The following is a 242,852-nucleotide window of genomic DNA, read 5'->3' on the forward strand; positions in this document are numbered from 1 at the left end:
TTATCTGTATTATCGGGTAAGAATTCAGTCCAACACATCTGGCAGTGAGACACAGGCCAACCCCTTGCTCTGCTTCTTTGCGAGCGCCTCTTTCCGACACATACACATACACAGGCTCCTGTCTCTGGCGCAGTCAAGCCTGAATGAAACGCTCTGCGTTCATCATTTGCACCCAAATATCCTAGCGAAGGCTGGAGCTCGGATGAGCTCCTGAGGAACTTGTCTCTCCTACCATGTGTGGCACCCAACCGTGCCTTGCCTTGTCTCCTATTGTCAGCTCCGGCTTGTCTGTGAGGTTGTGTGAACAACTTCAATGCTCATTGCTAGCAGCTGAGAAATGTTCTCATTGATCTCTTCTGCCTGTCAATTAGACGCAGACCGAGGCAAGCTTAACCACAGGGTTCCCGCTGCACGGCCTTTTGATTGCAGATTCATTAAAATAGCTTCTGCTGATAATCTCTCTCTGAGGAACCTTTCTCTACTCCGAGTCGTAAACATTGCATTCTGACGCTTCCACCAGCGCAGTCCAGTAGCTCAGTGCTCGCCTCAACAAGCAAGAGGACCCGGGTTCGATTCCCGGTCGAGGCTAGATCTTTGGCTGGTTTCCTCACTCCACGCACACGCCTCTGTTGACCCAGCAGTGAGTAGGAACCCGCTTGTTAGTCGATTGGCGGATCGCTTTTCTGGGGGTAATAATCTTGGGCAAGAAAAATAAATAAACCCAACTGAGAATTCCACGCATCCCACTTACACATGGCATCTCCTGAGATAGATGGTTGGGATGGAATGCGCTCTCTCTCTCTTTCTCTCTGTCTCTCTCCCTGGAGGGACGCCCCCCCTGCTTACCTAATTCCGGAAAGTATTAGGCGCAGGTTGGTAAGAGCCGAGAGACGACGTGATAAGGCGCCGTGTTTTTTTTATATAGGTTTTCAACCGGGTTCCTATCTCGTGCTGGGTAAATAGAGGCGTGTGCGTGCGTGCGTGCGTGGAGTACGTAAACCTGCCTAAAGTTTCGCCCTGACCCGCCCGGGAACCGAACCCGGTTCCTCTCGCTCGCGAGGCGAGGGCTCTAACCAATACCCCATGAGCATGTTTGCACACAGACGCAAATACACACACACACACACACACCATACATGACGGACACAGTCACGCACTGACCCAAACAGGTGCCCGACACACGCAAACTCCGTGTAAACCCCGCGCACACTCGCGCCCAAAGGAAATGCGCGCAGCTGGTCAGTCTGCCAAGGAAATGGAATCGTCGCGAGGCAGAGACCGACCGGGAGGATGACAGAATCCGGGCTAAATCTCGGCAAAGCGCAGCCCGGCTCAGCATCGATTTCCTGCCAAAACGCTCGCCCGTTCTGTGAGTTTCTCCTCCGCTAAGAAGGCCGACCTATCGAATCCAACAGCAACAGGGCAGACAAAGTTGGAGCCTTTAACGATCTTGTTTCATTTTCTTTCCCCTGTTCCCTCCTGCCCTTTCCTTCATTTGAACCTTATTCTCTCGCTTCCCCTCGGCGCTCCTGGTTGCTAGGAGATGAGCTGAGAGAGAGAGAGCGCGTGGACTCTCAGCCCCCCACCCCCCACCCACCCCGCCCCCCGCGCTCCCGTCCCCACCGCCTGCTGCGACGGTCTCCAGGGCAATGCTGTTAAGCACTTGTCTACCATATAGACTAAGTGCTGCATTATCGACCAGTCCACTCCCTCCGCACAGCGGGCTCCGGCTTGCTGCACGTCAACCCCCTCGCCCCCCGCCCCCCCCTCTCTCTCTCTCTCTCTCCCAGTCCGTGTCCTGGCCGACAACCCCAAACCCCGGATAAAATCAGCCGCTCACTCACTTCACGGCTGATTACAATTGTGATGACCCTTTGCTTTTGACGCAGCCCCTCATCACGTTCTTCGAGACGTCTCAAAGCGCTTTTCGCAGAGCGAATTGACCGTTACGTCTTGTGGGCGAAACGCGGCAGCCAATTGCGCACGGCAGCGTCTCCCCCACCACACACAGCCGTGGGATTGAGCGACGCCATTCATCTTGAAGGGATTGTGCAAACTGACAGCACTATTCGCCTACAAAACACTCAGTCGCCTCCCTTTGCAATGAAACCCTCTGAAGCGCTTTGAGACGTGTCAACGACGTGATAAGGCGCTGTGTCAAACACAAACGATTGCGTTAATTACCCTGAGGGTGTGTGTCTGTCTCTCTGTCTGTCTGTGTGTGTGTGTCTGTCTGTCGCTAAACATACAAAGCTCCATTTCCACATCTTGTTTGGGTTTGGATCAATCTTCGCTCGAAATAAATAATCTTGAGTGGGTGTCGCTTTGCTCAGAGAGGGGAAAGAATTTTGCAAGGCCACGCACATCATAAATCTCTAATTTTTCTCAAAGAAAATCACGAAGCAAAGCAGCAACTGTTACATAAAAGTCACAGGTCTGTTTCCCCCTCCGGGGAAAAAATATTTTTCCAGACACCCAGCAATCTTTAGTAATGAATAATAATCCACACTGTTCAAATCACTTGCTGCCGGGCGCCATTGGCTGCCGCGTTTCGCCCACAAAACATACAGTCACTACACTTTACGGTATGTTCTGTGAAGCGCTTTGAGACGCCTCGAAGATGTGATCAGGCGCTGTGTCAAATGGGAGGATTATAATTATGATTATTATTGTGAATTGACTCGTAGCGCATCGGAGGAGTTTACTGTGAACTGTAGTGACTGGGTATTTTCGCGCAGCAATGTCGTTTACACGGCGACTTTCACGTCGGGAGGATGTCCCAAGGTGTCGGGACAGTCAGGGATTGCCAGGACACCGACTGGGAGAGGAAAAAACTCCGTTCTCTTTTCCAACAGCACCGCGGGAGCTGTGTAACATCGGTGGGTGGGGGGGCTTGAACCCACAGACGTCTGACTCGGAGGCAAGAGCGCGACCGACTCGTAAAAAATGCGGTCAGAACCGGCGACTGAAGCAGCGACTTTACTGTGCGGAAAGTGATGAATGGTGCAGCAGGTTCTGCTCTGTTGAGCATTGAGGGAGTTGACAAGAATCACAGCTTGCGTTCACTGAGGCGGAAAAGAAGTAGTGGTGAGAGTCACAGTCGGCTCTCGGATATTGTCGTGGCGAGCATATCCCACGAAACACACACAGTCACTGCACTTCACTTGGCTTCCGCATTTCACCCACAAATATGCAGTCAGTCCACTTTACAGTGTATTTGAGACGTCTAGAAGATGTGAAAAGCTCTGTATCGAATGCAAACGTTATTATTATTATTATTCACAGTATATTCCTGTGAAGCGCTTCGAGACGTCTCGAAGACATGATGATGATGATCATGATGATGATGATAATAATCATTGCATTTGATAATAGCAGAAACAATTGGACAGCATTTTCGTTTCCACACAATTAAATTCCCGCCCACGAGCCCCACAAATTCACGTAACCTTTCGGATGTAACACGTGTTTGCAGATGAGGGCCAAGAAATGTGCTTTAAAAGCCGATCTGACATTTCGGAGCACAGTGAAATCCTCCCCACATCACTCAGCGACAATCAATAAAAAGCTTTTAGGTGCGGAAATAATGGTTTGCCAGGCGCGGTAATATTTTTCAGCATTGCCTGCGTCTCCTCGAGTTGAAATGAGGAGTTTACCTGGTGTTAAATTACGGCTTAGCTTTCCTGCCCTGCTGTTCTGCCTTTGCAAAGTTCGCTCTGCGCTGTTTGAGTCCAACCCGCACTTGTCCCGATTAACACCTTATCCGCCTGCCCGCTCCCCACCCGCCGCCCGACGCTCCCCACCGTCAGCTGTCGGGCCTTCAGCCTCTCTGCCCTCACCCTCTGGAACTCCATCCCGCAGTCCCTCCGCCTCCTTGGTCGTGCCTTTACCCTGCAAAGTGTAGTGACTGGGGATTTTGTGGGCAAAACGCAGCAGCCAGTTGGCGCACAAATAGTTGTGGTGGAGCGTCGGCTTGGACTGCGTGATTCCAAGTCCTGACGTGGGGGCTTGAACCCACAACCTTCGGACTCAAAGGCGAGAGGGAGAGAGAGAGAGAGCGCTACCACTGAGCCAGGCTGACACATCTGGCAAGAGGGTGGGTGTGGGGGGGTGGGGGGGGGGGGGAGGGGGCGAGGATTTAATCTAAACTCTAAGCAGTACTAAAAGGTGGCTGTGAATATTGAAAGGTGTCCACAGTGGGAGACAAAGATACATATGACTCATTCCATTATTTCAATCAAACCTCCATTGAAAGAGGTTTGATTAAAACCTCTTTCAATGGAGGGGTGGGTGGGGGGGAGTGAGTGGGGTGGGGGCGCGCGGGTGGTGGGGGGGGGGAGAAGGTTATAGGTGTTTGAAAGCAGCGTTTGATTATAACTGTTTTGTGTTCCAGCATCTGTAGATGATTTTGCCCTTGCAGCTCCTCAAAGGGAGATTTGACCACAATGGCTCCCATCGCACACCTTATTGTAACGGAATAATGCTTCTTGATGGGGAAAAGATAGCTTGAATTAAAAATTGCTCGGCTAATTAAAAACAAGACAAATGGCTTGATTGTGCTTCGCAAGCCATGACGCGGAGTGCCAAGCGAGAGAGAGAGAGAGAGATGGAGAGGGAGAGGGAGAGGTTCAGTACAAAGAAAAGCACGCGTCAAGCCTGCTGTTCTGAATACATGCTAATCCTTTATTTCCCTGATAACAGGGATGATAATGATAATATTTCTTGCATTTAACATCACGTCTTATCGTGTCGAGGAGACGTCTTTAGAATATACTGCAAAAGTGTGGTGACTGTGTATACTGTGGACGAAAAACGTGACCCGGTTTTCTTTCTGAGCGATTATTACTGCCGGAAAAGTGGAAATCTGGAACTCTCTCCCTCTCTCCCTCCCTCAAAAGGCTGTGGATCCATTCCCATTGGTAAGACTGAGGTGGATAGATGTTTGTTAGGTCGGGGTATCAAAAGGATACAGGGCAAAGGGCGAGAAATTGGAGTTGAGGTACAAATCAGCCATGATCATAGAATCATAGGATTATACAGCACAGAAGGAGGCCATTCGGCCCATTGTATCTGTGTCGGCTCTTTGAAAAGAGCTTCCAAATCAACCCCACTCCCCCACTCTCTCCCCATAGCCCTGATCAACCCCACTCCCCCGCTCTCTCCCCATAGCCCTGATCAACCCCACTCCCCCCTCTCTCCCCATAGCCCTGATCAACCCCACTCCCCCACTTTCTCCCCATAGCCCTGATCAACCCCACTCCCCCACTCTCTCCCCATAGCCCTGATCAACCCCACTCCCCCACTCTCTCCCCATAGCCCTGATCAACCCCACTCCCCCGCTCTCTCCCCATAGCCCTGATCAACCCCTCTCCCTCCACTCTCTCCCCATAGACCTGATCAACCCCACTCCCCCGCTCTCTCCCCAAAGCCCTGCAAACTTGTCCTCCCTAAATAGTTATCTACTTCTCTCTAAAAGTTGTTAGTGAATCGGTCCCCACCAGTCTTTCAGGCAATGCATTCCAGATCCCAACAACTCGCTGTGTGAAAACATTTCTCCTCCCCTCCCCTCTGTTTCTTTTAACAGCTATTTTAAACCGGTGTCCTCGGGTTACCGACCCGCCCGCCAGTGGGAATAGTTTCTCCTTGATCGCCCTATCGAATCCCCTCATAATCCTGAAAACTTCTATTAAGTCTCCTCTTAACCTTCTCTGCTCCAAGGAGAATAATCTGAACTTCTCCGGCCTCTCCTGATCACCGAGGTCCCTCATTCCTGGTGCCATCCTGGCAAATCTCCTTTGCTCCCTCTCCAATGCCTTGACATCCTTCCTAAAGTGTGGGGCCCAGAACTGAGTCTCTAACTGAGGTCTAACCAGTGTTTTATATAAAGGTTCATTATAACTTCCTGACTTGTGTATTCTATGCCCCTATTTATAAAGCCAAGTGACCCGTTGCTTTTTTAACAGCTTTCTCTTCCTGTCCTGCCAAAGATTTACTTATATTACCCCCAGGTCTCTCTGTTCCTTCAGCCCTTTTAAGATTGTACCATCAACTTATATTGCCTCTCCTCATTCTTCCTCCCCAAATGCATCACATTAAACTTCATCTGCCCCGCGTCTGCCCATGTTACCAGTCTGTCCATGTCCGTTTGCAGTCTGCTACTATCCTCCTCACTGTTTACTACTCTTCCCAGCTTAGTATCATCTGCAGACTTGGAAATTGTCCTCCCTATACCCAAGTCCAGGTTATTTATACAGATCAGAAACAGCAGTGGCCCCAATACCGACCCCGGGGGGACACCACTGCACACTTCCCTCCAGTCAGAAAAACAGCCGTTCACCCCCACTCTCCGCTCTCTGTCTCTGTCTCAGCCGGTTCTGTATCCGCTGCCACTGTCCCTTTAATACCGTGGGCTTCTATTTTGCTTACAAGTCTCTTATGTGGCACTCTCTTATTATGCCATTTATGAAACGCCTTTTGATCTAATAGAATGGCGGAACAGGCTCGAGGGTATGAATGGCCTCCACCTGTTCCTATGTTTCTATTTAAAGCAGAGAATTCAATTAGACCCTAAGTGGACTAACAATCAGCTTGAAGTGGCTTAATCGAATAGCGGAGATGCAGGCCAGCCAGCCAATAAGGCAAAGTGTTCATAATCATTTCAGAAATGACACCTTACGGTCTAAATGCTGGTAAGTGCGGTGCACTTTCTGTGAAGGGATCTTGAAGGGTGAAATTAAGTGCATTAACTCAATAAAGCCAAAGCTCGCCTGAGCAAAAATAAATCTGGATTTCATTCACTTGACCATTTAGCAGGAGTTGATAATAATAATAATAATAATAATAATAATAATCCTTGCATTTGAAACAGCGCCTTATCACATCTTTGAGACGTTCGAAAGCGCTTCACAGAATATACTGTAAAATAAAGTGACTGTATGTTTTGTGGGCGAAATGTAATATGATTAAACGGCAAGTCCTTCCTTACCTGGCGTAAGATTCTCTTCCGTCTCTCTGCACTTTAAGGGATACTCTGTTTTATCCGCTAAGTCGACACTTGGCTCCCAGCTGTGATGGAATATAAAAGGATTTAAGAATCGTTTTTAAAATGCTTCCATTTTGTATCAGGTCTTTCACGTCAGGAGGATGTCTGAGCGATTTTATAACATTAATAATCCTTGCGTTAGTATGATATTAGAAAAATGTGGTCGCTTAATCCACGACTGTTTGTGGGACGCTGCTGTATGTTCTGTGAAGCGCTTTGACACATCTCGAAGTCATGATAAGGTGCCATATCAAATGCAAGATTATTATTATTATTATTATTATCATTGCATTCGATATAACACATCTCTGTCTTGACATGTGCTTTGCAGCGAGGCAAAGGGACCTTGGGATGGAGTTCTGAAGGGTGGGGGCAGAGAGGCTGATGGTGGGACAGGCCGGGCAGGGGAGGTGGAACAGGCTGAGCAGAGGGAGCGGAAAGGTCGATATGAATAAAGTGACAAATTGTAAATTTCCACAGTTACCCAGAGGTCGAACAATACACAATACTCGAGCGATTTCAGAGGCTGATCTCACTCCATCTCTGTCTTTAATCTGCTCAGTGATCTCAAATAATTTCAGCAATTGGCATCTCTTTTAGAAGTATCTTATCTCTGGCTGTGGCAATTTGCTGTTGCAAACCTGCTTATACCTTTTGCTCAAGCGAAAGCATTGAATTAAATAAGCAAAGGATTATTTCTGTTTGCTGGGGGCAGATAGGCATTGTCATTAACCTTGGTCAAGGGAGGGAGGGAGGGAGGGGGAAATGTGTGTTCGATCTATAGAAAACTTCTGAGCAGCGTTGGGGAAGGATGTGGAAATAGTCACAGAAGCGGAATGGATGAATAATAATAATAATAATAATAATAATCCTTGCATTTGATGTAGGGCCTTATCGCATCTTCGAGACGTCTCAAAGCGCTTCCCAGGACATACTGTAAAGTGAATTAACTGTGTATTTTGTGTGCAATAGACATTTGATAGACACTATATATCTGCCCACAAATATACAGTCAATTCACTTTACCCTGTATCCTGTGAAGTGCTTTGAGGCATCTCGAGGACATGATTAGGCACAGTATCAAATGCAAGGATTATTATTATTTCATTATTCCCCTTTCACCCTGTTCTTCTCTGCCGTCAAAACCCTTTGAAAAATCTCGGACTGGACTTTTAGTTAACGTCAGATATACCCTGCAAGGTTCACTCTCTCCCCTTCCAACCCGCTAAGCGCTTTGAGACGGACATGGGGGATCGAGTGCAAGCTGTGGTTTTAGCCGTGCAAGACATAAATGTTCTGCCTTTCAGATAAAATCGCTAGGATGTGTCTCTGTTCCGCTGTCCGTGCCCTGGGAAACTTGTGGGGAGCTGACTTGTGGGGGTCTGTTAGCACGACACTACCCTCCCAGGTCAGGAGGTAACAGCCACCAGTGGAGGCGACACAAGCCGTAGCTGTATTGTAACCAACTGATGTGAAGCTGAGGACCTGAGTCAGTGTGTGGCGTTCCCCTTCGAAAAGCAGGACACAAACAGGATGCCCCTGCACCAGCCAACCTGGCTCAGCCTCTCGTCTCTCTCTGTCTAGTGGGCTCACACCCCATAAACCTGTGGCGTCCTGTGGGGTAGCGGTTAGAGCACTCGCCTTGGGGAGCGAGAGGACATTTGGGGCACAAAATATACAGTCAATTCACTTGACAGTCTATTATCTATTAGCTGGAGCATATTGTATATTTACGGGGGCGAAACACGGCAGCCAATTGCGCACAGTGGTGTCCCTCCCACAAACAGTCTTGGATTGAGTGACCTGAATTTTTTGTTTGAGGGATTATTACCCCAGAGGTTTCGTCCCGCCCGTGAATCGAACCCCGGGTCCTCTCACTTGCGAGGCGAGCTCACTGATCACCGCACTCCACTTCTGGATTAAAATATGAGCCAGGGACGAGTAGGGCTGAGTCGGCTGTATCTGTGTGGAAAAACAGCCAGGAAAGTGGCATTACTTAACAGTAAGCTCGTTTTATCATCCATCACTTGCTCGCGCCCCGAAAGATTTACGTTGCCGCGAATCGCGGGCTATTTAATTCTTAAAATAATTCACAAGTGTCGGGAGGATGTTAAGAGCAGTGGATGGGAGACTGGATTTACGAGCCTGGGTCGTGTAAATGGGGGGATAAGAGGCTGGAGGAATTTACTGATGTTTCTTTAACACAGACGTACAAAGGGAAATGTGTCTGTTAAGCTATTTTTCATGGCGGGCAATGATAACCTCAGTGTCTCTTCCGGGAAACAACAACAACAAGAAGATTTCATTTATAGAGCACCTTTCACGTCGGGAGGACGTCCCAAGGCGCTGGGGAAAGGCAGGGGAATAAATTTACCAGGCATCAGGTTCGCTAATGATGGGGTGGGGGGGGGGGTCTGTGAATCAACATAGCTCTGAACCCTTTTTTTTCTTGGCCGTCCGGGCGTCTGACGCACGCAGAAACCCGTCACCATTCGCTTAAGAGTCTCCAAACCCAACTGAGAATCCCACGCCTCCCACCTACGCGTGGAAATCCCCGAGATAGATGGTTGGAACAGAATGCGCTCTCTTCTCTCTCTCTCTCTCTCTCTCTCTGGGGGATGCAGCCCGCTTACGTAATTACCCTCCACACCCTCTCTGATCCCAACCCAACCCAACCCCCCCCACCCCCACCTCCAGCTCGAGTGCAGCACCTTGGGACGTCCTCCCGACGTGAAAGTCGCTGTGTAAATGCAATTTGTTGTTGTTGTTGTGTCTGAGAGGCAAGAGGCAGACACACATACCCGCACACACACACACAAACACACACACACAAAACACGGACACACACACACACGCACACATATTTGCTCCCACGCAAACATCACACACACGCAAACACGCACGTGTGCGCGCGCGCACGGAGGGGTGGGGGGGGGGGTGTGGGTTGTGTGGGAGAGGAAGGTGAAGAGGCTGAGAGGGAGAAGCCACGACTGTACTGAGGAAGGTAAGGTGGCTGCCTACTTTAGGACGGCTGGCGAGCTTGCCATCCCTGCGCTGCCACAACACCCGGTGCCCGTCGACATGTAAAGTGCGGCAATTTACTAGTTCCGTGGTAAACCAAGCGGTTTCCTGCGGCTCCCTGGGCCCCTTTCAGACTGATCGGCAGGTCAGTGCGAGACACCAAACCTGCTTTGTAAAGACAAGAGGTACCTGTGTAATTAACAGCTCGCGCTGGCACTAGTCCAACACAGACAGATACGCACACACACACACACACGCGCGCGCACGTGCGCACACAGGCACGTCAAGACAGCAGCGAGTGGATAAGACAAGCCGACCTTTTCGTGTCTCTCTATCTCTATCTCTCTATCTCGCAGCTTATTGTTCACAATAACCGTCTTCGCATTACTGTCGACTCCTGATAACTCGACCCTGGGCTTAACTAGTCACTCCCGGTTGAGTCATCGTGCCGTCAATATCTCGCCCGCGTTTATTTATTTATTTATAATAATAATAATAATCATCGCATTGGACACAGCGCCTCATCGTGTTTTCGAGACGTCTCAAAGCGCTTCACAGGATGTACCGTAAAGTGGAGTGACTGTGCATTTTGTGGGCGAAACACGGCAGCCAATTGCGCACAGCAGCGTCCCCACGAACAGTCATTGAGTGACCTAATTATTATTAATTGCCTTTTGGAGGGATTATTACCCCCCAGAAAAGCGATCCGTCAATCGACTAACAACCAGGTTCCTACTTACTGCTGGTAAACAGAGGCGTGTGGTGCGGTGCGTGTGTGTGTGTGTATGGAGTAAGGAAACTTGAGTAAGGTTTCGCCCCGACCGGGAATCGAACCCGGGTCCTCGCGCTTGTGAGGCGAGGGCTCTAACCCCTGAGCTACAGGACTCCCTTATCAAATACAGGGATTAGTTTCGTTATTATCAGCATCCACCCTGAGTTCTAAGCATCAAACCCCAGGCACACTCTGACAAGACGAGCAAATGGAATAAATTGGCACCTTTTTTTTTTGTGCGTCAAGGCAGGGAAGCGATGGTTCATCGTCACGGAAGCTCTTAGAATTGAACTTTTAATTACATTGCGACCTTATTTATCTCAATCTCTCCGAGACTGCGAGGGCTCTGGAATATTAACACACAGAGCAGAGGAACGGCGCGTGAGGATGCGTTATGATCCGAAGCAATGGCACAGCGCCTTTCACGTCGGGAGGATGTCCCAAGGCAATCCTGGCTGGGGAACAGCCTGGGGTGGGAGGGGGTAGATATGTGTGTGTGTGTGTGGGGGGGGGGCAAAGATAATAATAATAATAATCATTGCATTTGATACAGCGCCTTATCACGTTGTTGAGCTGTCTCAAAGCGCTTCACAGGATACAGCGTAAAGTGGAGTGACTGTGTATTTTGTGGGCGAAACGCGGCAGCCAATCGCACACAGCAGCGTCCCCCACAAACAGTCCCGCAAAGATGACTGCATTCTGACCCCCAAAAAAATACCTCTACCCTCCCCGCCCTCCGGCCCTCCTGATCCCAACCCCACAGCTCGGGTCCAAATCCCTGACTGTCCAGCGCCTCGGGACGTCCTCCTGGCGCGAAAGGGCGCCGCGTAAACGTAAATTGTTGGCGTTGAGCCTGCAAGCGTTTAACTCGGGAGGCGAGAGCGCACACGACTGAGGCTGACGGGTTTGAGAACCTCGGCACACGTGTGCAGAAAGATTTCGGAGGTTGGCAAGGGAATCAAAATGGAAATCAAAAGCGGATTTGGCTATGTTTTGATCACAGAGAGAGAGAGAGAGAGAGAGAGCAAGCGAGAAAGAGCGAGAGAGAGAGAGAGAGAGAGAGAGAGAGAACTATAGTCCCTAATTCGTTATCAGGACAAAAATAAAGGATTAATTCCTGCAGGGATAGCGATTGTACGGCAGTTCATAAAACGAGGGCGTTATGAGCACCGGTATCAAATAAACTGTGTGCCTATGAATAATGCACAGCACAATAATGAAAAAAAAACCGAAGGAATAAATAAAAGAGAATCTGAAATTAAATAAAACATGCGGTGAAAGAGAGGTGAGTTTCGCTGGGGAAGCTGTTTATTCCGCCAAGCAAAATGAATGTTCCGTGGCGTATATTAAAATGGTTCTGCTGAACAATAAACATGAGTATTTTGCACACGCGTGTGAAGGGAACGGATAAAGGGGAAAGAGGCAGGAAAAGTGTTTATCAATAATAAATAATAATCCTTGAAAAATATCCTCTCACATTTTTTTTCTCGCATTAGTCTCCGCAGTAAGAGCAGGGGGGAGTGGGACTGATTGGGGAGGTCTTTCAAAGAGCCGGCATAGGCGAGAGGGGGCGAATGGCCTCTTTCTGCGCTGTGAGATTCTAGGATTGTGTAATTTGGTAAAGCTTCTGATCGCATTGTCTGCAGTCACGGGAAATCCCGCCAAGCGCTTTGGGACATTATCGCAATAATTATCCTCGCTTTCGATATCGTGCCTTTCGCGTTATTGAGACGTCTCACAGTCCTTCACAGGACAGACTGCAAAGTGGATTGACCCGGTGGGCAGTTGGAGTGAGTGAGTGAGTGAGTGAGTGAGTGAGTGAGTGAGTGAGTGACCGACCAATTCTATTTGGGGGATTGATATCACACGCAAGGATTATTATTGTTTTATTTATTATAATTCCACGAAGGTCCCAGTTTGCGCTGTTCTCCGAACCAAAGCACCGGGGATTTGGATGACAAGAGCGAGTTGCCAAGGGGAAATCAATTGTTCAGTCAAATCACAACCCCTTTCAGGATGTAATACTCTGTAAAGAGATTACAAGACAAAGCGTCAGAATGCCTATCTGTTGGAGAGATTGTTCAGTCTCTGTAGTGTTTGCTTGTTCCTAAGTAAGGCTTAGTGATGCTTTCCTTTAATCATTTGGTTATTCAATCGCACACTGGCTTCCTTCCTCCCCAGGCCTCTGTCTTGAGAGAATGCATCTCACAGGGGGTAACTTTGCAACAACAACTTGTTTTTACACGACGCCCTTCCCCTGTGCCAGCGTCTCGGAGCGCTTAACAGTGGCGGAGCCTGGCACCGAGCCGGGGGAGGGAGGGAGGGAGGTGGCCGTGAGCACGGTCGAAGAGGAAGGATGCCACCAAAGAAGGGGCAAGGCAGAGAGGGATTGAGGGAGAGTTCCATAGTTTTGGGGGACAAGATTCTAAGATTCCATGTCTGAAAAGGTATCGAGAGTTCCCGACTGCTGACACACACACACACACACACACACACGACATACACATGGGTGTGCACACACACACACGCGCGCACCCAACAAAGCTGATGTACGTAACTTGCCTTCGGTTTCTCGGTTGACCAAGGCAGAGGCACTTGTGAGGTTCGGGCTTCAGTTGGTTTCACGAGGGATGAATGGGAAGCCTATGGGCTGTAATTAAGGGCACTTGTAGTTGTTTGACTGCACACTGTAAACTGCAGAGAAACAAGCTCTCTCTCTCTCTCTCTCTGAGCTGGAGCAGCGAGACAGTCCTATTTCTGAATAGACAGGGTCAATATCGCTGGAATAGAAAAGGTTTTAGCAATCGACTCTTAATCTCTCTGCCCTTGTTCAGACTCGCGCTGATGCATTAAAGCCTCTCTCTCCTTGTCTGGGGCAATGGATTCAATACGAATCCTGTCGTCTGAAAGATTGCTCTGATATAATACCAATAATAACAATAATCCTCGCCTTTGATGTAGCGCCTTATCAAGTCGTCGAGACATCCCAAAGCGCAGCACAGGATTTACTGTAAAGTGTGGTGACTGTGTATTTTGTGGACGAAACGCGGCAGCCGATCGCGCACAGCAGCGTCCCCACAAACAGTCGTGGGTTGAGTGACCACATTTGTTTTTGGAGGGATTTAACCCCGTCAATCGACTAACAAGCGGGTTCCTACTTACTGCGAGGCAAACGGAGACGTGTGTGTGTGTAGAGTAAGGAAACTTTCCTAAGGTTTCGCCCTGACCGAGAAAAAATAATAATAATTTGGTCACTTTACAATATATTCTGTGAAGCGCTTTGAGACGTTGCAAAGACATGATAAGGCGCTATATCAAATGCAAGGATTATTATTGTTATCAATATAAGACACGATGGGCTAAATGCCCTCTCTAAGTGCCCTACATATTGAACGTCAGTTAAAAACTGCAATTAAAGCCAAAGATTATCATCATTCCTCTATGTTTTGACTGGGGACAAACGATGGGCCCGGTTTCTACTGATTAAAAAACGGTTGTGTTTTATAGCATCGAAAAATAGGATTGAGGCACAGGAGAGAAACAGGATGAGATTAACAGGTACAGCTGTTATGTAGAGATATTCTCAGATGGACACATGAACCTCAGAGATTTCCGGCCTTTGAGAATGGGCAGAAATGAAGTATGTCAGATTTTTTTTTTCGAGAAAAATGGTCAGGTGAATTGCATGATTATATTCGTGAGCTAAATCTGTTCCGAATGGTACTGTGGCTAATCTCTCTCGCTAGTTATATCTTTTTGTTTGAACGATGGTGCTTTAAATCGCAAGCCCGACACAGTGTGAAGTGGAAAATCCATTGAAGGTTTTGATGAGCAGCCCTGCAGTCTCGGGCTCAGTGTCAGTGCCTTTGCCAGTTCCTTCACGGAAAAGGGTTGTCAACCTGGCTCTAATGCAGATTAAACACCCGCCACTCAGCTGCGAAGCAACACTTTCTTTTTTCTCATCAGCAGAAGCCGGCACACGTCAGGAATAAATGATAATAATAATCCTGGCCTTTGATATAGCGCCGTATCACGTCCTGGGTATCTCAAAGCCGTTTCGCAGAATATACTGTCGAGTGAATTGAATTGCGCACAGCAGTGTCCCACAATCAGCCGTGGATTGAGTGACCAAATTATTATTTTTGGTCACAAACTGAAGTCCCTGATCCTTCATGATCGCAAGCGAAACGACTTTGGTTTGGGGACCGAGACAGGTTTAGGGGCAAGTGACCAGACATCACGTGGTTTCCGATTCACGCAACCACAAAGCGATGGACTGACATTCAAACCACGAAGGGAAATGAATCAGCAGAATGCCCAGTGGAATCCAGTGTAGGAACAGAAATTTATCGCTCGGAAGCTATTTTATTCAGCCTGCGATGCTTGTTCATGGAGACCAAAGTCCTCGAACACTATCAGTGAAGCCTTCATTAAACTGTCATTTAACCATGTATCACTGGCCAACACACAGTAAACTTAGTCCCTGATTACTATAAACACAACGAGAATGACTTTCGGGGATACGACAATTTTATACGCCTCGAGGCATTTTACGCTCTGCAACTCCCTCTTCTCCCCACTACAAAGAAAGCATTTGACTTCCTTTTTTCCTCCCTAACCCGCAAATAAAATCTGTCGTTCACTCAATGTTAATAGTAGTCCTTGCATTTGATGCGGCGCCTTATCACGTCCTCGAGACGCCTCAAAGCCCTTCACAGAATGTACTGCCAAGTGTGGTGCCTCGTGCATTTCGCGGGCGAAACCCGGCAGCCAATTGCGCACAGCAGCGTCCGTCCCCACAAACAGTGGTGGTGACCAAATTATTACTGTTTGTTTTGGAGGGATTATTACCCCCGGAAAAGCGATCCGCCAATTGACTAACTGCTGGGTAAACAGAGGCGTGTGTGCGTGTGAGTGTGTGTGTGGAGTAAGGAAACTTGCCTAAGTGTTCTCGCTGCCTGGGAATCGAACCCGGGTCCTCTCGCGTGTGAGGCGAGGGCTCTAAACCACTGAGCTACAGGACTCCAAGCGTCTTGGCGGTTTGCAGGGACGAGGCTGGGCGCAACTGGGCTGCTGGGTTTTACCTGCAAATCCAGTCCCTCCATCTGCTCCGCTTCACAATAAAAAATCCTGTCAAGAGTTTTGCGATGTCCTCCCGACATGAAAAGGCGCTGGACCAAAAGCGAGGATTAAGGAGTCTTAGTGAACTCCAGCAAGAATTCTTGCATTCGACATAGCACCTTATCAATGCAAAACACCTCAAACAGCTTGGCTGGGTGCGGTATGTTGTGGGCGACACTCGACAGCCAATTTGCCCACAGCAACAACCCACAATCAGCCATGAAACGAGTGACCAATTTTATCTGGGGGATTGTTGGCCAGGACACCGAGTGGGAGAGAGAGAGAGAGAGAGAGAGAGAGACAGAAACTCCCTCGTCTATTTTCAACAGGATCTTTAACAACCACGTAAACGGGGCACATAACTGGTAGGGAGCTCGGTTAAAGCCTCATTCAAAGGACGGCTTCTCTGACAGAGCAGTACTCCCCCCAGCACTGCACTGGAGTGTTAGCCTGGACTCTGAGCTCAAACTCCCTAATAGCAATAATAATAATAATCCTTGCATTTGACACGGCGCCTTATCACATCGTTGAGACGTCTCAACGTCTCCTGCAAACGTAAAGATGAATTATTATTATTATTATTATATGATAAAATATGTAACGCACTTTCTTTTGTTCCCCGTTGGACGTGACAGCTGATGTTTTCCGTGGCTCTCTTTTGCTCTTTCTGTCACTAGCCGCTCTCTCTTTGCTGCTGAGTTTCGGCTGTGAATTCAGTGGCAATCCCCCAAAGGCAGATCACGGTTGGAGAGAGGAAATTAATTTTATTTTTGAAAAACATAATCCTGTTTATTGACGCAATTGATTTTCCCCCAAGGCCAGAAATTCATTTGTTTGCCACAAGATTTCTCAAGCTTCCCTGATGCTGTAGTTATGTCCACAACATCACTCCCCCTTTGAAGCTCGAGGGAGAATCAATTGGGATCTTGATACAAGGGAAACAGTAAACGGTCTCCTGTCCTCAACTTTCCTTTCTGATAATAATAATAATAATAATAACATTGATTACGTCTCCGCCAACTCCCTGCTTGTCGGCCTTCCCAACTCTTTCCTCCAGAACTCTGCAGCTCGTGTCCTCTCCCGCACCAGTCTCCGTGACCCCATCGACCACCCCCCACCACCCTCGCCCGGCTCCACCGTCTCCCCAACCCCCAGAGGATCAAATCCCTGACTGTCCAGCGCCTTGTGGACGTCCTCCTGACGTGAGAGGCGCCGTGTAAATATCATTTGTCGTCGTTGTTGTTGTTTACGAGCGCACAGGTTCAATGGAGACGCGAGTAACTTTTCGGGTTACGAGATGAGCGTCGGAAAAGAAATCGCTTGTGGGATCTCAAGGCAGGGCTTGCTGGAAGCACGGGAGGACACTAAGGGCGTGAGGTGAAGCGGTCGGTCATCGGTCACCCTGGCTGTAGGGGCCGGGGAGGGAGAGAGGGTGGTGGGGTGGGAAGCGTTCGGTAATGGCAGTCACGTTAAGATCAGCCGAAGTCACTGCGAGAATCGTAAGGAAAAAAAATCTTAGATCAAACGAGGGGACAAGAGGTGTCTGTGGGCATCTCCCGGTGACTCTTCGTCAAAGTCACAGCCCGGCTGAGGAGAGACGGGTGAAACGCGAGGCATGTGAATGGATGCTAACCTTGCTTTATCTTGGTTTGTAGTGCCTCCACCTGGCAGTTCTGGGATACTGCAGCCACAATTGCTTCAGGGGGGAAAATCCCTCTGCCCGACTGAAGCAGCAACTGGCGTTAATGTTTAATATTTTATGTTCAACAACTGTAACGTTACGTGAGCTATCACGGATAGCCCTTGTAGATGACGCGGCGCTTTATCACCTCGTCGGAAACCCGTCAAAGCCTAGTGTAGTGACTCTGAAATAATAATAACAATAATAATAGTAATCCTTGTATTTATGAAGCACTTTGAGATCTTTAGATGTGGTGATAATAAAACTTTGCATTTGATACAGCGCCTTATCACGTCGTTGAGACGTCTCAAAGCGCTTCACATCGGATTGACTGTGTATTTTGTGGGCGAAACGTGGCAATCAATTAATAATAAAATAATAATTATTCTTGCATTCAATGGAGCGTATTATCAGGTCTCAAACGGTTGTCTGAGTTTGCTGTTAATTACAGTTACTACAGTAAAATCCTGATCACTCCAACCTGTCTTAACTTGTCACTTGCCACTTAAGTCAGTTGTTGAGCTGTCAATGTCCCGGCCACATTTTTTAATGTATTTGTACACATCCCTAACTCGCCACTCCTGATAACTCGTCGTTTGCCTTGGAGTGACGAGTTATCAGGAGCTTTCCGTGCGTGTGCATTCTGTAGGCGAACGCAGTAACAATAATAACGATAATCACGTTTAAAATAATAAGAGCGAGAGCCAATTTGCGCACAGCAACGTCCCCACAAACAGCCGTGAAGAGAGTGACTTTTATCCGGGGGGTGGGGTGGCCAAGTCCTTTCTCTTTTCGAACAGTGCCGCGGGAGATTTTTAACGTCCGCTTAAACAGGGCACAGACACGGAGCTCGGTTTTATTGCCTCATCCGAGAGCGGTTTAGTTAACTTGATTCTTAAGATGTGTTTTTATCTGCCGTGCCCTGATCCGAGAATGCTCTCTCTCTCTCTCTCTCTCTCTCGCTCTCTCCCTCCCCTCGCTATAAATTCTGGCTCGAAAAGGTGCGGGACGCAGTGCGTGACGGGAGCTTATGGGTTTGTGAGAGTGTGTTCACAGACACACAGCACAACCTCAGTCAGTCAGTCAGTCAGTCAGTCAAGGTCATACTTCAATGTAATACTTAACTCCTTAGATTTGTGGCCGACTGTCCCATCTTTCACTGCAAAGCGATCAATCGCTGGTGTAATAAATACTACTAACATTAATGATATGATAGTAACGATGATAATTATTACTAGGACTGATAATAATACAACTTGTGTTTACGCAGCGCCTTTCACGCGGGGCAGTGTCTCGGAGAGCTTAACGGTGGCAGAGCCTGAGGCTGAGTCCTGTAGCTCAGTGGTTCGAGCCCTCGCCTCGCAAGCAAGAGGACCCAGGTTCGATTCCCGGGTCAGGGCGAAACCTTGGACAAGTTTCCTTAATCCACACCCTCACGCGCCCCTGTTTACCCAGCGGTAAGTAGGAGCCCGGTTGTTAGTCGATCGGGGAAATCGCGTTTCCGGAGGTAATAATCCCTTCGAAAAAACAAGGAAATAATAATTTAATGAATCAACCCACGGCTGTTTTGGGGACGCTGCTGTGCACAATTTTGGCTGCCGCGTTTCACCCGCAAAATATACGGGCAATTCACTTACAGTGTATCCTGTGAAGCGCTCTGAGACGTCTCGAAGACGGGATAAGGCGCTGTATCAAATGCAGGGATTATTATTATTATTATCATTACTGTACCATTAAGAGCGAAATCACAGCTTAGCAATTAATTCCATCCTCTAGAGGCAAGGGAGAGCCAACTGCCGACCAGCCCAAGAGCACAGCCCAGCCTCTTACCAACCAAAAAGACTAAGAATAGCAGATCGTCTCATTTTTCACCAAGTCAGACACAGTAAAGCCACACAGAACGGAGACGTCAACGTGCAGGATACTGTAAGTCCCAGCCTCCGGTTTGCACCAGGGCTAAACATCGCGTGTGCCAGCTTGGCGATCGATCACTCAAAGTAAAGTCAGTCCACGTGGTTTTGAAGATGATGCCATCAAGCTGGGCCGAGAGAGGGAGAAGAGAGAGACAGAGAGAGACGGAGAGAGATTGGAGGCTCAGCGTTAGACTGTAGGCCCTGTACAGTTATTTTGGGCGCCGTTAAATTCAATCCAGTGAGTTGCGGTCCTCGATCACTCTCTCTCTCTCTCTCTCTCTCTCTTTCCCGTTCCTCCTCTTCTTCGAGGTCCGCTTTGAGTCATTGCATTGTTTCGCTAATATTAAGGCACGTCTGAAAGCGCTTCGCGGAATACACTGTAGTGACTGTGTTTTGGATGCACTAGATTTGTGCACGGCAATCATAGTGATCCTTGAATTTGACACAGCTCCTTATCGCGTCTTCGAGACGTCTCAAAGCGCTTCACAGAATATACTGTGAAGCAGACTGATGTTGTATTTTGCGGGTAAAATTATTGCCAGGTCTAGTGACTGTATTTTGTGTGTGTGTGTGTGTGGGGGGGGGTTCACCTTCTGCAAAGAGCTTGAGTTCTGACGAAAGGCGGTCGACCTGAAGCGCTAACTCACTTTCCTCTCTCCATAGATGCTGCCTGACCAGCTGAGTGAGTGTGAGTGTTCCCTTATTTTTATTTCAGGTTTCTACCGACATTTCGGCCAAGAAACACACAGTCAATTCACATTACGGTCTATTCTGTGAAGCGTTTTGAGACGTCTCGAAGACGCGATAAAGGCGCTGTATTAAATGCATTGATTATTATTATTATTCATCCGCAATATTTTGCCTTACGTTCACCCTGGAGCTAAAAGGTAAAGACCCCGTTTGCCTTCCCCCCGCACCACCCCACCCCACACAAGGAGGCTAACTTTCTCTCTCTTTCCCCCCCACCCCCACTCCCCCCTCCAAACACACGTAGGTACAGTTCAGCAGTAAAATGGCTCACGCCCACACGTGCTCTCTGTACGCTCGTGGTATGATAGAGGACGACAGTGAAAGACAATGCACCGTGTACGAACTCCAGAAGCTTCTGTTCTCCGCGAAAATGTCGCGCAATCACGTGGATCAAGTTTGGCCGAGGTTATACATAGGAGACCAGTGAGTAACTTTCATCTCGTCTGAGGTTCAGTCCAACGGATCGATTACAAGCCCCTCCCGCTCGTCTACAAATCCCTTCACGCCCTGGAACCTGCCCCCCCCCCCGCGCATCGGCTCGGCCTCCGCCACCGTTAAGCGCTCCGGGAAGCCAATCCCTGTGGGAGTGACGCTGGGCTGACGCAAGCTGTTGGGGTGTGGGTGTCGTTCCAGGGACGTAGCAAGTGACAGACGGGAGCTGGTGAAGCTGGGGCTCACGCACGTACTGAACGCGGTGCACAGTAAGTGGAGAGGGGAAGCAGAACTCTACAAGGACCTGAACATCACTTACTGCGGCATCGAGGCTCAGGACTGCCCCTTGTTTGACATGAGCGTCCACTTCTACCCAGCAGCCGATTTCATCCACCGGGCACTCCGAGATTCTGGAGGTAAGATACAGCAGCTCCCTCCGTCCCTCCGTCCCTCCCTCTCCCCCCTACCTCTCCCAACCTTCCCCCATCCCGATAAATCCCATCACGGCACCTTCACTGTCCGCCCGATCAGGAGCTCAGTTTAACCAACACTCCTGTAGCTCAGTGGTGAGAGCGCTCGCCTCGCAAGAGAGAGGACCCGGGTTCGATTCCCTGTCAGGGCGAAACCTCAGGCAAGTTTCCATACTCCACACACACACACACACACACACACACACGCGCGCGCCTCAGTTTACCAGCAATAAGTAGGAACCTGGTTGTTAGTCGATTGGCGGATCGCTTTTCGGGGGTTAATAATTTGGTGGCTCAATCCACGGCTGTTTGTGGGGCGCTGCTGTGCGCAGTCGGCGGCCGCGGTTCGCTCACAAAATATACAGTCAATTCACTTTACAGTGCATCCCGTGAAGCGCTTTGAGACGTCTCGAAGATGTGATGAGGCGCTGTGTAATAATAAGGATTGCTATTACTACTATTATTATGATGATTAAAGAACGGCCCCTCCAACAATGCAGTGCTCCCCCCCCCCCCCCCGGCACTGCAGCGAGACGTCAGCCTGGACTGACAGCAAAGAGCGCGCGTGGGGCTTGTTTAAGAAATAGCTCGAGGCTGCAATGGGAGGGGGACGGTGGGATGAGTGAGTGTCTGACGTTGCCCTCGAAAGGCTTTCTCCGTCCTCTCCTGTGTGGGGGTTGAGAGGTTTTCACTTGAGGCGGCAGTGTCCGCGCGTCTCCAGGAGATGGCGACGTCAGTCATCGCCGCTCTGTGGGTGACCGCAATGGTGAAAGTCAGACCCCCCCAATCAATGATGACAAAGCCTTTCCGTTTGACCCGTCTTCGAGGCGTCTCGAAGCGCGTCACACCGCGTCCGGTAGAGCGAACCGGCTGTATGTTCGCGGGCGAAACCCGGCAGCCAATTGCTGCGCACAGCGGCGCTCCCCCCCACCAACAGCCGTGGATTGAGTGACCGCAGAGGGATCATCAGCCCCGGAAAAGCCATCCGCCAATCGACGGACAAACCGGGTTTCCGATTTACTGTGAACGGAGCCGTAAAGGGACTTGCCTAAGGTTTCGTCCCCGTCCGGTCCGGGGATCGAACCCGGGGGGGGTCCTCTCGCTTGCGAGGTGAGCGCTCTAACCAATACGCTACGGGACTCCATTTTCATCTAAAAAAAAAACCCAAGCCTTGCTGACGTGTGCTGTGTTACAGGGAAGGTGCTGGTCCATTGTGCTGTAGGAATCAGCAGATCGTCCACCCTGGTCCTGGCCTATCTGATGATCCACCAGCGTATGACCCTGGAGTCAGCCATCAAGGCTGTGATGCAGCACAGAGGTATTGTGCCCAACCGTGGGTTTCTGCAGCAGCTTCTAACCCTGGACAAGTCCCTGAGGAGACACCGAATGGCATGATCTTCGCCCACGATACGCAGTCCCTCCACTTTACGGTTTATCCCGTGCAGCGCTTTGAGACGTCTCGAAGGATTATTATCTATTGGAGGGAAGGTGGCGGTGGGGGGGGGGGCAACCTTTTGGCTGCTGAGGGCCGGATATAATAATAATCCTTGCATTTGATACAGTGCCTTATCATGTCTTCGAGACGTCTCAAAGCGCTTCACACAATACACTGTAAAGTGACTGTATACCTTGTGGGCGAAACGCGACAGCCAATTGCGCACAGCAGCGTCCCACAAACGGTCGTAGGCTGAGTGACCAAATTATTATTATTTTTTCTTTTGAAGGGATTATTACCCCCGGAAAGCGATCCGCCAATCGACTAACAACCGGGTTCCTACAACTTGCTGGGGAAACAGAGACGCGTAGAGCAAGGAAACTTGCCCAAAGTTTCGCCCTGCCGGGAACTGAACTCAAGTCTCTCGCCCACTGAGCTACAGAACTCCACAGGTTGGCAAAGAGCCAAGGCTTGGGGCGGGCGGGCGGGCGGGTGGTGGGGGGGGGGAGCCCACAGTGTGCGTTGGGGTAACTGCTGGAGTCTAACCAGCTAACCAGCGCTGTCTGGCCAAGCTTTCCCGCTGCTTGTCCAGCGAGGACCACCCCACCCGTTGGTTAGGGCTTTGGCTGCGGGGTTAACAGGACCTGAGTGGGTTGACTCCCTGCCCCCAGTGATCTCGGTTGAACCTGCCCTAACCTAACCCTGGGTGTGAGGCTGGGGACAGGAAATGGACAAGCCCTTGCCCATTTCACGGTGTGAAATGAACAAGGCCGGCCGCCAAGCTGCCTGACCCACACTGAGGTCAGGCAAAGGTAAAAGGCTGCCGAGCTATTTGTGACGATCAAAGTCCTTCCTTTTTTCTTGAGAGTCGGGCGGGGGGTGGGGGGGGGGGGGGCGGAGAACTGCTGTGCGCAATTCGCCCACAAAATACACAGTCGCTCCACTTTACAGTGTATCCTGTGAGGCGCTTTGAGACGTCTCCGAGACGTGATGTAAAGCAAGGATTGTTATCATTAGCGTGGAGAGACAAGCGGAGGGAAGAAAGAGGGGAATCGATTGAGACTGACGTTTGGGGAATAATAATAATAATAATAATAATAATGATGATAATTATCCTCGCATTTGATACAGCGCTTTATCACGTCATCGAGACGCCTCAAAGCGCTTCACGGAATGTATCATAAAGTGGAGTTCACCAAGAGAGGGACTGTTAGAGACAAGTTGGTGTCTTTCCTGTGGGATTTATCAAGCTCATTTCCAGTAGCGAATCGGGGCGAGGGAGGGGGGGGGGGGATTTGACGAGGGATGGGGGGGAATAGAGAGAGAGAGAGTGAGATGGAGAGAGAAAGAGAGAGAGAGAGAAACTGGTTCGTTTTCCTCCCAGCGAAGCAAACCTCACAGACCAGTGACTTGAAAAGGCTATAACCCTGGAAACAATTACACCGAATGAGGTCAGTCGTGAGTTCAACTCAACCACCCCCACCCCATCCTTTCCTACCCCCACCCTCCACCTCCGTGCCCTCCCCCACCCCCCACCCCCCACCCCCCTACCCCCGTATAAGTGCCCGCCTCAGGCCCTCGCTCCTCAATTCATGATGTATTCATTTTCAATATTAAATTATGTGATCAAAAGATAAAAGCCGGCTAAACAAATGTGACCCTTTCCAATTTCATATCGCTTTCTCTGCGAGGTCACTTTTGCTTTGGTTTTTCATTAATTAAATTGTGTGACTAGAGCCTAACTTTTTTTTTTATCCTCCCTCCCTCCCTCCCTCTCTCCTCTCTCTCCCTCTCTCTCTTTTTCTTTCTCTCTCTCTCTCTCTCCCCCCCGTCGGACTATTAAAGCCAAATGCCGAGATCATTTCAAAGTGAAGGGGTGAACTTGAGGCTGCGGGATTCTGTCACACGGGAAAAATAATTCATTCCCTTTGTTGCTTTTCCCAGTCCGCACCCCCCCAGACCCCCTTCCCCCACGGGATAGACCCCTGGATTATCTTGAGGGATATTATTTCCCTCCCCCCCACCCCCCCACCCAACAATAATAGTACTAATAATCCTTGCATTTGATACAGCGTCTCATTATGCCTTCGAGACGTCTCAAAGCGCTTCACAGGATTCGCTGTAAAGTGTAGTGACTCTGTATATTGTGGGCGAAATTGCGCACAGCAGCGTCCCCGCAAACAGCCGTGGATTGAGCGGCCACATTTTTTTGGGGGGGTGGGGGTGGGGGGGGGTGGGTAGGGTTTATTATTATCCCCAGAAAACAATCCGCCAATCGACTAACAACTGGGTTCCTACTTACTGCTTCTAAACAGAGGCGCGCGTGTGGGGTAAGGAAACTTGCCTGAGGTTTTCGCTCGAACCCGCCCGGGAATCGAACTCGGGTCCTCTCGCTAGCGAGGCGAGCGCTCGAACCACTGCGCTACAGGACTCCATTACAACACCAGTACGGACGAAGAGGCAATGGTGAGAGACAAACAACGACCTTCATCTGATCTGAGATTAACTCAAACGAGAAGCTGTAAAAATAGCTGCTGTGTGTTCTCTCCTCTCTGCTCCCCACCTCCCTATCGTCCCTGATCCTCGCTGAGAGCTTGTTTGCCGGCAGCGAGGTCAGTGAGGAGGTATTTTCTCATCGCTTGAGGTTGCGTGCGGTGAAATGTGGATTTAACCGCATGGCCTCGAGCGCTGAAGATTAGCAGAGTCTAAGGCATTGTGTGAATTTTCACAGTTTACATAACTGGCTCTGTTGCAAGATCCCGTCATGAGGCGAATGACCAACTTCAGACCCAACTTGGAGTCCTGTAGCTCAGTGGTTAGACCCCTCGCCTCGCAAGCGAAAGGACCCAGGTTTGATTCCCGAGCGATTCAAGGCGAAACCTTAGGCAAATCTCCTCACTCCACACACCGCTGTTTATCTACTTACCAGTAGGACCCCAGTTGTTCCACACCCTAAACTCCGTCCCCCCATCACCCCAGTCCTCGCCAGGCTCCACTGGCACCCAACCGATCATCCTCAAGATCCTCACACTCTGCAAATCCCTTCGCGCCCTGGCACCTCCCGACCTCTCCCACCCGCTCACTCCCCAACCCACCACCCGCTGCCTCCGCTCGAGTGGCTCCGGCCTCCAGCTTGTCCCTCGTGCCCCCCGTTCCGCAAAAAAGCATTTCCCCCCGAAACTATTGGAACGCTCTCCCTCAATCCCTTGCCCCTTCCTTTCCCCCTCTTCGACCGTGTCTTCTGCGGTCGCCTCCCCCTGACTCGGGGCCGCCACCCTGCGTGAGGAGGGGGCGCTGGGTTAAACCCCAGTTGCTGTTGCGTGGAACAGCGCTGTGGCTGCGACCAAATAGGACTGACTTGCTGGTGGCGGGTCGGGGCGGGGGGGGGGGGTAGGCTGTGATTGTGATGGGGAAGGGGGCTCAGAAAGATACCCCCCCCCCACCCCAACCCAGAGAGAAAAAAAGATTTCCCCATCTGGTCAGCTCGCTCGCAAAATGTCCTCACTCCGAGGTCAGAGCCTAATCTAATTTGCTGCGAATGAAATCTGTTCCACATTGTCGTACAGAGGGGAAAGGGGGCAGGGAACCAGTTCCACCTATTTGTGTTTCAGCAGCTAATTGTTTTGCTAGCTCAATCAATTATGGGTCACTAGGCCATTTTTTTCCAAGTGCCTCCGCCTTGCTCTCCCTCTCTCTCTTCGTACCCCCCCCACCACCTTCCTCCCCGCTCCGCTATCACCTGGGGTTTAAATAAATGTTATTGCACAGCACATCCCCTTCTGGAGTTCATTATTTATCACTGCGACACTTTCAGACGAGATCCAAGACTCAGAAAGTCTCTCACAGGCCGTCGGAGGAGTCGTTAAACCGAGCTCACTACCCCTCCTCCACCCGCCTGTGCCCTTCTCGAGCAGACGTTAAGATCTCTCGCAGCGCTGTTGCAAAAGAGAAGGGGATTTCTCCCCCTCAGTGTCCTGGCCGACAATTCCCCCCACTCTCTCTCTCTCTCTCTCTCTTTCTCTCTCTCTCTGGTCCCCCCCTCACCCACCCACCCGATAAAATTGCTCGTTCACACCATTTGTGGGGACTTCCCTGTGCAAAAATTAGCTGCCGTGTTCATCAGTACAACAGCCACCCACTGCGCTTTGCAGTAAATCTCTTTAAGACGTCCTCCTATCGTGAAAGGCGCTATATCAAATGCAAGGATTATTATTATTATTATTGCTACCATAGCTAGCAGCTGAGAGAGGGGAGAATTAACAGGGAAGCAGAACCACATCACTGTAACCGATGGCTGGATCTCACTTAATCCTTCAAGTGACATAGGAAATATTCGCAAAGAAAGTTCATTTGAGAAGGAAACAAAAGTTAAACATTGTCGAGGGAAAGTTGGCAGACCGAGAAAGAGAGAGAGAGCGTGGGAGTGTGAGAGAGAAAAGGGAAAAAGAGGGAACTTGAGCGAGAAAGAGAGCAAGAGAGCACGAGTGAGAGGGAATGTTGCACGCGAGCAAGAGAGCGAGAGCAAGAGAGCGAGAGACAGAGAGAGAGAGAGCGAGCGAGCCAAGAGAGCGAGCAAGCGAGAATGCAAGAGTCTGAGCGAGCAAGAGAGGGAGCAAAAGAGAGGGAGAGAGAGAGAGAGAGAGAGGGCCAGAGAGAAAGATCGTGAGATAGAGCGCACGAGTGATCAAATGCGAGCGAGAGAGAGAGAGCGAAAGAGAGAGAAAGGGAGAGAGAGAGAGAGAGAGAATGTGGGACAATATTGGAAAGAATTGCCAAGTCTTTGAAAGTCCGAGATCCTATAAGCTACATTTCCTGACACAATAATCCTTCGCTTGGAGTGCAGACTGGAAGACTTTTCCTGTGAAATACTCTGGTTTCAATGAATCCCAGCGCTTGATTTGCTGATGTTGCTTTCACATTGACTCGACACAATCGATAAAGCGCCCTCAAATACTTTTTGGGGGGAATAAGTGACATATTCAATAGGTTTATTTCCAAGTCTCGCACACTCATCCCTAATCAGAATAATCCTTGCATTTTGGAATAGGGCCTTATTCACGTCGTTGAGACGTCTCAACGCGCTTCGCAGAATATACTGTGACTGTATACTTTATGGGTGAAACGGGTCAGCCAGCGTCCCCACAAATAGAAGCGTGTGTGTGTGCGTGTGCGTGCGTGTGCGTGCGTGTGTGTGCGTGTGTGCTGAGTAAGGAAACTTGCCTGAGGCTTCGCCCCGACCTGCCCAGGAATCGAACCCGGGTCCTCTCGCTTGCGAAGCGAGGGCGCTAACCGCTCAGCTACGGGACTCCACAAAAATCGCTTAACGCACGTTACAAACCACACGCGCGCGCGCGCACACAAACATAAACACACGCGCACACACGTGTACAGAGGGAGAGAGGACCGAACTTGCAGCCTGGGACAAAGACTTGAATCGAGTCTGCACAAAGCAAACCACTTTGGGCGAAGGATCAGTGAGTTGCACACTGCTGGGGTGTGACCAGCAGAGGACAGCAAATCCAGCCCTTTCCATTTGAGGACAATGTCTAGCGTCTAGTCCAGGCTCACAGACAGACAGACAGACAGACTGACTGCGCTGAACTCATTGGCTTCCGTTTGGGTTAACAAGGGTTAAAGATCAGCCTCGCTGGACAGAAACGCCTCGGGCTGAACGCACGGACACGTGCGGAAAAAAGACCGACCCTTTGATATCGCCTCGAAAACGTCCCAACGTCGCCCAGAGCTTCAACCAGTCACTTGCGCCGAGTGTAGTGACTGCTCGTTTGCAGGCGTTTCGGACGCGGCAACGTCCCCCGAATTGCCGTTAAGCTCCCTTCTCTTTTCTAATAGCCCCGCGGGATCTTTAACGTCCACCTGAACAGGCGCAAGCTGTTCGAATGGCACAGCGCTTCTGGAGTCACCTCGCGAGCGAGTGGACCTGGGTTCGATTCCCGGGCTGGTCAGGGCAAAACACTGGGCAAAGTCCTTACTCCACATACGCACGCACACGCCTCTGTTTGCCCAGAAGTAAGTAGGAACCCGGTTCTTAGTTGATTGGCGGATTGCTTTTCCGAGCGCAATAATCCCTTCAGAATTTCTTTTAAAAAAAGAAATAATAATTTGGTCACTTCAATCCACGACCGTTTGTGGGGACTCCGCTGTGCGCGATCGGCTGCCGCGTTTCGTCCGCAAAATATTCAGCCAATTCACTTCAGAGCGTAGACTGTGAAGCCCTTTGAGACGTCTCGAAGACGCGAAAAGGCGCTGTATCAAATGCAAAGGATTATTATTGTATTATTATCCCCCTCTTGCCTCCTCTTCCCCCTTCTCCCCCTTTCCCTGTCCACGGCCACAGATGTATTCCCACAATCACACCCACTAACATTGCCTAGCGCTGAAATCATCAGCCTCCCCTTCAAACCATCAACAGCTGCCTGCAAACCATGTAATCCACAATATCTGTTCAGCAGGCAGATGAAGCCCTGGCGTTCCATGATCTCACCCACGCCTTCACACATTAACAAACTTCCCTTTTAGTCAAAAGAAACGGGAACGAAATGTCCTGAAACCAGTCGTTTTGATATCTATAACAATAACAATCCTGGCATTTGATACGGCGCCCTCATCGCGTACTTCGAGACGTCTCAAAGCGCTTCACCAGGACACGCGGTCAAGTGAACCGGCTGCGTGTTTTGTGGGCATATTTTATCCGAGGCAAAACAAAAGTGGATCTGGGCGGAATGAGAGGAAGGCTGTGTACTTTGGTTTAGTCTGAATTCTCTTGGGGAGGGGTACACAGGAACAGGAGGAGGCCATTCAACCCCTCGAGCCTGTGCCGCCATTCTATTAGATCATGGCTAATCTGTACCTCAACGCCAATTACCTGCCATATCCCTTGATCCCCCGACCTAACAAACACCTATCCACCTCAGTCTTGAAAATGTGAATGGATCCAGTCATAACCCACAGCTGTTTGAGGGGGAGAGAGAGAGAGAGAGTTCCAGATTCCCACTACAACAACAGCAGCAACCAGAGTAATTGCCAATGGCGGAGTCTGACCCCGAGCTAGGGAGAGGGGTGGGGGGGGGTGGAGAGGAGGGGGTGACCGTAAGTACGATCAAAAAGGAAGGTCTTTGGGTGGGGAATTGAAAGTGGGTGAAAAAATGGGTGGGAGCGGGGGTTAGGGAGGGAGTGAGGTGGTGGGGGGGGGGTGAGGAGGCGGTTGGCGCAATCTCTTCAGTCGTCGTTGGTCAATGCTAACAGCTGCACTGTGATGACTGAGGCAAACAGAGATCAGTGACTGTGTAGAGGAAGATGTTGTGAGTGGTTGGTATGATCACCCGCCCGGCTCTGCTGCTCAATGGACCTCCCCTGTTGGCTTTGTTAAGGCGAACAGTTACCACAACAGCTGGACACAGTCCAGTCTCCAGGCTGCTCCACCACAGACACAGATTCTCGGCCATCAGATCAGATCACATCACCATCACATCACATCACATCCCCACAAACCCTGCTCCAGCCCCTGGGCCGATAAGTGGACCGTCACTTGCATTTCGCCTTATGACGCCTTACTGAGACGTCTCAAAGCGCTTCACGGGACCCACTGTGCGTGACTGTGTGTTTTGCGGGAGCCAATTGCGCACAGCGCATAGGCTTCATATAATAATATTCCTCTAATAGTTATTATAATAATTATAATAATTCATCTAATAGTTATTGTAATAATGCGCAGAATGCACAGTCAATGCACCTCATGATAATAATCTTTGCATTTGATACAGCGCCTTATCAGGTCTTCAAGTCGTCTCAACAGGACATACTGTGAGTAAATTGACAGTGGATTTTGCGGGCGACATCTATGTGGGTGAAGCTTTTCGAGACGTTTTGAAGACGTGAAAGGGCACTGCGTGAGATGCAAAGATTATTACTGTTGTTATTAATATCATTCGAGACGTTTGTAGGACACGGATGGGGTGGTGGTGGAGGGAGAGGGCGCTATATCAAACGGGAGGATTAATATAGACGGTAACTGTACACCTCTCTATGGATGGGGTAATTGCTCCCACCACTGAACGACCCGAGACTTGAAGGAAGCCAATTGGCGAGGACAGGGCTGGGGACTCGACTCAATGAGCAGATCTCCAGCGAAGACGCAGGTAACCTGAGACAAACTGCTGGTTTAAGCCCTTTCTCAAATTGCTGGATTAACAGACATTCAGGCAGAGCACAAAGCACTTAATAAGGAAAGCGACTTGGTAACTAACGCACATCCCACCCGCCCAGAGACCTGTCTGACGCCAGAAACAGACCGAGGCCTCGGATACATTGCGATCCTTGGCTAGAATATAACCATCTCTGCTTTATTGCGGTTAGAGCCCTCGCCTCGCCAGCGAGGGGACCCGGGTTCGATTCCCGGGCGGGTCAGGTCAGGGTGAAACCTTAGGCAAGTTTCCTTACTACACACACACACACACGCGCGCGCGCGCGCGCGCCTCTGTTTACCCAGCAGTGAGGAGGAACTCGCTGGTTAGTCGATTGGCGGATTGCTTTCCCAGAATATAAAATCTCTAAATAATAATTTGGTCACTCAATCCACGACTGTTTGTGGGACGCTGCTGTGCGCAAATTTCGCCCACAAAATGCACAGCCACTCCACTTTAACGGTGTATTCTGTGAAGCGCTTTGAGACGTCTCAACGACGTGACAAGGAGCTAAGTCAAATGCAAGGATAAGTATGATAATTATCTCTACCCTCCCTGCTGACGTCAACGGCAAGCTGTAGGGCTAGTTCCCTGGGTGGCAAAAATTGGGCCCCAATTTTAGGTTTCCGCGCAAACTTGTAAGGTCACCTTGTCTACATCGCCAGCCAGCGAGAGAGAGAGGGAGATAGAGAGTAGGTGAGAAAGAGAGAGAGAGACAGAGAGAGAGAGAGAGAGTGAGAGAGAGATAGAGAGACCTCCCAGCTAAACAGGTAAGAACAAGCAGCCAAACAGACTGCAGACTGTGTAATTGACTTTACATTGTCTCTCCATGGCTAAAAGAATAATGCCCTGTTCTTCAGAAGCTAAGTAGGGTTGACAGCTCCTATTTTTCTGTAGCCCCGAGCTGTAAATCTCCACACAACACAAAGAGAAGCGAAAATTCTTCATATCTTCTCTGTCGCTCCCTCCCTCTCTTCTTTTCCTCCCCTCCCCGAACAAAACAAATCAATAAACGTCCGATATAGGACTTGTTAAAGCGACGCTTCTCGTACCTGGCAAACAATAAGGTTCTGTGATATTACAATCGGAATCAGGATCGTCCAGGCATTTGATACGCCTTTCACATTGGGAGGACATCTCAAAGGGTTTGGGGACCCCAGAATGATTGAGAAGGAGCGAGAGAGGGGGGTCGATTGAGGGAGAACGTTGGGAAGGTTAGGGTTAACAGTAACAGCTCAGAGGAGGAGTGGAGGTTACAACAACAACAACAACAGCTTGCATTTACACAGGGCCCTTCGCGTGGGGTAGGGTCCCGGAGACTGACTGGGGGAGAGGGAGGGGGGAGGTGACCGTAAGCACGATCAAAAAGGGAGGTGTTTAGGGAGGATTTGAAGGTGGTGAGGGAGGGAGAGAGGGAGGGAGGGAGGGAGGGGGCGAGGCGGAGGGACTAAGGGAGAGAGTGACAGAGTTTTGGGGCGTAGTGGCTGAAGGCACGGCCACCGATGGTGGAGCGGAGAGGACGTAAGCAAGATAGTTGGGTGGTTTGGAGATCAGAGAGAGCGGGAGGTGCTCGTGGACAAACCCTCTCCATTGATGAATATCACAATTACACTCAACTCCTGATAACTCATCACCCCAAGGCAACAGAGCTCAGCGACCAGTTATCAGGAGTGGCGAGTCATCAAGAGTGACCATTTGTCAGGAGTGGCGAGAAGTTGGGGGGGAGATGGTGAGGTGGAGATGTGAGGGGAAGAAGTGGGGGGGTGGGGGGAGATGGTGAGGGGGAGATGTGGGGGAAGAGGTGGGGGGGTGAGATGGCGGGGGGGGGAGATGTGGGGGTGGGGAGAGCTGGGGGCAAAGAAAGGATATGTGAACGCAAAGGAATCTCTAGCGAAATAATTAACTGTGAGTTAGACTTTGCCCACACCAGACCTGTTCGTTTCCTCCGCTCAGTGGACTCCGGTCTGCTACACGTTTCCCCCCGTCCCCCCTCCCCCCCCAGCCCACCTCACTATCGGTGGTCGTTGAGACGTCCTCGAAGCGCTTCACAGGACATACCCCCCAAGTGGATTGACTGGGTACTTTGCTGGCTGGCCAAGTAAACAGTCACTACACGTGACAGGGACAACTAACAACGCTGGGACACAGTAAAACGGCTTTTCTTTTTACATAAAGGAATTCCGCAGTCTCTCGTCTCACACGCACGCACGCGCGCGACCCACAAAATATCCTAACGCTTTACCAAAGAGCTCCCGAAGAGATCGGTGTACGTTTCAGAAAGAGAGAGAGAGAGAGAGAGAGAAAAATTAATCTCTGAGCTGTTCCACTAAATTACGACACAATACAGATCAACTAACAAAGCTGGGAGTTTCTTCAAACGTAAAATGAAAAGTGCCCCCAAAAAAAAAAACCAAAAAAAAAAACCCGCCACTGACAGTTTCACCTCCGTGACCCTGAGCCGCAAACCTATTTAGACGCTATTGTTCGCCTTCTTCAGGCAGAAACTGTCAGCCTTTCACAAACCGCAACTCAAAAGAGTCGTCGGGTTGTGGGTGTCAGCCTGGCTCACCTCCGACACAGAAGGTTGTGGGTTCAAGCCCCGTCCCTCCCTCGTCACCCACCCTGCGCCATTGGACTTTGAGTCCTGCTGCTTGCCCAGCTAGGACCACCCTACCCGTCAGGGCTTTGGCTTGCAGGGTTAGTACGCAGGAGCTGAGTGGGATGATTCCCTGCCCTGCCCTGCCTTGCCCTGCCCTGCCTTGCCCTGCCTTGCCTTGCCTTGCCCCAGTGACTAGTCTGCCCTTGCAGGTCCTGCCAATGAGCCAGGCTGGTCAGGTGGATGTTACAGATCCCGCTCGCCACTCAAAAAGAGAAGGGAGATTCTCTCAGCCGGCGTCCGGACTGACAACCCCCTGATAAAAACACTCACCGTTCCGTACGGTTACTACTCGGACTCTCCACAAAGTCAAAGATATCCCTCATCCCTGATATAGTTCTGGTAAATGTTACGTGTAATAATAAGCCAGGTCTAACATAGCTGTGCTCTCACCTGCGGATCGCGATGGTTGTGGGTTCGAGCCCTTTCCCGGGTCAAGACATCTCCTGAGATCCCAGTTGATCAGTGCCTCAGTGGACGAGCTCGGAATCTCTTCCCATCTTTTCCCGATTAAACGTTGACCCCGTCCGGCTGCTCAGGAGGACGTCAGCCATTCCCGTGAGGGAGATAAGCATGGATTTCCTCCGGTCGATACTCCTCCCCTCTCCTAAAAGGAGAAAAAAATCCCCCACGTGTTAAAAGTAACTCGGGGCGTTAATCCCGTAGCAACAACAACGACGAGTGACATTTTATTCGGCGCCTTTCACGTCGGGAGGACGTCCCAAGGCGCTGGGTTGGAACCCGAGTTGTGGATTGGGATCAAGAGGGGTGGAGGGTGGGGAGGGTAGGGGGTAGGAGGGTGACCGAAGGCACGGTCGAAGAGGAGGGTCTTTGAGACGGATCTTGAAGGAGGAAAGGGAGGGAGGGGGGGTGCAAGGCGGAGGGACTGTGGGATGGAGTTCCAGTGGGTGGGAGCCAGAGAGGTTGAAGCCCCGACCCACTGAACAAGGCAAAGCTCGGTTTAACAGCTCACCCGAAGGACGGCACCTCAGACGAAATAGCTCTCCCCCCCCCCACCCCCCGTGGCTGTACCAGAGCGTCAGCCTGGACTACTTGAGTTCAAAGCCCTGACGTCAATGCTTTGTGTATCAACCTGTCCGTCCCTTTTTTTTCTCTCTGGTGTTGAGTTTTTGCGAGCGATTTACACTCTCAGCCCCTGTGGGACCAGTCAACTTTTGACTCCTGAAATTGCCTTGACACAACAGGCATATCAGAGGGAGCCGGCCTGAAGAAAATTAGCTGTGAAATTGTCCTAGGGTTTTATTTTTAATAAGATTCGGTTAGCATTAAAGACACAGCTTGCCTGCTGCCTGGGGGAGAGGTAATATTGAGTGAATGCAACAGAATTGTTCCCTTAACAGGTAATTATTCTGCTCCCGATTCATATTTTACCCTGTGAGCTGCTCATTGAATGCTTATTTCTCTTTGCCCCCCAGCAACGCTGCTCACCTTATCGGTCAGACAGACTTTAACACGATCCCCTGGCTCCCTTTCATCTAGGTCAAACCTGGACTTTGTACGCTGTAGTCACTTTAGTTACGGTAAGCAAACTCCAGGCTTCACTTGGGGGCGAGATCAAGGGAGCCTGTGGCCACTTGCGCAGCAAAGCATCTTCACACAATAAGAGGATGAGCAATGAGCAATGAGCAGAATCGTGCCTTATTATCAGCGTGTCAGCCTGGCTCAGTTGGTCGCGCTCTCGCCTCGGAGTCAGAAGGTTGTGGGTTCAAGCCCCCAATGTCGGGACTTGGAATCGTATCGTCTAAGCTTCAATACACCGCTGGGGGGGGTGGGTGGGGGGGCTTGCTCTAAACTGAGCTAAACTGCGTCCGTGGATCGTCAAAGATCTCCCCCTCGGCGCCAATCGATAAGAGAAGGCACTTTCTCTCGGGGTCTTGGCCAACAATCCCCACCCCCCCCACCCCCATTGCAGTGCGCAATTACACACAATACACAGTCAATTCACTTTACAGTACATTCTGTGAAGCGCTTTGAGACGTCTCGAAGACGTGATGAGGTGCTATATCAAACTCAAGGATTATTATTATTATTATTGTTATTGTTGAGAGTGTTCCAGAGTTTCGGGGAGTAGTGGCCGATGGTGGAACGAAGGGCACAAGGGACAAGTAGGAGGGCCTGAGCCGGGGTTGCCTTGAGAATTGAGGGAATGAAAGTTTCTCGCTCGGAGCTTGGCTGACTGCGTGGTAGCAAATGGCTTCCATCCCTGGAGACCGCAGTGGACTGATCCTCACACAATCGGAGGCAGCCACCGAACAGACATGCGATACCGTCGAAAGCCCAGTCACCGCATTGTTCCGAGTAATCTCAGCAGGTGCAGCGAGAGAGAGAGGTTTCTGAAAAAAGTTCATTAAAAACCCTTGGAACCGATCGGTAATCGAATCCTCTACTGGTGAGTAAGTGCAAGGGGAAACTTGAAGATCTAGACATTGGATCACTTCAAAATTCATACCATTCTCATCTTAAATGTCCTGCACTTTAGTTCCGCTGAATTAATCTGAGCTCCATATTAATGCTGTGCCCGCCTCTGCCCCTTAGCTCTCCAGAAAATGAACACCACAAATGCCTTTCAGCCATGGTTTTTCTGCTATTGGATCTCGACGGCTAGATTATCGTCGACCATAATACTTATTATTAATAATAATACCAACTGCATTTGATGTGGTGCCGAGTATATTGTGAACCATGGACAAAACCATGGACAATACACTAGGAGGCTTTTGGCCCATTGTTCCATCTCATTGCTTGCTCCTCCGTCCATCCTATTCCCAATTTCCCGCTCCACCTCCTCTGTGGAAGTCTCCAGTCCAGTTCCTGAGCCAGGCAGGTCCGCAGTATTCCAGGGCACTCATTGCTGGTGATAGCACAGCCCGGCCTGGCTCATCGGCAGGTCCTGGAAGGGTAGACCGGTCACTGGGGCAGGGAATCCTCAACTCAGCTCCTGTTAACCCTGCAAGCCAAAGCCCTAACAGGTAGAGTGGTCCTAGCTGGACAAGCAGTGGGAAAGCTTGCCAGACTATGATATCAATGGCAAGCTATGTAGTTTTAGCTGCTTAGAGTTACCCCTAACACTCACTCTGGGCTCCTTCAAGTCTTAGCTCTTGCCAACCTGTGCCTAATACTCTCTGGAGTTAGCTAAGCAGGATGCATCCCTCCAGGAAGAGAGAGAGAGAGAGAGAGAGCATTCCATTCCAACAGTTTATCTGTGGAATTTCCACATGAAGGTGGGATGCATGGAACTCCCAGTTGGGTTTGGAGACACTTAAACACTGTGACGGGTTTCCGCATGTGTCAGACACTCGGCTGGCCAAGAAAAAGCGGCAAAAACACAAGCAAGAGAGATGCCCAGAACCTGACACCTTATTGTCTTCAGCACTCGGCTCCCATCTCATCAAATTAACCAATTTCCTTTCAGAACTGATCGGGTCAATGAATGTGGCTTCTGCCCAGCCCGGCAATGATCAGATCGCCTGAGGCTAATCCCTGGGTTTACCCGCTGCTGAGTCTCACACTTAGTGTCAAAACCATTCCAGTTGGTTGGCTCCGACACATTCCTTGTAGATAAACACTGGGGAGGTGGCGGGGGGGGTAGTGGCGGAGAGGTTAAAGGGGACTTCACTCCAGCTCAAATAATCCAATTAGCAGCAAAAACAGCCATCACCGTTCTGTTCCCAATCACGGGCTATTATCACACACACACCACAAGAACGAGTTTGCCTTTCTCTCTGTTAGTTTAATGCAGTGAAAGCTCCAGCTCCTGTGTTTGTGAAGCGTGGGTCTGAGATACAAGGTGCCTCATGTGGACGTTCAAAGGCTATTTCCACCTGGTGTCTCCACAACAAGAGGCATAAATATAAGACCGCCAGCATCAGATCGAGAATCATAGACTCTTACAGCACAGAAGGAGGCCATTTGGCCCATTGTGCCTGTTCTTTGAAAGAGCCACCAACTAGTCCCACTCCCCCCCCACTCTTACCCCATTTTTCCTTTTCAAGTACCTATCCAATTCCCTTTGGAAAGTTATTATTGTATCTGCTTCCACCAGCCTTTCAGGCAGTGCGTTCCCAGTCCGTACCTGGCTGCGTAAAAAATATTCTCCTCTGGTTCTTTTGCCAATTATCTGAAATCTGTGTCCTCTGGTTACCGACCCACCCGCCAGAGGCAACATTTTCTCCCTATTTACTCTATCAAAACCCATTACGATTTTGAAAATCTCTATTAAATCCCCCCTCAACCTTCTCTGCTCCAAGGAGAATAGTCCCAACTTCCTTAGGCTCTATTGGAAAAGAGAAGGGAGCTTCTCTCGCTCAGTCTGTATCCTGGCCGAAAACTGCCCCCAGACCCCCCCCCCCCCCCCCCCTAGATAAAATTGTTCATTCACTTCCCGGCTGTTTGCGGAGACGTCGCTGGGCGCAAACGGACTGCCGGGTTTTTCCCACAAAACAAACACTTTCACCGCACTTTATAGTACGGTATAACTCAAGAAGCACTTTGAGACGTCCCGACGGAGTGAGATAAGACGCTGTGTTGAATGCCGGGCATTCGTGTTGCTGATATTTCGTGCTGTTTTGGGGCGGGGGGGGGGGGGATTGCAAGGATCTGGTTCAACTCTTCCCGTCTCGTGTGACAGCTGTCAATCACCCAGTTGCCTGGCAGTGCGGCAGAAAGCTCAGCTCAACCACAAGTCTGTGGTGAATTAAATGCTACTTCCTTTCGCATATCCAGTTCCTGTGTAAACAAGTGAACCAGTGGGATTGCGAGAGCCAACAATAATTCAAAGCAAATGATTTCAGTGGGGCTCGATTACTTAGTAGGGGATGGTGTTCAGTCCAGCACAACACCAATAATAATAAGAGGAATCTGAATGTTAGTCTGAAGGTTATTGGTCAGAGCATTCGCCTCGCAAGCGAGAGGACCCGGGTTCAATTCCTTAGGTAACTTTGGGCAAGTTTCCTCACTCCACGCACACACGCCTCTGTTTACCAGCAGTAAGTCGGAACCCGGTTGTCAGTCGATTGGCCGATCGCTTTTCCGTGGGTAATAATCTGTTCCATTTTTTAAAAAAGAATAAGTTTGGTCCCTCAATCCACGACTGTTTGTGGGACACTGCCGGCTGCCGCGTTTCGCCTACAAAATATACAGTCGCTACACTTTACGGTATATTCTGAGAAGCGCTTTGAGACGTCTCGAAGGCATAATAAGGCGCTGTATCAAATGCAAGGAAAGAGGGGGGCAAGGTGGAGGGATAGAGGAGGTTCTGATACAACGGCAGAACAGGCTCGAGGGGCTGAATAGCCTTCTCCGTTCCAATTGCACAGTTTGGCACCGACTCAAGAGTTTTTATCGGTCTCCAGAGGCCGGCTGATGGCTGAACTGGCTCCAAGTCAGGATATGGGATTCCTGGCATCATATGCATAAGTGTCTAAGCTTTCATAGGCTCTCGCTGATCTCTCTAATACTCCTCGGCCTGGCCAACAAGACAAGCGAGCAGTGTTGAGTGCGGTGTAAATCACACTGGGGGATAGGCGGCAGTGGAGAAAGCCGAATCGAGAGCAGGGAAATTCACAGCCAGGTTTATTAAAGTAAAGCCACAAGCGAAATTCGCAGGCAAACAAGACAGAGTTGGCTCCTGAGTGATAGCAGGATGTAGAAGCTTGTACCTACCTACAGGCAATGCACTGGGCCTGCAGAGCTGGCACAGGATGAAATGAAGGCTACCCGACAGCTCCTGACCGAATGCTCAAACTTGGCTTGCGTGTCAAGCGACCGCAAGTTGAAAGTCAACATATAAACCCAGTGCCGTGACATAGTGGAGTCCTGCAGCTCAGAGGTTTAAGGGCTCGCCTCGCAAGCGAGAGGACCCGGGCGGGTCTGGGCGAAACATTAGGCAACTTTCCTTGCCACACGCACACACGCGCTCGCGCGCGCACTCACACGCGCACACGTCTCTATTTACCCAGTGGTAAGTAGGCAAATGAGCTCACGTCAAGCACGCTTGCGAGCTGGCAGGTATTTTCGGGCGACTTAGCCTCAGTGAAGAGTTACAAAGTGCTTTGGAGTGGAAGCATTTCGGACGTCTTGGTTGGTGGGGGGGGTGGTGGGGGGGGAAGAAAATCTCCAGTATGTGAGGATTAGCCAGAAGCCTATTGTGAAAGCAGTTGGATTCATTCCTAAATCTGCAGTTGCTGGGCTATAGTGCTTCTTGAGAACTGTGAGTAATCATGCTACTTAGCGGCTAAAGAAGTTCCTGTAGCTTTGTAGTTAAATGACTCGCCTCGCAAGCGAGAGGACCTGGGTTCGATTCCCGGGCGGGTCAGGGCGAAACATTGGGCACGTTTCCTTACTCCACACACACAACGCACACACACACCCCCACGCGCTTCTGTTTACCAGCAGTCGGTAGGAACCCGGTTGTTAAGTCGATTGGTGGATCACTTTTCCAAAAATAATAACTTGGCCACTCGATCCACGGCTGTTTGTGGGGACGTCGCTGCGCGCAATGGGCTGTCGTGTTCCGCTCACGAAACACACAGTCAATTCACTTTACAGTCGCCCCTGTGAAGCGCTTTGAGACGGCTCGAAGACGTGATCAGGCGCTGTATCAAATGCAAGGATTATTATTATTATTATTAAAGCCTGGTTCAGCTACTGGGAGAGGTGTCCCTCCTCTGCTTGAGATGCTTCGTGTCTTCACTCAAGCCCCAACAGGTCCCAGCTCTGTCCTCGCTTGTGTGCAGGAAAAGCAACGCCTTAACTCCTTAACAATGGAACACTTATCCGCGAGTTGTCTCAGTTGCGTCTCCCAGGATTGACGCTGGCTTGGACTATGCGATGCGTCACTCTCCACGTCGGGAGGACATCTCACAAAGCGCTTCACGGGATCGACGAAAGCGCAGTGACTGTGTGTTTTCGAAGCAACCAACTCGCCGCACGGCGACGTCCCCGCAAACAGACACAAAGCGAGCGACCAATTTAATCTGGGGGTGGGGTGCGGGGTGGTTGGTCAGCCAGGTCACCGACTGGGAGAGAGAAATTCCCTTCTCCTTTCCAACAGCCCTGCGAGAGATCGTTAACGTCCGCTTAAACAGGGCACAGACGTCAGCCTGGACTGTGAGCTCAAAATCCCCGACGTGGTGGTGGTGGTGGGGGGGCTCGAACCCACAACCTCCTGCCGGCTGCTGCGTCTCTCTCACAGAATATACACTCCGGCCGCTTTACAGTGTGTCCTGCGAAGCGCTTTGAGACGTACAAAGCAGGTCACCGGGTTATCAAGTCAACAAATCAGCCGGGAGCGTGCGGGTAAAAGTGCTGAGATGCAGAGCCCTGGCCTTGACGGACAGGACCCATCGGGGTGGAAATTCTGCACACTTCTCCCTGTTTCCCATCCCACCCTCCCCTCAACCCCCGCCCTCTCTCCCCCCCCCCCGCCCCCCCCCCACCACCACCACCCCCACTTCACCTCCCGACATCCCCATCGTGCTGCTGTCAGACATGAAACATCTGCAAAAGAATGCTGCTCGCTCTCCGTCCGGGCGCAGACGTTTGCGCCCGAACGCACTCGAGACGGCACGGACCGATCAGGCCTCAGCGATCAGCGGCCACTGCAAATACTACCACGTCGAACCCCCCAGACCCTTCCCTCCCCCGATCAGGACTGTGTTCGTGAACCCCCCTTGTTCTTTCAGCGGGGGGGGGGGGTCCCGTAACCCAGCGGTTAGCAAGCGAGAGGACCCCCGGTTCGATTCCCCGGGCGGGTCAAGGTCAGATCGGGGCGAAGCCTATGGCAAGTTTGGTTCCTTGCTCCGGCGCACGCTAACACACGAGCCTCCGTTTACCTCGCAGTGTAAGTGCCTCTCTTTCAAAGAGTCAGAACAGGCAACAACAACAACAACAACAACTTGCATTTATATAGCGCCCTTCACGCGTGATAGAGTCCCTATCGGAGCGCTTGACAGTGGCGGAGTCTGACCCCCCAAGCCGGGGGGGGCAGAGGGAGAGGTGGGGAGGTGACCGCAACCACGATCAAAAAGGAGGCGCGGTGGGGCCGAATGGCCTCCTTCTGTGCTTCTACGATTCAATAACTCCATGAGGGGCCTTCAGCACAGTCTGGTGCCTGGTGTGTTTACTAAGGCAGATGCTTGTGAGGGAATGACAGGCCGTAGCAAGTGGCTGATTGAAGGTGAGGGAAAGTGGCTGACTGCGTGGACAGGTGCCAAGGGCTCCGATGGCGCAGTCCAGGAAACTGTCAACAGTTGCTGCTTAACTGAGAGACGAGGGCAGCTGAAATACAGAGAGCGTTCCCGTCAGCTCTGAGAAGAAAAACACACGGAGCGATGAGGTTTCACAGCCATCTTCACAACAGTCTTTCCCGTTGGCTTCTGCTGAGAGAAAGTACTCATGACTTCTCATCCCTTTTTCAACGCTTTCAGCCACTACGCCCCGAAACTCCGGAACACTCCCCCTCTATCCCTCCCTCCGCCTTGCCCCACCCCACCTCCGTTCCCCATCTTCAGGTCGTGCCTGAAGTCTGCAAGCGAGAGGACCCGGGTTCGATTGCTGGGCGGTTCAGGGCGAAACCGTAGGCAAGTTTCCTTACTAAACGCGCCTCTGTTTACCCAGCAGTAAGTAGGAACTCGGTTGTTAGTCGATCGGAGCATCGCTTTTCCGGGGGTAATAATCCCTTCATAAGAAAATAGGATATTTGGTCACTCACTACACGGCTGTTTGTGGGGACTCTGCTCTGCTCTGCGCAATTGGCTGCCCCATTTCGCCCGCAAAACGCACGGTCACTCCACTTCACAGTATAACCCGTGAAGCGCTTTGAGACGTCTCGTGACAAGGCGCTACGTCAGACGCGAGGATTATTATTACGTCTTTATTTGTAACCGACCTCCGCGTTCCCTCCCTCCCGAACAGAAAGCGGAGATATAAATCCTTTCTCGTGGCGGCGGCGTAGTGGCGCCAAAGAAAACCGAACGCTACTCCTCGGGTGACTCGTTCCCTTCCGCAAAGCGAAGAGGTAATTTCACGAGCTCAGCGGAGGGCCGGATCCGTTGATCAGGCTACACGCACACAACACGCAGCGTAACGAATCGATTTGGTCTCCACAAACGCACAGAACGACATCCCTACGGGTCACGTCGTTGCCGGCGGTTTTGTTTGGCGTGCGGATGTTGCCACACCCTGCGAGCAAAGTCAGTGTGTCAAATCTCGGCAAAGAATGCTACGTGCGTCTGGGAAAAACAGCGCCTTTGATGCTGCTGTTCCTGTCAGTTTCTTAATTTCCTGTCTTAAGCTCACTTGTTCAGGGCACCTTGCAAAAGTGGACGGAGGCGAGTGTTTTAACCCACCTCGTCCCGTGCTCGGCCCCTGCAGCCCTCCAAATAGGACGCCTTGTAAGTGCGGTAATTGTACTTCACGCTGTTCATTGGGTATAGGGGCGAGACCACCAACGGGATGGGATGCCTTCGAAACTCTGGGTGTAATTGCACAAGAGTGTTACGGCGTACAAACAGCCCAACTAGTCCGCGCCTGTCTTTACACTCCACTCCAACTCCACTCCCACCCCATCTCTAGTCCTTCGCCCCTCGTTGCCAATTTGCGGATCGCACCCGAAGACCTCCCTCTTCGACCGCGCACGGAAACCCATCACCGTTGCTTAAGAGTCTCCAAACCAAACCGAGAATTCCCCGCGTCCCACCTCCACGTGGGAATCCCAGAGGTTGGAATGGAATGCGCTCTCGCTCTCTCCCTCTCTCTCTCTCTAACTCTCTCTCTCACTCTCTCTCTCCCTGGACAAAAACGCGCGCGGCCCGCAAAATACACAGTCGACCCGCGTTGCGTTGCGTCCTGTGAAGCGCTTCGAGACGTCTCGGCGCCGCATCAACCGCAAGGTTCACCGCCCGCCTTCGCCGCGTCCTGTTCCCCTCTGGTCAAGCGCTCTGGGGGACGCTACTGAGCGCCAGGGCTGCCGTGCGAACTCAACTTGTCGCGGCGCCGCCAACAGGCAGGGTTTATCGCCAAGCCATGAGCCCCGTGTCACGAACCCTAACGGGCGTTGCGGGAGCGCGGAGGCTGTGTATGTGTGTGTGTGTGAGTGTGTGAGTGTGGAGATGTCTCACTGGGTCCTGACAGCACAGAAAAGGCTGTTATTCTCTACTCTCTCTCTCTCTCTCTCTCTTGTCTTTCTCTTCGCCTTCTCTGTCAATGACAAAGGACAAGTCTTCAGCACAAGTCTGGTCTCTCATTTCAGTCTGACAGCAAACCATCCCAACCGGATTTGGAATAAACTAGATTTCCCACCCACCCACTCACCCCCCCACCACCACAACCCCCCCCCCCCCACACCCTCCCACCCCTTCTCCTGCTCTTGTCCAGTCCCTTTAACATGTTTTTGGAATTAACTGCGGATACAATTTCTGCTACCTCCCAAGGTAAGAAGTCACTTTGTTTTTAAAAGAGTAAATAGCTCAAACCCCCCCTCCACCCCCACCACTACCCACCCCCCAACCCACCCCCCCCCCCCCAAAAAAAAAAGATTGGCTGCTTCCAGATCAGATTTGGGGCTTTAAAGGGTTTTCGGATTCCATTCGAATCTATATATTTTTTTAAAAAAAAATCATTAAATTCGGATGGAATGGGGGTCTGTTTCACAGACAAGAGTTGAGTGGCCAAGACTTTAGGGAGAAAGAAAGAGGGAGAGGGAGGGAGGGAGAGAGGGAGGGAGGGAGGGAGGGAGAGGGTTGAGAAGAGGGGAAGAGGGTTGAGAGTAGAGCCTTAAAAGTTTACAGCTCTTGTGTTTTTTTGTGTGTGTGGAGTTTGGAGGACATCAAATTCAGGATGAACATTATTTTGCAGGGGATCTTGTTTATAGCCTCTTTGCCTCTATGGACTAGAATTCCCCCCTCCCCTCTCTCCCTCTCTCATCCCTCATTACACCCCCCCCCCCCCCAGCCACCCACAAAATACAGTCACTACACTATTTATCGTAAATCCTGCCAAGCACTTTTTGTAAAAAGGCATCAATCAGAGACGCCCTTTTAACCCTTAATTCGCAATTGCTGTGAATCAGAAACCGATTGGGAATTGTTAGTGCCAATTATAACTGTGATGATAATAAATAATAATAATAATAATAATAATATCATTTACGCATTATTAGTTCTGATCGATGATGGCAACGCTTCGCAGTCGCAAGTGATCGAAGGCAAAGGGGTTGGAGGATGGTGGGTTCATGAGAAATAAAACATCTTTTTGCAGCTGATCTCAAAACCGAGTGAAACTGTTTGAAAAAAACGCGTGGAACATGGCTTTGGGACTCGTTCGCCGAATGCAAAGCACTTGCGAAAGGAAAACACGATGAAACCAAACGAAACGATCTGTTTTTCTGGGTGTGTGGTGTGTGCGCAAAATTATTCGATTTGATTTTAATTTCAGGGCAGAATATAGCACAGTCTGGGTTATTTTTTTGGCTTTTTTACTTGTTTCGCTTGAAGAGGAGGGAATGGGTTTTAATCGCAGCTTCGGATTTTTTTTTATTAGTCATATTCATTTTAAAAAAATCTGGATTTTTTTTTTTTTGCCCCCGAAAAAAATTAGACCCTATTTGAAAGGGTTTGGTATATAGCAAATCCACTCAGCACTTGGCGATTGTCACAGTCCTACACTGTACAGAACAACAGCTGTGGAGGCAACAAAAAAGGGGTATTAATTTCACTGTCCAATATTAAAAAATCGGTATTATTTTTGCCCTCAAAATTAGACCCTGTTTGAAGCTATTTAATGCAGCAAATCGAACTCAAAGTGTGAATGAACCCTTAATAATAATAATAATAATAATAATAATAATCCTTGCATTTGATATAGTGCTTTATATCACTGACTGCATGTTTTGTGGGCACAATGTACACCTCAGTGTCCCACAGACAGTCATGGATTGAGTGCCCGAATTATTAGTATTATTTTTCCTCCGAAAGGAACATCGGGTTCACAGAATAAATGCTCCTTTTTTCCTACAGCAACTGGCAGGCATCGAGGGGTCAATTGGCCCTGTATTTTAGCCCTGAAAATGTTGCTCTTAATAATAATAATAATAATCCTCGCATTTGATGATACAGCGCCTTATGAAAGTTGTTGAGACGTCTCAAAGCGCATCACAGAATATACTGTAAAGCGTATAATTTTCGGAATAAGACTGCACAAAAACCTTCGCACAAGTTCACTGGGAGTGCTGGGTTTTTTTTTGGGGGGGGAAGGAAGGGAGAGGGAGAGTGGGGTGCGTGGGAAGGAAGCTGTAAAATAATAACAGTAATAATCCTTGCATTTGATATACAGCCTTATCGCTGAGTTGCGACGTCTCAAAGCGCTTCACAGAATATATTGTATAGTGGATTGACTGTGTATTTTGTGAGCGAAACATATTGTGAAGTGTATATTTTTGGGGCAAAATGCGGCGGCTAATGGCGCACAGCAGTGTCCCACAAACGGTCGTAGGTTGAGTGACAATTCTTTTCGGTAAATGCAAGTTTAAAATGGGAGTGGGAGAAGAAACACACAGTAAAGTACTGACTTGTGGATAACTGGGGCTAAAGATAAGGTTGGTTTAACCTCTGCAAGTCACCCGGACACTGTTTGTGTGTCTGGGATTTTGCTGGTGCGATTGAGAAGTTGATGTGAACACAGTTTGGGCGAGAGGGCAAAGTACTAACACAATAAAGAGAAGGCAACAGAGGGCTGCCTTGTATTTTCTGCGGAGCAGTAGAGTTGCAGGGAAAGCTAACGCAGAGAAGTGAAATAAAAATGTCTTGTTCGCTTCACGACTGTCTGCCGGACACTTACAGTGTGCAAATCAGCTTCTGCGTTCGCTCACAAAATACACAGTCACTCCGCTGTAAAGTGAAATACAAACGACATAGATTTCCGTTAGAAATCATATCTTGGGGAGACGGTATAGAGTTTGCGACAAGACGTGTCAAGCGACTGCAAGGATGGTGGAAGACGAACTGGATGGACCTTGGTCTTCTTCCACCGAGAAAATTCTTATGTCCTTATGAATCCTGCGAAGCGCTTTGAGAAGTGACAAGGTGCTTGCCAAGGATTTTTAGCATCAGTTTAAGTAAGAGGGGAAGCAACAGCCAGGGTTTAGGGTTTCAGGATCTGCCTCTCGCAAATGGTTAGCTGCCTTTTAATCCTTTCTAAAGGGACAGTGCTGATATTTTGGGGGGTTTTAGTGAAGTTAACATTTTTGTCAATTTCCTGTTGCGTTCGCCTACAAAATACCGTGTATCATGTAGTGAAGACGTCTCGCAGACCTAATCAGGCCCTATGTCAAACGCGAGGATTATTATTATTACTATTATTATAGCTGGGTCTGAGCTGTGAAATTTCAGCAATTGCATCTGAAACGAGGCAAAAAAAGGAGTTCACATTATCAAACCGACCTCAAAAAACCTACCCACATTGTCTGGTATTTAAGGGCAATGCAATATTTAAACAAAGATCCACTTTTATGCTGTTTACTTTCTTGATAAGTGTAATCTTAGGGGCTCCCAGTCCACATATTGCCTTAAACCAGTTAACTCGGGTTTATAGTGACCCTGTCTAATACTGACTGGAATATTAACATACCCCCCAATCCTCGCAAATTGAGAGCAGGCAAGGGGGTGGTTTTAAAAATGTCTAACAACCACACACCGAGAGCGAGAGCGCGAAAGCCCGTTAGCCTGTTCTCTCCAAAGCAATTTTTAACTGGAGTTCAGTGGAGATACAATGAGATGTAAATCCTTCTGTTAACCCAAGACATGGTCTGCAAATAGGCAGGGAAATCTCTTCACCCGCCTGCTCCTAGGTTGAGTGACTCCCTTGCCTCGTATAAAGGCGAACTGCAAAGAGACAAGATGTCTTTATCAGCCTCAAATCCCCCAAATTAATTCCTGCCTTGACCGGGCGAGTTAGAGATTTTTTTTTTTTTCGCGGGGAGGATGTCCATCCCATCACCGTGCGCTTAAGAGTCTCTAACTCAGACTGAGAGTCAGCGTGTATACATGTACTCCACTTAACGCAAGGAAATTTCCCCGCGTCCGGAATGCAATGCACTCTCTCTCTCTCCCTCCCTCTCTCTCGCGCTCTCTCCCAGCGTCCTGCTTACCCAATTCTGGACAGTGTTAAAAAAAAAGGAAATAACAATCCTTGCGTTGGATAACGGCGCCTTATCACGTCGTCGAGGCGTCTCAAAAGCGCTTCACAGAACACTCTGTAAAGTGAATTGGCTGAGTATTTTGTGGGCGCTGGTCGGCAGGAGCCAGGGCTTGGTGTTGGGCTAACTGCTGGAATTTTAACAGTTAAAATCACAGTCACTTGCCATCAAGGGCACTGTCCCGCAATCTACCGAGTTTGTCCGGTGAGCACCACCCTACCTGCTAGGGAGTTGGCGTTAGAAAAGAATAATAAGTAACTCGCATTTTTTTAATCGCATTTTTTAATTGAATCCAAACATCTCTATGCTTTTAGCTCTAGTTATTGTCAAGCAGTGATTTTTTTTTTTTAAGCAGACAATGTCGTTTGCTTCAAGAACAAATGAGATAGATTTCTGCTGGAAAATAATATCCGGGGATACAGTATATAGTTGGGGACACGACATGTCAAGCGACTGCCAGGATAGTGGAAGGAAGGTGAACTAGATGGACCTTGGTCTTCTGTATATGTGTATATTTTTTTAAAAGACTTCACTGATGGGTTCTGATCTGAACATAATTGTGGTGTTGTGTGTGTGTGTGTGTGTGTGTGTTTGTGTATGTGTTGGGGTGGAGAAAAGAGAAGCATTTTAAATGAATTATTTTGTAAACTTTAATCATTTTTTTTTCAATGAATTTTTCATCAGGGTTTTCCTTTAACTTGAGGGGAGCTCTTACAATTCTAACGCAGTTAAACAGTGCCGGAAAACTCGGCTAATTGACCCGGTTAAAGCCTCGTGACCTTTCGAAGGGAATTTGAAAGTTCCCCTCGTGTCACCAGCTCAGTGACATTTTTTTCTTTTTTCCGTATTTTTGAGTGAGTCTGAAACCCGGATCAAGGCTGGTTGGTGTTTAAAGTGGATCTCTCCGCCACCCATCACGCCCCCCCCCCCCCCCCCCCCCCCGCCACCACCCCAGATCATTCACTCCACGACTGTTTGGGGACGTCGCTGCGCGCAAACTGTCTGCCGCGTTTTCGCACCCACGAAGCACAAGTAAAATCCTGTGAAGTGCTTGGAGACATCTCGCCGACGCGATAAGGTTCTGCGTCGAATTCAAGGATTAATTTTTTTTTAACTGCAGTCATTTCAGTCGATGCTTTTTTCTCAGTTGGGCCCAGCTCCCTTACATGCGTGGCTGCTTTGTGACACAGAGTGGCTCTTATAAGGCAGTGAGTTAGCTGTGTGCAATGGGGAGAAATAGGGGGATTAGCGGGAGAGATGAGAAGAATCCTGCCAATTGTAGACAGATGCCAACAACATCCCAGAGACTTGTAAGAGCTTTGTTGCATGTGTGACATAGCAGGGTTAGACTGGGTTTAAGATTCTGCACGGTAGTCACTTCACAGCCACTGTGGTGCGGTTGAAGTCTTGAAAGAGAGAGAGAGAGAGAGAGAGAGAGAGAGAGTTGTTGAGTTTCCCAACCAGCGTTCGCCTGAATAATCCTAAAACAAAGTAAAGATTTCGGACGAACTGTTTGTTCGTTTCGCCGCTTTCACGCCACCGTAAATAAAGCGTCAACAAATAAACCACCTTTCCAATCCGTTACGGCACTTTGCTCACGCCTCGACTGTTCGTCCACGGCACTTACGGGATTGCGAACGTAAATGTCGACTGCGTTTTCGAAGGAAAAAAGATGCTTTGTACAGATAGAAATAAAGTGATATTTAGACAATCAACCAGCTTTTATAAAGCCGTGTTCTTCATATGTATATATATATATAAATATTTAAATAAAATGGAATCCCGTAACATAGTGGTTAGTGCTCGCCTCTCAAGCGGGAGGACCTGGGTTCGATTCCCAGGCAGAGCGAAACCTTAGGCATGTTTCCTTACTCCACACGCCTCTGTTTACCCAGCAGTAAGAAGGAACCCGGTAGTCGATTAGCGGATCGTTTTCCAGGGGTAATAATCCCTTCAAAAATAAATAAATAATAATTTGCTCGCTCGATCCACGACGGTTTGCGGGACACCGCTCTGGGCAATGGGCTGCCGCTTTTTGCCCACAAAATACACAATCCATAGACTTTGCAGTCTCTCCTATGAAAAGCTTTGAGGCACCTCAACAACGGGATGGAAAAAACAGTGGCGTTTTTGTGAGATAAAGAAATTTGCCCCGCCTGGGTATCGGAACCAGGTCTCTCACTTGCGAGGCGAACGCTGTGACCACAATGCTACGAGACTCCACACTTCACCAAATATACTGTCAAGTGATTTTACTGTCTATTTTGTGGGCGAAACGGGCAGCCTTTTATAAGTGCGCACAGCAGTGTCCCACATACAGTCGTGGAGTGAGTGCCCAGTTTTATCCGGGGGCTGGCTGGCCAACAGATTAGTTGGCGATTTGCTGGCTGGTCTGAGACAGGAGACATGTGGTTGCGTGCTTTGTGCAAACTGCTGTGCTAAAGCTAACCCCGTGGCCCTTTTTCCTAACGGGAGTTTTTGTTTTTCGCAGAATAAGACTTCGAATGGAATTTGCACTGGTCACTGGTGAAGTAACTGGCACGCAATGTCGCAGAGAGAACAGGGAGACCTTACTGGAGCCAGCTGGCTACACACATCAGAGAGACTGTGGTAAGGAACCCACATCAGAACTGTGCTCTAATAATAATAATAACAATAATCCTTGATTTTGTTATAGTGCCTTACTCATCATGTCATTGAAGCGTCGCAAAGCGCTTCACAGAACATACGGTAAAATGGAGTGACTATGTATTTCGTGGGCAAAACGCGACAGCCAAATGCGCTCAGCAGTTTCCCATAAACAGTCGTGGATTGAGTGCCCAATCAACGAGACCCAACCCTCCCTTTTCCACTCTCCCATTTCCCTCTGTTCCTTTATGGTGTATTTATATCCATTTACAAGAGGGGAATCATCTCAAATCAGTTCACAGTAGCAAATAACAGTAATCTTCTTGGTATTTGATGTAGCTCCTTATCATGCCAAACAGTCTCGGGGAGCTAACAAGATTGTACGTGGGTTGGAGCAAGAGATTAACTCAGATAGTAAGTTAAGGTGCCCTCCTGACATGAACAGCGCTATACAAGTGTAATTTGTTGTTGCTGTTGTTGTTGCCCGGCTCAGTCCTTAGTCCTCTCACCTCTGAGGCAGAAAGTTGTGGGCAATTGGCTAACGCGGTTTCGCCCACAAATCACACAGTCGCTACACCTTACGGTATATGCTGTGAAGCGCTTTGAGACGTCTCGAAGATGTGATGAGGTGCCATATCCACTGCAAGGATTATTGTCATGATTAAGTTGACAAACCCATTTTGTTTCCGGGTGGGAGTTTGAGCAACTCAGCCTTCAAGTGAGGTTTAGTTTAGTTGAGTTGAGTGACCAAAGGCTTTTGGTCACTTATCAACAAGAACACAAGCCAATTGTCTCAGATATCAGGCCAATTGGGTCTCGATGTGTACTCCAATTGAAAAAAAACAATGGAGATAGCAAGCAAGGTTTATTACAGACATCGGCTGGAGTTATTGTGCTGTGTGCCTACCTCTCCGTAGCCCACACTGAGGAATAGGATGATGTCTTCATCCCTAGCACTTGACTTTTGCACCGGCAAATAAAGCGATCTGTTTCAACGGGGCACGGATACCAGTAGCTTAACAGACCCTTCATTGCAAGGGGGATTTTGAAATAAGCAAAGCTGGGAGTACAAATTACAAACTGGTCCTGCTAACTTCACATCTGGGGCGATCATCATCATAATAATACAAAAACAACACGCACTTATATAGCCCCCTCCACGCAGGGTAGCGTCTCGGAGCGTTTGAAATATAATAATAATCCTTGCGTTTGATATATATGTATAGCGCCATATCATGTCATTGAGTCGTCTCAAAGCACTTCACGGAGTATACCGCTGTGCGCAATTGGCTGCCGCATTTCTCCCACAAAATATGCAGTCAATTTACTTTACAGTATATTCTGTGAAGCGCTTTGAGACGTCTAAAGGCGCCATATCAAATGCAAGGATTATTATTGTTATTATTAAATTCAGTCTTAAACTTTGAAGTCTCCTTTCTAGTATTCGGTTCAATGAAACTGCTTGAACACTAAGGCTGGATTTAAGATGTTGCTCAAATTCTAGGCTCTCTCTGACAGACTGAATTCCTCCCATTAAAGTCTGGTGGAATTAGCCTCTGCCCTTTACCAGTGTAAAAGCACAAGCGGATTCCAGGTTGCAATTATTTAGGAGGATTCTGCATATCTGAATGATTGTGTGTGTGTGTGTGTGCGTGTGTGCGTATGTGTGTGTGTGTGTGCGCGCATGCTTGTGTGTGTGTGTCTGTTTCCCTGTGTGTGCGTGCGTGTGTGTGTGTGTGTGTGCGTGTCTGTGTGTGTGTTCCTGGTGTGTTAAAGTGCTGGAAAATCAAGCGCTCAGCAGGGCACAACTGGAAGTTAATCCTGGCCTAAGGAGCCCGTTGTATTGCACCTCTCCCACACAATCACACAGCTGCCTTCACAAAGAACAGAATAAATCCTTGCATTTGACACAGCGCCTTTCACATCAGGACGACGTCTCAGACTGCTTCATAGCATACACTGTAAAATGTAGTGACAGCAGTGGGAAAGCCGGCCAGACAGCGATATCAATGGCAAGCTGTGTAGTTTTTAGCCGGTTAGACTCCAGCAGGTACCCCAACGCGCACTCCGGGGTCCCCTAAGACTAAGCTCTCGCCAACCTGCGCCTAATACTTTCCGGGATTAGATAAACAGGGTGCTTCCCTCAAGGGAAAGAGAGAGAGAGAGAGAGAGAGAGAGAGAGAGAGAGAGAGAGAGAGAGAGCGCATCCCATTCCAATAATCTATCTCTGGAATTTCCGTGTGTAAGTGGGATGCACGGAATTCTCAGTTGGACTTGGAGACTCCTCAGCAACGGTGGTGGGTTTCCGCGTGTGTCAGACGCATGGCGGTCCGAGAAAAAAATATCGCGACTGGCGCCGATTGAGCGAGCGATTTATTTGCGGGGACTGCTGGCCAGGAACACCGGGAAAGAGAGAGAAAGACTCACTAATCTTTTCGAATAGATCTTTTAACGTCCACCTGAACAGGCAGGCGGGGGAGTGAGGTTTAACGTCTCAGCCAAAGGATGGCACCTCCAACAATGCAGTGCGCCTCCCAGCGCTGTAGTGGAGGGTCATCTTAGGGGAGTGAGGGGAGTGCGCAAGCGTGGAAGGAGATAGGGAAAGGAGCGTTGTGGGCCAAGTGCTTTCATTGCTCTGAACAGTTACCGAACAGTTATTTTAGCCCAACACGCGCCGGGCTAAAATGGACTGCGTTTCTAAACGGGGGCTAAAAAATAAACCTTCCAACACATCGAAGAACCTCCCATTTGTAAACACACACACAAAGACACACACAGGTCTCAACCGTAAACTCCAAAGGGCTGCAAGTCTCGGCTTAGCCATTGCGCTGATGAATGCACATAATTGTTATTATTATTACAACAATATGCATTTACATAGCGCCCGTGACGAGACACAGTTATTACAATAGCAATAACAATCTTTTGCATTTGAAATAGTGCTTTTTCACGTCTCAAAGTGCTTCACGGAACATACTGTAAGGTACACGGACTGCAGGCGATCCCAGCAGTGTCCCAGGAGCAATGTTTAAGCTGTTGTCGAGCTGTTAAAAATATATCTCTTTTTATTATATCAAAAAAAAACAGCTTTAAAACAATAAATCAAAATGGAAGTAGAAAGATTAAAACAAACGAATGACATTTCTGGATTTGGGGGCGAAACCTTCGGCAAGTTTCCTTACTCCACACGCACACGCGCACACTCACGTGCCTCTGTTTACCTAGCAGTCAGAAGGAACCCGCTCGTAAGTCGTTTGGAGGATCGCTTTCCCCGGGTAATAAATAATCCCTTCACATTATTACCAACAATAATTTGGTCGCTCGATCCACCACTGTTTGTGCGCGCAATTGGCTGCCGCCTTTTCGCCCACGAAACACACAGTCGCTGAACTTTACCGGATATTCTGCGAAGCGCCTTGAGCCGTCCGAACGACGTGAAAAGGCGCTGTATCAAATGCCAGGATTATTATTATTATTATTATTATTTATTAGATAGCCTTTGGGGGGAGTGCAGAATGCACTTTTCTTGTGGGCGCTGTTTGCAGGACGCACAGCTGGTGGGCAAAAAATGCGCTTTGGAACAGCCAAAGGGGGTGGGGTTCAGTCACTCTCGACCCCTCCCCATCCATCCTTGAGTTCTCCAACCAACAAGAGTCTGGTTTCAGATTGTGTGGTGTGGGTGTGGGGGGGGGGTGGGGGGGAGACATCACTCACACAGTCCAACACACACAGGGAAACACATTGCATTTGGGATTAGCGAGGGGGATTTAGTGAGTGAGAGCCTCTGTGCTTTTGGGAAGGGAAGGGAAGGGAAGGGAGGAGGAAAGGTAAAGTAAAGGGGTGTCTTGCCTGGACGTTGATCGTTTCTGAATGGCCAATCTCTCGGAGACGTCTTGCGGCTGCTGATCGATACCGAAAGCTCTCCGGCGGTGCGCGATAATGGCGACGGATTCGCTCAAGTGCTTGCCCAGAACGGAGGGGGCAAGTTCGTTGGCGATCAGGCAATTGGCAGGGACTCCAGACAGCGGGAGCGAAGAGGGTAAGGGGGAAGCTTTCTTCCACGCGCTGCAGCTGGGCATTCCCGTTCGCTATTCGCGCCGCAAAGGGGCCGCAAACTCAGTGGCTGAGAGCGCTTTAAATCCTATTTAATCTATATTTTTCCCCCACTATTCTTTCCGCCTCCACTTGTACCAGTTTCTAAAGATTTTTTTTTGTGCATGCGCGTGAAATCCACCAGATAGTTGCAAGTTGGCTGCTTTTTTCTTTTGCAACCCACATACAAATTATTATTATTGTTCCGCAGATAAATTCATATTGCCATTAAAACACACAAAGCGCATTTAAATGCTACTTTGGGTGGATTTTTATTCAGCGAAATCTTCTAAAAGTGGGATTTACATGTCCAAGTGTGTGTGTATATTTAATAAATAATATAAATACATATTTAAGATCGAGTTATGTCATCCCACAGCTGAATAGATATAACTCCAGAATAACAATTCGATTTTTTCCCCCAATATTTAATATTTTTTCACCACTCCCTCACGCCTTTTTTTTTTTTCTCCCCCCCCCCTTCCCCTCCCCTGAGAGAGAAAAAATAAATCTCCACTTTGCTCAACAAAAAGCAACGACTGAAAGCAAAGCGATCGCTGCGTTTTTTTTTAAAAAAAAGTGACAAAATGATTAATTTTCTCGCGTTTTAAAGAAATAAGTGATAAAAATCCCCCTCCAAAAAAAGAGTTAGAGTTATAAATAATGAGCGATAAGTAAGGGAGGGTGTGGGGGGGGGGGGTGTTGTTTAATTGGGGAAAAAAATAGGGGATTAAATAGGAAATATCACACGCGTTTTGGGGGTTTAAGTACAAAATGCGCTCTTTCGCATTGAAGACGAACCGAATTTTAAAATCATTATTTATTTTGTTTGAAACTCTTGACTTCTAAATTCCTTCTGTTCATCGCATTCCCCCATAAAAGCGGCGTCTAATAATATTTCTTTGTCGTTGGGATATATATATATATATATATAGGCAAATAATTTCCCTTTGTGCCCATATGGGGGGAATGAACGTACGACATCGTTGTATTCTACGGCAATGGCAAAAAAATATATATATTATTATAATAATCATTATTATCAGCAAAGTATCATCATCATTACTGTAGAATAGTAATATAAAGGGGAATTCGGTCAACTGATATTATTTTGAAACAGAGAGAGATGGAGAGAGAGAGAGAGAGAAAGTAATGCGGTGTCTTTATTTATTGATTGATGTGCGATTTATTATTTTAAAAAAAATATCCTCCCGATCTGCGTTTTTAATCAGGAAAAAAAAAAAGAGTCGACTTTGCTGTTAAGACCCGGACGGACGTTTCGTTTTTTGAGATCAAGTCAAATCAAAGCTCTGAAACCAAATAAAAAATTCAAATTCCACTTCAAATTCAAACCAAATAAAAGTTTAGATTCCGAGCAGTTCAGTGGCAGGAGAGGGCTTCGGTGGGGGGAACACCGTCAGGAAACCAGACAGGAAAGAAACACACTGGTAAATAAAATTGCCCTTAAATATAATAATAAAACATTACCTTCAATTTGATTTTAACTGAAAAGCATAGACTGTAATAATAATAATAATAATAATAATAACCTTTGCATTATATATATTGTAATAACGCTTGCATTATATACAACACATTTACCTTAATGTATGTATATATATTATATTATATGATTTATAATATGTTATATGATTTGACTAGTCAGTCACTTGTTTACTAAGTCTCTGCCATCTCTGTAATCAAATCGACTTCAACTTTTTTTCCCTTCGCACCGAATTGATGACTCGATTAATGTTACTTTAAATGCGGATTTATTTGGACCGCAATCTGTGGCTTTGAATCCCATTTGTGTGTTATTCTGTTGTTTCGAGGGATAACCCGTCGGTGTGACTCGTTGTTTGTTCGAATTGTGTATTCACATATAAACCCCCAACACCCCCCCACACAACACCCCCCCACACACACACACACACACCCACACACACACCCACACCCCCACACACACCCCCACACACCCACACACACACACCCCCACACCAGCGATCACAATCCACTGCAAATGTGGGTTTACAAAAAATAAAATGGGTTGAAAATAAATCAACACACAACACCCGCTCAGATACTCACTCACTCACACACACTCTCACTCACACCCACACACACTCACTCACACCCACACACACTCACTCACTCACTCACACCCACACAACTCACTCACACCCACACGCACTCACTCTCACACACACTCTCACTCACACCCACACGCACTCACTCTCACACACACACTCACACCCACTCACAGACTCACTCTCTCACACACTCACACTCTCACACACACTCTCACTCACACCCACACGCACTCACTCTCACACACACTCTCACTCACACCCACACGCACTCACTCTCACACACACACTCACACCCACTCACAGACTCACTCTCTCACACACTCACACTCTCACACACACTCTCACTCACACCCACACACACTCACCCACACGCACTCACACACACTCACAGACTCACTCTCTCTCACGCACTCACACTCTCACACACACTCTCTCACACAGACACACAGCAACTTTCCACCACAGGGAGAAAAAAAAGCGTATTTCGCTTATTATTATTATTATTATTTTTTTTTTAAAAATCGCGTCGGATTCCAATTGCAAACCGATTTATTACCTTTTTTTAAAAAAAAACACCCCAACCGTTCAAAGTGAAATGGAATCGGCTTAAAGTTGTGTTTGCGTGGGGTTTTTGTGTTTATTTTTAATTTTTTTATTTTTTTTTGGGGGGGAGGAGAGAGGGAAGGAGAGAGGGAAGGAGAGAGATATCAAAACGTTTCTAAACTTTCTGAAACTTTCTCTTATCAAGTTTTCTTTGGGGGGAGGGAGGAGGGAGGAGGGGGGGAAAAAAAAACATTGCGCCCTCAAAAACATTTTCTCCCAATTTTTTTTCTCCCCCCCCACCCCACCCCCCACCCCCCACCCACCCACCCCTTCCCAACTTTTTTTTTCCAAACCAAACAAACTTCCCAAAACTCCGGTGGGGGCCATTTTTCAGCCTCTTTGAAAACTGAGTTAAACAGCAATAAAAATGAATAACAGTATAATAATAATGATGATGATGGTGGTGATGATGGTGATGATGGTGGTGATGGTGATGATGATGATGATGGTGATGATGACCTGAGAGAGAGAGAGAGAGAGAGAGAGAGGGACAGACTTTGCTCACAGCCCTGTGTCTGTCCCCCCCCCGGTTATAGGGGACAGTGAGAGGCTGAGGACAGGCAAGTCGGATGACTCGGGCTCTGAGGAAGCTTCGGCCAAGAAGAAACAACGCCGTCAGAGGACCCACTTCACCAGCCAACAGCTCCAGGAATTGGAGGCCACCTTCCAGCGCAACCGCTACCCCGACATGTCCACCCGCGAGGAGATCGCTGTGTGGACCAGTCTGAGCGAGGCGAGGATCAGGGTAACGCAGAACCTTGCTTTGCATCTGATGGAGTGAGTGAGACAGAGAGACAGAGAGAGAGAGAGAGAGAAAGAGATGTGTGTCTCTGTGTGTGTGGGGGTGGAAGAGAGAGAGAGAGAGAGAGAGCAGCAGACAGAGACGAGAGAGAGTGAGTGAGAAAGAAAGATAGCTGTGTGAGTGTGAGAGAGAGAGAGAGAGAGAGAGGGGGAGTGGATCCGACAGAGACAGAGAGAGTGAGTGAGAAAGAAAGAGATAGCTGTGTGTGAGAGAGAGAGAGAGAGGGGGAGTGGATCCGACAGAGACAGAGAGAGTGAATGAGAGAGAGATAGCTGTGTGTGTAAGAGAGAGAGAGAGAGAGGGGGGGAGTGGATCCGACAGAGACAGAGAGAGTGAATGAGAGAGAGATAGCTGTGTGTGTAAGAGAGAGAGGATCCGACAGAGACAGAGAGAGTGAATGAGAAAGAAAGAGAGATGTGTGTGTGAGAGAGAGAGAGAGAGAGGGGGAGAGCGAGGGAGGGAGGGAGAGGATCCGACAGAGACAGAGAGTGAGAAAGAAAGAGAGATAGCTCTGTGTGTAAGAGAGAGAGAGAGGATCCGACAGAGAGAGTGAGTGAGAAAGAGAGATAGCTTCTCTGAGTGTGTGTGTTGTATGAGAGAGAGAGAGAGAGAGAGAGAAACCGAGACAGACAGACAGACAGAGAGCTGTGTGGACAAGGCTGAGGGATCAGGATTGAGAGGCAGTGGGTTGGGGTGTGTGGCAGCTGTATGTGCGTGTGAGAGAGAGAGAGAGAGAGATATGTAAAGATATATATATATATGTAGAGAGAGAGAGACGGAGGGAGGAGGAGGGACACAGGGAAAGAGATAGATAAATGGAGAGAGAGAGATAGATGGATGGATAGAGAGAGAGAGAGACAGATAGATGGAGAGAGAGAGGAGATGGAGAGATGGGAGAGAAAGAAAGACATGTAGAGAAACAGAGAGAGAAAGCAGAGACAGAGAGAGAGATAGTGATAGTTATATAAAGAGAGAGAACTATATGTTTATGTATATATATATGTGTACACACACAGAGACACAGAGAGGTAGAGATAAGTAGAGAGATAGAGAGAGAGATTGAGATATATATTTATATTTAGAGAGACAGCTGTAGAGACAGAGCTGGATGAATAATATTCTGTTCACAAACTTAACAGCCAATTCACCTATTACGGTATATTCTGTGAAGCGCTTTGAGACGCCTCAATGACACGATAAGGCGCTGTATCAAATGCAAGGATTTTTATTATCATCAGCTTTAAAAATATCACTGCATCCACAAGATATGTCACCTACACATAGAAATTCGTGTCTGTACAGAATAGAGTGTACACCCTCTCTCCCTGGAGGGACGTACGCTCCTTACCCAATTCCTGAGCGTGTTAGGCGCAGATTAGCCAAGGCTCGGGGACTCCTGAGTATGAGTTAGAATTAGCGAAACTTGGAATGAGATAACCGTTTCACAATCCTGTGAGCAAATAATAATAATTATAACCCTTGCATTTGATACAGCGCCTTATCATATCTCAACTCGCTTCTTCACTGTAGAAATGATCAAATTTGGTGCCGAAAAAATCTGGTCACGTCAATCCCCGACTGTTTGTGGGACGCTGCTGTGCTCCATTGGCTGCTTTGTTTTGCCCAGAAAATACAACGTCAATCCATGTTCCGTGAAGTGCTTTGAACTGTCTCAACAATGATCATCATCATAATAATCCTTGTATTTTATCACATTGTTAAGATATCTCAAAGCGCTTCACAGAATATGCTGTAAATTGAATTGACTGTGTATTTTGTGGGTGAAACGATGTGATAAGGCGCTATATATCAAATGCAAGGATCATTATTATATGTGAGGACTATTAGTAGTAATAATTTCTCGCGTGTCTGTACCGACTCTTTTAAAGAGCTATCCATCCTTCCAGTCCCATTTCCCTGCCCTTTCCTCACATCCCTTGAGCATGAAAAATACATTAATAATTACAAATTGCATGCATTAAAAAATACAAATCCCTAGTTCCATCTCTGAGGAAAAAGACAAGTTCCCTTCTCTTCTGTTTTGGGTCACAGAATTGGAATAATAATAACAATAATACTTGCATTTGATTTTTTTGGGGGGTCAGCCGGGGGTCTGACACTTGTGGAAACCCACCATCGTGCTTAACAGTCTCCAAACCAATCTGAGAATATTGCAGTTGGATTGCTAACTGTTTATGTATTTCTTAAAAAAACACACTATACAAATGGCTGAGATTAAATTGTATTTTTCTTGCCCAGATTGAGCAGCTTAATATTAAAAATAATAATCCTTGCCGTTTGCGTACAGCAAGTCCCACAAACAACTATGAAACAAATATAAACCATTTCAGTCCTGTAGGGTTAGAGCACTCGCCTGGGTTCGATTCCCGGGCAGAGCGAAACCTTAGGCAAGTTTCCTTTACTCCACACGGCCGAGCAGTAAATAGGAACCCAGTTGTTAAGTCGATTGGCAGATCGCTTTCTGGGGGTAATATTACCTTAAAAAAAATTTGGTCACTCATTCCAAAACTGTCTGTGGGACGCTGCTGTGCATAATTGGCTGCCGTGTTTCCCCCACAAAATACCCTGTCAATTCACTTTACAATATATTGCGTAAAGCACTTTGAGGCGTCTCAAAGACATGTTAAGGTGCTATATCAAGGATTATTGTCATTAATAATAATATTAATATTATTATTAATACGTTATTGGTGGGGGGGAATTGTTGGGCACAATAACATTTTAAGTCCCAAACTGTTCAGATCTCCTCTGTCCCTAATAATACTTGCATTTGATATTACGCCTTATCACCTTGAGACATCTCAAAGCGCTTCGCAGAATATACCGTGAAGCGCATTGACTGTATATTTTGTGGACTGTATACTCTACGGCAAAAGTGAAGCTGTGTCTGTCTCTCTCCCTCTCTTCTTTTCCTTTCTCTTTCTCTCTCTCTCCAGGTGTGGTTTAAGAACCGCAGAGCCAAGTGGAGAAAGCGAGAGCGCCACCAACAAGCCGAGTTCTGCAAGTCTGGCTTCGGGGCTCAGTTAAGTGGCTTGGTGCCGCCTTATGAGGACATGTACTCAGGCTATCCCTATAACAATTGGGCGGCCAAAGGGCTGACGGCCAGCCCCATCTCCAAGGGCTTTTCCTTCTTCAACTCAGTGAATGTCACCTCGGTGTCCTCTCAAGCCATGTTCCCACCTCCCAACTCCATGACTATGGTCCCCACTTCTCTACCCGGCTCTGGGTTGAATAACTTGGGAGGAGCTTCACTCAACCCAACCATGGCCTCTGGCTCGCCCTGCTCTTATGGGGCAACTTCAAGCCCCTATGTCTACCGAGATGGTTGCAACTCAAGCCTGGCCAGTCTGAGACTCCGAGCAAAGCATCATTCTTCCACTTTTAGCTACGGGGCCATGCAGAACACAGCCCCCAACCTCAGCCCTTGTCAGTATGCTGTGGATCGACCTGTGTAAAATCATCTGGTTACAATAGTGTGTGTGTGAGAGAGAGAGAAAGAGAGAGTATGTGAACATGCTCTTAAGCAGTGAATTGGGTGAAATCGACATGTGTCAATTTCACTGGAGTCGAGTTTAGTCTATTTCACTTCCCTCTTTTCTCCCACCTCCAAAAAAAATACTAGTTATCTCTGAATTTGGGGTGATTTGTTCACAAGTTAGCCAGCAAAACATTCCCCTGACTAAACCAGAGCATTGTAAAACACAGATCCCGCAAGTTTATACACAGTTAATTGTCACCACAAAACATACGAGGGGAGAAAACGTCAGTTTCACTCTTAATGAGGACTTTTTCTTTTACAAAAAATACATATATACATTAAAAATCGTTCGCTCAATGGATCGAACAGTTTAAGAGGAAAATACAGGCTAAATCGTTTGAGAATTTGGGTGGAATTAACTAACTTGAGGTGTTGTGTGGAGAGAAAGCCCAAAAAAAAACAATTTGAGAAAAAGAAATCAAAATTATTGGTTTGAAAGGATAAGAATATTTGTATATAGGTGAATAATTCGGTGCTCTGGCTCGGATTAAAATATTTGGGAGGGTGTTTTGAGATTTGCTCAAGATATTTTTGTGTGTGATGGGTGTGAGTGGTGGGGGGGGGTGTGGGGGTGGAAAAAAAACAGAAAAAAACACGAGAGAAAAACACACAGACACACAGAGAGAAAAATACACAGACACAGACAGAAACACACAGAAAAACACACGCCAATCTCCCCAACCCCCACCCAAACCCCCACCACACACACACACACACACACACACAGAAAAAGACAGACACACACACATAGAGGAAGAAACTCACAGAAAAAGACAGACACACACAGGGAAACAGACACACACACAGAAACACAGACACACACAGAGAAACACACAGAAAAGACACACACACACACACACACAGAAACACAGACACACACACACACAGAGAGAAAGAAACACACAGCAAAACACAGACACACACACAGAAACGCACAGACACACACAGAGAGAGAAAAACAAACGCAAAACACACGCAGAGAAAAAAAAATCTCAAACCCAGGCGTGTGTTGTGTTCACAAGTCAGTGCACAAATGCATCGGAAAACACGAGAGAAAACCGTGAAAATGTGGGCAATCGCTGTCCCGCTTCGAATATCGTAAAATCGTTCGTTAAAACCCCCCAATCCCCCCCCCAAAAAAAAAAAACCTTTGGGAACCGATCCCCCGACTTGACTTTCAAAACCCCTTTTTTTTCTCCTCTCGATTCGAAATCCAATCGAATGAACAGAAGATTTTTTTTAAGAGGAGAGTTCACGACTTTTAAGGGAACATTAGTGTGTGTGTGGTTTTTTTTACACACACACAGGAACGACGCGAGGATCTGGTCTGGTTTCACTGTTGTTCAGACTTTTAAGCAGATTGCGCTGTGTTTGAGCAATTTGTATTTATATATATATATATAATTAAAAAAAACATAATGAATGGGCGTTTTAAATCGGATTCCTTTCCCTAAGACGAGGAAGTTAACGAGAGAGAGAGAGAGAGAGAGAGACTTAAGACTTATTCCCATTTGTGTTCGACTGATAAACGCTAAGAGTGCAAACATATCACATTTTTTTTTACATTAAAAGTGTTTTTTTTTTAAAAAAACACATCTTTGTTTGGCGGTGGTAGAAATTTGTTGGCGAAAGGCAAAAAAAAACAACCCCAAATATTAAGACTTGTCGTGTTTTTTTGGGGGCAGGGTCGAGTTTTGACTTGAAAAACGCAAATAAAATAAAACCATTAAAAAGAAATGTGAATTAAATGATTAGAGTTTGTCACCTCGTTTGCCGGGTACCCCATCGCCCCCTTTTTCCGCAGCCGATTGCGAATTGCGAACCCGGTGCGTTTCGTGAACCGATTCGTTCGAATTCGTTAGAGAGGGTTTCTGAGGGTTTGTTATTCCGAATCCTTTACGAAAACGATCGTGTTAATGGCATTCACCGCCCGCCCTTGGACAACATAAAAATCTCCTGTCGGCGCTATTAAAAAAAAGGAAGAGAGATGAATTAAATGCGATTTAATGGAAATCCGATGAAATGCCCTTTGATTTAATTTACAGCGTTATTCGGGGCGAACACAGAGAGAAAGAAATGCAGAGAGAAATCCCATTTAATCAGAGAGAGAGTGTGTGTGTGTGTGTGTGTGTGATACCCTAACCTCACTGCAAAACATCTGCGAATAAAATTGCCTTTGAAAGATAACAGAAAGAGCGACAGATCTATTTTAATTCGTTGTGATGAGATACACTAAAATGACTAACAATTTCTCTCTCTCTCTCTCACACACACACATTGCTTTGCTATTCAGGTAAAACTTAACTCGGGTCAGACAGCAAAGACAGTCCATGGCTTGAGGATTATCTGGTGTCTGATTATTGCTAAACTTGGCCGACTTTTGGGTCAGAAAACTTGCAATCCTTTTCCCCCCCATTTATTGTTCACCACCACACCAAACCTGCTCCACTTGGGGGAATAAACCCCAGGAAAAAGGGAATAGTGTAGTGTTCTCATCACCACCAGAAATGGCACTTGAACCAACGCCTAAATTCAGGACGAATCTGATCCCGTGCGTTAAAAACATCTCTGATCAGTTATAATAATAATAATAATAATCCTTGCATTTGATATATAGCGCCTTGTCATGTCTCAAAGCGCTTCACAGAATATACTGTAAAGTGGATGACTGTATTTTGTGGGTGAAACCCGGCAGCCGATGGCGCACAGCGGTGTCCCAGAAACAGTCGTGGATTGAGTGACCAAATCATTATTATTATTATTTTGTTTATTTAATTATTTATTCACTTGAAATAGCAAAAAGGCAACCGAACATGTAAGACGTAAAATGTACCGCATATGTTTCGCTCACAAAACATCAATTCGCTGCACAGTATATTCTGTGAAACACTTTGAGGCATCTCAAAGACATGATAAAGCGCTATATCAAATGCAAGGAGTATTATATATAAATATATAGACCTTCAGTTCTCCAATTATTCATCCTCGTAGCAAATCCTTGGAAGAAAATACAGCCACCGCCAGGTGAGAGGATCAATTAAAGAATTTTAAATATTTAGCAAAAGGGAACTGGACTAGTCTTAGCCTGAAAGGGATTTTTTTTTGTATTGTGTGTGTGTGTGTCTACATAAAAAGATTTTAAATTTTTTTTAAGATAGAATGCAAGATGTGACAGAACTGTGGAATATTCGCTCTTAACTGCGAAGCCTGTTGCTCACAATTAAAGGCTGGATATTTAATTGCATTATTCTTTCGCTCACAAAATACACAGTCAATCCACTTTGTGGGATATTCTGTGAGGGGCTTTGAGACTCCTCAACGACGTTATATCAAATGCAAGGATTATTATGTTCGATTTTGCAAGGGGAAGCGGGTTTCTCGGCAAGAGCTGGTCTCAGTGCGTTTGTCCCAGATTAGGCAATGGTGAGTGTTGTAGCTCAGAGGTTAGCGCCCTCGCCTCGCAAGCAAGAGGACCCAGGTTCGATTCCCGAGCGGGTCGGGGCGAAAGCTTAGGCAAGTTTCCTTACTCCTCTCTTTACCTAGCAGTAAGCAGGAACCTGGTTGTTAGTCGATTGGCAGATTGCTTTCCGGGGGGGGGGGTAATAATCCCTTCAAAAAACAATAATAATTTGGTCAATCAATCCACGACTTTGTGGGACACTGATATTCCTCAATCCAAAAAATAGTCAATTCACTTTACAGTATGTTCTGTGAAGTGAGACGTTGAAACGTCACAACGACCTGATAAGGCGCTCTATCAAATGCGAGGAGTATTATTATTATGATGATTATAAAGGTCCCACAGAGTTAGACAATGAGGTTTAAGGCAGGTACCATTCACTCCCTTTACTCGGGTTCAAGTAACTGAGTGAGAAGAAAAATAAATCAGGGATATAGAGAGATAGCTTCATCCAGCTAGCAGCAAATACAAAGTTCACTTGGTGAAACTAACTCAAGTGATAAGAATACAGAAGGCCTCGTATTCAACTCAAACACTTTAAAAGTGAGCACAGAAGCCAAACAATGCAGAAAGGCTAATTAACCTATGAGTGACCAACTGAGAGTCACTCTGCCACTGGTAGGATCGTGTTCATCTGACAAATAAGTTCAAAAAGCTCCATGTGCTACGACCCAATACCTCATTTCTCGCCCAAATACCTCCAGAGCACGGATGAAAATGTCTTTAAATTTGAGTTTCAAAAGCAGTCCTCCAGATGGTTTTCCTTGCATTTGGAGTAGTCCCAAAGCGTAGCGGTTAGAGCACTCGCCTCACAAACGAGAGGACACAGGTTTGATTTCCAGGCAGGGCGAAACCTTAGGCAGGTTCTCTTACTCCACACACATGCTTCTTAGCAGTAAGTAGGCACCAGAGTGTTGGCGGTTCGCTTTTCCGTGTAATAATCGCTTCAAAAAAACATTTTATAACTCAATCCACGACTATCTGTGGGATGCTGCTGTGCGCAATTGGCTGCCACGTTTCGCCCACAAAATACAGTCAAACTTCTTTACAGTATATCCTGTGAAGCGCTGAGAGATATCTCAACGACGTGATAATGCGCTATATTAAATGCAAGCATTATTATTATTATTTCTTGATGCAGCGCTTTCCACATCTCAAAATGCTTCACCCAGGATTTGCAGTGAAGTGCAGCCATTCATGGTGAGAGAACTTTGTTAAAAAAAATGCGAAAGGGGAGCTGTGTCTGTGTGTGTGGGGTGGTGGGGTTCCCAAAGGATTTTCTTGAAGACGATAATTGAGGACCCAATCAGTTCTGAGCGAGGATTTATCAGACTCACCTGAAAAAAACATTTACTTGTTAAAAGCCGCTTGAAAAGGGCACAGTTAATTGCCCATGAATAAGTCCTAATGACTAGTGCTGTTTATTAAATCCCCATTAGCGAGGCAGATGACACAATCCACAAACTCACTCAATTGCAAGCACAAGTAGCACAAGCGAGAGAGAGAGAGAGAGAGAGAGAGAAAGTAAATGAAAAGGCACCAGCTTCCGTCTGGCATTGAAGACAAGAAACAGAATTCAACTGGGCGGCAGAAGCTGATGGTCACTCAATCCATGACTATTTGTGGGACACCGCTGTGCGCAATTGGCTGTCACTTTTCACCCACAAAGTACCCAGTCACTACATTTTACAGTCTATTGTGAAGTACGACTGTGACATGATGAGGTGCTATATCAAATGCAAGGATTATTATTATTATTTTACGCCATCAATATATCAAGTGCGAAGGTCGATGATTAATGAAAATATTATTAATCTCACGTGAACGGATGACTCCACTTCAAGCATTTGATCAAATAATAATAATCCATGCATTTGATACAGCGCCTTATCATGAGTTGAGACGTCTCAAAGCGCTTCACAGGATATACTGTAAGTGAATTGACTATTTTGTGGGTGAAATTTTGTGGGCATCAAATTCCTGCTAGTGTCATACCAAGGACTGCGGGGGGGGGGGAGGGAAGATTACTCAAGCTGTTTTGCACAGTCTGAGTTGTTTGGTTATCCGATGGTAATCATTGACCACTCTTTAAGATCTGTATCAGAAAAATGGCATTTGCACAAAGCCCTGACCTATTCTAGGCTGAGAGTCATCAGTAAATAACCAAGTGTTGGTTACCTGCCCCAGAGAGACAGACTGATAGGCCTGTCCGTTGGAGTTTGAGCCTGGGGAGTGTCACTGTGCCACAGAGCTCCACTTTATCCATTCAATGGATTGGAATGCATTAGGTAATGGTGCAGAAAGATACAGGATCTCTGTGCGAGAGTAACACAGGTGATGAAGGCACAGCCTAACATGCTTTCCCCAGCCCTGCATTCTTACCCCAGAGGTGGCCCAGTCAGATGTTCACAAACGTTGACTATTAAACGAGCAAAGCGACCTTCGTCCGCTTGCGAATGCAGTGACCAAATTCTTATTACTTTTATTTTGAAGGGATTATTATCCCCCGAAAAGCAATTCGCCAATTGACTAACAACCGGGTACCTACTTACTGGTAGGTAAACGTGTGGAGTAAGGAAACTTGAATAAAAAATTAAGCATCGACTTCAAGACTGCTTGCGAGACATTGCTGTGTGCAAATTGGCAGCCATTTCTGCCTTCGATTACACGATCACACCACTTTACCGTAAATTCACGTTACGTGCTTCTTGATGTTACGACGACGTGATAAGACGCTACATGAAAACGCAAAGGCGATACCAAATGCAAGGATTATCGTTATCCAAGCTTATCGGTCAGGAGTAGAGCTCCTCCTGCTCTGCCCTAGTACGGTTAGAACTCTGCCTTTCATTAAAACACTCGAGCTTTCCTTCCAAAGGGATATTAAAGATTAATATATCCTCAGGGAGCGAAGGTTGGGTTTGATTCAAAGAGTTCGCAGCACAAAGTATGTGGGCGTTGACGGCCCCCTGCTGGCGGAGTGGGGGGACCGCACCGGCCAGATCCTCAAGTCAAAACCCGGTAAAATCCAACGTGCGCCTGAATTGCTGTCAACTGTTTTTTTTGGCCAGCCGTGTGTCTGACACCTGCGGAAAATCATCACCCAGCTGAACAGTCTCCAGGACGTCACCGAGCTTAAGCGTCTCCAAACCAAACTGAGTTCCACACATCCCGCCCTCACGTGGAAATCCCAGAGATAGATTGTTGGAATGGAATGCACTCCCATTTTCTCTCTCCCCCCCCCCCTCGAGGGACACATCCTGCTTACCTAATTACGGAAAGTATTAGGCTTGGGGGAAACACAGAGTGCGCGATGGGGTAATTGCTGGAGTCTGACCAGCTAAAACCGCATAGCTTGCCGTTGATATCACCGTCTGGCCAGCTTTCCCACTGCTTGTCCAGCTAGGACCACCCTACCCATTAGGGCTTTAGCTTGCAGGGTTAACAGGAGCTGAGTGGGATGATTCCCTACCCTCAGTGACTGGTCTGCCCTTCCAGGTCCTGCCGATGTTTGCAAGGATATGGGGAAAGAGAGGGGGAGTGGGATGACTGGGTAGCTCTTCCAAAGAGTTGGCACAGGCACGACGGGCCGAATGGGGGCCTCCTGTGCTGTAAGCTTCTATAATTCTATGAGACATCCACCAGCCCAGTGATACTAAAGAACACACATTGTATTTTTGATGCAGAAAAAATACACTCCCACTAAACAGAATTACACAGTTAAAGCCCTTTGGGGAACTCTACCTGACTTCAGGAAAAAGTTTAACAGGTCAAGGACGGAAGTCACTCTCCCTATCGCAAGTGTTATCCAAACTTGTGCATCGCCCTGCTTTTCCCTTGTAAGCAAGTGTTTTCAAGGCAGGATATTCAGACCCCAGAAGCTAGACCTGAAAAGGACAAGTCATATGTTTAAGGTCTTGGTCACTATCACAATAGAGGTCCCATTTTGTGGGTGAAACGGGGCAGCCAATTGCACACAGCAATGTCCTACAAACAGTCATGGATTGAGTGACCCATTTTTTTTTAAAAAAAAGGGATTATTACCCCGGGAAAGTTATCCAAACAACTGGGTTCCTACTTACTGCTAGGTAAACAGGCATGTGGAGTAAGGACTAAGCCAGAGGACTGCGTTTTTTAAAAAAAGTTTCTAACCTGAACAGGATGGGAGTCTTGCAAGACTTGCAAGAAGGGTTGTTGTGTCTACTCAAATCCCACTTAATAAACAGGATGTGGCGTTTGATCTTGCCTCTCTGATCCATAAGTAAACCCTGAGCTCACTTCATACACACCAGCTGGACTCTGTCCACAGGGGGGAAAACTGGAATACCACAACCAACCCTCATTACAAACTGAATGATCTCAAAGTGGAAGCCAGTCAGCCAAGGCTCGTGTTTCAGACCCAATGTTAACACCAATTTGCCAATCTCTTCTTAAAAATCAGCAAATAAACAATCTCCATGTTTGATATAGTGCCTTATCGCCCCAAAAGTGCTTCTGGTTTTTCGGTACAGTGTAATGTCAATCCGCGACTGTTTATGAGACACTGCTGTACGTAATTGGATGCCGCGTTTTGCCCACAAAATACACAGTCCATTCACTTTACAGTAATATTCGGTGCAACGCTCAGAGAAGTCTCAAAGACGTGATAAGGCGCCATACCAAATGTCTGGATTATACGGTTGAAGGTGAACGCGGCAGCTAAACTGCGCATAAATGGACAAATAGCCGAGGAGTGAGTGACCGATTTTTATCTGGCCACAACGCTTTCTCTTTTCGAACGGCGCCGAGGGCTCCTTTAACGTCCACTTGAACGAGCACGGCCGGGGGAGACGAAGGTCTCATCCGAAGGGCACAACAACTAGCGTCCATGTGCCACCCATCACGGAGGGCACCGTCCCAGACCGCTCGACAGTGGCAGCGCTCGACGCTGAGCCATCGAGGAGGAGGTGACCGTCGACACAGTCGAAGAGCAAGATCTTCAGGTCGGGCCTGGGGAAGGAATGGGGCAAGGCGGAGGGCTTGGAGGGGAGGGGGGTAGCGTTCCAGATTTTCGGGGCTGAAAGCACGGCTGCCGACGGTGGGACGGAGGGCACGGGGGGCAAGGGGGGCTGGAGCCGGTCGATGGGTGGTAATCGGCCGCGGGCTGGGGAGCGAGCAGGTCGGGGCGGTTGGAGCCGGGCGCCTGCGAAGACGCGACGGGAAGACGTCCCAAGGTCGATGATTTAGTCCGCAAACTGGGGGGGGGGAGGGGGAGTGGGGGGGGTGTTGGGATCAGGAGGGGTGGAGGGAGGGGAGGGGGTGTGGGGGGGGGTGTTGGGATCAGGAGGGGTGGAGGGAGGGGAGGGGGTGGGGGGGGGTGTTGGGATCAGGAGGGGTGGAGGGAGGAGAGGGGGTGTGGGGGTGTGGGGGGTGTTGGGATCAGGAGGGGTGGAGGGAGGGGAGGGGGTGTGGGGGTGTGTGGGGGGTGTTGGGATCAGGAGGGGTGGAGGGAGGGGAGGGGGTGTGGGGGGGTGTTTGGATCAGGAGGGGTGGAGGGAGGGGAGGGGGTGTGTGGGGGGGGGGTTGGATCAGGAGGAGTGGAGGGAGGGGAGGGGGTGTGGGGGTGTGGGGGTGGTGTTGGGATCAGGAGGTGTGGAGGGAGGGAAGGGGGTGTGGGGGAGGTGTTGGGATCAGGAGGGGTGGAGGGAGGGGAGGGGGTGTGGGGGGGGGTGTTGGGATCAGGAGGGTGGAGGGAGGGGAGGGGGTGTGTGTGGGGGGGGGGGTTGGATCAGGAGGAGTGGAGGGAGGGGAGGGGGTGTGGGGGTGTGGTGTTGGGATCAGGAGGTGTGGAGGGAGGGGAGGGGTGTGGGGGGGGTGTTGGGATCAGGAGGGGTGGACGGAGGGGAGGGGGTGTGGGGGGGGGTGTTGGTATCAGGAGGGGTGGAGGGAGGGGAGGTGGGGGGGTGTTGGGATCAGGAGGGGTGGAGGGAGGGGCTGTGTGGGGGGGAGTGGGATCAGGAGGGGTGGAGGGAGGGGGGGGTGTTGGGATCAGGAGGGGTGGAGGGAGGGGAGGGGGTGTGGGGGGGTGTTGGGATCAGGAGGGGTGGAGGGAGGGGGGTGGGGGGTGTTGGGATCAGGAGGGGTGGAGGGAGGAGAGGGGTGGTGTGGGGGGTGTTGGGATCAGGAGGGGTGGAGGGAGGAGAGGGGGTGTGGGGGTGGGGGGTGTTGGGATCAGGAGGGGTGGAGGGAGGAGAGGGGGTGTGGGGGGGGGGTGTTGGGATCAGGAGGGGTGGAGGGAGGAGAGGGGGTGTGTGTGGGGGGGGTGTTGGGATCAGGAGGGGTGGAGGGAGGAGAGGGGGAGGGGGTCGAAGGCCTCAGCACTGCACTGGAGCATCAGCTTTGACGTGGTGGGGTGGAGTGGGGGGGCTTGAACCCCGCAACCTTGAGCCCAGGCTGACATGACACCCAGACATCTCCCCCTCCCTCCCCCCCTTCACCCCCTCCTCCTCCCCCCCACTTCAACTCCAAACTCCCGCGCCTCTCAGCGACTTACTTAACACTCTCCTCGGCTGACTACACTGCGGTAAAAAAAAAAGTCTCCTTCATCCACTCACTACACCGTTGGAAAAAAAAAACCCAACCCGTTTTGAAGCCCATTTTGGTGTCAAACACACACGACGACGACGACGACGAGGACGACAGCGAGAGCGCGAAGCTCTCTCTCTCTCTCTCTCTCTCTCGATTGGCGGCGACGCGGTGCGCGCCGGGATTTGCAGTCCTTTCGCGCGGCTTCCAGTCAGAGCCGGAAAAGGGAGGAACTACAACTCCCGTCGGGCAACGGGGAGAGAGCGCGAGGGAGGAAGGAGGGGGGGGGCGGGAGAGGGTACTGAGTGAGGGGAGCGCGATGCACGCCGGGACTCGGAGTCTCCACCCCCCCCAGCTCTGTCCCGTAGACAGGAAGCGGAAAGGGTGGTGTGGGGGGGGGAGAGAGACTACAACTCCCATGGGGCAATGGGAGGAGGAGGAGGAGGGGGGGGGAGGGATTTAGAACGCAGCCGCGCGCTGGCCAAGTTTAAACTGGAGGCGGTTGGTTGGTCGGGGGGGGGGAAAGGGCGGTGCTCGGTCGTACGGTCGAACGCGCAAAGGAGGCACTTGGTCGGTGGAAGGGGTGCGGGGGCGGCGAGCGAGCGGGTGGGGGGCGGGGGGGAAGAGAGAGAGGAGAGGGAAAAGGGAGAGGAAAGATGTCGCTGAGGTAAAAAAAAAAGAAACGGTCTCTCTCTCTCTCTCTCTCACTCACTTGGCGGGAATGCCCCGGGGCTTCTCTCTCTCTCTCTCTCTCTCTCTTCTCCTCCTCCTCCTCTTCCTTGAGGAAAAAGAGAGACGGTTATTTCTCTCTCTCTCTCTCCCTCTCTTTCTCTCTCTTTTCTCTCTCTCTCTCTCTCTCTCTCCTTTTTATTTGGACTTGAATTAAAACGATGAAGAAATTCTTCGACTCGCGCCGGGAGGCCGCCGGCTCGGGGGGAGGAAGCGGCGGCGGCGGAGGAGGCGGCGGCGGCGGCGGCGGCGGAGGCTCCGGCAGCTCCTCCTCCGGCCCCGGCGGCGGCTTCGTGGGCCGAGTGTTCAACGTCGGGCGGCAGCAGGTGACGGTGGAGGAGGTGGTGGCGGAAGGTGAGGCCCCCCCCGGGGCCCGGGGCTGGGGGTGAACGCTAGGCCCGGAGGGAGGGAGGGAGAGGGAGGGAGGAGAGAGAGAGAGAGGAGCAGGGCCTCCCCCCCCCCCCCCCCTCCTCATCTTCCTCACACAGCTCTGATCTTCCTCCTACCCCTCAGTCCTCATCTTCCTCAATCCCCCCCCCTCCCCTCAGTCCTCATCTTCCTAAATCTCCCCTCTCCCCTCAGTCCTCATCTTCCTCAATCCCCCCCCCCCTCCTCATCTTCCTCAATCCCCCCCCTCCCCTCAGTCCTCATCTTCCTCAATCCCCCCCCCTCCCCTCAGTCCTCATCTTCCTCAATCCCCCCCCTCCCCTCAGTCCTCATCTTCCTCAATCCCCCCCTCTCCCCTCAGTCCTCATCTTCCTCAATCCCCCCCTCTCCCCTCAGTCCTCATCTTCCTCAATCCCCCCCTCCCCTCAGTCCTCATCTTCCTTTACCCCTTCCCTGATCTCCCCCCCAGTCTTCCCCCTCCCCACAGTCCTCATCTTTCCCACTCTCCCTTTACCCCTTCCTTGATCTCCCTCAATCTTCCTTTCCCCTCAGTCCTCCTCTTCCTCAATGTTCCCCTCAGTCCCCACCTTCCTCGATCTCCCCCTCAGTCCCCGTCTTCCTCGATCTTCCTTCACCCCTTCCCTGATCTCCCCAGTTCTTCATTTTCCTCTCAATCCTCATCTTCCTCACCCAGCTCTGATCTTCCCCCAATCTCCACCCCCCCACCTCCACGTCCTCATTTTCCCCATCTTCATTTTCCCCTTCCATGATCCTCCTCAATCTTCCCCATCCAGTCCTCATCTTCCCAATCTTTCTCTTCTTCCCCAAACTTTGATCTTTCAATTTTCCTCCTGCTGCCCCTCAGCACTGATCTTCCCCATTCTTCTTTTTCCCCAGACCTGATCTCCCTAAATGCCAACTCTCCCCACACACAGCCCTAATCTCCTCTGTCTTCTCTGGCCCTCTTCCATCATCTCCCCAAAAAATCCTATCCCCCTCCCAAGGGCTGGTCCTCCCCATTCCCTAAATCCTCATCGAGACAATCATCCACCCTGATCACCACACCCTAATCTCTTCAATCCTCATCTCTGGATCCATTAATCTCCAGATAGCCTTATCACCATTCACCCCAACTCCCTCTCTGCTCATCTGATCCGCACATCCTCAGCCCATCCACCCGTGCAAAAACAATGATACAAAATAATATAATAATCTTTGGATTTGATATAGCTCTTTTCATGTCTTCTAGACGTCTCAAAGCGCTTCACAGGATACACTGTAAAATGTATATTTGTGGGCAAAACACGGCAGCCAATCACACACTTAATATTCTGAGTTATGCCGAGATTATTGGAAAACACTACATTGTATAGAACTGCGATGTTCTCCATTTTGGGGACACAGTGCGCACACACATCAGTGATGGGATTTTGAGCTCATGGCCTAAGATGACGCTCCAGTGCAGCGCTGGGGCAGTGCTGCATTGTCAGAGGGACCTTCCTCTGCTGTGTAGGGCATTGCAGCAACTGGTGGATGTTGGTGATTCAAGAGGTGTTTCATAACACTGGCTGTACTGGTAGCAGGGTTTTCAACCAAAAGGTACTGGTTGAGGCATAGCAATCCTGAGCCCAGTCCTGTGTGTACTTTTCAGCAGGGATCAGCGGACAGTGATCGGGAGAGGTAACTGTCTAATTCTCTCGCCCTCCCCCGGTAGAAGGAAACTGAGTGGTTCCAGTATGAATAGCCTGTATTCTGCGTGATTAGAAGGTAATAAATGATAGTTACATTTGATACAGCACCTTTCTCATCAGGTGTTAGAAGTGCTTCGACAGCAACAACAAATTACATTTGTATGGTGCCTTTCACGTCCAGAGGAAATCCCAAGGCACTGGCCTGTCAAGGATTTGGAACCAAGCTGGAGGGCAGGGAGGGTGGGGTAGAGCGTGACCAAAGGCCCAGTCAAAGAGGTTAACAATAGTGCTCATATTTTGTAGGCGAGCGCGGCAGCCAATTTGTACATAGCAAAGTCCATCAAACAGCCATAGAGTGAATGACCAATTATTTTTTATTTAGGGGATTGTTAGCAAGGACACGGGCGAAACTCCCTTCTTTCTCATTTCGAATAGTGCCGTGAGATCTTTGACATCCACAGGGGTGTGACGTTGGTTTAATGTCTCATCCAAAGGACGGCACCTCTGACAAAGCAGCGTTCCCCCCCTGCAAAGCCCTGCCCAGACTATGAGCTCAAAGTCCAAATGTTGATGTGTTCGCTGAATCCCCAGGACAAATTGTTGGGGAGGGTATAGATGAGGTCAAAATCAAGTAGGGGGTAGTGGGGGGGAGGTTAGTGAACAGATTGGTTAGTGGAGCGAGGGGGTGGGGGAGAGAGGACTGGATATTTATGCTGAATTCTAGGAACATGAAATTCTCTGTGTGTGTTGTGCTTGTACTCTCTCATACCTCTCCAGCTTTGCTCAAGGTTATCTGACATCTAACGCTGCTTGTGCTGAATGTACCATTTGCTGCAGTCTGTAGTGCACAATGCAGTGAGTGAGCTTTGTGTGTCCAGCTCTGTAACGTGGCTGGAAACAGAACAGACAGAACCAGATCAGGAATAGGAAATGACCAGAGGGATACTGACAAGCCGTTGATAAATGTACTAGAGTAATAGACCAGGCCACGACTTAAACTACAGTGAATCAAAGATGGTATTCCACTGGGCCCATCGAATGAACAGACCATCATTTTGCTAGTGGGGTTTTCAGGCATATTTTCCAGCATTGGTTATTGAGTGGCATTTCCACTCTATTTGCAGGCTTCACTGCTCAATACTCTTGTGTGGTTTATCATAATAATAATCCTTGCATTTGATTTAGCGCCTTATCACGTTGTTGAGACTTCTCAAAGCGCTTCACATCTTGTGGGCGAAACGCAGCAGCCACTTGTGCACAGCAGTATCCCACAAACAGTCGTAGATTAAGTGATCAAATTATTATTTGTTTTAAGGGAGTATTATTGACCTATAAACGGGTTCCTACTGACTGCTAGGTAAACCGAGGTGTGCGGAGTAAAGAAACTTGCCTAAGGTTTCGTACTGCCAAGAAATCGAACCCAGGTCCTCTCACTTGCAAGGCTTGTGCTCTAACCACTAGGCTACAGGACTCTGCAATCTGAATTCACAATGCAGATTTCAGGCCCTGTATCATTCTATAGGCTATCCTATAGACTTGCTGAAATCCCTCAGCTGGGACAGCACTGAAACTTCCTGTGGGGAGTTGGGTTTGATAGTTTGATGTGAGCGAGGAGGCTATAGTTACTGCTGTGACATAAGGGTATGAATTGGGCAGAGAGAGCAATGGAGTTATTCCCAGTGTTCCAAGGGATGAGCTATGAGTAAAAACTGCATGAGCAAGGGCTTTGCAACGTTGGATGACAGATGTCTCGGAAGTGACTTTTATAAGCTGCTTAAATGGAACGGAGGAAGTAAACTTGGAGCAAGATAATATAACAGAGCGCAGATTCTGGGGTGTGAGGGGTAAACTGAGGACCGCCACCAGAAAATGTTTCTTGACCCACAGAGCAATTGACAGCTGGAACCGTGAGCCAGCCAGATGGGACACAAGGTCCCTTTAAGAAACCCCTTGATGGTGCAATAGGAAGGGATGGGAAGGAAGAGATTAAATTGATTGAAGGACCTGCCTCACATTTAATAGTAATAATAATCCTTGCATTTGACATAGCATTTTATCATGTCTTTGAGACGTCTCAAAGCGCTTAACAGAATGTGCTGTAAAGTGAATTGACTGTATATTTTGTGGGCGCAACCCGGCAGCCAATTGCATACAGCAGCGCCCCACAAACAGTCGTGGATTGAGTGACCAAATTAGTATTATTATGCAGGGGCAGGGATTATTAACCCCGGAAAGCGATTGGTGCGACCCGCTGTCCAGAAACGGTAATAATCCCTTCCAAAAATAATTTATTATTATTATTATGTGGACCTCCCAAGGAGAAAGAAGAGGAAAGTATCTTTTGTAAAAGGCTGAGGTGTGATCAGCTACCTGAACCTCAGCAACTTGTCTGTCACAATAAAATAATAATCCTTGCATTTGATACAGTGCCTTATCACATCTGCGAGACATCTCAAAGCATTTCACAGAATACACTGTAAAGTGAATTGACTGTATATTTTTGTGGACAAAATTCATGTGACTGATTCACTTGTGATGTCAATGCTGAGGCTGCAGCCTGTTGTCGTGTCGCTGCCTATGACAGATTCTCCACGTACAGTGCAGAACACACCCGTGCGGTTGATGGCTCTGGCACTGATCGCTGAGCAAAGTTCCCTGAGCAATTTATTGACACAGGCCATACAGAGTATAAGAAACAGCTGGCGAAAATCTGCTTGTCAAGCAAGCAAGACTCTCAGCGAGAGAATAACGGGTGTCTCAGCGAGGGGATAGGATGGTGCTTGAAGCTGCATTTTCAGTTGTACTGTTTGCAATACAACAATAAAACAATTTCTTGAACTTGTGCCCTCCGTTCCACTATCGGTGGCTGCGCTTTCAGTCACTACGCCCCGAGACTCTGGAACACTCTTCCTCTATCTCTCCGCCTTGCCCCCCACCTTTCCCCATCTTCAGGACGCGCCTGAAGACCTTCCTCTTCAACTGTGCCTACGGTCACCTGTCCCTCCCCCCGGCTGACCCTTTTTATTTGGGGATTGTTGACCAGGACACCAGCAGAGAGAAACTCCCTTCTCTTTTCAAGTAGTGCCGCGGGATCTTTAACTTTCAGCTGGACAGGTAGACAGGATCTTGGTTTAATGTCCTGTCTGAAGGACGGCACCTCCGACCATGCAGCATAATACCCCCAGCATTGCATTGGAGCATCAGCACAGACCTTGTGAGTTCCAAGTCTGGCATGGGCCCACCTTTCTGTCTCAGAGGCGAAAGTACGATTGACTGAGCCAGGCTGACACACCAAGCTTGCAGCTCCATTCAGAATTTGTTGGCCTTTGTTTGCGTGTTGGTAAAACCCAGCCCATGTTTCCATTCAATCTCTGATGTGTTGTTTCCTCACCCGGAGGCACTGACTCATGTCAGAGTGAGTTTCGGCGAGCAGTCACTGAGTGACATCTTGACTGAGATCAGCTAACTCAGCGCATAACACAGAATATATGACCTTCTTCTCCGAATGAATCAGTTCCATATCAGGCAAGGACAAGTAATTAAACCATTCAGAGAGGTTTTTTTTTTAAATGAGTATTTCAAGGCAAGTTTTCACTTTTAACTTATTTGCCTCCCTGCATTTATTCAGATCTTTGCAGCTCAAGTTCTCTTCATTCACAAGGCTCACCCATCCTCATTAAATAATAATAATCCTTGCATTTCATACAACGCCTTGTCACGTCGATAAAGTGCTTCACCAAATATACTGTAAAGTGAATTTACCACTGTTTGTGGGACGCTGCTGTGCGCAATTAGCCGCTGTGTTTTGCCCACAAAGTACACAGTCACTCCACTTTACAATAAATCCTGTGAAGCGCTTTGAAACGTCTCAACAACACGATAAGGCGCTGTATCAAATGCAATGATTATTATTATTTAATATCTCATCAGCCTAGATTGTCAGATCAAAGTCCTGACATGGGAGTTGAACTCACATCTTCTGGATCAGAGTCGAGAGTACTACCAGCTGAACCAGACCACACCTATATCAGGGATGGGATTAGAAATAGCAGTGTGTACATGGGTGGGTACCATCGTTTCTGATGAGAATCATATCTGTGTCTTACAGCCGAGCAGTGCAGTGTTGGCCTGGTGGCTAAGTCAATGTGATATATTGTGAGCGGACAGACTTGTCTCGCTGCCCAAAGTGACAATCTGGCCCGAGTCTGACCTTCATGTTGTCTCGTTCATGTTATTTGATAGACGCACAATTGTCCAGGGTTGAAATGTATGAATCCTTCTGCAGTGATGAACAGTAGACATCTCTCCTTTTAGGCTTTCATGGAAGCTGACACTAAAATCCAATACTGAGGGAATACCTCATGGGAGTGAAGTGCTGTTCTCTGGCTGAGAGATTGAACAATTATTCCCATCCTCCTGTTCTGGTGAACGTTAAATACAATGATAAATTCATGACCCTTATTTGATATAGCATCTTACCCACATCATGTAAACGCTCCAGGGTTTGGCTGCAAAGTGAAGTGACTGTATCAGTGCTCAGATATAATAATAATAATGCTTGCATTTGATATAGTGCCTCATCACATGTGGGCAAACGTGGCAGCTAATGTGTACAGCAGCGTCCCTCAAACAATCGTGGATTGTGTGATTTATTTATTTTGAAGGGATTATTACCCCCGGAAAGCGACCCGCCAATCAACTTACATCCCAGTTATTATGATTACTATTTATTATTATTATCAGCCTAGACTGTGAGATCAAAGTCCTGAAATCAACTCTTGAAATCACTGAGCATGGGAGCTTTACTCAGTATCCTCGTGAACAATGAATTAAATGGCTGCCGTGTTTCCCACAACAGGCAAGCCTGGCTGTATGTGACAGTAATGACTGAGAATCTCGTTAGCATTACCAGCCAAACAAGCCAGCGTTGTGCATCCAGTGTCCTTGTGCATTGATGTTGGTGATTATCCCACACAAGCGCAAGCGTGTTGAGATGCTTCATCTGTGCGGCATCTGAATCCAAACGCAGTGGAAACTGGCCTTCTTCCCAGGTGCCTGGAAAGGTTTTGGCACGAAGGGTGAGCCTCGCCGAGGGAGAGCTGTGGGTAAAGACTTGCCAGTTGTGTGACCTTGCGGTGAATTTCTGGCTGTCTGACTTTTCAGAAGCGCCAGGGAGCAGAACTCTGTAACAATAATCCTTGCATTTGATATAGCGCCCTATCACGTCTTCGAGACGTCTCAAAGCGCTTCACAGAATATACTGTGAAGTGAATTGACTGAATGTTTTGTAGGTGAAACACCTGTAATCACGACACTGCTGGTATCATCACCAAAGAGAGAGAGGGAGAGAAAGAGAAGATGCTCCAGTCGCAGGACCTGATCCCAGGCAGCTCCTAACCAGAGCTTTTGTTTGGTCAGCCGGGTGTCAAATTGCCACCGCCAGTTGCGCACAGCAATGTCCCACAACCAGTCGTGGATTAATGATCATTCCATTTTTTTTCACTTCCCGGCAGGGCGAAACCTTAGGCAAGTTTCCTTACTCCGCACGCTTCTGTTTACCTAGGAGTAAGTAGGGGCCCAGTTGTTAGTGGCTGGCGGATCGCTTTCCGAGAGGTAATAATCCGCTCAGAGTAAATAAATAATTTGGTCACTCAATCCACAACTGTTTGTGGGACAACACAATTGGCTGCTGCGTTTTCGCCCATAAAATATAGAGTCAGTTCCCTAAATAGTGTATTCTGTGAAGCGCTTTGAGATGTCTCAATGACGTGATGAGGCGTTATATTAAATGCAAGGATTATTATAGTTTTATTGTCCAGTATTTCTAGGCTTGCAGGCAGCATCGAGGGAAGCAACACAAAAGCTCCCACTAATACATTGGCCACCAGCTGTGTGACAATGGGGAGCTGATGAAAATTGTGCCTGTATTTATCCTGAAGCAGCGAGTGAGCAGAGCAAATGGTTTTGTGTGCTATTGGAAGCCCTGTAGCATATCGGTCAGAGCACTCGCCTCGCAAACGAGACGACCCGGTTTTGATTCCCGAGTAAGGCGAAACGTTTGGCAAGTTTCCTTACTCCACACCTCTGTTTACCTAGCAGTAAGTAGGAACATAGTTGTTAGTCGATTGGCGGATTGCTTTTCCGGAGGGGTCCCTTCAAAATAAATAAATGATAATAATCATGATAATTTGATCAACCAATCCACTATTTGTGGGACACTGCTGTGACAATTGGTTCCTGCATTTCACCCACAAAATACACGGTCAATTCACTTTACAGTACATTGTCTGAAGCGCTTTGAGCCGTCTCGAAAATGTGATGAGGCGCTGTATCAAATGCAAGGATTATTATTAGTATTGGCTCGGGATTGCACAGCTCACAGCCTCGCCGTCTCAGCCTTTGCCCGTTGCTGAAGCGTCTGGTCTGTGGCTCCTGGCACCCGCTCTCCATCGCTGAGCCTTTTGGCTCAGTGTTTCAGCGCAGTGGTTACAGAGCTACATTTGTGCTCTCGGATCTTCACTCTATTTACTGCTCAGTCGGAGTCTTGATGAGACACAGACCACAGAAGGAACTGAGAACATTTCTGGATTCCACTGTTGTATACAATACCATTTTGAAATGGATTTGGCATAGGAGGCCTCTGTTTTTTGTCTGATTACAGGCTCTTTCCCCTGCCTGCCTTGCCATACGTTAACATATTTCCTTTTCTCTCTTACCCGTTCCTGAGCCAGGCGGGTTAGTATTCCAGGGTGCTGCTGATGACAGCCCAATCTGGCTCATTGTCAGGACTTGGAAGGGTAGCCCAGTCACTGGGGGACAGTGAATCCAACCACTCTGCTCCTGTTAACCCTGCAAGCCCACGCTCCGACAGGAAGGGTGGCCTTAGCTGAACAAGCGACAGGGAAGCTGACCAGACAGCACTCTCAAAGGCAAGCTCTGTGATTTAGCTGGTTAGACTCCAGCAGTTACCCCAACGCACACTCTGTGCTCTCCAAGCCTTTGCTCTTTCCAACCCGCCCGGGAATCAAACCTGGGTCCTCTCACTTGAGAGGCAAGTGCTCTAACCAGTGCGCTACAGGACTCCACTAGCTGCATTTTTGCCTACAAAATGCACAGTCAAAAGACTTTTACAGCAAATGCTGTGAATTACTTTGGGACGTGATAAGGCCCTATATCAAATGCAAGGATTATTAGTGATCCATTATACTGTAATATGTTAAGATTGTTTATGGTTATTGTTTGATAAGTGGATTTTTCTTTAAAAAAAAACCCTTGCTGCAAATCTGACGTGGTTGTTGATCAGGATGTGTATAACTGAAAGAAAAACGGAAGTCGCTGGGAACACTCAGCAGGTCAGGCAGCATTTATGGAGAAATGAAAGTGAGTCAACGTTTCAGGTCCATGACATTTCGTCCGTTCTGACGAAGGGTCGTGGACCCAAAGCGTTAACTCACTTTCACTTACACACAAAACGCTGCCTGACCTGCTGAGTGTTCCCAGCGACTTCTGTTTTTGTTTCAGATTTCCAGCATCTACAGTATTTTGCGTTTTGTGTGCAAGTGAAGTTTTGTCTCCCGCTGTTTCCTTTTGCCCTTGGCTTTTGCTTTCAAGGAGGCAACAATCTTCACACAAACACATGTCCTCTCTAATTGCTATTGTGGAAACCCTTTGTTTTGCAAGAAATCCAATTAACCTTTTACTCTGCCGCTTTCCTGATGGCACATCCCAACGTTTGTACATCTAATATAATAACAATAACCCTTGCAGTTGATGATTTTATGCTATTGAACATCTCAAAGGCTTCACAGCACTTGCTATAAAGTGTAGCAGGCACACAGCCAGTTTGCGCACAAAGCAAAAAGGAAAGTCTTGAGATGGCAAGAGGCAAAGGGAACGAGGCGAAGGGTCTATGGAGTTCCAAAGGGTGGTGGCAGAAAGGCTGAAGGCCAGACCGCTGATGGTAGGGTAGACCGGGCGGGGGGCATGGAGCAGGCTGGAGCTCATTGAATGGAGGCAGCAGATTTAGCATGGAGTTAGCAGGTCAGAGGTAGGGCGGAGCAAGGCTGTAGGGGGCTTGGAAAGCAAGGACAAGGATTTTGAACTCTATCCTCTTGGCGATGGGGAGCTAGTGATACCGGGTGAGGGTAGGGGTGATATGGTCCTGAAGCCAGGTGCGGGAGAGGACACGAGCTGCAGAGTTCTGAATGATCTCAATGGACTGAGGGAAGAGGAGTGGCGGAGCCAGGTGGGGCTGCGGAGGTGGGGGAAGCCAGAACGGCAGAAGGGGTCATGCAGTGCTCAGTCAGTACTACACTGGATTCTGAGCTCAGTCTTGTACCTGCAATCAACGGAGCAATTAATACTAACCCAACTAATGAGGAACTTGTGAAGAAGAGCTAAAGGAGTGAGGCAAGCAACTGAAACAGCAACAACATTACATTTGTAAAGCGCCTTTCATGTCGGGAGGACGTCCCCAGGCTCTGAACAGTCGGATCAGGACGCGAGCGTGGAGGGCAATGTTGGGATGAGGAAGGCCAGAGGGGTAGGAGGGCGAGAGAAAGAAGCAAATGGAATTCTAAGTGGTTATAAATGTAGGTTGAACGCCTTCCTACATTGTAATGTTAAGGCACATTCAAAAACAATCACAAGCTGATATTTCAGTCTTGCGATTTTCCATCGGTTTCTGTGCGTCTTTGTGAACTGGCACTGAGGAAGGTACATGATGTTCAACTCCACGTTTGTGCCTTTTGCTCAACTGCTGCTGTGTTGTGCGTCTGCTGTGGCTGGAATGTGCCATGCCACTGACTGCCAACCTTTGGCCCTTTGCCCTCTCAGTCGGGCGCCGGGCACTGCTTTCACTCGCCTCAGCAATTAATGCTTGACCAATTAGTTTTGAATTTTGGATTGAGATAGCATTGTCTCGTGTATCAGAAAAACGACAAATTGCAATTACACAGCGCCTTTCAGGTCGGGAGGATGTCCCAAGGCACTGAACAGTTGAGGATTTGCACCCGAGCTGAGGGTTGGAATCAAGAGGGTGGGAAGGTGGCCAAAGGTGCAGTCAAAGAGGAAGGTCTTGAGACGGGCTTTGAAGGAGGCGAGGGACGCGGAGAGGTGAAGGGACTCCAGGATGAAGTTCCAGAAGGATGGGGCGGATGGACAGAAAGCTGATGGTAGGTTGGGCAGAGCTGAAGCAGGTCAGTGTTTGCTGAGCCGAGGGAGCAGGGCTCTGCTAAAAAAAACCACTCTTCTTTTCTGCAGCTGACTAAAGCAATGCCAATGAGAGACAGTTAAGTAATACATCTATTGAGCAGATTGGCTTTGCACAGGAGAAAGAAGTCAAAATACTTGCAGGCCCAGTTGCAGTGGTCTGCAAATCCCTTCACGTCCTGGCACCTCCCTACCTTTCTGACTTGCTTCCTCCCTACTCCACTACCCGCTGCCTCTGCTCGGCTGGCTCTTGCCTCCTGCTTATGCCTCGTCCACCATCGGCGGCCACGCTTTCAGCCACTACACCCTGAAGCTTTGGAACTCTCTCCCCCAATCCCTCCATCTTGCTCCCTCCTTCCCCTCTTTTAGATCACGATTGAAGACCTTCTTGTTCGATTGCGCTTATGGTCACCTCCTCCCTCCCCCCCAGCTCGCCGTCAGGCTCTGCTACTGTTAAGTGCTACGAGAGATGCTGCCCCGTGTGAAGCGGATTCTGTAAATGCAAGTTGTTGTTGTAATCGTTAGTCACCGGTGTCGACAGACCTGATGACTTGTGCTCGATTTTCACCGCGTTAGTATTTTTGACTCCCAAGCACTGATATTATCAGTCAGCCAGGATTAGTGCAGTCAGCTACTGGGGGAGCTGAATTAACATGTGTTACACTCTCTAGTTTAGTTGCAAGTCTTTATTTTTTTAAAAAATCACCAGCCCCCAATTATGTAAACCTCTTTATCTGCTGCCGAGCCAAGCTGGCTCACTGTGTCATATTTTATAGTCTTTTGTGCCGAGGATCTGCCTGCTATTCCTCCTGGTGGGGTGCAGTGCTGGGTCATTCTGCTTTATGGCAGAGCAAATTGCTGCCCTTTGTGATTCATTCTCCCAGCTTGTCTGCGGCATTGACGACACTCCCTTCACTGAGGCAGGCTGCTTTTCGGAAGCTGCTTTCTGCTCTGCTGCCTGACCTGAATTTGAATTCGTTGGTCGCGCACAGTGTTGGCAAGCGTCAGTCAGTTTGCCTGGCAGGACCTTAGCTGAAGGGCAAATTGTACGGAGCAGTGGAAGTGATCTCCGTCTTCCTCTCTTTCTTTCCCCTCGCACGGTTTTGCCTTTTTTCTTTTGAAGCTATTGAGCTGCAGTTCCACAAATATCTTGATTGCGAGGCGAGTGTGCTAACTGCTACGCTATGGGACTTCATTATACTATGCTCGCTTCACAAACGAGACGAACCAGTTTCGATTCCTGGGCGGGCAGAGAGATACCTTAGTCAAGGTTCTTCACGACACAATCCTCTCTGTTTTTCTAACAGTAAGCAGGGTCCTGGGTGTTAGCGTCAAAATATACAGTTAATCCATTTTACAATATATTATATGAAGCGCTTTGAGACGTCTCAACGACATGATAAAGCAATACATCAAATGCAAGAATTATTCTTATTGTTATGTCCTGGTGGATGTTAAAGATTCTGTGACACTATTCGAAAAGAGAAGAGAATTCCTCTTTCCCGATGTCCTTTCCAACAACCCTCCAAATAAAATTGCGTGCTCACTCCTTGGCTGTTTGTGCGACATTGCTGTGCGCAACTGGCTGCCACATTTCGCCCACATGTACACAGTCAATCCACTTTACAGCGTATTCTGTGAAACGCTTTGAGACGTCTCGAGGACATGATGAGGCACTATAATCAAATACACGGATTATTATTATTAGCCTGCATCTTGTCACAAGTAGGCATTAACTCGCCCGCATTGCAGTAGGTTATGCAGCTGTGAAAGCACTATCCAACAACCACTTGTGCTTTCAGCAGCAATGGAAACACTCTACACTTCTCTCCTCTCCCACCACTTGGGCTAGCTGTCCGCTCACTGCGGATGGTGCCAGCTGTGTGATAGCGTTGTTCCCAGCTCACTGGGTAATGGTGGTTTGACGGGAAGATGTTGCTATGACAGCCCCTGCTTTTATGGATTTGCTGTGCGATGGGTTCAGAGGACGTTAAAGAGGCAGATTGTCCCTGTTCAGAAAATACCCATCAGAAGCCCCTGGGTGCAAATCAGTAGGGTGGTCCAAACTGGACAAGCAGCGAGAAAGCTTGCCAGATAGTGATATCAATTGCAAGCTGTGTGGTTTTAGCTGGTCAGACTCCAGTAGTCACCCCAACGCACACTCTCCCAAACTATATACTGTATCTCAAGATATTATTTTCTAACAGATATATCTAATTTGTTCTTCAAAGAATCAACACATTTGTTTCCACCGTCTGTCTCCCTAAAGAGCCTGTTCCATACTTTTATTACTCGCTCACTGAAGTAGTGTTTCCGCAGATTTGTTTTGAATTTACTCCCATTCAATCGCAGGCCGTGTTCTCCAGTTCTACTGTTCAGTACAAGATAGAGTTCCAGAGAGTGGGAACAGATTGGCTGAAAGCCTGTCCACCGATAGTGAGGCGGGCTGGTCAGGGGGATGTGGAGCAAATCTCATAAGTTTCTCGGTCGTTAGGGGGAACGGGGCGGAATTGCATCCTCGCCAATAAAGCTCTTTATGTCTGTCCTGTTCCTTATCCTAAGGTTGTGTAAAGGGTTTTGTTTTCTGTTTCTAGGGGGCTTTGCCATTGTGTTTCTGGTGAGGACTCACAGTGGGGTGAAAAGTGCCCTGAAGAGAATGTACGTCAACAATGAACACGATCTGCAAGTGTGCAAGAGAGAGATCCAAATCATGGTGAGTGATGCGAAAGGGAGGGACCAACAACAGCACAACATATGACATTTATACAGCACCTTTCACATCAGGAAGCGTCCCAAGGCGCTGGACAGTCAGAGACTTGGACCTGAGCTGGGTGGGGGGGGTGTGATGTTGGGATCAGGGAGGGTATGTCAGAGTCCTGCTGATAGAGCGAATGACAGTGCTATAACCTGTGAGGCTCTTGTGTTACAGAGGGACCTGGTTGGGCTGAAGAACATCGTGGGATTTGTGGATTCCAGCATCACTCCTGTAGGTTCCGGGGAGGTCTGGGAAGTTCTCATCCTCATGGATTTCTGTCGGGGTGAGTGTGCTATCAATCTGTCCACTCAGTGGACTCCAGCCTGCTTCACGTCCCCCGCCTTGCCCGCTCCACCATAGGTGGGCGGGCCTTCAGCCTCTCTGCTCCCACATTCTGGAACTCCATCCCACAGCCCCTGCGCCTCGTTGGCTCCCTTGCCTCCTGAAAGGCCTTCTCCTGTTTCTATGTTCCCATGTGAAGGGGACACACACGCGCACACAGTGCAGTCTAGACTTTCTAATCTTAACATGAGTTTCACATTAGACAGCAGCAATGTGTCTGGTGCAGTTCAGATCCAAACAAGAAGATGGTTTAGTTGTAGCTTGCAATCCCACACACCCTCCCTGATGTCAGAGAGCAGGTGTGCAGCTGTAGACTGCCCAACATCAGGCTGGGCTAGAATTCCGTTAATCGTTGCTCCGTGAAATTGCATTCTGCACAATCACATTCCTCAGGTTCACGAGGGTTGATTTCTTTGTGGATCATTCCTTTGGCAATTCACAACTTTCATCTGCTCGCCTCTCCCATTGGAAATGCGTGGCTGCCCTTGCCTCCGAGCTGCGAGTGCGACGAGGAGAAAGATGGCTGAAAGCGCGGTCAGAGAGGAAGGTCTTGAGGTGGACCTTGAAGCGCCGGGGTAAAGGACTCCGAGATTGAGCAAAGGGTTGGGGGCAAATACGCTGAAAGCTGAGTTCATGCTGTATCGGGTTGGTTTCATCGTGGCTTCTTTGCATTGATTTGAAACCGTGTGTGTCCTAGGGGGTCAGGTCGTCAACCTGATGAACCAGAGGCTACAGACCGGCTTCACGGAGACAGAGGTGCTGCAGGTGTTCTGCGATACATGCGAGGCAGTGGCATGGTTGCACCAGTCCAAAACGCCCATCATACACCGTGACCTGAAGGCAAGTGAAACCTTAACCATACTCTTGCATTTGGTACAGTACTTTATCACGTCGGAAGGACATTTCAAAGCGCTTCAAGGGATTTACTGTCAAGTGGAGTGGCTGTGTATTGTGGGAAAACGTGGCAGCACAATTGCGCACAGCGACGTCCCACAAACAGAATGACCAATTTAATTTGGGTGGGGGGATTGTTGGCCAATAATTTAATGAATAAATCAAACTCAGTCGTCACGTTTGCTCTTGCAACTCCCAACTGACTGCTAGATTTGTGAACGAGTCTTTGGTCTAAGCGCTTTTGAGACGTTTCAACAACATGATAAGGCGCTATATCAAATGCAAGGATTATTATTGTATTATTAGATATATAGATAGTGTGTGTGTGTGTATATATAATGTAAGTTGTTGTTGCTATTATCTCATCTCCCTGAATTTAGTATTGTATCACCCTTGTCCCCTGTGATTGTGTGCTTTTCAGTAACACGTTTCAGGCAGATGAATGGGCATGGTGTTTTATTTGTGGTGGTTCATTTCAGGTGGAAAACATCCTGCTTCACGACAAAGGCCACTACGTGCTCTGTGACTTCGGGAGCGCGACCGACAAGTTCCAGAATCCTCAGGTGGAAGGAGTCAACACAGTAGAAGATGAGATTAAAAAGTAAGGATTGATGTTTGTGCCTGGTGACATAGAAATATAGAAACGGGTGTGGGCTATTCAGCCCCTCGAGCCTGTTCCGCTATTCTATAAGATCAAGGCTGATCTGTACCTCAAGACCAGTTACCCGCCTTTGCCCCGTTTCCCTTGATATCCCGACCTAACAAAAATCTATCCACTTCAGTCTTGAAAACGTGAATGGATCAGCATCCACAGCCTTTTAGGGGAGTGAGTTCCAGATTTGACTGTTCTAACACTGTACTTTAGGTCCTTAATTCAGACCCTGTGTTCCTCACATAGTCCGTGATTCAATTTTTGACAGCATTACAACAACAATAATAATAATCCTTGCATTTGATGCAGCACCTTATCATGTCGTTGAGATGTCTCAAAAGTGCTTCACAGATTATACTGTAAAGTGAATTGACTTTTTACCCTAATTCTGTAAAGTATTAAGTGCAGGTTGGCAAGAGCCAAGGCTTGGGGGGACCCCAGAGTGTTGGTTGGGGTAACTGCTGGAGTCTAACCAGCTAAAATCGTCTGTCAAGCTTTCCCTCTGCTTGTGCAGCTCGGACCACCCTACCCGTTAGGACACTGGTGATCTGAGCTAGGTCACAGTCAGGGCACCAGCTGACTAGCTTCACTCTCCCACCTCTTGTGATCGTGGTGCCGTCTGGAATAACTCAGAGATCTCTTTGCATTTTACACTCCCTGCACCATCTGAAATATCACGTGATTAGTGTTAGATTAACTCAGCCTGCCATTGGGATTTCCTTGAGGCGAGAGTTTAATTACGAGACGACTTATAATATTGATTGTGTGAATCGTGCCCTGGGAATAGACGTAATGTTTCAGAAATCCAAAGGCCAGCATTCCTGGCACCACCACTTGGGTGTGGTACCACGGGGAACCTTTGAAACCACACACCAGGAAACCCAGAACTTCGACAATCCTAACATGCAAACACAGTGAGGAGTCCTATCAATTCTACGCTTGTGTTTGAACAAAAGCGATTTGTTTCACGTTCACTTTTCTCATGCCAGGCAGCCTGGGTCAGTCGGTCCCACTCACGCCTCTGAGAAGGAACGTTGTGGGTTCAAGTCCCCACGTTGGGACTTGACATTGTAGCCTAAGTTACGTCATTGGCGGTACCGTCCTTCGGAAGCGACTTTAAATCATGGTGCTGTCTGCCTTCAGTCTCATCTCAAAATAATAATTTGGTCACTCAATCCACCGCTGTTTGTGGGACACTGCTATGTGCAATTGGCTGCCATGTTTCGACCACAAAATATACAGTTAATTCATGTTACTGTTTACTCTGTGACGCACTTAGAGGCGTCTCGAAGATGAGATGAGGCGCTATATCAAATGCAAGAATTATTATTATTTTGGATGCAGATTCTCAGCTGAAGAACCAAACTTGTGTCTGCGACTGGTCGCCCGCCGTTGTACATTACAACACCCCGTGTCCTCTTGTTTCCATTTCAAAGCTGTCATTTCCAATAAATTGTTGCCAGCAATGAATTATTGAGCTGTCATGGCGTTTCAAAGGTGACAGAATGTTCACCGCCGAGATCACTGGGAAGCTATGTTGAGCATAAGATGCCGGTGTGGTGCATTTAAAGGGGAAGTTGAGTTTAAAGGGAGTATCCTTTCCGAGCGATTCTTTCTCCAAAGGAGAATCCACCTTTGGAGACTCTCCCTGGGAACCTGACTTTTCCTGCTCTGCATATTAAGAGGATTCTATCCTTTGGATGAGACATTAAACCTCACTCCCCCGACTGCCTGTTCAGGTGGATGTTAAAGATCCCGCGGCACTATTTGAAAAGAGGAGGGAGTTTCTCTCTCCCGGTGTCCTGGCTGACCATCCCCTCTTCTCCCCCTCCCCCAAATAAAATTAGTTGCTCACTCCATGGCTGATTGTGGGACACCTCTGCGCTGGCTGCCGCGTTTTACCCACAAAATATCCACTTAACAGCGTATCCTGTGAAGCGCTTTGAGAGGTCTCAACAGCATGATAAGACGCCATATCAAATACAAGGATTATTATCGTTGTATAATGGTGCCTGGATTCTTGCGAGCTGGCCGTAGCAGAGTCAGGAATGTGGGGAGTTAAAAGTGAAACGATTTCAATAAAAATCCTTGCAACTGTGTCTAGTCACGACACATTGAGTGAGGCCCCTTGATGAGCAGTCATTGGGAGAAATCAGCAGCTAAACTGAAGCGACTACATCTCAGCATTAAATATAATCACGGTGCCTGTCATTTTCAGTAAGGTGATTGCTGCTTGTCCAAGCGATATCATCTCATTGAAGAATTCTCCCTGCAGGGTAAGGCGTGCAGAAATACGAGGAGCAAAACCAAGATGCAGTCGCCTTTTTTTTTTTTAAATTCACGCTCCAGAAGATTCCTTCCTTTCAATGCAATCATAATAATAATCCTTGTATTTGAGATAACGACTCATCACGTCTCGAAGACATGATAAGGCATTATATATCAACAACAAGTCATACTTCACATCGGAACGTAGTCCCAGGGCGCTGGACAATCAGGAGTTTTTGGACCCGAGCTGAGAGTTGGCGTCAGCAGGAGTGAAGGGCAGTGGAGGTGGGAAGGTACCCAAAGTCACAGTTGAAGAGGAAGGTCTCTAGGCAGGACTTGAAGGAGGCAAGAGAGGTGGTGAGACAGAGGGATTGCGGGATAGAGTTCCAGAGTGTGGGGGCAGGGATGCTGAATGTAAATCCAAGGATTGTTATCATTATTTGTGGTTTCTGCCGGATGGCAGAGTTGACTCCTAAGCACAAAATAGGTTTTGAATATTTTGACCTGACATGCAAAGGGCATAAACCTCTCATCATCTCACTGTGACTCTTGTGTTTTTCAGGTACACAACATTGTCTTACAGAGCTCCGGAAATGGTGAACCTTTACTGTGGCAAACCAATCACCACAAAGGCTGACATCTGGGTAGGTACACGTTAGAGGCTGTGGAGTGAAAGCCAACACAGGTGCTGTTGAAGAGGAGGGTCTTGAGACAGGCCATGAAGGAGGCAAGGGAGGGGACTAGGCAAAGGGACTGTGGGATGGAGTTCCAAAGAGTGGGGGGCAGAATGGCTGAAACTAAACAATGCTGTTTGCATATTGTTTTGCGGTTGTTCCCCTCTGTCTCAGCTGACTGGAGATCGTGAACTCAAATGACTCTGCTCTTCTCACGTGTGGCTTTGTCTTTCAGGCGCTCGGCTGTTTGCTGTACAAACTCTGTTTTTTCACACTACCGTTTGGAGAAAGCCAGGTCGCCATCTGTGACGGCAACTTCACCATCCCCGATAATTCCAAATACTCCTCCGAGATGCACTGCCTAATCAGTAAGCAATGCAATGCGATTTACACAGCGCCTTTCACGCCAGGGGGAACATCTCGCAGCGTTGCGCACTGCTGGCTGGTTGGTGGAAGGGAAAAAGGTGGCTGAAAGAGCGTTTAAAGAGGGAGGTCAGGTTAGGAGGCAGGCTTTAAGTGGGGAGGGAGCGAGCAAGGCAGGGAGATTCCCAGACGATTTTCCTCTCTGTTTCTTTAGAGTCCTTTCTGGAGGACTGATTTTTTTTTAAATAATTGGCAAAAGAATCAGAAGAAAGACGAGGAGAAATTCTTTTTAAGAAGTAACTCAGCGAGTTACTCTCTGGAATGCATTGCCTGAAAGGGTGGTGGAAACAGATTCGATAGTAGCTTTCAAAAGGGAATTGGAGAGGTACTTGAAAAGGAAAAATGTGCAGGGCTATGAAATAAGAGCGGGGGAGTGGGACTAGTTGGTAGATCTTTCAAAGAGCTGGCACCGGCATGATGGGCCGAATGGCCTCCTTCCGTGCTGTAAGAGCCTATGAATTGTGCAGTGCCCTGTATTTGGCTTTTGTGGTGAGCTCTTCATAACAAAAAGCTTAAGGAAACGTAACTGAAAATAGTTCTCACGACAAACCAGTGGAAATGCTGTTTCCTGTGGAAGACGTCCTTGCTTGAGAGGTCTCTGATGCTGATCTTGATGTTATTTTATTCTTTGCAGGATATATGCTTGAACCCGACCCAGATAAGAGACCAGACATTTACCAGGTCTCCTACTTTGCATTCAAACAGATACGGAAGGATTGCCCGGTCCAGAATGTCGACGTAAGTCAAGCTTATACCCTGAGCTGTGAAGCGTGGTGTGAGTCTCGCCTAAGGAGGGGGACTGACACCTAGAGGGGTGGGGATTAGGAAGGGGGTTAATGTATGTGCATTGCTCAAGGATGCGAGCTTCTAAGTCTGTAGTTACGTGAGCGTCATTCTGCAGCCGAGTGAGTGATGGAACTTGTGCTACGCTTACTAAGAGCTGAGTTGCTGGTGTAAGCCAGAGCTTGAGATTGCACCCACCTTCCCTTTTCCGCCTCTGTTTCTGCCTCCTGTTCATAGAATCGTACAGCACAGAAGGAGGCCATTCGGCCCTTCGTGTGTGTACCGGCTCTTTGAAAGAGCTATCCAACTAGTCCCACTCCCCCGCTCTTATTTCATAGCCCTTCAATTTTTTGCCTTTTCAAGTGGGTATCCAATTACCTTTTGAAAGCAACTATCGAATCTGCTCCGCCACCCTTTCAGGCAGTGTATTCCAGATCGTAATAACTCTCTGGGTAAAAAAATTACTCCTCATCTTCGCTCTAGTTATTTGTTGTTATGTGTTTAAAGGGGAAACCAGCCGTTGAAAGGATTATGTGAGTTGGTAATGGCACTGGGTTAAGCAGCGAGACTATACTGGCAAATGGAGCATTGGCCTATGACACCAAGTTTAGAGCTTTGGGCTTCTGTTTTCTTGCGGATTCGCAGTAAAACGGACAAAGTATTTGGGATGAATTTGGAATGAAACAGCTTTAGAGGGAACGCTTGCCTGTGCACTATTGCTGGCACCTCACAAGGAATGTAATTGGAAGGGTGTCTAGGACTGTGACTGAACTGGAGGCAGGAATCAGACCTCTTGGCTGAGGGAACTCAGTTCAACCCAATAAATGATAGAGAAGGCTTTTGTGGGTTGTAAACTCCGGCACGGATCGGGAAGGCAGAATGACCATATCACTCGATGGAACTTAACTCGAGCTTCGTGACCCAGGGTTCTTGCCAAAGTTTTGCTCACTTCCTCACGTTTCCTTTTGTCTTTGCAGAACTCTCCCATTCCCGTCAAGCTTGTTGAGCCTGTGAAAGCCAGTGAAGCTGCTGCTAAGAAATCTCAGCCCAAGGCAAGGTTAGACAATTAATGGAGTTGACTCTCCATAAGTATATTTTCGGTGCCAAGTTTAACGTGTGAGATGTGCGCTGCATTGACGGAGCTGCCGTCCTTCGGATGAGACGCTAAACATCACTCCCTGTCCGTGCCCTGTTTAGCCGGACGTTAAAGATCTTCCGCTGCGCTATTTGAAGAGAGCAGGGAGTTTCTCTCTCCCAGTCAGTGTCCTCCAAATCCCCCGAATAAAATTGGTTGGTCACATCAATGGCCGCTTGTGGGACCCTGCTATGTGCTAATTGGCAAGTTTCCTTGCTCCACACGCCTCTGTTTAACGAGCAGTACGTCGGAACCCCACTGTTAGTTGATTGGCGGATTAATAATCTCTTCAATGATACTAAGAATTTCGTCATCCAAACTACAACTGTTAGTGGGACACTGCTGTGCTCAATTGGCTGCCATGTTTCGCCCACAAAATACACAGTCAATTCACTTTACAGTGTATCCTGTGAAGTACTTTGAGACGTCTCAAAGATGTGATAAGCCCCTGTATCAATTGCAAGGATTATTATTATTGGTTAAGTTTGCAATTGCCAATCTTCTCGCTTCAGGTTGACGGACCCGACGCCTCCCACTGAGACCTCCATCACTCCTCGCCAGAGACCCAAAGCTGGTCAAGCTCCAACCAACATTGGCATCCTTCCCATCCAGCCCGCCTTGACACCACGCAAGAGGCAATCTGCACAGCCTTCCACTCAGTCAGGTTTGCGATTCTCCTTGCACATTCTCTTCACATTCTCCACGGTGTTTAAAACGATAAAAGAAATCGACAGGCTAGCTATCCCAACCCCCAGCCCTCCACGGCCTCGCTCCTCCCTACCTATCTTTGTAACCTAACTCGATATCGACTTGTCCGTTCCCTCCGCTCAGCGGGCTCCGACCTGCTCCGTGGCCCTCACCCAGCCAGTGGTCGGGCCTTCAGCCTCTCTGACCCCCACTCTTTTGTACTCCATCCCACAGTTCCCTACCCTCGCCTCCTTCAAGGCCCGTGTCAAGACCTTCCTCTTCCATCGCTCCTATCCCTCCTGATCCCAACCCCCAGCTCGGGTCCAAATCCCTGATTTTCCAGAGCCTTGGGACGTCCTCCCGAAGTGAATGGCGCTGTGTAAATGTCACTTGTTGTAACTACAGAGTAACTATTTCCTCTGGTGGGTGGGGAATCAGAACAGGGTGGGGGGCATAATCTGGAAGACGTGATAAGGTGCTTTATCAAATGCAAGGATTATTACTATTATGATAATCTCACGCAGTGAAGGCCGGAGCAGTGCAATAAGGTCTGTGATGTTTCTCGTTGTCTCTAGGTGTGGTGGTTATGGGTGGGGGTCAGGTCGCTCAGCCCCCCGCTCTCCAGCAGCCTCCCCTGCAACACCCCAAGCACCAGCCGCAGCTGTTACTGCAACAGAAGCAGCCGCCAGCACCAGTGCAACCAAAGCAGCCGGTGCCAGCAGCCCCACCGCAGCCAACACAGGCACAGCAGCCACATCTCTTCCTGCAACAGCAGCAGATACTGCAACAGCAACAGCTCCTGAAGGCCCAACAGGTCAGTATGGAGTCCTGTAGCTCAGTGGTTTGAGCACTTGGCTCACAAGCGAGAGGACCTGGGTTTGAATCCCTGGCAGGCCGAAACGTTGGGCAAGTTTCCTTACTCCACACACCTCTGTACCCAGCAGTAAGTAGGAACCCGGTTGTTAATCGATTGGCGGATCGCTTTTCCAGGGGTAATAATGCCTTCAAAATAAATAATAATCTGGTCACTCAATCCACGACTGTTCGTGGGACGCTGCTGTGCACAATTGGCTGCCGCGTTTTGCCCACAAAATATAGTCAATTCACTTTACAGTAATAATAATAATCCTTGCATTTGATATAGCGCTTTTCACGTCTTCTCGACGTCTCAAAGCGCTTCACAGAATAGACTGTAGAGTGAATTGACCGTATATTTATATTCTGTGAGGCGCTTTGAGACGCCTCAAAGACGTGATAAGGCTCTATGTAAATGCAAAGATTATTATTACAACTACTAACACTTGAGATCAGTACAGACGATCTGTGAATCAGAGCAGCACCTCTTTGTGGTTGCGTTTATGTGGGGGTGGGGGTGAGGCAGGAAGGTTGCTGAAATCCGGACATGCAGGTATGTTTTACCTTTTTGCCATTGTTGTGTGTTTGCTGCAAGGCGCTGAGCACAAAGTGCTGCCTCTGGTGATCGCATGGCTTGAGTTTGCATTTTTTTTTCAGTTGCATTTTATTATCGTTGGTTTATTTAAGTAGATATCTGTGCCTTTAAACGTCAACAACCCTCCCGCTATATTGATGGCAGCAGTTATCGGGCAGACCGCAAAAAAAATGAGGTCGTTGTTTCAACCCTCCAAACAATTCTGTAATTGAAGGACAAAATATGCAGTCAATACACTTAACCGTATACTCTGTGAAGCGCTTTGAGACGTCCCGATACTGTAAAGTGGATTGACTGTGGTATTTGTGGGCGAAACAGGGCAGCCAATTGCGCATAAGTGTCCCACAAATAGTCGTGGATTGAGTGACCATATAATTAAGTGACGACATAGCAAAGCTTTATTAAGTCCCTGCTATTAAAGCGGTTTGTGTTCTAAAATCGGCAATTGTTTGACCCTTTAATTGTTTAGTAAAAATAAATGATCCTTGCTTTTGATACAGCGCTTTTCACATCTTCGAGACATTTCAAAGCGCTTCACAGAATACATATATTGTACGGTGAATTGACTGTGGGCAAAGTAGATATTAAGAATCGAATAATAGTTTGGTCACCCCACCCACGACTGTTTGTGGGGACACTCCTCTGCAAATTGCCGTTGCATTTCACTCACCAAAAAATATACAAATTCGCTTTACACTATATCCTGCGAACCGCTTTCAGACGTCTCGAAGACGTGATAAGGCTCGGAATCAACTGCAAGGATTATTAGTTGGTAGTTTTGCAGTGTTGAGCTGGCTGTTGACTGTTACTTTAAAGCTATGGGGTGTGTTTGTGTGTGTTGTGTGTTTTCTTTGGGGGTTCGACCTGCTTTCCGTCGCATGTCTTGATGCATGTGTTTGTGCAGCAGTACCAGCAAGCTCAGCAGCAAGCAATGCAGCAGCAGATGATGCAGAATTACTTTCTCCAGCAACAGCAACTCGTAGCTGCCTCCACGCAGCGGCAGCAACAGTGCGTGAGCCAGCCGGCTGCGGTCTCAGCCCCAATGCAGCCCCTACCGCAGCAGCAGCAGCAAGCTGCAGTACCTCATTGCGTCACCGCTCAGGAACCCGGCACGGTAAGGCTCCGGGGGAGGGGGGGTGTGCGCGTGGAGTTTAACCCTTTCATCGAAGGCATTGGAATCAGCCTCCTGTCTTTTGGTGGGTTCACGCCGAGACAGAATTCAGCCTCTCACAAGCGTAGGTGTTTCCTTCTGCACATGCTCTGTTATATACTCCCCACTGAAGGTTCTTTCACTCCCCCACTGTGTCCGCCTTACTCACTCCCCCTCCCGCAAAGATATAGCTCTGCCCTCAGCCAAGGTGACTTACAGTGCTAGCTGCATTTGAGCGTCGAAGGAGTTGCCTTTAGTGAGACATTTCACGGGTGGCTGTGTGTGACAGTGGTGTGGATTAGTTGTACTGGCAGGGAAAGAGAGGTGAACAGCAGCCCTGTGCAATAAGCAGTGGTGCTGGCTGTGCTGTGCTGAGCTGCCAGACACCCTTTGTTAACACTCGTCCTTCTCCTCGCAGGCTCAGATACAGCCACAGCCAGCAGCCCCGAACCCGGCCCCCAAGATGGTCTCCCTCACCCCTCCATCGTCTCCTAAGACTCAACGGGCCGGGCACAGGAGGATTCTGAGCGACGTCACGTACAGTGCCGTCTTCGGGGTTCCTGTCAGCAAATCCACCCAGCTCCTGGCTGCTGCCGCGGCTGAAGCCGGCTTAAACAAGTCCAAGTAGGTGCAATTCACTCCTGTGTCTCTTATATCGGGGGTAATAATTCCCTCAACAACAACAATAGTAAAATAATAAATTAGTCACTTCAATCCACGGCTGTTTGTGGGGACACTGCTCTGCGCAATTGGTTCCCGCATTTCGCCCACAAAATACACAGTCATTTCACTTTACAATATATTCTGTGAAGTGCTTTGAGACGTCTACACCCTGAAACTCTGGAACACTCTTCCTCTATCCCTCCTCCTTGCCCCCTTCCCTATCTTCAAGTCGAGCCTGAAGACCTTCCTCTTCGACCGGGCCGACGATTACCTCCCCCTCTTTCCCCGGCTCGGTGTTGTGTTCGGCCACTGTCAAGCGCTCTGGGGCGCTGTGTGAGGGGCGATGTGTAAATGCAAGTTGTATTGACTGCGTGATCTCCTCTGGGCCCAGGTCAGCCACGACCACACCCTCGGGGTCTCCCCGCACCTCCCAGCAGAACGTGTACAATCCCCCCGACGTCTCCACCTGGAACCCGTTTGCTGACGACAACTTCGCCATTCTCACTGCCGAGGAGCTGCTCAACAAGGATTTTGAAAAGCTCAACAATGGTAAGTCCCGTAGCGTAGTGGTTAGAGCGCTCGCCTCGCAAGCGAGGGGACACGGGTTCGATTCCCAGGCTGCGGTGCTATCCAAAATGAGAAGGGAGTTTCTCTCTCCTGGTGTCCTGGCCAACAAATCGCCCAAACAAATGTGGTCGCTCACTCCACGACTGTTTGTGGCTGCCGCGTTTCGCCCCCAAAAATCCACAGTCAATCCACTTTACAGTATATTCTGCGATGCGCTTTGAGACTCCTCGACAACGTGATAAGGAGCTATTTCGAATACAAACTTTATTATCATCATTATTGTTATTGATATCAGGTAAAGCTGAGAAGCCCAATGCAAACCCAGAGCACCTCATCCCGGGGCTGTCGCCAGCACCAATCCAATCGCCAGGAGACGCCTTTGGGACCGTTCACTTCGCAACCAGAGCAGGTCAGTGCACAGACTCCAGCCATCGCCTCCTGAGTAATCCAATGGCGCTTTGGTTGGATTCAAGTCTCGTGTTGCCAAGGCGTTTTCTCTTGCCTCTTTCAAGGAACATCAGCCACCCTCCTACCTCTCTGCCCTCATCCCAACCCTGACACCAACCCCACCCCCCACGCTTGGGTCCTGATCCCCAACTGTTCAGCACCTTGGGATGTCCTCCCGACGTGAAAGACGCTTTACAAATGTGATTTTGTTGTTGTGGAGCTTGAGTCTTGTTTACATTAGCTTCAGTTGATCTGATCTGAAGCTTCACGAGAATTGAATAGGCAATTGAAAAGGAACAATTTGCAGGGGCTTATGGAGTAAGAGTGGGACTAGTTGGATAGTTCTTTCAAGTAGCCGACACAGGCACGATAGGCTGAATGGCCTCCTGTGCTATAAGATTCTATGATTCCAAGCCAAATGGACCCAACCTGCCCAGATGATGGATTCAAAACTTTGCTAAACTGGTGCTCGGTTCTGAAGATGTGTAAATCAGTGTATAGTCTATCATTGAACAAATGGCTAGATCAGAAGCCTTTCATCTCGGATCACTGTGATGGCCAGGGGCACCTGAAAGTCACTATACCAAATGCAAGGATTATTTTTACTGAGGCTGTGAGAAAGTCGTGGTTTTATTGGTCCCAAAGTTGCGTCCACAGTTTGTTAAAGTTGTGGTTTTGGTGCAGTCAGCTCAAGTTCTCAACGACGTGATAAGGCGCTGGATGAAAATGTGAGGATTAGTATTTTTATGATTATTGTTGAGAAACGCCTTTATGTTTTGCTTAGCTTTGCCCATTGAAAGAACACAGCGATCCATCTTGATAAATCACGGGCAGAAGTTGAGCTGAGCTTCTGCTGTTGCTCAACTGGGAGCGATGGGCTGGAGCACAGCCCCTGTGTCTGCAAAGCGCTGATTAAACCACATTCTCTTAGCCTCGTTCCCTCCCTTGCCTCCTTCAAGGCACATCTCAAGACCCTCCTCTTCAACATTGCCTTCAGCCATCATCCTACCCCTACCCTCCCTTGTCCCCCCCCTGCTGCTCGGATCCAAATCCCTGACTGTCCATCGAACTGGGATGTCCTCCTGACATGAAAGTCCCTGTGTGAATGTAATTTTGTATTGTATTGTAAAACGGTCAGGCTTGTAGCCTGCATTTTGATTGGGAACACAAAGCCACTGGGATTCATCCATTGGCAGCTCGGTTTTGTTTTGCTCTCAAGAGCCATTTACTCTTTGGCACCAATGTTCAGTCAGAACACTGAAGTCATTGGATAAGGTTTGGCAGACACACACACGTACACATACTGTTTCTCCTGTGACTGCATGAACAATCTACATCTCAATGACGTGATATCAAATGCAGGGATTATTATTATTATTATCTCTGCTCTCAAATCCTTTTTACCTTTATTCCAGGTGAGGTTGAGTGCACTGGCTACACTTTGTCTCTGTTAGCAAAGATCTGAAATTGTAGAACAAGCAGTGAACGAGCACTGTGATCTGCTGTGAACAGTAAAATACATGTGGCCAGTGATACAGGGCAGCCATACAGACCTACGCTTGTGTGTAACTGCTTTCTGTTTCTCCTCTTTTTCTCCCTCTGACCTTTTTTGTCTCTTGCGTTGAATCAAATCAGCTGAAAAATCTGCAGACGTGTTGGTTCTTGAGGCTCCTGCTTCAACACTGAATGTTCCTGACCCTTTCACTCCTGTTCTATCGTCTGATGCACCAGGTAACGTGCATTTCTTTGTGAGCGTTAAAACCGTATTTTTGCGACTGACGCAAGCAAGCTCCATTGTCCCATTTCATCATAACCAACTGACCGTGTTCAGTCTGTGATGACATTGATTGAGTGTGTGTGTTTGTGTGTACAGTCAGGAGCACTTCGTAACCTACCTTAGCTGAGAGATAAGTACTGAACCATTTGCAGGTATCTGAGCCCATTCATAATGCACTGTGTTGGGCGTTTGGATGAACTGGCTCCAAGGTGACGTGCCTGGCAACGGAATGTCAGAATCAAGTCAGCCCCCTGTGGAAGTCTCACTAGTCCGGATCCTGTGCCAGACGGGTCCGCAGTATTCCAGGGCAGTGTTGATGACAGCACAGCCTGACTCATCGGCAGGACCTGGAAGGGAAGACCAGTCACTGGGGTCATGGAGTCATCCCACTTAACTCCCGTTAACCCTGCAAGTCAAAGCCTTAATGGGTAGGGTGGTCCTAGCTGGACAAGCAGCAGGAAAGCTTGCCGGGCAATATCAATGGCAAGCTATGCGGTTTTAGCTGGTTAGACTGCAACAGTTACCCCAACGCACACCCCTAAGACTTGGCTTTTGCCAACCCACGACTAATAATCTCTGGAATTAGGTAGCAGGATGTGTCCCTCCAGGGAGAGCGCGTGTGTCACATTTAAACAACCTGTCTGGAATTTCCATGTGTCGGTGGGATGCATGCAAATCTCAGTTTGGTTTGTAGACTCTTAAGCATGGTGATGGGTTTCCGAATACGTCAGACACCCGGCTGACCCCATTAAAAAAAAATGATGCACGGTGCAGGTAGTCCTTTCATTCCATCAACACATCCTCACTTGCTACAGCAGCCTTGTTCACCAAGTTTACAACCTTACTTAAATTCATGGAGTATAAATGCTTGCACAGACTGGTTGAGAAAAAGGATGTGTTTCTGTGCTGTAAAAGTCAATCTAATTCCTCCAGAATAATTCTTTGTTCTAAACAGTTCCAATGTTGCTCTTATTTTAATATACTTGGCAAAGATCCAGTGGAGAGATGAGGAGATTTTTTTTTAACGCAGCGAGTTATTTCGATCTGAATCGCACTGAAGCGGATTCAAATCATAACTTTCAAACTTTACTGGATAAGTACTTGAAAGGAAGAACTTGCAAGGCTATGGGGTAAGAGTGGGGAGGGGAGGTGGACTGGGACTGATCTTTCAAAGAGCCAGCAAGGGCACGATGGGCTGAATGGCCTCTTTCTGTGCTGTAGGATTCTATGATTCTATTTTATGTTTCGTCTCCTGTTTTATTCTTTCCTACCATTTATTGACTGACAGAGAAGCTCATTGAAGGGCTGAAGTCTCCCGAGACTTCTTTCCTGCTCCCCGACCTCTTAAGTCTTGGCGATCCCTTTGGGAGTACAGAGGAGAATATCAATGGTAAAAATCTGTTTGATGTGCGTGGTCTGTCACCCTAGGGGTCGGAATGTGAACTATTTTCAGCCATTTGAGCTTTTTCAGCCCATTTAAAGTTTGAACGCATTAACTGTGATGCCTTTTGTAGCTTGCACAATTCGCCCTCAAGATATTGAGTCATTGCACTCTAGAGTTGCCCTGTGAAGAGCTTTGAGACAGTTCCTTGACAATAAGGTACCAAACCAAACAGAAACAAGTGAAGTCCCATAGCGTAGTGGTTAGCTCATTCGTCTCGCAAGCAAAAGGACCTGGATTCGATTCCCGGGCAGGCCAAAACCTTAGGCAAGTTTGTTTACTCCACACGTCTCTCTTTACCCAGCAGTAAGTAAGAACCCGGTTGTTAGTCGATTGACGGATTGCTTTCTGGGGGTTAGAATCCCTTCAAAAAAATAATAATAATACTTTGGTCACTCAATCCACAACTGTTTGTGTGACACTGCTGTGCGCATTTGGCTGCCACGTTTCGCCCACAAAATACACAGTACCTACACTTTAAGTATATTCTGTGAAGCTCTTTGAGACGTCTTGAAGATGTGATACGGCGCTATATCAAATGCAAGGAGAGCTTGACAATGATGAGCCAATTCCTTAATGTGCATGAGAAAGCTAACAAAATGGCTACACAGTGTATTGTTCAGCTCCCGGGGGTTTGCAACGCGCTGGTGAATTCTGACCTTGAAGCCCCTGTTGCAGAAGTTGTGCATTGGGATTGTAAATATTTTCGTTCCTCTTTACTTCCATCTGTCTCGTGAGTTTCCTCATACCCATCTCTGTGTGCAGTATCCACTGTGATTGTGTGTTGTCTGTGGCTCAGCATGCTATTGGAAATGTGCGTTGTTCAGTGTGTTTGGTTCCATCTCAGTCTGTGCCCGTGCATGAATTGTGTATGTAATATACATGAGCGCTATGAAGCCAGCCTTCTCTGTCCCATGCCCTGTTTTGTGGCATCTATTTTAAAAAGGGCGATATATGGGATTAATAACCACAAATGACACATACACAGTGCCTTTCACGTCGGGAGGACGTCCCAAGGTGCTGGACAGTCAGGGATTTGCACCCAAGCTGGGGGTTGGGATCTGGGGGGTTGGGGTAGGAGGGTACGGTCGAAGAGGAGGGTCTGAAGGAGACGTGGGAGGGGGCGAGGTGAAGGCACTGTGGGATGGAGTTCCAAAGAGTGGGGGCAGAAAGGCTGAAGGCCTGACTGCCGATGGTGGAGAGGATCTGGCGGGTTACACTGAGCAGACAGGTCAGTATAGAGTTAGCCGGTCACAGAAGTAGGGAGGAGCAAAGTCCAACATGATATAATAAGCTAGTATAGCAAACTCATTGCTTCCACGAATCCTTTAATTCTCGACCTCTAGACTCTGTAGGGATAAGTTTATCTCCAGTCTACGCTGTAGAGGCTTGAAGATTCCACTTGCCCATTATCACTAACTGTTGTAAAGGCTGTGCAAAGGTTTTATTTTAAACTTCTCTCATCGAGCAGTGTTAGTATTCTCTGAACCCTTCTCCTTAATGGCAGCTTGACGTGCGCTTAACACATCCTCTTGCTTTTCTGATCTCCAAATCTTTTCCTTTTCCGTGGTGCTTTCGAAGGAAAATCTGAGCTAGCTGTGGCGAACCTCCTCCATGGATTTGAGGCCCCAATGGCTCAGCGACTGACTCCATCACAGGCTGAGTCTTTAGTTGCTGTGTCCGGCACAAACACTCCAGGTTGGTACACATCCCTACCATCATCCAAACTTCAGTTAACTGTTCGGCTTTTCAAGCGTTGTGTTTTTGGTCGGTGGAAGTTCTTCAGGGTTTACGTCTTGCAGGAAGGAAACTTCTCCATCAGTGTTCTGTTGTGTATTCTTCGAACCGTCTGTGTCATTTTGCCCTTCAGATGAGACGTCAAACCGAGCTTCCTGTCTGTGCCCTGTTCAGGTGGTTGTTAAAGATTCCGCGGCGCTATTCAAAACGAGAAGGGGGTTTCTCTCTCCCGGTTGGTGTCCTGGCCAACAATTTCTCCCCCCCGCCCTGCCCCCAGTAAAAATTGGGCACCCACTTCATGCCTGTTTCTGGGACGTTGCTGGGCAAATTGGCTTCACCGTTTCACCCAAAACATACACAGTCCACTTTACAGTAAATCCTGTGAAGCGCTTTGAGACGTCTCATCTGTCCGCCTTTATGGTCAAAAGAAAATGGAGGTGTTTGTTCATCCTGTAGAGCTGTCGGATTGGAATATGCTTCTTCACTGAGACTTAAACACCAGCTACAAATTGCAGGCGTCCTGCTTTAATTGTGTTCAGTTCAATACCTTGAGCCAAAAGCTCGCGATGTGACCTTCCTCTGCACAGCTGCAATTAACGGTGGATTGTCAAGCTGGTTTTGGTCTGTGGCCATAAAGACCGACTGTGTACTTGTTGAATGTGGTCCCTCTTTAAGATGATGACTTGTGCTCAGCTGTGTCTGGGCGGGTGTCGATTGTTTCCCAAAGGCACTTGTCTTTGCAGGGGCAGCCTGGTGCTGGGTTTGACAGCAGGCTGTTTGTAGGGAGGGGAGAGACGGGGCAGATTACAGTCGTGTCCTTGTATGACTTCCTCACCAAAGCACTTTCCATTAGCAATCAGTGACTTGTATTTAGTCCTGTAGTGTAGTGGTTAGAGCACTCGCCTCGCAAGTGAGAGGACATGGGTTCGATTCGCTGGTGGGTCAGGGCGCAACCTTATGTAGGTTTCCTTACTCCACGCACAAACACACGCACACATGCCTCTGTTTACCCAGCAGTAGGTAGAAACCCGATTGTTAGTCGATTGGCAGATTGCTTTTCCAGTGGTAATAATCCCTTCAAAAATTAATTTTAAAAAATTATAATTTGGTCACTCAATCCACGACTGTTTGTGGGACACCGCTGTGCACAATTGGCTGTCGCGTTTCGCCTACAAAATATACTTTACAGTATATCCCTTGCAGGGCTTTTGAGATGATTCAGTGATGTGATAAGGTGCTATATCAAATGCAAGAATTCTTATTATTACTGAATTGGGAGCAAACACTTGAGCTGCTAACAGTCTTCTTGCTTGGCCCTGTGAGGAATGAACCCTGACACCATAGGCTGCTGTCTTTGCTTACTAACCTTTTCCTGTGCTTTTTGTTTGCCATCTCCCACTGTCCGACTCACTCAGACCCTCTCACTGGGGAAGATCCCATCCTCGACTACTCTCTCCTCTCTAACCCTGTGGCTGAACTTATTGATGAATTTGCTCCTGTGGTGTCGTCAGGGCAGGCTAAGCCAGGTAAGGGCACTCAGTTAACCCAACTGTGAGATAGTTTGTTCGTTCCTATGACTTGCACTATGCCTCGGGATAAAATGTCCTTTAAGAACAACCGTTTTTGCAGGCAGTTGTGAAAGAGTCTCAGTTAAATGGATCCTCGACCCTACAAGTGGGGGAGTTCTATTTGGAAAAATACCTCACAATAACAATGAGCTGAACTGAGGAGCGAAAAAACACCGAAGGTAATTCAAGTGGGTAATATATCAGAGTGAGATTGAAGAGAAATACGAGATTGACCTTCCTGCATGTTTTTGTAAATCTTTGATCTGTACCACTTACTCGTGTTAGATCTATTGAATACCGCGCTTTGTATTGGAAAGATGTGACTAGGGGGTGGGATTCTTCCCACTGCTAACCCTGCAAGCCAAAGCCCGAATGGGTCAGGTGGTTCTAGCTGGACAAGCAACTGAAAGCTGGCCAGACATTGCTATCAATGGCACGCTATGTGGTTTTAGCTGGTTAGACTCAACTGTGCAGCGCCTTGGGACGTCCTCCTGACGTGAAAGGCGCTTTATAAATGGAATCTTGTTGTTGTTGTTGTTGTTGTAGACTCCAGCAGGTACCCCAACGCACACTCTGGAGTTCCCAAGCCTTGGCTCTTGTGCGCTTTTACTCTCTAACCAGGTAACACCACATAGCTTGAGAGCACTGTCTGGCAAGCTTTCCCGCTGCTTGTCCAGCTTTCTGCCTTTGCTATGAACGGGTGAGCTAAAGGAAGGCGGTGTTCAGCTCAGAGTATAACGCGGAGCCTTCTGATGCTCTATATTTTCTTGTTTCGATCCAGACGTGCTTTTAAAGGTGTAAGAGGCAACTGCAATAATTGATAGTAGTTGTCTGGTTCCAAGCACTGTTGAGATTCACACTCCTCCCTCCCCACAAATAAAAGCCATTGATTCAAAGCTGAAAGCTTCCCGGAGAGTGCTTTCAAGGGCAAGCGATGTGGTTTGAGGTGATTGTCTTACATGAGAATGTCTTACGTTGGCAGACTGTGTACTGTTGTCTGTTCTATGGGTCTTTCCAATTGACCTGAGCTGCTTTTAGGTGCTCACTTTACAGAGGAAATAGTGACTGGGTCAAATGTGCAGTGACTGGGGGTTAATTCAAAATGGATCTTTTCAAATGATTAGTTTTTTTCCTGTTACCATCGACAAATTCATGCAGGGTAATGTCTCGGAGAGCCTAACGGTAGCAGAAGCTGTCTCTGAGATGAAAAAAAGAGAGTTGGGGGGGTGGAGGTGACCATAGGCACAGTCGAAGAGGAAGGTCTTCAGGTCTGATTCTGGAAATGGGCAAGGAGGGGGGCGAGGGGGAGGGAATGAGGCAGAGAGTTCCAGAGTTTCGGGGTGTAGTGGCTGAAAGCACGCCTGCCAATGGTGGAACAGAGGGGACAAGGGACGAGTGTCCAGGCATTGATGGAAGCTGTCCTGCAAAAATAAGTTATAGATTAACATTAAGCCTGTTGTTGTTACGGTGGTTTTTTTTTACCCCTTGTGGTTAAGAGTCCACACAACATACCCAGTCAATAAGCCAGACAGCAATATCAATGGCAAGCTATGTGTTGTTTTAGCTGATTAGACTCCAGCGGTTACCCCAACACACACTCTGGAGTCTCCAAACCTTGGCCCTTGCCAACCAATGCTCTCGGAATTAGGTAAGCGGGGTGCATCCCTCCAGGCAGGAGGAGAGAGAGAGAGAGCACATTCCATTCCAACAGCCTATCTCTGGGATTTCCATGTGTAGGTGGGATGTTTGGAATTCTCAGCTTGGTTTGGATTCTCTCAAGCACGGAGTTGGGTTCAGCAGGTAGTCAGACACCCGGCTGACCAAAAAAAGAAAAATACACCCTCATTCCAGGCTTTCAGTGACCGCCACCTCCTCGCTCTCTATCTTTGCCATTAATCCTCTCTCTCACCACCCTTTGCCTCCTCTGTTTTACACGCTGCAGAGGGCACTAACCTCATCTCAGACTTTGATCTCTCTGTCAAAAGTGACAAAGTGGAAGAAGATGAGTTTGATCCCATTCCAGTGTTGATATCAAAAAATTCGCAAGGTAAGGCCTGAGTTTATTCCTCAAAAAAGACAAGTACAGCACATCATCGCCTGTGTGTGTAATGTTTGTGGAGTCGTTCATAACACCAGCAGAGATTGTTTCCATTTCTCAACCACTCATGGCTCATCGGCAGGACCTGGAAAATCAGACTAGTCACTGTGGGCAGGGAATCTTCCCACTCCGTTCCTGTACGGCATTTGAAACCTGTGATGGCAATGAAATGAAGGGAGATCAGCAAGGTGTAAGTGTGCCAGTTGGAATCAGCTCAGAGTGTTTCTTAGAGAAGTTTTGTAGAGTCCTGTAGCATAGTGGTTGGAGCACTCACCTCGCAGGCGAGAGGACCTGGGTTCAATTCCTTGGCGGGGCAAAACCTTAGGCAAGTTTCCTTACTTCACATACTTCTGTTTACCAAGCAGTAAGGAGGAACCTGGTTGTTAGTCGATTGGCGGATCACTTTCCGGGGCAATAATCCCTTCAGAAAATATATTATAATAATGTGGTCATTCAATCCACGACTGTTTGTGTGATACAGCTGTGCATAATTGGCTGCCACGTTTCGCCCCCAAAATACACAGTCAGTTCACTTTACAGTATATTCTGTGAAGCGCTTTGAGACGTCTCAAGGACGCGATAAGGTGCTATACCAAATACAAGGATTATGATCGTTATCATTATAGTAGCAATACCGAGTGAGAAACCTGTCTGTCTTTTCCGCCTTTCCTGATCTCTGTGCATTCTCTCACCTGTCGTCCTCTTTTTTTCCCCCTAACTTTTCCCGCTTTTATTACCCTCCTGCCTGATGCAACTTTCTCTTGCACTTCCAGGTGGCCACTCTAGAAACAACAGTGGGAGCTCTGAACCGAGCCTGCCCAATTTAGCTAGGTCTTTGCTGCTTGTGGACCAGCTAATAGACCTGTAGGAGAGGGAGCCCAGCAACACGTCCATTCAGCAACCAACACTCTCATCTCCGTGGACTATCCGAGCAGCGAGATTTTCCCTTAACGAGGAGCTGAGTTTCCTTTTGCCTTTCCTGAATATTTAACGTCGCTTTCTCTCTCCAGCAAGCATGTCCTTTTGTTTTCTCTCCCTCAACCTATTTCCTTGCAACAAGAATGACCTTAGCGGGCGTTGAGCAAATGGACAATGTAAGAGGTGGGGGTGGAGGGGGAGAGGAGTGTGGAGGCGGTGGATTATGAACTCGTCAGGATTTTTGTGGGTGAAAAGAGATGTGGTTTGAAGTGGTGGGTGGGCAGGGGTGGAAAGAGCCATCAATATACAGCTTCAACCCGTGTGTTTTTAATTCTTACAAAATCTTGATTACAGACAGACCACACAGACAGGCAGGTTGGAAATTGCGAACACCAGTCGTGAGTAAAGGTGATACCCCAGGGTTCAAATACGTGGAGACCTGTAGTGTAGTGGTTAGAGCACTCGCCTCGCAAGCGAGGAGACCCAGGGTCGATTCCCGGGCAGGGAGAAACCTTAGATTAGTTTCCTTACTCCACACGCCTCTGTTTATCTGGCAGTAAGTAGGATTCCGGTTGTCAGTCGATTGGTGGATTGCTTTTCTGGGGATTTTCTGTTTTAAAAAAACAATAATTTGGTCACTCAATCCACAACTGTTTGTGGGATACTGCTGTGCGCAATTGGCTGCCGCAAAATATACAGTCACTCCACTTTACAGTATTTCTGTTGGTGAAGGGAAAGCTGTACAAAGGATTGTGTTGACTCTTTCTCCGCTAGCCGGGGTGTTTGAGCAGCCTCGCTGGACATGAAGTGTATATATGCAGTTTACAGCCGAGTTGTGATAAGTCCAGCAGTAATTAATGACTTAGGGTCCATTTTGACAGCAAGTCTGTGTGTGTGTTTGACCCATCTCAATGGAAGAGTGGGTTATTTTGTCACAGTTCCTGAGCTCTGCGTGTTTCGAACGAGATCGAAACAGCCTAGCGTATGGGAAAGGATCAGTATAAAAGTATTTAATGAGTAATATTGCATGCTTCATTCCTGATGTAATTGACACTAGTCACTTAAGCAAAATGGGACTTAACGGTGGAATTATACAGGCCAAATGTGCAATGAACAGTATAATGCCTGATTTTTGGGACCATATTTAGACTTTAGGAATAAATCAAGCTGACAACAGCTTTCTGTATCAACTAGAATCTATTCAAAACGAGAAGGGATGTTCTCTCGCTCTCTATATCTCTCTCCTGGCCAACAATCTCCCAAATAAAATTGGTCAATCCACAACTGTTTGTGAGACACTGCCGTGAGCAATTGTCTGACACGTTTCACCCACAAAATACACAGTCACTGCACTTTAGAGTATAGCCTGTGAAGTGCTTTGAGACTTCTCAATGACGTGATAAGGCGCTGTATCCAATTATTATTATTATTAATCTGTGTTGAAGTGGTTTCAGGCAGGTTGAAATGTGTGTCCCTTTAACCAGCAGAGAAGCCGACACATCCATTCCCTTCTGATGTATTTACTTGTGCGAACATGAAGTGCAGATAGTTGCTGAAGTGCACAGAGCTTTAAGGTGACTCAGTTGAATGCGAATGAGATTTCTGACAATTGAGTCTGACTTCAGTTATCGAGTGGTGAGTGAGTGTGTGCAAAATAAAAGCTAAAACCCATCAATCTGGGAAGATGTCCTTCTTGAATCAAACTGAGAGTAAAACCTGACTGAAACTAAAGTTGTATTTCATGTCCCTTCATTCGCACATTGATTTAGTAGGCGTGTTATTCAGTGAGTACGACATTGCCCTTCTACATCTGTCGGGTTCAGTGGAGACATACTGTTAAAGAGCAGTCAATTCACAAGTGAACTTGGGATTTGGATTATTTTATTGTACCTTCGGTGATGTGCTTTGAGCAGAATTCGAATCTCGGGCAGGGCGAATCCTTAAGCCAGTTTCGCCCACAAAATACACAGTCACTCCAGTTCACAGTATATTCTTTGAAGCACTTTGAGATGTCTCTAAGACGTGATAAGGCGCTGTATCAATTGCAAGGTTTATTATTAGTATTAAGATTCTTGTTGTCCGCCAAATTTCCCCCAAATTTTGGGATACCGCGGCCTTGGAACCTGTAGTGTACAGTATAGGAGGCTTTTTACAGTTCTCTACCTGTTCACAGTCCCTCCCTTTGCCTCCTTCAAGACCCATCTCAAGACACTCCTCTTCGACCGCACCTTTGGTCACCCTCCTACCCTTACCCTCCCCGCCCTCCACCTCCTCCTGATCCCAACCACCAGCTCGGGTGTGGATCCCTGACTGTCCAGCGCCTTGGGACGTCCTCCTGCCGTGAAAGGCGCCGTGTAAATGTCACGTGTTGTTGGCTGCAGATCAGAAAGAGGGAGAGACGTTTTCTATTATGGGAAGGGGGGGGGGGGAGGCAAGTCATTAATGTTAATGGCGGAACTGTATGTTAAATGAACCGTGTTACATGAGACAGGAACTGTATGCTGTACGCCTGACTGAAGTGAGTGGTACAGATTGGATCTAGATTCCGCCCACAGAACACTCAGTCGCTCCACTTTACAGTGTATTCCTGTGAAGCGCTTTGAGACGTCACAAAGACGTGATGAGGCGCCGTATCAAATGCAAGGATTATTATTATTATTATTATTCAAACTCGCTTCTGATCTAAACATGAGATGCCAAATGGCAGATAAATGCAATGGCAAAGCAGATGGTTTCATCACCCGGGAAATTTCCTCGCATCCCCTTCACTTCTCATTTGTCACCGAGCACTTTCAGTGATTTTATAATCGAACTGTGTTGACTTCATCATTGTTAAATAATGAATAATTAATAATTCCCGCTCCAGTTTAGCTTGCGTTCCGTCGATCCATGCTCTGTGCTGCTAACATGTGTGTTACGGTTACATCCTTGTGAAATAGACTTCTTTGCTTTTTGGTTCCTTTCTCTCTCCTCTCTCTCTCCCTCTTCCTCCTCTCTCTGTCTCTCTCGCTCTAACAGGACTAATTCCGTGGCTCCAATTCTATTCCTTCAAATAATAGTAAATGTGCATTCAAATTGCCTGTATATATATATAAAAAAAAAGCTCTCTCCATTCTGAAGTGACAAAGTGATTTGACCGCTAGTTGTGTGTGTGGGCAGCCTTACGCGACGGGTAGGGTCACGTTGTAACGGATTGACGGATGTTTTCTCGAAAGGCTCAAACCTCCCTGTTTTCATACTCATATCAATAAAACTGTCCTATCCTGTCGTGCATTGTTATTCCAGCTGCAGTATTGTGCAATTCTGGTGTGATGTGATGTTGATTTTTATGTGTACTTTCGGGAACCCAACACTGGGAACGGGTTTCCGGGTCAATGAGTCATTGGGTGTTTGGCAGGGGAGAATAAAAGGTTCTATACGATTCGCATAAGTAGCAAACTCTATGCAGGTTTTGCAGCAAAAAACGTTGTCTAGTTGTCACAGTATAATTGTGTAGTTCTGCTTTAGAGAGATCTAGTGGTGCTTTCGACTCGACTGTGATTTTTCAAACCACAGTATCCCTTTTCGTCGACTTACTTGCGGAGTCCTGTCGTTCAGTGGTTAGAGCACTCGCCTCGCAAGCGAGGGGACCTGGGTTTGATTCCCAGGCGGGTCAGGGCGAAACCTTAAGCAAGTTTCCCTACTCCACGCACACACGCCTCTGTTTACCGAGCAGTAAGCGGGAACCCAGTTGTTAGTCGATTAGCGGATTGCTTTTCCAGGGATAATAATCCCTTCAAAAAATAACATAAGAACTTAAGAATTTGCTGGCGAAAGAAGATCAAGGTCCATCTAGTTGGCCTTCCACCATCGTGGCAGTCGCTTGACATGGGTCCCCGAACTATATACTTTATCCTGAGATAACAAAAAAAATGTGGTCACTCAATCCACGTTTGTGTGGACGCTGCTGTGCGCAATTGGCTGCCGCGTTTTTCGCCCACGAAATACAGCAATTCACTTTACGGTGTATTCGGCGAAGCGCTTTGAGACGTCCCGAAGACATGGGGCGCTGTGCAAAATGCGAGGATTACGATTACAAAAGTCGGCAGAAAGAGATGCTGTGGGCTTGCAAGTCAGTCGCAGCAGCAGCAGCACTTAGAGGCATGTTTGTCTGTGGGTAACATTCGGTGGTGTGAAAGGGTGAATGTTTGCAAGGTTGCTGATTCGCAAGCAGAGTATTTTTGTACAGATTCTAACGATCAAAGGGGTCTTGCCAATGACAATGTATCTATACTTTATTGTAATGTAAACGAGTGTGAACATGTTTCCCAATAAACAATGTTTTGATGCATATCTTACAAAAAGAAGTGGCGTGTTGTGGTGTCTTCAACACACTTTCCTTCGCCCGATCTTCAATAAATCCTGTGAAGCGCTTTGAGGTGTCCTCCTGGTGTGAAAGATGCTGTTACCAAATGCAGGGTTTATTCTTACGTCGTTACAGTTTAAATCACTCAACAGAAGTAGCTTCTAAATGGTTTTCAGTGTATAGTTATGCACGACATGTGAAGCGACTGCCAGGACGGTGGAAGGCCTTTTTGTGTCTTGCAATTCCTTTTGTTCACAAAATTTAGTCAATTCACTTTACAGTATATTCGGTGAAGCGCGTTAAGGTGTTATATCAAATGCAAAGATTATTATTATATTCGAGCTTCTAAAAATAGCTACTTTTTGCAGGAGGTTGACATACTTTGTTTAGGTATTTTATTTGTATTATTATTAATAATATTTCCTCATCTTATTATGCAGATTTGTGGCAATAAGTAGACTTGAGAGTCTCCGCATTGGGATTTTGAGACGGTTGCCTAAATATTGGCTATGTCTACAAGAGTAGACTTCTGCTACACTAGCTTGTACCTGCAATTCAACAGCCCCTGCCCCAAACACAAACGCTCGCGAGGACGGTATGCATGAGGCTCTTTGAATACGCAGCAGTGATTAAGAATGCAATCAGATTTGAGTGCTGCCTCTTAAACCCTGTCAAAGAAGCTTACTATGTCAACTGAAGGTTACGTTTCACTCTTTAAGTTGCGGAGGCCTGTAGCGTAGTGGTTAGCACGTTCCCCTCACAAGCGGGTTCGATTCCCAGGCAGGGCAAAACCTTTGCCAAGTTTCCTTTCTCTTCACGCCTCTGCTTACCGGTTGTGAGTCGATTGGCGGATCGCTTTCCGGGGTAATAATCCCTTTATTATTATATATTAATGCAAATTATTATATGATGTGTTTATGCAGTTCCCAATTTAATAATTCTAACTTCACCTTTGCTGTTCTGTTCATGCTCTTGATTCTACCTGGTTTGTTGCATGTACTCTTCACTGAACTATATTTCCACACGTCATGTCTGTCTAATTCTCTTTAATAACTCACGGACTGTGCATGAAGATGGGAATGAGGGGTTGCGTGTGTTGGTGTCCTCTCAACCGCAGCCGAAATCCAGATTAATTGCCGGTTAGTCAATGGATTGAGTTTACATTGCTATTAAGCTAAAATAGCATTGCCGTCAACTCGTGTGTTTGGAGCACTCGCCTCGCAAGCGAGAGGATCCGGGTTCAATTCCCAGTCAGGGCAATACCTTAGGCAAGTTTCCTTACTCCACACACACGCTTCTGTTTACCAACAGTAAGTAGGAACCCGGTTGTTAGTCAATCGGTGGATCACTTTCCGGGGGTAATAATGCCTTGAAAAACAAACAAATCAAATAATAATTATAATTTGGTGACTCAATCCACGACTGTTTGTGGGGACGCTGCTGTGCGCAATTGGCTGCCGCGTTTCGCCCACAAAATAGAGACAGTCGATTCACTTTGCAGTGTATCCGTGAAGCGCTTTTGAGAGTCTCGAAGATGTGATGAGGCAATGCATCAAATGCAAGGATTATTATTATTATTATTGTTGTAGGCGGAGTAGCAGAGATAGCATTGAACAACCCGATCTCCTTCTGTTCCAGGGTTCTTGAAGGATGGCACTGGGTATCCCGTGGAACAGTTGGCATCGCCTGCTAACGATGTGCTACTCAAGCCTGGCGCCGAGCTGGGTCAACATCAGGTCGCCAAGGCCTTCAACGCCAGCTGGGTTGGCAGGGATGGTCGTTCCTCTTGCGGCTCGGTGCACAGCAGCGACGAGGAGTCCATCGGCGAGGTGGGTGGCGACCCCCTGGACTCCAGTGGGCACCGGCCCCTTCTGATGGATTCCGAGGAGGAGGAGGAGGAGGTGGAGGTAGCGGGCAAGGCTCCAGCCCGACCGGGCGGCTGGGCCCGGCCCCCGAACCGGCAGAGGCTCCGCTGCCGAGCCAGGGCGCCGACGTCTTCACGGCCGCCCCGTTCAAGAGCGCGAGGGCAGGCGAGACGGCGGGGACCGATGTTTTCGCCCAGGCTCCCTTCAGGGGAAGAGAGACCCGGGGGGAGGAGGAGACGGACGTATTTGCCAAGGCGCCCTTCAGCAAGAGGAAACCCATGGGCACGTTGGAGGAGGAGGAGAGTCCCGCGTGCTACCCGTCGCTGGCCAAACTGCACAGGGAACAGTACGGCCACCTGCAGCTGGGGGAGATGACTTTGGGGCTCCAACCGCAGGGGCGTGAGGCTTTTGCCAAGCCCCCCGTTGGCGGAGGAGGACCGCAGCCCCCTGCTAGCGTGGCTCCGACTCGAACACCGACCGACCAGGGCCCACAGAAACCGATCGGCGGCAGAGAGGAGGAGGAGGCGGCGGGAGCTGGCCGGGAAGCGGACTCCGCCAGGACTCCTAGCGCCATCGGGAACCACCACCCCCACCCGAGCGCCCTGCGACCTCAAGCCGCCCCGCTGGCGCCCGCGAGCGCCAAACCTTCCCGCCTCCAAGCCTTGGGCAAGTACTCCCGACACTACCGAGAGGAGGCAGACACCAACTGCGCCTCGCCCCTGCACAAGGTTGCTGCCAAGAATCCCCAGGGAGCGCCCGCTCCCGATCCCACGCCCTCGCCACACTCCGGGACTCCGGAGCTGTCCGGTGCTGATCCCTTCTCCGCAGCTCCCTTCCCCACCAAAGCCCGTCAGCACAAGCCTTAGCCAACACACCCCAGGATTCCCTGCTCTTTACCAGCCACAACTCCCCCCCCCCCCCCCACAAACAGCACTTGAGGACACTTGTAGAGAGATGGTGGACATTGTCTTGGATTAAGCCGGGAGCTGCTTAAATGAAAACTGGCAGCGTTGTCTGTGCGCAATTGACTGCCGTGTTTCGCCTACAAAGCCCACAGTCACTCCACTTTACAGTCTATTCTGTGAAGCGCTTTGAGACGTCTCGACCAGGTGATAAGGCGCAGTATCGAATGCAAAGGATTATGATAACTAATTATTATTGCCTTGGAATCCCAACCGAAGAGGAGTTTCTCTTCAATCTCCTGCCGTGCAAAACACACAGCCTGTGTGTGTGTGTGTGTGTATTGGGGGGGTGGGGGGAGAACTGGTATCAACTGATCAGTGCTATTCTCAGGCTCTACAGAAGATTCCAGTGTCGTGCCTCGCCCACCCCCACCTCGAGCCTGACAACACTGCCATCAAAACTACTCCCTACACACACCACAAATTGATTCCACGTTGCACTTGTTGTACAGTGTCCAGTAATCAGTGCCCCGAATCACATCTGTAGCTGGCAGCTGTTTAGCGAGCTTTCCCGCTGCTTATCCAGCTAGGAACACCCTCCCCCCCAACCGGTTGGGGGCTTTGGCTTGCAGGGTTAACACACAGGAGCTGAGTGGGGGTATTCCCCTGACTTAAGGTTTCCATTGGGGAAAGAAAAAGAATTAGGTGAAATAAAAGAAAACGCCTGATGCAAAGCAAAACCTCTGCTGGCAACCAAATGGCATCCATTGCAAAGTGAATCCGATTTATTTTATGAAGCTAAGTACTGTATTACCAGCGTTGCCTTTCAAACCAGGGCTGCTTTAATTCCTGAGAACGCTAGATGCATTATGCTGTGAAGCACTTTGAGACAACTCAACAACGTGATAAGGCGCTATATCAAATGCAAGGATTATTATTATTATTATTATTGATGAGGTGCGATCAATTGAACTGAGTGGATTGGAATCTCTGATGCTGTTCACACTGAAGTTGTCTTGGCAGACAGCAGCAAGGAGATGAAATCGATAACGACCCCAGATTTATCCTTGATTTGTTCCCGATCCCACAGATGAACTGTAACAGCCAGGATGGTCGCTATCCACACTGGGAGATTTCCAAGTGTGTTGTGTATGTGTGTGTGTGTGTGTGTGGGGGTGTGTGTGTGGAGAGGGGGTAACATTCCCACGCAGAACTGGTCTGTCTGCTCTTAAGCGCGGTGGTCGGTTTGTGTGGGTGGGTGACGGACACCTGGCTGACCGAAGAGAGAAAACAAAGAAACAGAGTCACAGAGAATCAAACGGAACTAAAATCAAACCACGAGCGGAACCTCAAAAGCCCCCTCGCTGCTGGAACGAGCTGAACAGCTTTTAGTCCAAAATGATGTCTCGACGGGGACTGAGCTTGTGCAGGGGACTGATTTCGCTTGACGGACCAGACAGAAGCTATCGCCGTGTCTTCGCTGATGAAGATTTCAATTCATTCCGCCCGGGATCAGGCACGTAAACCCGGTCGGTCAAAGCTGCCCCTTGTTAATTATGTTTCAGAAATTTCCGCGATCAAATGTAAAGTGACAGGAAGGATTGCGCCGTGTAAAGCTGTGGTGCCTTTAGACCAAGATGTGACATTGTGTACGGGGGGAGAGAGAAGGGGGAGGGTTAGAGGAATAACTCTCTCAGACTTGTACACGGGTAATCACAAAGAGTGACAGTGACTGAGCAGCACTTGGGATTGGGGTTTGAGACTTACTTTCAACCCCGCTTGACGTTTTCAATGAAGAGTTCCTTGCTCGTGTGGGCAATGCAGGCGGTGTAAAACACGAGGAGAAGATGGGTCGCCTGGTCACTCAAACGCCTTTGTTCCAAAGCTTCCGGAGAGGGAGTTTAACGCACAAATCAAACCTGAGGATATTGAACGGACAGGGAAAGCGTTAAAGTGCTGGCTCACTGCCTGAGCATCGTGCCTTTCTGTCCACCGAGAAAATAAGCCGTTGCTCCCTTGACCCACTTCAGCATCGAACATACTCCCGCCTCAATGACCCTTTGATGCGCTCCGAGACACCGTACAGCGTAAAGGGCAACTCTAAATGTTGTTGATGCCTTCACAGCTGCCTGTGTAATGTCCCACTTCCCGACACACTGAAGAACAGAAGAGCTTTGCTCTCAAGAATTGGCCGCTCTAGGTAAAATCCCGTGAAGCTGTGTCGGTCAGTCAGTCAGTCAGTCATCAGCTCTGGGTGGGGTGGCTTTGGTGGAGAGAGAGGAGGGGAGAGAATACCTTTGTGTAGAGGAAAGGGAGTGGGTCAGAATGGATTCAATGCAATATTCCCGCAGAGTCCACTCGCCATGCAAGTGAGACGGCCCGGGTTTATTATTATTATCTTCCATGCCCAAGGAATGGTGTCGCAGATGAGGCCATTTTGCCTCCAGTATCTCCCCCGGGTCAGTGGTGGTGAGATGGGGCTCTCCAGCTCAGGAACCCCATAAAAAGGGTCTTATTAAGCGAGTCGAAGAATGTTTGGGGGCGTTAAATTTTGCTGCTTGCACAAAAGTCACTGCCTCTTGCCCCTGAGGAAAAGCAGATGGTCACAGGCTAAGGACAGAAGGCTATTTATTGAATTCACGTGCAATCCGAAATGTTATGGAAAGATGAAGGGGGGGGGGGGGGGGGGCTAAGAATGGACAGTCCCCCCAACCCCTCTTGTTACTGTATCAAGGCTTGAAGACATCTGGGGGAGCAGATGTTTTGGTTCTAACCACATCTTTCGTGGTGTTATAAACACTTATGCCCACCCCCCCCCCCCCACTCTCACCTCGCAAGCGAGAGGTCCTGGGTTCGATTCCCATGCGAAACCTCAGGCAAGTTTCCTTACTCCACACGCCTCTGTTTACCCAGCAGTAAGTAAGAACCCGGTTGTTAGTCGATTGGTGAATCGCTTTTCCGGGGGTAATAAATAATCCCTTCCAAGAATAATAATAATCACTCAATCTGTGATAAGTCGCTATATCAAATGCAAAGATTATTACTATTCTACCAGAGGCAAACGCCAACAGTCTCTCCCAACCCGCCCGCCACACAAATCTCTTCACTGCTTCGGGAGATATTACACCATCTTGCACTGAATTGCGTTAGCTATATTTATCAGGCCCGCTTGCTTCTTGTGGGTGTGCAATAAGTCCTCATGTGTTAAAGCCAAAGTGAATCCCACTTCACCTCTTGGCTCAGTCTGTACCGTTTCAACAGGATGACTTCAACCTCTTGCCTGGGGGACAGAAAAGCAATTTACTTTACAGTATATTCTGCGAAGCGCTGAGATGCCTCGAAGACTTGAGAAGTACTTTGTTGTTATTCAGTACAAAAGTACTGGGGCTCAGCTACCTCTTACCTCTCAGCGTGGATTAGCGGCCGATTTAGCTAGAATTTGTCACCCGAATGAAACAGTAGGGGTGCGGGGATGAGATGGGGATGGTAAGAGAGAGAAATTTGCATTTATTTATAAACGAATGACTGATCGAAAGCATTCCAATTTGAGGAATAAGGGGCGAAAAAGCAAGACAACCCGACTTCAGTGTGAATTTTTTCTTTTTGTTCAATCGTATCTGGATCATGGGTTATTGTATGGAATTTTTTTCCCTCTTTATTTACTGACTCCCAGCATCAATGTTAATGGACAGAGAAACTTTCATCTCTTTCTCTCTCTCTCTCGAACAACAGACGGTCTTAACAGGAGCCTGAGAGCAGTGTTCAATTGCTCAGTGATCTGAACAGGGTGAAACATGCAGTGGTGAATGAACTCATTGAAGTGTACGTATTGCATTGTATTTTTTTTTGACATTCACTCAGTCACGCGCTGACTGAATACATCTCGTATTCTTTCAGAAATGAGCTTTACAGCTTTTTGTGTATTATATAAATATATATATATATTAAAAAAAACACCCTTCTTGTTGGGAATAAAGTGTGTGATGCCTTGATTTGGTTTAATTTCATTTCTCTGTGTCGTCCTTTGCCTACTTGCATGTTTCATCGAGTTGATGTGAGACAGTGACATGTTCCTGCTGCAGTGGCCCTGTGTATTGCAAGAACTTTGCGTCTCTGTGTAACCCAGAGCTGACAGCACCTGTGCGGCTCCAGGTCGGTTTAGGTGTCGATAATGCTCCACCGCAGCACAAGAACTTGAGCATTATTCCGAACGCAAAGCCAAATATTTGCGGAGTCCTGCAGTATAGTGGTTAGAGCGAGAGGACCTGATGTCGATTCCCGAGCAGGGCAAAACCTTAAGTAAGTTTCCTTACTCTGTTTGAAATGTGGTCATTCAATTCACGACTGTTTGTCGGACGCTGCTGTACGCAATTGGCTGCTGCGTTTGGCCCACAAAATGCAGTCAATTCACTTTACAGTATGTTCTGTGAAGCGCTTTGAGGCGTCTCGAAGATGTGATAAGGCGCTGTGTCGACTGCAAAGATTATTATATACATATTATTGTTAAATATAATGGCTGCGGTTTTAAATGTTCTTAAATTACTGCAAAATTGTGCTGGGTTCTTGACAAAGCCCACCAAGCTGTGAGCTTCATTGCCAACGCCTTCCAGCGGAGAGGATAATGTGCTGTGGGAGGTACCGCTTCGATTGATATTAATCTGCGACAAGAACATATGATTTGTGAGGGTCACAGAGACGAGTCAGTCGTTGATCTAGAAACGCAGGAGTCTCCCAAGGGACTCATCAGTTCACAGGCGTTTAAATGTCTACATAAGCGTGATACACGGCACCCCACTGCCTCACTCCCAACGCAGCTGAAGCTTTCATCCAGGTCTATGTCACACTAAACTCCACAAGCCTGTCGCCTCCATCTTTGCTTTGCCGCTCCCTTTCCTTCCCGGAGGACTAAGATCCTCGTCCTTGCCTTCAAACTCCTCCATGGCCTTGCCCCACTATCACTGTGAGTGTCCTGCACCCATCACCCCAGACCATTCCCTCTGACTGTGAAGTCCTATCGCGTATTGGTTGGAGCACTCTTCTCCCAATTAACTAACGACCGAGATCCTACTGACTGCTCGGTAAACGGACGTGTGGAGTAAAGAAACTTGCCTGAGGTTTATAAACGGTATAAAATACAGTGGCAGAAATGAGACACCACATGCCCCACTCCCACTCGATCTGCTCGAAGCAATGGGTATGTTGAATCCTGACCGGGTTTCCAACTCCGTGGAAGCTGTGAATTTTCGTACATACGTGGAGTCCTGTAGCTCAGTGGTTAGAGCACTCGCTTTGCAAGCGAGAGACCTGAGTTCAACTCCAGGCAGAGGGCGAAACCTCGGGCAAGTTTCCTTACTCCACACAGAGCCTAATAATAATCCTCCAAAACCAAAAACAATAATAAATTGGTCATTTTCAATCCACGACTGTTTGTGGGACATTGCTGTGCGCAATTGGCTGCCGCGTTCGCCCACAAATATACAGTCAATTCACTTTACAGTGTGTTCTGTGAAGCGCTTTGGGACGTCCTCCCGACGTGAAAAGCGCAATATCAAATGCAAGGATTATTATTATTGTTAGTCGATTGGCGGATCGCTTTTCCTCGGGGGGCGGGTTAATAATCCCCTCAAAGTAAATAAAAAATAACTTGGCCGCTCAGTCCGCCCACGGCCGGGCGCGACGGACCGCCTGCCGCGCGTCGCCCGCCCGCCCGCCGAACGCGCGGCCGCTACGCTTTGCGGCGTGTCCCGCGCATCACTGCGAGAGACGTCTGGACGACGCGATGAGGCGCTGAGTCAATTATCATCGTCATCATCATCATCGTCGTCGTCGTCAGCTCTGCTGTCCCACTGCGTTGAATGAATGAATGAATGTGAATGAATGAATGAATAAATGACACTAAAAGGGGATTTATTATTTATTATTATTATTATTATTACTCGACTCCTGACCTGTTCCATCACTGCACTGAGAGCAGGTGGTACTCGGGGTCCTCCGACCAGAGGGGTGGGGTTGGCCGGCGGCGCCTGCTGAAACCGCCCTATCTCCCCCAACGCACTTCGCCCTCGCGAGTCAGTTAGGCGCTGGTGAGGGGAAACCCCAACCCCCTGACCTCCCTCTGCCCGATTTTTTTTTAAAAACCATTTTTATGCCTTTTTTTAATTCAGGTAAATATATATATATCTATTCAGATGGTAAAGGGAACTAAAAAGGCCGATAATGCGACAGGCGAGTCCTGGGGGCAGCTGCAGGGCGGGCGGGGGGGGGGGTCCTTGCGTGAGGGCGGGCTGAGAGCCAAGATGGCGGCGCTCGGGAGCAGCTGCTGCGGGTTCCTGGGCACCAGGTGGGTATCCCTCAGTGCTTGGGCTTCGTTCCCCCCTCCCCCACACCCCTCACCCCTCACCCCCACACCCCCCTCACCCCACACCCCCCCCACACCCCTCACCCCCACACCCCTCCCCCCCCACCACCCCCCCCACAGCCCTCACCCCCACACACACCCCCACACCCCCCCCACACACCCCTCACCCCCACACCCCTCACCCCATCCCCCACACACCCCACACACCCCTCCACACCCCACACCCCTCACCCCAACTCCCACACACACCCCCACCTCACCCCAACTCACACCACTCACACCCCCCACACACCCCACACCACACACCCCTCACCCCTCACCCCCCCCACACACCCCACCCCCTCACCCCATCCCCCCCACACACCCCTCCACACACCCCCACACCCCTCACCCCTCACCCCCCACACACACCCCACCCCCCCACACACCCCCACACCCCTCACCCCCAACACCCCTCCCCCCCCACACACCACACCCCCACACCTCTCACCCCCCCCACACACCCCACCCCCACACCCCTCACCCCATCACCCCCCCACACACCCCTCCACACCCCTCACCCCCCCCACACACCCCACCCCCACACCCCTCACCCCGTGTCGTTCCTTCGCTGCTGTTACTTTACCAATAATGATTACATTTTTTTAACATATATATATAAAGCCTTCCATTCCCCCCCCCTTCCTTCTACCTCCCCCCCCACACACACACACACACACAAACAAATACCCCCCCCCCCGTCTCGCAGATCCACAAAATATTGCTTTTCGGACTCCTCTCTCTTTTTTTTCAGTGGTGCGAAGCTTTTCAGCGCCTCCTGACGTCTTCCTGACATGAAAGAGGCCGCTTTGCAGATGTCGTGTTGTTGTTGTTGTTGTTGCTGCTGCTGCTTGTTGCCTGTTGTTGTTGTTGTTGTTTAGGCCGGGCTTTGTTGTGGCTGCTCAGGCTTCAGGGGGAGCCAATTAAATAATAATAATAATAATAATCAATTAAATAATAATAATGATGATGACGGTGATAATAATAATCCTGGTATTTGACGCAGACAGACAGAGCCTCGTCACGTCGTCTCAAACGCGCTTCATACACTGTAAAGTGCAGCGACTTGTGTGTTTTGTGGGCAAAATGCGTTGTTTCTTGGGGGCGGTTGGGTGGGGGGGGGGGCAACTCGTAATCCTTGCATGTGACCGGCTCCCAGATGACCTCCCAGGCAAAGGAATGTCAGGAAAAGGAATGTCAGAAATCGAGCCCCTTCCACCGACCCCCCCCCACCCACCCTCTGTGACGGTCTCTGGTCCTGGTTCCTGAGCCAGGAGGGTCCACAGTACTCCAGGGCACTCATTGCTGATGACAGCACAGCCCGGCCCGGCTCATTTGAAGGCCGACCAGTCGCTGGGGGCAGGGAATCCTCCCCGTCAGCTCCTGTTAACCCTGCAGCCAAAGCCCTAACTAACGCTGAGGGTGATCCAAGCAGCGGGAAAGTTCTCAATGGCAAACTAAGTGGTTTTAGCTTTTCTGGGGATCATAATCCCTTTGGGGGAAAAAATAAATAAAAGGTCTCCTGCTCTGTAAGATTCTTCTCCCCGCAGCACTACAATAGCTAGTTTTATTCTCTTAATAAAAAAGACCCTGAGCCGTGTCGTTAAGGGACATTTATTTTATGTTTTTCAGACTCCGCACAGCGCAGGTGATGACACGTTTGTGTTACAACAGGCGATGGAGCAGCCACAGGGTCGGACATCAGAAGCCCTCCCTGCTGACACCTTCCTTCTCTGCTCCCTGTAAGTTCTTTGAATAATAAATAATAATAATAATAATAATCCTCGCCTTTTATATAGCACTTTTCTCGTGGTTGAGACATCTCAAAGCCCTGTTGCAAAGTGAATTGACTACATTTTGTGGGCGATATTAAGTGCAAGGATTATTAGTATTATTAAATCTCTGGGTAATTTTACCTGCTCTCTGCCAGCGGTGTTGAGCTGTGCTCTTCCCGTTCTCTTGCAGCCAGAAGTATCTTCATTCAAACCCAGGATACGCCAAACCCAAACAGCTTGAAGTTCATCCCGGGCCGGACAGTCCTGGAGAGCGGGACCATGGATTTCTCAGCTCCCAGCACAGCGTTTTGCTCACCGTTAGCCAGGTTCAGTATGTCCAGCAGTCGTGCTCCGCCACTGTCAAGCGCTCTGGGACGCTACCCTGCGTGAGGGGCGCTGTGTAAATACAAATTGTTGTTGTCGGTGGTGCCCTGGTCTTATTTTCACCCTCCTGCGATGGGATTCCGCATGGGGGTTAACGGGATGTTGTGAACACCCTCGTGTTCACAGTGGCTTTCCCTTCCTTCTGCAGGCAGCTCTTCCGAATTGATGGCGTCAAAGCGGTTTTCTTTGGGCCAGACTTTATCACCATCACCAAGGTAGGAAGCCAGGCCGGTCACAGTACCTCAGTGCTGTTTACAACCAAATGGGGGTCATTGGGCTTCACAAATCCCTTGTGCAATTTGAAAAAGGGAAAGGAGTTTATTATAATAATAATAATAATAATAATCCTTGCATTTGATACAGCGTTTTATCATGTCTTTGAGACGTCTCAAAGCGCTTCACAGAATACACTGTAAAGTATAGTGACTGTGTTTTGTGGGGGAAATCCCAATTGGTGTCCAGATTGATGATTCCCCAAAGTACAATTGGTCGTTCGCTTCAGGGCTGTTTGCGGGATTTCGCCCTTGTGCAAATTGGCTTCTAAAATACATGGCCATTACCTTTTACAGTCAATCCTGTGAAGAGCTTTCAGAGGGCTTTCTGACTTGAGAGGCTCTGGATCAAATGTAGGGACTAATGTTTGTCTAATGTGAAACCAGGCAGACGTTAATGTGGAGTGGAAATTGCTCAGACCAGATATCTACGCCACCATCATGGATTTCTTTTCATCTGGGCTTCCAGTCCTGACTGACGAGGCACCACGGACCGACACAGGTGAGAGCAATGTGCTGTTGTGCTGATGCTCACTTTCCTCCTGGAGCGAAGAAAGTTCAAGCAAGGGAATCGATCACTCCAGTAATAATAGTAATCCTCGCATTTGATATAGCGCCTTATCACATCGTTGAGACGTCTCAAAGCGCTTCACAGGATTATACCATAGAGTGAATTGACTGTATATTTTGTGGGCAAAACGCAACAGCTAATTGCGCACAGCAGCGTCCCACAAATAGTCGTGTATTAAGTGACCAAATTATTATTATTTTTGAAGGGATTATTACCCCCGGAAAGCGATCCGCCAATCGACCAACAACCGGGTTCATATTTACTACTGGGTAAACAAGGGGCGTGTGTGTGGAGTAAGGAAACTTGCCTAAGGTTCACCCTACCCGGGAATCGAACCCAGGTCCTCTTGCTTGCGAGGCGAGCCCTCTAACCACTGAGCTGCAGGACTGCATGTGTTTCAAGGAAAGAACCGGTTGATGGTGGAATTGGTGGCAGTGTGTAATCGCGGCCCTTTGTATTTTTAGCTGCTTCAGATGACGATGATGAAGTTGTAGCAATGATAAAGGAGCTGCTGGACACCAGGATCAGGTCAGAAGAGAGGCAGACAACAACTCCCCATCACTCAGAGGATACAGTTGAAGATCCTGGTCCTCACCTTCAAAGCCCTACATGGATGGCCTTGCTCCACCCTACCTCTGTAACCTCCTAACCCACGACCAACCTGTCCGCTCCCTCCGCTTAGTGGGCTGCGGCCTGCTCCACGTCCCCCCGCCTTCCCGGCCCCACCATTGGCGGACGGGCCTTCAGCCTTTCTGCTCCAACCCTCTGGAACTCCATCCCACAGTCCCACCGCCTCGCCCCCCCCCTCACCTCTTTCAAGGCCCATCTCAAGACCCTCCTCTTGGACCACGCCTTCGGCCTCCCTCCTGCCCCTACCTCCCCGCCCACTCTGCATGTTCAGTGAACGTTAAAGAGAAGGGAGTTTCTCTCTCCCAGTCGGTGTCCTGGCCAACAATCCCCCCAAATAAAATTGATCAGTCACTCTATGGCTTTATGTGGGGACATTGCTGTGTGCAAATCGGCTGCCGCGTTTTGACCACAAAACACGGATCACTTTTCCTGGGGTAATAATCCCTACAAAAATAATTTGGTCACTCAATCCACGGCTGTTTGTGGGGGACGCTGTTGTCCGCAATTGGCTGCCGCGTTTCGCCCACAAAATATACAGTCAATTCACTTTACAGTGTATCCTGCGAACCGCTTCGAGACGTCTCAAAGACGTAATAAGGCGCTGTATGAAATGAGAGGATTATTATTATCCATTTCTATTGTGTGCCTCTGTCAGACACTAGATGGCGAATGTCTGCAATCTCTAATCGTGAGACGGAAAGGGCTGTTTGTTGTCCTTTGGAACACTACGCTCCATGTGGCTGCGATTAATTCTTGCTGTTCCGGTAACCCCCTAAGATTTCAAGCAAAGTCCAGAGGCCAACAGGGGAATTCATGTATGAAATGGCCTTGATTTATCCCACTCTTATCATTCTCACTACCTTTTGTTAATTTTTGGAAGATTGTTGGCCAGGACACTGGGAGCAATTATTGGAATATTATCGAGGATCTTTAACGTCCACTGGAGCAGACAGACAGACAGGATCTCAGTTTAACTTCCCCTCTGAAGTACAACAGCTCACAGTGTTCACCCTCAGTCCAACCCTCTTCACAATAAATCCTATGAAGTGCTTTGACACATCCTCCTGACGTGAAAGGAGTCCTGTAGCTCAGTGGTTAGAGCACTCGCCTCACAAAGCGAGAAGACCTGGGTTTGATCCCTGGCCAGGGCAAAGCGTTGGGCAAGTTTCCTTACTCCACACACGCCTCTGTTTACCTTGCAGTAAGTAGGAACCCAGTTGTTAGTCATTTTACAGTATATCCTGTGAAGCGCTTTGAGACATCTGGAGGACGTGATAAGGCGCTGTAACAAATGCAAGGGCGGTTTTTCTGTTGTCATTACTCTCGTCGGTGCTGTGGATTTACAGTCTGTCTCTTGCACTGTCAGGCCCACTGTTCAGGAGGACGGGGGAGATATCATTTTCAAGGGGTTTGAAGATGGTATCGTAAAACTGAAGCTCCAGGGCTCCTGCACAAGCTGCCCCAGCTCTATCATCACCCTGAAGAGTGGCATCGAAAACATGTTACAATTCTATATCCCCGAGGTGGATGGTGTGGAGCAGGTAAATGATTCTACATAGCAATTCTGTTCTGCTAGGAAATATTTTTGGGGGATACAGTAAGTAGGAGGCCTGTAGCTCAGTGGTTAGAGTACTCGTCTCGCAAGCGAGAGGACTCGAGGGTTTGATTCCCGGCAGAGCAAAACCACAGGCAAGTTTTTACGGCAGTAATAATTCCTTCAAAAAATATATATATGATAAGTTGCTAAGTCCACGACTGTTTGTGGGACACTGCTGTACTCGACTGACGTGTTTCTCCCACTAAACTTACAGTATATTCCGTGAAGCGCTTTGAGACGTCTCAAAGACGTGATAAGGAAGTTATATTACATGCAAGGATTGTTATTATTATGTAGTTAAAAACACGAAATGTCTGAAACAGCACTTCAAACAAGCCAGTGCCCCCCTCCTCCCATTGTCAGACTAGTGTGTAAACTCAAATTCCTGATGTATGGCTCAAACCCACAAGCTTGTAAACCGATGGTTACTAACTGCGCCAGTCACTTAATAATGGACAAGAATTCTATTCCTATGAAGTGCTTTGAGGTGTCTGAATGACACAATAAGGCGCTAATGTTTCAAAGCCCCCCACCCCCAACCCCCCCCTTGCTCCTTCCTACCTCTACAACAACACAACAGCAGGCTCCACCGTGCTCCCATGTTCCCCGTCCGGCACGCCCCACCATCAGCGGACTTCAGCCTCCACCCTTTGGAACGCCATCCCACAGTCCCTTTGCCTCCCTCCCTCGCCTCCTTCAAGGCCCGTCTCAAGACTCTCCTCTGCCACCCCGCGCCTTCGGTCACCCTCCTACCCGCACCCTCCACCCCTCCTGGTCCCAACCCCCAGCTCCGGTCCAAATCCCGTACTGTGCAGCGCTTTGAGACGACCTCCCAATGTGAGAGGCTCCGTGTAAATGTCATTTGTCGCTGTTATATCGAACGCGAGGATTTTTACAATTTCTTTCTGCAGGTAACGGATGACTAATGTTACAAGGGCAGGCGTTTCACGGATCCCTCTCAGATGAAACTTAGCGTTTAGAGCTTATTTAAATCGGTCGCACTCTTTCACATTCTGTCGTGGGATCCCCGTGCACTTTAATATTGACACACCGGTGTTCGTGGCAAATCTGTTTGGTAATATATTTTGCAATAAAGAATTTGAGCTGTTTTTTAAATGAATTGCGCAGTTTTTTTTTAACTGCGCCACGCTGGGTGTTTTATTTGAGGCCTGCAGAGTACTGGTCAGAGCGCTCGCAAGAGGGCCTGGGTTCGATTCCCCGGGCGGGGCGGGGCGGGGCGGGGCGGAACGCTGGACAAGTTTCCCTACCCCACACGCCTCTGTTTACCCGGCAGTAAGTACCGGTTGTCAGTGGATTGACGGCCGGATCGCTTTTCCGGCGGTAACAATCCCCGGCTCCGTGTTCGTGGGGCACCGCCGTGCGTGGTCGGCTGCCGTGTCTTCACCCCCCCCCCCCCCCCCGCAAGACGCACAGTCACTCCGCTTGACGGGCACGTCCTGGTGAAGCGCTCGGGAGACGACGACAACAACTCGGGCTGACGCGGCGCCCTGCATGCCGGGCGGCGTCTCGGGGCGCTCGAGCACCGGCCCGGCCCCGGGTCAAACGGCGGGCGTTTTGCCGCCGATGACCCCGAATGGGTGCGATTGGAACGATTTTTTTTTAATTATGGATGTATTATTGTGTGTGAATCGCGGGTGGTGCTGGTGACCCGGCGCCCAGGCTCGGTGACCGCGTGCGCTCCATCAGCGCACACGTGTCCGCGCACACATATGTACCACACACACATGTGTGAAACCTGCCCACGTGCCTCTCCAGCTGTGACACACGTCCCCAGGTGATGGCTACATCCTGGTGCCACGTGTCAATGCCAACCCGTGTCAAGCACTCCCCGCCCCGCCCCTCCTCTCCCCTCCCCCATTGGCTGAGACGGCGCATCGCGTCACGGCACCGCCGGCCAATGGCCCGGCCGTACGCGCCGATCGCTGCCTTGAGTGACAGCAGCGCCAGCCAACCGCCTCGCGCGCACCCGCCCAGCCCCCCCCTCTTTTCCACCCGCCCCGCCTTGTTGAGTGACAACACCGCCGACCAATCGCCAGCCACCGCCCCCGCCCCGCGTCGACGAGTCAAGCGACAACCCCCCACGTTTGAGTGACGGCGGGCGGGGTGGGCGTGGCGCCCCGTGGAGCGACAGCAACCGTCGACCAATCGGGAAGCGCGGAGGCGGCTAGCGACGCCCTCGCGCGCGGAGCGACCAATGGGGGGAGGTGGGGGCGGGGCGGGAGCGACGCGCTCGAGCTCTTGACGTCGCAGCGACGGTTGGTGACGGTTAGTGGCGGTTGGTCGCGAGCGGCGTCGGCGGCATGTGCGGTAAGTGAGGGGGGTGTGCGCGGGGGGTCCCGGCCCCGGCTGAGGGGAGCCCTTAGGGGCGGCTGATAAGCGCCCCCCCACCCCCACCTCTTCTCCCCCCTCAACGGCGGGGCCTTAAGGCGTCTCTCGCGCTCTCTCTCTCTCTCACTCACCCAACCGGCGCCGCTCATTTAAAGGGACCGCTCCCCCCCCACCCCCCCCCGTCACTGTTGTCATCGTTATTATGCGTGAAGGAGAGAGAGAGAGACTGAGCGTGAGAGACTGAGAGAGAGTGTGAGAGAGAGTAAGTGTGTGTGTGAGAGAGACAGAGTGAGTGTGAGAGAGTGAGTGTGTGTGTGAGAGAGACTGAGAGTGAGTGTGAGAGAGTGAGTGTGTGTGTGAGAGAGACTGAGAGTGAGTGTGTGAGAGACTGAGTGTGAGAGTGTGTGTGTGAGAGAGAGTGTGTGTGTGTGAGAGAGAGTGTGTGTGTGTGAGAGACTGAGAGTGGGTGAGTGTGTGAGAGAGACTGAGAGTGTGTGTGTGTGAGAGACAGAGTAAGTGTGAGAGACAGAGTAAGTGTGAGAGACAGAGTAAGTGTGAGAGACAGAGTGAGTGAGTGTGTGAGAGAGACTGAGAGTGAGTGAGTGTGTGTGAGAGACTGAGAGTGAGTGAGTGTGTGAGAGACTGAGAGTGAGTGAGTGTGTGAGAGACTGAGAGTGAGTGAGTGTGTGAGAGACTGAGAATGAGTGTGTGAGAGACTGAGAGTGAGTGAGTGTGTGAGAGACTGAGAGTGAGTGAGTGTGTGAGAGAGACTGAGAGTGAGTGAGTGTGTGAGAGACTGAGAGTGAGTGAGTGTGTGAGAGACTGAGAGTGAGTGTGTGAGAGACTGAGAGTGAGTGAGTGAATGTGAGAGACTGAGAGTGAGTGAGTGTGTGAGAGACTGAGAGTGGGTGAGTGTGAGAGACTGAGAGTGAGTGAGTGTGAGAGACTGAGAGTGAGTGTGTATGTGTGAGTGGGTGTGTGAGAGACTGAGAGTGGGTGTGTGAGAGACTGAGAGTGGGTGTGTGAGAGACAGACTGAGAGTGGGTGTGTGAGAGACAGACTGTGAGTGAGTGTGTGTGAGACAGAGTGAGTGTGTGTGAGACAGAGAGTGAGTGTGTGTGAGACAGAGAGTGAGTGTGTGTGAGACAGAGAGTGAGTGTGTGAGACAGAGAGTGAGTGTGTGTGAGACAGAGAGTGAGTGTGTGTGAGACAGAGAGTGAGTGTGTGTGAGACAGAGAGTGAGTGTGTGTGAGACAGAGAGTGAGTGTGTGTGAGACAGAGAGTGAGTGTGTGTGAGACAGAGAGTGAGTGTGTGTGAGACTGAGCGTGAGTGAGTGTGTGAGAGACTGAGAGTGAGTGAGTGTGTGTGTGAGAGACTGAGTGTGAGAGAGACTGAGAGTGAGTGTGTGTGAGAGAGACTGAGAGTGAGTGTGTGTGAGAGAGACTGAGAGTGAGTGTGTGTGAGAGAGACTGAGAGTGAGTGTGTGTGAGACTGAGGGTGAGTGAGACTGAGCGTGAGTGAGTGTGTGTGAGACTGAGCGTGAGTGAGTGTGTGAGAGACTGAGAGTGAGTGTGTGTGAGAGAGACTGAGAGTGAGTGTGTGAGAGACTGAGAGTGAGTGTGTGTGTGAGAGACTGAGAGTGAGTGTGTGTGAGAGAGACTGAGAGTGAGTGTGTGAGAGACTGAGAGTGAGTGTGTGAGAGACTGAGAGTGAGTGTGAGAGAGACTGAGACTGAGAGTGAGTGTGTGTGTGAGAGACTGAGAGTGAGTGTGAGTGAGAGAGACTGAGAGTGAGTGAGAGAGACTGAGAGTGAGTGAGAGAGACTGAGAGTGAGTGAGAGAGACTGAGTGAGTGTGAGTGAGAGAGACTGAGTGAGTGAGAGAGACTGAGTGAGTGTGAGTGAGAGAGACTGAGTGTGAGTGAGAGAGACTGAGAGTGAGTGAGAGAGACTGAGAGTGAGTGTGTGTGAGAGACTGAGCGTGAGTGTGTGAGAGACTGAGCGTGAGTGAGTGTGTGAGAGACTGAGAGTGAGTGAGTGAGAGTGTGAAAGAGTGAGGTGTCTTGTTCGATCCTCAACTGTCTTTTCTCCTCCACATTCAAGCCATCACCCGCTCTGCCTTCCCTCACCTCTGTAACATCGCCCGACTCCCCCACTCCCTCACCCCTCAGGCGCTGAAACTCGTGTTCATGGCTTCATCACCTCCAGGCTCGACTATGCAAACTCCCTACTTGTCGGCCTTCCCAACTCCTCCCTCCACAGCTGCAGATAATCCAGAACTCTGCAGCCCGTGTCCTCTCCCGCACCAAACTCCGTGACCCCATCTCCCCCACTCTCGCCCGACTTCGGTCTTGCCGAATAGCACCGCTGGGTCCACTAAGTTTCTCGTCTGAAGGACGGCAGCTCCGACAATCCAGCGCTTCCCCACCCCAGCAATGCACTGGAGCATCGATCTAGACTGTGAGCTCAAAAGTCCCAGACTTTGAGGGTTTGAACCCTCTCAACCCTCTGACTTAGGAGGGCAGTGCCACCAACTGAGCCAGGCTGGGATGAGGCATTGAGCCGAGGTTCCCCCTTCTGTTTGTTCTGATGATTGAGGTGTATCTTCAAGCCTGTTTCTAAGACCAGGCCCTTATTATGATCTGTTGTTCCTCCTTCATCCAAACAAACATTGCCCTTTGTGGCACCTTGCTTATGCCTTTATTTGCTTAACAGTCACTGCACTTCAAAGTAACTCACTGGGTGTAGCCTTCCCAGACGTGGCACTTTATCATGCGTGCTTCCCACTCCCAAAGCAGAACCGAGCCTCCCGCTACCATGCCCATCTTTGCTGGAACTCTCCCCAAACTACATTGTCTTGTCCGCTTTCAAAAGCCTCATAAAACCAGGTCTCCATCACTAAGTCTTTTATTTCTCTGCTTGGTATCCATCACAATAATCCTCAAGTGTTTACAAAGGTTCTTTTACATGAAAGTTATAATAGACTAATTATTATAATTGTTATTATAATTGCATTTGGTATAGCACCTTATCATGTGGTTGAGACGTCTCAATGCGCTTCACAGAATATAATTTAAAGTGGATTGACTATATTTTGTGGGCGAAACCCGGCAGCCAATTGCGCCCAGCAGTGACCAAATATTTTTTTGTGGCAAAGTAGATTTGCCAGTCCTGCAGTTGGGTACCTGAAATCCTATTCTCTGGTATAGCTATTCTCTGGTATCTGCTAGCCTGGCAGGTAGAGAATGCTTTAATTGAGGGCACAGCTTTTGCTTGGTAGCTGATAAATGGGAACTGGAGACTTTGGCCAAGCTGTAGGCCAAATACCATCTTCCTCTCCCTCCTATTTATTGACTTGCCAAATTTGGGGCAACTTAGTGCTCTGGGCACCAACTGACAGGAATTTGGTTGCAACCTTTCAAATCAATTGCACAAAGGATCCTCAGATCATTCAGACATCATGTCATCAGTACGGGGCTGGAATTGAACCAGAGTTGGAAGGACTGAGTTCTAACTGAGATAGCTGTTGTGCCTTTTTGATCTGTCAGTGTGACTGTTGGCCTTCTTATCCCAATATTGCTAGCGATGTTATAAAACTCGCACAAGTCTGATCTGTATAAATCATACAATCGCCTAAGTCGTACATCCCGTTCAAGAGGTTATATTCGACACAAGTTTGACATAACTCATACTTTGCATAAGTCATATTAAATGTATGGTCCCACTTGATACAACTTGTGTGAGGTTTTCTGTTGTCTTGTTCAACCTCACTAAGCTAGTCAGGAACCTGGGTGTCTTGTTTGACCCCGAACTGTCCTTTCTCTTCCACATCTGCCAAAACCACCCACGCATTTGTCACATCAAGGCTCAATTATGGAAACTCCCTCCTCATCGGCCTTCCCAACTCTTCCCTTCACAAGCTGTAGATCACCCCTAGCTCACCCCTCCCCCATGCTTGGGCCCTAACCTCTGTCTTCCAGCGCCTTGGGACGTCCTCCCGACCTAAAAGGCGCTCTATAAATGTAATTTTGTTGTTGTTTTTCTGAGTTTTCTCTAGTCTTGTTTTTCAGTTCTGATGTACTAAGCTACCAATGTTGCTCAGTAAGGTTTCAGAGAGCCAGTCTATTGCTGTCCCTACTATCATTAGCAAATCATCAGAATAAACACTTTCTACGTGGTTAATGGGGATAGAAACCAAGATAACAGCAAAATTTTCGGACATCTGTAATTAAAGAAATGAGTGATACTGTAAAGCCACGTTGCATCTGAAAGACAAGGGAACGATTGAGGTAAAATACTGCATGAAATCAGGTTCTGATGCCATTTCCAGCGGTTTTCGATTTACGCAAATGGTTGTCAATGCTGAACCTTTCCCTCACACACAGCAAAACCGCTACCTGCTGTGAATGTGTCTATCATTGGCAGAAGGGGTGAGAAACAAGAGATCCAGTGTGCTGATGATTAAGACCAGCAGTCATGCAGTTTTTAAAATTAGGAGCCTTTGGTAACTGCTCACAGTAACTCTTTTCTTGTCAGGAGGAGATGGATTCCGAGGCCACACAGATATGCAAATTCTGAAACATTTCAGCAAGCTTCTGCGAACAAGCTTAGCTTTCAAAAGTAATTTAGCGAGAGGTGGTTGATAATAATAATAATAATCCTTGCATTTGATATAGTGCCTCATCACGTCGTTGAGACATCTGACAGTATATTCTGTAAAGTGGAGAGACTGTGTATTTTGTGGGTTGAATCAATAGTGGATGAAATGCATGGAAGCGGACCAGTTTTTGTTTGTGTTTTCTGTTTGCATTTTGTTTAATAGGAATATTGACTTTGGAAATTGGTTCAGTAAATCCCCAGCTCAATGGCCGAATGGGCTCAGGCTCCCGACATGCCACTGCTCAGGACAAAATGTCCAATCTTACAGTGTGAATCTCTTGGTTTTTGCTTCAGTGTAAAATGACTGTAATGTAAATGTAAAAGTGACCTTTTCACCAGATAAAATTGGTCGCTCACTTCACCGCTATCTGTGGGACGATTGGCTGCCGTGTTGCCTTCCAGGTTCACAGTCACTATGCTTTACAGCAAATCCAGTGAAGTGTATTGAGACATTCCAACGTGGTAAGGTGCTATATCCAATTCAAGGATTATAATAATAATAATCCTTCCATTGATATAGTTCCCTTCACCAAAGTAATTTGATCTGGTTATCTCAAAGTTCTGACAGAGATTTACCCACAACCTTTTAAGAAATAAGGAAATATGGTATTTGAAAGGATTTATGTTGTTGAGACTTCTCTGATCACCGCCTTCTCATGTCACATCGTTATCTAATTTGTATGGTTGGGAGGCAGTATATCCTGCTCTCTCCACTTCACACATTGTCAATATTTGTAACATTAGCCTCAGAGCTTTAAAACGTGAGCCATCGTTGGGTCTGTCCCCGCCTTCGGCAAAGGTTATTGGCAAGCCCTGGATTTCCACTTGCAGACTCTGGCCTGCTCCATGTGCCCTACCCTTCCCGTCCCACCATCGGCAGTCAGTCCTTCAGCCTTTCTGTCCCCAACCTTTGGAATGCCATCCTGCCGTCCCTTCGCCTTGCTCCCCCTCCTTTGCCTGCTCCAAGGCCCGTCTCAGAACCCTGCAGCTCGTGTACTGTCCCGCACCAGGCTTCGCGACCACATCACTCCCACCCTCGCTCGCCTCCACTGGCTCCCCATCCCCCAGAGGATTGATTTCAAGATCCTCATCCTCACCTACAAGGCTATTCACGGCCTCGCTCTCTCCTACCTCTCCGACCTACTATCCCCCTACCTACCTGCCCGTACCCTCCGCTTCTCTGGCTCCGGTCTGCTCCACATCCCCCGCCCCAACCGCCCTACTATCGGTGGTCGGGCCTTCAGCCTCTCAGCCCCGAGGCTCTGGAACTCCATCCCCCAGTGCCTTCGCCGCTTCCTCCCTTTCCTCCTTCAAGGTCGGTCTCTTTCTCTTTGACCGAGCCTTCAGCTCCCCTCTCGAGTCTCTACCCCCTCCTCGCTCCCTCCCTTCCCTCCCCCTGACCATTTCCCCCCAATGCTCGGGTCCTGACCCAACAGTCCAGCGCCTTGGGATGTCCTCCCGACGTGAAAGGCGCTCTATAAATGAAATGTTGTTGTTGTTGTCTCAAGACCTTCCTCTTCGACTGCGCCTTTGGTCACCCTCCCTGCCCTCCACCCCTTGAGTGTCCAACCCTTTGGGACATCTTCCTGACGTGAAAGGTGTTATTCAACTGTAATTTCTTGTTGTAGGAGTGGTTTTGTGCAATAGAATGTCAAAGTTGATGTATGGTATTATATATTCTAAATGGATTGGGAAGAACTAGAAAAACAGCATTGTAGAAGCAAAGAATGTGGATTTCTCCTGCAGTGTACACTGCCCTTACCTGCCAAAGCAAGAGGAGTGGAGTTTTAAAAGCAGAGTTTGAAACGTGGATTGAACTGAATAACCGTATCCCTCTCCCTGAGCCCCTACCTTCCTGATGGTTTTGCACAGCAATGTGTAGCGTCCCGGGCAGTGGAACACTTTATGATTTCCGACACTTTATGTGACAAAGAAGCACTGCTTGGCCAGTAATAACACGGTTAGATTACCACAGCACGGTGTTAGATTTCCATTCTCACACCAGCTGCCTTGCAGCATTGAAAGTAAGATTGCCAGTTTAGCACTTGGGTGTAGTTTTGATCCTCAAGCTCACTCGCACCTGAGTTGAGTCGGCCCAACTCCATTTCAAGTGAAACTCGCACGCGGCAGATAGAAGAACGTCTTGTGTTGACTGACGTGTGTGTACGTTTGACCTCGCCTGTGATGTCAACGCGCCAACCCTATCCGCTCCCAAGAGCTGATGGCTAATCTCATATTGCTTCACATTTCCTTCTATTCAACTGCTGTGACTCATTCGGATTTGTTGTGTGCACCAAGGCGCGGCAGCTTGGAGTCCAAGGCAACCTTGTTGCCGCACGCACAGAATCAAGCGGGTGGTCGGTTCGAACAACAACGCCAGATGACATTTACACGGCGTCCCTTCGCATCGGGAGGACATCCCAAAGCGCTGGACAGTCAGGGATTTGGACTCGAACTGGGAGTTGGGATCAGGAGGGGTGGAGGGTTGCCGAATGCGCAGTCGAAGAGGAAGGACTTGACACAGGCCTGGAAGGAAGGGAGGGAAGGAGTAAGGCAAAGGGACTGTGGGATGGAGTTCCAAAATGGTGGGGGCAGAGATGCTGAAGGCCCGACCGCCGATGGTGGGGAGGGCCGGGATGGAGACATGGAGCAGGCCGCTGAGCGGAGGGAACGGACAGATTGATATGGCGTTACCAGGTCACAGAGATAGGAAGGAGCGAATTGTGAACCTGAATAACGGTCACATATATTTGCATGGTATTGTGCAAATGAATCCGCATTTTATTATTGTGCTCTCATTCTAAATCTTATCTTATATGATTTCTGTGTCTGTGGTTAGAGGATATAACCTCAGTTTGGTTTGGATACTCTTAATCTGGATTTCCACATGTATCAGACACCCGGCTGACTGAAAAAAATGTTAAGAGAATGTAAAATTGAGTGGGAATCCAGCGAGAAATAGTGTTACAAGATGCAAAATAAACCTGTGACCATACAATACAATTTAGTGATATGTTTAAACTGTTCTGATTGGTATTGGACAGGTTTGAGCACACTTACTTATTACTCTACATGACATTCACCTTTTCGCAGCACCATTCATTGCAGTTTTAAATGTTCCTGTTAAACATTGAAATTGAATTAGGTTTCCCGTAACCACAAGAAGGGTTGGGGGTTTCTCTCGGTGTCCTAGCCATCAATCCTCCAGTTAAAAGTGACCATTCACTTCATGACTGTTTGTAGGAGAAATGCGAGGATTATTTTATTCTTCACTAATAAATGCACCCGTGAGAACAATGGAAAAGTCTCAATGCACCTTCCAACAGGGATCTCTGTATAATGCTCAGGAGCAGGAACTTTCATGTTCCCCTCCTTAACTCAGCACCAAAAGTCGTGCACTTTTAATTCGATTAACAGCTTATTAAGTAGTTAACGTTTGCAACAAAATTATTGCAACCGATTCTTCAAAGGCTAAATTCTCAGCGTTGCATTTAATATTTACGAATCGGTCTGTCTGTCACTTAACTTCAGCTATAAACCATTTCGTTGCTTCACAGACTTGCTGATAAGCAAATAAACTGCTCTTAAGCACAAGAGAAAGTGCTTAGTACAATAACTATGTCATCAGCAAGCCCACATCAGCACTGAGTTTAAAGCCTTGCCGATAAACTATTCCTGCAGTCGGACAGATATTAGGAAACCTTCCAGGTTCTTTCAGAGTTTTTTTTTTTGTGTTCGGAGTTGCCCTTCACGTTTCGGGTTACCTCGGAAACAGAAACTGACTGGATCCCTTTTTTTTAATTACAGGAATATTTGCGTATCTGAACTACTGTGTCCCTCGAACACGGAGGGAGATCTTGGAGACGCTCATCAAAGGCTTACAGCGCCTGGAATACAGAGGCTACGACTCTGCAGGTGAAATGGAAACTTTTCTTTTGATATTTTGATGGTTCCAACCTCCTGCAGATCCACATAATGCTCAGCAGGAGAGTCAAGTCGGCACAAGCTACGTAAATTACCCGGTACAGCCTTCTTGGCTGCTGATTTTGACTCAAATGAGCAATGATGGATCAAGCCAAACACATTGTACATTGTTTGGCATTGAACTTTGCAAGTCCGGACCATAGGAAAACCACAGGCGGGTCAAAGGGACCTTTTCTGTGTATCCCTTCAGTGGTTGCAGAAGTTCAGTAATAAAACCAGTATGTGAGAAGGGCAGAGAAATGTGGGTATGTGGGAAGAGCAGCGAAAGACGAGCGTTGGAAAAGAGAGGAGGCTCTATTACGCTCCTTCAATGCTGTCATTTCTGGCAGTACGTGATTAACACACCAAATAGCCACAAACTCAATTGCTTTGAAGTGGGCTTCAGTGGTGAAGCAGGTGTCAGGTAAGCAGGTGAGTCACATAGACACCAAAGGTCCCTGATTGGACCAACTGCCCATTTTCTGAGAGAGAAAAGTGGGTGAAATCACCCCCTTTGTAATCCTTCAGTGTGTGTGGCTGTTATATGAGAGGATCACGGCTGTCTATGCTGCCCTCTGCAGCCGGACAAAATTCAGCCTTCAGATAAAGGAACTTGTAAGTGTGTATGACTTGACCGTTCCTGATTGCCATTGTTCTCTTGTCATCGGTTATTTAACTCGAGTTCTCTTTCTCTTCCTCTCACCCCGCCACTCCCCGGCATTTTGTCAGGTGTTGGAATCGATGGTGGAAATGAGAAAACCTGGGAAAACAAACTCCATCCGATCCAACTGATCAAGAAGAGGGGGAAAGTCAAAGCACTGGAAGAGGAGATTCACAGTATGTACCATCTTAGGAAAGCACGTGTCATTTAATTTAAGATCATTGGCAAAAGAACCAGAGGGGAGATGAGGAGAAATTGTTTTGCTCAGCAATTGTTGCCCAAGGCGCTGCACCCAACTGTGCAGCGCCTTGGGACGTCCTCCTGACGTGAAAGGCGCTCTATAAATGGAATCTTGTTGTTGTTGTTGTTGTTACGACCTGGAATGCAAATGGATCCAAATAATTCATGGAATATATTTTTTCGGCTTCTCCCCACGAATTATTTCACTTCTGAACCTGATACAGAACTCTCCTGATAACTCGTCCCTGACTGAGCTTGTCATTGCTGCTAACTTATTACTCCCGCTAACCATCCGGAGTCTACTGTAGTTAGTTAGCAATTGGGAAGGACTGCATTATCCAGGGATCAGTTTTAGAGCAGATCCAGTGCACTTTCTATGCTGAGGATGGTGCTTGGCACAGGGAGATTTCATCAGCAAAAAAGGAAAGGAAATATCTTCATAAACAAATATTAGCCTCACAGAATAATAATAATCCCGAAGTTTTGTTTTGAGTCTTTCACGTCAGGAAGGCTTCACAGGATTTACTGGAAAGTGTAACAAGTGTCTGTTTTGTGGGCAAATGTGGGAGCAAATTCAGATAGTTGGGAATAAATGTAATAATTGCTTGACTTCAGGAATGAAGTAAAACAGGCTGCTCTATTCAGGGGCTTGGCACCACACCTTCAGAGTTAACACTGAGTTTTGACTTTCAATGAATTACAATACAAATTTACTCCCCAAATGAATGTTAATCTGGGTCTGATGCAACTGTGACATGTCAGAAGGGAGTGGATGAAAAAGAATGGGATGAGTTAATGATCTCACAATGTCACCAACCTCAAGAGCAAAGCTCAGTTGGTTTATAAGTATCATAAAATAAAATATACAAAGACATGTGTTTTCACATCACACCCGGATGTCAGTAAATCCTCTTATGATTGTGAAATTCCACCTCTTGTTGCCAATATCAGGCTGTGTTCCCCATTGCAGTGTGAAACAATTTTATCAAACGTAATTGGTTTCCAGTTCCAAATTGCCAAACCGATTGGAATTGGGAGACCCATTAAGCTGAAGCAGTCACCTGCTTTAGTGTACAAAAACACACAGTCACGACACTGCACTAGACAGTAAAATGATATTAGATGTTGATGAATGTAATCGTAATTCTTCATTTGGCACAGTGCCTTATGGCGTCAAGATGTCTCAAAGCACTTCACAGGGTTTTGCTGGGAAATATAATCACCATAAACGATGTAGATTTGTAGATGTTTGGGCTTGTTTCACACTCACAACACCTAACTTCATCACGGTTCTCCCGAGGGATAAATTGCTGCCAATTGATATGAAATCCTGCAATCAGCAAATCTCATGCGGAAATGTCTTGACTTTTCTCCTGCAGAGCAAGAAGATGCTGATTTAGACATTGAGTTTGATATCCACCTTGGCATCGCACACACGCGCTGGGCAACCCATGGCGCACCCAGCTCACTTAACTGCCACCCGCAGCGCTCTGATAAGAACAACGGTAAGAGAGGGGCACCTGAATGCTTTCTACAAATCATTGTTTGTCTTTGGTTTAGCACTTTTTACGGACCATTTGAGTGTTTGGGCAAGTCAGTACAGAGTGCCCTCTGTTCGCCAGAATTTGCCTTCAGACTATATATTGCTTCTTCAACTCCGTAAGATGTGCACTATTTTAAGGGTGGCAGGATTCCTGCTGCGTTAACCCCTTGAAATTGCACAAGGAATTGCACACACACCACCGTTATCAGTGGTGACAATCCCAACCCTTTGCTTAATCGTCAAATTCATACACTTGATCTTGTCACTCAGTCACTTTGTTCTTCATTTACAGAGTTTGTGGTTATCCACAATGGCATCATCACAAATTACAAAGACCTGAAGAAGTTCCTGGTAAGCATCGAAACCTTCTTTCCTAAACGTTGGCTTTTGCCCTTCTGTACTCTGACCAGTTTATTTTCCTCTCCAACTCCCGATCACAAAATGAAGTATGGTTACTCTGCAGCCAAGAGCTCTATCACCTCTCTGAAGTGATTATTCTTAATGTGGTTGTGTCAACAGAAACAGGAGGAGGCCATTCAGCCCCTCGAGCCTGTTCCGCCATTCTATTAGATCATGGCTGATCTGTACCTCAACTCCAATTACCTGCCTTTGTCCCATATCCCTTGATACCCTGACCTAACAAACACCCATCCACCTCAGTCTTGAGAATTTGTTTGGATCTAGCGATAATCCACAGCTTTTGGGGGAGAGAGTTCCAGATTTCCATTACCCTGTGGGTGAAAAAATGCTTCCTGATTTCACTCCTAAGCAGTTCAGCTGTAATTTAAGATTATGCCTCCTTATAAAATTAGTAGTAAACGAGCCTGATCCTGTACTTGACCCAGATCCAAATCTTTCCAGTGGTGTCTGGACTCTGCTGGACATTTTATAACAGCCCAGGCTACATTTAGAAAATCAGAAGAGATGTGCCCTCTCAACCCCTTAGCTCTTTAGTGCCATAGAAATTTACAGCATAGAAATATGCTGCTAGCCCTTTAAGAGCTATCCTTTTACCCGCCCTTTCCCATTACACCTCTAGTTTCCTTGATATGTAACAGATTTATTTAAGGGGAGAAAGGCTTTTTGTTTCTGCTTTGACCAATGCTTGTCTAAGCTCACCCTCTCCTAACTAATATAGAACCAGAAAGGAAGCATCGACTCGTGAGGAAGCGTTGACTTAAGCTGCCTTCAGTTGGTTTGAAGCATCTCTTGTTTCCTGCAGGAAAGCAAAGGCTATGAGTTTGAATCAGACACGGACACGGAATCCATCGCGAAGCTAGTGAAGTACATGTATGATAACCGTGAGAGTGATGACATCACCTTCGCCACCTTGGTGGAACGGGTCACCCAACAGTTGGTAAGCCAACAGCTCAACCCTCCTTGTGTTGTAGTTCACAGTCAGGTAATTCTGTAGCTCAGTTGTTAGAGCACTTGCCTCGCAAGTGAGAGAACTGGGTTTGATTCCTGGCCAGGGCGAAACATTGGGCAAGTTTGCTTACTCCACACACCTCTGTTTACCCAGCAGTAAGGAGGAATCCAGTTGTTTGTCAATTGATGCATCGCTCTTCCTTCAAAATAAATAATAATCTAGTCACTCAATCCGCGACTGTTTGTGGAACAATGCTGTGCGCAATTGGCTGCTGCGTTTTGCCCACAAAATATGCAGTCAATTCACTTTACAGTGTATCCTGTGAAGCGCTTTGTTTCGAAGACGTGATAAGGCACTATATCAAAAAATGCAAGCATTATTAATTCACTGCTCAAAGTTCTTTGTCTAAATCCACTCAATACAGTTAGACAAACTTAATTTCAAATTGTTTAATAATAATAATGACATTCCTTCATACTCCTTGCAGTTGATACAACGCCTTTCATATCAGAAAGACATCTCAAAGTGTTTTCACAGAATTACTATAAAATGTAATGACTGTATTTTGTAGGCAAACACAGTAGTCAATTTGCACACAAGCTGAGTGAAAAATGTCAAAGTGCTTCATAAAATATATTGTAAAGTGGATTGGCATTGGCGAGTGCCACCTGGTTTATAGTCTTGCTGTTTTACAAATTGACTGTGTATTTTGTGGGTGTAACGACCTACAAAGAAAACCAGCTGTGAAGTAGAACCTCCTTTATTGACCTAATTCCCTTAGGTTCATCCTTTCATTGTACCAGTAATGGTGAGCTGCATATTTATGGCAATTGTTAAATCTTTGGGCTCAAATGATGTTCAGTCAAAATCGTAGGGTTGTCTTATCATGTGAAATCTCTTGTTTGGTTTACTACCTACAATTGACTGAGTATCCAGTATCCTCTGCATAGCTCGATTATTATGTGCGTAGTGCTTTGAGCACAAAGTAGGCACTGTGTTTTTTTTTCAACAGCGCCATTGGCTTAAGCCTTTTAGCGAGCCTGAAAAGTCCTGGAGAAGATCGTTGGAATGGGGTTTGATGTTTTGGGTGTTGCCTTTGTCAAAGTCATCACAAAACAAGAGGGAACGGGAAAATGCAGGACTCTGGCTCCTCTGCTGTGTCTTTTCTTAATGTTTGATTTGGATGTTGTGCTTCTGACCTGAACTGTGCCCTTGTATTTACCAGGAAGGAGCTTTTGCTATCGTGCTGAAGAGTGTTCATTACCCAGGTGAAGCCGTGGGTTCTAGGTACGTTTAAAAAGAAAAGGAGCATCCTCTCTTTCTCTCTCTCTCTCTCCCCCCAACAACAACTTGTATTTACACAGCGCCCCTGACGCAGGGTAGAGTGCCTGAGCGTTTGACAGTGGTGGAGCAGGACCCTGAGCCTGGGGGAGGGAGGAGGTGACCGTAGGCACCTTCAAAGAGGAAAATCTTCACATTGGGATGGAAAGGCAAAGGGATAAAGCTTCCTCGCTAACTGATTCCAGCAGCAGGCTTCATTGCTTCAGTCTTCATCCTGCTATTGCTCACTTTCCACCACAGAGTTACACAGAACAGTATGGACCGGAAACAGCACATTCATCCCAACTCACCTGTGCCCTGTATTCTCTTTTTCCTCATGTACGCATCAAGTTTACTCTTAAATAGTTTGATGCTGTTTATTTCAACCTCAGCACCCTCTAGGTGAAGTGGTTGGTTCTTCCTTGTTAGATCTATTACTAGCTAACGTCTATTTATGTCCTCTAGTTTTGGACTCGCCAACAAGTGGATATAGTTTTTAACTTGCAAACAATGCACTGTTTATAATTATATTTGTGTTTGTAGGCGGGGGGGTCCTCTGCTAATCGGTGTGCGAAGCGAACACAGACTCTCCACTGATCACATTCCTGTGCTGTATCACTCAGGTAAATAGCATGTTTGTTCGTTTCTATCTGCATGACCGAAAGCACTTCTCTTTAAAGGCCTGCTGCAAAGGTGAGTCTCTAACATGCCAGTATCTCTCTCTGTCTCCAGCTTGTAGCACCTGCAGCATCGAGCTAGGGTGACTCTTCCTCCCACGTTCCCTTCTTAGCTAAGTGACCGACTCATTGAGACCAGCCCTAGAATTGGCAAAGGTGCTCCGTATATGAGGAGCTAATCAAGCTTGTGGCCAACCACTCACATCCCAGACCAAATGTGCGTCATCTCTTAACACAAATCCCCGAGAATACATATCACATTATGACTGGTTTGTGAGTGGTAATAGTCTTGCTCCTGAGATGCAGAGCAGGTTTAAAGTTCTGTTGATTCTGACTCATTCAATCCAGACATAGCCCAAGATTGGGGACAGCTCAGTGAGAAGGGTCAGCCCAGACTGGAATTCCAACCTTAACTGTGTCCTTAACTTCTGTTTACCTTGGAGTGCGACGAGTGTGCATGGGAATGAACACCCACTTTGGGTTGTAATATTTAAGACCGTAACGCTCACTGAATCAGTCTGCCCTGATTCATAACTTCCAGTTACAAGCTAACCTCTCGTAGGAGCAGATTTTTCAAGGAGAAACTCCATGCGCCATCACAATTGGGTGGTGGTCCCCGAACTTCAAAACCAGAAGCGCTTCCGATCCGCTCCCCTCCGCTTTAAAGCAAAATGGAGCGTAAACTAAATCACGCTACGTGCTTTAATTTCGCCCACAAAATATACAGTCAATTCACTTTGCAGTACATCTGTGAAGCGCTTCGAGGCGCCTCGAAGACGCGATAAGGCGCTGTATTGAATGCACGGATTGTTATTATTTCTGCTCTGCACTCTCGGTGTCAACCAAGCAAAATAGAAACCAGGAAAGGTGGTTTGACTTTAATGGTTTAAATTTGTTTTGATTGCGAGACAACAACAACAAATTGCACTTCTCGCACGCTGGCGTCCCGGAGACTTCCAGTCCTTTTCTGTTGATAACGGTTTGAAGCGGGGCATGGAGTTTCACTTTCACTGCTCTTGACTCGATCTAGAACCCACTTTGTTTGCTGTGAATGAAAAGGCTGAGCGAGCTTCCCTGGCTTATTCTTGTATTTTACTTCTACTCCAGCCGATTATAGGATGGATTGTACTTTGGATGCCAAATCTACGGAATCAAAAAGTCATTTAGGTCGAGTATCCAACCTCAGTTTGGCTTTCAATGCCTGGTTTTGGGCTCTGTACTTCAGGGGCTATTGAAACTTGCAAATCAAAGCCGAGGGTGTGATAGGGGCTCCGTTTATTGGTGGTGTTTTCCTTTAAGGTTGCTTTGGTTTGGGGACTGCAGTGCATCAGCACATTTTCAATTCCGACGAAAGCCTCCATTCTCACCCAGGACCCAGACTGATCAAATTAAAATAATATCAAATTAATTGAAGCGAGGCCATTCGAGGAGTAAAATGAGGAGGCATTTTTTCACACACACACACACACACACACAGTGTAGTGCAAATCTGGAATTCAGGGGATCGAGGGATATGGGGCAAAGGCGGGTAATTGGAATTGAGGTACAGATCAGCCACGATCTAATAGAATGGCAGAACAGGCTGGAGGTTCTGAATACCCTCCTGCCTGTTCCTATACAAGAGGGACATTGGTTTTGTGACAGTCTGAAGCTATCGGGATTCACGGTCCAAAACTGCCCAAACGTCAATATAGAATAGCACACTGCAGGCTCTGAAAATCCTGAGCAGGCCATGATGGTGACAATAAAATATCATGATGGTCCAGAAGAGGGCGATCCTTTGAAGTTCAAGTTCATTGCTCAAGTGTTGCTCAATTGTCTGTCTGTAACCTCTGATACGAGCTGGTTCGATTCTCACACCAGACACCAGAAGAATATACTCCCATTTCTCCAGCACAAATACCCCTCACCTCAACCGGCACAGATTAATGTAAAATTAGGTGCAGTGCGGACTGCAGGAAGTCACGTCAGATTAAGGGTTAAGCCTGATTGCTCGCAGAACAATATCTTGAGTTCTACTGAGCAAATTGCCCTCCAGCCCACTGGAGGTTACTGGATCGTAACTGATTCCTTAGCGGAATTTCCCATTAAACATGGAATGAAAAGTCCAATAGCCTTCTCAAACTACTTGTGTCAGGCCCCGGGATTAGAGGTTTTCTTTTCAGTCAACATTCACTTAATTTTGCTTTTACCGTAGCTATTGTTGTGTTGTGCATTATTCCCTGAGCAAAGCACATTGAATCGTCCGTTTCCTCCCCCCCTCAAAAGCTTCTGCCAGTATAGCTCTAGCAAGTCGCAGAACAGGAGCGAGGGACACCAAGATATGGGCTCAAAGTCAAGACGGGTCATGATCTAAAAGTAATGCATCTGCTTGTTCAAACCTCATGGGAAAGTGGAAATATCCTTTCATGTCCTTCGTCTTTTCCCTCTGTTTCTTTCTCGCGAAGCGTGGAATTTGCTAATGTATCAAATCAAACCTCCTGGTGTGCAGTAAAAATAAAAAGGAAGTGTGCAGTTTTAAATGAACAGCAGCACCAATTTCTGTCTGTATATCATAAAGTATCAGAGATTCCCAGTAATCCTGGAGAAGCAAGTCTTTGAAGTACGAAAATTTGCATGTCTGTCTTTCTCCATGGGTCTTCGGAGAAACGTGTACCTACAGTGCCTTAGCATCATTAGTTTGGTTTGTTGCGGACAGTTCAGATCTAACTCGTGGCTTTTGTGTGAACAGTAATGGGGAAGACCTGTTCGGAAAGGTGGAAATGTGGCTTTAGCTCCTGGTAGTCTTTGGATAAATCAATTGATTGATTTTAAAAGCGCATTTTGTTTCCCCGCTCTTTAACATGAGTCTGTCCATTCACAGTGTACTTTGCTAATAATCATCCTTTTTGATCAGCAGCAACATGCTTAAGACCCAAAGCAAAGTGAGATTTCCATGCATTCCAACTACACATGGAAATTCCAGAGATAGATTGTTGGAATGGAATGCTCTCTCTCTCTCTCTCTCCCAGGATGGATGCATCCTGCTTACCTAATTCTGGAAAGTTTTAGGCGCAGGTTGGCAAGAGCCGAGGCTTGGGGACCCCAGAATGTGTGTTGTGGTAACTGCTGGAGTCCATTGCCATTCAGCGCCTTTCACATCGGGAGGATGTCTTAAAACGCTTCACAGGCTTCGCTGTAAAGTGTAGTGACTGTGTACTTTGTTGGCTTTGGCAGCTTTGCAAAAAAAAATATATCTTTAAAATGTGAGCACTGACCCACAATTTCTAGCGTTGTGAAATAGAATAATCATTATCATCATCATAATAATAAATAGAATGGGAGAAATGTGAATTTAAAACAAGATTTCTGCTCAAAGTGAATCTGTGGCACTTGTGGCTCTCAGGCAGAGACTCTGTTCTCTTGCTGTGGACACAAGTGTCTATGGCTCACTCACCCGCACCTTAAGGCAGCCAGTGCACAGAGGAGCTTTGGGGAATGAACGTCTTGCGCTAGGTTTGTCACAAATGGTGTGTGTTGATTGTGTGGGTGGGCGGATGGAGAGGAGTAGGGTGGGGGTGGGGACAGGGGCAGGAAAAAGAAGGGAAGACAATTACCAGGAAAAATAAGCAGAAGCACAAACCGCTGTTGTCTGGCATCAAGCCAAGACAACAGCAACTCGTTTTTCAATTGTAAATCCCTCCTGAAAGACCAAGAGGAATGGTGTACGTATCGGGGGTGATGTGTGCATCAGGGTTTGTGGCATTGACTCTTCCACTTGCAGTGAGTTGAATCTTCTCTCCTGGGTTATAAACAGGCAAGGACAAGAAGGGCAGCTGTAGCCTCCCTCGCGTTGACAGCACCACCTGCCTGTTTCCGGTGGAGGAGAAAGCCGTGGAGTATTACTTTGCATCAGATGCCAGGTAGGCAAATTTGCCTCATTTTGTTTGTCAAGACTTATGAGCTTAACAAAAGACGTCTTAAGACCTATTTCTGTGTCCCTAAAGTGAGAGTAAGGAATCCACAGAGGTTATCCTTGTAAAATTCAAAATAGGGATAAAATTGGTCACTTTTATCATTGTTTGGGTGGGTTTTTCCAAGTAATATTATAGTATAATAATAATCCTTACATTTAATATAGCACCTTATCAAGTCTTTGAGACATCTCATGCCGCCGTGTACTCTCTTTTCCCCACAGTGCTGTCATTGAACACACAAACAGAGTGATCTTTTTGGAGGATGATGATGTGGCTGCCGTCGTGGACGGACACCTCTCCATCCACAGGATTAAACGCAGAGCTGGAGATCACCCAGCCCGGGCCATCCAGACCCTTCAGCTAGAGCTGCAGCAGATCATGAAAGGTGTGAGCAGCGCAAGGGTGGGAGGAATGAACTAAGAGAGGAAAGGGGGTAAGAGAGGGTATTTCGAATATTAGACAATATTTAGAACCAGAGAGATTTACAGCACCGGAGAAGGCCCTTTGGCTTATCAGGAGAATCAGAGGACATGGCCTACAACTGAATGGGGGTGGGGGAGGAATTCAGAATAAATCTGCGGAACATTACTTCCGTGAGAGAGTAGTAAACTTATGGAACAGGCTCCCTAGGGAGAAGTTTCTTCCCTTCTGTGAAGCAGAAAATGTCATTTGTTATAAGAACAAATGAGATAGGTTTTTGCTACAAAATTCTATCTGGGGAGACGGTGTATAGTTTGGGAACACGACATGTCAAGCAAGTGCCAGGATGGTGGAAGACGAACTAGATGGACCTCGGTCTTCTTTGGCCAGCAAATTCTTAAGTTCTTAACCGTCCTTTCTCCATCCGTCAAATTGTATTATAATTTGCAAGAGCCATAACTGGTGAGATCCTGACAATAAAGGCACTGCCGAGACTTGAACTCAAGATCTCCTGTTTACTAGACAGACGTTTGCTGCCTAAGCCATGGTGCCTTCTTCAAGATCTACCTCTTTGACCGTGCTTTCAGTCATCTTTCCCCTCCCCACCCGCAGCTCAGATGCCCAGACAATACTGAGCACTTTGGGACATCCTCCTCCTGACGTTAAAAGGGCACTGTATAAATGTAAAATTGTATTGTCTTAACAAATCTCGTTATGCACTACTAAATAATAACTAATTCAAGTTTAAGTGACTAAATCTGCAATGTATTTATCATAACAGCTCCTCTCCCCTGTGGTTTTACATGTAGGCAATTTCAGCTCCTTTATGCAGAAGGAGATTTTTGAGCAGCCAGAGTCGGTGTTAAATTCAATGAGAGGAAGAGTCAACTTTGACGATTATGCAGGTAATGTCACAGTGGAATGAATAAGGGTGCTCCAAATAAAAACAGAAGTCGCTGGGAACACTCGCACTCACTCAGCCGGTCAGGCAGCATCTATGGAGAGAGGAAAGTGAGTTAACGTGTCAGGTCACTGACGAAAGGTCCATCGACCCAAAATGTTAACTCAGTTTCCTCTCTCCATAGATGCCGCCTGACCCCCTGAGTGAGTGCGAGTGTTCCCAGCGACTTCTGTTTTTATTTCAGATTTCCCGTATCTGCCGTATTTTATCTTTGTAAAATACAGAGCAGCCTTTTCTGAATGTTGTGCCCGTTTTCCTTTCACAGTGATCCTGGGAGGCTTGCAGGATCACATCAAGGAAATCCTGAGGTGCCGACGCCTGATCCTCATTGCCTGTGGCACAAGTTACCACGCTGGTGTTGCTGTAAGTTTCATGCATCGCGTATCAATCAGACAATGTAAGGACTAAGCACTAAGATCCCTGTGAGTGTTGGCGGGAGATATGCCGAGCCTATCATGCCTAGCAGTAAGTAGGAACCTGGTTTTTAGTTAATTGGCGGATCACTTTCCAGGGGTAATAATCCTCCCTCCCTCCCCACCACCCCAAAAATAATAATAATTTGGTCACTGAATCCACTACTGTTTGTGGGATACTGCTGTGCGTAATTGGCTGCTGCATTTCACCTACAAAGTACACAGTTGCTACACTTTACAGTGTGCTCTGTGAAGAGCTTTGAGAAGGCGACATGATAAGGTGCTATATCGAATGCAAGGATTATTATTAAGCTTCTGGGCCATGCTTCAGAACGGTTTCCTTTGGTTAATTTGAGAAGTCCGCTATCTTCAGACAATCCGCTTGTGTGGCGTCTCTGTGCAACTTGCTGCTCTCTAGAGAACTTTAGCAGGTGTGAGAAGAATCCAGCCACTCACAAAGCACTGCAGTTTCTCTCTTCTAACTCCTGGCATCATCAAGGAGGAGACATATCCATCAGAGCACAACTGATCTTCAAGTGTGATTCCATTAAAATCTGATCAGATGGAGTCTGTGCCAGCAGCTACCTATCTCCTAGCTTTTAAACAATTTTGACTTCTTTTAGACTTGACACAAGATATTTTTGCTTGAGGAACAGAGCAAAACTTCAGCCCTGGGCTCTGCTCCAGAAACTGCACCAAAAAAAAATGTACTTTGCAAGTGTTTGGCCACAGAAAGTCAACACACGACAATAAAGGGTTTCTACAGAAAGCCTGTGGGTGATTTAAGTTCTGAACAACTCTGGCTGTTTGTCAAATCCAGTGATGCACGCTATTCCTTCATCACTCTGGTTTCACTGCGGTTTAAACGTCTCCTGTTCAGTAAGGCTGGTTCCATTTCAAAGCACGGAGACAAATTTTGTTTGCATTCTTAAGTAGTGCAGGTTAGAATCCATTGTGTGGGTTTCTGGGAGGTCATAGCCTTGTCGTGGGTGGAGAACAAGGCTAGTTTTATTTGGGGCATTATTGGCCAGGGCACCAATTCGAAGAACCTCCTTCCTCTTTTCAAATGGGAGCATAGGATCTTTAACATCCACTTGAACAGGCAGGAGAGGCCTCGGCTTAATGTCTCATCCAAAGCACGCCCCAGGCACTGCATTAGAGAATCATCTCAGACAATGTGAGTTCCAAGCCCCACAACCTTCTGACTCAGAGGCGAGAGTGCTACCAGCTGAGCCGGCCTGACACACAGAGTTTAAGACTGTTAACGTTAACAGGTGCCTTGTAGCCTAAGTACATTTTCTGTTGGGTTTCAGACTCGGCAGGTGCTTGAGGAGCTGACAGAGCTGCCGGTCATGGTTGAACTTGCCAGTGATTTCCTGGACCGGAACACCCCAGTCTTCAGAGATGATGTGTGTTTCTTTATCAGCCAGTCAGGTACTTTATCAACGTGGTACTGTAGCTGCAGATTTGTGTAACCAGGAAATTGTCGTCTTAGTTTCTTAACCATTGATGTTTTGATTGGAACTGTAACGAGAAGCACGTCTGGCTCAAATTAGAGTTGGTTAAAGGCTTTGCCATATTGGAGTCCCGTTGGCTTTGTGAGTACCGTCCAACAGTTGTGGTGAACACAACACATGCAGACTTGCTGATTTCAGTTCCCAATGCGAGTGCAGTAGGTACCCAACCAGTGCAGCTTCAAATGGGCCCCCAGATTGGCTCAGGGGATCATTCATACTGCTCAATTGTGCATAACGTACCCAATTGGCAGTTGCATTTCACCCCCGAAATACAGTCAATTCACTTTACAGTATATTCTGTGAAGCTCTTTGAGACGTCATGAAAACGTGATAAGGTGCTATATCAAATGCAAGGATTATTATAAGTATTACCTGAGCAGCTGTGGAAAAGTGTCCCAGAGAATTATAGGGGAAGATTTGTTTCTTCACCCTGATCAGTGAAAAACGTCCTCACTCTTTCTTTCTGACTTCCTTCCAGGGGAAACGGCAGACACTCTGATGGCCCTGAGGTACTGCAAGGAGAGAGGTGCCCTGACTGTGGGCATCACAAATACTGTCGGCAGCTCCATCTCGCGCGAGACAGACTGCGGAGTCCACATCAATGCTGGGCCCGAAATCGGCGTGGCTAGCACAAAGGTAACCTAATAATCTGTGAGAGACCAGTAAGAAAAAGCTTTTCAAACAGGTACACTCTGTCTGAAATAAAAACAGAAGTCGCTGGGAACACTCAGCAGCTCCGGCAGCATCTATGGAGAGAGGAAAGTTGAGTTAATGTTTCAGATCGATGACCTTTCGTCAGAACAAGGTTCTATCATTGCATTTGATACAGCGCCCTATCACATCGATAAGACGCGTCACAGAATAGACTGTAAAATGAATTGACTGTGAATTTTTTTTACGGGTGTATCTCAAGGAAGTGCCTGCACTTTGCTCTTCTGTTCCATGGCCTGGCAGAGATTGGGAGGGAAAGTGAGTTGTAAATCATAAACACAGCACATTCGAAGACCAGTGCATTGTGTCATCCTGCTAACCCCATTGCAAGGGCCATATATTTCCGATCGTGCCCAGGACAAGGGATTGGTTTTGTCATTCTTTCTGCTTGGCTGCTCTTTATTGGGTTATGTTTTCCCTATTCTTACGTAATTTCTGTTTGCTTTTGCATGTGCGTTTATCGTGTGATTTCAAATGGCACGGGAATGATTCAGAGCAACCATTTGGATGATTTAATGCTGTAAATCCGTGCGTTTTTGGCAGCAGGCTGGCTGAAACTTGCAATCTTTGCGGGTCTCACTTTGCAGAGCGAGCGAGAGCTTCCAGCAGCAAAAAATGAGTGAGAGTTGAGTTTCAGCAGATTAACAACCATCTCTAAGCCAAACTAACTAGCTGGCTTCTCTCATTCCAATCCCCGGTGGTATCTAGGTTAAAAAAAAATCTACCCCCTGCCATTCTATCTAGCTACGAAAATGTATTTATTAAATCCGCTCCCTCCTCTCTGCAAGACTCAAAATCGATCAAATGCGTTTTAAGCTGGGAATCTGCTTCTCCTTACTCTAATGGTGAGAAATGATGTCATTGTGCCACATATTTGTCAGCGAAAAACCACATCAGACCTTGACTGGTCCTGTGAGAATTTGATCATGGAAAATAACTGGAGACTGTTAGACTCCGTCTGTCGATGAGGAACTGACTTGGACTTTTCTGCCTCTGAATTCCCTTGCATCAATATCATCTTACAGCAAATACTTTGCTCTTTGAGTACTTTTTTTTGTATAGGGGCTGCTCTACGTACCTGTAATTTAAGGGAGGGGGAAACAGTGTCTCTGCCTATTTAGAGGCCCTATTTGAGACCCTTTTTTAAGCTCTTGCCATGCCAGTGGCTGTCAACACTTGTCAGATTGCTCCATGTTAGCGATTTTCTATTGGATTGATCATGTACCTCAATTCTGTTGAGGAAAATTGATACCGAGGCACTTTCTCTCTCTCACACTGTGTGTGTGTGTGTGTGTGTGTGTGTGTGCGCGCGCGCGTGCGCCCGAGTTTGTGTGTGTCTGACTCTCACGCTCTCTGTCTGTCTCTCACACTCTGTCTGTCTCTCTCACGCTCTCTATCTCTCGCGCTCTTTCACCCTCTCTGGCTCTCTTGCTCTTCTCGCATATGCTGTGAAGAACAGCGTGTTTTTGTGCCAAGGGATGCAAGCGTAAACTTGGCTGTTGTCTTTCGGCTTCATAACTCTTATTCGAGACTGCTGGCAGGCCAAATCTATGGCGATCTCTTGGGTTAATGTTGCAAACCACCGTGTCTTCCAAATGTGGGAGAGCTATCCATTGCTGAAACTGCAGTGATGTAATTAGCTGTTAGATCATTGTAATTCTAACACACCCAGGGCATTTTTATTTTGGAATTATCTGTGTTTTTCATTGGCGTCATTCCCTCCAGGGGTGTGACTCTGTTCTCAGTTCACAATTATATTTGACTGTATTAAAGACGTAGAGGAGGCCGGAGCCCGCTGAGCAGAGAGAGCGGACAGGTCTACATCGAGTCAGCAAGTCACAGTGGTAGGGAGGAGATCTCTAACAGGATATTTTATCTGGCTACAATCATCAGCGATCATCTTTCTTCACCCTATTGCCAAAACACTCCCTGTTTATAATAATGCCAATCGGTGCACTTGCATAGCTTTCATTTGACCTTAAATTTCAGAGGAACTATCTCACTACCTCCTTCGGGAGGAACAACTTGACGCAGTGAGAATGTGGAACAGTGCTAAGATGCTTGCATGTGATGGGGAAGGGTATGAGAGGGAATAAGGAGTGTTGGAGACTCAAGTGGAATATAAACAGCATGGACTAGTTGGCCTGTTTCTAAGCTGTATAATCTATGCAGAGAAGCTATCAGGAAATTCACTTGTATACTTAAAGCACTTTTGAGAAATCCTCCTGACATGAGTGAAAGGGGCTATATAACTGTGATTGTATGTACTTAATAAAAGTAATGTTAATTAATTAATAATGTGCCCAAGAGTGCATCTGGTTTCTAAATGTCGAGCTAATGCTCTGTAGCTGACGATTCCCATCTCTTCTCTCGCCCAGGCTTACACCAGCCAGTTTGTGTCTCTGGTGATGTTTGCTCTCATGATGTGTGAAGACAGAATCTCTATACAGGAGAGAAGGAAGGAGATTATCCGGGGATTGAAATCACTGCCAGGTACGTACGAAAAGGACTTGAGGAATGTAAAATAATATCAAGCACTTAGTGACATGGTCCAAACATAAGACAGACTGTCTCAAATATTCAAAGCACAGACCACCAAATAACCTTACATTGATTTCCCAATACTTCTTAGCTTCATACCACTGGCCCTTACCACACTAAACCCACAGCATGAGGCAAAGTGGCATCTTATTCTCAACTGGTTCCTATAATGGGAAAGTCGATCTATTGATAGCCCCCGACCACTATCTGGTGAGGCAAATAATAATAATCCTTGCATTTGATAAAGTGCATGCCTTATCAAGGCATCTCAAAGCGCTTCACAGAATACGCTGTAAAGTAAATTGGCTGTATATTTTGTGGGTGAAATGTCAATTGTGTTGTGGCTCATCCATCTTCTGTTAAAATGCTGCACAGTTGGCTTGCTCAATTCACACTCCAGTTGCTGTACATGAGGTTAATTGTCCAATATTACTGTATTCATTGTGGTGTGCTGACGTAACTTGGCAAGCCCTCTCTGTGCACAGGGAACAATGGTGCTCAGTGCCTGAGCAGTAAATCGCACAGTTATAGGATTGGTCCCCTCGCCCTGCGTCAGCGGCCCTCCCCAGGGATAATCTTGGCAGCTACGTTCATCTAGAAAATACACAGTGACTACACTTTACAGGTCAAATTCTGTGAAGCACTTTGAGACATCCTCCCGATGTGAAGGATGCTAAAAATGCAAGGACTATTAAATGTACTCAGAAATGTTGACTTGATTATGCAGCCAAGCACAATGCCTTTGGGGGACAAAGGAACATTCTTGTGTTGATCCGACCTGGCTTACTGTCTGCCTCTCTTGCTCAGACCTTATTAAAGAGATTCTGACCATGGATGAAGAGATCCAAACGTTGGCACGAGAGCTGTACCAGCAGAAATCCGTCCTCATCATGGGCCGTGGATATCACTACGCCACCTGCCTGGAGGGGGCGCTGGTGAGTTGTACTTCTATTTGCCTGTATCTCCAGCAGGGAGTTCATAGCCCCCCACGAGCAAAGAACTTGCTCATGGGTCATTGAGCAACACAGTACAAGCCCTGCCAACAAGACTTACTCCACCCCCTCCTGATCCCAACCACCAGCTCGGGTGCGGATCCCTGACTGTCCAGCGCCTTGAGACGCCGTGTAAATGTCTGTTGTTGTTACTGCACTGGTCTTCCAAACGTGCTTTTATTGTCCTCTCGTGACAAGCTCCCTCCCTCGCCCAGTTCAAGGCCCATCTCAAAACCTACCTCTTTCCCTCCCCGCCTCCTCCCCTCGACCCCCACCATATGACGGTCACGATATAAATGTAAATTTCTATTGTATTTTGCGGCGGGGTCTTTGTGCCATTTGGGATGATGGTATCACAATTCTGTGGTTTGCCAGATTTGAAAAGGATTGAGAAATGGGGTGGGCGGTGGGAGAGGAAGAGAGAGAGAGAGAGAGCGACCCAGCTGGGTAATGACGCTTCCGCGCCCCACCACAGGGAAATTTCACATCCGAAGACTTATATCCCAGCCCACTCTGGGGAAAACAAACGATTTTGAAACAGCATCTGGAAAACTGCCTTGAAAAGAAATTAAGGCCCTTTTAGCCATTTGTATCCATTGGTATTTGGAGTTGAGGTACAGATCAGCTGTGATCTAATAGATTGTCGGAATGGGCTTGAGGGGCTGAATGTCCTCTCTGATCTCACCTGAAACCGCACCCTCAGCACTGCGTTGGAATGTTCAGCTTAGACTTGGTGGGTTCTGCGTCCCCAACGTGAGACCTGAAGCCCCAGGCTTCTGAATCCGAGGAGAGATGCATTGCCAAAGGGTCAAAGAGTTTATCGAGAATCCAGTTAAATCCTCTTTCACAATACTCTGTCTCATCCGAGACCCAAGAATGTTGTTAAAATGGAAAACAAAATATGATCGATCGTAAGGGGATTGTTGGCCCATGTCCAGAATTGCTACTTGTTGGCTAATTGAGAGTAGTTTCTTTGCCTGGCCTACATTTCACCACAGAGCACCGAATAAGGAGGAAAGCCATCAATCTATTGCCTCTCCCGTAACCACACGTTTTACACTCGACCGTCATTCATAAAGTAAAGCACTCCTTGCAGATTTATAATACTTCAACATGCTTTTAAGCTTTAGTGAAAACAGATGTTGCTTTCCATTGCTTGCGCCGCTTGCATCTTAATTCGCACGGGAATATCCTGTTAGAGATTGCCGCAGAAAGGGAAGGGAGTAAATCTGATGTTGGCCTTTAAGGAGTGGATGGGTTGTTGGTGTGAGAGTAATTATTTTTACCCATGCATTTTCCAATTGATCATCATTAACAGGCTGTCTTGTCAGGTCACTGTGTCTCATACAGTAAAGCCCTTGGCAGGATCCTTGCTGTGCTCCCACGTAATCAAGAGACTGGTGCACAAAGGAGGCATTATTTAAACTGTAGATGTTGGGGACGGACAGTTTTGGAACATGGTGGAGTGGGGGAGAAGTCACAGAAGCGGGAAGACTTGTTCCTTTGTTCTGCTGGTCAGGTCAAAAACAGGTCCTGTGTTTCAGGAAAATAGGATGCACACTGCTACTTAATGGACCCCAAATGATACAGACATTAAGCACTGCAAGTTATCACAAATTAGTTTCAGGTTGAAAACGTGATAAAAGAATTGCACTCATTTTGGAAAGGGGGTGGGGTTTAAAATAGGTAAGATTCTTACACTGTGTGCCAGCTCGGATCGTACGTCTATAATAATTATCACAGTCCCTTTGCCTTGTACCCGCCCTTATTATTATTATTGCCTCCTTCAAGGCCCCGTCTCAAGACCCTTCAGAGAGCAGGCACAGGCACGATGGGCTGAATGGCCTCTTTCTGCGGTGTAAGATTCTATGAGCTCATGAGTGAGCTACAACAAGCCTGGACTGTATTGCTTACTGGTCAGCAAATTCTATGTTCTGTTTTTTTATGAGACTTCTATGATGCTTCTGCTTGCAAACCACAGCAGTCGGCTCCTCTCACCTGGGATGTTTTGTTCGATCATGAATTGAACAACAGCGACACAGTCTGGCCTGTGCTCAGCTGGAGCTTTGCCGGAGATTCTTGTTTTTAATTACGCAAATCAATTTAATAAGCACAATAGTACTTTCAGGGATTTGGCAAGGCACCCAACAGTTTGTAATGAACCTTTTCAAACTTGGCCTGCCGTGGTGCCTGGATTGTACAAGGGAAATGTATTAGAACAGCATATCTTTTAAGCTTGATTTCTGGTTCTCATTTGGCTGCTCTAAAACTAATACCCAGCTCTGTGTCATTTAAAAAAAAATAATTAGCTCCATCCTCAACATCTGCCTGGGAATTACTAATGCCCAGAGCTAGCCCTGGAATGGAATTTTCAACCCCTGTTTATTTGGCCAGAGCTTTAAAGCCATGTCTTTGCCATGTTATCTGTATTCACCTCGACTCTGTTGCCTGCAGTTAGCACAATGCAGTGGAATTTATGCAGCGCCTTTCTCAGCGGAGGACGTCTCAAAGTGCTTCACGGTGCTGGATGGGCTAGGGGTGGGAGCTGACAAGCTCTTTGGACGTCCTCCCGGCTTGAAAGGCGCCGTTTAAATATAAATTGTAGTGCATTAGTTTGAAGCCCTGAGCTGCAGTAAAGTAAATTCGAGACTGTGTTAAGGTTGAGTTGGCAATAGTAGAGGTGACAGGATGGCACATATCTTCCACACTTGGGGCAATGTCATTTTGGACCATTTACTCCCTTGTGTAATGCACTTTTAAGTCTTTTGTGAGACTGGGAGCTGAAACAATACGTTGTTCCATTTTAGACCACCACGATGTCAGACCTGGATTTTGTTTGTTCTGCAGACTTACATTCAGCTACTTAAATCAATCCAACTAATTATTGGAGCCCTTCGGCTGGAGAGGAGAAAGAGCAGAGCAGGCTCATACTGCCGATCGCTGCCCATTCGAGTCAAAAAAAAAAAATACCCAAACGAAACCAATTCATAACAGATTTGCTTCACAAGACCTTTCTTATTAGAATCACAGCACAGAAGGAGGCCATTCGGCCCATCGTGCCTGTGCGGCTGTTTGAAAGAGCTACCAAATAATCCCATTCACCCACTCTTTCCCCATTTCCCTGCAAATATTTTCTTTTCACCCATATACCCAACTCCCTTTTATTCTTGCCTTCTCCGCAAAATATCCTGCTTTTCATGCCATTAAGTGATTAAGTGTATTTGTGCCAGAATTGCCCAAGCAACCTCTCCTCTCTCACCCCCCCCACTGTAATTGTCTTTAATGTGCCTTCTCTGTACACTTTAATTTGCAAACAAGTCGCCTCAACTTCCAGCCCATTGAGAGGAAACTAATTGGAAAATGGAGATCAGTAAAGTTGCTTCCGCTCTGGGTTTCTCCTATCAGATAATGAACCTATTTACCTCTTTAGCTGCTGTGCATTGTCTGAGTCGAGGACCCGGTGCTGGCATTAATTAGTTACAGCCCCACCAGAATCAAATCCTTTATTGCGGTAGGAAAAGGTCATGGATTCAGGCTGTGATCAATTGGAACCATGTGTAAAGGAAGTGAATTATATGAAGCCCTTAGATTCAAAACATCAAATATTAATCATGTCTATCTGAGGGGAAAAACACATCCATTTTAACTTGCACAATCTATTAAACAAAACTCCTTTTAGCAGGATAGTCTGGCAAGTCTCGACGACATAATTTACAGAAATCAGGACCGGTTAGACTCACTCTCGCACAGGGAGAAGAGGAAATGAGTGCTTCAGCCCCGTCTGCTCCATCTAAGTGCGCCAGCCTGGCTCAGGCGGTAGCACTCCCGCCTCCAGGTCAGAAGGTTGTGGGTTCAAGCCCCACGTCAGGACTTTTGCTCGTATATCGTAGACTAACACACAAGTGCAGTGCTGGGGGTGCATTGCATTGTCGGAGGTGTGGTTCTTCGGATGAGATTCAAGTGCTGGCTGTCTGTTCAGGTGGACGTTAAAGATCCCCTGGCATTATTCAAACAGCAAAGGGACTTTCTCCTGGTCTCCTGTGCAACAACCCTTCAAATAAAATCCATCATTCGCTCTGTGGCTGTTTGTGGCACATTGCTGTTCTAAAATGGGTTGCCATATTTGCCTACAAATACAAACTCCCAACAACAGATTACATTGTATAGCGCCTTTTTACATCAGGAGGACGTCCATCTATCTGTGAGTTACTCTTTACAGTAAATCCTGTGAAGAACTTTGAGATGTCCTCCCTACGTGAAAGCAAGGATTATTTATTATAGTTAAGAGACTTACTGTTAAGAAAGCAGTGTAATGAAGTGCATAAAAGGTTTAAATGTTGCTTATCTTGCAAGTGCTGAATTTTCCAACAGCTGTATGTTCCTTCTAAAATTTATTAGCTGGTTCCCATTGCTTATTATAAACTTGTTCAACCACAGAGTATTTCCGGCACTGTCTGAATATAGCTTTTCAATAATTTTTTTTAACTTCATACTATGCATTTCATGGTTAAAAGAAAAACTAGTACATTTTATTCAGAGAGATTTTACATTGTTTTGTCCGATATCGCAGTTGTTTATACAAGTCTTATGTAAAACAAAGAACCGTGTTTTTCGAGCACAGTTTGCCTGTTTTTTTTTCAAAAGAAATCATTGCTTTCCAGTGTTTCGGGGAGTCTGCCAAACATTCTGGGCCATGCCTGTCAAGCCACTCTTGGGAAGTTGGTTAGAGACTGCAGAGCTGAGAATGTTTAGCATTGATCGCTACCGATCTGTGTCTGTAATGGAAAAAACCTTGAATTTGATATAGGCAAGTGCTTTACCAAGTGAGAAGACCCGGGTTTGAATCCCGGGCTGGTAGGGCGAAATGTTAGGCAAGTTTCCTTGCTCCTCACGCCTGGTGGTCAGTCGCCTGGCTGGGGGCTAATAATAAAAATTTGTTCCAAAAAAANTATTAATTTGGTCACTCAATCTACGACTGTTTGTGGGAAACTGCTGTGCGCAATTGGCTGCCACGTTTCACCCTCAGAATATGCAGACAATTCACTTTGCAGGATATCCTGTGAAGCGCTTTGAGACGTCTCAAAGACGTGATAAGGCGCTGCGTCAAATGCATTAATAAATTATTATATGGCACCTTTCGCTTGGGGAGGACGTCTCAAAGCGCTTCGCGGGATTCATTGCGAAGGAAGTGTGGGAGTGACCTTGTGTTTTGCTTTGCTTTTTACAGAAAATTAAAGAGATCACGTACATGCACTCTGAGGGCATTCTGGCTGGGGAACTGAAGCACGGCCCACTGGCCCTGGTGGACAAGCTAATGCCAGTCATCATGGTCATCATGCGTGACCACACCTACACAAAGTGCCAGAGCGCCCTGCAGCAAGTGGTTGCACGACAGGTGAGAGAGACCCAGGTTTTTTTTGTGTGGGTTTAAGCCTCTTGTTCCACTTAAGAAGACAATACGAATGTGGTCTGCTTGCTCCTTCCGAATCTCCCACGTCACCATGACTCGGCGTGGGAGAGGGGAATGCTTTTTTTTAATATATAGAGAGGGGAAGCGGTCAATTGCCCCTCATTGCGCAGCACAGTTCATCTGCTCGGCAAGGTTTTGGAACAACGCTTAGCAAAATCAGCAAAATGCGGTGCTGGCACAGCCCTACGTTGTCGGAGGCCCCATCCTTTGGATGAGACATTAAACCGTCTATGCCCTGTTTAGCCGGAAGTTAAAGATCCTGCGGCAAAAAGAAAAGGGAGTGATCATTCACTCCATGGCTGTTTGTGGGGATATCATTGTGTTCAAACTATGGTGTGGAGGGCGCTATATAAATCCAAGTGGTTGGTGGTGGAGTTGTTATTCTGATACAGCATCTGATCACATCTTTGAGACGTCTCAAAGCGCTTTACAGGACATACTGTAAAAGGGAATTACCTGTATATTTTGTGGGTGAAACGCGAGTTGATTTACTGGTGTATCTGCTTAATGTCAGGGCCGCCCGATTGTGATCTGCGACAAGGATGACATCGAGACCATGAAGAATGCTAACCGGGTGATCAAAGTGCCTCACACGGTGGATTGTCTGCAAGGGATCCTCAGTGTGATACCGCTGCAACTGCTGTCCTTCCATCTCGCTGTTCTGCGAGGATACGATGTGAGTAATGGAGTCTGGGATACAAAGCTGGGCTCTTTCTCTCACACACACACACACGCACACCCTTTAATCGTACAAAACGTCAGGGAGGGGGAGGGCTGCTCAGGAAATCAGCTTAATAGACGTGCAATCACAACAAAAGGTATTTTTAATTGGCGCAAAAAGCATGTTAAGTGGAATACTTTGTTGTTCGAAAAATGTTGCTGTGAGAGGAAAGTCCACGTGTGAGAACAGTATACAGTATGATCTCAAGAGCATTAGTATTTTTAGATATTCAAACATCTCTCCATCCCTTCTCTGCCTCTCAAAGCACACCATCGCTTTTGAATCGGTTTAAACATTCAACAGCTCCTTCAGCCAAACGCTGGCTCATTTTTAAACTTGAAGCAAAAAATGTCACTTAACTTCTCACTCCGAACATCCTGATTTTAAATCGTCCCGTCCTCCCACATTTGAATCGGTAGCAACATTGAGCAACTGGGATCAATCCTCTTCATAATCTTAACAAACCTGAAAGCCAGAGGACAGACCAGACCGAGAAATCTCCGTAACTTTGCTTTGTGATTTAAATTCTGATAGCCGCGATTCTCTCATGCTGAGTTCTCCACCAGGGCAAGAGTATTCTGACTAAAATTAGCTGTTCAAACTGCACAGTATATACGCCAGAGGAATCTGAGCCTTGCGTTTTTACTGCACAGTATCGCTCTTAATTTTACTGCATCCTTCCGAAAATAACAACTATCTAAAAACATTTAACGCGTCCGCCCCTTTTGACACCCAACATTTATCTGTAGTTAAACTGCATCTGCCACCACTCGGCCCAGTTTCCCCCCCAAAAAAGCAAAATCTTTCTGAAACTGCGTTACTCTTCCCGGTTTTCTCTTTCTCTGATTTTAGTATCAGAAATGCAAAAAATACTTACGATGCCTTCATTCACGGCTGTATACCAAACACACAAAATTCCAAGGACAGCCACCCTAGCTAGAGCTTCGTCCCATTCCAACCCACTTCTCAACAGACGCAGGTCAGGGGCACAGCTCCCAAAACTGGGACTAACCCCACAATCTTACTGAGAGGGTTGACGGGCAAGTGAAATGGTAATGACACATTGGTGAACTCAGGGCTGTTCTTCCAAGGTTTGGGTTGAACCCGGGAATTGCTTTCCTCTGATGTTGGATGCAAAAAATGAGGAAAAGCTTCACTCTTCAGTGTTATACCAGTGAGATGTCTGAAAGTTCACCAGAAGTAGCACAAAGGATCGTCGCCAGACAATTCCTGAAGGCGTAGCGCTAGGAACTGTTTGGGTCTAAATCTGGGTTCCGTCTCAGGCAGATAGTGATACATGACGACAAGGGAAGGAGAGCCTTCAAAACAATGGGAAGAGAATGCAGTTTAAAAATGCCCGAGAGCTGCCCTCATGGACCAGCGGGTAGAGGCTGGTCGCGCTGAGTCCTACAGAACGGAAAGTCACTGTGATTCGCACTGGACGCTAAGTTTCCGGATGTCAGCCAGGCAGGCGTGAGGCATATCCCAGCAGGAATCAGCGGCTTTAGAAGAGGAGGAAGGGAGAACATTTGAGGAGAGGAAAAAAAAAAGAGAGCAGCCAGGGAAAAGGTTGTCTTGTGAACAAAGAACTGAACTGGTGCTCCGCTCTGTTCCCAAAGGTTGACTGTCCACGAAACCTGGCCAAATCCGTCACCGTGGAGTGAAGTTCGAGGCTGACAAAACCACACGAGACACAGAGGGCCAAGAATTCAACTTCTTTTTTTTTAACCTGAGCATTCTTAACTCTTTATTTTTTAACAAACAAAATACTGTATAAATCTTAATTTACTCTTTAGTCTGGTGGGAATACATGTGGACGTGCTGTGGAGGGAGGGTGTGGGTAAAGTCTAGAATGATACGGTGTAAGGCAAGGGCTCCTGGGCAGGGCAGAAGGTTGTTGTGAAGGGTGCTGAGAGGAGTATTGTAGGTCTGACCAGTCCGTGACCATTTTTGTGTCGTGTTTATTTTTCGTCCGAGTGCGTTCCATTTCATTGTTGTTGCTCAAAATCCAAGCAGAATTTTCTCTGCCACTCTGTTGCATTTTTCTTCAGCGGACTCCAGAGTCGGAACGGCGCCTGCGACCCTAACCGGGCGCTAAGAATGTTCCGCGTTGAAACCTCTTAACGGAGAGCTTGCCCGTCCCATTATCCTCCGATCATTTCTCTCGCTGCCTTATCTACTCATCTTTAGTTTGCGACGCCTGAGAATCAGAGCCAGTTTCATTCTTCCCGTCAGGGGGACTCCTGGCCACACCGTTGACTGCTTCAATCCACCACTTTGTTTTGAAGTACAACCCGTTTGCATCTTTCGGGGAGTAAACTTGCACATTTTGTATAAAGTGGGGTGTTGCCCTAGTGTGTAGCTGCAGGGAAATCTCTTAACGTAATCCTGATTATAAACGGGATTGGGGAAGTTTCACATCAATGCGTTTTCTCACAAGCGACTGGCTCCCGCTATAACCTGCTCACTCACTCACTAGAAAACGCAATGCGTTGATAGAAGACAGCTCAGTATCTTGCACGCACATGCGACTTTAGATTAGAAACAGCGAGGAGGAATCAGACTGTCGAAACTGACAGCAAGAATTCTTTAGGCTTTATTGAAATATTAAAGCTGTATAGTTAATTATTTATAACAGCTTAGTACTTTATACTGTGATTAATTTTAGTTGATTCCGGTTAATGGTGACATGAAGTTTTTAGTACGAGGATTCCTGAATTTCCCTGCATGTGTCTGGCAACAGAATCCCCTTCAAACCTGATAAGCTTTGGGGTACAGAACTTTCATATTCATTGAAAAGAATGCTTTAAACACATAAGGATGTGGCCTCTGTGGTGTCGATTGGTTTCAATCCCAAATCTGTCTGTCGATGTGGAAACTTGGAATCTGCATATTTTGTGGGCTTATCTATTAGAACTCTCTCATATTCGCTGACTTCCAAAAGAAATAATATTACCTCTGGCTTAACCCCTCCCCCCCACCCTCCCCCATACAAATGACAGAATTTTTAGCCCCGCACTAGATAAAGATAGGTGCGGGAGTTCAAGCGGCTGGAAAGCTTGACAGATATTGTTCTCAACAGCAAACCATGTGGTTAAAGCCAACTAAATTCCAGGAGTTACCCTATGCACACTGGGGACCCTCAGCCTTGGCTCTTGCCAGCCTGCGTCTAATTGACTCTAATAAGTAAGCAAGGTGCTCCCCTCCGGGCTGGGAGGGGGAGGTGGGAGAGTGCGCACATTCCAAAACAAAAAAAACAATGCTGCAAACCATTTATTCATCTCACTTCAACCTGATTCCAGATTCAGCACAATATAACCAATCTGGGGGCCTGTCTCCGCTTTGGGTACAACTGGAATTTTGTAAGAAGTGTATTCTGCTGCAATAATGGTAATAATATAATAATAATACCCTGTGACCTCTAAATGTTGGCATCTCTCATTTTGCTAAACATTGTGCTTTGCAACAGCCTGGGAATAGAACTTGTGCTGAAATCTGTGCTGAGAAATTCCACTTGCAGTCAAGTGTGGTGACTGACACTGGGTGGGGTTTATAAAGGTATTTTTTCTTGTTATAACTGCACAACATTCATGTCCTTCCACGTAGTGGCGTTTAAACGGCTCAGTGTAACCGTGGGTCTGAGATTGACTGCTGTGTGAATGGGCTTCTTGCTTCAAATCCACTCTGGGTGCATGAGGTAATTCGGACGAGCCGTGTTTCGTTGACTATGAGGAAGCCATTGAGTACAATCTCTCTCTGCTAATTTCATCGCTGGTTAACTCTGATTTGCCTGGGTAGAAAGAATGCAGCCACGCCACTGTTGTGTATTCAAGACAAAATACCTGCAGTGTAACTTGACGGAGCTGGAGGGAGTCAGCAGGGGAGCTGTTCTGGGTACAGAGCCAACTCGTGCACTGCGCTCTCCAGACCCTGTCAGCCCAGAGCGCACATTAACCATTGTTCTGGAATCTTTACTTTATGGTCTCGCGCTGATTCGGGGGGAAGAGGGGAAACTGGAATTATCATTGCTTTGCTGCTACCACCAGCTTCGAAATTCCCTTCGACGCCCGGCGGCTTAATCCAGTCCAGATTTACTACTGCCGTGTGAAGTTTGCACCAGGCTCCACAGTAAATTAGGTTGACTGCAGCTATGTCAAAGCGGACAGGAGCAGAGTGCACTGTGTGGCATTGTGAGAGATCATCACCGGAGTTGCAATATTCAACAAGCAGTTTGCTGAATCATCAAATCATGCTTTGCTCAGTTTGCCTGGAAATGAAATTCAGAATGTAATCTGAGTGGCATTAAACCTCAATGCTGTAACTAGAATTTTTATTGAACAAAAAAATAAGCACCGCATTAAACCAGAGTTGTTTTGGCTTAACGGTGAAGCCTTGGATGAGTCATTCCATTGACCCCCAGTTAACAATTTCCTGAACGAACGCAGTCACGCAATTGTAATTGAGTAACGTAAACTATTTGAGCCGACTTAAATCCCGTCTTGTTTATTCCACAAAGGGAAACTAGAGATAAAAGGAGAAGAAAACCGAGAAAATTGTTGATGCAGCGCAATTGACCAGGTGGGACTGTGTACTGACACAGTCCCAGTGCTGTTGTCGTTTCCATCAACCGTGCACCAAACTTAACAGAGCTTCCCGCATAGGTTTAAGATGTAAGCCATCGCTGAGCGAATTGCTATCAAATCCAATGCGTTCAACACATTGTTGTAACTTAAGTGTGAGTGCACTGCCATCGCTTTCACACACAGGCCATGGTGGTAACTTGCTACCTCTGCTCTCTGTGTCTGAAAAGGCATCTTCTTGTGGTTTGAAGAGCGATGCAGGTCTTTAAGATTCACACACACACACATTTGCAGTATCGAAATTCAATTTAGAATCAGATAAAAGGTGACTAGGCCAGACTGGTAGTTTGCTTGAGTTTTTAGCACAGTGATTGAAACCAATGCTTGCAATTTAGTGTGACTTCCCCCACCAGCAAAATGCGACCTCTAACATTTTAGGGACGTTTGGCAAGTGTGAGATCGCAGCTATTTGACCCTAGAAGGTTACAAGTGAACATAGGTAAAATCTTCTGTGCGCTTTGTGGCACTGAACGTAATGAAACCAAAACTAACATGAAAGCAATTGATCTGGAGTATCTGTGTTATTTGTTGTTGATTGAGTGATGGTTTAAGTGTCAGTGGTTCAGTGTTTTAGCCTATCTTGGGGAGCTGGACTTTATGCTTGGGGATTAATTGAGAACCGGTGGGGGGGGAATGATTAAAAACTTATACACTGCAGAAGAGACCTACCGCCTCTCTGTGTGGTCTTCAGTACTTATTACTGGAGCGCCAGTCTGGATTATAAACTCACTCCCACAAGGACACAGACAGCACAGGCATTTTACAAGCACACCAAATTTATTTGGACAAAAGTTACATAAAGGGAAAGAGAACAGATAAAAAGCAGTATCTCATCATGTCAATTTTCCTCGAACCTTCATAACTGCGGTGCCAGTATTTTGTGTCCGTTCCATTCGAACACAGTTTGGGGGAGTCTGCCTCCAGTGGCTCCCAAGACTCAAATCAGTACCATCACCATCTGATTGATTGCATCGGATTGCTGACGGGTGGCCAGGCATTTTGGCTTGCTGGGCTTCGGGCCCAACAAAATACAAGTTCCCAAACATCACCCAGTAAGCCAGATGCAGTTCTCTTTTTAGTCTGAAATCTCCACAGAATTCAAGTGGATCCTCAAAGCTGAACGAAGGTGTTTAGTGGTTTGTTCCAGTGTGCTGCAAGTCATTGACTGTGCACAAAGAGTCATTGTTCAGAGCTGACTTGAAGATTGGGATTGGAAGAGGTCGCTCCAGTGGTGGAGCTAACACCAAGGTTGGACTCCATGGGCCAAGTGGCCTCCTCTTTGTCCCTGTAATTTCTACAATAGATTTCATCTCAATTCTAGGCACTCACTACTATAATGAACCCACTTCCGCCAGTTAAGGATGCTTGCAAGAGTTTCTTGTGCAGGTCACAAGGGATTGATAGATACTCTTTGGCATTAAAAAAAAACTCACCATCTACAGTGTATTAAATGAATATCAAATACTTTTCAGCCTGTATTCAACAGCATCACACGCAGAAGAGACTTAAGAACATTAGGCTGTGCATTGGCTCACCCAACAGCTTCCTGCTTGAGGAGTAGCTGCGCTGGTCTTGCTACGGCAAAACTCTACAGAAGAACAGCAGAGTGAGAGAGGGTAAGGCACAATCTGTGCTTGAGGGGTAGTGACACACAGAGGGCATTTCACCATCTCTTACCTTGCACTCTCAAGTGATGATGATAATCCTTGCATTTGATATAGCGCCTCATCTCAAGAGCGCTTCACAGACTATACTGTAAACTGAATTGACTGTATTTGTGGGCGAAACGCGGCAGCCAATTACGCACAGCGGCGTCTCCACAAACAGTCATGGATTGAATGACCAAATTTATTATTATTATTATTTTGGGAGGGATTATTAGCCCTGGAAATCGATCCGCCAATCGACGAACAACCGGATTCCGACTTATTGCTCGGTGAACAGAGGCGTGTGGAGTAAAGAAACTTGTGTAAGATTTCGCCAGGGAATTGAACCCGGATCCTCTCTAAACACTTCGCTTCGGGAATCCAAGCCTAGGACAGTGTGGGAGAGGGTGTCCTCACACAGACGAGAGCCAAGCAGCAATGCACACTTGTCTCAAGTCAGAAAGGACCTTCTCTGGAAGCAAAGCTGTGTTCTTGTAGCTATCTTACTGCAGCGGTGAGTACTGTGGAAGTCAAGCCCTCGTTTGGAAACCCAAAAGGAAAAACTTTATACAAAACAAAAAGTAAGAAAATGTTTCAACAAGCACAGCTTGGTTAAAAAAAAAAAATGCCATAAACTGTTTGGCTTCTGTACAGTAATTTACAAACCCCCCTCTCCCCCCCACCCCCCCATCCCCACCACCAACCGAAAAAAATGCTTTCCACGCTTAGAAATGGCTTCCTTTCCATAGACGTCGAGCACAAAGTGAGATGGTTGATACAGCTCTCCGTAACCCGCAACAATTTGCTTTTTACTCTAACCCAGAGTCCGCCTGACTTACTCATTCTCTTCCATCACCTCATTCAAGGCAGGCTTCAAAATAAATCGTCCTCCCCCCACTCTTGTTATAGGACTCCACTTTAACATTGTCGCTTTTCGCCCTCCCGTTCTGCTTAGGACAGTTAGTGTAACTGTTGCGTAGTCTTTGCTAAACTCTCATGCTCTCCTCATAAAGTGCTTTGAGACCTTCTCCCTACGTGAAAGGCGCTATATGTATTGTCAATGTTCTCGTGCTATGTTCTCCAATTGATTGGAAATACCACTCAGTGGGTCTTGACATTCTAGCAACATGCTGTGCTTTAAGGCACGGTTAGTACTTTCTCCTCACACCCCCACACCCCCCTCCTCCCCTCACCGCCTTTCCACAGATAGTAGTGTAGGCGGAAGTTCTGATAGACACTTGTCTCAACAAATGCACACTTTCCTTGCTCCTTAAATATCGCCTGCCCTTCCTTCTCATCCTTGAGCTCTGCTCTGGATCCCTCAGACTCCTCAAACCCTCAACTGCAAGCCAGCGAGTCAGCTGGTTATGGCCCCTCTCGACATCCCTCTCTCTCGGCCTGATGGCGTTTGACGTCATCGCCACACTCGGTAAACTTGCCGTCCAGATTCTCCGTGCAGGGATTCTAACATGAGCCGATCTCACCCGGCAGACTTAATTTAGCGGCCAAAGAAACTCTTAAAGCATACTCAAAAATCACTGATGCATCTGCAAATTCAACAGCGACTTAGCTCAGGATTAATCTGGGTGAGGAATCAAGAGCTGGAAAAGTGCAGGACCTCAGTGAATTCGGAATTAACCCACTCTGTACCAGTTTGCCTCCGTCCTAATGCCTGCTGGAGAACAGCGTCTGCACAGGGCTAAGCCACATGAGTGTCAGGCACTCAGCCAAGCGATCTAACGGAACGACAGGGGAAATCAAGGCACATGGCAGCACATACGTGGTTCTTCAAACCGGACGTAGGATTTGGCCGCTGTTGGGGTTTTCAGGGCGATGGGCGCAGTACTTATTTGCAGCCACCAGGTGTCGCACCCGCCTCTCGGAAATCCACTCGCAGCGTGTGACGTTTGCCGTGTTAGCCGTGTGCTGGTGGAAGTTGGGTCGAGGAGCCTGAGTGACCTAGTTTCACTGGCTGCGCTTGCAACAAAGGAAAAGTTATTTCCAGAGCGCAGCGCTCGGGCGCTGAATCGTCTGTCATTTGCGGGACCAAATGCGCAGCACCAGTCAATTTAACGCAGGGACAGACCGAGAGAGAGTGAGTGAGAGAGAGAGAGAGCGCTCCAATGCTCCTCTGGTCTACAGAATGTGACCCCCACCCACCCCCCCCCCCCCCAAACTACACACTGGGTATATTGTGCCTGTTGTCACTTCTCAACGCACCCAGCCCGCTCGATTGCACCTGCCAGCGGCCAGTTTCAGCATAACGTGGCCAGCAGATTGATTGCCCGCTTGCCTGACAACATTTAGTATTTGGTGTCGGTCCAGAGAGAGAGAGAGAGAGAGAGAAGGGGGAGAGAAAAACAAGTTTCGGCACTCAAAACTAATAAATGTTTCAAAAGAGTGATTATATTATTATTATATATGTATATCCTTGTATTGGATACCAAGCCTTATCACGTTCTCAAAACGTGTCAAAGCTCTTCACGGGATTGACTGTGAACTGTAGTGACTGTATTTTGTAGGTGAACGTGCTCATCTGGGCAATCGGGTGGAAATGGGGTGAGGCTGTGCTTCACAAGCCAACGGCAGAGTCAAGATGGAGCCTGATCAGGTCACAGAGCGGTTACTCAGGTATAAGGCACGTGGATCAAAAGGGTTGATATCAGTGCAGTGGCCTGAATTACCTCCACGTTGCTATTCCTTCCTATCTCCCCAGCAAGATGTCTCCTGTGGCCCAGTGGGTTCAGCCGACAGGGGCAGCAGTGGAACAAATCTCCTGCGCACACCAGGAGAAAACCTTCACAAAAGTAATGAGCTTTACACCAATAGTGCCAGAAAATCAATGAACATCAGTGTTATTGAGATTCTCTGCCTCGTCAATTGCTTCAACATTCTGGGGCAAAATCCAACGTCTTTTATCGCCTCGAGATCCCAATTCTGCGTTAAGCGAGCTAAGTGTAATAGGATAATATGCTGCGTAAAACGGTAACAGTGAAGTATCAATACATCACGCATTCCTAAGCGACAATTGATCGATCACATGTAAGAGAATGGCTGCCGGTCGGAGCTGGCACGAGTTCAGAAAGGATATCGCGGTGTAACGTTCCGCTGGGCTGGTCGGGGATTCACCCCCAACAGACTGACACGAGAGAGAACAGTTTCCTCACCACCCGTGAGAGGCTTTCACACAGTACGCCTTCGCACGCCCTTCCCGTCAGCTGCTCGGCGGAAGGGTTGATGGCGTGCGGCTAGAAAGACGGGCGAGGAGGCGGGCGGGATGGGGGCGGCGCCCGCGTAGGTGGGGGCCCGGCGGGCGGCGGGGGGAGGGTGGAGCTCGGTGATGAACTTGGCGACGGAGAGGTCGACTGGGTGGGTGACGGTTCTGGGGAAGGCACAGATGATGCGGGGGGGCTGGCGCTGGGGGAGTTGCCGCTGGGGGAGTTGATGCCGGGGGAGTAGATGGGAGCCAGCCCACCGTTAGCCCGCGGCATGTTGTTGTAGATGGGATATCTGTAGGGGTTATTGTTGGCGTTCACCCTTGTGAAATTGATGCAACAGCCCTGCAGAGAACACAAAGACAGCTATTAGCCATTTTAGTACAGATAATTATATAGAAACAGCGAAAACAACTTGCATTTAGAGAAGCCCCTTCCCTTGGTGTAGCATGATGATGATCATAATAATAATCCTCGCATTTGATACGGCGTCTTATCACGTCTTCGAGACGTCTCAAAGTGCTTCGCGGGATACACTGTAAAATAGATTGACTTTGTGAGCGAAATGTGGCAGCCAATTGCGCACAGCAACGTCCCCACAAACAGTCGTGGATTGAGTGACCAGATTTTTGTTTTCGGAGGGATAATCGACCCTCGGAAAGCCATCCGCCAATCGGCTAACAACCCGGGTTTCTGCTCACTGCTGGGTAAACGGAGGCGTGTGAGGGGAGTAAGGAAACCTGCCTAAGGTTTCACACCGCCCGGGAATCGAACCCGGGTCCTCTCGCTTGCGAGGCGAGAGTGCTGTAAACACTACATGACGGGACTGCATGGTTTGTAGGTGAGGGTGAGGATCTGAGCTCTGAAACAGGCCGAGCACGATAAGGGTTAAAGCCAGCACAGTGCAGCGTGCTTGGCTCAGTCCCAGTACTTCAGCTTGTGCCGTGCTGGTGATGAGCGAGAGAGACAGAGAGCGAGGCTCAGTGCAGCATAAGCAGCGGTCAGGCAGTAATTTAAACAAGATGAGCAGAGACTACAGGGAGCCCGGGGTGGGGGGGTGGGGGAAGGGGAGAAAGACGTTCGGACCGGACAGAATTGCCGGATCAGCAAGAAATGTGAAGTTCCTGATTGCGATTAGGCCCTCAAGGAATCGCACGTAACTTTGCTCAAATTCACCCCTTGAGGGTTTTGCTCTCTGACGCTTCGTAGGAAGCACACAAAGAGCCGTGGCACAAGGCAGCTCCTGTCTCCCCTCAGTTTAGCTATATTCTTGTGTCTCTTTCCAACCGCACGCCCAGCCTGTCGGGCTTGGGGGTACTGACACTCTGAGTGTAGGGGGAGGTGGGGGGTTGCAATTCACCCCCGCTGTTCCAAGGGCAAGGCTTTTATGCTGAGACTGACTCAAAGGGTTTTCTTTCTTTCTTTCTTTCTTTCTTTGTCTCCCTCTGCCCTGCGCTGATGCACATACCATAATAATCTGTAATAACCCTCCCATTCAATACAGCCCTTCAACATGCCGTCAAGACATCTGCGAAGTGTTGTGACTGTTTTGTAAATGAACGCAGCAGCCAATTTTGCGCACAGCACAGCAATCAGTCATGAAGGGAGCGACCGATTCCATCTGTGGGATTGTTGGCCAGGGCACCGACTGGGAGAGAGAAAATTCCTTGCCTCTTCGAACAGCGCCGAGGGAGATCTTTAAACGTCCACCTGAACCGTCAGGGAGGGGGAGTGAGGCTCAACGTCTGATCTGAAGGACGGAGCCAACTTGGGGAGTAGAGACATTAAACAGGAAGGCAGGGAAGTGGGTTAGTGGGAGTTAGTAACAATGGATTGCATAAGGTGTCTGCTGTGCAGAAATCCATCAGAGCAGTCTCGGTGGGTCAAATGGCCTGTGTTTCCGTGTGCCCCATTCTTATGGCTTCTTCAATTGAAATCCCAAGACCCCCGCGCCCCCTCCCCCCGCACCAACTCCTCCCCCCCCCCCCTCCCACCTCGAAAACCAGGAAGAGGAGATGGAGAAATTAACAATGTCTTATTATTTTTCAAAAGAGATGAAAAAAAAATCCCTCAGCCATCGACGTCCACTTTACTGTGCAGAGGACAAAACCAGATGTCAGTTCACGGAACTCAAATAACAAGTCACTGTTTAGTTTGGCAACATGACCTATTCTCTGCTCCCATTCCATTCAACATGTTCTTAATTCCTTCGCAGAAGAAAATCCATCTATACATTGCTTACTCTCCATGCTGTTATGCTGATAGTTGCCTTTCCTCTCCCTTCTCTCTCTCTCTCTCTCTCTCTCCCTGATTTACTGAGGGTAGTTCTTAGCGAGAGGCATGTTGCTCTCCTCTGTGAACCGCCTTCCCTCTCTTGAGTCAGAAGGTTGTGACTTCAAGTCCCACCTTGGGCTACAACAACAACTTGCATTTATTTACACGGCGCCCCCTCACACAGGCCAGGGTACCAGAGCGCTTGACAGTGGCGGAGCACGCCGCCGAGCCGAGGGGAGGGGGAGGTGACTGTAGGCACGTTCGAAGAGGAAGGTCCTTAGGCACGACATGAAGATGGGGAAGGAGGGGGCAAGGCGGAGGGATTGAGGGAGAGCGTTCCAGATTATTAGGGCGTGGTGGCTGATGGTGGAACAGAGGGCAGGAGGGATAGGCAGGAGGCCGGAGCCTTTGACATGACAGGATAAGATGCAAAGGGTTATTTTACTGCCTAGTTTAGAGCACGGGGAGGGGGCAGGGAATTGGGATTGCAGCGGATGGGGTTACGCTCTGCGTAACTGCTAAAATATTGATCCTGATGTTGAAAAAAGTCAGTGATTATCTTAGACAGGCCCAGACCCCCTGCAAATGGCATATATTATTCAGTCATCACGTGCTCATCACGACTCAGGATTTCACAGCCAAACCCCAGCAGCATTATGGTGCTCTGGTATATGTGAAGTCTGAATTTCACCGACAGAATGTGTCTCGGTGTTCAGCTTGCTCCCAGTTCAGTTTGGCTTGGCTTCAGTTCACCTCTTCATTGCAAACGGGCTCTGCCGCGCTCGCCTGCAAACACACAGTCACACAGTGAAATCCTGTGAGCGCCTTTGAGACGTCTCGACGGCGTGATAAGACGCTGTTATCAAAGGCAAGGATTGGTCTCATTAATTTTCTCGTGGGGGACATTGGCCTACAAAATACACAGTCACTACATCTTACAGTGAGTCCTATGAAGTGCTTTGAGACAATTTGGATGATGTTATAAGGCAGGTGCTACATGAAATGCAAGGAGTGTTAGTTGATTATAATTTGCATTTCATCAACCGAGCTTCTATGACTTACGCGCTCACATTCCCCACTCCATTTTAGACCGTAACGCAAAGCTGCAGCAAGTAAGATTCAATGACTGCGAGAGACCCCGTTGTTCTCGGGGCTGGTCCTGATGATATCACCCGCCTAATGATTGTTGGCAGGTGAAGTGAGAGCCCAGCTGGAGGGATGTAATTACTTTAGATTGAACTGAAAGCTGACCCAAGTGACTTTGAGGTGTGATGGGAGCCAGAAACCAGGCTTCACAGCTGAACTACGCTGTCCAGGGAGTCTGAAGATAGGAACATTCACAATCCTTGCATTTGCTACACCAGCTTTCACATCGGGAGGATGTGTGGAAGCCCTTCACAGGAATTACGGTAAAGTGTAGTGACTGTGTGTTTTGTAGGCGAACGAGGCAACCAATTTGTTGTTTGAGTCGTGCCATAAGATTTTTTAACATCTACCTGAACAGGCACAGAAAGGACCTCGGTTTGCAGTCTCGTCTGAAGGACTGCGCCTCTCACAACACAGCACTCCCCCCAGGACTGCATTAGCGGGTCAGCCTGGGCCATGTGCTCAATGTGGGACTTGACTTGAGTGCATAACCTTCTGACTCAGAGACCAGAGTGCTTCCAACTGAGCCAGCCAGGCCGACACTTTATTACAGAGTGGAAACCTCCACAGCCTCATTCCCAGAGGGGTGTACATCACGCAGTGATCAATTACAATAGTGTATTTCAGTAATACAGAACACATGCTCTGTGCACGAGTCCAAAATGACACAGGTCATCTCTCCTTCCGCCAACAAACCAGGGTGCTGCCCCTTTAAAGACGCTCTCCGCACCCTTCACTGCAGGTGATGCACAACATCAAACAGCAACTGCATGGCAGCTAATGGTTTCCACATGAGCTCCATTAAAGGCAGGCAGTGGAGCTTAGTGCTGCCTCGGTTCTTTTCCTCCTGTTGAAATTGGTTCAAACAAGAGGGCAAGACAATTCGGACACCAGTCGAGGCTGGTGGGAGCTAATTGAGGAAGTGTTTGGGGGGACAAAAGCCAGTTGTATTTGGGGGATCAAAGCATGATTTCTGAGCGGTTTTGTTTGTTTCTACCAGCGAGCGACTGCTGAATAAGGAAGTAGTGGTGAGAGAGAGACTTTAAAGAAATGAGGACAAAATGGAAAGGGGGGAAATAATGCCAGAGACTTAAAAAAAAATGGAGAGTGTGATTGCCAAACATTGAAAGAGAGGTGAAATGTGAGACTGAAGAGAAACAAAATGTATAACGCAGAGAGGCGGAGGGGGTGGGGGGAGAGATGGAGAGACGAGAGAGAAAATATGAGATGAAGAGAGAGAGAAAAAGACAAATTGCAAGATGGAGAAAAAGAGAGGACGAAACGTGAGACAGGGAGAGAGAAAATGCGATGGGGAGAAAGAAAACGAGATGGGAGCAAGAGAGAGAAAGACAAAACGCGAGCCAATGAAAGATTAAACAGAAAGCAGAAAGGATTCAGTCCTGCTGGTCTGCCCACCTCTGTGACTGAGACTCATTTATAATCTGTCAAAGTATAGAGTGTTCTGCAAATAGTGCGAGAGTGGGGATTACACTGATTAATGCAAGGCATTGGCTGTGGGAACAGGCTTGCTATTGCTCGCACAGCGCAGTCTGTGTTCAGGGTATCACTCACTCAATTAATATACTGTGAGGTCGATGGAAATACTTGCTGCGGAGAATGAACATCCACTCGACCTTTCTCCCCATTTCCCCTGCAGAAACTTATGAACTCTTCCTCACCTCGTCCCTGAAAGGCTGGTGCAAGCAGATTTGATAGCAGCCTTCAAAAGGGAATTGGATAGGCAATAATAATAATAATCCTTGCATTTGATACAGCGCCTTATCACGTCTTCGAGACGTCTCAAAGCTCTTCACAGAAACCACTTAAAGTGAGTTTGACTGTATATTTTGTGGGCAAGAAAACTCTAAAGGGGGGGAAGAAAGTTTCATTTTTCTAATGATCTGCAGTGAGGAATCATAACTTGGTACTGATGATGGGGTGAGAGAGGGAGCCTGGTGCAAGTTTGAGACCTGCGAATATCTCTTTCCAGTGAGTGAATGCCGATGTCAGCAGATAACCTGCAGACTATAAGGTTTCAGAGAACTTTCTTTCTCTTTGTTTGAAAAGGTGCATTTGACCCTTTTTTTTAAAAAAAATGAACCTGAGCCTAATACTCTCCAGAATTAGGTAAGCAGGATGTCTGAAACACTTCACGTGATATAATAATAATAATAATCCTTGCATTTGATACAGCGCCTTATCACGTATTCGAGACGTCTCAAAGCGCTTCACAGGATAGACCGTAAAGCGGAGTGACTGTATAATGCCCTCTACTGAGGTAGCATGTGGGACAAGACTTAAGATGAGGGGCACTATGTAAACGTAAATTGTTTTTGCTTAGTTTGATGCCAATCACGGGGAGAAAGGACATGGTGAGAGGAGGCACTGAGGAAAGTCCTCAGGTGCTTCAGGCAGGCCGAGGCCGAGGGAGGGACTGAGAACAGAGAAACCATCTTGCATGAGCATCAAGTGCTCTTTGGCTTTAAACACGACTGAGTCCTCTGGAATTGTTTTTGTGTTGAAGCCATTCATAAGCCACGCTGTGTTTAAATAGACAAGGGTTATTATATTCGTTTCTTTTACACTTGAACACTTCCAGATATTCGGCTCCAGCTGCGTGCTTTCATTTGGCCGCAACTAATCTTTAGCAATAATAAGATTCCAACACCGTAAATTCCACTTTGCCGCCCACGCTGCTTCTTTTTCTGTTATGTTGCTTTTCCTGGTCTCTCTCTCTCTTCTCCCTCTCTCCTCTCTCGTGTCTGATCTGTACCTCAACTCCAAATATTATAATAAAATCCAGATACCCCGCACTCCAAGGGCCCCTCCCCAACTCATAGAGACAACCAGTGAATGGGACTCGATTCCACAGTACGTTCGTTCTTGTATTTCTACAGAAAAATCCCTGAGTCCTGTGTGTGGTGTGTGTGTGTGTGTGTGGTCGAGGTAGTCTCTGATCTGCCCCAATGGAACCTGCTCAAAAGGGTCAGCCAGTGTACCTCGTGAGTAGTTGAGCCATTCAGGCTGGGATGGGTCCCAGATACAATCCCCTGCCCAGTTGTGGCTGAGTTAATGTGATGGGGTTGTATGTAGATGATAATAATAATAATACTCGCATTTGATACAGCACTTTATCACATCTTCGAGACGTATCAAATCGCTCCACAGATTATGCAGTAAAGTGATTTGACTGTATATTTTGTGGGTGCCAAACACAGCAAGCAGCCAATTGTGTTTCACAAACAGTGATTGAGTAACCAAATTTATTATTATTATTATTTTGGATGGCCTCTCGGATGGCCTGAGAGCCTGGGATTAGGGTGAGATAAACAGATTCCTGCTGCTGATGGCTGTCGCTATCTAATGCCCAAGCGAAAGCCAGATAAACACATAAACAGATTCCTGCTGCTGAATGCCAAGACCCGCAGAGACTTGGGAACATTTCCCCGGTCACAGTGAAGTGTCTGGTTCATCGAGAAGAGGACGGAAGGAAGGGCTGAGGAATATCATGTTCACAGCTCAGTCCACGTTCTGTTTATCTGGTCCACAGACACACGCACACAGCTCCGCAGTTCAAAGTGTGCAAAACTACTCTTGCGCTGAGTTAAACCCTTGTGTTTGCCTTCGCTGACTGGTGGCTCCTTTAAGAGTGATCCTTTCAGTCACATTTTCCTAAAACCCCCTGCAACTGACTCCTTTTAAGGTATTTATTTAGTTCAAACAAAATCATACCCTGAGCATACAATTTCTCCCCACCGCGCGCACACACACACACACACTCCCCTTCTCCCCTCTTTACTTCCCACTATCAGATGACCCATTGATGGCTACAATATCTGCCAACTGCCTGTATTTTACGGCACAGCCTCCCTCCCAATCCCCGTCCCCGATTAAATGTCTTTGCTCAAAGCCTCGCTTGGCCTAGGATCTCAGGCTTATGAGAACCAGCTGTGCACTTTCCTACGCCTGACATCATCGGTGGTTCAGCTCCCTGGCTTTAACTTGCCCTGTGCTTTCGCAACTAAGACGCCTGCCAGTTCATCGTAACAATCGTGGAATTTTATTTGTGTGTGTGTTTTCTTCGTTTCTATCTGGCATTTCTCGTTTGTTTAAAAAAAAACCACAACTGTCGGGGGGGTGGGGGGTGACAGGCGGAGGGGGCGAGCTGAATGAATTTATTTTCAATCCCGTGAGAATTACCACGCGCTCTTAACAGGCATCAACAACAGACTGAGGAGCAAACAGAGACATTTCCTGCCCGTGTCAACGAGCTCTCCGCACAGAGATGCCCCGGCCAACGGCTAAGTCGTTGCCAGTCTGTGCCTGACATGACGAGGGCTTATCCCGAGCACACAGAGCCTCTATCCCGATCCTGTCCCAAGCCTGGCTCACTCTGTGCCAGCAACGGCAGCTTAAACAGTCATGAAATTAATGACCAGTTTTATCCTCCTTGCGGGGAGGGGGGAGGTAAGCGGGGTCTGCTTACAGCTGACCTGGCTCTGTGGCGGTTCGGGGAGTCCGGTTCCTGAGCCAGATCGAGACCTAAATTAAGCGAGATCCTCCTGGCCTCAGAAGTGCTTGTGTCAAAGAGCGCAGAAGCTGGCAGTGTCTCTCTCTCACACTCACACGCTCGCACACACTGTACCTTGTCTCCAGGCCTAGGCCTCATCACAGAAACCCGATCGTACCCTTTCCTGAGCAGCACCCACAAGGCGTCCAGCTTTCCCTGTGGTGAAAACAAAGATCATCAGAGCAAGAAACAGCAGAAATCCCGTGTCCACATTTTTGCGAATGGTCCTCCGTTAATATACGTTAACAACTCGGAGGAAAAGTGGGCGATTCGCAGTGTGAATAAGTTGCCACAGATCAGCACCGAAGAGGAACAAATTCTGGACCAAGTTGTTGTTATTAATGATATTAATCCTCACATTTAATACAGCGCCTTATCACGTCTTCGAGACGTCTCGAAGTGCTTCACAGGATATACCGTGAAGTGTGGTGACTGTGTATTTTGCGGGCGACAATACACAGTGACGTTACCTTGATGGGAGAGTACCATTTCCTGGGGGAGTGTAACCTGCGAGATCCGTTATTCTGCATTCCCAACTCGGAGAACTCGTACTCCTGATCCGGCATTTTAACTCTGGCGTTCTTGGCCTTTTCCAGTTTGGCACCTTCCTCTGTCGAGCCTCTCTCTCCCCAGCGGACCTGTAAGTGGAAATGCCGTGTGAGAACAGATAGCACTGAGCGCCGTTAGCTGCCTCATAGCTCCCATCAAGTTGGGTATAATAATATAATAATAGTAATAATAATTCCGTTTGATACAACGGTAATCGATGCATTGGATTACGGTGAAGGTTTGTACACAGCGACGTCCCACACACAAACAACCACGTAGGGAATGAGCGATGCAAGCTGAGAGGTTGTCGGTCAGGACATAAAGCAGGTGCTGCCTCAGGTCTTTACCGATTGCCGGAGAGCTTTGTTAGTTGGCCACATTCATTTGGAAACTTGGTGAGGGGAACAAGACGGGCTGTGACGTGGAGGAGAACGGGGGAGAAGGAACTGTTTGCATTTCTCTTGGGGGTGGGGGGAAAAAAAAGGCTTTTTATTATCGTTTGCTTTCGCTCCATTTGGTATGAAAGTGACACCAGACTGAAGCTATAAAATAAAACCAGCTTCCCCGACCCCAGGCTGGGGCACCAACACCTCAGGGTTGGCTGGTGCTTGCCACAGAGGGGGGTTTGGCCTTGCTAGTGGGCAAATGGCTCTCTAACTGATAATGATCTACAGGGCTGGCGAGATGGGCTGACTGGAACGGTCTTTACCAGCCTGTGCCTTGCTGTTCTCAGCACGCCCGGCTGCAGTTTGCATAAATAATAATAATAATAATCCTTGCATTTGATACAGCGCCTTATCACGTCTTCGAGACGCTCAAAGCGCTTCACAGAATATACTTTAAAGTGAATTGACTGTATTTCGTGGGCGAAATATCAATCCTGCAGTTAATTATGACTTGGCAGTGTGCAGTTTTATTGTTATTTATTATAATAAAATTTGCATTTGGCAGAGCAGCTTATCACATCTTTGAGACGTCTCAAAGCCCTTTGCAGATTATGTTGTTGTTATTCAGGAGCTAAATAAAGCTGGGTTGGTTTCATTCAAAGGGCAAATAAGTACGTCAAGCCAAATTCGATCAGATTGCCCCTTTCCCCAGAAGAGCAGTTTACCTCCATCCGTTTAATCCCTCCAACTCCTCGACCCCCATAGTATGAGGCATCAACCGTTGGCCACTTCTTTTTGGGCAGCCCGTCTGGATCCGAATCCTCCTGTGAGAGCGAGAAAGAGAGTGAAGGAAAATCAGGCTGCATGATCTGGAGGAGCTGAGCTGTTTTTTTTTATATATAACGCACACACGCGCGCACAGAAACAACTGACCAGTCGGATCCCTGCTGGATCGCCTCACAACAGGAAATACCAGAGTTTGTAAAGTTCCCTTCCAGCAAACTTCTCAAGCGCCTGAAGTTCATCCCAAATTCCACGCGTGCGGTCAGCTGCCAACGAGAGCTCCCTCTCCGATACCCAGTAGGCACAGGTGAAGTCAGCGCCTGGTGGCTGAACTTTCACGTCAGACGCACTCGCTCATGTCCCCTATGCATCCTAAGCGCTCCAGGATGCGTGAGGGGCAAATTGTTGTTGTACCTTGCTTGGTGAGGAGGGGGGAATGGGGCAGAGAACCTAATTGAAAACAGGAAACAATGACCACTAGGTCAGGGAGTTGTGAAATCTCTNATGTTTATGGCAATAAGGACAATAACAGATTAGTGTGTGTGTTTTTTTGTAAATGCTCAGAATTGTTTTGGAGCTGAAGCTATATTTGGGGAGCTGCCCTCGATGTCTCTCGAGACTCCTCCATCACAACCTGGTAAACAGCATTCACAGAAAGTCCTCGCGTCTCAAAAGTGAAATGGTAGCTTGTTTTTGGCAGCTCGGAAGGGTATTTATTCTGCTTGTCTTGGTGCCAGCGCACGCACCAGAGCTCTTTACTCTAATTCTAAACTGGGGAGGTACTTGAAAAGGAAAATGTGCAGGGCTATGATGGGGTAAGAGCAGGGGGGGAGTGGGACTAGTTGGTAGCTCTTCCAAAGTGCCGGCCCAGGCAAAATGAGACGAATGGCCTCTTTCTGTGCTGTGACTTCTATGAATACCATTCCCCCTGCTTTTGTATCCCCCAGCTCACTCCCCAACCCTCGATGAAACTCGTTAAACGCCATTCCTTGCTCATTCCGAGTAACCCTTTAACATTGGTTGTAAAACCCCTCGTGATATTTCGAGGAAAACGTTCCACAGGGCTTTGTTTTTCCCTTTGGATGTTTGCACAGCATTTCGTTGGCACTTTGCTCTCCTTAAGCAAGAGCAAGCAATTAAGTGCTCATTGCTAACTCTTAGTCACTTGCCTTGGGGTAGGGAGATTAAAAACATACGAGTGGATTCCACACGTGGTAAATCGAGAACCCAAGGCCACTCAGAGCCCATCAAACCCACTCCAGGCGCGTGTCCAATGCAAGGATTATTATTGTATTACAAACTCATAAGAACATAAGAATTTGCTGGTGAAAGAAGACCAAGGTCCATCCAGTTTGTCTTCCACCATCCTGGCAGTCGCTTGACATGTCTTGTCCCAAACTATATATTGTCTCCCCAGATATTATTTTCTAACAGAAATCTTGTGCTCTTGAAAGAATCGACTCTTTCTGCTTCCACTGTCTCCCAAGGGATCCTGTACCAAATGTTTACTAACTGTAGCCGAAATAATAATAATAATTCTTGCATCTGATATAGCGCCTTATCATGTCATTGAGACGTCTCAGAGGGCTTCACAGAATATGCTGTAAAGTGTAGTGACCGAATATTTTGTGGGCGAACTGCAGCAGCCAATTGTGCACAGCAACGTCCCACAAACAGTCGTGGATTGAGTGACCAAACAGAGACGTGTGCGTGGAGTGAGGAAACTTGCCTAAGGTTTTGCCCAGACCGGCCCTTGAATCAAACCCTCTTGCTTTCCCAAAGCACTGCGTTGGAGCGTCAGCCTAGACTGTGTGTGTTCAAGTGCTGACGAGGGGGTTTCAAACCACAGCCCTCTGACTCAGGCGAGAGAGGAGCCAGGCTGGTAGCTGACCTGCTGACCCGGTGAGCCCAGCCCATGTCTGACCAGCAGTCATCTCAAGGTTAAGTTGGTGCTTCCAAAAAGTGGGGCTTTATTTGCGGAGCTCTCTGTTTATCGATGAGTATCCCATTCCCTGACATCAGGGCTGCCAAAGTCTTTGTGGTTTGGCTTTGAATCTCATGACGGCTTTTCGTAAAAAATAAACTGCGGTTTTACACGCAGTGAAATCAGTTGGGATCATTCCTCTTGTCCAGGGTTGTGCCACATTGCCGTGGGCACTTGTTCATCTTTCAAACACAGGTGACACGATCTGTCTCATCCTCGTACCTTTCAAGTCGGGAGGACGTCTCACCAAGAACAAAATTACATTTCTCTCAGCGCTTTACGCTGCTGGCTGGGCAAACATGGGGCGGGGACCCCGCTGGACAGGGTGGGGAGGGGAAAGATGAAAGTGCAGTTTAAAGAGGTAACTCTCGAAGTGAGCTTTGAAAGAGGGGGAGAGAGGGTGAATCGGAGGGATGGAGTTCCAGAGGTTGGGGTTGGAATGGCCAAGTGATGGAATGCAGAGTAGGCTGGTGCTGATGCTGGCAGAGTCACTTAATGAGCTGCTAATGGCACTTGGATGAAATCCATTCTTCATGGTGCTATCAACCGGAAGTCAGAAGCTGTTCCCTTTCTACCAGACTCGCTGAAGAAACCACACGCACGCACAAAAGCAAGCGCCACGTATCAAAACAGCTATAATTTTTTTTAAAAAGGGAATTTTAAACCCTCGGAGCAAAGTATTCTTTGGCCTTCCGGAACTTCTGTCTCAGTTCCAAGGCTGACGGAAGCAAAGATTTCTTTTCGGAACAGTTCAACAGAAGATTGAGCGCTCCGCCATCTAGCGACGGAGTGGGTTTAAAGCTCAACTGGGAGCTTTAAAGCGATCATGTGCAGCCGGTCTAGGAGGCAACACAACAAGTACAAAGTGATGCCTCTTTCCTCATCAAAGTACATTTTCTCCCAGAAAAGATCATAACAAGGATTGAGCAACAGGAAATGATGAAGAAATAAATTCACGGAATGGTTTGGAGGGTTTTGGACAAACAAGTTGACGTCTGCTGGAAGGACAGTCCAGCTGATATCAAACCACAGTCTGGCTCCTCAGGCGTGCCTCACCTCCCCTCGTGTTTTGGATTAACCTTCCTTGCATTTTATGGAAAAGGCTTATGCCATCACTGCTGGGGAGGAGGGCTCTCAGCCAACTGGCAATACAGAGCTGGCCAACTGCACTGACTTCAGTGTGATTCACTTTTATGCCAATGTGGGAGACTCCGCTGTGCACAAATTAGTCGCCACCACTCGACCGGCCTCCTGCTTGCCCCTCATGCCCTCTGTTCCACCATCGCTTTCAGCCACTGCATCCCCAAAGGGTTGTCTCTTTACCTAAACATTTCACTGCGTCGCCCCGCAATTCGCTTGGGTTTGCTGTCTACGTTTCCGCGGTGAACAAAGTCAGCCCTTCAGCCAGACGCTTTTCGAGTGATTTTAAACAGCAGTGTGTAACACAAAATGTGACTTAAGCAACTTGTAGCTTACCTCATCATCGGAGGGCGGGGGAGGGGGTTCCTTGATAACCTGTAATGAGAGAGGAGGGTTGTGTATGGGATGGGGTGAGGGAAGAACAACAATAACTTGGATTTATATAGTGCCCTCCGCGCCGGACGGCGTCTCAGAGCGCTTCACAGTGACGGATCCCGGGGCCGAGCCGGGGGAAGGTGACCAAAGGCACAGTCGAAAAGAAAGGTCTTCAGCAGAGACCTGAAAATGGGAAGGGAGGAAGGGAGTTCCAGAGCCTCGGGGCATAGTGGCTGAAGGCACAGCCGCCGAGGGTGGAGCGGAGGATTCGGGGGAGGAGGCCGGATCCGGGGGAACGAAGGCAACGAGCACTGTTTTGAGGAGAGAGGACGTCAGAGAGGTCGGGGAGTGCAGAGGAGTGAGAATGCGGGCGGCAGAGTTTTGAATGATTTGGATTTTATGGATAGTAGTGGATGGGAGACCGGCGAGGAGGGCATTAGAATAGTCCAGCTGGGAGGTGACAAAGGCATGGACCAGGGTTTCAGCGGCTTTTGGAGTGAGGTATTGGCGGAGACGGGCGATGCGTCGGAGGTGGAAGGTTAGAAACTTTGAGACAAGCTCAAGGTATTTGTGGAATTTCTATACAACGTCTCAAAGCGCTTCACGCATTATACTGTCGAGTGAACTGACTGTATTTTGTGGGCGAGCCAATCGACTAACAACCAGGTGATGCTCTCCCTTTCTCTCGCTCTCTCATTCTCTTTCCCTCTGTGGGTATCATGCAATGATTCGGTACAAATGCTCCTTTGCCGCCGTTGTTCACAACGGGCGGTGTTTAATATGCGATTGGCGCTGCTTGAGTTGGGACCGGATAAATTTCCAGGACTTACCACAGTGCAGCACAGGGGCCAGAACCACCACATCAGAACCAGAGCCAGCAGCAAGAAGAGTATCAGCAGAGCAATCACCAGAATGGTCCCATCTGACTGCAACGAGAGAGAGAGAGAGGATAGCACATGACCGAGGCTGATTAACAAATTCCTAACGTGAACGCGTGAGAATCTCTCTGTGGGTCAGTCACCCTTCACATCAATCGCACACAACATGTGTGTGAGAGACGATCTTGCCAATTTTAACAAAACATTTACTCGGATGTTTGGCTGAATCTGTGGCTTTGTAAACGTTTCCTACATTTGTTTCTCTCCCCTTTTTCTCTCTCATGTTTTACGTTCAGCTCAGCTCTGAGGAACCCCAACGTACTTCAGCAAAGAAACGATTCTTTGAAAGAGCTCCCGACTAGTCCCACTCCCCTGCTCTTACTGCATAACCCTGCACAATTTCCTTTTTCAAGTCCCTAACCAATTCCCTTTCGAAAGCCACCATCAAATCCACCACCATTTCAGGCAGTGCATTCCAGATCATAACAACTCTCTGGGTGAAAAAATTTCTCCTTGTGTCAACCTCTGGTTCTTTTGAAGGGATGGCTTTAAGAGGAACCTTGATATACCCGGGAGAGATAAGGGAATAGAAGGGAATAGTTGATGGAGATAAACACCAGAATGGACTAGTTGGGCCAAATAGCCTGTTTCCGTACAATGTCGGCCACAAATAATCTTGTACTTGACACTAAGACCTTCTATTGATATAAGGGGGTCAGATGAGGCTGGTCTCCCAGCGGACTGGAATGTTTCCACTGGGGAAGCAAGTGCTCTCATTTGGCCAGTTCTGGTCAGCGTTACAGTAATAAGAATAACATGTTATATAGTAAGTGCATTTTGGCACTACAGTGAAGGGAGGCGATTAATAACTAAAATTTGGCAATGCAGTTACAAGTGGAGGCTGCATGTTGATAGTAGTAATCTTTACATTTTTATACAGTGCCTTTCATGTGAGGACATCTCGAAGTGCTTCATAGCCCTTCATAGGATATACTGGGAAGTGTAGTGACTGTGTAATTTGGAAGCCAACAAACAGCTCTGACCAATTTTATCTGGGGGTGTCAGTCAGGACACTGGAGGGGTGGAGAAACTCCCTTTTTTCCAATAGGATCTTGAATGTCCAGCTGAACAGACACAGACGGGACCTGGGTTTAATAATAATAATCATCCTTGCAGTTGATATAGCGCCTTGCCACGTCTTCGAGACGTCTCAAAGCGCTTCACTGATTATACTGCAAAGTGAATTGACTGTATATTTTGTGGGCGAAAGGCGGCAGCCAATTGCGCACAGCAGCGTCCCCAAAAACAGGCGTAGAATGAAGTGAACAATTTATTCTTTTTTTTTGAAGGAATTATTACCCCTGGAAAAGCCATCCACCAGTTGACTGACAACCGGATTCCTACTTACTGCTTGATAAACAGTGTGTGTGTGTGTGTGGAGTCAGCCCAACATCCCACCCGGCCGGGAATCGAACCCAGGTCTCTCGCTTGCGAGGCGAGTGCTCTAACCACTGAGCTGTTAGCATCGTATCTTGAGGATGGCACCTCAGACAATACAGCACTTCCCCCCCAGTGCTGTTTTGGAGAGTCAGTCTGGACCGCGTGTGAGCTCAAAGTCCCCGACGTGAGGCTTGAACCATCTGACTCTTGAGGCGAGAGTGTTACAAGCGGAGCCGGAGCTGACATTACTTTTAATCGTTATGCAACACACACACACACACACACTGAAGACAAAAGAAGTTTTTCTGGTGAAAAATCTATGAACCTCAGCTGCAATTTCACATTCCTCGCTGACGTTGAACTGTGGCGATGATCCCAGAAATCTGGGTTGCTAAGCGACGCGATTGGCCAGAACGTGGGGTGATTTAAGGTCCTATTAAAGATGGGGAGAGGAGGGGGAGGTTAGAGAGCGCGAGAGAAAGAAAGACAAGTCTGTTTAAATCTTCCGCACGGGTGACTGATATTGCTTTGTGTGGGTTTGTGTGTTTTACTGACAATGTGTCTTTTAATAAAAAAAAACTCCGGGATGAGAATTCCCAAATCCTGGATGTTTTTGCTCTCTACAGCGTTTCCTCAGGGGCCAAACAGCAGGATTTAGTTACTTCAGCATGAGGTGGGGGGGGGGGGGGGTGGGGGGGTGCAGAGAAAGTGGGTCTGAGAGAGGGAGAATGAATTTAAGCCACAATAAAGGAGCTTTGGAAATTATAGAGGATTTATACCATTCCTTTGTTTTTTTTAAAAAAAAATCCACATCCAAACAAAAAGGAATCCAAATGAAATGCACTTTTCATCCTTTTGCCCCATTCCTTCGAGTTCACTTTGCTTTAACAGCTTTTGATGAAATAATCATTCACTCTTTCTTTCTCTCTCTCTCTCGGTCTCTCGTCATTCATCGTACAGCCTCGTCGCACACTTAAAGCCCACAGCCTCGGAGCCGTCTGCTCTCTCCTTATTGTGTGGAGGAGGGGAGAGGCGGCATATAGGAACAGGAGGAGGCCATTCAGCCCCTCGAGCCTGTTAGATCATGGGTGTGTCGTGCGTGGCAGATCATCCCACTCCACCCCCCCACCACCCCAACCCCCATGGGGACACTAGTGCAGGAGGGCGGGGAGAGGCTCAGTGCAGGGACCACTGCTGACAGTCGGGTCATCCTGCCACATGGAGTCTGGGTCCATACAATGTTGGCTGGTCACTACACTTCTCTGCATGAAGCTCCGTGATCCTCCTCTCAGTTGCAGAAAGAGATTTGATGCCTCACACGAGCCAAGAGTTTAAGAAAGCCAGTGTGCATCTTTTACCTCCCCCTTCCTTTGCCTCTCTCTCTCTCTAATTTCTCCCCCATCTCCCCTCTCCATACCCAACTCCAATGGCACAGTTCTCTGTCTCTGTCTGAATCTCATCTCGTCTTCCAATTCCTTCACGTCCTGGCACCTCTCTACCTCTCCGACCTGCTTAACCCACAGCCCGCTGCCTCCACTCGACTGGCTCCGGCCTCCTGCTTGTCCCCCATGCTCTTCATTCCACCATCGGCGGCCGCACTTTCAGCCACTACGCCCGGAAACTCTGTCACTCTCTCCCTCTATCCCTCTGCCTCGACCCCTTCCTTCCCCATCTGCAGTTCCTGCCTGAAGACCTTCCTATTCGACCAGTGCCTGCGGTCACCTGCCCCCCGGCTCGGTTTCGTGCTCTGCCACTTTGTCAAGCGCTCTGGGACTCTTCCCTGCACGAGGGGGCGCTGGGTAAATGCTTGTTGTTGTTGTTGTTCCACAACAAGTGCCATGTGCCTTTGCCTGTCACCCTCGTGTCTGGGGGCTGTCATGCGTGTGATTGCAGTGATGAACCGTCGTAACTTAAACAATAACAAAGTTCCAGCAACAGACTGGAATGTGAAGCGAAGCAGCTATTAACCACAAGTCAAGCCAAGCATCTGGCCTTGATTTACCGTCCCACTGTAACCTCCCACTGTGCCAAACTGTACTGCTCCTATTGTTTTTCTGTCTTAATGAGGGGAGGGGTTTGGGGGTTGGGGGGGGTGGGGGACAGAAAGAATCTCACACACTCGGAAACCCATCACCTGCTTTAGAGTGGATGTTTCCCAAACAGGGTATCCAGCCCTCAGCGGCCAAAGCGTTAGGTATACCAAGGCAGCAGGGTAAAGGGGGCACAGGGTGATGGATGTCAATTTTCTCTCTACCTCCCTCCTTTCCTCCCTCCCTCTCTCTCTCTCTCGCTCGCGGATGGAGAGAAATTAGTGCAAAGACCAGGGAATGTCAGATTTCTGATCAGTTTCGAGAAGGAAACTGTTAAACCTCTGTATCAAGGAAGGAAATTGCGTCCGCCACTTTTGCCCGGATCACTTACACAGTGGACGGTGCTGATGGTAACTGAGCTGGAAATGAAGCTCAAGCCCTCATTCATGCTGACCTGCAGGAACACCTCCCTGCAAGGAGACACGAGACAACGTGTTAATGTCAGACTCTCAATATCAATAAGCAATCGTATAATAACTTACAATTAATATAGTGCATATATATATATAATTATAACCAATAATAATTTATCCTTGTTTTTGACGTGTCTTTCGCACTGAGAGGACATCTCACAGCGCTTCACTGGATCTACTGTAAAGTGCAGTGACTGTAGTTTGTAGGTGAACATTGACGTCTCAAAGCATTACACAGGTAACTGTGTGACTGTGTATTTTGTAGACGAACACAGGAGCCAACTTGTGCAAGGCAACGTCCCACAAACAGCCACGGAGTGAGTGGCCAATTTTATCCGGGGGTTGGTTGCAGGCAGGACATCAAACTGACTGGGAGAAACTCCTTTCTCTTTTCCAAACAGCGTCACAGAATCTTTAACGTGTGTTGGTCTGAAGGCCGACACCTCCAAGAGTGCCAAGCTCCCCAGCAGTGATCCCAGTGCACCCCCCAAGTGCTTGTGTTGGCAAGTTTCCTCGCTACCTTGAAGCCTCGTCACTTCCCACCTCTTGAGCACTCGCTGATAGAATAGGCAGTGCCCCACCCATGGCAAAGTATCGGGCCAAGAGGCTTTGAACTTCCTGAGGCAGAGAGGGAGGGCGAGAGAAAGGCCGGTCCATCTGGCTTTCATCTCAGCGAACAACTGGAAAGAGAAGCCTTTACCGCAAAGCACTTTGGAAAACTGTCTTAGAGCGGCTGGCTGGAGAAGGTGCAGTCATAACCCGTTTCTCCACGGAGGCAGCCAACTTGTTAGCAAACTGTACAGTTTCCCTATCACATTGGCAGCTCTTCTGCTTAACTCACTTATCAAATCCCGTCAGCGCCCTCAGCCTTCCTCGCTCTGCCCGACCAGTGAAATAATCGGTGAGGGTGTGTTCCACGCGTTCCATGCCCCTGTCCTACCAGCCCCACCGCCAGTGGTTGAGCTTTCTGCCTCTCTCTCTCTCTCTCTCTCACTCACTGGAACTCCATCTTTGAGTCCCTCTGACTCACTCCCTCCCTCACCTTGTTCAAGAGTACTGCTTTCAATCTGAAATCAGCTACTCTAAATCACTTTGAGGTCTGATTGCTTTTGGTATCGATTCAATGGAAATGGTATTAACTTTGCGAGATCAGACGCTGCCAGAAATCAACTGAACCAAAGATCTGGAAACAACCTGAATCTGGTTTAGTTGCACTGGAAGATAACGAGTGTTGACTGCTCATTAGAACGTGGGATCAATTTTCCCCAGTCGGTGTCCTGGCCAAGAATTCCCAAAGAAAAAAATTGTCTGCTCCGTTCACCTACAAAAATACACAGTCACTACACTTCACAGTAAATCCTGTCAAGCGCTTTGAGATGTCTCGCGATGTGATTATCAACAACAAATTACATTTGTATAGCGCCTATCATGTCGGGAGTACGTCCCAACGCGCTGTGTCAAATGCAAGGAACCTTATCACCCTCATTGACTAACCTTCGTTAATTATATCTGCTGCTCAGTGAATTGGTAACTAGGGGGATATGTTCACGTCATGATATTGGATGCAAGAGTTCAGCAGGAGCCTAGAAGGAGCTTTTTTACAGCTACTGAAATGTGGAATGCTTTGCCACTTGTGGCTATTGAGGCTGGGACAACAAACACAGAGTTGGAGTTGGAGAGTTTAGCTCCTAAACTCTCTCAGACACAGTCGCGGGTCCAACAAATAGCCAGAGGTCATCTGTAATCAGTCCACAATATCACCAGAATCAATCACTGGTATTGAAGCCAGGATTATATTGCACTATAAAGAGCAAGTGATGGGATGTGTGTCTGTCTGTGCTTTCAGATTGTGTGCTAGCCCTGGTGTAACCCTGAATCCAATCTGAGAACCAACTTGACTATCATAAGATCCGTCTCAAGACATCATCCTCCCTCCCCCCGTTAGTTATACGGTATGTAGCGGAGCAGTGGAAACAGTCTCATTGTTTTTGACCCTCCAAAAGCATTTGCAGTCAGGTGAGCCCTGTAGATGCCACTGAAACAGTTCCATCTTTGTTCAGTCCTTGCATTCTCTGCAGCGTGCGATAAAGTGTTCGCAATGTGGCATTTTGTCAGCTCATTCCTAAGGGGATGAGCAGGGCCGTTGTTTGAGCTTTTCCACCGAGGTCTGCGTGGCTACTTGCTGTTCAACAATTAGATCGCGCCCTGCAGAGCATTCCTGGGTATCACATTAGCACCTTACCTGCCAACCTCCCACAGCACCGGTGCCATGCAAAGCAAATAGGTGTCTTCCACAACCAAAGGCTTCTGAGCTGCAAGAGACAGGAAGAAGCACAAGATCACAGTCTCAGTTCGGATTGAGAAGGCCCTTCTCATCCCTCGAGAACACGCGCACACACACTCACGCCCAACCAGCCTCCCATTACAGCATCCAGCTGTCTGTTAAGGCAGCTTCTAGCCTCAACCCACCCTTCCTGGCAACCGGTTAATCTCTATCTGAGTAAAGAAAAACGTCCTGAAATCACCCTTTGCAACTTTAAACCCCCGGCCTCTTGTTATTCTAAATATTCATAAGATTTCAAGGGTTCCCGGAGGTGGTGAGGCACTTACTGAGCGTGAAGGTGTCGTTGATCTTGAAACTGCAGAGGACTTTGTCCACATTGCGGGCGTGGGAGAATCCATTACCCTTCACAACCACTTGAAATACTTCTGTAAAACAGGACAGACGTTGCCAGTGTAAGAGGCTGTGATGGGCAACCGGGGAGAGATTGCTCCCCAAGCTAATCTAATCTACTCCCCAAACCCCAATCCACGACTGTTTGTGAGACACTGCTGTGTGCAGTTGGCTGCCAAGTTTCACCCACAGTCACTCCACTTTACAGTATATTCTGTGAAGTGCTTTGAGACATCTCAAAGACATGATCAGGCGCTGTATCAAATGCAAGGCTTATTATTGTTACTGTCATGTTAGACACAAGTCCAACTCATGCATTTTGATATGAATCATGTTTAATGAAAGCCTTTCCCTTTTAAATTTAAAGCAGAACAGGAATAAACTTCCATGGACGTACATTAAGGAGTGGTAATGGAGAGCCATTGGGGAAAAGGTGTTGGGGGGTTGGTGGGGATCGGAGTGGGAGGAGATAATTGTTTCTTTAAAGGAGGAGAGCAGCTGTTTCACCGAATGTGGGGAAGTTAAACGGAGCAGAAATTGGCAATGTTTGCTCCAAAATAAAAGGCTTGTGCTGTCATGACAAAAATCCACTGTCAGCACATTTTACAACAGATCCCACAAGTACAGCTGGATGTGGTCTGGTTTATACAAAGCCGTGAAGTGACTGCGTCCAAGGCTGTGTCTCGAGGCTGGGGGAGACAGGCTGAACTTGAGACACCAGAGAAGGAACGAATTGAGTTTAAAAGCTTCAAGGGAGTTTCACTGTCTTTTTCAGATGTTGGCTTACAGTGTGCCTGGCGTAGTCCACTGTAAGCCTGGCTCAGCCGCTAGCACTCTGCCCTCAGGATCAGAAGGTTGTGGCATCAATTCCCAGGCCAGGACTTTGAGCTCACAGTCTAGGCTGACGCTGCAGCCCAGGGCTGGGGGAACGGCATCAGGCTCCGCCACTGTTAAGTGCTCCGTGTGAAGGGCACTGTGTAAATGCAAGTTGTTGTTGGAGCATATTTAAAGGCCCTTTCACAGAAGGCTTCCCCCACACAGAGACATGTGGAGTACCTACCTCCAGCACAGATACTTGAGGGTTCCGCAGCTAGAATCTCAATGCACGACTTCTTCAGGATCTAACCATCGGGAGAGAGAGAGGGGGAGAGATGGAGAGATTATAAATCAGCAACCCGTGAATAATTCTCCCTTCATCGCCAGCCCTGTGCAAACTATAATTACTCAAAAGCACTGCCATGTGTAGGTCTGCTGGTTTGGTGTGTGTGTGTGTGTGTGTGGAGGAGGGAGGAGGGAGTACACTCAAGGAATGATAAGATTCTGGCAAAGACTTATCTCCGAGAATAGTGGAAATAATGAAGAAATGGAACATCTAGCTTGGCTCTTATTAGTCACCCTCTCATCTCTGGGTCAAAAAGTTTGTGGGTTCAAGCCCCCCAACAGGTCAGGACTTTGAGCTCACTTTGAGTCAGGGCTGACGCTCCCAAGTGCAGTATTGTCGGAGGTACTGTCCTTCGGATGAGAAGTTAAACCGAGGTCCCGTATATTCTGGTGGAATAAAGGTCGGGTTTGGTAGATAAGTGATTTGGTTGTTGGCTTTGTCAACCTCTACCAAACAGGTGACCTCTCCACCCTCTCTCTCTCTCTCCCTCTCTCTCTCTCTCTCACTCTCTCTCTTTCTCTCCTCCCAAGTCTCCGATTCGGGACATTCGTAAACTAGTTGGGTCCAAGTGTGTCACAACCTGCGTTCGGCGATTGTCACATTCACGAAACGCCAAGAAAAATGGAACCCCAAAAGCCGGGGAGATCTCGGCAGGAGGAAACGTTAGCAATGGTATGGCGAATCGCTTTCTGCGGCTAATAATCCCTTACAAAAATATCATTAATTCGGTCCCACGACTGTGGGACGCTGCTGTGCGAAATTGCCTGCCGTGTTTCACCCACAAAATACAGTCGATTCACTTTATAGTATACTCTGTAAAGCGCTTTGAGACGTGTCAACTTGACAAGGCGCCGTATCAAATGCAAGGATTATTACGATGGTTGTTATTATAATTAAATCTAGTAACCAAGTGAATAGCAAAACCTAGGCAGATAAACTATTCTGTCTATTTAGTTCCTGAAGCCTAAACATTCTCTGGAATGCTTAATGTCCTAGCATGAAAGGCGAGTACAGTGTTGCTTCCTTGCCTCACTCAACACTGCCTGGCGTAGACATGCCATAAGCCAGCAGCGGACGTGGAGAATTTACTGCCCTTCACGCCATCCTTTCCCCTCCCCTGTGTTGCTCGCTGGCTGAGCTCAGTGTTAGCGCCTGCCGATTAATTCAAAGCAGCTGCAGCAAACTTGTTGCCCACAACCTTGGGGTCACCTCACTGGGGAGTGCGCAAGGCCAAAGGCAGGCAGGCAGCAACTTACAGAGTCAATGATGTCCTGCAGGGCTTCGAAACCATCATTAACTGGGAATACATGGTCCTTGCTGTCTGCGATGCGTGCCAGCTACAGACCGTGACACAGAAACAAGAGACAAGAGAGAGAGAGAGAGACAGAGAGAATAGATGTCAGCACATCTTGAAATATTTAGTTCCTTGTCCTTTACGAGCGCTAACAAGGGAGAGGCAAAGCAATAGACAGGAATGCATGATTCGCCCACGAAGTACAGTCAATTCACTTTACAGTATGTCCCGTGAAGGGCTTTGAGACGTCTCAAAGATGTGATAAGGCGCTACATCAAATTGCAAGGGTTATTATTATTATAAGTTGACCGTTGGGTCAACCGTTGGATGAACAGAGAATTGAGGAATGAATGCACACAGTATTTTTGGCTGCCACTTGAATGCAATGCTGGTTCCCACCCAAAGTCTTTGGCATCCGTTCCATTTCTCTTCCCCCGGTCATGCCAGCCCACAGGTTTCGCTCGCAAAATATACAGTGTATGCTGCGAAGTGCGTTTGCTCTCCCGCCCTCTCTCGCACGTTGGCTCTCGATCACTTTCTCACAAGCGCGAGCTTTTTGGGGCTTTTTGGGGGGCTGGAGGGGAAGCGGTTTAAAGGAAGCGCTCAATGTGGTTTACGCATGAGTGTGAATCAGAGCAGCAACACCAAACTGTTTGGGGAATCGAAACCCACATACCTGGGTTTCATTGAAGTCTTTGACCCCGACACAATAAACCGTCGCTCCTAGAGTCCGTGACCGATCAGCCTGGAAAAGCAAAGAGACCCAGAGTCATAATAGCTCAATGGCACGTGGAATTCGGTAGATCAGTGGTTAAGAGCACACGCCTCGCAAGCAAAGAGACCTGGGTTCGCTTCCCAGGCGGGCAGGGCGAAACCTTCCGCCAGTTTCCTTGCTCCACGCGCCTGTTTACCCGGCAGTAAGTAGGAACCCGGTTGACACATCGCTTTCCGGGGGTAATAATCCCGCACAAATAAATAATGAAATGATTTTGTCGCTCAATCCACGACTGTTTGTGGGGACGCTGCTGTGCGCAATTGGCTGCTGCGTTTCGCCCACAAAGTATACAGTCAATTGACTTTACAGTATATCCTGTGAAGCGCCTTGAGACAACTCAATAACGTGATAAGGCGCTGTATCAAATGCAAGGATTATTATTATCATAAAGCCATGTGCACCAGCAATGACATGGGAAGGAGAGAGACTCTGTATCTAACCTCTCCTCATTACCTCTGATAATCCTTCACCTCATTCAGCCCCTAATCCTCTCCTAGTCAGAGGAGCTTGTGGAATTTTCTAACTTCTGCCCAGAATCTGGATTTTATCTCCGCGTTATCCCAGATGCTGGAATGTGCCTCCTTTACACATGTCCTTACATCTCAGTATATGGTTTCCATTGTGGTTGCCAGGAGAAAGGGGAGGGACACACATCAATGAACCTCGCAGACCACAGCCTATGCTCTATAAATACCATGTGCCCTCAACACTACCTTTAACCTGCTCCCACCCCCTGGAACTCCATCCCACAGTCCCTCCGCCTTGCTCCCTTGCTTGCCTCCTTCAAGGCCTGTCTCAAGACCCTCCTCTTCGACTGTGCCTTCAGCCAGCCCCCCCCGTCCTCTCTGCCCTCCACCCCTCCTGATTTCCCCCCCCCCCCACCCCCAGTCTAAATCCCTGACACAGGGACATCCTCCCGACGTGAAAGGCACTTTACAAATGTAATTTTGTATTGTATTTACTACCAATATTTCTATCTTAAAAACTTTATGAGACCAAATGGGAGATTGTGCATTCTGTCCAATTAATCTCTCTCCTCTCCTCTCCCCCCCAGACCGGAAACTCACCTCTTGCTCGGCATAGTAGAAGAGGTTTTCCATCAGCTCACCGTCTGTCAGCGCGATGATGACACTGGCCGTTCTGTAACCTGCTGCAAGGCGGAAGGGAAGGGAGCAAGGTGAAGTGGTTTCAATGCCGACAATCTGACATCTATGAACAAGCTGGATGTTTGTGGTAAGCAGTGTAGGAACTAGTACAAGCAAAAGGCTTGACGGGCCAAATGGCCCCTCCTGACCTGACAATTTGTTTGATTACGCGTTTCGCCCACAAAATACCCCAGTCACTCCACTTTACAGTGTATCCCGTGAAGCGCTTTGAGACGTCTCAACGACGTGATAAGGCGCTGTATCGAATGCGAGGATTATTATTGTTGTTACTATGATTACAATGGAGCCGTAGGAAGGGGTGAAGTTGTCGTTCGAACAACTCCAGCTCTGCACTCACCTTCCGTGCTGCTGTAGTAGATTTGTTCACTTGCCTGAAAGGAAATACAATGAGTTACTCAGAACTGCTAATGGGAGAGAGAGAGAGATGCAGCTGTTCATCTCTGTGTGATAAACCCTTGGCACAGTGCCAGTTTAGCTCTATTGGTCGCGCTCTCACTTCTGGGTTTGAAGGTGGGTCCAAGCCCCACATTGGGACATGGAGATTCAGACTGATACTCTAGAGGTGATGGGGGCATCTCATTGCTTTGGGTTAACCCGACTGTTCCACTGGATATTAAAGATCCCATTGGCGTTATTTGAAAAGAGATGGGAGTTTCTCTCTGCCGGTGTCCTGACCAATAATCCCCCCGGATAGAAAATAGTCATTTGATTCATTGCTGTTTTGCAGGATGTTGCTATTCACAAATTAGCTGCTGTATTCGCTTACAAGTTACAGTCACTACACTTTATATTGTCCAGTGCCTTGGGACGTGAAAAGCGCTATACAAATGTAATTTGTTGTTGTTTACAGTAAATCCTATGAACATATTGAGACATCCTGCCAAAGGGAAAGGCGCTATATCAAATGTATAGATTATTATATTCTAGAGGGCCAATTTTTCCCTTTTCTCTGCCTCCTCCTTCCCAGACGCTCTCTCTCTCTATATTTCCAACCAGCCACAAGCACCGAAATGTCTTGAAATATGTAAGGTGTACTGTACCCTTTCAAAACCCTCGTGCATATAAGTATCTCCTCCAGGCTGCACTGTTTGCAGTTCCTCCAATCCTTGTCGAATTTTTTCCCTGTTTGTTTTTTTTGGGGGGAGGAAGTGGGTGGGGAGAGAAAGGAAAATATTAAGTATGAGGATCCATCACTTTTTGGGAACAAAGACATTCATCTCATCCATCACTTAAAACGTCTCTTTTAGGTCAACAAAACCCAAATATTTACTGTAGAGGAGAAAAGGGAATTTCTCACATTGACTTGGCTCCATAGCCCTGCTCCCCCTCTCTCTCTCTCTCTCGCTCCCTCTCCGTTCCATTCTCTTGAGCACCTATTTTGGAATATTTCCTATTTCCTCATTCTTTCGGGTACATTTGATTATTTTACCTTTTGTTTTATCACGAGCGAGCTGGAGTATTTTTCTTCAATTAAAATGTACACTGCGAGACCGCTATAAAAGTAAAAACCTTAATTTGGACAGCCGTCAAGCACACAGCTGCTGGGAGGTGATGGTGTGACAAGCGGCCAATGTCAAGGATGTCAGGCTTGCAAGCCAACTTTTTCCGCTGCCAAAATGCAACAGCAGAAATTGAAGGAAATATCACAGTTCCTCCAATCTGTGTTAGTCAAGAGATGGAGGCTCACAGTCTACCCATGCCTGTGACCAGGAACCCAGCTCCAATGTGATTTGCTTTCAATGTTTTATCATCCAAAGGAGAGATGAAGGAACCGTGTTGAGCCCCAATGATGGTGATGCTGAGTTCAGGCAAGTGGTTTATCTTGGCTGAGTGAACAAGCCTTGGGGAAGGGAGGTCATTGGGCCAATTGTTGCCAGATCAACTTGGCAGCTCATGGCCTTTGCAACGTGTCTCAATGTTTTGTCTTGGGCTCCACTTCCCTCAGCGCAACATGTACATTATAAAAACTTTGACATTGTCCACTGAACCATGGATTGCCTCTTAATGTAAAAGCATCCATTTCATAATTCGTGAGAACCGTCATGATTGCTTCATAAGGCTGAAACCTTAACCCTGTTTCTTCTAAGAACATAAGAACATAAGGATTTGCTGGCAAAAGAAGACCAAGGTCCATCTGGTTAGCTCATAGTGGGCTGGAGATTGTTCTCTGGTCAGCCGGGTGTCTGACACACGCAGAAACCCATCACCGTTGCTTAACAGTCTCCAAACCCAACTGAGAATTCCAGGCCTCCCACCTCCACATGGGAATCCCAGAGATAGCTGGTTGGAATGGAATGCGCTCTCTCTCTCTCACTCTCCCTGGAGGAATGCCTCCCGCTTACCTAATTCCGGAAAGTAATAGGCGCAGGTTGGCGAGAGCCAAGGCCTGAGATGAACCAAGCAATTGCTGCGTTCACTCATTCACACTCCCGCGCAGACACACCAATTACACACACGCTAATTCTTTGATGGTTGCGAAATGCACCTGGATTTTGTTCAGTGAATTCAAACCTCCTGGTACCACTTGTTTAATCAGCACAAAGATACAAAAAGCCCTCTTGCTCCATCACCCTCCCGGCATCTGTCTCGAATCACAGTATTCTGCTGCACTCTTAATGAACTCCTTATAGACTGCAACCTCATCCCACCATCTGGTCACAGCCTTAGATCTATCAAAGCCGATCAGGGGCATCTGATATCTATTGTGAACGGAGTAAAGGCCTCGCATCAAACGGTCAGGAAACATCCACGTTGGCAGTGGGGATCCAATCTTCAGTGGAGCTAAGTGGGGAGCTGGGCTGGGCTGTCATCAGCAGTGTCCTGGAGTGCTGTGGACCTGCCTGGCTGAGGAACCAAACTAGTGAGAGGGACCGACACAGAGAGTGGACTCGATTCTGATACTCACTTGCGAAGCATCCCGTCTTGAAGCCATTTCAGCTCCAACAAGACCCCTCTTACCTCCTCTCCAAGGAACACTATATAAATAGAGTAAATCTAGACCGAGACAACATTTCTGCGCATCGGAGCCTAATATGTGAGCTGTACTTGGACTCTCTCTCTACTTCTACCTCAAGACCCTTAAATGGTTTGTGGGACACAGCTGTGCGTAATTGGCTGCTGCATTTCATCCACAAAGCACAGTCGATTCACTGTACAGCGAATCCTGTGAAGCGTTTTGAGGCGTCTCGAAGTCGTGATAAGGCGCTGTATCAAATGCAAGGATTATTATTATTATTTATTCTAAGAACATTCAGCCCCCAAAGGGGGTGTTCCTGAAAGCAACCATTTTAATTTTCACTTCATTGATCCAAAACGCTTCTGTCTGTTTAAAACGCTGTTTCTTCATAGCGTCGAGCAGGTTTGGGAGCGACTCACCGATCCTCTGTTAACTCCATTAGAATCGTGCCTCTGGTTGAGAAGACTATAAACGACATTCGGAGCTGGGGGCTGAAAAACAGGGAGGGGGGGGAAAGATAAAGCAACACTCATGCTACACAGAGAAGAGGGGGTGGCGGGCGTGGGAATAAGAGACTTGAACAGGGTACGATGAGCTCACGGCAAAAAGTGGCACATTCTCGGCTATTTGGTGTGAGACAGCGTTAGTTCAGACAGCGTTTTACCTGATAAACTTGTGAGCCAAATGATCCACGAAGAAATAAATCTCATTCCAGTGGTGCTGAACGCTGCCGGATCTGAAAGGGAAATTCACATGCATCGATTAGCAACAAAGTGATAAGGCGCTATATCAAATGCAAGGATTATTATTATTGCACATAATGAGGGTGAGGGTTATTCCAACAGTGTCATTCAGATCGTGGACAAACCTGGCATCTCTTGGCTGTGTTATGTTGGCCTTATTATTAATAATAATAATCCGTGCATTTGATATAGTGCCTAATCAAGTCGTTGAGACGTCTCAAAGCGCTTCACAGGATGCACTGTAAACTTAGTTTATTTCCTGCCAATTCAGACTTAAAATGCTTATTTCACTGAATAACCAACTGCGCTTTCTATTCAATTTATTCGGGGGGGGAACTAAACTCCACTGGATACCGTATTTGCTCAGTTTTTTATTTATTGTTCATCCTCTGTCCGGTTCCCATGACAACGCTGTATTTTCCATCTGTCTGCACTTAACGCATGTGCAATTCTGATCATTCCAAACCTAGATGTGGCAGATTGGCTCACGCTTTTCACCACTTGTCATCCAAGAGAAAAAGGAAAATAAGGGGGAGAAAATATTCATCCTGGAAATGGCGAACTTTTTCCCTCTGTTATCTCTTGGCCATTTTATAACCTCTACTGGAGCCTGTGCGCAGTTCTGCGGGCACCAGTTGCGCTCTAATAGCCACGAGCCAATATTACAGCCAAGCTCAATCCAGACACCAGAGACATTCCTTCTTGCCCTCAATGACGTGATTCCATTAAGTCGATTCCATTCCTTTCCTGGCCCCAAATCCCTTCAGTATAATGTACTGAACGCTTTTCTTTCCCCCAATGTACAAGGACTAGCAAAGTTCCAGGGCACTCACTGCTGATGACAGCACAGCCCGGCCCGGCTCATCGGCAGGAACTGGAAGGGCCGACCAGTCACTGGGGTGCAGGGAATCTGCCCCCTCAGCTTCTGTTAACCCCACAGCCAAAGCCCTCACGGGGAGGGTGGTCCTAGCTACACGAGCACCAGGAAAGCTTGCCAGACAGTGATATCAATGGCCAAGCTATGCAATTTAAGATGGTTAGACTCCAGCAGTTACCCCATCGCACACTCTGGGCTCCCCACCAAGCCTTGGCTCTTGCAAACCTGCACCTAATACTTTCCGGAACTAGGTAAGCAGAATGTGACCCTTCAGGGAGAGAGAGAGAGAGAGAGAGAGAGCGCAGTCCATTCCAACAATCTATGTCTGGGATTTCCATGTGTAGGTGGGAGGCCTGGAAATCTCAGTTGGGTTTGGAGACTCTTAAGCAACGGTGATGGGTTTCCGTGTGTGTCTGACACCCGGCTGACTAAAAAAAAACAAGCAAAATAGTAGATTAAGGTCCAATCCCTGTAACGTGTGACTGAGATTCACTGGTAAGTGTTCACTCAAATTTGCCTTCTATGGCCTTTGATGAAGTCCAGTTGCTGCTTCAGTATGTTAAGGTTAAAGGGAACGTGACCTTATCACTGAGCTCTTTTTTTTCTCTGGATATCTCCTGAAACGCAGACTTTGAGCTCATGGGGTGTAGGCTGATGTTCCCACACAGTGCTGCTGTTTGTGAGACATTTCTGTGCCTCTGAATACAGTCACTGCACTTTATCAAACATTTCCTTGGCGTTATTTGAGACATTTTAACATTTGTAAGGCTCTGTGTCAAATGCTTGGTATCGACAACACAAGGCAAATCTCGTATCTCCCTTTACGTGGGTCGGGGTGTTTGGTGGAGGGTCTTTTACATTGTCCAGATGTGAAGAAAGGAAATTTTCAGCAGTGTTAAAATACATCATTTATAGGTCAGGATACAGAACACTTCACCAATGGTGGGGAATTAAATGTAAGACAGCGCCCCCTTCAGGCACTGTTAATGAACTTAACCAACTCAACTCCTGTGTTGAGTATATATTGGGTTTATCAGTGGGGGGGGGTGGGGTTGAGGGGGAGGAAATGGTGTTATACCTCTATCTGCAATAGAAGACCATTTATATCTCTCGCTCCCCCCGGTCCACAAACCCACTGGACTATTTGTTAGGTCAGGGTATCAAGAGATACGGAGCAGGGGCAAGTAATTAGATTTGAGACACAGATCCATAGAATGGCGGAACAGGCTCGAGGGGTTGACTAGCCTACTCCTATGTTTCCATGACTATGTTCACCTTCGTTGAATTCCAGCAGCAACTTGTATTTACACAGCGCCCTTCACTTGGGTTAGCATCTCAGAGCACTTCATCCCAAACCCTAATTCCCTGGAAAATTGGGAATATTCAAACTCCCTTTACTACTCAGACAGGGCTTGGACATTCTGCTCTCTGTGACAAGCTGGTCTGGATGTCAGTAAAATAAAAATCAATCCTTGCATTTGACACAGCGCCTTATCACATCTTTGTGACGTCTTGAAATACTTGACAGAATATACTGTAAAGTGAATTCACTGTATTTTGTGGGCGAAATACAGCAGCCAATTGCGCACAGCAGTGGATTGAGTGATCAAATTATTATTATGATTTATTTATTTAATTTTTTTGAAGGAATTATTGCCCACAGAAAAGCGATCCGCCCATTGATTAACAACCGGGTTCCCACTCACTACTGGTAAACAGAGGCGAGTGTGTGGAGTAAGGAAACTTGCCCAAAGTTTCACTCTGCATCAAAATCAAACCCAGTGCTCTAACCAGTCAGGCTACAGGACTCCCCCCACCCACTCGATGTTAAATCGAATAAATCAGCTTCCTTCAGATAAAAATCTCCAAAGTATCTCACCGTCTGACTTCATGCACACACGAAGGCAGCGGAACAAGAGGCCATGGGCTCAGGGTTGCAAAGGGCAATTTCAGGAGATGTATTCCCTATCCCGAGGATGACAACTGATTGGAATGGGGTTACCAGGAAGGGGGAATGAACCCAAAATGCTAGAGTCTTTCAAGAGTCTTTTTGGAGGAATGTAGGCCAGGTATCCTGGACATAATGGAAACATCTGTTAATTGATTCTATTCCACTCAATTAAGCGCAGGATACAAATGTGACGGTGAAGAAGTGCTGGCAGTCGTGTTTCTGTTTGCTCGCCACATGGCTGCTGAAACTCAGTCCAGATGGGCAGAGAATTAAAGTTTCTATTCTATTTAATCATGAAACAGCTGAATTCTTTGGCGTTCCCAGCGATTATCATTGGAAAGAATCAGATGAAAGTACCTTTGACCATCTAATTTGATTGGAACCATTCAGAAAATCAGCCACACTGTCATTCCCATTACAACATTAACTGCGGAGGTTTCTGCAATGACTCCCAGTGTCCTGGCCCCTACCACCCTTAACCTGGTAACCCGTTCCAGCTGGTGGTTCCTCCTTGCACGGAAGGAAATCCTCACACCGACAGAATGATGTCCAAATCGTTCAATGCTTCAGGCCCATTACCTGGCGGGATCTTTTAAAGTTGCAAGCTTCTTCGAGCTGACCTGCTTTCTTCCTCGTGTTTGGCAGACACGGAAATAACCAAGAATTTTCCTTCAACTATAGAGTGGAATTTTTTTGTTGGCAATGTCAGCCATTGAGCAATACAGGAGCAAGCAAAATAGGCTCAGTTGTCTTTGATGTCTTGGATTAGAATCATAGCCCAAAAGGAGGCCATTCAGTTCACTGATTCCACTCTGGGTCTCAGAACAAAATGTCCATTCAATCCCCCTGCCCTGCCTTATCCCCATATCCCTGCAAACCCCTATTTTTCATTACGTCGAGGCTTGACTATGAAAACTCCCTGCTTGTCGGCCTCCCCAACTCCTCCCTCCACAGGCTGCAGATAATCCAGAAGTCTGCAGCCCGTGTCCTCTCCCGCACCGGGCTCCGTGAGCCTATCACCCCCCTCCTCGCCCGACTCCACCGGCTTCCCATCACACAGAGGACGAGACGAGATAAGGCACTGTATCAAATGCATTGATTATTATTAGCATCATGTACCTGTCTACTTCCCTCTTGAAATCCACAATGGACTCTGTAAGGAACTTTAGGGATTCCTCTTTATGGCTGTGAGGAAGAGGGGAATAGGAGAGGGCAATAGAGGGGTATCTGAGAGGGGAAAACTGGGGGGGGGTCGGGGCGGAGGCTCTTGTGGAGAACAGAAAGCGCTGTCTTCTGAGCAACTCAATGACCAAATGCAGAGTGTAATCTGTGTAGCAGCGACTCAGTTTGTTCAGCTGATCGCTTTGTTCTTCCTGCGCTCCTTCCAACGCGAGACAATGAGCTACAGTTTAGCCACCCTACTGCGCGCCGTAAATATCCCATTCCCCGCAGAATTCTTCTAACCAACGCATCCCCCGAAGCAGAGCTGCCCTTCTATCTGCTGTGAGCCACAGCATTCGGAACAATCGATAGACTGTTCCTCCAGCTCCACTGATTGATAATCCAGCAGCCTTGTCCCGCGATCCTCCCCTATCTGCTTGATGCCTGCAAGCCAGATGCTAGCTTCTCCCGTCACGGCCTAGACATCTACATAAGCCACTTCGACCTCCCCTCACCACCCCACCCCTACCCCATTCACAGAGGCGTTTGGTCATCGACAACAACTTGCATTTACTCAGCGCCCCTGACAGAACGCTCGACGGGGTGGGGGGGGGGAGGTGAGGGTGAGTCGTGACCTGAAGCTTCTCCCAGTCCGGTATCCTGGCTAAATCTCTCGAGCAGGGTCAGGCACTGTCTGTTTCGGTTCCCTTCACATTGTTACACTTGTAAATGTGGACCACATCTTGTAACTTGAAGGCAGGAGGATGGAAGGGGAGCACGGCACTTGTCTACTCTTGTTCAGGTGGACCTCACAGTCTAAGCCGGGGGGAACACTCCACTGTCGGGGCTGCCGTCCTTGGGATGAGACTCTAGACCGAGCTCCCCATATTTGCCTGATTGGGCGGACGTTAAAGATCCCCTGGCGCTCTTCCAAAAGAGAAGGCAGTTTCTCCCAGATTTTCTCCATAAAATCAGTCAGTGCTGTTTGTGGGCACATTGCTGTGCAAATTGGCTGTTGTATTTGCCTATAAATGCTTCACCGTAAATCCTGCAAAGTGCTTTGGGATGTTTTGACAACATGAAGAGGTGCTACATCAATACAAGGATTATTAGTATTATTAGTATTATTATTATATACCATCACACTAATGCCTCCAGTAGTGTTTGTGACTGACTGACTGACTGACCCACTTGGGTGACTTTGGGCGATAGGGATATTTCTATTGTAGTTCCAATTGTTCTCTGCTTCTGGAGCATCTGTTTGCTAATGATTGTTGCATCCATTTGCCTGTGGCATCTAAAGGAATGGGATGGTGGCTTCGAGCCATGAATCATGTTCCCCCAGCCAACTGGGAGAGATAATAATTGGAAGACTACAGTAGTACACTACAGTAGATAAGCCCAGAGCATCTGTTCCCTGGCAAACTTTGAAGGATCTCAGAATGTGCACTGACACCCCCAGGCTGACAATAAATCTCACTCAAAACTCCCTCAGTGTGTTAGCCTGGCTCAGTCAGTAGTTCGCTCGCCTCTGAGTCAAAGGTTTGTGGGTACAAGCCCCAACGTCAGGACTTGCAATCACACAGTCTAAGCTGACGCTCTAATACAGCTCTGGGGGTGTTGCATTGTCAGAGGTGCCGTCCTTTGGATGAGATGTAAACTGTTAAACCTTCTGCCTGTTCATGTGGCACAATTCGAAAAGGTAAGGGAGTTTCTTTCTCTCTTTCCCGGTGTCCTAGGAACAGAGGAACAGGACCAGGCCATTCAGCCCTTCGAGCCTGTTCCGCCATGTAATTAGATCTTGGCTGATCTGTACCTCAAGTAATCCTTTCAATTCCAATTTCCTGCTTTCTCCCCACATCCCTTGATACCCTGATCTACCAACAATCTGTCAACCTCACTCTTGAAGGTGTGGATGGATTCAGCATCCACGGCCTTTTTGGGGGAGACAATTCCAGATTTCTACCCCCTTTGAGTGAAAAAATGGTCCTGATTTCAGTCTTAAATGGCCTGGTTCTAATTTTCATACTATGCCCCTTGTTTTGGATTCCGCACCAGAGGAAATAGCTTCTCTCTATCTATCCTAACAAATCCCTTTACCATCTTAAACACCTCAATCAAATCCCCCCTCAACCTTCTAAACTCAAGGGAACACGATCCACGTTTACACAGCCTTTCCTCGTAACTTAACCCTTTTAGGCGCCACAAACAGTTGTGGATTGAAGTGACCCAATTATTATTCATAACCTTTTGATTCTTTATGGAATAATTTCTCTCCACTGAAACGGAGAAGTGAGAAGTGGATTGACAAGGCGGAGTGAGGTGGCCTCTCTCGCTGCAACAGCAAACCACAGCTCTGAATGTACACTTGTCAACTTTGCAACACAAAGACCAAGAAACCGAGGTTTGAGAGGTGTTAGCTCAGCCCCTTGGCTGAAACTCCAGCACTGCATTGTCGGAGGTGTTGTCCTTCAGATGAATCTGTGAACCAAGGTCCGTCTGTGCCTATTCAGATATAAACAGAATATAGGAACAGGAGGAGGCCATTCAACCCCTTGAGCCTGTTCTGCCATTCTATAAAATCATGGGTGACTTGTATCTCAACTCCCAATTACTCGCCTTTGCCTGACATCTCTTGATACCCTGACCTAACAAACATTTTTCCTCTTTTCCGTCTTGAAAATGTGAATGGATTCAGCATCCACAGCCTTTTGGGAGGAGAGAGAGAGCGCATTCCAGATTTCCACTGCCCTTTACAGATGGATGTTAAAGGTCCGATTGGAAAAGAAAAGGGAGTTTCTCTCTCCCGACGTCGTGGCCAACAATCCCCCCAAGATTATTCAGTATTCGCGGCTTCACAAGAAAACTATTCGGAATGACTTGAAACTGATGCATTCCTGCTCTGTTCTTTCTATTCTTCAAGATATTCTCCAATGACCTCTTCCTCGAAATGAACTCAACCACTGCAGCGCGGAATTGGAAAACACAGGCTAAAGAAAATGATTCTTCTCTATGTCTCATACCTTGTCAAGTGATTTTATCGCCAAATAGCTATCTAATTCCCTCCGGAATTCAGCCACCATCATCTGCCTCCACCCCTGCTCTGGGTGGTCCCTTGTAATAATCCACTAAACCGGCCTTTATCTGGCACGTAACGTGCGTGGATAGAGCTTAGGCGATTTTGTCTGCCAGGAGATACTGCCTTGGGATCAGAGAATGGCGTCCCTATCTGCCTATCCTGGAGTGTGAGGTTTTCCAGTGTTAGACCGAGTCTAGACCAAGGCAGTTAATGGTGTGAGGAAGTGGTCAGACAATGTGTTAGCTTGGAGCACATCTGCTAAAAAGCTGGTGTACAGTCCCCTCCCTCTCCCCCCCCCCCCCCCGGCTCGGGATCAGGCTCGGCCACTGTTAAGCACTCGCTCCGACACTACCCCACGCGAAGGTGCTGTTGTTGTTCGCTCCCACAGCCACTTATACTCCTCTTTCTCGATTGTTTCTCCGACAACGCTCTGTGATTTCTCCCATAAAGCGATTGGAGAGGCCGAGCCTTCAGCTAACCTCAGGAAACGCTCGCTAACCCTCCATCTCGCCCCCTCTCTCTCTCTCTCTCTCTCTTTCTGTCTTCAAACCTAGCCCCTGTCCTTGCAAAGTGCTTTGAGACATCACCCTTACATGTCAGCCCGGCTGTGTTGGGCCTTGGATCTCACAGTGTGCGGGCTGACGCTTCAGTGCTGCGGTGTGTTCTCGGAGGCGCCGTGCTTCCGATGAGACTTTAACCCGTTCAGGGAACAGGTTAAAGCGTAGCGAGATTCTCCCAGTTTCCCAGCCAGCGTGCAGTGTCCTTCCTTTCGTGACGCATGTTGTTGTGGATACTTGTGTCTTAATTGGAACCAGCGCCGTCGATCATGTGCCTCGTAGCCAGAGCTTCCAGCAAGGACAGTACACAGATTTGTACAAGTACAGCAGTTTTGGGTTCCACCAGGAGGTCAGGTACCTGACCTTCCCCTCTGAGGCAACCCCTCACATCACAACAGAGGGAGTTCATGAATGGACTCGCATTGCAATGTCAATTCCTTCCCCTGTGCCAACTCAATGCTGACGCTAAGCTCGGAGTCACTGCTTTGAGGCCGGCACAACAACTTGTGTGTGTGTGTGCGTATTGGTGTCAATATATGCGAGAGAGAGAGGAGAGAGCGCGGGAGGAAAAAGTAGATGTCAGATCACAGCCTGACGGTCACAAGGTATATTTTGTGGGCGAAACGCAGCAGCCAATTGCGCACAGCAGCGTCCCCACAAACAGCCGTGAATTTCAAGCGACCAAATCATTTTTTTTTGAAGGGCTTATTACACCCAGAAAAGCCATCCGCTCAATCCTCAATGGAAGGGCAGGCCAGCACTGGGACCTAGCCGGTGAGATTCTTTCGCCTTTCCTCCCCTCCCCTCCCCTCCCCTCCCTACCCCCCTCCCCCTCCCTAAATCTTCTACCCGACGTGAAAAGCGCTATATCAAATGCAAGGATTATTATTATTATTACCCATTCGCTTCACCAGACTGTCTACAACTCTGTAGTTCACACACATGAAACGGTAAGGAAACAGGCCATTCAGCCCAACTGCCAATGGATGTCGATACCCCACACAAGCCCCCACCCCTCCTATTTTCTTCACCTATACTTCCCCCCCCCCCCTCATATATTGACACCAATATACATACAAAAACACACACACGTCGCTGCACATTTCACCTCAGGCTTTCAGCTTCTTTGTTCAGTGCAAGAGATCAGAATCCCATCTGGATTCGCTCTCCACCCCCGCCCGCCCTGCAACAAGGGGAGGGGGTGGGGGGGAGAGAATCCAGCAACATGCAATCGGAAACCACATGGGAACTGGCTTTGCACAACTTTAATCGAGCAACATTGCCAGTTCTTGCCTGTGCCACATAACGGAATCTACACCAACATGTCAACCAAATTGAAACCCCCCCCAAAACACAGAGCTCTTAACAGCCCATAGCCCACATAATGCTTTATTTGTCCCACACTGTATAATTCTATGTGTATTGCTTTATGTAACCATTGTCAATTCAAAGGCACAAACACACTCTATAATTTTGCTTCCTTGCTCACCCTCAATTACTCCAGTCCCTGTTCCCTAAAGCCTTCACGTTCCCACGTGAAGCTATCGTTGATAACAGTGTTAACTTGCACTTATAATTGCGCCGTATAATCGAGTAAAAATACAGGTGTAACGGGCTAGAAATTAAGTGAATGGTCTATGCATTGTCTTTCTATTGAAACTGAATGTTAAAAATGCACAGTGACTACACTTTACTGTGAGATGCTTTGCGACATCCTCCCAATGTGAAATACAAAATGCAAGGATTATTATTATAGAATCTTACAGCATGCAGTGAGGCCATTCATCCCATCGTGCCTGTGCCAGCTCTTTGAAAGAGCTACCAACTAGTCCCACTCCCCCGCTCTTTCCTCATAGCTCGGCACATTTTTTTTCGAACATATATCCAATTCAACCCACAAAATATACAGTCAATTGACTTTACTTCTGTGAAACGCTTTGAGACGTCTCAAAGTCGTGATACACCACAATATCAAATGAAAAGACTATTATTATTACAATTCCCTTTTGAAAGCGATCAAAGCTGCTTCCACCACCCTCTCAGGCAGCACATTCCAGTTTATAATGTAGTTTATAATAATAACATTGCAGTTAATAACAATATTATTATTCACATAATCCATTTTTTCCTTAAACACAAGAATAATAAGTCGCCCTCTCTCTCTCTCTCTCTCTCTCTCTCCAAACTCCCAATACCAGACAACCTTTAACGAGTTAAAAGCTTTTTTTGTTTCTTCATTCAGTTTACTGTATTTGGTACCTTATGGGCCCCAGCGCAGGATGTGACTGCAATTTTAAGGCACATCTGGGAACTCAATGAGAAAGAATTGTCCTCAGTGCTGACATCAGCCGAATTGAATTGAACTGAACCAACTTGCGGGTTAACAAATAACAATTAAAGTACTGATTAACTTGAGATGTCACCGTCGAACGTGCAGTTAGTTATACCTGGGCTGAGTGGGAAGAAGCAAACTTCATTGTTCAATTTTATTTAAAAGCCAGAAAAATAACTTTCTGTTTCAACACGTTTCGCCCACAAAATACACAGTCAAATCACTTTACAGTGAAGCGCTTTGAGACTCTCGAAGACGTGATAATGCGCTGTATCAACTGCAAGGATTGTTATTACTTATTTATTTCTGCTCACGAGTAAGATTCAAAGTTTGGTATAAGTTTCGAAGGTTCAATGAAATGTTGGCGCATTAAAAAAAAATCAAATACTGATTCAGCCAAATGATGATTAAAATTAAAGTAAAATCCCATCGAATGCACCACTTTTTAACCCCCCCTCACCCTCTCTCAAAAAGTTACCAACGTTTTTAAACCTGACCACTGAAGTTTCTGAACGGAACAAAGGACAGCTGGTTATAGATGGCTGTTTGGAGATAGAGGAGAGGAAAGGCGAAGTAGTAAAAATGTCCACTTACTTGTCTAAGACAAAGTACAGATCAAATCCCCCATAGCAGGAAGGGCTATTGGTGCTTTGTTCACTCTGTGCATTGTAGAAGCAAAGGAGAGTTGAGAGGAGGGCGAATTTCAGCATTGCTCTGCAAGCAGTTGGCTTTGATAATCCCATTATTTCCACAAAGAGTGGCCGATCTTGGAAAGGGTGCAAGATGACTCTCTGTGAGAGCTTTGACCATCAGCCATCCAAAAATACAGGGCTTTCTCCCCCCACATCCACCTCCACACACACACACTCCCCTCTGCAAAGCCTTGAGACAATGAGACAGTCTCCAAATCCCTCTATCTCTCTCTTTCTCTCCCTCTTCAATGATCTCTGACCACAGTGCAGGTCCCATCCAATGCTCTGTTTAATTATTACAGAGCCTTGTTGTCTTCCACCCAAAGAAAACAAACTCAGCACACAGCAGAGAAGAGGGGGAAACCTAGCCCTTGTTTTGTGGTGCTGAGATGCCCCAAACTGTTAAGTGTGCCATAAAGCGCAGTAATCTTTAAGGGGAAAAGTTAGGGTCTCCGGTTCTGCGGTGAGATCACCACCTTGTGGCCAGGACCTGAATGCACTGAGAGTTTGTCGAAATCCAGAAATGTTTGTGGTCGATTTTCATCCGCAGAATCACAATGATTTACTGCACAAAAGGGGGCTGTCTCTCTCTCTCTCTCTCTCTCTCTCTGCTCCCATTATCCTGGCCCTTCCCTCGCCCTTTTCGTGCTGTTACGGTATTTATCTACCGATGAGCCGGGCCGGGCTGGGCTGCCATCAGCGGTGAGCGCCCTGGAATACTGCGGCCCCTCCTGGCTCAGGGACCGGGGACGAGAGACCGTCACAGAGGGCTCGATTCTGACATTCCGTTGCCAGGTATGTCACCCTCGGAGCCAGTTTAGCTCTAAGGAGACCCCACTAACCTCCCCCCCACCACCACCCAGAGTATAGTGATATCAATGGCAAGCTGCGTGGTTTTAGCTGGTTAGACTCCAGCAGTTACCCCAACACACTCTCTGCTCCCTTGGTTCTTGCCAACCTGCGCCTAATACTCTCTGGAATTAGGTAAGCAGTGTGCATTCCTCCAGGGAGAGGGAGAGAGAGAGAACGCATTCCATTCCTGCAAGCTACCTCTAGGATTTCCATGTGTGGGTGGGAGGCCTGGAATTCTCAGTTGGGTTTGGAGACTCTTAAGCAACGGTGATGGGTTTCTGCGGCTGACCGAAACATTTTTGAATTCCTCCTGACAAACTGGATGGAGTTTGCCTCCACTATTGTTCTAGGTTAGAGCCTTTGACATCTTAACACCGAGTGTAACCTGCTCTGACCCGGCTGTCAATGACAGAGACTGCACAGCAGCAAAACAAGTCATTATTCAGCCCACCGAGTCCATGTTTATCCCCAACATCCTCCCTTGTGTTTACGTGAAGGTGCATGATCTCTGTTCGCTAACTCCTCGCTTGCTATGAGTTGCTGTATTCTCTGATCTGCCTGTTGTAGTGGGCAGGGTTCCAGCAGTGGTGAAGTAACGCAATTATTTCCATAAAAGTTGCATTAAAATATCACCTCCCAGAGTCTGTGGCATTCTGCCCTGCTGCCTTGACAGTTTCCTCTGGTCCTCCCTCCCTCCCTCCCTCTCGGGGGAATCCAGAACAAGCAGTGGCATCACCTTAAAATTAGAGCCAGGCCATTTAAGAGTGAAATCAGGAGGCATTTTTTTACGCAAAGTGTGAACCTGGAACTCTCTCTCTCTCTCTCTCTCCCCCCAAAAGGCTGTGGATTATGTCTGAATCCATTCACATTTTCCAAGACTGAGGTGGTTAGGTGTTTGTTCGGTCGGGGGATCAAGGGATAAGGGGCAAAGGCGGTTAATTGGGAGTTGAGGTGCAGATCAGCCATGATCTTACAGAATGGCAGAACAGGCTCGAGGGACTGAATGGCCTCCTCCTGTTCCTGTATAATATATGCCGGCCTCTCTGCCTGTGGGAGGGAGATGACACAGTGCCTTTAACCGGACCCCAGTGTTTTTTTAAGGACACAGCAACAGCTGCAAAGGGACGCTGCTTAAGGCAACAAACCATCATCAAGTACAGTAACCAATGGAACAGATATTAACATTGTTGGCAATGACTCTTGGTTGGAAATGTTTAAACTTCTCCATGTGTTTGGGAAGCTTGCCGACATAACCTCCCTCCCCCTCCTCTCTTTCCCCCTTTCTCTTCCTCTCTCTCCCTCTCCTCTGTTTCCCCTCTCTCTCTCTCCCTCTCTCTTATTCTCTTTCTCTCTCTCATTCCCCCCAAGATTGCAAGAACAATAAAGGGATGATTAATGCTCGGTCAAGACTCAGTCAGTCGAGAAACTGTAACTCCAGAGCAGAATAAGCCGAGAGCATTTCCTGCCAAAATCCCTCTGTGTTTGGGGCGGGCTTTCTCCTCACAGGGGGTTTGAGCTGTCGGGAAGTGAGTGTCCGAGTCTCCAGACACCCAAGCCAAGCCACGTGGCAACGGTCCCAGTCTGGTCCTGGCCTTTGGGGGAATAAAAGTGGGTTTAAGCCCCCCTGCGTTAGAGCTTCACCTCACAGAGCTGGGCTGATGCATTGCTGGGGGGAGGGCACTGCTTTGTGGGAATTGCCGTACTTCGAATGAGATCTCGACAGTGTGTAAGCGTGTAAGACAGTAAGACAACAGTCACTACGCTCTAGATGGTAGGTGTAATCCTTCGGCTTGATAAGAGTGCCTTATCGCGTCTTCGAGACGTCTCAAAGCGCTTCACAGAACACACTGTCAAGTGTAGTGAACTGTATGTTTTGTGGGCGTAGTATGGGGTAGTGTGGCACTGTATTATCTGTGTGTGTGTGTGTGTGTGTATATATATATATATAGCTGCAGTGGCATCTTTCCTTTTACAATAACAGTGGGAAACCTGCATTGCTCTGTGGCTGAGTTGGCGATCTGCAGCACAGACTGAACCGAGGCAGATTCCGCGGCATTCGAGCGACGTTGACTGCCATCTTGTGGAGGTGTCCGAGTCCTGCACCACCCACCCCCCCCCCCACCCCCAAACCCCACCACCACCCCCTCCCCGTTTGAGCGATGCTGATATTGACCGCTCAGTGCGGCCTTCGGTTCCCAGTGTGTGTGTGTGTGTGTGTCGTTCACGTTCAGTCTGAGCCCCGCAAACTCGATCGCGTTCCAGTGTGATACGTGGAGTTGTAGTGTTGTTGTGGTGGTGGTGGTGGTGGTTAGACCGCTCGCCTCGCAAACGAGAGAATCCGGGCTCGATTCCCAGCCGTGGCAAAACCTTAGACAAGTTTCCTTACACTACACACACACACACACACACACACACGCGCGCCTCTGTTTCCGCAGCAGTGAGGAGGAACCCAGTTGTTAGTCGATTGGCAGATCACTTTCCAGAGTAATAATCCCTTCCAATAAAATAATAATTACAATCCGGTCACTCAATCCATGACTGTTTGTGGGACACTGCTGGGAGCAATTGATTCCCCGCGTTTCGCCCGCAAAATATACAGTCAGTACATTTTGCATTTAATGTGAAGCGCTTTGAGACGTTTCAACGAGGTGATAAGGCCTGAATCCACATCCTTCTGGCTCAGAGGCAAGAGGTTTATCACTAAGCCAGGCTGACACAAGATAATGTAGTGTGTCAACCTGTTATAATAATAATAATAATAATAATAATCCTTGCATTTGATTTAGCGCCTTTTATCACATCTTTGAGATGCCTCATAGCGCTTCACAAAATATCCTGTAAAGTAAATTCAGTGTATAATTTGTGGGTGTAAACGCGGCAGCCAATTGTGCTCAGCAGTGTCCCGCAAAGAGTCATGGATTGAGTGGCCGAAGTTTTATTGTTTGTTTGATGGGATTATTACCCTCGAAAAAGCGATCCGCCAATCGATTTACAACCAGGTTCCTATTTACTGCTGGGCAAACAAGTGTGTGTGTGTGTGGAGTAAGGAAACTTTCCTAAGGTTTCGCCCTGACCTGACCCGCCCGGGAATCGAACCCGGGCCCTCTCGCTTGCGAGGCGAGGGCTCGAACCCCTGAGCCACAGGATTCCGCGGAATGGTGGGTGCAGATTATGTCAAATTCAAGCGAGAATGAAGCGGTGCGGAGATCGACCAGAGAGTGCGAGAGAGCATTGTGTTCCTGGCTCTCTAACTGTGCAGCTCTCTAACCTCTCGAGCTTTGTCACACACACACAGCAGCAATGGTCTTTTTCAGTGCTGTGCATTCCTGTATTGCCCTTAGCTGTTTGTGTGCAGAATTCTTGAGATGACTAAGCAATGGACAAGGGTGATTTGCTGATAAAGAGTCCTCGTGCCTGGAAACACAGTGGGAAACTTGCTGTGGAGTGTCGCTACCAGTCTCTTGCCACCTCTGTCAGTGACACTTTGCTTTTCTTATCTCATTTCAGGGCCTGGATTTACTTTACCTCCGGCTGTCGCCCACGCAACCATCAGCGACCGGTAGGAACTCTCCAAACAAAATGACGCAAATGAAATTATAAATATGCATTAAAAGCCCGCAACGGGACTCATGGCTGGTGTTTAAGCGCCCCAGGACACTGCCCCGTGTGAGGGGCGCTGTATAAATGCAGGTTGTTGTTGAGTTGGTTGCCTGTGTGACACGCGTGATAACATGTGCAACACGGCGTCTCACTGGTGAATTAATTGCGGGGAGCTTCACTTGGGCGTGTTTTTCTGCAACAGGAGAGGGGCACGGGGTGGGGTGGGTCGAGCTGCAGGCCGCAGATGTCTGCCCGTTTGCCACTCAAAGAGAGAAAGGAGTCTCTCTCTCTCTCTCTCTCTCTCTCTCTCCCACTGAGTGTCCTGGCCGACAATCCCCAACAGATAAATGAACAATTGATCATTCACTTGCTGGGTGTTTGGGGGACGTTGCTGTGCGCAAATTGGGTTGCTGTGTTTACCCACAACAAATACAGTCACTGCTCTTTACAGTCTATCCCGTGAAGCACTTTGTGACATCTCAACAAGGTGATCGATCAAATGCAAGGATTATTATGATTATTATTCCAGATTCCCGCCTATAAACTCACCCAGTGAACTTACGTGGTTTTTTCCCCCTCTGCTTTGGTTTCATGTCCGTTTCCACCAGACATCCTCCGAACAAAGCAATGACCGCTCTCCTCTGTCCAAATATTTGCTTGAAGAAAACTGCTCTTGTTGCTCTGCACTGTGACAGTCCCATTGAAATGTTCCACCTCAGTGTAAATGGAGTCAGTGGAGTCCTGTAGCTCAGTGGTTAGAGCACTCGACTCTCAAGCGAGAGGACCTGGGTTCGATTCCCGGGCGGGGCGAAACATTGGGTAAGTTTCCTTACTCCACACGCCGCCTCTGTTTACCATCAGTGAGTAGGAACACAGTTGTTAGTCAATTGGTGGATCACTTTTCCGAGGGTAAAGTTGGTCACTTCAGTCCACTGCTGTTTGTGGGGACGCTGCTGTGCTCAATTGGCTGCTGTGTTTCACCCACAAAATATACAGTCAATTCACTTTACAGTGTATCCTGTGAAGCGCTTTGAGACGTCTTGAAGACGTGATGAGGCGCTGTATCAAATGCAAGGATTATTATTATTAACATAGGCTGATTTTATGAATTAACCCTTGCTACCTGGTCAATAAACTGTAAGCAGAGTGGGTCACTGGCTCACACGACCTCAATTTCTGTGCACAGTCAGCCTCATGCTGGAAGTTTTTATTTTGCCTCAAATCAATTCACTGCAATAAAAAATTTGTTCTTGTCCCAAAGTTGACCTAAGTTTAAAAAGAAAGTCTGCTGACTGATCTCTCCACCTCAACTGTTCGCAACAGTGGATTAACTTGAACTCAATTCACGTTACAGTATGTTCTTTGAAACATCTCGAAGACTTGATAAGCCGCTATATGAAACACCAGGATTATTATTATTATAATTCACTTCCCCAGCAAATGGTGGGGAATTCAGGGAGAGTTGGAATGGGAACATTAACGTGCAGAGAAGCGGGTGGTGGGGGGAGGAGGGGGAAAGAGGGAGGGGAGAATTTGGCACGAGACATGATGTTAGGAAGAAAAATACGACCCTTAAAATCATCAAATCCATGGATTGGAGAAGGAAAAAAGTACTGTTTACAAAACCCTCATTAAAGAAGAGAGATAAAAAAAGGCAGATCTGGAGCTTTGCATGTGCCGGGGAGATAAGGGGAGATGGCATGTGAATGTGGCTGCACCAATTACTGGGAGCTGTTTCCCTGGACAGTGAAAGACCACAGACATAAGGGAGGGAGAGAGAGAGAGCTCACTTTTGAATGACACCAGCTCTTGGATCTGAAGAGCATAAAAACACCAGCGAACCAGGCAACCGTCAAACACAGCAGCGAGACATAGATTGTTTGTGGTCAGAGCAGGATGGATGTCTTCTCAGTGAAACTGTTGGCTTGCCTGTGTGCCTGGCTGCCTTTGTCTGCCTGTAGCCCCATCTACACCTGGGAGGATGCGAGAGAGGATGAGGGCAGATACCTGCTCGAGGACGATTATCAGGAGAACAGTGCTGTGGACTTCAACAGCCTCCTGGAGCACATGAAGGGGCAGTTCCTCAAGAGCTTGAACCTGTCTGGAAACCGTCCTGTCCAACAAGCCACAGCCCTTGAGCCCCCAGAGTACATGGTGGATCTGTACAATAGGTTTGCCAACGACAAGTCCTCAATGCCTTCCTCCAACATAGTCAGGAGCTTCAGGAACGAAGGTGGGTAACATCAGGAACCTGTTTTGACCCAACTTATTGATTTCTCTCTCTCTCTCTCTCTCCCTCCCCTTTTTTTTTAGAGAAAACAGTATCAAATCTCTTTTAGAATTGCTTTGGACTAAACTGGTGTCTGGAGTGAATGTTCGTTGCTCCCCCTCCCCCCCGCTATCTTATTAGGTGCAATGACCGAGTGTCTCACAGATTATTACCCCCGGAAAAACAACCCGGCAATCGACTAACAACTAACTTGCCTTAGGCTTCTCCCTGCCAGCCCGAGAATTGAACCTGAGTCCTCTCACACACTAACCAATGCTACAGGACTCAAGTGCACTACAATATGCGGAACCAGCTCACAAAGCCTTCCCCCCGCCCCACAAAAAAATACGTGCACAAACCTTAGTCAATATCCAAAGCGATAAGAGCCCAAATCTTCTCCATCCAAACGAATGAGGCTTCCACTCCCAGCGTTTGCAGAGCGCTTAGACCAAACTCTATTCCGTTAGTCTGGGTTGGAATGGGAGCAGGATTTACTGTGGGGCTTTTGATCCAACCAAGCAGCGTGCAACTGTGCAGACTCCTGCCATCTGATCTGGCTGGGTTTGTTTATGATGCCCTTTGCACAGGTTGTCAACCCACAAAAGGCTAACTCGCACACGCCTTTCTCAAACAAAGCACCGACGTGATCAGTTTTAAAGAGTGGTGTCTCAGAATGTGCTCGGGTCCAGCCTAAGACAATCCCTCAGTCTCCCGAGGCGACCACAAAGCTTATTTACCTTCGGAAACATCTGAAATCACAAACCGTTCATTCCTCAGCAGGGAAGCCCAATGCCAAGCTCGAGCTCATTTATCCTCAATGTTTTTGTTATTGACGTGGGATATTCCAGGAAAATGAGGCCAGGAATTCCTTAAAAAGGAGATCCCCGAACCTCTCCATAAACAGGAAAGCTTCACCCAATTCCCAATTCATTTCTCCCCGCTCGTTTTTGTAAGAGACTCTCCTTATATTTCGCCCACAAAATACGCAGTCAATTCACTTTACAGTATATCCTGTGAAGCGCTTTGATGTCTCAAAGACGTGATAAGGAGCTGTATCAAATGCAAGGATTATTATTTTTATTACTAAAACCACAGTGGCTTAGAAGAGTAACATGGCAGTCCTGAATACATCAAATTCAACCCCATTCCCCATTATTTTTCCTGTTGAAACCTTTGTCCAGCTCATCCCAAACGAGGAGGTTTTGATGCCTGTCGTCAACCGTACTTTCCTTTGTGCTTTCCCCAGACATGGCTTCAGTCCCCAACCAAACCAACGGAGTGAGGAAACATTCCCTCCTCTTCAATGTGTCCATCCCACAGCACGAGGAGGTCACCATGGCGGAGCTCAGGCTTTACACCCTGGTGGACGCTGACAGAAGAATATACGATGGGGTGGACCGTAAGGTCACTGTCTACGAGTTTCCTGAAGGAGAAGGAGATGGAGGCAGTGGGAAAGCCAGCTTCGACCAGGGCAAGTTAGCCTCGCGGCAAACCTATGGTGCCGACAGCGGCTGGGAGATCTTTGACGTAACCAAAGCCGTCTTGGGATGGTCCAAATCAGACCAGACCACGCACAGGCTCGAGGTGCACATAGAGAGCATGGAGAGCGAAGAGTACAAACAGCGGAACCTGGGGGTAGCCGTGGAATTGGACCCCCAGCACGTTCCCCTGTTGATCGTCTACTCTGATGACAGGAACAGCTTGAAGAAGGAGGCCATCGAGGAGCTGGGGGAGATCATCAGCCACGAGAAGGACGTGGCCTTCAAGAACGTCAACGCCGGGAATATCAGGGTCAGCCTCAACGAGGGGGCCTTGCTCCAGAGGCGTTCGAACATGCTCTACGACACGTCCTCGAGGACCAGGAGGAACGCCAAGAGGAACTACTGCAAGAGAAGCCCACTTTACGTCGAGTTCAAGGAGATCGGGTGGGATTCCTGGATCATAGCCCCGACGGGCTACGAAGCTTACGAGTGCAAGGGTCTCTGCTATTACCCATTGACTGAGCAAGTCACCCCGACGCAGCACGCCATCGTTCAGACTCTGGTGAACCACCACAACCCCAAAGTAGCAGCCAAGGCCTGCTGCGTACCCACAAAACTGGAGCCCATTTCCATCCTGTACTTGGACGATGCTGGCGTGGTCACATACAAATTCAAGTACGAAGGTATGATGGTGGCGGAGTGCGGCTGCAGATAGTACAGCAAGGAGCCCAGAGAAACAGGACCCTAATATATTTTATTTGTTAAAAGTATTTAATGAACCCGTACTGTAAATGTGTACATTTCTCAGCCTTCCTATTTAAGATGCTTATTTAAGGATCTGGTGTATAGAATTATAGATTTATAAGTGAGTTTCCCTGGTGTTAATTATTTGCAACTTGCTCCCCGAAAAAAGGTGTTGCTCGTAAAGTCACAGAAACTGGTCGTAAAAATAGCCGAGGTTTTCTGAAAACCAAACGGAACTTGGTACAGAAATGATCTGGCTGTTTGCTCTCTCTCTGTCTCCCTCTGTCTCTCTCTTTCTTTTGATCCTTATAAAAAGTATTGGTGATTTATGGCCAACTGCTGCGGCAATACATGTGGGATTTCCACAGGGAAAAAAACGCAGAGCCCAATGCAACGTGAAGGCAATGCAGCGTGAACCCCATTGACAATTGACCACAATAGCACAGGCAGTGAGTGAGCTGTAGTTCACAGAGCCACTGGCTTCCGTGGGTCAGACAGTGTTGTTCTCAGTGAGCGGAGACGATGTCTAGACCCAGTCTGGTAGCGAATGTTAACAAATTGTTCTCCAAATAAACCGTAGGCACGTGGCAGCGGACACAGCCCACCTTCCAGGGGCTGGCGACGCTGTTTATGTGAAGAAGGAAAAAAAAAAGCTGAATTTTCCCAGTCAGTAATTCCAACCCGCCCTTCCTGACGGTGACACGCTTTTGAGGGCTGTAACGTTCACAGTTACCGTTCTCCCGTTTTCTGGCCGGTTTCAGTTCTTTTGGGGGCTCCAAGTAACTTTATGATCCCCAGATGGGTTCGGATGAAGAAGGAAGGCCTCTTTGGCTGTGACGCGCTTTGAGACGTCTCAAAGACGTGATAAGACGCTTGATCAAATGTAAGGATTGTTATTATTATTATTATTATCTGATCTCATCACTTCGGAAACCCCCGCCTTACCGTCCCCCATCACAGCATCGAGCTGTTTTTTTTTAAAACGGGTCCCAGTGTCCTGGCCTCAAACCCCCCACCCCCACCCCCTTCCTGGCCACCCTGTGCCAGTCGTTAATCACCCTCTGGGTAAAGGAACATTTCCTGGTGTCTGTCCTGAAATTGTCCCTTTACAACTCAAAACCTGTGCCCCCTTTGTTCTGCTGTCTCAGTCCATCAGAAAGTATTGTTCTGGGTTTTCCGCTCTCAATCCCATTTAACGTTGTAGACACCTCTACAAGGTCCCCTCCTGAGACATGGCCTCACAAGACTGAAGAGCCCGAGCTTGTCTGATCGTTGCTTGCAGCTCATTCCTCTAACATCGGGGATCATCCTCTTTGCTCTTCACTGGGGCCTCACACGAAATGCAGTCATTCATCGTTTGCAATGGAATCTGTACGTAGTTTCTGTGACTTTAACTTGTTTGGTTTGTGTAGAATCGCAAAGCTCCGGGGTGCAGACAGCCCCCCCCCCCCCCCCCGCTCTGTATTAACGAGGCGAGTGACACTCACCCGTTTCAAAGGGTAATCAATCCCACTTTCTTTTCGCTGGTCGCTTTCTCAGCTCATCACTGAAGCACGGAGGACATCACCAACACTGCCCTGGCTTCAAGGTCAAACGGGACATGGCTGCATTGTTTTGGAGACTGATGATGGTGGGAGTCCTGGCTTTACCAGGGGTTGTAACTGGAATTGAGTGAGAGAGTTGAAACTACACTGACAATCCACAGGACATGCTTCTTGCTGTTAGCCAAGCTAGTTCCTGTCGAATTTGGGCTTGCGTAACTCAGCCAAGCCAGCGTTCCCCCCAATAACCCTTAACAATGCCATCGTTACCCATCACGTTGTGCTTAAAAGTATGGAGAGGCTTTGGAAATGTTGAGATTTTATTTCAGAAGAAAGTTAATACAATTCCTCGCCTCCTCCTCATCACAGACTCTGAAATATTGCTTGAGTTGGAATCTTTTGCTCTGCCAATGCAGGCTGAGCGCCTGAGCATTCAGTTACCCCCTTGTGTTGTCACCCAGAGGTCTCCTCGCTCGTTCTGTTAAACTCATGAAATTCCATCGCACAAATAAACCTTTTGAGGAACAGTCAACTGAAACTCTGAATCTTCATTTGCTCCGGAGTCTGTGTGCATTTCATTGAGGACTGAATGGGAGGGGGCGGGAGGGTGTGCGCGTGTGCGTGTGGGGATAATAATAATAATCCTTGTATAATACAGTGCCTTATCACGTCTTCGAGACATCTCAAAGCGCTTCACAGGATACACTGTAAAGTGAATTGACTGTGCATTTTGTGGGCAAAATGAATTGTGTCTATAATTCAGTGCTACATCAGAAAGTTATGAAGAATCTCTGTTGTGGGTAGAGAGGGCTGATCAATTGGGGTAGAAATTCAGTTCAGTTCCTCCTGTGTCTTGTGTTTCTCGACAGTTGGGTGAAATAAACAGTTTCGGAAGGAGGAAATGGGGAATTGGGGAAATGTGTTCAATACGTCTGACCTAAGCAATGGGGTGAAATTCCACGTGAGGCGAGATTTACTGGCAACAACGTTTGAGAACATCTAGAAATCAGCAAATTCTTAAATGCAGCCTTGAAACCTACCACTTTGACCACACTGATAGTCTCTCTCTCTCTCTCTCTCTCTGCCTTTTTCTTTACCCAACCCTGTTATTGTAAATCGCTCCGAGACATTATTTTATGTGAAGGGCGCTGTATAAACACTAATTTCAAAGCCACAAAAGCGCTTCACGGGATCTACTGGTTAGTCTAACGCCTGTGTATTTTGTAGGCGAATGCCACAGCCAATTGGCACACAACAATGTCTCATAAACAGCCACAAAGTGAGTGACCAATTTGATGGTGGGTTTTGTCGGCCAAGACACTGACTGGGAGAAACTCTTTTCAAATAGCGCCGCGGGAGATGTTTAAAGTCTACCTGAACAGGGCCACAGACGGGGAGTTTGGTTTAACGTCTCACCCGACAATGCAGCCATTAGCTGCGATGCTTATTTTAATCGAGTGGTATTTCCAATTTCTGGGGTTTGATAAGAAAGATAAGTGAATTCCTCGCAGCGTGGTTAAACCCGTTAAACGTGTAAAGTGCTGTTTTCTGCGATCAGCAGAGAATCCGGAGGCAATTGTGCAAAAATAAGAGAATTAACCCACTTCCAACAATGAAACTGCCATCAGTATCATTGCTCAGCTTTGCTGAAAGCCATTGCGGAAAAATTGGGTGGAAAAATTATCTGTGGTTTCAGGTCTACAAAACCTTAAAGATAAGGCACAAGTTGTATTAATTCCAGTCATATTTTAATGCCCTCCCCCCCTCTCCCCCCCCCATACACACACACACACACAAAACACCCATCTCCCTTCTCCTTTAATTCCTCTGCTCAGGTCGTTTCACACGGATTTCAGCAAAGTTTCCAGTGCTGATCAATCCACCTTGCGTTGTCACACGCTCTCCCAACACTGCCAATGTCGTAACCGCAGGAGATAAGCAGGTGTCGGAGCAGAGAGACGATGGAACCTGTCAGTTTATTGATACTGTGCTGCAAACCTGTCAGATTCTTGGGGAAGTGAGAGTGACGTAGAATCTCCTGCTCTTCGTCCCTTCCAACCGGAGACTGACTCGCAGCCCGTTCTCTTTACACATGTAAGGCAAAGCCAGCCAGCCCGGGCGATAAGGAAGCTGGTCCGCTGAGTATTTCTGTGCACGATTTGGCGTGAGATGGGCCTGACCCACTTCAACCAAATACCATCCCAAGTAGCCTCGAGCTGTGTTTGCTTGAGGGCCGCTGTGGGTTTCGAGCTATTGACTGTCAATATCCGAGTTGACAAAACCCATGTCAGGTTCACAGCTCTGTCTGAAACCTCCCCCCACCCCCCCCCACCTCCCCCCACCCCCCTCAAACAGCAAAAAGATTTGATGCAGATTTTGTGACAATGATAATCTGTGCGTTGTGATACGGAGCCTTTCACGTCAAGAGGACGACAGCAACAGGAGCAAAACAGGGTGAAACCTTAGGCAGGTTTCCTCACTACACACACGCACACACACACACACACACACGCGCGCGCCACTTGTTTACCAGCAGTCCGTAGGAACCCGCTTGTTAGTCGACTGGCGGATGGCTTTTCCGGGGGTAATAACCCCTTCAAAATAAATAAATAATAATAATTTGGTTGCTTAATCCACAACTGCGGATAGTCAAGGGTTTGCACCCGAGCTGGGGCTGAGCTTCATGTACATTCATGGACACAGGTTTATATACATGAATAATAATCAGCTTAGTCAGGCAGCTTTTGGGTTCAAGCCCCCCTTTGGGACTGAGCTGACCCTCGAGGCCGACGCTCCAGGTGCAGTGCTGGGGGGAGAGCTGCTATTCTTCGGATGAGATGTTAAGCCGAGCTGCGCCCTTTTCAAGTGGACGTTAAAGATCCCAAAACGCTGCTGGGAAAGAGAAGGGAATTTCTCTCTCTCTCTCTCTCAGTCGGGGTACTGGCCGACAATCCCCAGCCCCCCCCGGCCCCCACCCCACCCCCCGCGCGCCGGATAAAATCAATCATTCCGCAAAAATACCCAGTCACTACATGTCACAGTGAAGCGCGTTCAGACGTGCTCCTGACGTGAAAGGCGCTGTGTGAAGCACAGGGAGTGTCAGTGTTATTGTGATGGTTATTATTGAGGACCGTTCAGACCCACGACAGCCGGGAAGCATCGCAAGTGACAGCCCCTGTGGGCCTGTGACTGTGGTTGGAGTCAGAGATAGCTGCTCTGTTCCTGGCCGGGTCCCATGTATTGACCGAGGAGCGGGTGGGTGTGAGAAAGTCACAAATTGTTTGTCTGTTAACCGGGGAAATGTAATTAGAGCTTATTCTGGTTTTATTTTTAACTTAAACCCACTGGCCTTCTCCCATTGATGTTGAGTATTTGGATTGTCGAAGGCAAGAGCAAGGTTCAGGCAGATTATAAGTCGCTTGAACCCCTTGGAATGTGAGCACTGCGAAACACAACAACATCTCTGCTATTTTCCTCTCCTTCCTCCCCCAAGACCTTTGACTCCCTCTTCTTACTGAGGTATGGTCCTTCTGTGTGGGTTTTTCTGCTCCGACTAACAGCCTGGCTCAGGCGCTAAACATGCTCGCCTCCGAGTCAAGAGTTTTGTGGGTTCGAGCCCCACATTAAGCTCCCAGTCTAGGCTGATGCTCCAATGCAGTTGCGGGAGAGGGGGGGGGGGGGGGTGTGGGGGGCATTGGTTGCATTGTCGGAGGTGCTGTTCCTTCAGTTGAGACATGAAACCAAGGAAGTAACGAGATGCAATGAGACCGTGTGCGTGGGTTGTGCAGCAAGTGGCTTGAATGTTCGGCAGCCCTGTGTGTGTGTGTGTGTGTGTGTATGCGTGTGTGTGTGTGTGTACATGTGAGTGTGCGCGTCCCAGTGACTGCGAGAGGGATTGTCGGCCAGGTGGTGTTCTGCACTGCGCACAGTTTCCTGCTTACTTAACTTAGTTTCCACACCAGCTCGTTCAAAGGAATCATTGACTTGAGAGGCTGACTGACCCATTCATTCACTCACTCAGTCACTCGGGTCTACTTAAAGTGCCACCTCCCAGCTTCACAAGTCACTTGGCGTTTCCCCCTCAGTGGAGGCTTTGACTGGCGACCATATCATTAACCCCCAAAGTTTGCTAAATTCCGAAAGCACCCTGGCCATATATACTTACATAATAAAAGCTTCTCTGGTAATTACGATCCTTGCATTCGATACAGCGCCTTATCACGTCTTCGAGACGTCTCAGAGCGCTTCACAGGATACACTGTAAAGTGTAGTGAACTGTGTACAGCAGCGTCCCCACAACGGTCGTGGATTGAGTGACCAAATTATTATTTTATTTTGAAGGGATTATTACCCCCGGAAAAGCGATCAACCGATCGACTGACAACCGGGTTCCTGCTGACTGCTGAGTAAACAGAGACGTGTGTGTGTGTGTGTGTGTGTGTGTGTGGAGTAAGGAAACTTGCCTAAGATTTCGCCCTGACCCGCCCGGGAGTCAAACCATAAAACGGTGAAGGCATTCTCCTGGCTTAGTCATAGTGTCCTGGGAGATTACTCGGTTGCACCTTTAAGAGGGTAAAAAAGTATTTGCCGGGCACTGGGATATCCCACAAGGCGGCTCCTCTGCAAGGTTAAGTCACATCCCGTTGACTCACTAGAAACATAACCAGGTCGGTTTGCAGAGTGACTGAATCATAGTGTGAGTGAATGGAAATTCTGCCTTTGTACCAACATCAATCAGGGTCTGATAGACAGCGGCCCCCACCCAGCCACACGGCTTCTGAAGCCGCGTTAGAGGTGACAATTTAGTCTTCAGCCCGTCTGGTCTCATCCCTCCAGAACACCCAGCCTATCAGCCCCCCCATCACAGCATCGAGCTGACCGGCCTCCACCACCGGTCCTGGCAACCCTGTGTTTTTAGCTGGTTAGACTCCAGGAGTTACTCTAACGCACTCTCTGGGCTCCCCCCAAGCCTTGGCTCTTGCCAACCTGTGCCTAATACTCACCGGAATTAGGTAAGCAGGATGGGTCCCGGCACGGAAAGAGAGAGAGAGAGCGCGCAGTCCATTACAACAATCTACCTCAGGGATTTCCATGTGTAGGTGGGAGGCCTGGAATTCTCAGTTGGGTTTGGAGACATTTAAGCAACGGTGATGGGTTTCCGCGTGTGTCAGACACCCGGCCGGGCAAAATAAATCCCAGTCATTAATAATAATAATAATAATCCTTACATTTGATGCAGGATATACTGTAAAGTGTAGTGACTGTGATGTTTTGCGGGCCGATGTTAACTCCTCTCCGGGTGAAGAAAAACTTGCTCAAAGATTGGGATAATCGTTGACGGTGAATTCCTGCTGAGAGGTGGGAGTTGGGAATCCGCGCGGTGATGGGGGGGGGGGGGGGGTGCGTTCCAACGGTTGATGCCGAGCCAGAGATGGGCTGGACATGTTATCTTTGCCATGTCACACTGTCCGCGTGTTGCTGATGCCTGGAATGCACGCTCAAGCCCTGATACGCTATCGAAGCTGGGCTGGAATCCTCCTGCTATATCCGTCAGCTGATATTTACACGAGATAACAGGACGCAACTCGCACTCCTGTTAAGGGAAAAAAATACAATGCACCAAACTGGGAGAGGGACAGAATGGTGACTCGTTTGCTCATTGGTTTTCTTTTCTTGGGGAATGTGGATAAGGGGCACACATCGTTCCCAACCCACTACCCGCTGGTTCCAGTCTTCCTGCTTGTCCTTCGTGCCGTCTGTTCCGCCATCGGTGGCCCGCGCTTTCAGCCACAGCGCCCCGAAACTCTGGCACACTCTCCCTCTCTCCCTCCGCCTCGCCCCCCGCCCCCCCCTCCCGCCCAAGTCCACTTTCCTTCCCCATCTTCAGGTCACACCTCAAGACCTTCCTCTTCGACCGTGCCTACGATCGTCCTGATGTGAAAGGCACCATATCAAATAGATACAGATTATTATATTTATGAATATCCTACAATTATTTGTCTCTCCCTCTCCCATGTCTGTCGTGCAGGCCTCGGGAAGGATATTTTAGCGTTGGAAAGGGTGGGGATTTACTGGGATTCTACCAGGGATGGGTGGAGAGAAAGATCAGGAAAGATTGGACAAGTTGGTGCTTTTCTCTCCAGGGTGATCAGGGCGTTTAAGGTTATGAAAGGGTTTGGTAAGGTGGATGTTGGCACGTTGTGAATCCATGGGGTTTTAGCTGGTTAGACTAAAACCCCAACACACACTCTGGGCTCCCCCCCCCAAGCCTTGGCTCTTGCCAACCTGCGCCTAATACTCTCCAGAATTAGGTAAGCACAGTGCGGGGGAGAGAGAGAGCGCGCGCGCATTCTATGCCAACAATAAATCTCTGGGATCTCCATGTGGGGGTGGGATGCATGGTTGGTTTGGAGACTCTTAAGCAACGGCGATGGGTCCCTGTGTGTGTCAGACACCCGGCTGGGCAACCAAAACAAAACAAAACAAAACAAGGGGGTGTAAGTCTATGGTAAACAGGAGTAGATGTAAAAGAGAGCTTAAGAGATGGTGAGAATTGCTGGCAACTCAGATGGAAATATTGTCAAATGGACTGTAGAGCTATTTATTTCCATCAAGTTTATTTTATCTCAAGGCAGGTCACAGTGTCTGTGCTCGCTTGTCTTCTAACAGAGAGCTCCCCTTACGTGCGTGTGACATGTTTCCCTCGCCTGGAACTCGTCGGCATGTTACAGTGTCCTGTTTTGGGAGAGGGCAGAGCCCTTACCACTCAGATGAAAGCCGCTTTGCATGTTTGTTGGAGCTGTTCTGCAGCTCTGCACGCAGAAAGCCAAACGGACAAGTTTACACACAGTCTGCGAGCTATTTTTAACCGACTGACTGCCCCCGAAGCATGATCCTTCACTGAGAGCCCAGATTTAGCCCAGAGATCGCCTGTTTACAAAATAAGCTCGCAGACTGCGGAGACGTGCCGCACAGCAGGCTCGAGCCTTCAAGATACCCCCCAGGGTCAATTTGTGCGACCTTTCTTATTTTAGAAACCCCCAGTTGTGGGGAGCCCGTGCGTGCGGTCCAGCCTAGGCTGACTGATGCTCTAGTTCTAGTTCGGTGCTTGGTGGGGGGGGGGGGGGGGTTGCGGGAGGAGAGGGAGAGAGCGACACATCGTCGGAGGCACTGTCCTTCGAATGAGATGTTAAACCTGTGAAACCTTAGCCAAGTTTCTTTACTCCACACACACACACACACACACACACACACGCGCCTCTGTTTACCAAACAGTAAGGGAGACCCGGTTGTTAGCCGATCGATTGGTGGATCGCTTTTCCGGGCATAATAATCCCTTCAAAAAATAATAATCATTTGGTCACTCAATCCACGGCTGTTTGCGGGGACGCCGCTGTGCGCAATCGGCTCCCGCGTTTCGCCCACAAGACACACAGTCCATTCATTTTGCAGTGTATCCTGTGAAGCGCTTTGAGACGTCTCGAAGACCTGATGAGGCGCTGTGTCAAATGCAAGGATTATTTTTATTATATATTATTATTAAAGATTTCCCGCAGCGCTGTTGGAAAAGAGAAGGGAGTTTCTCTCTCTCTCTCTCTCTCTCTCTCTCTCAGTCGGTGTCCTGGCTGACAATTCCCCCCCCCACCCGCCCCCATAAGATAAAATCAGTCACTCACTTCGCGGCTGTTTGTGGGACATTTCTTTACACAAATTGGCTGCCGCGCTCGCCTACAAAACAGTCATTAAAGCACTCGCATTAATATCCTGTGGAGCCTGAGATACCTCGGTGACATGATAAGGCGCTGTATCAATAATAAATTGGTCATTTTCAATCCACGACTGTTTGTGGGACATTGCTGTGCGCAATTGGCTGCCGCGTTCGCCCACAAATATACAGTCAATTCACTTTACAGTGTGTTCTGTGAAGCGCTGTGGGACGTCCTCCCGACGTGAAAAGCGCTATATCAAATGCAAGGATTATTATTATTATTATTATCAAATGCACGGCTTCTGATTAATTGGGGATCGTGAATTGACCATTTTTGTGGAGCGATTGAGACCTATGTCGCAGGGGTGTGGCCCCATCTGGTGGATAGAAGGATAAAGGCACGTCACCCACACACCCACAGCTGGACGCAATTGGGAAACCATTTAAAATACCATTCAAAAGAACCTGCTCTGTTTTCACCAAATCCTTTCAACCCCCCGACCCCCCCCCCCACCCCCACCCAGGGAGACCCTGATTTCCCCACCATTCCCGTCCCACCCCAGCTCGTCCACACGGGCAGCAGGAAGGAATTTTGTTTGGACGCCCAGCTCTGCTTTATCAAGCCCCAAATTGGGTGGAGGGACCTCAAGAGGGTGCGTTGGGGGTAACTGCTGGAGTCTAACCAGCTGAGACCCCAGAGCTTGCCGTTGAAAGAGAGAGAGAGAGAGCGCTGTCTGGCAAAGTTTCTCACTGCTTGTCCAGCGAGGACATCGGGACGACAGTAAATTACACACAGCAGAGGGGTGGAAAAAAGTGCTTTGAGAGTCGTTTGGTTTTTTTTCCCTCGTGAAAGGAGGAGAGAGAAAGGGAGCGTGGGAGGGAGGGAGGGAGGGAGGGAGGGAAGGAGGGAGGCCCAGGAAGAATCATAACCACAGCATGACCAGGTGCTTAAATCTTAAGACTCAGTGTCGCTGGGAATCTTACAGAAGTCTTTGATCTCTTCCTCCAACACTTGGTTGCGTCTCTCTGCGTCCTCTTGTGCGCGCACCCTGTTCCTCAGCTTGATCTCCAGCCCTGCGTATTTCTTCTTCTCTTCCTCCAACTCTCCGCTCATACGAACAACCCTCGCCCAGACTTCGTAGTTCTCCTTCTCGAGTCTTGGAAGAGAAAAGCAGGAGCCGATCGTCAGTCAGTCAGTCCCTCGCGTTCCTGGATCGGGATTTTCCAGCCACGGAGGACACTGGCCGACGGGCACTCCTTCCCCCCCCCCCCCCCACAAGCTCACTCGCCTCCATACTTATAATACTCCTGGCATTTGATATAGCGCCTCATCGCGTCTTCGAGACGTCTACAGAACGCTCTTTGTGGGCACGTTCCTGTGTGCCAATGGGCTGCCCACCGACCGAGACCTCCTCCCCACGTGGAAAGGCGCTGCGCCAAACACAAGGATTGTTACGGTAAAATTTTCCGATTAAACCGGGTCACTCCGAGAGCAAAGGGCTCAGGGGACGAGTTATCACGAGCGTAGGAGAGTTTGGGGTGTGCATAAGCACATCAGTAAATGTGGCCGGGATATGGACAGCACGTTGACTTAAGCCACCGCGCCCCGAAACTTTGTCACTCTCTCCCTCAATCCCTCCGCCTCGCCTCCTCCCTCCCTCCCTGCCTCCCCCTCCTTCAAATCCCGCCTAAAGACCTTCCTTTTTTACGGTAGGGAGGGGGGGACCAGTCTGTGCTTCGCCTCTTACCCTTCAATGGTCTTCTTCTGATTGTTCATCTCCTGCCTGAGGACCAACAGCTCCCTCTGCATCTCCTCCAGCCCCATCCCCTCCAGATCCACCTCCGCTCCCTCCGGAGTCTCCCGGTCCTCTGGCTGATCCTGTCCCTGCGCCGAAAAGCTTTGAGTCTTTGGGAGCGGGTTCCTGGCTGGCTTGGGCGCCGTGTAAACCTCTCCGGCCACGTCAGCTGAGTTGGAAGTTGGCCCCTGAGTTGGGACACTCTCATAAACCGAGAACCTCTGATTCTTCTGCTTCTGACTCTCCCCCAGCTCAGCCCTGCCCGCCCCGTCTCCAGCCAACGCTCCCCAGTTGCTGAGGTCTCCCCCAGTCTTCACCCCGTTCATCTCCTTGACCGAGCTCAAGGTGCACTTGCCGGCCGGCAGCGTCTGGGTCCTTTTCCTGGGACTTTCGATCCAGCTGCTCTCCTGCTGGGAAGCCTCCGTGATGTTCACCGTTGAGATACCAATTTGACGGGACTGCAGGAGAGTGGCATCGTTCTCGGTTATAATAATCAGTAAATATTATAATCTAATAGCCCTCACATCTGACCCAGCGCCTCATCACGTCTTCAAGGCGTCTCAAAGCGCTTCACGGGATACACCGTAAAGTGTAGTGACTGTGGACAAAGCACTGCTTAACAGTATATTTACAGTGTATCCCGTGAAGCGCTTTGAGACGTCTCGAACACGTGATGAGGGTCTGTATCAAATGCAAGGATTATTATTATTATTAACAGCATCCAAACTAAAGTGAGAGCGCCAATACTTGCTGGCGAGGAGGGGGAAAGGGAACTAAAAGTGGGGTCATAGGGGTAAGTCTTGAGACGAGGGGAGAGGGAGAGAGAGAGAGAGTGAATCAGAGGCGTGGAATCCCATTCCCTCCCCCAGCCCACCCGCCCGTCCGGTGAATAATTCATACCACGTGCATTTCACTCGTCCCCCCCATTGACATCTCCGCAGCGTCCCAGCCCACTGAGCTTCTCTGGACAGGGCCTTTTTTGCCATCAGACGCCTGGTGGGTTGGGGACGGTGTTTTGTCCTTGTGCTTTGGGAAGAAGGTTTTGTGATCACTGATCAGCACGGTCATCAGCTTCTGGATCTGGGGTGTGCCTGTCAACAACAACAACGTCAACAACGACAACAACGTGTTTACAACGTGCTCCTCACGCGGGGTAATGTCTCGCAGCGACCCTCAAGATGGGGGAGGAAGGGGGCGAGGCGGAGGGACAGAGGGAGAGCGTTCAAAGAGTCCCGGGGCGCCGTGACTGAAAGCGCGGCCACTGATGGTGGTGCAGAGGGCGCGAGGGACAAGCAGGAAGCCGGAGCCAGTTGAGTGGAGGGCTGATGGGGGTGAGGGGGGTAAGCAGGTCGGAGAGGTAGGGCGGTGCCAGGGCGAGAGGTGAGGTGACCAAAGGCACGGTGGAGGTGGAAGTGGAAGGTCTTCAGGTGCGGGGTGAAGGCGGGCAAAGCGGGAGTGAGGGGGAGTTTTGGGGTTTTGGCGGTTTTAAAGGAACGGCAGGAAGATGTTTGAGCGCAGGGAACGAGCGACGTGAAGGAAGGTCGGATCGGGCTGAACGGACGGACGGGGGCGCAGTGGGGGGGAAGGCGTGAGCAGACTGGGGAAGGTTAGGGATGTGTCGGGGGCGTGAAGTGATTTGTCGGTGAGTTCCAGAGCTTCGGGGTCTGGTGGCAGAGAGAAAGCACAGCCACCGTCAGTGGCTCCCAATAGCCGCCCACTTGCCTCTCATGATAGCCACGGGGTCCTCAATCTTTGGTTTCAGGAGGTTGACCCCAATAACGGTGGCCAGGTTATCCACACTCATCTTGTTGATGTTGGAATGTAACTGGACTTCGTAGAGGAACCTGTGCAGATGAGAGAGAAACGAGAGAGAGACAGAGAGACATGATGCTAAACCTTGCATTTGGTATATAATCATCCTACAATCCTCGCATTTGACCCATTCGAGACGTCTCAAAGCGCTTCACAGAGTACACTGTAAAGTGTAGTGACTGTATATCTTGTGGGCGAAACGCGACAGCCAATTGCACACAGCAGCGTCCCCACAAACAGTCGTGGATTGAGTGACCAATTTTTTTTTTTTTTTGAAGGGATTATTTCCCCCGGAAAAGCGATCCCCCAATCGACTAACAACCGGGTTCCTACTTAACTGTGTGTGATCGTGTGACTGAGATCCGATCTCAAACAGCGTTCCAGAGAGTCGGAAACAGTCAAATTCGGGATTCCCTCCAGTGAGTACTAAGTGTATTCTCCTCCCCACACACACACACACTACACTCACACATACACACACACCACACTCACACACACACACACCACACTCACACACACACACACACACCACACACACATACACACACCACACTCACTCACACATACGCACACACACACACCACACTCACTCACACATACACACACCACACTCACACACACACACCACACTCACACATACACACACCACACTCACACACACACACACCACACTCACACATACACACACACACCACACTCACACATACACACACACTACACTCACACATACACACACCACACTCACTCACACATACACACACACACTACACTCACACACACACACACACACTACACTCACATATACACACACCACACTCACACACACACACCACACTCACACACACACACACACCACACTCACAATTACACACACACACCACACTCACACATACACACACACACACACACCACACTCACTCACATATACACACCACTCACTCACACATACACACCACACTCACACATACACACACACACACCACACTCACACACCACACTCACACCACACTCACACACACACACCACACTCACACACCACACTCACACACATACACACACACACACACACCCACAGGTCAGCACGCACCTGCAAATGTAACACAGCAGATTGTAGTTGACTTGAGGCAATAAAGTCAGCTGTTTCACCAGCTCCTGTTGACCCTGGGAAGAGAGAGAGAGAGAGAGATTTCACCCACAGAAACACAGTCACTACACTTTACAGTGTATCTTGTGAAGCGCTTCAGACGTCTCAAAGACGCTGTATCAAATGCAAGGATTATTATTATTATATTATTATATTATTATAATATTATTAAGGATGAACCTGGAAGGCTAACCTACCCCGTCTTCGTCACCGTTCATTATCTGACTGCACGCCAGGAAATCTTCGTATTGAGCCCAGGGAACGACAGGCTCCGGGAGTTCTCTGACGTAGAGCTTGAACAAGGAGGCCACTGTGTGCACATCAGTGTCCCTGGAACATAAGGGTTGGCGTTAAAAACACATTAAATCAGTAGGATGTAGGGTTCGAGCCCCCACATCGGGGCTTTGAGCTCACAGTCTTGGCCGCTGCTCCAGTACCCCATTTATAATCCCATCCTCGTAAAAGGAAAATGCGTGCACAGAAAGAGTGAGTTAGTGCGAGAGAGGGAGAGAGAGAGAGTGACAGAGAGGGGGTGGGGGAAGAGGGAGAGAGAGAGAGGGGGGGGGTGCGGAGAGGGGCAAATATTCTAAAGGCAAGTGCTTTAATATGGAGGTGAAGGTTTGCAGGTTTGTCTGATTGGAAATTAAGGCGCATTGGATCTCCCCCCTCCCGGAATACTGATATATGCCAACTGCCGTCTTCCTAATTATTGTTCAGAATAATACGGCACAACACAGGGTGGGGGAGCGCAGTGTTTACAGAGGTGCCCTGCACCTCACTCCCCGTCTGTGCCCTGTTCAGGTGGACGTTAAAGATCTCCCTCAGCGCTGGTCGAAAAGAGAAGGGAATTTCTCCCTCTCCCCCTCCCTCTCTCTCGGTCTCCCAGTCGGTGTCCTGGCCGACAATCCCCCCCCCAGATAACATCAGTCGCTCACTTCAGAGCTGTTTGCGGGTTCAATGTATGTAAAACACAGCCACTACGCTTTACAGTGGATCCTGCGAAGCTTTTCGAGACGGCCCCACATGAAAGGCGCCGCGTCAAGCACAGGGATTATTAATAATCCTTGTGACATATTAGTCGTTTGCTTACTGATTGAAGGAGGGCCTCTCTCCAGAGTCGAAGGTGTCTCTCAGTTGCTTGACCAGGTTGTCCTGACCAGGGAGCCTGAAGATTCCCTCCTCGTTCAGCCCGTGCTCTCGTATGAAGTCCGCGCACTGCTCCACAACGATGGGTACTAAGTGCTGCCCGAATTTCTGCTCGTAGCTGACTGTATGTGCCAAACGCTGGCCAAACACGGCTGAGAGAGAGAGAGAGAGAGAGAGGGGGTGGGGGGCGGAAAGAGGAGACGTGTTTCTGACTCTCCAGACATCTTTCCCTTTGGCTTGCTTTGCCTCGTCGTTTTCAGAACAGGATCTCACCCTCCTACTCCCCGCCCTCCACCCCTCCTGATCCCAACCCCCAGCTCGGGTCCGAACCCCTTGCCCGACCAGCGCCTTGGGACGTCTTTCCTGTAAATGTCAGGTGTTGTCGTCGTTGTTGTTGTTGTTGTTGTGGGGTAGCTTCCTGCGCGCCCGTTTAAGGTTTCCCCCGGAGGGTAACCGCATCGGGATATGTACCTCCACTGGACAGCGAGCCCATGGCTCTGCGAAGAGCCTTCACCCAATCCTCCATCTCGCTCTGCGAATTGGCCATCAGGGTGCACGAGTCCTGAACACCTCCCGTCCGCTCTCGATCGCCCGTCGCTCCTGGAGACAACACACACAATACAGCACAGGGCTTCACCATCGACGCAGCGCCTTCCAGATCAGGAGGGCGTCTGTGTACAGTGCGTATTTAACGGGTGAACGAACCGTTTAACAGTAACCCTCGCGTTTGACCCAGCGCCTCAACACGTCCTCGAGACGTCTCAAAAGCTCTTCTCAGGATACGCTGTCAAGTGAATCGACTGCACGTTTCTTGGCCAAAACACGGCAGCCAATTGCGCCCACAGACAGCCGTGGATTGAGCGACCGTTGCTTTTTTTTATTTAAGCCGGAGGCATTCTTACCCGGCGTGAAGGACGCTGGGCAAGTGCAAGTTGTTGTTGTTGTTGCTGCTGCTCGTGGTGAGGATCTTACCTGGGACAATTTCAAACATGAACCTGCCGGGGTCCTCGGGGTTGGATGGAAGTTCGTTGACTTTACAGTCCTGAAGGACAATAGACCCCTGCGGAGGATCGAGGTATAAATGAAGCACTTCTCTCTGTACTCACTCGGCGATTGTCTCGCTGCACCCGCTCAACTCCCGTTAGCACGGTGGGTGTGGGTCGGGGGTGGGTGGGGGTGAAGGTGGAGGGTGGGGGGGGCTGCTTGGGGAGGGGGCTGTTCCCAAATGTCAGTTACCTGAATCTTTCCGTCATCTTCCTCCTTGTGATAAAGGAGGTAACATCCCCGGAGAACGAACCAGCGAGGAGACCAGTTCTTCACGATGGAACGCTGCTTTTTCAACCAGCCCGACTTGACGGGACGGTCCAACATGTTGGGGGACGGGGGCCTGTTTGACGCTGAGTTGCTTTCCCCCGGCATCACGCTCTTTGAGCGACCTAGAAACAGACAAGATCAGCCAGACCATCAGCCACTAAGCCATTCGCGCTCTCGCCACCGAGTCAGAAGGTTGTGGGTTCAAGCCCCGATATCACGGACTTTGACTCCAATACAATACAACAACAAGAATGTTACCAGAATGTGACCAGGCCTAAAAGGGTTAAGTTACGAGGAAAGGCTGTGTAAACGTGGATCGTGTTCCCTTGAGTTTAGAAGGTTGAGGGGGGATTTGATTGAGGTGTTTAAGATGATAAAGGGATTTGTTAGGATAGATAGAGAGAAGCTATTTCCTCTGGTGCGGAATCCAAAACAAGGGGCATAGTATGAAAATTAGAACCAGGCCATTTAAGAGTGAAATCAGGAGCATTTTTTCACTCAAAGGGGGGTAGAAATCTGGAATTGTCTCCCCCAAAAAGGCCGTGGATGCTGAATCCATCCACACCTTCAAGAGTGAGGTTGACAGATTGTTGGTAGATCAGAGTATCAAGGGATGTGGGGAGAAAGCAGGAAATTGGAATTGAAAGGATTACTTGAGGTACAGATCAGCCAAGATCTAATTACATGGCGGAACAGGCTCGAAGGGCTGAATGGCCTGGTCCTGTTCCTGTATTCCCATGTTCCTGTAATCCAAACCAATCATGTGGTCTGGTAAACAGGAAGCCGCGAGACAGAAACCTCACTTCCTGATCCACTTTCGCTATCTCGGACACAGACAGCCGACGGAATTTGTCTTGCGTTTAGTCTCAAACCTTTATTATTCACTCTTGGGCAATCGTGATGACTGCAGGTCATCTGAGCGGCGATTTGACAAGCGAAGGCTCTTCAGGCTTCAGAGAGAGCGTCGTTTCAAATGGGATTGAAAAAGTCAAATAATAATGGTGATAATCCTCGCATTTGATACAGGGCCTTATCAGACCGTTGAGACATCTCAAAGCGCTTGACAGAATATACTGTAGAGTGAATTGACTGCGTATTTTGTGGGCGAAACGCGGCAGCCAATTGCACACAGCAGCGTCCCCACAAACAGCCGTGGATTGAGTGATGACATTATTATGTTATATATTTGTTTTTGAGGGGATTATTACCCCGGGAAAACAATTGACTAACGACTGGGTTCCTACTGACTGCTGGTAAGCAGATGCGCGGTGTGTGGAGTAAGGAAACCTGCCTACGGTTTCGCCCTGACCAGGAATCGAACCCAAGGATCAGATCAGACTGCATTTGAGGTAACGCCTTATCACGTCTTCCAGAAGTTCTCAAAGCGCTTCTCCAACCAAACCGACCTTGCGAATGAAGCTGAAATGGAAGGGTTGCGTCTCTGGGACGATTGTCGCTCCGGGCTGACAGACCTGAGCCAACGTGAGGGCTCGATCCCCGCGAACGACGTGCTCGACGGGCTCCGCGGAAGAAAGCCTGCACTCCGTACCACAGGGAAAGTCCGCTGCGAGGGTTGGAAGCGACAACGCGATGTAGGTCAGAGAGATGCAGTGTGAGAGAGCTGCGCGTTTGAGTTCTGAAGTGCTTGATGTTGTCTCGATCCACATCCTGTTACCAGCCCGACTCTACCCTGTGAGCCAAGTGCCGAGGCAGTGAGCTGAGTCAGAACCCACTCTCCTCAAACTCCGTGATTAGGATGTCGGGCTGTTTCACCTTCTCAAAAGAAGTTGGGGGTTTATTCATTGCCAAGTTGTGCAAAATGCACCCAGTCCGTGCCCTCGGCCACAATCCTTCCCCCCCCACCCCCCAAACCACCCACAACCAGATAAAGTTGATCACTTTACAGCTGTTTGAGGAACACTGGAATGGGTTTCGCCCACAAAAGCACCGTCGCACTTAAAGGCACCTCGAGACGTCCTGCTGATGGGCTAAGGCCTGGTATCAGATGCAAGGTTCGTTATCATCTGGCCCACAAAACATACAGTCGATACTCTGCGCCTCGAGACGTCTCGATGGCGCGATAATGCGCTGTGTCAAATGCGAGGATTATTATTGCCATCGCTGATAAGAAGCTGTGCCCTTCCCGGGCACTGGGAGCAGTGGTGGTGTTTGAAGATGGGCTTCAACTTGATCTCAAGTTGAAACGTTTGAAGATGGGCTTTAACTGGTTAATTAATTAATAACCGGTTAACCGAGCCGGTGCTCTTGCCCAGATAGTGTGAAGTCTGTCGATGCTAACTTCTCAAGACAGGAAATCCCCTCAACTGATTTAGGTGTTTAAACTGATTCGAAAAGAGAAGGGACTCTCTCTCTCTCTCTTTCCCAGTGTCCCGGCCAACAATCCCCCAAATAAAATCATTCACTCACTCCACGGCCGTCTGTGGGGACGTCGCTGGGCGCAAACTGGCTGCCGCGTTTCTCCCGCAAAACACACAGTCAAAACACTTTACAGTGTATCCTGTGAAGCGCTTTGGGGCGGATACGCCGTGAAAGGCGCCGTATCGAATGTAAGGATCAGTATTAATGTCGAGAGAAACTGTGAGTCCGAGAGATCAGGTTGGGAGGAACTTGAGAAGAGGGGATATTTTAAACGGGATTGAAAAAATCAACCCAGATCAATACTTTATTGATTGTTCCGCCCACAAAATATAGTCAGTTCACTTTACAGTATATTCTGTGAAGCGCTTTATTAATAGTAATAATTCTTGCATTGGATATAGCGCTTTTCACGTCTTCTAGACGTCTCAAAGCGCTTCACAGAATATTTGAGATGTCTTGAAGTCGTGATAAGGCGCTGCATCAAATGCAAGGATTATTATTATTATTATTATTAATTATTTAGGATGGAACAGAACAGTAGAACAAGAGGACATGGGTTTAGAGTTGCAAAAGGGGGCAACTTCAGGCCAGTCACCGGGAAGTTGTTTGTTATGCAGAGGGTAATCTATCATGGGCTATAATTTTCTGCGTTAGATTAAATATCGAGCCTAACAAACTTTCTCCTGTTCCCTTCCATGAGTGCCCCTCGCAACTGATCGCTTGGCTTTGTAATTAATGCCAACGTAATGTAACAGTTAACTCAATTTCACACTTAATATTCCTCCCAATCAAGTGTTTTTCTGACCAGCCGAGTGTCTGACACCTGTGGAAACCCATCACCGTTGCTTAAGAGTCTCCAAACCCAACTGAGATTTTCAAGCATCGCACCTACACATGGGAATCCCTGAGAGAGATTGTTGGAATGGAATGCACTCTTTCTCTTTCTCTCTCTCTCTATCGTTCCCTGGAGGGATACTTCCTACTTACCTAATTCCAGAGGGTATTAGGCGCAAGCTGGCAAGAGCCAAAGCTTGGGGAGGGGGGTGTGGGGGGTGAACCCAGAGGGTGCGTCAGGTTAGCTGCTGGACTCGAACCTAAAGCCACATAGCTTGCTGTCTGACAAGATCACTTACTGCGTGCACCAGATTTCCCTTCAATGTGCTGCTGTGTTTGTCAGTCTTCAGCTTTTGTGCGTGAAAATTGGCTGTGGCATAATTATGATTAATAAGATGTTTGGAGACCACGGTGATGGGTTTCGGTGTGTGTCAGCCACCCGGCTGACCAAAAAAAAACAAGTGAAAGATGCCTTATCAAACACAAGGATTATTATCATTATTATTATTATAGATAACTAAGTTGGCAAAGCAGGACGCCATGTTATTAGCACGATGTACAGTACCTATTCGGCCAGAGTCTGTTTTCAGGTTGAAGTCCCTCACAGTCCGTGGGAGTTTGAGTGACATGTTCTCTCTCCTGAGGAGAGGCAGAAATTTCTTTGTGCTCAAAGTCCCAGCGCTTGTCTTCTGTAAGGGCTGGAAACCAGCGAGGCTTGTTGGCTTGTCTGCCAACCCACATCCTTGTTCCTGTGTAGCCCGCCTATAACCAGACATCAGCCCAACACGCACACAAGGGCTGCCTTCTCTCTGCTTCGTCCGGTCAGTGCAGTAACGAGACGAGAGGAGAATTCAGATGGATTTCGGTGGTCGGGGAGAGGGTGGGCTTGATTGATTTCCCTCCTGTTATCTCTGTTGCAAAGCCAGGTCTTTCGAGCCTTGCACAGGCAGCTAAGTTCCGCTATTTCCTTACAAGGAAGTGGGTGTTTGCCTCACGTCGCCTCTCTTCGAGGTTGGGTTGGTGCTTCTTTGCACGGAGCTTCTGAGAAACATTCAGATCTGACTCCACACAAGACCTAGCTCTTTCACAAGCTTCCTCCAGGGCTGCTGAATGAGTGGGGGGGTGGGGGGGGGGAGGGGGCTGAGCAGAGCTTCGAGGCAGACCAGGCGCTGGAGGAATGGAAACTAAAACACAGCCATCGGTTTTGTGACCTGTTCGCCCACGCTCAACCTCTGCACCTCCAACTCAAGCCGAACGTACGTCCCCCCACCCCAACCCCCCACCTCCTCCAACTCACCCTGACTCGTGATCAGCGGTCAGGCGTTCAGTCGCAATGATACCCCTTCACCCCTCTGTCTCTCGCTGCCTCAAAGCCCTCCTAACCCACCTCGCTCTCTGACCGAAAGATCAACATAATAATAATAATAACCCCGACATTTGACCCGGCGCCTCATCACGTTGTTGAGACGTCTCAAAGCGCTTCACGGGATAGCCTGTAAAGTGGAGTGACTATGTGTTTTGTGGGCGAAACGCGGCAGCCAGCTAATTGCGCACAGCAGCGTCCCCCACAAACGGCCGTGAATTGAATGACCTAATTTTATTTTCGAAGGGATTATTACCCCCTGGGAAAGCGATCCCCCAATCCACTAACAACCGGGTTCCTGCTCACTGCCGGTAAACAGAGCCGTGTATGTGTGTGTGGGATAAGGAAACTTGCCTAAGGTTTCGCCCTGACCTGACCCGCCCGGGAATCGCACCCGGGTCCTCTCGATTGCGAGGCGAGGGCTCTAACCCCTGAGCTTCAGGAATAACTGAGATGAGGAATACCCACTTCTCCTGCCCTGGAAATCACATAAAACCTGGTTTCAACTATAATTTAGCAGGCGTTGCCATCTGGTGGTGCGCTCGCAGTCACCGCAGTCGGCTGTGTTTTTGCTTCCAGAAACCGACTGGTTCCTCATTTGTTTACAATAAAAATCCTCATGAAATGTCAAATAATAATTTGGTCGCTCAACCCACGGCTGTTTGTGGGGACGCTGCTGTGCGCAATTGGCTGCCGAGTTTCACCCACAAACTATACAGTCAATTCACTTTACAGCGTCTCCTGTGAAGGGCTTTGAGACGTCTCGAAGACGTGATGAGGGGCTGTATGAAATGCAGGGATTATTATTACTCTGCAGTGCTGTGGCTTTCTGTGGGACATTCGCGTCTCAGATGTCTGCAATTTCTGGGCTGCAAATGATTTCTCAACAGAGTTGTAATGAACGTGTCGCAATCATAACAACTGCGAGAACAGTTCCACACTGACTGCGGGCTTCAATAGCTCAGCAAATTTACCCAGCGAGTAGTTGGGCACTAAGGTAACGGTCAGCCTGGCTCAGGTGCCAGCCCTTTATGCCTTTGCGGGGTCAAGAACCTTAAACTCACACCGCCCGAGGCTGACTGTGAGGGGGAGCATCCCGTTATCAGTGGTGCCGTCCCTCCGCAAGAGACGTTAAACCGAGCTCCCTGTCTGCGCCTGTTCCGGTGGATGTTAAATATCTCAGGGCGCAGTCCGAGAAGAGGAGGAAGTTTCTCTCTCTCTCTGCCAGTCCTTATCCTGGCCGACAATCCCCCAGATAAAATCAGTCGCTCACGTCGTGGCTGTTTGCGGGACGTTGCTGCTTGCAAAATTGGCTGCGGCCGTCGCCTGCGAAGCACACAGTCACTCCACTTTGCAGTAAATCTTGTGAAACGCTTTGAGTACATCTCCGCCAGGAGATAAGGCGCTATATCAAACACAAGGCTTATTGTTATTATTATTATTATTCGCAAGAGGCGCTTTGGTTGAGTTGCAAAGGTCCTTCAGGCGCTATTTAACGTCAGCCGTGGAAAGCCACTTCGGAGATCGAGGGGAGGAAACTGTTGTTGGGAGCGCCTCAGTGTTAGCAATCCTGCGTTGCCGAAGGGATGGTGTCAGAATTGAACTGAACTTTGCGAAGGCGCGATTTGGAAAGGGTATTTCAGTTTTACGACTCGAGAAATCTTAGCAAAGTAAGCGATACATCTGCAAAATAGTGTCACGCCCTGTTTATCACCCACTCCGGCGTAACACTCTTCCTTCCTGGGTTGGACCAGGTTTGTACAGAGCTTTTCTGAAGCGTGTGTGTTTTTTTTTACTGTAGTTTAGTGGTTAGGGCCCTCGCCTCGCAAGTGAGAGGATCCGGGTTCGATTCTCGGGCAGGGTGAAACCCTCGGCAAGTTTCCTTACGCCACGCGCTTCTGTTTACCGGCAGTCAGTAGGAACCCGGTCGTTAGTCGATCGGCGGATCGCTTTTCCGGGGGTAATAATCCCTCCAAAAAAAAAAATTTAGAATAGTTTGGTCACTCAATCCACGGCTGTTTGTGGGGGACGCCGCTGTGCGCAATTGGCTGCCGCGTTTCGCCCATGAAATATCTGGAATTTCCACGTCTACGTGAGATGCATAGAATTCTCGGTTTGGTTCGGAGAATCCTAAGGGCAGTGATGGGTTTCCGCGCGTGTCAGACACCCGGCTGACTAAAGAGAAAAGAAGAGGGAAGAGTCGCCCGAGATTTTTATTTTTATTTTGGAACACGTATAAATAGTGTACAGTAACACCTTCAAATATTTCATATATATATTCAAGTTGAAATGTACAATACAAAAACCACAACAGCGACACGAACAGAGGTGCGTGTCAGGCATTTCACTTCACACAGATACACAACGGAGGACTGTGAGCAATATATCTACACAAAAACACGTCACCCAACTAAACATCTGTTCTAAACTAAACAACTATTGGTTTTAAGAAGTGGCACAGACACGGAGGGCCACAAATGCTGGTTCTAATTGTTTCTGTGCTCAAAAGCTATGTCAGCCCATCGATTCCTTTCCCCATTGCTAGTCTCCTTCATGTTAATCCTGAATAAAACGATGGCGAGGTCCCTGGTCTGGGGCATTGCAAGGATTCTCACGCGAACGAAAATGAACCCCGTTTTTAAATGTAAAAGGCCAAGCTTAACCCAAAGCAATTTCAGGAGTTAAAAAGTTTCCTCTCAAGTCTAGATTTAACAGGGAGTTTCAACTGGGCCGGTTTCATCCACCCTCCCA

General features: G+C 48.1%; 8 protein-coding genes across 14 annotated transcripts; 6 read left to right on the top strand and 2 right to left on the bottom strand.

The window, feature by feature from the left end:
- The first annotated feature begins 14,364 nt into the window (after window positions 1-14,364).
- Window positions 14,365-22,648, top strand: LOC103188997 (dual specificity phosphatase 26). Of its 3 annotated transcripts, none has more exons than XM_007909227.2 (5): window positions 14,365-14,475; window positions 19,414-19,563; window positions 20,545-20,723; window positions 20,934-21,148; window positions 22,398-22,648. In XM_007909227.2, the coding sequence occupies exons 1-5, from the start codon at window positions 14,431-14,433 to the stop codon at window positions 22,595-22,597; spliced, it is 789 nt and encodes a 262-aa protein (XP_007907418.2). In that variant the 5' UTR covers window positions 14,365-14,430; the 3' UTR covers window positions 22,598-22,648. The 3 variants fall into 3 exon arrangements, with proteins under 3 accessions (XP_007907418.2, XP_007907419.1, XP_007907420.1); XM_007909228.2 differs by lacking the exon at window positions 14,365-14,475 and adding an exon at window positions 20,214-20,238 and having other exon boundaries at window positions 19,516-19,563; XM_007909229.2 differs by lacking the exons at window positions 14,365-14,475; window positions 19,414-19,563 and adding an exon at window positions 19,746-19,788.
- A 19,838-nt stretch (window positions 22,649-42,486) lies between these two features.
- LOC103189003 (pituitary homeobox 3-like) lies at window positions 42,487-62,046 on the top strand. Of its 2 annotated transcripts, XM_042344497.1 has the most exons (4): window positions 42,487-42,531; window positions 50,198-50,316; window positions 57,656-57,864; window positions 60,879-62,046. In XM_042344497.1, exons 2-4 carry the CDS (start codon window positions 50,211-50,213, stop codon window positions 61,395-61,397), a joined length of 834 nt encoding a protein of 277 aa, XP_042200431.1. In that variant the 5' UTR covers window positions 42,487-42,531; window positions 50,198-50,210; the 3' UTR covers window positions 61,398-62,046. The 2 variants fall into 2 exon arrangements, with proteins under 2 accessions (XP_042200431.1, XP_042200432.1); XM_042344498.1 differs by lacking the exons at window positions 42,487-42,531; window positions 50,198-50,316 and adding an exon at window positions 54,082-54,373.
- A 10,300-nt stretch (window positions 62,047-72,346) lies between these two features.
- Window positions 72,347-115,079, top strand: LOC103190267 (AP2-associated protein kinase 1). 2 transcript variants are annotated; one of them, XM_042344499.1, is made up of 16 exons: window positions 72,347-72,587; window positions 86,116-86,234; window positions 86,451-86,559; window positions 87,316-87,458; window positions 87,992-88,113; window positions 90,995-91,076; window positions 91,342-91,474; window positions 92,164-92,267; window positions 93,290-93,369; window positions 93,960-94,111; window positions 94,710-94,948; window positions 96,489-96,698; window positions 97,153-97,358; window positions 97,789-97,946; window positions 98,260-98,373; window positions 113,934-115,079. In XM_042344499.1, exons 1-16 carry the CDS (start codon window positions 72,395-72,397, stop codon window positions 114,533-114,535), a joined length of 2,766 nt encoding a protein of 921 aa, XP_042200433.1. In that variant the 5' UTR covers window positions 72,347-72,394; the 3' UTR covers window positions 114,536-115,079. The 2 variants fall into 2 exon arrangements, with proteins under 2 accessions (XP_042200433.1, XP_042200434.1); XM_042344500.1 differs by lacking the exon at window positions 113,934-115,079 and adding an exon at window positions 100,047-100,276.
- Window positions 115,080-121,326: 6,247 nt separating this feature from the next.
- On the top strand, window positions 121,327-127,804 carry LOC103190262 (NFU1 iron-sulfur cluster scaffold homolog, mitochondrial). The gene is made up of 8 exons (XM_042344505.1): window positions 121,327-121,402; window positions 123,092-123,201; window positions 123,425-123,560; window positions 123,767-123,833; window positions 124,278-124,392; window positions 124,926-124,989; window positions 126,458-126,632; window positions 127,600-127,804. Exons 1-8 carry the CDS (start codon window positions 121,359-121,361, stop codon window positions 127,612-127,614), a joined length of 726 nt encoding a protein of 241 aa, XP_042200439.1. The 5' UTR covers window positions 121,327-121,358; the 3' UTR covers window positions 127,615-127,804.
- A 1,107-nt stretch (window positions 127,805-128,911) lies between these two features.
- LOC103190263 (glutamine--fructose-6-phosphate aminotransferase [isomerizing] 1) lies at window positions 128,912-166,467 on the top strand. Of its 2 annotated transcripts, XM_042344448.1 has the most exons (20): window positions 128,912-129,016; window positions 137,503-137,610; window positions 138,388-138,495; window positions 139,939-140,064; window positions 140,395-140,453; window positions 141,325-141,459; window positions 142,697-142,758; window positions 143,335-143,414; window positions 144,576-144,635; window positions 147,265-147,370; window positions 147,646-147,809; window positions 148,654-148,749; window positions 149,071-149,168; window positions 150,532-150,652; window positions 151,214-151,371; window positions 153,825-153,939; window positions 154,795-154,922; window positions 160,207-160,374; window positions 160,964-161,125; window positions 162,790-166,467. In XM_042344448.1, exons 1-20 carry the CDS (start codon window positions 129,010-129,012, stop codon window positions 162,832-162,834), a joined length of 2,106 nt encoding a protein of 701 aa, XP_042200382.1. In that variant the 5' UTR covers window positions 128,912-129,009; the 3' UTR covers window positions 162,835-166,467. The 2 variants fall into 2 exon arrangements, with proteins under 2 accessions (XP_042200382.1, XP_042200383.1); XM_042344449.1 differs by lacking the exon at window positions 144,576-144,635.
- Window positions 166,468-169,945: 3,478 nt separating this feature from the next.
- Window positions 169,946-210,528, bottom strand: LOC103190268 (ANTXR cell adhesion molecule 1). The gene is made up of 18 exons (XM_007910987.2): window positions 210,021-210,528; window positions 199,391-199,462; window positions 199,146-199,217; window positions 196,811-196,892; window positions 196,108-196,141; window positions 195,672-195,754; window positions 194,506-194,574; window positions 193,792-193,872; window positions 192,434-192,494; window positions 191,310-191,408; window positions 190,942-191,011; window positions 188,618-188,696; window positions 184,709-184,804; window positions 183,840-183,878; window positions 180,322-180,420; window positions 179,132-179,299; window positions 178,737-178,817; window positions 169,946-171,016 (listed from the first exon to the last, which is right to left on the bottom strand). Exons 1-18 carry the CDS (start codon window positions 210,167-210,169, stop codon window positions 170,705-170,707), a joined length of 1,746 nt encoding a protein of 581 aa, XP_007909178.1. The 5' UTR covers window positions 210,170-210,528; the 3' UTR covers window positions 169,946-170,704.
- A 5,521-nt stretch (window positions 210,529-216,049) lies between these two features.
- LOC103190264 (bone morphogenetic protein 10) lies at window positions 216,050-221,137 on the top strand. Of its 2 annotated transcripts, XM_007910983.2 has the most exons (3): window positions 216,050-216,803; window positions 218,086-219,003; window positions 220,604-221,137. In XM_007910983.2, the coding sequence occupies exons 1-3, from the start codon at window positions 216,467-216,469 to the stop codon at window positions 220,612-220,614; spliced, it is 1,266 nt and encodes a 421-aa protein (XP_007909174.2). In that variant the 5' UTR covers window positions 216,050-216,466; the 3' UTR covers window positions 220,615-221,137. The 2 variants fall into 2 exon arrangements, with proteins under 2 accessions (XP_007909174.2, XP_007909173.2); XM_007910982.2 differs by lacking the exon at window positions 220,604-221,137 and having other exon boundaries at window positions 218,086-219,909.
- An 8,048-nt stretch (window positions 221,138-229,185) lies between these two features.
- arhgap25 (Rho GTPase activating protein 25) lies at window positions 229,186-239,382 on the bottom strand. Its single transcript, XM_042344546.1, has 11 exons — window positions 239,304-239,382; window positions 235,448-235,647; window positions 235,184-235,271; window positions 234,683-234,811; window positions 234,156-234,363; window positions 233,263-233,395; window positions 233,009-233,082; window positions 231,832-231,953; window positions 231,010-231,200; window positions 230,062-230,567; window positions 229,186-229,470 (listed from the first exon to the last, which is right to left on the bottom strand). Exons 1-11 carry the CDS (start codon window positions 239,365-239,367, stop codon window positions 229,269-229,271), a joined length of 1,917 nt encoding a protein of 638 aa, XP_042200480.1. The 5' UTR covers window positions 239,368-239,382; the 3' UTR covers window positions 229,186-229,268.
- Window positions 239,383-242,852: the final 3,470 nt, after the last annotated feature.

This window comes from Callorhinchus milii, unplaced genomic scaffold (genome assembly GCF_018977255.1).
Source record: "Callorhinchus milii isolate IMCB2004 unplaced genomic scaffold, IMCB_Cmil_1.0 Scaffold28, whole genome shotgun sequence".
NCBI lineage: Eukaryota > Metazoa > Chordata > Chondrichthyes > Chimaeriformes > Callorhinchidae > Callorhinchus > Callorhinchus milii.

What these genes read in the sequence shown, in the direction of transcription:
- LOC103188997 (XM_007909227.2), top strand. Translation starts at nt 14,431, where the DNA reads ATGAACCTCAGAGATTTCCGGCCTTTGAGAATGGGCAGAAATGAA. An exon ending in TGAGAATGGGCAGAAATGAA is followed by an intron (nt 14,476 to 19,413) that starts GTATGTCAGATT and finishes TCCATCCTCTAG; the next exon opens with AGGCAAGGGAGAGCCAACTG. An exon ending in GGCACTCCGAGATTCTGGAG is followed by an intron (nt 21,149 to 22,397) that starts GTAAGATACAGC and finishes GCTGTGTTACAG; the next exon opens with GGAAGGTGCTGGTCCATTGT.
- LOC103189003 (XM_042344497.1), top strand. Translation starts at nt 50,211, where the DNA reads ATGGAATTTGCACTGGTCACTGGTGAAGTAACTGGCACGCAATGTCGC. An exon ending in CACACATCAGAGAGACTGTG is followed by an intron (nt 50,317 to 57,655) that starts GTAAGGAACCCA and finishes CCCCGGTTATAG; the next exon opens with GGGACAGTGAGAGGCTGAGG. An exon ending in TGAGCGAGGCGAGGATCAGG is followed by an intron (nt 57,865 to 60,878) that starts GTAACGCAGAAC and finishes CTCTCTCTCCAG; the next exon opens with GTGTGGTTTAAGAACCGCAG.
- LOC103190267 (XM_042344499.1), top strand. Translation starts at nt 72,395, where the DNA reads ATGAAGAAATTCTTCGACTCGCGCCGGGAGGCCGCCGGCTCGGGGGGA. An exon ending in GGAGGAGGTGGTGGCGGAAG is followed by an intron (nt 72,588 to 86,115) that starts GTGAGGCCCCCC and finishes TTCTGTTTCTAG; the next exon opens with GGGGCTTTGCCATTGTGTTT. An exon ending in TCATACACCGTGACCTGAAG is followed by an intron (nt 87,459 to 87,991) that starts GCAAGTGAAACC and finishes GGTTCATTTCAG; the next exon opens with GTGGAAAACATCCTGCTTCA.
- LOC103190262 (XM_042344505.1), top strand. Translation starts at nt 121,359, where the DNA reads ATGGCGGCGCTCGGGAGCAGCTGCTGCGGGTTCCTGGGCACCAG. An exon ending in ACTTTATCACCATCACCAAG is followed by an intron (nt 123,834 to 124,277) that starts GTAGGAAGCCAG and finishes ATGTGAAACCAG; the next exon opens with GCAGACGTTAATGTGGAGTG. An exon ending in CTGCTGGACACCAGGATCAG is followed by an intron (nt 124,990 to 126,457) that starts GTCAGAAGAGAG and finishes TTGCACTGTCAG; the next exon opens with GCCCACTGTTCAGGAGGACG.
- LOC103190263 (XM_042344448.1), top strand. An exon ending in AACGGGTCACCCAACAGTTG is followed by an intron (nt 141,460 to 142,696) that starts GTAAGCCAACAG and finishes TGTATTTACCAG; the next exon opens with GAAGGAGCTTTTGCTATCGT. An exon ending in TCCTGTGCTGTATCACTCAG is followed by an intron (nt 143,415 to 144,575) that starts GTAAATAGCATG and finishes CTTCTACTCCAG; the next exon opens with CCGATTATAGGATGGATTGT.
- LOC103190268 (XM_007910987.2), bottom strand. Translation starts at nt 210,169, where the DNA reads ATGGGATTATCAAAGCCAACTGCTTGCAGAGCAATGCTGAAATTCGCC. An exon ending in TGCACGAGGGTTTTGAAAGG is followed by an intron (nt 196,142 to 196,810) that starts GTACAGTACACC and finishes ATTTCCTTTCAG; the next exon opens with GCAAGTGAACAAATCTACTA. An exon ending in GAGGGATTAAACGGATGGAG is followed by an intron (nt 179,300 to 180,321) that starts GTAAACTGCTCT and finishes TTCCACTTACAG; the next exon opens with GTCCGCTGGGGAGAGAGAGG.
- LOC103190264 (XM_007910982.2), top strand. Translation starts at nt 216,467, where the DNA reads ATGGATGTCTTCTCAGTGAAACTGTTGGCTTGCCTGTGTGCCTGGCTG. An exon ending in CAGGAGCTTCAGGAACGAAG is followed by an intron (nt 216,804 to 218,085) that starts GTGGGTAACATC and finishes TGCTTTCCCCAG; the next exon opens with ACATGGCTTCAGTCCCCAAC.
- arhgap25 (XM_042344546.1), bottom strand. Translation starts at nt 239,367, where the DNA reads ATGTCACTCAAACTCCCACGGACTGTGAGGGACTTCAACCTGAAAACA. An exon ending in AAGATGACGGAAAGATTCAG is followed by an intron (nt 235,272 to 235,447) that starts GTAACTGACATT and finishes GATCCTCCGCAG; the next exon opens with GGGTCTATTGTCCTTCAGGA. An exon ending in CATGTTTGAAATTGTCCCAG is followed by an intron (nt 234,812 to 235,183) that starts GTAAGATCCTCA and finishes TGTTGTCTCCAG; the next exon opens with GAGCGACGGGCGATCGAGAG.